Source organism: Saccopteryx bilineata, chromosome 2 (genome assembly GCF_036850765.1).
Source record: "Saccopteryx bilineata isolate mSacBil1 chromosome 2, mSacBil1_pri_phased_curated, whole genome shotgun sequence".
Taxonomy (NCBI): domain Eukaryota; kingdom Metazoa; phylum Chordata; class Mammalia; order Chiroptera; family Emballonuridae; genus Saccopteryx; species Saccopteryx bilineata.
Window position 1 is genome coordinate 289,200,767 of NC_089491.1, and position 247,490 is coordinate 289,448,256.

General features: G+C 40.5%; 2 protein-coding genes across 4 annotated transcripts; both read left to right on the plus strand.

Moving 5' to 3' along the window:
* The first annotated feature begins 34,504 nt into the window (after window positions 1-34,504).
* XPR1 (xenotropic and polytropic retrovirus receptor 1) lies at window positions 34,505-191,407 on the plus strand. Its single transcript, XM_066261279.1, has 15 exons — window positions 34,505-34,779; window positions 60,644-60,695; window positions 121,667-121,768; window positions 135,354-135,577; window positions 144,790-144,939; window positions 145,217-145,300; window positions 146,932-147,013; window positions 154,005-154,195; window positions 154,416-154,595; window positions 160,498-160,669; window positions 161,821-162,015; window positions 177,202-177,368; window positions 180,516-180,655; window positions 183,861-184,082; window positions 188,636-191,407. The coding sequence occupies exons 1-15, from the start codon at window positions 34,711-34,713 to the stop codon at window positions 188,694-188,696; spliced, it is 2,091 nt and encodes a 696-aa protein (XP_066117376.1). The 5' UTR covers window positions 34,505-34,710; the 3' UTR covers window positions 188,697-191,407.
* Window positions 191,408-212,761: 21,354 nt separating this feature from the next.
* On the plus strand, window positions 212,762-241,589 carry KIAA1614 (KIAA1614 ortholog). Of its 3 annotated transcripts, none has more exons than XM_066261281.1 (10): window positions 212,762-213,248; window positions 215,007-215,923; window positions 216,637-216,700; window positions 221,992-222,138; window positions 227,973-229,420; window positions 231,221-231,347; window positions 232,984-233,239; window positions 236,106-236,221; window positions 237,225-237,409; window positions 240,378-241,589. In XM_066261281.1, the coding sequence occupies exons 1-10, from the start codon at window positions 213,202-213,204 to the stop codon at window positions 240,569-240,571; spliced, it is 3,501 nt and encodes a 1,166-aa protein (XP_066117378.1). In that variant the 5' UTR covers window positions 212,762-213,201; the 3' UTR covers window positions 240,572-241,589. The 3 variants fall into 3 exon arrangements, with proteins under 3 accessions (XP_066117378.1, XP_066117377.1, XP_066117379.1); XM_066261280.1 differs by having other exon boundaries at window positions 212,764-213,248; window positions 227,973-229,516; XM_066261282.1 differs by having other exon boundaries at window positions 212,765-213,248; window positions 227,973-229,255.
* Window positions 241,590-247,490: the final 5,901 nt, after the last annotated feature.

The following is a 247,490-nucleotide window of genomic DNA, read 5'->3' on the forward strand; positions in this document are numbered from 1 at the left end:
CAAAACATTTGCTTCTTATAAAGCCAGCCTCAGCATTCCCTGATAAGCCCAAACACTATGTAAAAACATGAAAAGAACATAGTATATTCAGTTTTCTAAAAACTATGACTTGGGTCCCAGCTGCCAAATTTCAGGTAATCCCTGGATTAATATTGACTTTTATGGCTCAACCTGAGAACATATGTTCTCTTTGGTGTCCTACAAAATGCTGGCAGGACTGTGCCCACTTGTTTGGTTCTTTTTGGACAGTCCAAGACCTGAGATACTAGACATATGGCCTTCTGTGAGTGCAATCTATCACACGTGTTGCTTCCCATTTCTGAGACAGCTGGGGGAAAAATACCTCATTTCGCTCCCAGGCAAAATCCATTTATGGTGAAAATCTGTGTGAGTTCAGGAGACAACTGGTTGCTCCCAATGAAAAAGAAGAGCCCATCACATGCCTGTGTGTGTGTTCCCATCCCTCCAGCAGCACGCTTTGTGATTCATTAAGGATAACATTCTTTTTCTGCCTGTTCTCCCAGGCTCAGGAAGAAAGCACTTGACGGGTTAATAAATTGCCCGGCCCACTGAATCATCTGTCTTGTGCTTCTCACTAAATGAGAGGCTTTAACAGATCACTGCTGAGGTGTTGGGAAGCGTGTTTCCAGCTAATGGCAAGCTGTCGTCAATGCCTCAGAGCCTGCAATCTGCTACCTGAAGGCAGCTCTCTGAGAGGGTGTTTTCCAAAACATTCCTCATTCCACCTCTTGTCCATTGGCTGCTAATCCAAAAAGTGGATATAACAGCCCTATTTTTTTTTAAAGCTGAGTTAGTTACAGCCACATACTGTTGAGTAGGAGTAACTAGTAACCTACTCTGATTTTCCCCCCCAGTATATAGCACTATCCCCACTTTCTCACCTAGACTTTGTTTTGATTAAAATGAAGCATTGGCAGAACATTTGGAGTTCATTTTGTTTCTGTGAAACCGATTATTTTCCCCTATCAAAAGCTACCTGAAAGTGTGCTACGGATATTGATGAAGAAAGATAGCTAAGATGTTTGTTTGTCAAACAGAAACAGAAATCACCAAACAGCAGGCATGGCAGATCCCATTTGTGTAAAAATATGTATAGATATAATAAGCATTGGTACATGAATGGAGGAAATCTGTGTCTGTGTACAACATTGTTAATAGCTGTTACGTCTGAGGAGGAATTGCCTGGGCTTTTTATTTCCTAAGACATCTGTATGGTTTGGCTTTTATACAATAAGCATCTGTTACTTTTCCAGTCCTAAGGCTTGAATGCAAAAATAAAGTTATTCAAAAAAACTGAACTGATTTTAGTCCTACAACAAACTGGGCTGAGCTAACCAAAAGCCAACATAAGGAACTTAGCAGGGAATGAATAGTTCATGATGTAGAAAAAAGCATTATTATCAATTAATAAATATATATACTTCTCAGGGCAGAGGACAAGGACAAAGCCAGTGACACAAAATTTTCTACAGGTATTATGCATTAAAAATAAACTTGTTTTTTAAACCTGCTTAGAGAACTTTTAAAAACTCATAGAATTGCCCTGGCTGGATAGCTCAGTTGGTTGAGGCATCGTCCTGAAGTGCAGAGGTTGCTAGTTTGATCCCTGGTCAGGGCACATACAGGAACAAATTTAATATCCTGTCTCTCTCATTTTCTAAAATCAGTAAAATAAGGATTTAAAAAATAAATAAAACTCACAGAATTATTTTATAAGCGTATTTATTTTGGATACATAATCTGAATTATCATCTTAGGAAAATGTTCAGCTAGAATATGTCAGATGTTAGTTGGTAGTGCCTGTTGGCAAATTGTTGATACATAGCTTAATTATATCAGATTTAACATCCCAGTGTGGTATAGTGAAAAGTACATAGGTTTTGGATATTCAAAATGGATTTACATCTTTCCTCCCCCCAGTATACTTGCAATTTGATCTTGAATAAATTACTTAACCCCCTCGAGCCTCAATTTTTTTAACATGAAATTTATTGTGTTTATATAGATTCTAGTGTATCTCTGAATACATCCTCCCTTCCCCTGTGTGCCCCAGTACATCCCCCTGTCTCCCTCCCCGTAACGCCCCCCCTTCCCTCCAGGATTTGCATTTCTGCTCTCATCCCATCCTATCATTCTATCATCCCCTTTCCCTCTGTCCACTTTCCCTCTGGATCCTTTGATCCCGCCTCTGTCTCTATTCTGCTCCATATTGTTCATCGGATTCCTCAAATGAGTGAGGTCATATGATATTTCTCTTTCTCTGCCTGGCTTATTTCACTTTACTAAATAGTTTCCAGGTCCATCCATTTTGTCACAAAAATTAATATTTCCTTCTTTTTCATGGCCCCATAGTATTCCATTGTGTATATGTGCCACTGCTTTTTAATCCACTTGTCCACTGACAGACACTTGGGCTGTTTCCAAGTGAACAATGCTGCCATAAACATGGGGGTGCATTTCTCCTTTTGAATCACTGATGTGGTGTTCTTGAGATATATTCCTAAAAGTGGGATGGCTGGGTCAAAAGGCAGTTCGATTTTTAATTTTTTGAGGAATCTCCATACTGTTTTCCACAGTGGCTGCACCAGTCTGCATTCCCACCAGCAGTGCAGGAGGGTTCCTTTTTCTTCACATCCTTGCCAGAACTTATTATGTGTTGTTTTGTTGATGAGCGCCATTCTGACTGGTATGAGGTGATATCTCATTGTGGTTTTAATTTGCATTCTCTAATGATTAGTGATGTTGAGCATTTTTTCATCTGTCTATTGGCCATCTGTATGTCCTCTTTGGAGAAGTGTCTATTCATTTCTTTTGCCCATTTTTGATTGGATTGTTTATCTTCCTGATGTTGAGTTTTACAAGTTCTTTATAAATTTTGGTTATAAACCCCTTATCAGACGTATTGTCAAATATGTTCTCTCATTGTATGGTTTGCCTTTTTATTTTGTTCATATTGTGTTTAGCTGTGCAAAAGCTTTTTAGTTTGATATAGTCCCATTTGTTTATCCTGTCCTTTATCTCCCTTGCACGTGGAGATAAATCAGAAAATATATTGTTGTGAGTGATGTCGGAGAGCTTACTGCCTATATTTTCCTCTAGGATGCTTATGGTTTCATGACTTACATTTAAGTCTTTTATCCATTTTGAGTTTATTTTTGTGAATGGTGTGAGTTGGTGGTCTAGTTTCATTTTTTTGCAGGTAGCTGACCAATTTTCCTAAAACCATTTGTTAAAGAGACTGTCTTTACTCCATTGTATGCTATCAACACTCTTGTCAAATATCAATTGTTCATAAAGGTGCAGGTTTATTTCTGGGTTGTCTGTTCTGTTCCATTGATCTAAATGCCTATTCTTATGCCAGAGCCATGCTGTTTTGAGTACAATGGCCTTGTAGTATAACTTGATGTCTGGAAGTGTGATACCTCCCACTTTATTCTTCTTTTTCAAGATTGCTGAGGCTATTTGTGTTCTTTTTTGGTTCCATATGAATTTTTGGAATATTTGTTCTATATCTTTGAAGTATGTCGTTGGTATTTTAATAGGAATAGCATTGAATTTATCAATTGCTTTGGGTAATATGGACATTTTAATGTTTATTCTTCCTAATCATGAACATGGTATATGCTCCACTTGATTCTATTTTCCTTGATTTCTTTTATCATATTTTATAATTTTCTGAGTACAAGTCTTTAACCTTCTAGGTACTTTATTTTTTTTGTTGCAGTAGTAAAGGGGATTGTTTTCTTAATTTCTCTTTCAGACAGATCATTGTTGGTGTATAAAAATGCCTCTGATTTCTGAGTATTAATTTTATATCCTGCCACCTGCTGAATTCATTTATCAGGTCCAGTAGTTTTTTGACTGCGACTTTAGGGTTTTCTATGTACAGCAAATACTGATAGTTTTACTTCTTCTTTTCCAATTTGGATGCCTTTTATTTCTTCTTCTTGTCTGATTGCTATGGCTAGGACTTCCAGAACTATGTTAAATAAGAGTGGTAAAAGGGGGCACCCCTGCCTGGTTCCTGATCTTAAGGGGATTGCTTTTGACTTTTGCCCCTTGAGTATAATGTTGGCTGTGGGTTTCTCATAGATGGCTTTTATCATGTTGAGGTATGTTCCCTGTATTCCCACTTTGCTGAGAGTTTTGATCATAAATGCGTACTGGATTTTATCGAATGCTTTTCCTGCATCTATTGATATTATCATGTGGTTTTTGTCCTTCCTTTTGTTTATGTGATGAATCACATTGATTGATTTGCAAATATTGTACCAGCCTTGCCTCCCAAGAATAAATCTCACTTGATTATGATGTATGCTTTTTCATGTATTGCTGGATCTGGTTTGCTAATATTTTGTTGAGAATTTTTTGTTGTTGTTGTTTTGTTTTTTGTTTTTTTTTTCACTTTTCTGAAGCTGGAAACAGGGAGAGACAGTCAGACAGACTCCCGCATGCACCCGACCGGGATCTACCCGGCACGCCCACCAGGGGCGACGCTCTGCCCACCAGGGGGCGATGCTCTGCCCATCCTGGGCGTCGCCATGTTGCAACCAGAGCCACTCTAGCGCCTGAGGAAGAGGCCACAGAGCCATCCCCAGCGCCCGGGCCATCTTTGCTCCAATGGAGCCTTGGCTGCGGGAGGGGAAGAGAGAGACAGAGAGGAAAGCGCGGCGGAGGGGTGGAGAAGCAAATGGGCGCTTCTCCTGTATGCCCTGGCCGGGAATCGAACCCGGGTCATCCGCACGCTAGGCCGACGCTCTACCGCTGAGCCAACCGGCCAGGGCCTTGTTGAGAATTTTAGCATCTACATTCATCTGGGATATTGGCCTATAGTTTTCTTTCTTTGTGTTGTTTTGCCTGGTTTTGGAATCAGAATTATGCTTACCTCATAAAAGGAGCTTGGAAGTTTTTCCTTCTCTTGAATTTTTGAAATAGCTTGAAAAGGATAGGAGTTAGTTCTTTTTTGAATGTTTGGTAGAATTTGCCTGTGAAGCCATCTGGCCCAGGGCTTTTGTTTGTTGGGAGTTTTTTGATAACTGTTTTGATCTCATTTGTTGTAATCGGTCTATTTAGGTTTTCTGATTCTTCCAGATTGAGTTTTGAAAGATTACATTTTTCAAGGAATTTGTCCATTTCACCTAGGTTGTCTAATTTTTTGGCATACAGTTCTTCATAGTATTTTCTTACAATCCTTTCTATTTCTGCTGTGTCCGTTGTTATTTCTCCACCCTCATTTCTAATTTTATTTATCTGAGTCCTCTCTCTTTTTCTCTTGGTGAGCCTGGCTAAAGGTTCATCGATCTTGTTTACTTTTTCAAAGAACCAGCTCTTGGTTTCATTGATCCTCTGTATTGCTTTTTAGTCTCTATGTCATTTATTTCTGCTCTGATTTTTATTTCCTTCCTTCTCAGCCTCGATTTTTAAAATTAAGTGTAACAACAAACGCAGAGGGTGGTTGTAAGGCTTAAAAAAAATCTGTCAGATGTACTTTACTACTTGTAAAATCCTCTTATATGTAGCAGGCACTGAATATTGAGTGAATGAATGAATGAATGAATATTATTCTAGTCTTTTTTAAGTGTCGATATCAAAATTGGAGAGACTTACAACAATAGAGAGAGACTGAAGGACACATGCTAGTTCCTTCAACAGGAGGGGTTTTTTTTGGTTCTTTGTTTTTTGGGGGTTTTTTTTGACAGAGACAGAGAGTCAGAGAGAGAGAGATCGATAGGGACAGACAGACAGGAAAGAAGAGAAATGAGAAACATCAATTTTTTGTTGCAGCACCTTAGTTATTCACTGATTGCTTTCTCATATGTGCCTTGACTGGGGGGCTACAGCAGAACAAGTAACCCCTTGCTCAAGCCAGCGACCTTGGGCTCAAGCCTGTGAGCCTTGCTCAAACCAGATGAGCCCACACTCAATCTGGTGACCTTAGAGTATCGAACCTGGGTCCTCCGTGTTCCAGTCTGATGCTCTATCCACTGCGCCACTGTCTGGTCAGGCAGCAGTGGAGTTTCTTAAAAATGAAAGCGACTCTTATGATTCAGAAAAGGAGAAAAGTAAACAATAGTTACATGAAGGCCCTGGATTTAGAATAATGCTGCAAAATTATGTAATTGCCACACTCACTCTACACACAGCACTATCATCCAAATGTAAGTCTTTTTGATTTTCCAGGCAAGGTAGGAACTCCCTCCAAGTGAGGGCTTTGCTTGACAAGATTAGATATTCGGAGAAGATTCTTTTTCAGAGAAATTAAAACTAATAGAATCGGCCCTGGCCGGTTGGCTCAGTGGTAGAGCGTCGGCCTGGCGTGCGGGGGACCCGGGTTCAATTCCCAGCCAGGGCACATAGGAGAAGCGCCCATTTACTTCTCCACCCCCACCCCCTCCTTCCTCTCTGTCTCTCTCTTCCCCTCCCGCAGCCAAGGCTCCACTGGAGCAAAGATGGCCCAGGCTCTGGGGATGGCTCCTTGGCCTCTGCCCCAGGCACTAGAGTGGCTCTGGTCGCGGCAGAGCGACACCCCGGAGGGGCAAAGCATCGCCCCCTGGTGGGCAGAGCATCGCCCCTGGTGGGCGTGCCGGGTGGATCCCGGTCGGGCGCATGCGGGAGTCTGTCTGACTGTCTCTGCCCGTTTCTAGCTTCAAATAATTAAAAAGAAAAAAAAAACCTAATAGAATCAAAAGAATTTGCTAGTTGGAGAAAAGAAGCTTACTTACAGTGTGAGTCCCCATAATGAATATGCCCTAAAGTAACAATTCTAGGACCTGAGCCTATTTTTGGTCTCACAGTTAGGAAAGAGGTGAAGCCAGGCACTAACTCAAGAATATTTTACCTTAGCCTGACTGGTGGTGGTACAGTGGATAGACATTGACTTGGGATGCTGAGGTCCCAGGTTCGAAACCCTGAGGTTGTTGGCTTGAGTGCGGGCTTACCAGCTTGAGCGTGGGATCATTGACATAGGTCAAAGGCTTAAAGCCCAAGGTTGCTGGCTTGACTAAAGTGTCACTGGCTCAGCTGGAACCCTCTCCCCCATCCCCCTGGTCAAGACACATATGAGAAGCAATCAATGAGCAACTAAAGTGCCACAACTACAAGTTGATGTTTATCATCTCTTCCCCTTCTCCACCCCCCCCCCTTTCCCCTGCAAAAAAAAAAGAAGAATATTTTACTTTAGTTCTCATGCCCAGGTAGTTGGGGAGCATGTAAGCACCTCAGAAAGAAGTTTAAAACCCCTGTTCTTTTAGAAATACCTTGATTAGACAGCTTGTTTGTAGAAGCTACTCATTAATTTTTCTGCCTTATTCTGCAGCCTTTTCCGCTTTTCCATTTGCCACATGACGCCTCTGGCCAGCCATGCAGACACAAGTAACACTTGAGGGACCCCACAGCCAAAGAGTTCAGCTGCGAGTCTGATGTCCAGGTGACATATAGGGACTTGAATTCTAGATTTGGAAGTTAATACCAAAAGTGTCGATTTAAAATCTACAAGAGTGGATTGAAAGTAGGCTGTCTCCTTGCTCTCAGAAACCAAACCTGTTCCAGGAGAACTCCGGGAGTTCAGCAGAACTCTAGGCCTGGGTCCTTTAGGAATTAAAAGTTGAAAAACAATTGTGTTTTTTATTATTTACCTATTGTGTGCCCAGCATCATTGTAGGCGTTTTACATAGGTTGTCTTGTTTAATCTTCATGACAATCCTGTAGTTTTTACAGTTGTTCAAGGTCACAGAGATAGTCAGTAGGAGAGACAGCATGCGGATGCAGGTTTTATAGGCTCCAAAGTTGGGCTCTTTGTACTAAACTTCAGTGTCTCCTACGGAAGCGGGAGAGGGAAGAATGCTGGTACTTTGGGACATCTACTTGTGCCCGCACTGTGCTTGATGGAGTTGGTCCAGCTCTTGGAGGATGAACTTCGGCTTCTGGAGGGTTCTCTTCCAAGTCCTTCAAATTTGCACATCATGCCCACTATTCACTGCAGCGGCCTGAACCCCAGGCAGAGGAGCTGGAGCACTGGTGGAGAAGGGAACAGAAATCTCTCTCATTTTCTCATCTATTTCTTTGTTCATTCATGTACAATATTTAACTGAGCTCGCCTCCTTTGTGCCCCTGAGTTCCCGGGGCAACTGTACTTTTCTCTTTCTTTTAACCTCCTCTATGTCTTTCCAGGGCCAGCAAAGTCAGCAGTTAATGATGAAAAGAAAATAAATTATTTCAGAGTAGCATGCTTTTTCAAGTGAGATTTCAATGTATTATACAAAAAAAATAAATAAATTGAACTGTTTGAGCAATTATCTTGTTTGTCCAAGAATTATATTATTACTCGATTCAGGGATAGGTCTGTGTCACTAACTGCTGTCAGATAAAACTAAAAGGGTCATAATTAAGCTGAAGCTGGGTAGTGGGGTTGATTATCCTTTTTCCATAAGGTTGTGATCTTGGAATATATGAAAATTCATGAGTTTATTTGATGCTTTGTCTAAAACATGGTCTGAAAAGCTGGAGCTGCAAGTAACCTTGGTAACAAAACAAGAAGGGAGATGGCTTATTGCAGAATCCAAAGATTCTAGAGCTGAGAGTTTCTAGGTGGTTATCTAGTCCAGTCACCTTGTTTGACAGATAAGGAAAATGAGGCTCAGAGATGCTAAATAAGCTTTCTTTCTTTCTTTCTTTTTTTAGTGAGAGGAGAAAATGGCAGGGTGGGGGCGAGAAGCATCAACTTGTAGTAGTTGCTTCTCATTTGTGCCTTGGCTGGGCAAGCCCAAGGTTTCAAAGCAGCGACCTCAGTGTTCCAGGTTGATGCTTTACTCACTGAGCCACTAAAGGTCAGCAAGATGAATTTTCTAAAGTCCCCTAAGTCATTAAGGCTACAAGTCCAGAAATTTCCTATTACATTCTATTATTTTGCTTACTATTTCTGGAGGTTTTGTTTACTTGCATAATTATGTTTAAATTATTTTTTGTTGTTTTTAAAATTCTAAAAATAATATATGCTTATTGTAAAGAAATTCAGAATAGACAGAGAGTAAAAAGTGAGTCTTTCTTTTATTTCTTTCTCCCAAATACATTTTGTCTCTAGGAAAAATACCTCTGTTAATGGGCTGGAATGTATTCTTGATTATTTTCCTATGCATTTATAAATACATATATTGTTTCCTTTTTCATAAATAGAAACCTACTATTCATAGTGTTTTGTAGTTTCCTTTTTTTCATTTAACACTTTTCTGTGTTAGTACAAAGATATCTACTTCATTCTCTGTTTAAATTGAGATACAATTCACATAACATAAAATTCCATCATTTAAAAGTATATTATTCAGTCCTGGTTCTGTAGCTCAGCTAATTAAAGTGTCATCCCCATATGCCAAGGTTGGGGGTTCCATCCCTGGTCAGGACACATACCAGAATCAACCAATGAATGCATAAATAAGTGGAACAACAAATTGATGATTCCCTCTTTCCCTTCCTCTCTTTCTAAAACCCATAAATAAAAAAATTTAAAGTATCCTATTCAAAGGTTTTTAGTATATTCAATATGTTGTGCAATCATTACCCCTAATTCTAGAATACTTCCATCACCCAAAAAGAAGTGCTGCACCTTAGTCCCAATTCTCAAGACTGTCCCTTCAATTTCTGGACAATCACTAATCTATTCTGAACATTTCATGTAAGTAAATCATATGATATTTCTGACTCCTTTTACTTAGCATAATGTTTTCAAGGTTCATCAATATTGTAACAGGTGACAGTACTTCATTCCTTTTTTTAATTATTTTTTTAATTAGATGACTATAGAAAGAGAGAGAGAAGAGAAGTGAGAGAGAGAGAGAGAGAAAGCATCAATTTGTTGTTCCATTCATTTATGTATTCCTTGGTTGATTCTTGTATGTATCCTGACTGGGGATTGAACACACAACCTTGGTGTATCGGGACTACACTCTAACGAACTGAATTACCCCACCAGGGGCAGCACTATATTTTTCTTTATGGCTGAATAATATTCCATTGCACAGGTAGGCCACATTTGGTTTATGCATTCATCAGTCGATAGCCACTTGAATTGTTTCCACTTTTTGGCTTTCATGAACAATACTACTTTGAACATTCCACATGTTTTTGTGTAAGTATGAGTTTTCAGTTCTCTTGGGCTCGTTCTTTTGAATCACTGCATAATATTTTATAATTTGAATTTACCACATAACCATTTATCCCTTTGATTACAATGTATGTTTTATTCACCTTTTTAAAATTACAAATAATGGTATAATAAATACCCCTATACATATTATTTTTGAGAAAGATAGCATAGTGTCACCTGAAAGAGAACATTCTGTTTCTGAGTCACATTAACTTAAGAAAGTTGCTTAGTCTCTCTGCCTCTGTTTCTTTGTTTATAAAATGGAATGGGAATAAAACTTAACTTACAGGGTAAATGATTAGTATAAATAAAGAAGTTAGGGTTTGACATATGGTATGTGTTCAATAAATGTTAATATTATATGCAAATATTGCTATAGGTTATGTTCATAGGAATAAAATTTTGGGTTAAAGTATTCAGTTTTGTAATTTTGAAAGATATTGCTCATTGCTATCCAATAAGGTTATACTGGCAGAAATGAGAATGCCTATTACCCCAAACTCTTGACAATTCTAGAAATTATTAAGCTTTTTCAGTTTTTAATTTTATTTATCTAATAGATAAGAATGGCACATTGTTGCTATAATTTGTGTTTTCCTAATTATAAACTGAGATTAAGTATCTTTTAATGTGTTTATTAGCTACTTATATTTCTCCTGCAAAATGTCTGTTTATATCTGAGGCACACATTTCTATCGATTTGTAACCCTTTGTTACACATTTTGAAAATGTTTCTCTCAATTTGGTTCTTGCTTTTTAATTTTGTTAATGATGTCATTTGTCATATTGAAGTTCTTAACATTTATGAAGCCTAATATGTTAATATTTTTTTATGGAAGCTCTCTCATTGACAATGACAAGCTCAATGTAGGAGTAACTCAGTTTACTTAACTCATAACTCATTGGTTAGAACTGGTCACACAGCCCCATTTACCTACAGGGGGACCAGGAAGCATAATCCTAACCCAATCCCAGAAGGTGAAGAACTGGAAATACTTAGTGAGCAGCTTGAATGACTGCCACTATGGTCTATGTCAGGAAGAGCCCGCCAGAAACAAGGGGAGAATGGTAGAGTGATAAGGGAGGTGTTACTATGCCTCTAGGTATTGTGCAAGAAGACTGTGATCAAATAGTACAGAATTAACTCCAGCTGAGTTAGGAAGATGAGGCTTCAGAAAGCTGCATATGAAGTAAGCCTGGAATAGGATTCCAAAAGGGCTACATTTTCTGAAGAAGTTGATAGAGTTCTTAGTATTCAAAGAGTGAGCAGAGAAAAAACTTGTTTTTTCTCATTAGTCATTGATTTAATCCTGATGTGTGTGTGGAGTTTGTGTAGATCATCCAAATATTAAGTCACCCAGCCAGAGGGTATTTTAAATGCATTTCGGGAATGGCAGAGCTGTCCTTAAATAAATGCGTGCCCAACCCCCATTCTCTGTAAGCACTCTTAGTATGTGTGTGTGCACTTCCATGAGAGGAAAATCAATACCTTCTTGGATAAATTGAAATTGAGCTATGTCAAGGCATACATGCATTGTCTGATAGCATCTTTCTGCCAGGAATCTAATATATTGATCAAATTTCCCTAGCAGCGCACCCATGCAATATACAATAGCAAGACAGGCTAATGTAGGAATGTTGCCTATACAATTATTTGTAATGTCTCTTTTAACAACAACAACAACAACAAAAAATCAAAGCTGAGATCACCATGCAGGACACTGTCTCTCCTGATGAGTGTCTTAATCTCCTTGCGATTTCTGACAGGGATCATGAACAACACGCTCTCTTGCTTCTGTAGTTCCCCTGCTCCTGACTGAGGGTGAGAAATGATTTTCTCAGTTGGAACACTCCTGTCAAAGACAGGTCTCTGCCTCCTGCTCTCCTATCCTCCACCTCTCTCCCTCCCCCTTCTTTGAGCCAAAACAACACTTCCCTTTTTTCCCCAGTAACAGCAGCAAATGCGTGGGTGGCGGTTTGGCTGTAGTTCGATACAGCTCCGGAAGTTGTATCTTTGTGTTGTGCACATTGCACATGCGGTTTTGATTGTTCTTAACTTTGGTTCTTGTCGTTGTTAAAAGGGTGACTATGGCAATGAGGAGGAAGGGCTCTCTGCTCGGTTTTTTCAGACAGGCTTATTTCTAGTTCAGAACAATGACACACAAGCACAAGGAGGACTGGCTGACACCGTTCATGGTTGAGGAGCCTGCTTCAGCTGCCCAGGAGGAAGGGACTTACAGCAGCAGCAGATGTGTCTGTATTTTTAAATACACTGTCTTGTGATGCAGAAGGCCTATGAGGCATTTCAGATATTGAACCCTACCTACATGGAAAATTACTCACATGGTTTTATATTTTTTTCCCTTTAATGATTCTAGTGATCCAAAGGGAAATTATTCTGGTTAAATGACTCATCTAAAACACAATTTTTTCAACTGCATCTTAGGCAAGGAAGAATCTATTCAGAGGTAACAATTTATTATTTAACATTTGGACAGGTCCACAGAAGTATAAGTCAATCGAGTCCAAATAAAGAAATGTGCTATTTTTACCAACTTCTAGATGTTCTTGGCAGAACCTAGGCCAGTCTTTGTTAGAAGAAAGAACAGGTTTAGTATCTCTTTTCTTCTTCTTTTTCAGATTTGCAATAAAGATTTGATAATCACAATATTATTTTAAAAGCAAAGCCAAGAAATAGTCTTAGGAAGTTTTATGATAATATGACGAAAGGGTTAGCAAAGGAAAGACAAAGGAAAAAAGGAAAGGAGGAAGGGAAAGAAGGAGGGAGGAAGAATGGAAGAAAGGAAGAAAGAAAGAAACCGCCCTGGAACTATAAATAGATGCACCTGAAATAGATAAATTGTAGAATTTCTATTACTTAATTCCTATTATTGCATAGATTGTTAGAGGAGATTTCATACATTAATATGCTTTTATTTCCCTGTATAAAGTACCTTTTAGAGATGAAAAATATCATCTTATCAGAACTCTATCATTCAAATGTGCAACAAATCTAATAAGAAATTTTTATATTTTCACAATGTTTCCAAATATTTCACATGTTACTTTATGTAAGAAACATGCATTCTTATCCGCAGGTAATAAGTAGGTAATAGGTAAGGCATGTATTATTATCCATTTTATTGATGAGGCAATGATGACCAAGATCAGATAGAAAATAATAATAAAGTTCAAACCCACTTCCTCAGTATCAAATCTATAAAACATACTGCCTCTTTCGACCAAAAGCTTACCATATTTTTGGACATACACTTAACTTCATTGTCGTTCTGTTTCCTGGGACAGAATTTGAGTCCACAGAAGTGCTTGATAAGTTTTTATTTGATGTATAAAATTTTTATCTTTCTTGTGAAAGAGTAACAAAATGAGGTATTTTTTTCCCTTTATAGTGAAAATGGATATTGTGTATTGTTTTGAAAGTCCAAAAGGGGAAGAATTAGCTTGATTTTATTTTATAGCCCTTTCTAGTATCTTCTACTTGGAGTAACACTATAGTTAATCATAGTAACAATGGGGAAATTTAAATAGGTATGGTATAATAATTGGACAAGAACACTCATAAATCCCAAATCAGAGTTTGAGTAATGATACTGTTATGTAACAATCTGATTCCTGGCTCTCTTATTTTTCTATGTTATGCTGTTTTCTTCATCACTATCATATGTGTTTTGTGTTTAAGTCTGGTTTTACCAACACATTGTACATAAATTGAATGTAAGACTTCTCATTTATTGTAACCCTACAGCTAAAATTGGTAATCTTTCCTTTGAAAGATTTTTCACTTAAAAATATTCCATGCTAAGAAATGATGACATCGAATCATTTACAATAACATGGATGGACCTTGATAACACTATACTGAGTGAAATAAGTAAATCAGAAAAAACTAAGAACTATATGAACCCATACATAGATGGGACATAAAAATGAGACTCAGAGACATGGACAAGAATGTGATGGTAATGGGAGGGGGGGGGAGGGAAGAAGGAGAGAGAAGGAGTGGGGGGAGGGGAGGGGCACAAAGAAAACCAGATAGAAGGTGAAGGAAGACAATTTGACTTTGGGTGAGGGGTATGCAACATAATCAAATGTCAAAATAATCTGGAGATGTTTTCTCTGAACATATGTACCCTGATTTATCAATGTCACCACATTAAAATTAATAAATTAAAAAATATATTTCATGCTACATTTTTGCGGAATATTCCATATTTATTGACTGCCATCTCTGCTGAATTTATTATACTCTAGAACTATATCCATGCTAATTAATTGCTTCATTAATTCCTTTATTTATATACCTGAACATCTAGCACAGCTAACATATATTGTACTCCCATAATATTTACCACATTACAGTATAATTTTCTGTTTCTCTTTCTATATTTGAACTGGCTAAGGGCAAAGACTATATGTTTGTAATCTTTTCATTTCAGAAAATGCCTGTTGCCCTGGCCGGTTGGCTCAGCGGTAGAGCGTCGGCCTAGCGTGCGGAGGACCTGGGTTCGATTCCCGGCCAGGGCACACAGGAGAAGCGCCCATTTGCTTCTCCACACCTCCGCCGCGCCTTCCTCTCTGTCTCTCTCTTCCCCTCCCGTAGCCAAGGCTCCATTGGAGCAAAGATGGCCCGGGCGCTGGGGATGGCTCTGTGGCCTCCGCCCCAGGCGCTGGAGTGGCTCTGGTCGCAACATGGCGACACCCAGGATGGGCAGAGCATCGCCCCCTGGTGGGCAGAGCATCGCTCCTGGTGGGCGTGCCGGGTGGATCCCGGTCGGGCGCATGCGGGAGACTGTCTGACTGTCTCTCCCTGTTTCCAGCTTCAGAAAATTGCAAAAAAAAAAAAAAAAAAAAAAAAAGAAAATGCCTGTTACATAGTAGGTGTACAAGGAATTTATTTTGATAAAATGGCATCTAATAAAATGCCACATACTTAGCAGGCTCTGACTAAATTCTACCTAGTGATGAAGACATTGATTTCTTTTACTTTCTGTATTAATTATTTTCCTTATATGAAAGCTTTGAAATATTTGAAAGAATAAGACACTACTTTGGGAGTGGAGTTTAAAATTTTTATTACCATGCAAGATATTATTTTTAATTTCTATTTTATGTTTCACAAATCAATAGAAGTTTTCTTATTTGTAGGTTAGTGGTTGCCAGGATCTGGGAGAAGGGAGACAATGGGAAGTGACTGCTAATGAGTATGAGGTCTCCTTCTGGGATGGGAAAATGCTCTAGTACTAGATAGTAGTGGTGGTTGCACAACATTGTAAATGTACTAAATGTCACTGAATTGTACACTTTAAAATAGTTAAAAAGGTAAATGTTATGTTATGTATATTTAACCAGAATACAAATAAATAAAGGATATTCTTAAAAGCTAAGCTCTCCTTTCTCCAAGTCCCTTTCCTGAAGATAAAATCAACTACTAGTTTTCTTCTCTATCCTTATAGATATTACTGTATATATGTGTATATGCATATATATTTATTATTATATTTGATTGTATTGTATATATATGCATATATATGAAAAATATAATCTATATTCTTTTCTCTCTTTCTTTTGGACATGGATAGTCACAGCATTCTGTAATTTGCTTTTTCCACTTAGATGGTTTGGCTGGTTCTAAATTACTGTAGTACTTGATCTATTTAATGGACTTTGATCTTTCCAAAATGATAAGTAAAAAATATGATCATCACCATTATAGTTTAAATTTTTATTTATTTTCTTATGAATGAGATTGAGCATTTTTTTATGTATGTGAGACCCATTTGTATTTTCTTTTTTTTCTTTTTTTTTTTGACAAAGAGAGAGAGATAGAGAGGGACAGATAGGGACAGACAGACAGGAAGGGAGAGAGATGAGAAACATCAATTCTTCATTGCGGCACCTTAGTTGTTCATTGATTGCTTTCTCATATGTGCCTTGACTGGGGGCTACAGCAGAGCCAGTGACCCCTTGCTCAAGCCAGTGACCTTGGACTTCAAGCCAGCGACCTTTGGGTTCAAGCCAGCGACCATGCTCAAGCTGGTGAGCCTGTGCTCAAGCCGGCGACCTTGGGGTTTCAAACCTGGGTCTTCTGCATCCCAGTACTACACTCTATCCACTGTACCACTGCCTGGTGGTCAGGCCCCATTTGTATTTTCTTATCTGAGAATTTTCTTTTCATATACTTTGTCCATCTTTTTTTTTTTTTGTATTTTTCTGAAGCTGGAAATGGGGAGGCAGTCAGACAGACTCCTGCATACGCCCGACCAGGATCCACCCGGCATGCCCACCAGGGGGCAATGCTCTGCCCATCTGGGGTGTTGCTCTGTTGCAACCAGGGCCATTCTAGCGCCTGAAGCAGAGGCCATGGAGCCATCCTCAGCACCCGGGCCAACTTTGCTCCAATGGAACCTTGGCTATGGGAAGGGAGGAGAGAGACAGAGAGGAAGGAGAGGGGGAGGGGTGGAGAAGCAGATGGACGCTTCTCCTGTGTACCCTGGCCGGGAATCTAATCCAGGACTCCTTCATGTCAGGCTGACGCTCTACCACTGAGCCAACCAGCCAGGGCCTACTTTGCCCATTTTTATGTGAAGTTGTTTGTCTTTTTGGTTTTGTAGGGGCCCTTTAGAAAGTAGCATTCTTTTTTTTTTTTTAGATCTTATTATTATTGATTTTTAGAGAGAGAGAAGAGACAGAGAGAGAGAAGGGGGAGGAGCTGGAAGCATCAACTCCCATATGTGCCTTGACCAGGCAAGCCTAAGGTTTCAAACCGGTGACCTCAGCGTTCCAGGTAGATGATTTTCCACTGTGCCACCACAGACCAGGCAGAAAGTAACATTCTTAGCTTTCCATTATATAAATCCAAATATGATATATTAGCCAATTGTCTTTGAAGACCACCCCTTTACCCCCAACATCTGCGTAACCAGATGCACTGACTTTCCCTGTTTGAATTACCTAGCACAGCATGTATTTTCCTGACTGATACATTTGGGTGGGTTTTGTTTTTCCTATTTATTTTTAAGAACTCTTTGAATGTTAAAGAAATTAGCCAATGTTCTATCATAGATGTTGCAATTATGTTTATTAGTTTATTTTTTGCCTTTGTTTATGTTTATTCTTATTCAAAAATTTTAATTTTTTTAAATTAATTTTAATGGGATGACATTGCTAAGTCAGGGTACATATGTTCAGAGAAAACATCTCCAGGTTATTTTGACTTTTGATTATGTTGCATTCCCATGACCCAAAGTCAAATTGTCTTCCGTCACCTTCTATCTGGGTTTTTTTGTGCCCCCCCTCCCCAAAATATTTTATAAACTCAAATTTATCAGTGTTTGCCTTTATAGTTTCCATATTTCATGGAATGCTTAGATAAGCCTTCTCTATTCCAAGATTATAAGTATTCACACCTATATTTTTTTGCTATACTTTCGTGAATTCATAAGTTTTTTATTCATCTGGAATTTATTTTGGAATAAGGAGTGACATAGCATAATTTAAATGGTTTTCCCAAATGGGAAATAGTATTTAATCAATTGTCTCCATATCATTTATTGCATAGCTTCCCTTTCTCTTTTGATTTGGGACGCCAATTTTATTTAGTATTACGTTCAGAAATATACTTGGGTCTATTTCTGGACTTTTTTTCTATGGGCTTAACTGTCTATTTCTAAGTCAGTTATACTTTATTTGTTAATTAGAAGTTGACATTTGATTTTATGGACTCATTCTTTCCAATTTCTCTACACTTGAAGTCAATAACTCTTGAAAGTCAAAACACAAGAAAGGGAGGGTAGAGTCCCTTCATGTCTGAAAAGTCAGGTGTTGATTCATGCAAGATCCTATTTAGATAAAATAAACAAATAACTTATTTTAGAATGGCTGGATATTGAATGCCTCTGAAACTATTAAATATTTTTTTAATGTGTATTTTTTTCAGTAGGTTGATATATGCATGTTATAATGGTAAGAAACCTTAAGTGGGACTCAATATCTACTATATTTTAAATCAAGGTAGGATAAGCAGAAAAAAAAAAAGCAATAGATACTTGTTTTTTATGTTCATTTGAAATTCTGCCTCTGGTTAAACCAAGCAGTCTTTTCAAAATCATTAGAACTGTAATAACATGCCACTAAAATGCTTTTGCTTGTTCAATTTTTTATTTGCAAAAGTAATCCATGGCTTTCAAACCTGGAAACCTTTGAAATATGCATCAGGCAGGAGGCTGGTGTGGAGATTGCCTTGAGGTCAAGGCTTTCAGTTCCTTGGTTGCTGAGTCTGAGGTTTCAGCCAAAGGCCACAAAATATCCCTTCATTAACTGGTTCTTGCTGGCAAATATAATTAAGAGCTAGCCATAGACCAGTATGTTGGAAAAGAATAGGTGTCTCCTGTGGTGTGAAAATAGGTCCAAAGATGCTGATCCTGTGACAAGAGTCCTGTACAATCACTACCCTGTAGCTGGTGGGGATTTGGTTTAACAAAATGGCCTGGAATAAAGCAGCTTTGTGATGCTGGTGGTTTCTGACAGATAGCGCAATCCTGTGGGGGTTGGCGTGTGCAGAGCACAGTGGCTTGACTCCACATGTTGGCAATTCTTCTGGTTTCCCAGAGCCCTTCCCCAAGGACGCTCATGTCAGCCCTGTTAGGTGCGTGTTTGTGCAGGTGGTGGATCAGCTGTTTTCCCTGGAAGTCATCCCCTTCTCTTTCCAGTTTTCCCGTCGAGGGTCACTCAAGGGTGACAAGTTTACTGCTCCTTGAAGGCTGAGCCTGCTGTTGCTTTGGCTGCCAACACACTGCCTCAAAGAGACAATGATTTGAACCTGCCTGGCTGACTGCTGTCTCTAGACTTCCTGGCACCACTCAATTTAGGGAAGAAAAAAATATACCTGGTGGCATTCAAGTCTAGAATTGTAATAAAGTTAGGGTGTCCAGATGTATGCTTTTAAAGGGATTAACTCAGTGTTCCAGGAATCCTCTGGAGGATAATTAATTATTTACTCTTTCCAAAGGAGATAGGAATAGGAAATCTTCAATTGTGCTCAGAGATCAGAATTTTAGATAGACCTTTTCCAAGTAGGGAGGAGATAGCTGTTTGTGTCACACAGAGCACACCCGCAGTAGATCTTTGTTTTCACCTGGGTCATTAGTGCATGCTTCTGACCATGTGAACGTCCCTGGTCACACCAATTACACCTTGCTGAAGTCTGCTATATGAAAATTGGATGATGTGGTTAAAAGAAAAATCCCAAACCATCTTGGGCTGGGTAGGAGATATTTTGAAATGCTAATATTTGCCTTTGCAAGATTATACATTGCTGATAACCCCTTCCATCATGCAATTCTCTCCTCCTTTGGCTCATTAAAGAGACTTGAACCATTTCCAAAACCTCTCTTTACATCCTTGATACCAGTCAAACTGGCTTCCTTGTCATTTCCTGAACACAATATCAAATAAATGTTTATCAAGTTTATGCTATGTGTCAGATACTGTGTTATGTGTTCTATATACAAGAAGTTCTTCAAAGTAATTAGTAATTGTCCGTTCTTTTATTCAACCAAGAAATAGGCACCGACTCTATGTCAGGCATGTGCTAAGAAGTAAGGGTATGGCTGTGAACAAAGCAGACATGAGCTTACAGGCTAGCAGAAGAGTTAGATATTAAATAATTTATCAATAAGGAAGGTTAGGAAAGCATGAGGACATGAAGCAGGGAGGTCTGACCCTAAAGAAGGGATGTTTACCCTGATACGTGAAGGAGCCATAGGAATCAACCAAATTAAGAAAACGGGGATGATGAATGCTAGGGCAGGGGGGAGTCCAAAAGAATGAGAACAAGGTCAGAGAGTGGCATAGTGATAGGCACTGCACAGCCAGTATTCTTCATTCAAATCCTTGCTTACTGCTTACTTTCCTTATAACTTTGAGCAAGTCACCTAACTTCTGGGCCCTTATTTCCTTATCTTTAAGTGGGGACTGTCACAATACTAAACTGATAGGTTTGCTGTCCTGACAAATGAGTTGCCATGTACCTCGTACATATTATGTATTATTTTTAAGTGTTAGTTATTTTAACAGTGAAGATATTTTGAGTTACTCTCTAGCCTAGAGTATAGTGTATAAAAAGTACAGAGAAAGAGCCTGACCGGGTGGTGGCGCAGTGGATAGAATATTGGACTGGGATGCGGAGGACCCAGGTTCGAGACCCTGAGGTCGCCAGCGTCGCCAGCTTGAGCGCGGGCTCATCTGGTTTGAGCAAAGCTCACCAGCTTGGACCCAAGGTCACTGGCTCAAGCAAGGGGTAACTTGGTCTGCTGAAGGCCCATGGTCAAGGCACATATGAGAAAGCAATCAATGAACAACTAAGGCGTCACAACGAAAAACTAATGATTGATGCTTCTCATCTCTCTCCGTTCCTGTCTATCTGTCCCTATCTATCCTTCTGTCTCAATAATAATAATAATAATAATAATAATAATAATAATAGTAGTAGTACAGAGAAAGAGGTGAGGCTAGTAAAACTGATAGAGCTTGGATTAAGCGGGAGGCAGGTCAAGGGGAGGTCTTGTAAACATGTGAAGGGCTTTCTGGGTCTGCAGAGCAGTAGGAAGTCACTAGAAGGATTTGACCAGGACAGTGACACAATCAGGTTTGTATGAGCCACGCTGGTGGCCATGGAGACAAACCAAATGTGTGGATTGTACCTAAGACATAGAATGAACAACTGTTGGCTATGGAGTGAAAGTGTGGATGAGGAAGAGGAAAGAATGAAGAATGACTCCCTAGACTCAAAAGAATCCAGGGCACCTCAGTTGTCCAAGTAAAAGGGAGAAGTCCAAGAGAGCTGTGGATACATCTGGGTTGATAGGTTTGGGGAAGAGAGTTGGCTTTTTCTCCCCTAACGGCTCCTATTTTCTCTATGCTAGAAATTAAGCTCACCTGCTAGGATTAAGGTGAGACAAGGAGGGGGTGGAAGTTTACAGAGGCAGCATTTGAAATGCTGGTTGTAGGCAGTGGGAAAGAGCCTTTACTGGAGAAGCCCAGGCAGGGTGGAGGACTCTGGTGAGGTTGGCGATATTTAATTTTTAGGTGTAAGGTTCTCTCAGCAGCTCCTGGCAGCTCTCAGATGCAGAAGAGACATGAGCTGCTGAGACCTCTAGGATCAGTATAATGAGATGATGATGATAATGATTCTATCAAACAGTTAGAGGTTTACTGCTTTACTAGGTGGCAGGTGCTGTTTTAAGATCTTTCCATACACTCTCTCATTTCATTGGACACAGGCAGGTCCTAAAGTTGTGTGAATTATACTAGACGGTGGCACATTATTTGACTATATTCAAGCCAGCAAATAAAAGTTTAGTGGTTTGGCATCTTATTTATATGGTTATTATATAGAAACCATGTTCCTCTGGCCTTACAAATCGATGGAAAAAATTAGGATCAAAATAACAACAGTGAAACAACATCTCTTTGGCTCTGTCCTATTCACTCTGGAAAACTCCTTGCCTCAAATTCTGTATTGGTTTCCCAGGGCAGCTGTAACAGAGTACAACAAACTGAGGGCTTAAAACAACAGAAACAACACAAATCAAGGGCCATGCTCCCTCCTTCCTTGCCTCTTACTGGCTTCTGTGGTGGTTCTCAATCCTCAGCATTTCTTGGCTTACAGCTATGTCACTCCAATGTCCACTTCTGTCATCAATTGGCGTTCTCTTGGTATGTCTCCATTTTCATATGGTGTTTTTCTTATAAGGACACCAGTCATATTGGATTAGAGCCCACCGTAAGGACCATATATTAACTTGATTGCATCTGCAATGATCCTCTTTCAAATCAGGTCACATTTGAGGTACTGGGAGTTAGTACTCCAACATATCTTTCTGGGGGACACAATTCAACTCATAATAAATTCCTTCCAAGTAGCTCTAAAAGTCCCAGGTGATCATGAACTAGTACTTTTTTGTTTCCACATGCTTTTTTCCTCTTAATGCCATTGCAACCTGGCATTCTCTTCCATGCCTTCTTTGACCCAGCTCTAGATTGGTCTGCTATGTCCATATTGAGTCCTCACATGTCTGTATTGTGACCTGATCCCCTATCTCCCTACAGTTAGTAGATGGATCTATATTATGCTTTGTTTTTGTTCACCCATCTCCTGGTCCTGCTCCCTAAGCTCAGCTGGGCTGGACGACAATCACAACGACAATGCCGTTTGGGACTTAATCTGCCACTGCCACTGACCTTGAGCCAGTGTCTTTGAACTGATCTTGTGGGCCTCACCTTTCTCTTCCCTAGCCTAATGACTGTTACGATGCCCCTTGGTCCAAATAAAATCTCTGCTATACCCAGACATGCCCAGAAATATCAACAGAAATACTAGGGTGAATGCAGCTTAGCTTCTCAAGTCAAGACTGGCTTCCTATATAATAATTTTATACAAAAATTAATTAACCCCAATGAACAAAAATTAATTAACCTACAGCATGATGCTGATCATTGATAACTGTTAGGTTGGGCTGTGTACTGAATCTACTATTCAAGATTTGAAATACCTTCTGCCCTATTAGAAAGGGCTTTCTCCATATAACTCACATTTACTCTTCTCCTTTTTCCAAGCCCACTGAATCCAAAGAGATATTTAATTTCAGTCCACAGCCTCTTCTAGCCAATCATAGCTTCTCACAGCACACAACACAACCGTGCTCAGTAATATTCAGCTATAGTACATCTTGATCTCATCTTCTTGTAAGATGCCCTACCGTTAAAGTAATTATAAATCTTTGTACCTAATCCTCAGTATGACAGTTTCACTTTTGCCACAGTAAGAATAGGGTTGACTGTAATTATACCTGGGTTGTGTATGTGTGTGTGTGTGTTTTCTTTTTTCTTTTATGAAAGTTCAGTTGACATAATATCCCCAGATATCTTTGAGCCTAACCTGCTTCCAGGTGTGATACCTTTCTGCCCGCCCAAAATATCAATCTAAAATTAACTGTTCAACAGTATTTAATGAGTGTTTTTTATGTGTCCTGCATTAGTAGAAAACAGACATAAGAAAATTATATTTTTGGTAATTATTATTATTATTATTATTTTTCATTTTTCTGAAGCTGGAAACAGGGAGAGACAGTCAGACAGACTGCCGCATGCACCCGACCGGGATCCACCCGGCACGCCCACCAGGGAGCGATGCTCTGCCCACCAGGGGGCGATGCTCTGCCCACCAGGGGGCGATGCTCTGCCCATCCTGGGCGTAGCCATGTTGCGACCAGAGCCACTCTAGCGCCTGAGGCAGAGGCCACAGAGCCATCCCCAGCGCCCGGGGCCATCTTTGCTCCAATGGAGCCTTGGCTGCAGGAGGGGAAGAGAGAGACAGAGAGGAAAGCGCGGCGGAGGGGTGGAGAAGCAAATGGGCGCTTCTCCTGTGTGCCCTGGCTGGGAATCGAACCTGGGTCCTCCGCACGCTAGGCCGACGCTCTACCGCTGAGCCAACCGGCCAGGGCTGGTAATTATTATTTTTAACTTAGGTCATTTAAATCATCCATTCAAGAAGCAGAGAACCTACTGTGTGTTAGGGACTGTGCCAGGCACTGGAGAATACAGCAGGAGCAGAACAGACATAATCTCTATCTTCTTAGAATCTATCATCTGCTGGGGAAGCTGGACCTTAACAATCTTACAAATAAATATATATTCACCAATGTTAATTAAAAATGGTAGAAAAAATGTACAGAACGCTACGTATAACATGGGGAACCTAGGTCAGATCGGGCATGGCTGGTCCCTGATATTCAAGCTGAAATTCAAAGGATAAGTAAGAAGGGAGAAAAAGAGTGTCTTAAGCAGAAGAAGAGGATATGGAAAGGTACAAAAAAGCTTGATGCCTCAAAGAAACTGAAAAAGGAAAACTAGTGGAGCCGGAGTATAGTGAATGAGGATTTAGGTGAGATGAGATGAAGGAGGGAGGGGGCGGAGACTCTATCCAGAGCAGCCATGCAAGCATTCTGGATTCCAGCGTACGTGCCATGGGAAGGAAGCCCTGCAGGATTTTAAGCAGGAGAAAGGCATGATGAAATATATGCTTTAAAGATGCTCTGGTTGTTGTATGGCCAATGGAGCAGGGCCAGGAGGGAGACTCCATCCAGCTAGGAAACTGTTACTTTGAGGTAGAGCATATAGTGACTGCTGCTACGGAGACAGGAAGAGGTGAACAGATTCAAGAGATACCACGGCAATAGAGTCAACGAGTTGCTTTTCATAGGAGTATAAAAAGAAACCATGAACCATTGTATTACTGAATTATTTAGTTTCTAATTCAAATAATCTGGAAATTAATCACCTGCTCAGCACTGAAGTCACCACTGAGAATCTGTTGCATTGTGTTTCAAGCAATATAGCATTGAGCAAAACCCAAACCTCCAATTCACGTGCAGACAGAAAAATTGACTTTCATTTTAATGCACGCTTTGCCTGGAGCTGTGTGGATCACTTCAGGATTTCAGGAAATGAACAAATAAAAGTTGTGGGATTTTTATTTTGTTTGTTTGTTTTTTGGCTGTCATCAAAAAACAGTTTTTAGAGATGTACAGAGAGCAGGAGCAGGAAATGATGACTGTTTTTCTTAATTAAGTAGACAGTCTCCTGCGTGGTGTCTCCTCTTCCATACTTTGCTTCTGCCTTGATATACACTAGCAAGAGGCCATAGGTGTTATCTTCAAATTACACCTGTCCAATCTACACTTCTTACACACTCCCAGGCACAACAACAGAGTCGCTTTACACACACACCCTTCTCCCTATCTCCTCACGTCTAACTGATTCTCCTCATTGCCCTCTTTCCCCCTCCTCTACCCAGATCCTGGCTCTCAGAAGCCAGCTGCAAAGACGTGTGATGGAATGCACTGTAAACTGGTGGGAAGGACATGCTGGGCTTCCCTAACCTGTTTTTCTTATTATCAATCTGTCACGCAAAGAAGAGGAACTCCTTCCCTTGGAGTTAAGACAAAACATCTCTTTGTTTTAATGGCCAAGTTGGAGGTTTTGGGTAACTTGTAGAGGTGTCTTGTGAAGGGTGACTGGAGGTCTTGCCTCAGAAACCTGTACCCTGATGTCAGGAATACTGAAGACTTACAAGAAAAGCATACATTTCTGCTCCACCCTCTTACGTTCCTCAACTATAATAACTTAAAAAGACAAAACTAATAGGACCAAAAGCTGATAGTAGCTCTTCCTGGATGACAATATGATGTCTATTTTTTCTGCTTCTTTACACTTTTCTGTGGTTTCTAAATTTTCTACAATTAGTGTGTGTTAATTTGATAATTAACAAACAACCTTAAATTAAAATCAAACTTTCTTGAGGTTGGGAATTTTTTGATTGGATGTACTAGCAACTGAAAGAATACAAAGAGGCTTATGTATTCCTGTGGGACTTTTTAACACATTTGATAACAAAACCCCCACTCCCTGAATGCTTCAAACTTCTCACTTTCCTGGGTATCCCTTGCATACAGGTTTCTCTCTCTAGCTTTAGTTTCCAGCTTTAGTTTCCATCTCAAGTGTTGGGAGAAAAGTCCCGACTCTGATGGCATATTTTTATAAAAAGAATGGATCTGCATGGCCTGGCTGGCTGTAACACAGTGGATAGAGCGTCCACCTGGGACGCTGAGGTCCCACATTCGATACTTCATGGTTGCAGTCTTGAGCTCAAAGTTTTCTGGCTTGGAGCCCAAGGTTGCTGGTTTGAGACCAAGGTCGCTGGCTTGAGCAAGGGGTCACTGGCTCAGCTGGAGCCCCCTGGTCAAGGCATGTATGAGAAGCAATCAATGAACAACTGAAAGTGCCACAATGACAAGTTGATGCTTCTCATCTCCCTCCCTTCCTATCTCTATCTCTGTCTCTGTCTCTCTTTCTCTCTCTCCCTTTCGTGCACGCACGCACTTAAAAAAAAGAATAGATATACATGGGTTCAAAAGTTGTTATTCTTATCATTCCTGGGGCAGGGATGGGGGAACAATCATATATTAAAGGATCTATTTATATTGCCATGTAGAGTCTACTGTGTTAAGTGCTGTTAAGAGTGTATAATAGAAACAGTTTCTGTCCCTAAGGACCTAGCTAGAGTTTGGGAAAGGTTATTCCTCCAAGTTTAAAAATGTATGTGTTGGCAGAAAACAGCGATTCTTCTTCTTTGATCAAAACATCTGTGAAGCTCATAAAAGACAAAGGCATGACAAAGCAAGCTACATAATGTCCCACAGCAATTTTCAGAGTCTGAATAAAAAAACAAAAACTCTTTGCAGTAACCAAAACAAATAATCATTTTGATTTAATAACAAAATAAACATGTCTTAATACCTTTTCATTGTTTGCAGCATTGTTTTGTTTGTTTTCCTTTTTGGCCAGGGCTTAGGTATAGATACAGAAAACCACTATAGCAGTTTTAAGTGGGAAGGGATGAATGCGGGAATCTAGGTGCGTACAAAGTCATTGGAAGGGCTGGAGGAGCAGGTTGCTGCCTGAGAAACCAGATAGGCCTGGAGGAACCTGGCCCCAAGGGGATGTCCATTCCTCTCTAGTTTGGTCTCTAGTTTGGCCACAGTACCACCTTCATATACTGTAACCTGAGGTCTAACTTATAAAGTTCACCACCTCCAACACAGTAGTATAAAATACTAGAGAAAAAGGAAAAGGCAAGCAAAGGAATGTGTTACTCTATGTATAACAAAGCAAGGAAGAAAATGGGGTAGCCACTGCAGACCTTATTTCTGCATCTGATCCTAAGCCCATAGTTGGTATTTATAACTTTCTTCCACTCCCATCTCATATTCCTTTTTGTACCTTCAGCCAGCACCTCAGCAAGTCATGCTACTCTATCTGATGGGGTAACGCAAGCCTTCATTCTAAAAGGTCTGAACCGTTGGTAATCCTGCCTGCATTGGGTTTGTGTCTCTTTAACTTCTACCACTGAATAAAGCTGCATAAGGGGAGAGGTTCCTCTTGGTTTTAAAATTACTCATACCCATTATTTCATTTGTAGTGGGAACTCTGTTTCCCCTTGAAAATCAAGACCAATTACTCCAGCAACATAGGAACCCCTTTTTACTTGTTGATTTAACACCAGGAAGAGCCCACATTGGCCAAATGGCTGTCTCAACTTCCCCTTTAATAGGACCGTTGTTGAGTCTTTAAGTGGGGGCAATCATTCTCTGGGTTTTAAGCCTCCTAAACCAGCAGAGAGCCAAGCATCGTGAAAACAGAAATAAAAACTTTTTGTTTAGGTCCTCATAAGTAATAATGATTCAACTCCTTGGTTTCTAGACTCATGTAGTCTGACCGGGAGAAACATCACCACAGATTGGTTACTGGTCCCAGTGTTATCTCATTGTATAGCACAGCACCCCCATTACTCAATGGTGTCTCCTGGCTGTTACCATAACTGAGTCTTCAATTAGTTATCATATTGTTCTGTAATGGTATGTATTTATAGATGATATGGTGAAATCCATAGACATTTTCCCTTTCCTTCACTTCTTTGATAGAAGCAATATGAAATGGGACACTGTGATGGTAAATAGACATTTACAAATGGAATTATTAGCAGAAAAGGCACATGGATATCTAGAATAACTATCTATTCCACTGAGGATAAGTTACTGCCTTCTCCTTCACTCCCATGATGAAAAGGGAAAAACGTAATCAACCTGCCACCAGAAATCTGACTGGCCTACCCCACCCCAAATATTGTATTATATTAAAGACTCAAGCATTGGTCGCTGCTGGCAGGCTAAGCAATCAGAAGTTGACACATCAGCCTAGGGGAAGGAAAGGCAATATTTTTGAGCTGCTGCATATCCTTCATCCCCTGCTACCACAACCGTTTGATTCATGAGCCCATTGACCAAACCTCAGGGTGGCTGAAGAGGCTGACTGACATTCATAGAAAATCATTATGCTCATTTGATTACTGAATACCTCCTCAGCAACAGCTATGGGCAAAGTTCTTAATCTCTATGACTCATCCAGGGTTCTTGGCTACAAACAAGAAAATATGACTCTGGTTAACTTAAACAGAAATAGATTTTATTGGATGGCTTTGGGTTGCTCAACACTATCAATGTTGAAGACAGGTAAACAAATCTAAGAAAAAGCCAGAAGCCAAGAGAAGCTCATAGCTGAGAACAGAGAAGAGGTCATGTCAGAGAAACAATCAGCTTAGGACACTGCCTTTGGCAGTCCAACTTTGGGCACTCGCTGCCATTGTCACTGTTGGACTTGTAAGTCTGCTGCAGCTTCTGACAATATGCTCTGCTTATGGCTGAGATTTGAGTACTTCCACGTGAGGCAAGATCTGTGGCAGGAGTATCTGTTTGGCCAAATCTGGGCAACATGCTTCCTGCCAAGGAGATGAGGTGGGGATAATCTGCCTACTTTAGGCCTACGGGGACTGTCTTGCTGCCCATCAAGACCTAAGGGATGGGAGATCCTGCCATCTTGAAAGGCAGTTCCAGAACCTGGGGGATGCCCACCATAGCCTCTAAGCCTGAGTCTTCTCATCTTTGCCACGAAGATTACAATATCCTTTAATAATCCCTGTCTTTTGCTATGATATTTTATCCTAATATCCTTTCAATCTTTATCCATTGCTATGAAGATTAAATAATGCATATGAAATACAAAAAAAAAAATTGTTTCCATTAATACCTCAATGTCTTTATCTCCTTGTCCTGAGGCAACTTCTACAATTGCTTGGAACAATCACACAATTCCTTCTCCCATCTCCTGCTCCTTGACTGCTGAGTACTTCTGGGAGAAAAACTGTTAAAATCATCACACTTGATTCCTTTATAGAAGAATAGTTTCCACACTCAAGGTGCTACTTGCATACCTCTTCCCCAACTCTGCTTCCATTTCCCCAGGCAAATGGGTGAACTTATCTCCTACAGAGAGGAAGGAGGGAGTTTACATGTGACTCCCCAAAATTCCCTGTCCACCAACTACACATTCATATATGTCTACCCCAATCATTACTATCACCCCTACCCCAACACTTAAATGATGTCAAGTCTCTCCCTAAATGATGGCAAAGGCTAGTCAGTCCCTCCCTTTGTCTGTACTCTTCTCCCCTTCCTGGGCCCATGAATGAGCTTCCATCCCCTTGATTCTCTGTATCTTATAGTCCACTGATTTCTTCCCTGTGGCTTCTGTGTCTAATAACGCAAAGACACTCTTTTACACTTATGGGGCATCCCTGGTTCTGGGGTGTTTTAAATAGTTAACACTATTGTTTTTGTAGATTTAATAAATGCATTTTGGAAAAACGGAAAGCAACAAAGAAAAATACAGGGAGTAAAAAAATCACTTGAAGTCTTGCACCTAGAGATAACCATTCTGAACGTTCTTCTTATTCAACATCAGTGGGAGGTACAGCATAAGATCTGATCCTTCTGCGGGGCACTTCCTCACCCTTCAGCATGATCACTAGTCTCATTTGCTCAAGCAACAGCAATATTTATATTTATCACACATAATTCTAAGTTTTAGAACAGTTACTTTGTGGTAAGTATAACTGTTCCCAAACTTAGAATTATGTGTGATAAATATAAAGTGTTCAGACTCAGCACTTATGAATTTCTAGATAAATGGCTGAGCACGCTATTACATTTTCACTTCTGGTGAGCCTACAACATATACACAGAATAAATATAATTTAGGACACACAGAAACAGAATGCTGTTCACTGCATGTAACCCTTCATGCATTCCAAGCCACTTTCTCTGAGGTTACTAATGACCCTTTAATTGCTAAACCCAAAGGCCTAGAAGTTGCCCTACTCAACATCTCTATAGACTCTGACATTTTTTTTTGTATTTTTCCAAAGTGAGAAGTGGGGGGGGGGGGGGACAGATAGACTCCCACATGCGCCTGACTGGGATCCACCCGGCATGCCCACCAGGGAGCAACGCTCACCCCCTCTGGGTCATTGCTTCAGGCAACCAGAGCCATTCCAGTGCCTGAGGTGGAGGCCATGGAGACGTTCTCAGCGCCTGGGACAACCTTGCTCTCCTGGAGCCTTGGCTGCAGGAGGGGAAGAGAGAGACAGAGAGAAAGGAGAGGGGGAAGGGTGGAGAAGCAGATGGTTGCTTCTCCTGTGTGCTCTGGCCGGGAATCTAACCCAGGACTTCTACATGCCCGGCTGACGCTTAACTGCTGAGCAAACCAGCCAGGGCCTCGATATATTTTTGATCACTGCCTCCTTTATGAAAATCCCATTTTTTTACAGCCTTCTTGACACTACTCTCTCTTAATTGCCTTGCTGTCTACTCTGGCTATATCCCAGCTTCCTTCCTTGTCCCATCTTCATTATCAGGCTCACACTGGATGCTCCCTTGCTCCCTTTTCCATTTCAGCGTATGCGCTGTTTCTAGGCAGACTTCCCAGGACTTAATGGCTCCTCAGTCTTCAGCAACACCATCTTTTTCCCAAGCTCTAGTTCTGTCCTTCCATTGGAGTACTGTATGTCTCATAGATTGCTAACTATTATATTTAACACATCCAATAACACCCCAAACCTGCCTTCCACTTCCATTCCTTGTCTCAGTTCATGGCAGCATCATCTACCCAGTCACTAGAGTTAGAGACATATGTCATACCTCCTTCTCTTCATCACTATGACTGGCGTGGGCTGTTGTATCAACAGCCAGCAGAATGTAGTGATCCAGAGCAAGGACTCTGGAGCTGGACTGCCAGCGTTCAAACCTAGTTCTACCACTTTCTAGGTGGGTGACCTTGAGCAAGATTCTTACCTGTTCTGTCTCAATGTACTCATCTCTGAAATGAGGATAATGATAGTAGCTACCTCCTGGGGTCCTTGTGAGGATGAAATGTTTGTAGTTGTAAAGCACTTGAAACAGCATCTGGCAGAGTAAGTGGGAGAGAGGTGCTGGTTAATTAATTGGTCTCTGGTTTGCTCCCACTCTAGTCCATCCTTCATACTGCCAACAGAAGTTTTTGAGGGGCTGCCAATATTTAAGTGGTTAAGCAGAGGCCAGTCTTTGTGCTAAGCACTCTGCATGTAGAATAATCTCATTTAATCCTCATAACAACCTGTTAGGGAGGTGTTAATATCCCCATTTGAGAGATAAAAAAACAGAGGCCTTAGAGAGTTAATGTTCTCAGTTCAAGGTCACATAGATTATAAATGGCAGAGTCTGGATTTCAAGTCAGGTCTGTCATTCCTGAGCTAGTGTTCAAAACTGGGAAGCCAAACTATGTAGCTTTCCCAAGGCTAAGCAAGTTACTTTACTTCTTTAAAGACCCCTCACTGCCTATTATAACATGATCTATCCCTTCACAGTCTTATTCTAACCTAACTTTATTTCCCGTAACTTTCCTCTATGTGGACTGCCCTTTCCATTCTCTTTCCCCTTTTCCTGCAGAGGACACATTTAATTGCTTTAAAGAATAGTCTGGTCAGACAACTTCTAGCCATTGTTATAAACCCTGACTTCTTGCTTTTTGCCGCTGAGATTGTTGGGTGTCTTTCTCCCTACAGATTGTTGTTTTAAGACTGTGTTTCAAAATCCCCTTCAAAATCTCCTTCTTTGGGTCACCATCCAGTTGGATGTGTGTTTCCTTGTACATATATTTTTTAAGATTTTATTTATTCCTTTTAGAGAGAAGAATGTGTGTGTGTGTGTGTGTGTGTGTGAGAGAGAGAGAGAGAGAGAGAGAGAGAGAGAGAGAGAAGGGGGAGGAGCAGGAAGCATCAACTCCCATATGTGTCTTGACCAGGCAAGCCCAGGGTTTTGAACTGGTGATCTCAGCATTCCAGGTTGACGCTTTATCCACTGCGCCACCACAGGTCAGGCTCTTTGTACATATCTTAATTACCACACATATCACACCAATAGGTCAAGCTATTGGTCTAACTGCCTGTCTTTCTGACTGGATTGTGATGTCCTCCAAGGAAAATACAATCTTATTTATTTTTGAACTGTCCTTCATTCTCAAAGGGGCATGACTGGCATAAGATAGTGCTTAATAAAGTTTTATTAAATGAAGAGTTATCCACCTGTTTACAAAAGAATGTAAGGACATGTACTCTTCTGGATCAGAGTACAACTATGTGTAATATCATCCATAGTACCTAGCCCCAGTGCGTTACAGAAAGTACCTACTTTCAGTAAATGCTAAGTATTCAATGTTCTGTCAGTGAAATATCTGAGGTAATGCTAGGAATAAGGAAACTTATTATTAAATCTACTTCTGTAGATAAATTAAGATTTTCATGTCCAACTGAGTGTCAGGACTCCGAATCAGGCAAGAGAAAAATTAAGAATTGTTGATTATAGAGCTAGTATTGAGGATTTCTTCTCTTCCCTAAATTGGGCTATGATTCCAGAATCTTGTGCATAGTTAAGGCACCAAGATATGGTGCTATTGGGAGCAGGATGCCATAGTCTATAGGAGTTGCTGCCAAGAATCTACCATTCTAGCCCATTCTGGCTCAAGGCCCAGCAATCTGGTTTGCAGCTGCCCCTGGTTCCGTCTTCTTAGGCACACCGTGCAGCTATTTCCTCTCTGTGGTTGTGTCTTCTTCCTGGGAGCACAGCCCTCTGTTTTGCCTTGCTCTTTCTCCTGGTAACATTTCCCTCTAGTAGTGGGGAACTGTTTTGATGGGCAGAGTATAAGGTGCTGAGGTGAGAGGAGTCCTGACTTCTTCTCCTCTTCTTTTTTTGATCCTGATTACCCTTTTACCAGAGGTTGAGGCTTTTGTTAACAAAAGTCAGAAAAGGCCCTGGCCGGTTTGCTCAGTGGTAGAGCGTCGGCCTGGCATGCAGAAGTCCCGGGTTCGATTTCCGGCCAGGGCAGGAGAAGCGCCCATCTGCTTCTCCACCCCTCCCCCTCTCCTTCCTCTCTGTCTCTCTCTTCCCCTCCTGCAGCCGAGGCTCCATTGGAGCAAAGATGGCCCGGGCGCTGGGGATGGCTCCTTGGCCTCTGCCCCAGGCGCTAAAGTGGCTCTGGTCACGGCAGAGCGACGCCCCGGAGGGGCAGAGCATCGCCCCCTGGTGGGCAGTGTGTCGCCCCCTGGTGGGCGTGCCGGGTGGATCCTGGTGGGGCACATGCGGGAGTCTGTCTGACTGTCTCTCCCCGTTTCTAGCTTCAGAAAAATACAAAAAAAAAAAAAGTCAGAAAGACTCATAGGCTATGCCTATATTCCATTATGCCTCATCTCTCTCCTGAGAAAATGATTGCAGAATCCCTACTGGCATGAATTGAGAGGAAGGGAAAGGGGAAAAAAACAAAACAAAATTAAACAAAGCAAAGTGAAAAGCAGAAATTGATATCTTAGAATGCTCTCCTGGTCACAGTAGTCCCCTAGTTTCTGGGTCTCATCAAAATTATGAGAATTAAAAATTAAAGTAAGGAATTTAGAATAGTGTTTAGTACATGGCCAATGAATGCTTAATAAATGTTAGCTATTATTTTCTAGGGCTCCTCTACTCAGGGAAAAACCTAGGTTTCTGTTTCAAGTCAGGTCTTCCAGGACAATTACCCTTACGTTCAAAGTAGTGCCAGCCTGTGTGAGTGACCTATTCACCATGCTTCTGGTGGACAGTTCAGCCTGCATGCTGGACCAATTTCTGGTCTCTCTATGGGTGAGGTTGCTACCATATCTGTAGGGGATTCTCTTTCCTCCCAACACTGGTTTCCCTTTCAACCCTATCCATAATCCCCAAAAGTTCACTCACAAGTCCAGTTGGTACTCCCCAGTCCGGGTTTGAGTCCAGGTTTTACTGGCCTTTCTGGTAGACCTGGGATTGGATAATTACATTGAAATTCAGAAGCAAGATGCAATTTTTGGCACTGATGTCTTTAATTAAATTCAACACGCATTTATTGAGCACCCCTAGAGCATGTAAAATCTGGTTCCTTTAAATACATTTGGCTCTTAACTATTTAGTCTGTTTTAGTTGCTCAATTTGGATTCATTCTGATCCACCTTTAAGGGTTTTATGAAGAATAAATATTAAAATGGAAAATATTTGTACAATTCTTTGTAAGTATAAACGTCTTGTATGGATGATTGCTGCTACTGTATTAATATTAATTGCAATGAACACTGCACCTTCCCAAGCACGAGTTAGCAGTTGTAAGGCCAAAAGCAGCCAGACGTGAGAGGTCAGGGGCGGTGCCTCCAGCACGTCCAGCCCAGAAGAGGCGGGGTCTTAAGGAGTGTGCCCAAATCCCGCCCTTTACTCAGCCCCTTTCGTCGGCGCGGCGTAGGCGGTTACCATGGCGATGACGTATAGTAGGCGGGGCGGGGCGGGGCTATGGAGAGGAGGAGGAAGATGGCGGGAGGGCGGCTCTGAGAAGACCTCGGCGGCGGCGGAGGAGGAGAGAAGCTCAGCGCCGTGCCGCGCCGGGGCCCATGTGGGGAGGAGTCGGAATCGCTTTTGCCGCCGCCGCCGCCGTTGCCGCCGCCTGTAACTGCTGGACCGGAGTGGGAGTGAGGGGTAAACGTCAGGATGAAGTTCGCTGAGCACCTCTCCGCGCACATCACTCCCGAGTGGAGGAAGCAGTACATCCAGTATGAGGTACCGGCGGTGGCCGGGCTGTGGGAGGTCTCCGAGGGGCCGCCGTCTCGCCAGTCCGACCTCCGCGGCCGCCTTCCGCTCTGGCTGCCGCCCCGCGCCGGGGCGGACTTTGACCCGGTGCCGCGGGAAGGCACTGCGGCATCCCCGGCGCGCCGGCCCCTCCGGGCCCCGCTGACCTTCCCCTCCCCCGCAGCCCCGCTGCCGCCGGGGTAACGGATATGAGGGCGACGGGCCCGGAGGGAGGGCACTGCCCCGCCGGGGCCGGGGCTTGGTGGTGGGAGGGCGAGCCGCAGGTGGGAGCCCGGGGGGTGCGTGCGGGCAGCCCTGGGTCGCGGCGCTTCCGCGCTCATCCCCCTTCCCCGCTCCCTCTGACCTCCGGTCCCCACCCTGGGCCAGCTCCTCGCGCGGCGAGGTCAGCTCTTGTTTCTCTCTTCTTACCTCTCACCACGGAGTCCTCTTCCGAGATCAGCCCTTCCAGTGGTTCCCTCCATCCCCCCCGAGCCCTTCGGCTTTCCCTCACTTGCCCACTGTTGACAAAGGCTTCGCAACTGGGTTGAAACTTGATTTAAATGTATGTCACATAATGCAGTTGTTACAGTCTGCACTCGTATTGTAATCAGCTATTCTGTTTTGATAACGTTACTCGTCTTTTTACTGATTGCGTGAAGTATCCAAAGTAATCACATCTTTGGTTTTGGCTCTTCTGTGGTTTTGGAAGGGAGGAAGGGGGAAGAGGAAGGATGAAGGAAGAGAATTAGTAAAAATTTCAGTTTCTTTTCCTCTAAAATTTTTGTTAACTAGGGCGAAAAGTACTATGTTGTAAACAATGTACTTTTAAGCCATACCTGTGTGTTACAGAGATCATGCCACCCCTTCCCCCTAATTAATGTGATAATAGCTCCAGGAAGGTATTTTAATAGATAGTGATAAGGAACCTTACTGTAATCCAGGGAATAGCATAGATAATGAACCCATTTATAGATGCAGAAGGTAAAATACCTGATGGGCTTTCAGCATCGCAATAGGTTATTCTCAGTCGCTGGCAATAAAGCTCTTGGATAGAGAAAGAAAGACTTCTCTGTCAGCTACAGGAATTCACATCAATGTTATGTGCAGGAACAAAGAGTATAAGATCAATATGAACACAAATATGCTAGCTAGATTTTATGAAGTAAAATGTTTTAGTTCTTAATTTCTATTTAAGGTCAGTGATACGGTCTTTAGGCAATAGCACGAGTTTATTCATATAGCAGTTGTAATAATTGAAAACAGGGAAAGGGATGTGAGTAGGTTAAAAAGAACCTTGGAATATTGTAAAATAAATTCACCTTGTAACATACAGTATTTGATTATGGCCAGAAATGAAAGGCCTAAAATTATTAATGCTTTTCTTGTCACTTAATTTTCTGATAGTGTTTTGTGGCTACATTTGTAAGAATGACATGAGCGACTGGCTTTTCAGCCTGGAGAGTTTTTGATTTATTGTTTCTAATAACATTTGGTCAGTTTTAAAACCTTGGCTAGAGTCCAGACGATGGTTTTTATTGAAAGGATGGTATTGGTCTTTCATCTTTCTAGTAGTAATTTTCAGCACCACTGCCAGTTCTTCATAGAGGCAACATCTTGCACTTGCTGTATAGTATGGCATGCTTGATTTTGGGCAGAAGTAATAGTGACTGTATGCTATGATTCACTTTAAGTATTACAGCACTTAACTGTTTCATAGAATTGTATTAATTTGGAATATCTGAGGCTGGAAGTAGAAGCATATGATTTAGTTTGAAAATGCAATTACCTCTTGATTTGTAATGTCAGCTTTGTGGCTGGAGTAACCACAGTAATTCTGGGACTCTTTATTCACATACTACATTTGTATACTAGTCCTACATGGTTACTCTAGGTTGGTCACAGAAGGACAGAATTCCTGAGCATATATGTGATTGGATTGTCTTTCCTGAGCCAATTATAAAATCCTTTTTTGAAAAATTCATTTACTGTGGGATATTTGAAATTTATTCTGCAGAAAGTCCCTACTGTGTGACACCTGTCTTGGATAAACTCATTGTCTGGTAGGCAAAATTAAATAATGGGCACTTTTCTTTGTGAATTGGAACTATTAAAAACATTTTAAAATACGGGTAGGGTCTGTGTGTTGTATATTGTTTCTTAAGAGCTGGTGCTGTTTCTTTAAAAATACTTAAAGAGGCATAAATAGTACTATTTAGTATCTAGACATTTTGGCAGCTTAAAAATTTAGTGGAAAAAAGGAACATTATAAAAGATGTTAGCCTTTGATAAAGAACCTTCTTGTAATGCAGTAACATGCAGTGTTTCACGTATGAAGTTGAGGCTCTTGAAACACTCTTAGTAGAACAGATATTTGCATTTGTTATTCAAGCACTGGTGGTGAAATTCTGTTGTATTACCCCTGATTTCTAGATTCATCTTCTTTGGTTTTTATGTCATTTTGCTATATTATTTTACTTTAAACACACAAAACATTACATATTAGCTGACAGATGTGTTTTCTATCTATAATTATGTGTATTTTTGTGTATACATGGCCACACACTAAGTGCTAGTTCTTGTATATATTAGCCATGAGACCCTGGGAATAGTCTTTCCAGGGCTCTTTACTCCTCCATAAAGTTAGAATATAGAGCCAGAGCTTTTCAGGATTCATTGTAGTTCATAGGTTTTTGATGTAACCTTTATTTTTCTTCCTTGGATTGTTAAAATTATTGGAGTTTCTAATTTAAAAATAAATTGTGAAGTTCTTAGGCTAGGTTTTAATAGGCAGAATAATAAAGCATAAAAGAATAGAGCAACATGGAGAACCATATAAAGAAAATATATTTGATCCATTTCTGAATAGTTTTACAAAGAATTAACACAAATGAGCATAGACTATTCCTCTTTCTGGTAATTATTTGAGTGTAAATCTTGGCATAAGAAATAAATCTTTGTAAGAACACTTCTTTAAAATTTAGAATCAGTGATTGTGTATTTTAGAGTTCTATAATTGATTAATCAAAATTAACTTAGACCAGTTTCAACCAAATAGACTAGTATGTCCATGTTAATATTTTATAGAATATTAGCAAAAGAAGCAAATATCTTTGGTGCTTTAGGCTGCTGATTTGTGTTTTCTTTCCTAGGGTCTTGTGATTCTTTTGGTTTCTCAGGAACCCAGGGGTGGTTGTTTTCAGTGAATATTGTAGTTTTGTAATAATAATGAGGCATCTAAATTTTAGAGTTTAAGGGAAATATAGAGATTATCAATCTCCTTGTTTTTTCAGGCAAGGAAACAAAGGCCCAGAGACGTTAAGTCACTGTCCATGATCATATATAGGTAGATAGTCAGTCTCTTGAGCTCAGATGTTCAAGCATTGGGAGTCAGGTTGCCTAGCCTACCTGTGTGACCATGATTAAATCACTTTCTCTTTCTAAGCTATAGGTTCTTCATCTGTAAACAGAGCCACCTGGATTTGATGGTTTCTAAGTCACAGCCCTATATTTTCTAAGGACCCATCTGGTTCTAAATTTCTGTATGTGTTATGCTTTAATTATGTTTGATATATAAAGAGGAAAGAATGTAAAGGACTGTTATTAATAACATCCTTTTAAATTAACAGTGTCTTTTCCAAAGTTTTTGATAAGATTTTTAATCTGTGAATGGAAAGCTGATTCAGGGGAACTTTTGTTTAACTTAAATAAACAGTGATAGTCATGGATTAGTATTTTTGTTGTAGGATTTAGGAAAGGAGAGATTCTGCATAACTGCACATCCCTTATTTTCAAGTGTAAGAAAACATTGCCATAACATTGTTGTGATTTTCATTATAGAATGCTCCCATGAGAACACTGTGTTGCAGGCTTGGATTTCCCAAAGGTATTGTGTTGATTAGCTTGGCTTAACTTGCCTTGCTGAAACTTGTTTGAAATTTTCAGTTTGGCCACCCGATGGGGCACAAACCACGCTTTTTCTTTCAGTACTTCTGCAAATGAAAGTATAGTATAGCATATTTAAGATGACACTTGTAAATGATTGTGTCAGTAAGATGCTTAGCATTTACAAATGTTTCTTAAATGAGTGAATGAGTATTGTATAGGACAAGAAGGTATTACTGTTCATTCTTATCTTTATATAATGAAATGTGTTAGTGAAAATATCCTGGAAAGATTATACTTGCCCATCCATCCTTGCAGGTTGGTTTTGGAACAGCATTTGGGTGAAGGCCCAGATCATAAGAACCTAAGAATCTTATTTGACCTAGTGTGACCATGGAAAATTTGACCTGGCTTTAAATCTAGTCCTAATCTGGAAAGGATTTGAGAAACTGATTGAGTTGTGTTGGTTAGGGGTTTCAAGTATATTTCTGTCAGACCTCAAAGGAGAGTAACCAAAATTCCCATGGAGTAAGAGAAGATAGTATTGGAACTATTAGTTATAGTTATTTTTGTGCATAAGACGAGGAAGAAATTACTAATATTTAATAAATGGATTGATGTGGTAACCTTGTTTAGAAGGTATTCTGAGGGAATTTTTCAATGTATAGTCATAATCAAGTTTCAAAACCAACTGAATTCTGAAGTTTGAACTAGAATATTATATCACAAAAATATTAAGCTTTTAAAAAATAATGAAGCCTTTTCAGTTTTCTCTAAAAGTATTGTAATAAATGATCATTTCTTAGAGTAATAATATTTTTGTAGTATTCATAAAAGGTCATTCTTTTTTCATTGTCTCATCTTTGATAACTTTTATTTAAAGATTATGTTTTATAACGTGCACAGTTTGGTGTTTTTTTTTTGTTTGTTTGTTTGTTTTGTATTTTTCTGAAGCTGTTAACGGGGAGAGACAGACAGACTCCCGCATGCGCCCGACCGGGATCCACCTGGCACGCCCACCAGGGGGTGACGCTCTGCCCACCAGGGGGCGATGCTCTGCCCCTCCGGGGCGTCGCTCTGTCGCGACTAGAGCCACTCTAGCGCCTGGGGCAGAGGCCAAGGAGCCATCCCCAGCGCCCGGGCCATCTTTGCTCCAATGGAGCCTTAGCTGCGGGAGGGGAAGAGAGAGACAGAGAGGAAGGAGAGGGGGAGGGGTGGAGAAGCAGATGGGCGCTTCTCCTGTGTGCCCTGGCCGGGAATCGAACCCGGGACTTCTGCACGCCAGGCCGATGCTCTACCACTGAGCCAACCGGCCAGGGCCAACGTGCACAGTTTTTAAAAGGGTCAATTTAGCCTGACCAGGTGGTGGCGCAGTGGATAGAGCGTCCGACTGGGATGCGGAGGACCCAGGTTCGAGACCCCGAGGTCGCCAGCTTGAGCACAGGCTCATCTGACTTGAGCTAAAACAGCTCACCAGCTTGGACCCAAGGTCACTGGCAAGGGGTCACTCGGTCTGCTGTAGCCCCCCGGTCAAGGCACATATGAGGAAGCAATGAACAACTAAGGTGTCAAAATGAAAAACTGATGATTGATGCTTCTCATCTCTCTCCATTCCTGTCTGTCTGTTCCTATCTATCCCTGTCTCTGACTCTCTGTCCCTGTATAAAAGGGTCAATTTATAAATAAACATATTTATGAGGTACATAGTGAATCTCTTTATAATTTTTAAATTTTTTTGTAGGGATTTGACATAAAAATATTTGGAATACTGCTCAAGTTGTACAGCTTAACCAAACCTGGTTGGTGGGTTGCCTGGTATTAAACTGGCGTTTAAGATGGAGAGTGTCAGAATTCACGAGGGTCCTTGCCTTTTTAAGTCTTCCCCTTACCTAGTAAAAGGTAAAAGAAACCAAGTAGACAAAGCTCATGAACATAAATGCCTTAAAAATTATTCATTCATTCAAGCAATATTTATAGGTGTTCTACTATTTGCTACAGGCGGGTAGATTTATTAAATTCTAGCTCTTTCATTATCTTAAAAATAGAAAAAACAAAAACAAGTATTTTTGTGGGGGGTTTTTTGGGGGGGGTTGGGGGGAGAGGCAGGGAAAGAGAGATAAGAACATTGAGCTGTTCCTGTAGGTGCCCTTACCAGGGTATCGAACCAGCAACCTCTGCACTTCAAGACAATGCTCCAACCAACCAAGCTATCTGGCCAGGGCTTATTTTTTTTATTTTTTTAAGAGACAGAGAGAGGAGCCTGATCTTTGGTGACTCAGTGGATAAAGTGTTGTCCTGGAACTCAGAGTTCGCCGATTCAAAACCATGGGCTTGCTGGTCAAGGCACATATGGGAGTTGATGCTTCCGGCTCCTTACCCTCTTCTGTGTGTGTGTCTCTCTCTGTCCCCCTCAACAACAAATACATAAAAAAAAAGAAGAGAGACAGAGAGGAAGGGAGAGAAGAAGGGGAGAAAATGAGAGAGAGGTGAGGGAGAAGGGAAGCATTCATTTGTTGTTTTACTCAGTTGTACATTCATTGGTTGCTTCCCATGTGTGCCTGACCAGGGATCGAATCCGCAACCTGCTTTCCAGACAATGCTCTTAACTGAGATAAGTAGTAGGGGCCATATTTGGTTTTATATTTTGGTTAACATACTGTTTTCAAAATTGAAAATGTAGAAAGGGGAGATTGCAGATTGAGGTCTTAGAACATTGTTATAAATTTGGATCACTTTTATAAATGATATGGAAGACTTTCCTCTTAGTTTTTCAAACTCTGTATTATATACCTTTAAATCTTATTTGTTTATAGGAGGAAATAGTTAACCTATTTCTTCACATCACCAAGCAGGTGTATGGTATCTATAGGGACTGATGAGAAAAAGTAGTTATTTTTTAGAGGTTAGAGGAAAGTATAGTTAACCTGCTGTAAGTATAACTTAAAATTTTGCTATCTCTGTAACAAGAGGGTTGATACGTTGATTAGGAAAACATAGTTGGCCCTGGCTGGTGGGTCAGTGGATAGAGCATCAGCCCAGTGTATGGCCATCCCAGGTTTGATTCCCAGTCAAGGCACACAGGAGAAACGACCATCTGTTTCTCCCTCCCTACCTCTTCCCCTTCTCTCTCTCTTTTTCTCCTGCAGCCAGTGGCTCAGTTGGTTCAAGCCTAGGCCCCGGGTGCTAAGGATAGCTGGGTTGGTCTGAGCATCAGCTTAAGTTGCTGAGGATAGTTCAGTTGATTTGAGCATCAGCCCTAGATGGAGGTTGCTGGGTGGATCCTGGTCGGGGCACATGTGGGAATCTGCCTCACTGTCTTTCCTCCTTTCACCTAAAAACCAAAACCAAAACAAAACAGAAAGAAAACATAGTCATCTCTCATTGATTGAGCGTGACCTATAGTATTTAGACCATGCACCAGGAATAAGGAGATACAAGTCATTAGACCCAAGTTCTGTCTCTGTCTATTCATAAGTAATTAGTGAACAAGTGATTGTTTTGAAGATTGAAGGGGTAAAATGTAATCAGACAGGAAAGCGGGGAGTTTTTAGATTATTGTGTGAGTGAGTGAATCACAAAGTTGTGATTCACAGAGTAATTCATATGCTTTGTGGGCTTTTTTTATACCTCAGAGCAGTGTTTTTAAACTTATTGGTCTTGGGACCACTTGAAACTCTTAAAAATTATTGAGGGATTCCAGTATCTACTGATACATGCTGTATTGGAAATTAAAACAAATCTTTAAAATACAAAAGTATACAAACACACCTACTAGCCATCAGAGAGATGATATCACACTTCTTGTAGCCTCTGGAAAACTCTACTGTGTACTCTTGAAAGAATGAGAGTGAAAAAATAAAACCAAATGAAGTTGTAGTAGTATTATGAAAATAGTTTTGACCTTTCGGGTTCCCTGAAAAAGCTTCTGAGAGTTAGTGTTTTAGGGTACCAGACTCCCATCAGAGAGTAAGGAGGTGGTCTGAGGAGAAGTTCTCTGAGTTGAATTAGTGGAAATACCATCAGCTTGTCATTAAGGAGAAAGGAGTTAACATATTGAGCAGTTAGAAATCAGGTGTCAGCTGCTTTACAGCAATTCTGCAAGATAGATGTTTTTTATTTTTATTTTTATTTTAGATTTTATTTATTCATTTTAGAGAAGGGAGAGAGAGAGGAGGGGGAGGAGCAGGAAGCATCAACTCCCATATGTGCCTTGACTGGGCAAGCCCAGGGTTTCGAACCAGCGACCTCAGCGTTTCAGGTCGATGCTTGATCCACTGCGCCATCACAAGTCAGCAGATGGTTTTTATTATCTCCATTTTACTGATGAGGAAACCTAAGCGTGGAGTATGGCTACACACATAGTAAGTAGAGCCAAAATTTGAAATCAAAGCTGTCATACTTTGTTCTTGCTTTCATATGGGAATTGTAAATATAACACTGGTCGTAGCAGTGGCAATAATAACAGCTGTTATCTTTTGAGTGCTTACTGTGTGAGCACTATGGTAAGTACGTACTTTAAAAACATTTTCTTGTTATAGCAAGACATTCAGCTAGGTCGTTAGCTTTGTTCATAGATTGGGAAAACTGAGTCTTAGAGCTATTAATTATGTTGATACTGCTAATAATTGTGAGTAGCAGAGGTGAGATTGTAAGAACTCCTGCTCTTAATTCCTACATCATACATACATTTAGGTGTGATCTGGTCTATTCTGCAGTACCTGCTAAGGCAGAGGTCGGGAACCTATGGCTCGCAAGCCAGATGTGGCTCTTTTGATGGCTGCATCTGGCTCGCAGACAAAGCTTTAATAAAAAAAATAATAACGTTAAAAATATAAAACATTCTCATGTATTACAATCCATTCATATCCTACCACTCATATTCATGGTTGCCGGTGGCTGGAGCCAATCACAGCTGTCCTCCGGGACAACACCAAATTTTTATTGGATAATGCTTAATGTACATGGGTTGTTGTATGGCTCTCATGGAATTACCTTTTTTATATATTTATTTATTTATTTTTTTTCTGAAGCTGGAAAACAGAAACAGTCAGACAGACTCCCGCATGCGCCCGACCTGGATCCACCCGGCACACCCACCATGGGCGATGCTCTGCCCCTCCGGGGCATCGCTCTGCCGCGACCAGAGCCACTCTAGCGCCTGGGGCAGAGGCCAAGGAGCCATCCCCAACGCCCGGGCCATCTTTGCTCCAATGGAGCCTTGGCTGCGGGAGGGGAAGAGAGAGACAGAGAGGAAGGAGGGGAGGGGGCGGAGAAGCAAATGGGCGCCTCTCCTATGTGCTCTGGCCGGGAATCGAACCTGGGTCCCCCGCACGCCAGGCCGACGCTCTACCGCTGAGCCAACCGGCCAGGGCCCAGAATTACATTTTAAAATATGCGGCGTTCATAGCTGTCAGCCAAAAAGTTTCCTGACCCCTGTGTTAAGGTAATTGCTGGTCTCTTTTTAGTCCCAGGTCTCCTCTGCATGTTTTAGTAGAGTCTGGTCTGGAAGTAAGTATCTCTGTTAACTTCTATTTTCCTAAAGATTATCAGTGTAACTATTATTAGATAGGCAGCTGGTAAATATAATAGAAGACCTTATGAGGGTGAGCCATAAGAAAAAGATAATGCAATCCAGTGATAAGGGTAACAAGAGGAAGATAATGAAAAGTAGGCATACTTCTTGCTATGGTGGCATTTGGCTTCTACATCATACATCAGAGAATGTTAGACCTGTAAGGAATTTCAGAAAGTATTTGGCCCAATTCCCTTTTTTTTACCTAAATGGGAAATGAGGTCCAGAATGGTTTTAAGTTATTCAAAGTCACATGGTTTGGTTGGTGGCTGAATTAACACAATCACTCTAATTTATTTTGTTACTTTTTTTATATCCAATGCTAATATGTTAATAATGCATACTGATTAGACTCTGAAGCCATACTGCCAAGGTTCATATTCCAGCTTTAAAAGTTACTAGCTGAGTGACCTGAGACAAGTCACTTACGCTCTGTGTTTCAGTTCCCTCATTTATAATATGGGTGCAATAATGGGTGCTTTATAGGACTTTTGTGAGGATTAAATAAATTAAAATACAAAAAATGCCTAGGACAATGACTGCCTGGCACATAATAAGAGCTATATATGTGACATTAAAATAATACAGTTAAACAGTATTAAATGTTGAGTTAACAGTATATTTGTGAGGGAAACCGAACCTCAAAACTTGTCCCTCTGAACTTGTTCAGTTCAAGTTTTCTTGGAAAATGGCTTTATTTTAGCTATTATTCCTGTTATCTGTGATATTTTTGTTAATCAGTTGTTCTTAACCTTTTTATATATAGTAAGAAATTTAGATAGGAAAAATTATGTCACTTTGAAATAAATTAGTTCACCTTGGTCATTTGTCACTTCTCTTCATTTTGGTTATATATTGTATCTCTGTATTTTTTTAATTGGGGTGAAATGTACGTGTGTATTCGTAAGTATGTCTGTATAGCTTGAGTTGTTTGAATTTTTAGTGGCTATTTAATTTTAGCTCTTTTCAGCTTTCTAATATAATTTAATTTTTAATACTAGAATTGATTTTAGAGTTGACTACGAACTTTTCAGCACTTCTTTTTTGTAGATGAGTAAATTGAGGGCAGAGCGACCAAGATATGTGGTTTGTCTCATAGCTAGCTGATAGCAGAGCCTAGAATGAGAATATTGCCTCCTGCTCATTGCTGTACCTTGCTGAGTCTTACCACTGCCATATAAACATTTCTTTACTTTTAAATTTTAAGAATGAATTCTCTTTGTAAGAGTCAATATGAATTTAAATGTTTTGTTAATGATTACTCAAATATTCTGCCTTAATACATTTAATTTGAATCTAATTCATTAGATTACATTAATAACCTAAAATAGTTCTTGTGGGTGTCAGTTAAAAGACTGAGTCAATTATGAGACTCAAACCTTAATATTATTGTTCACTGAATTTACAGAAAATTAGCCATTGTCTCATCTGTGTAGAATCTATCTTAGGTGAGGAGACAGGACTAAGGAATTAATGGTAAGGCTTGAGTGGTTAGGTATAGAGCAAGACTCAGGAAAGTTGAAGCATCATTTAGGCATTCCTCTGTAACAATTGTATTTGAATGTTAACACAGGTTATGTATGTTACCTGTACATCTCCATCTTGTATTAAGACACATTATGAAGCCAAAGTTGGGACATACACAAAATGACTAGCAAAGATCAGAATACATATTAAGCCAATTAAGTATTCTTGAGTGCCACCTTCCTTAAAAAAAAAAAAAGCAATAATATGATTATAACAGCAGCTAATGTTAATTGAGTGTGGCAGGCATTTTACATTTAATCCTTATCCTCTCAGGTAGGTTTAATAATTCCTGTTTTATTATTATTATTATTATTATTATTATTATTTTGAGGAAGAGGAGGGGAGATAGACAGATTCCCGCATGTGCCCTTACTGGGATCCACTGGGCAACTTCCATCTGGGGCTGATGCTCAAATCAACTGAGCTATCTTCAGTGCCTGAGGCTGATTCTTGGACCAACTGAGCTATCATCAGTGTCTGAGACTGATGCTTGGACCAACCAACCTATCCTCAGACTCTGAGGCTGATGCTTGAACCAGTTGAGCCACTGACTGTGGGAGAAGAGAGAGAGGAGGGGGAGCAGGTAGGGAAGAGAAGCAGATGGTTGCCTCTCCTGTGTGCCCTGACTGGGGATCCTAACCTGGGACGTCCATATGCCAGGTGAATGTCATCTATCCACTGAGCCAATTGGTCAGCATGCATTTTTTTTTTTTTAAATAACAGATAATGAGCCTGACCAGGCGGTGGCGCAGTGGATAGAGCATTGTACTGGGATGCGGAGGACCCAGGTCCTAGACCCTGAGGTCTCCAGCTTGAGCACGGGCTTATCTGGTTTGAGCAAAGCTCACCAACTTGGACCCAAGGTCACTGGCTCGAGCAACGGGTTACTCCATCTGCTGAAGGCCCACGGTCAAGGCACATATGAGAAAGCAATCAATGAACAACTAAGGTGTTGCAACGAAAAACTGATAATTGATGCTTCTCAACTCTCCCTTCCTGTCTGTCTGTCCCTGTCTCTTTCTCTCTCTCTCTCTCTCTCTCTCTCTCTCTGTCTCTGTCTCTGTAAAAAAAAGAAAAATAATAATAATGAGTGAAAGACCATGGTATCTGCCTGAGATGTCATTAAGGGATGAGAAATAGCGATTCAGAAGAGCATGGCTAAAGACAGTATATGATGAAAGTTAGAAGTTCATGTCTGTCCCCTACAGATGTGGCTAGATCTCTGGAAAAGAATTGCTTTGGTATTAATTTAGTGAAGTTTATTATTTTTTAATTTTGTTTACTCAGTGAATGTGGATTTAACCTTTTTTACTTAGTTTTATTTAACAAACTCAAATTTGATCAATAATAATGAAACCGAGATATTCTTTGCCATTTTTCAAATATTTTTAATAACAAAACTGTTGGTAATCTGGTTGAATCACTACTTCTGATGACAGAGTTCATACATCTTTTGATAAACCTTCCTTTTTGAGTATAGTAAGCTTTGAAATATGAGAATTTCAAATTATGTTGCTATTAGACATCTGCTGTAGAGGACTGCAACATGTTTTCTCTAGGATTTGTTTCCTTAGTGTCATGGACTTTAAAAAAATTCAGTTCTTACTAAACTGAGAAATTAGAATTGAAATTGTAATAACTCTTTGAGCCTGGGCAAGTCATTTAGCCTTTCTGTGCCTCAAGGTTCTTATCTTAAACTGGAGATAGTAATAATGGTTACTTTAGAGGATCATGAGAAGTGAAATGAATTAATAATTGGAAAGCACTTAGGACAGTAAGTATAACACTTCCTCGCATAGATGTAGGGAGTGAAGAATTGAATATAATGGTTTAAACCAGGGGTCCCCAAACTAGGGCCCACGGGCCACATGCGGCCCCATGAGGCCATTTATCCGGCCCCCGCCGCACTTCCGGAAGGGGCACCTCTTTCATTGGTGGTCATTGAGAGGAGCATAGTTCCCATTGAAATACTGGTCAGTTTGTTGATTTAAATTTACTTGTTCTTTATTTTAAATATTGTATTTGTTCCTGTTTTGTTTTTTTTACTTTAAAATAAGATATGTGCAGTGTGCATAGGGATTTGTTCATAGTTTTTTTTATAGTCCAGCCCTCCAACGGTCTGAGGGACAGTGAACTGGCCCCCTGTGTAGAATGTTTGGGGGCCCCTGGTTTAAACCTAGGGAAACTTGTAGAGAATAGCTACTTTAGGGGGTGGTAAGCCTTTTTTATTTTATTTTTTTTTAAGATTTTATTAATTTTAGAGGATCAAGAGAAGGGGGGGGTGTAGGAGCTGGGAGCATTAACTTATAGTAGTTGCTTCTTTCTTGTATGTGATTTGACCAGGCAAGCCTCTGGTTTCTAATTGGTGACCTCAGCATTCCAAGTCAATGCTCCATTCATTGTGCCACTACAGGTCAGGTGGGGGGTGTTAAACTCTTGAAATTAGATCTTAAATATGCTGATTTTATGTTTGAAATGCCTATAATTAGATATAAGTAGCTGGAAATTTGTATCAAAAATTGTATGAAAAGGTAAGACTTATAATTGAGATAGTAATTAAAGAATTAATTCATTAAGGGAAAGTAATATGTAAGGCAGAAAAAGAGACAGGAAATCTTGGAAAATATATTGTTGTAAGAGACTAGGGTCTTAAGGGTAAATAGATGATCAGAAGTGACATTGTAAACAGGTCAGTGAGAATGAGGATTAAGGATAGGACTTTTGGTATTACAAAAGCAGCCCATTGATAAATTTTGAACATAAATTGTCTTTGGCTAACTTTATTCTGGGTTTTAAGAGGTTAAATTCATTGAGGCATCCCATGTATACTTTTCATTTGAGAAATTTGGCTGTTAACAAGAATAGGATAGAACCTTTTGGAATGAGTAGACTAAAGGAAAAGTTTCCTAAAGGATATGAGATCTATTCAGATTTGAAGGCAGTAGAGGAAGTAGCTTTAATTTCATATAAGTTTTTGTTTTAATTGCATTTTCCTCATTTATTAGCTGTGAGAGCTTTAAAAGTTATTTTATTTCTCTGAACTTCAGTTTTCTTGTGTGTAAAATGGAGACAATTACCTTGCAAGGATATTGTGAGAATTAGATGTAGTAATAGTATATGAAAGTATCAGCAAGGGCCTTACCTATAGAAGGTACTTTTCAATGAAATATAGCTGTTAATTTCTATTATTAAAAATTAGCCTGAGAAGTAACTTTTATTAATTTATTCAATAGACATTTATTTTAGGGTGTTGGTACTCAGTCTTTACTATAACAAGACCTTTTTTCAGGGTCATGAAATTTCTAAGAAACCAAATGATAGCAGCTGGACTTTTAGAATCCATTGCTTGTAAATCTACATTCTGACAAAATGAATTACTGTAGTTCATAGATTTTGAGATACACATTCCCCTGGCTCCATGTTCTGGCACTTAAAAAAATCTTTTTCCTCCATTGATTAGAAAGAGAGAGAGAGCATCAACTTGATCCACTTAGTTGTTCCATTTAGTTGTACACTCATTGGTTGCTTCTTGTGTGAATCCATGACCTTGGCGCATGGGTAGATGCTCTATTCACTGGGCCAGGGCCCATGTTCCACCACCTGTGAGCTTGGAATAAATCATATAGATGTCATAGTTTATTGGTAATGTTGCGACAAAGAGAGGGACAGACAGATTAGAAGGGAGAGAGATGAGAAGCATCAAGTCTTTATTGTGGCACCTTAGTTGTTCATTGATTGCTTTCTCATATGTGCCTTGACTGGAGGGTGGGGAGGGCTACAGCAGAGCGAGTGACCCCTTGCTCAAGCCAGTGACCTTGGGCTCAAGCCAGCGACCTTGGGCTTCAAACTAGTGACCTTTGGGCTCTAGCCAGCGACCATGAGGTCGTGTCTGTGATCCGACACTCAAGCCAGCAACACCGTGCTCAATACGGCAACCTTGGGGTTTTTAGCCTGGGTCCTCTACTTCCCAGTCCAACACTCTATCCACTGCACCACTGCTTGGTCAAGCTTGGTAATGTTTTTCTTTTCCTTAATGGTACATAAAATAATGGTATGTTGGGTAGTATTTTGTTAAATACAAATATGCTCATATTTTTGATAAGTAGTAGTATATTTGTGGAAACATTATTTAGCCCAGTGGTCCCTAACTTTTTTGGGGCTACGGACTGGTTTAATGTCAGAAAATATTTTCACGGTTTGGCTTTTAGGGTGGGACGGATAAATGTGTCACGTGACCGAGACAAGCATCAAGAGTGAGTCTTAGACGATGTAACAGAGGGAATTTGGTCATTTTTAAAAACTAAAACATCGTTCAGACTTAAATATAAATAAAACGGAAATAATGTAAGTTATTTATTTTTTCTCTACGGACTGGTACCAGTCCGCGGCCTGGGGGTTGGGGACCACTGATTTAGCCTACAGAGAATATCTAGTGTATTAAGGTTTTGCAGGAGTGAAATTGGAGCAGTGTAGTGGTCTGAGACCTATGGATTAGAAATTTTTTTTATAGGCAAATAGGAAACAGCATTGCAGAATCTTTGGGTTTCTTTTGTTTTCTTTCAAATAAACTGGCAGACTGTTACTAAGAGAAGTGAGAATTTATGTTGCAATAACTGTTATATTTGGGCAAAGTCCAACATGTTTTACCAACTTGTATAAACTTTATATGTTAAAGAGGACTGGAAGCCAAAAACACTAAGAACCTTTCTTGATCCTGGTAAATGAAAGAGGTTTGAATTTTGTTTAGAAAGAAAAGGTGAAAGTAATTCATTTTGGATTTAGGTTTGTGAAGATGAAATTGGTTTCTCCAATATGGAAGATAAGCCTGTGTGCAAAGATAGATTGGACCATTCTGCATGCCTTAGAGGCCAGCAGAGGAGTATAGGCTTTCTTTTGTGGCCATTGTGAAATCCTTGTAACTTTTGATCAGTGCTTTGGAAGCATTGATCTACCAGCAGTTGGTGAGATGTGTTAGAGATATGAAAGCTTATAGGTTGGTAAACCAGTTGAGAGTCTGTTGAAATAGGTCAAATAAAAGGAGAGAAGGAATTGTAAAAGAAATTGTGGTAGTAGCATTGACTAAACCAGATCACTAATCTCAGGGTTGGAAGGAAGAATGTTCACTTCATTCTTCCTTCATTCAGGGAGGAAGAATGTTAACTCCACTGGGACAGGGACTGACTTCTATTTTCCTCATAATGTGCCCCAGGTACCTAGAACAGTGCCTGGTACATAGCAGGTACTCAATAAGTTCTTTGTTGAATGAATGAGACCATAGTTACTGAGATTGTAAATTTGTGTGATTTGGATACTGGCAATGATAATAACAGAAATAAAGGACATGAGAAGAGTAGGCATCGGGTAGAAAGTGAATTGAATTTTGAATATTCTGTGTTTATGTTAGCAGACATGTGGCTGAGGATATAGGTTTGGGATTTAGTCACATAGAAATAAAAAAAGCCATTTCAGTGAATGTCAGGGTTAGTACAGAAATACGTAAATGTGAATATAACATGATATATTCTAAATTACTAATTCCTATTATAAATTATATATTTTTATACATTTAACATGCACTTAATAAGTTTAATAATTTAATGTTGTAACAAGTTTTGCATATTGAATTGCCTTTTACTGATGGGAGGTACTTTTGAGTTACATGAAAATTTTGAGTCATTTATACTCTTTCCAATAATATAGTACAGCTAGCGCTCGATTTACGACCACGATTGGTTCCAACAGACTGGCCGTAACACGATTTGGTCGTAAGTTGAGTAGGCTATATGTACAGTACTGTGAAATGATGTTATAAAAATCTTTAAGTCATATTTTATCATAGTTTTCTTTCATTATTGTTATATATCATAATTTTCTTGTTCATTTTATGCCATTTGTATCATCTCTACACCATTTTGTTTCTTATTTTTACATTTGTCAGGTTTAAGTAAAACACTGCATTACCAGTACAACTGGTTTAATATTTGCAAAACATACAAAATTACTAAATACAGGTGCATACAAAAATACAAAATACAGGTGTAAAAAATACCATAGGAAACATTTTCTAAATTGCAAAACATATCAAAATATATAAACATGTACGAAACATTTTATTGGCCTTTGATGCTTGGCTGTGGATCATTGATGTTGTCATCTGAGGCAGCAGTTGGGGTTACCGGAGTTGGTTTTTTTCATAAACATGTGCAATCACATTCACTTTCTTTCCTCCTTTGTACTTGTTCACTGATTGCTTTCTCATATGTGCCTTGACCAGGGGGTTACAGCAGAGCGAGTGGCCCCTTGCTCAAGCCAGTGACGTTGGGCTCAAACCAGTGACCATGGGGTCATGTCTATGATCCCATGCTCAAACCAGCGCCCCTGCACTCAAGCTGGTGAACCCATGCTCAAGTCGGATGAGCCCGCGCTCATTTTCGTGTAGAGATCAATGGCCTTTCTTTCCTTCTTGGCAGGCTGAGGCGTAGACAAAGACAATTTCCTCTTGGTAGACATCTTAGGAGGGGTTTGATGAAAAATACCCAAGACACAAAACACAAATTGCTGTACTGAGTCTGGGATAACAGTTGAAATGGTGCATGTGGAGATGGTAGTGCTGCTGGAAGCTGGTCCGCACTGTCATACGCCCAGCTGGGTAACGCTTGTGCTGCCAGACGCGGAGCAGTCGTGGCTAGCGATTGTGGTCGTAAAGTTGAATGGTCATAAGTTGCATAGGTCATAAGTTGATCAATATCTGTATAGGCTTTGAATTTGGTAGGTGCAAGAGTGCATTAATTTAAAATGTTAATATATTAGATAATAAGAAATTGTATAAGAATTTTTATTGACTTTATGGATTATTTCTATTGTCAAAAACAGGTAGGTTAGCTTATCTATTTGAGGATAAAAATGAAAATTAATTAGATGAGTATTCTTTGTACAGGACACATGGGAATGCTAGAATGTCCTCTTTTGAGGCTTATAATTTGCTTCACAGAAATGTCCTTAGCACTTTAGTATTAGGAAAACATGTCTGATTTCTAAATGATGAGACAAAGAAACCAGGTCAGATGTAACTGACTTGCACATTATTCACAGACTACCCAGTATTTCTGGTGAAAAAAATTAATGCAAAAAGAGGAAGTAGAAACCAAAAAAGAGACAATTGGATAGCATTTCTGTGGCACTGTAGATCAGCACACGATGTACACATTTTTAAAAAATATCAAAATTTTATTATTTGAAAATTCCATTTGGTTAAGTTTTTAGGTAAAAAAAAGTCTCATATAAGTTTTATCCAATTATAAAACACTGTTAACAGGATAATTCCTTTAAAAGTATATAGCAAATATTTCTTGCCCTTTCTTTTCAAATGCCTCTGTTTATTTTGTTAATGCAATAATTAGATTGCAGGCAGTATGCTGACAATGAATGAATGTTGAAGGATTGAGAACCACGTATGTTAGGTATTTTATTGATAAGACTTGATAATATTTATAGTATGTTATATATGAGGCTAAGGGTGAGTTGTTAAGAAGGAATTTTTCTAGCTTCTGATCTCCTTGGTCTGTGAAACATATCTATTCTTTGGAAAGGAGAATAGAGATGATTTACTATAGGTTATTAAAAATTAACATTATAAGAAATTTGTATTGGCAGTATTATTGAATACATATTAAATTTGAACTATAACCTGTTTTGTGCAATATGTTGTAGAAAGTTCAAGTAATATATTTAAGATACCTTGTTATTTAAAGCACATGCAAATTGGGATGTGTATATTTTCCTAGGAATCTAGGTTTCCTGTGAGAATTAAAAATGTATTGAGGCCTGACCTGTGGTGGCACAGTGGATAAAGCGTCGACCTGGAAATGCTGAGGTCGCCAGTTCGAAACCCTGGGCTTGCCTAGTCAAGGCACATATGGGAGTTGATGCTTCCAGCTCCTCCCCCTCTTCTCTCTCTTCTCTCTCTCTCCCCCCCCCCTCTCTCCTTTCTAAAATGAATAAATAAATAAAAAAATTTTTTAAAAAGAAAAAAAATGTATTGTGTTCATGTCAGCAGTTATTTTAAAATATAACAGGAGCGTATTTGAGATCACTGACTATCTTGTATACTATTAATGCCAGGAGATTATTATAGTGCTTATGTTTATGCTTGTTTAGTAACATTGGCTCCAGGTAGTACTATATTACTTTGTGAAGAGTTCATAAGAACTGAAGCATATCTAATGCATAAATGGCCAGTAGAGGGCCAAATGATGCCGCAGCCCACTGTATGCCGTAAGTTTTTGGTAGTTCACATTCTGTTAACTAACATTCTTTGAGCATCTTTGTTATAAGTATGGTTCTAAGTACTCTTAATGTATAATTATGAATCATAAGTATTTGTGTTTTAAGAGTTTTTAATTTTCACTTTATATCCATGAAGTAAGTACAGTGTGTCCATAAAATCATGGTGCACTTTTGACCGGTCACAGGAAAGCAACAAAAGATGGTATTAATAGAAATGTGAAATCTGCACCAAATAAAAGGAAAACTCTCCCAGTTTCATACCTATTTAGTGCAGTTCGATTTGGGCTCACGCACAGATTTTTTTAGCGCTCCATAGTTAGCTATCCCGTATAGCCTCTATAGACTCGTCACTGACTGATGGCCTACCAGAACGGGGTTTCTCCACCAAACTGCCGGTTTCCTTCAACTGCTTATCCCACCGAGTAATGTTATTACTATGTGGTGGCGCTTCGTTATAAACGCGCCGATATTCACGTTGCACTTTGGTCACGGATTCGAATTTAGCAAGCCACAGAACACACTGAACTTTCCTCTGTACCGTCCACATCTCAATTGGCATGGCCATGGGCTGCTCCGCTGTATACACGGTGTTATGTCATCATCTGCGCATGCGTACATACTGCCACATCATCCTACAGAAACTGGGAGGGTTTTCCTTTTATTTGGTGCAGATTTCACATTTCTGTTGTCTTTTGTTGCTTTCCTGTGACCGGTCAAAAGTGCACCATGACTTTATGGACACACTGTATAATCACTATTACTGTTTTACACATGAGGGCACTGAAGTACAGAGCAATTAATTCTCCCAAGCTAATAAATGATAGAGTTGTTTTTCATACATACACAGTGACTCTGTAGCTCCTAGCACTCTTCCCTGCTGCCTCATGTAGAGAGGAGGTACTGAAGAATAACATCACATCAGACATAAAGGCATAAAGAAATTCCGAACTCAGAACAGGTATATTGGCAGTCAGCATGGTGTTTATATTACCAGTTAAGATTTTGTCTCTGCAAACAACATCTATTTTTCTGTTATGTTAATGTTGTCGGTTGAATAGTATTGGTTTTGTGGTTGTATTTGGATTTAATTTGTAAGATTTTACTGTTAAGTGAGTTCTTATAAGCACTAAGAGTTTTGTCCTAGTTTACATATATTTCAATAACATAATAACAGAAAAAATGACACTCAGATGCTGATGAACAGGATTGTTTTGAATCCTTTGGAAATCAAAGGAATCTTTTGTAATGGACATGAATACATATTGACTTTATTTATTATACAAATTCAGAGTTTTATATAAAGTATTGGATTCCCTTAAAGTAAACAGCAAGAATTGAGGAAACTCTTTAAATTGTTGTTTTATGGTTTTGGATGTATTCCTCCTGACCCAGGCAATTGATCTGGGCGACTCATAGACAGTCCTTCGGTACTTATATAGACAATACTTTGTAGGTTCCCTATGTCTCCAGTTCCAATTGGGGGCTATTCTTTTGTCAAAGGCATAGAATGGCATCTTATTTATGGAGTTCTCTGGAGTCTATTACTATAAAAAAACAAAAGGTCTTTTATTCAGAGGAAATCTTAACTAGTAAAAAGTAAAAGGAGTTCTATGATTTCACTAGGGTTGTCTTGATTTAAATGAAATTATGATTCAATTTTATAAGCAAAATTAGAGTATCATTTTTCTCTTTATAAAATTTTAATCAGTTTTTAAAACTTAATTTGGTAAGCTTTCCTTTTGCAAATTTAATTCGTTTTCATTACATGTCAGAGATTTGACTTAGTGTGCTTTTTCAGTCTTTAAGTAATTTTCTCCGAATAAGAAGCCCTTTTAAATTTAAGAATTATTTATTGAGCTCCTACTGTATACAAGCCACTCTGCTAGTTATTGATGATTTATTTGGTTTGTTATCACATCATTTAATTTTTATACACATGGCTGTTATACTTCAGAAGTACTAAAACTTTATTCAGACATTTATATCTGTGATACCTGCTCCCATGATAGATTTACTTCTATAAGTATTCTCTGGTTGGGTTTATTTATTTATTATTATTATTATTTTTTTTGGCAAGAGAGATAGGGAGGGAGAGAAAGAGAGGGACAGATAGGGACAGACAGACAGGAGGGGAGAGAGAGATGAGAAGCATCAATTCTTTGTTGTGGCACTTTAGTTGTTCATTGACTGCTTTCTCATATGTACCTTGACTGAGGTTCTACAGCAGAGCGAGTGACTCCTTGCTCAAGCCGGAGTCCTTTGGGCTCAAGCCAGCGACCTTGGGCTTCAAGCCAGAGACTATGGGGTCATGTCTGTGATCCCAAGCTCAACCTGGCGGCCCTGCCCTCAAGCTGGTGAGCCTTTACTCAAACTGGTCACCCCCAAGCTGGTGACCTGGGTTTTGAACCTGGGTCCCTGGCGTCCCAGGCCTATGCTCTATTCACCGCCTGATGAGGCTGTTCCTTTCTTTTTGTATTTTTCTATTTCTAGTTATTTACTCTGCTCTAAGCAATGTATTAATTTACTGTCTTTAAATATTTTATGGAAAAATTGTAACATAACTACCACTCTACAGCTGTATAGGACTTTGATATAACATGCCAGTTTCTAAAATGAAATAAAGACTTTCTGATGTTTGGTAAAATATTCTAGATTAATTTTTTTTTTTTTTTTAAGTGAGAGAGAGAGAGAGGGACAGACAGATAGGAAGGGAGAGAGATGAGAAACATCAATTCTTCGTGCGGCATCTTAGTTCATTGATTGCCTTCTTGTACGTACCTTGACTAGGGGGCTACAGCAGAGCGAGTGACCCCTTGCTCAAGCCAGCGACCTTGGGCTTCAAGCCAATGACTTTTGGGCTCAAGCCAGCAACCATGAGATCATGTCTATGATCCTGTGCTCAAGTTGGTGAGCCCGTGCTTAAGCGGGTGACCTCGGGGTTTCAAACCTGGCTTCTCAGCATCCCTGACCAATGCTTTATCCACTATGCCACTGCTTGGTCAGGCAGTGGACTCATTTTTTTTCCCCAGATGATGTTAGTGGTCTCTTGAGATCTGAAATCATAAAAAGAATAGTGAGCGTGTACACATTTTTTTAAAAGAAGTCCCAAACCTTTGTCATATTCACTTACAGATTTTGTACGCAAATAGGTATAAGAATTAATGGTCAGCCTGACCAGGCGGTGGTGCAGTGGATAGAGTGTAGGATTGGGACACAGAAGACCCAGATTTGAAACCCTGAGGTTGCTGGCTTGAGCGCGGGCTCACCAACTTGAGCGCAGGGTTGCTGGCTTGAGCGCAGGATCATAGACATGACTCCATAGTCGCTGGCTTGAGCAAGGAGTCACTCGCTGTGCTGTAGCTCCCCCCCCTCGTCAAGGCACGTATGAGAAAGCAATCAATGAACAACTAAGGTGCCGCAGTGAGGAATTGATGCTTCTCATCTCTCTCCCCCTGTGTCCTTTTCTTTGACTCTATCTCTGTCAAAAAAAAGAATTAATGGTCAGTAAACATGAGGCTGAGCTTCATATACAATCTTTGAAAAGCTGTGGCCCACTAATAAAGGTTTTTTTCAAAAAAGATTTTTGTTTGGATATTTTCTGTTATCATTGCTGACACCAAATGTGTTCTTTTTTTTCTGGTACCAACAGCCATTTCTCTTACACCAACTGTGTGTCTATAATAATTCAGTTTAATTCTGACACTATCTGGAGTTAGCATAGATCCCATAGGTTAAGGGCTTAGTCCCATAAGTCTCCTCCCCAGTAAGATGTCAGCTGCTATTGAGACTCCTAATCTACCCACACTTCTGCCTGGCTGACTATAAGTTTGGGATTTCCCACAGCCCTTACCCTCAGGTTTGATAATTTGCTAGGATGACTCACAAGACTCATGAAAGTACTATACTTACTATTACAGATTTATTATAAGGGAAAAAATATATAAGGGATACAACTTATGGAACAACTAAATGGAAGAGGTCCGCAGGCAAGGTATGGAAACAGGTGGCACAGAGCTTTCATGCCCTCTCCCAGCCTATCGATGTGTTCATCATCCTGGAAGCTCTGTGAGCCCTGAAGTTTTTGAGAGTTTTTACGGAGGTTTTATTAAATCTTTGGTCATTGATAGTTGAATTCAATGTTTAGCCACTCTTCCTTTTTTTGGAGGTCTGGAGTGAGGCTGAAAGTCTTAACCCTCTAATCAGGTTGTTGATTTTTCTGGGTTTCACCTCTGTCCTGAAGCTATCTGGGCCCCTCCCTACCACCTCTCCTCTGTGAGCCATCTCATTAGTATGCAACAGACAGTAAACTTCAAGGTTTTCAGAGCCTCGTGTCAGGCACCTGAAACAAGGAGCAAATATTTTTTGTTATAAAACACTTGTATTATTGTGTTGCCTCAAATTCTACATAGATAGTGAATCTTACTGAATATTTTTAGATTTAAGCATGTGTGAAATTAAAATTTTATACATAATTTTCCTACAAAACTTTTTTAAAAATAAAATACGGGTTAAAATGAACAGAAATGTATTGATTTAAATTATTCTTGTTTCTTTGGAAATCCTATTTACTGTATATTGTCAGGCTTGTTTAATCATGGAACTAACAGGTTGGTCACTAATCTAAAGCAGTGGTAAATTCACTTGGGAAGAATATCATTTTCTAGACTTGAATGCAGAATGGAAGTGTATTTCTTGTCTTTTTGGGTTTTATGTGCTTGAATGACTCTAGGCCAGTGGTCTGGAGATGGGTGATTTTGTTCACCAGGAGATATTTGGTAGGGTCTGGAGACAGTTTTGGCTGTCACTACTTTGGTGGAGAGGTTGCTACTGATATCTAGTGTGTCTCTAGATGCCAGGTGTGCTACTAAAAATCCTGTTATGCACTGACCGGGAATCAAACCTGTAATCTTGCTGTATTGGGACAATGCTCTAACCAATTCAGCTACCTGGCCAGGACACATACAAGAATCAACCAATGAATACACAAATAAGTGGAACAACAAATTAATGTTTCTCTCTTTTTCTCTGCTTACCCCCTTACTCTCCCTCTAAAAATCAATTTAAAAAAGACTCAGAAGAATCTATATTTTTTAAAAATCCTGTTATGCATAGAATAGCCCTTCACAAGAAAGAATTGTCTGTCCCAATGGGCAGTTGTACTGAGGTTAAGGAAAGCTAGTGGCTAATTTAGGAATCACCAGTAGTTACATAGATGGTATTCGAAGCTGTAAGTGTTGGGACTGGATATACTGCAGTCACCTCAGCTGATGACCAGCTCTTCTGGAGCCTTACCCACTTAATTAATTCTAGCATTTGATGGATATGAAGACACGCTTTTTGTTCCTGTTCCCAAACCGTCAGATTACCTAAATATGGTTGTTAGTTGATTTCCTAGTATGGAAAAAAACAGTTGCACCTTTAATATCTAGATAGTCAGGAACTGTTATAGGGGACTTTCCAGACCTTCATGTGAAAGTATTTCTATCCAAGATGAAAAGAATTTAGAGATGATCTACATATCAGTATGTATGTACTTAACATGACTGAGCTGTACACTTGAAAGTGGTTAAGATGGTGAATTTTATGTTATGTATATAACACAGTTATAAAAATTTGTATCTTGCCTGACCTGTGGTGGCGCAGTGGATAAAGCATTGACCTGGAATGCTGAGGTCGCTGGTTCAAAACCCTGGGCTTGCCTGGTCAAGGCACATATGGGAGTTGATGCTTCCTGCTCCTCCCCCTGTTCTCTCTCTCTCTCTCTCTCCCCTCTCTCTCTAATAAAAAAAATGAATAAATAAAATCTAAAAAAAAAAAATTTTGTATCCAGTGTTTCATATTTTTTTACGTGGCATTCCATTGTATTCTTCTAGGACCACTGTTTTTATTGATAGTTTCTATAACTATTATCTTTTAGCTAGAGAGTTTATGTTCTCTTGGGTGATTTCTTTTTTTTTTTTTTTGTATTTTTCTGAAGCTGGAAACGGGGAGGGACAGTCAGACTCCCGCATGCGCCCGACTGGGATCCACCCGGCACGCCCACCATGGGGCGATGCTCTGCTCCTCCGGGGCGTCGCTCTGCCGCGACCAGAGCCACTCTAGTGCCTGGGGCAGAGGCCAAGGAGCCATCCCCAGCGCCCAGGCCATCTTTGCTCCAATGGAGCCTTGGCTGCGGAGGGGAAGAGAGAGACAGAGAGGAAGGAGGGGGGGTGGAGAAGTAAATGGGCGCTTCTCCTATGTGCCCTGGTCGGGAATCGAACCCGGGTCCCCCGCACGCCAGGCCGACGCTCTACCACGGAGCCAACCGGCCAGGGCCTTGGGTGATTTCTTAATTTTTCACGTGCCCCTTAATTTTTGAAGTGTATAAATTTGCCCTTGTCTTAAAAATTAGATAATATTGGATTGGTATGAAAATGCTGTATTTTTGTTTTAGCTTCTTAAAATTAATTGAACTATTTCACTAAAACCTTTACTTAGGGAACCATATGTCATTATGTTTATATTAAAAAAGAAGTAATTGTTCAGCTTCAAATGCTTTTAGTGTAAAGATTACTCAATTCATGTATTCCTTTTATTTCTCCCTAATAGGCTTTCAAGGATATGCTATATTCAGCTCAGGACCAGGCACCGTCTGTGGAAGGTAAGATGCATTAACTACTACATGTAGTCACATACAACCTATTTTTAAGGAAAGATATTTTAAACTGCACAGTGTAAAACTGATACAACCTGTCCAATTATGTAGGCCTTTTAAAATTTTTATAATAATCTATGTTTATATTATATTTCAATCAAATATTTTTGTTTTAGTTTATATTTTTCCTATGGTGGATCTCTTCTATTTCTTAAATCACTTTAGCATTGTGAATCAAAGATCCTGGCTTAGAGTCAAAGTTCTTATATGTGCCATTTTCATCCTCCACCCCCAAATGTGTTTTCATATCTGTCTCTTTATCCAGCAACCATCAGTGAGTCCTTAGTCCAGGGGTCGGGACACTATGGCTCGTGAGCCAGATGTGGCTCTTTTGATGCCTGCATCTGGCTCGCAGACAAATCTTTAATAAAAAAAAATAACGTTAAAAATATAAAACATTCTCATGTATTACAATCCATTCATTTCCTACCACTTATGTTCATGGTTGCGGGTGGCTGAAGCCAATCACAGCTGTCCTTTGGGACAACACCAAATTTTTATTGGATAATGCTTAATGTACACGGGTCGTTGTATGGCTCTCACGGAATTACATTTTAAAATATGTGGCATTCATGGCTATCTCAGCTAAAAAGGTTCCCGACTCCTGCCTTAGTCCATAATTAGTCTGGGTAACACAGCCTTTTCTTTCTATTTATGCCATGTCTTTAGGCTGGGATTAGTAAAATAACAGCATGTTCGTGTGTGTGTGTGTGTGTGTGTGTGTGTGTGAGAGAGAGAGAGAGAGAGAGAGAGAGAGAGGAGAGAAGAGAGAGAGAGATAAGCATTTATATGTTGGCAAGTGCAGTTTGGTAATCATAAAATGAGTTACCTAAGGACAATGATTATCCCTCTAATTATCTTTATTGATCCTTCTTTCTGTTACCTCAGCTTCTGCTTATCAGCTCATTCTTTGTGGGTGTAATCTTTGATAGGTTTGGGGAGTTGTAAGTTAAAGTAGTAGGGGTTCTTGTGTCAGTAAATAATTAGGAGCTAATTCAACAACTATTTCTTGAGATAGTGTTCTTTCAAGGCTGGGTAATTTTATGTTTTCACATCTGATTTCTTTTCAGGAGAGAAGAATGTGAAAAAGTATATCCAAGAATATTCTAGTTTAATAGAGATTAATATCTTTATGAAATACCAAACCAAAACACTTTGAATTTATTATAATGATGATCTTTTTCAGGCTTATTTTTATGACATAGATGCTGAAATTGTTAAATAAAACTACAGATTTGTAGTTAAAATTGTGTTGCCTTTAGTGACATAGAAATGTACATCTTTCACTTCTAACTATTTTGAATTGAAAATGTGCCTCCTTCAATATCTCAAAATCTTTACCAGGATATTGGCACTTAGACATTAGTTATATAATATGTCACTGAATTTTGGTTTATAAATATATTCAGTGTGTTTAGTTCTCTAATATTTAACTGAAGACATTTAAGGTTTATCAAGATGTTTAGTTCTTTTTTGGGTTATAATCTCTTATTTGATGTGTACTAAAGAGTACCTTTTCAAAATATCTTAAGAATGTAAGAAAAATGAAATTACCTGGACTTTAAACTGACTTTCTCACCCAATATAACTTGCTTTAATAGTGATTTTTAAATTTTTTATTCTCTAGGTTGGGCCACTTTAATTTTCTTTTTAAGTTGACCATCTGTTGTGAACTAAGATAATTTGAGATATGTTGAAAGTTATGATCTTTCTTCAGCCCTCCCTGCTGGATCATGTTGTAATTTTCATACACTTTAGCTGTTTCAGAAAAATGGAATCCTTTGAAAGTGTGCTAATATGAAAATTATTTAGAGTTAAGAATGTTTTTTTTAATCTTGCTGCCCAGAGACGTTAATTTCTTTATACCCAGCCGTGAAGGGAGTTTGTAGGCTGAGCATCCAGATGTATGTGCTGCTTTTTAATAAGGGAAAGAGCTACACTTGTTTGTTTTTTCTACTCTCAGATACATTTTTCTGTGTAGTGTCGAGGTTAGGAAAAAATGTTAAAGGAATTATAATTTGTATCTCATTTGCATTGTGATACTATATTAATTTACTATATTTTATACGGTGTTCAATTGAAATGATAATCATTTTTGTCATTCTTTTATTGGTATTGAGTTTATGTATCTACGCTGTTTTTTAGCTGTTTTCTAAAAAGAATGCACAGAGCAGATTTATCAACAAAGTCCAAAATAGTACTTTCAACTTTTAATAATTTTTTTTTTTTTTTTTCTGAAGCTGGAAACAGGGAGAGACAGTCAGACAGACTCCCGCATGCGCCCGACAGGGATCCACCCGGCACGCCCACCAGGGGCCTCGCTCTGCCCACCAGGGGGCCGATGCTCTGCCCATCCTGGGCGTCGCCATGTTGGGACCAGAGCCACTCTAGCGCCTGGGGCAGAGGCCACAGAGCCATCCCCAGCGCCCGGGCCATCTTTGCTCCAGTGGAGCCTTGGCTGCGGGAGGGGAAGAGAGAGACAGAGAGGAAAGTGCGGCGGAGGGGTGGAGAAGCAAATGGGCGCTTCTCCTGTGTGCCCTGGCCGGGAATCGAACCCGGGTCCTCTGCACGCTAGGCCGATGCTCTACCGCTGAGCCAACCGGCCAGGGCCTCAACTTTTAATACTTTTAATGGAAAAAAAAATTGGATAGGCCTCGATTATTTTTTTGAATATTGTCTTTCCTTCTTTTTGTAACTGATCTTTTCTCTATACTTTGAAACCTTTGGTGCCCATGAGCGTTTTCTCTTTTTTTTCCTTGAAACTAGAGTATACCATAAATTGGTGGTTCTCAAATCTGCGGCACATATAAATTAGTTTACCTGTGTTTTTTTTTAATTTGACAACCACTGATACTGATAATCTCAGATCAATAAAAATAGGACCTGGGGATGGATCCCAGGCACTGGTAGTTTTACAGTTTCCCTAGTCAAGAGCCCCTGCCATAAATCTTAAAAATAATTTTTGTTACACAATAATTAGCCAGTATGTTTATGGGCTTCTTAAATTCATTGATAGTATGCTTATTCTATTAGGGTACAGGATATTTTTTGTTTGTTTATATTACATCAGAAGATGTATATTTAAAAATATTGTATTATATTGAATTAAATCTAAGTAATAGCTGCACTGATTGTTTATCTATGTGAAATGGTTATAACTTCACATTATTATTAGAATTAAAAAATACTTTGCTGATTTGTTACTTGAGATGATAGTAAATTAGTAGCTTCTTATATTTCATACTGCTTTTGTTTAAGATGGGGTGGACTTAGAGGGAAATAAAGGTCATTTGAAATAGATTCTTGAAGAGTGAAGTGGTTTATTTTATAAAAGAGTATTAGATAAAAGGCAAAGTATATGGAGGTTTTTCTTGGTAAGAAGTTGACTGACACTCTTTATTTCCACTAGTGAATTATTACTTTCTTTTAACTTAGTAGGACATTTCAAGAGAATGCCTTTACTCTTCATTGGTAAAGTGGGCTTTTTTCCCCCACTTAAAAGTAAACCAGCCAAACAGAATAAATTCAATGTGGGATTGTTTACTTCATGTTGTTTTTATTACTCAAACATTCAGAGTCATGGTTATTTTGCTTCATTCATTCTTTGAGAGTGAATTTTATGAACCATTTATTTATACACTGATTCATGAAAAATAAAGGGTTTTTGTTTGAAATAAGTATCTTATGATTATAACTAGGAAATGCTCATATTCTGAAATAATCTCTTATTTCTGATAAACATTTACATTTAGAAATATATGACTGAAAAGATAACTCAAAATTCTATGTTATAGTTATACATTATATTAATATTTTTTGGTATTTTTTTCGAAGTTAGAAGTGGGGAGGCAGTCAGATAGACTCCGCATGCGCCTGACTGGGATCCACCTGGCATGTCCACCAGGGGGTGATGCTCTGCCCATCTGGGGCATTGCTCCGTTGTGGCCAGAGCCATTCTAGTGCCTGAGGTGGAGGTGGGGGCCATGGAAACATCCTCAGTGTCTGGGCCAACTCTGCTCCATTGGAGCCTTGGCTTCAGGAGGGGGAAAAGAGAGAGAGAGGAAGGAGAGGGGGAAGGGTGGAGAAGCAGATGGGCACTTCTCTTGTGTGCCCTGGCAGGGAATCGAACCTGGGACTTCCACACGCTGGGCTGACACTCTGCCGCTGAGCCAACCAGCCAGGGCTATATTGATTTTTAATAATGGAATCGTTAAACATTTTACTGTTTATTCTGTTGTCTTTTTTACAGAAAGACTTGTAGAGCAGCATACATGCCAGTAGATTAAAGGTATCATAAAGTGACTAGAAATTTGTTTTTTTGTTTTTTAATGTGGAGCAGCAGATATATATTTAGCGTCCTTAAAGTCAGTCGTAATTGAGTAATGTTTTGAGGAATTTTGGAAATTGTTGTGAGAAACCTTCAGCCTCGATTGTGTTTTCACAATTCCTTCTGTTAATGAGGTATTGTCAATGAGGTATTTAGTATTTAAGTATTGGGACAAATTAAAATTAAGCTGCAAACTCAAGGTTTTGCCAAGTGAATCAGTTACACCGTAATAATTAGGATAGTTGCAAGAAAGACAATTTACTTTATTCATTCATTCATTCATTCATTCATTCATTCATTTTTCCAAAGCTGGAAACGGGGAGGCAGTCAGACAGACTCCCGCATGCGCCCGACCGGGATCCACCTGGCATGCCCACCAGGGGGCGATGCTCTGCCCCTCTGGGCGACAATTTACTTTAGATATGTAAATATAACTGTTAATATTAGTGCCATTTGACATAGTCAAATTTTGTAAAGCTTACATATCAAATTTTCAGTGATAGAGAACAACGAAAAACATAAGTTGATATACTTTTCACCTTTCATGATTTTTTCTCCCTTTTGGTGTCTCAGTCATTTTATAGAATTAATCTACTTGGATAAATTATTCACACCTTTTTTGGTTGAAACTTTCTTCTTCCCCAAGTTTGTTTTGATACATATAATTTATATATGTACAAATTTATATACTATTTATATAATTTATAACTATATTAATTTCTTTCAGCTTTTACTCTGAATTAATTTCAAGTAAAGCATCAAACTTAATTTTGTCATTCTGTTTTTAAAATGTAGTCTTTTGTTTAGAAGCATTAATGTTTTTCACTCTTGTGATGGAAAAATCTGAGAATCTGACAGCTCAGATCAAAGAATTAGATCATTTTGCCTCTTCCTCATTTTAGATTTGTGTGCTCTGAGACCAAGCTAACCTTTCATGGCTCAGTAAGAACAATCAGGATTACTAATGCTGTATATGACAACAATAGGAGAATTCCAGGGATCAAACTAGTGTTGAAACATACAAAAAGTTTTTTAATATTGACTTTGCATTTTTATTCAGATATCTTTCAGTAACATTTTTAATTAGACATTTCTTTGTATCTCTGTACTTTTAAAAGATTTATGAAGTGTTACTTTGGATACTACTGAATGAACTGTTTGATTTGTTGGGTAAAAGCTTCAAGAAATCTTTCTATACTAATTTTTTTTTACTCATATAGTTCCCAGAAGTATTAGGAAAAGTTTATGGAATAGATAAAATATATTGGATAACAATAGTTATAGAGGTTAAGATAAGGAGAAAATGAAGATAGAATAGTGAATTAAAGCTCCAGTAAATTTAATACATAGAATAGATACTGTAAAGGACCTGGTACAGAAAAAGAACATCAGGTAAAAATTAAGGAAATCTCGCCCTGGCCGGTTTGCTCAGTGGTAGAGCGTCAGCCCCAGCGTGTAGATGTCTTGAGTTCGATTCCTGGTCAGGGCACACAGAAGTGGTGCATCTGCTTCTCTCTCTCTGTCTTCCTCTCCTGCAGCAATGGCTTGATTGGAGCAAGTTGGTCCCGGGTACTGAGGATGGCTTCATGGCCTCCACCTCAGGCGCTAAGAAGAGCTGAGTTGCAAGAATGGCTCCAGATGGGCAAAACATTGCCTCCTAGTGGGCTTGCCATGTGGATCCCAGTTGGAGTGCATGCAGGAGTCTGGCTCTATCTTCCCTCCTCTCACTGAAATGAATGAATGAATGAATGAATGAATGAATCTGAGTAAATTATGGACTTTTGTTAATAATATGTCAGTCAATATTGTTCACTAATTGATAAATGCACTGTACTAATGTTAGAATTTAATGATAGGGAAAAGTGAGTAGGGGGTATATGGAAACTCTGGGCTACCTTTTTAACTTTTCTATAAATCTGAACATATTCTAAAATAAATAGTTTATTTAAAAAATAGATGCTGTAAGGTTTTATGTAATTGCCAGATGCTAATTATAAATTGAACTCTAAATTTTCTTGAGTTAGAGGATAGAGGAGAGTATGATTAATTTTATAATTCACATCAGGTAAATATATACCAGGGTTTCTCAGAAAATAATCAATTTTTCGAACATGAGATTTGAGAAATTCTTTTTTTGGACCTTCATGAAGAGTAGTATTTTGTTTGTATGATGAATAATATCTCCAACAATTTTATGAAAAGCATAATGGTGAGTTTCATAAGACTGTTTCTTACAATCAAGGGTGTAATGTAAAAACTTATTACTCTGGCCTACAAGGCCCCAAATAATCTGGTCCTATGTCCATGATTTCATCTTCTGAAATTTTTCCTCTTGTTCACTAGGCTCCAGACACATTGCCTTTCTTTCCCTAAATCAGGCCAAGTTTACTCTTATCATAGCACTTGCCCTCTGTTAAAGAATTATCGGATCATCAGTTAAAAATTAAGGAAATATGTGCCCTTCAGGAGGCTTTCTGAATACGCAGTGTTACGTAGCTAGCAAGTCACTTTATATTACATCACTCTAGTTTATTTTTTTGCATAGCAGTTGTCACTTTCTGATAGCATGTGTGTGTGTTTTTAAGTGTGAGTAGAGGAGATAGACTCTTAATGTGCCCTGACCAGGATTCACCCAGAACCCCTGTTTGGGGAGGATGCTTGAATCAGCCAAGCTATTTTTAGCACCTGAGGCTGACACTTGGACCAACCAAGCTATACTCAGGGATGGAACCAATCAAGCCACTGACTGCAAGAGGGAAAGAGGGAGAGAAGGAAGAGAGGGAGGGCAAGAGATGAAGATGGTCACTTCTCTTGTGTGCCCTGATTGGGAAAAAACCTAGAATGTCCATACCCTAGGCTGATGCTCTATCCACTGAGCAAGCCGGCCAGGGACAGCTTGTGGTTTTTTTTATTGATTGATTCTCTTGAGACCAACGTAAGTTCTTTGTGATTGGAGATTTTGTCCTTTTTTACTTTTTTATGCCTAGTATCTAAAATAGCCACAGACCTTATATATCTACTGAGCACATCATTGGGTAGGAATAAAAATAAATCCTTTCCCTCAATCTTCCTTGAGATCAAAGTACTGTTTATGAAAAAAAAAAAAGAGTAAATTAGTCTAGCTTGCTTCTTTGTTTTTTAATTTTTAATTCTCCTTAATCTGTGGATACAGAATTTTACTTGCTGGGTAGATGACTAAATGTATTGTTTGTTGTTTAATAATACTAATACTGTAATTTTGTAAGGTATAGTCTTAGGAGACATGTAGCATTTCTTTAAAACCTTTGGAGAAGCAGATGATATGAAGTCCTAGTTTAAAGATTTTGTGTTTTTGTGCATTTGTGTTGTCTTGGTGCCAAGCATAGAATCTCCTTTGATTGCTGAGAAATTATATTTTATAAACTACTAGATGAGTGTATATTTTTTGTAAGATACTAAACCACTTGTTTTCATGTTTTACGTATGTGGTATATCTTCTTTTTATTTATTTTTTTATTTATTTACATATGTGGTATGTCTTTCTTTTTATTTATTTTTTTGTTTAAATGTCTCCTTTTAAAGATAAATGAAATAGGCATAGATTTGAGGAATCATGTATGAATTTTATGGAGAATTTTTTTCATGTCTACTGAGTGGAATATATTTTTTAATTATTTTAATTAAAATGGAAAGACCTACTGATGCTTTTTTTTTCATATTTTGCCTCTTGTTATAAAGTATTCCTTTTGATGGGGAGTATACATAACTAATGTTAGCCTAATACAGCTCTCTGATTCAGTTAGCTTAATAACAGCTCTCTGACTTTCTGAAATGGAATGAATAGATACAGTTAAGGACATAAGACACTGACCACTACTTAACTAGTCTCTGCTTTTCAGCTATGTCTTCTTTAGTTCCCCTACCAACTCCCTAATCTTATGACCAGGTTTTGTTGGATATTTTTTACTTAGATACCCTCTGTTTAGTCAACTTGGATAGCAGATGTGTTATGCTCTCCCTAAGCTCCTTAGAATTCAGCTCTTAGTGTAGAAGATGAAAGTATGCTGGTAAATTATTCATTCTGATTATATGCCTGAATGGACAGAGTCCACTTTAGGCATCTTCCACCTTACCTCTGTCCCTAGGTCCTTGATGTTTTAACAGATGTGAGCTTGCTTAGTTCTAGAGGATGGAAGATTGAATTATATTTCTATATTCATGAAATAATTTTTGCATATATAGGACTACTGTCAAATCCTTGCATTCATTTCATGTTATTTATAATCTTGTGTCTCCTTCTAGTTTTCCATTTTGTTATCCTGTATCATTATCTCTTTAAAAATTGTTATATGGCTTTTCTGACTTAGAAATAAAACCATTTGATAATAGAAAGAGCTGTTTGCCACATTCTTTGGTAAATTGCTACATTTACCATAGCTGAGCAGTGGCTAGAGAGTCTCTTTACTGAGTTCTATATTTCTATTGGTGGTGTTTCGTTAGTCCAGGGGTAGTCAACCTTTTTATACCTACCGCCCACTTTTGTATCTCTGTGAGTAGTAAAATTTTCTAACTGCCCACCAGTTCCACAGTAATGGTGATTTATAAAGTAGGGAAGTAACTTTACTTTATAAAATTTATAAAGCAGAGTTACAGCAAGTTAAAGCATATAATAATAATTACTTACCAAGTACTTTATGTCAGATTTTCACTAAGTTTGGCAGAATAAATCTTTATAAAACAACATACTGTAGTTAAATCTATCTTTTTATTTATACTTTGGTTGTTCTGCTACCTCCCGCCATGAAAGCTGGAACGCCCACTAGTGGGGGTAGGGACCAGGTTGACTACTACTGGTTTTGTCATTTATTGTTTATTTTTAAAAATCCTGCTTGTAGTGGGTTAATGTTACATGGCAAGACTGTGTATCAGAGACTAGAAGAGAGTTTAACCCAGAAATTAAAGTGCTGAATTCATTTGTAGCTACTGCAACCTTGTTTTGGGAGCAGTGAAAAAATACAGATGGCTAAGAGTGGAAGTTGAGACAGGAGCCAAGCCTACAAGATAATTGTCATCTCTTAAAGAATGATACGTATATTATATCCTCCATTAAGTTGTTTTAGAAAGGTTGAAATGACCTGATTGATATTCAAAGCTATGTAATGAAGTTATTTCTGAAGGGTGTGCTTATTTCATGTTTATATTGAGAAAGAATTGCATATTCATTTGTATGGCGGAAATTTTAACTTCTAGATAGCAAATGTCACCTTCAATAATAAATGTGTATTCTTTAAATATGACACTAATCTCAAACTAGTTTAATAATAAGAAAGATGTATATTTGAGTTGTAAATAGCATTACTACACAAATTATCAAAGTCTCTTTCACAGAGACTTAAATGTAATTTAATGCTAATTGCTAGAACATAAGATGACAATATAAATAGGTACTCAAGTTATGTGATAAAAATAAATATCAGCTTTTGAGTAGAATACAGGTAGGAAGCTAGCAGAAATGAAGAAATGCTTTGAACACAGGCTTATAATTCTTTGTGACACAGTAGAATATTTTAAAGTATTTTTAGTGCTTAAAATTTTCCTTTGTTTATAAAATCAATACATAGAAAGGCACTGTATTGATTATCACACAGTGCTCTTTTTTATTGGTAAGTTTGAGGGAAGGTGACAAAGTAGAGAAGAGATAATTATAAAACATTACATGATGAAACAAAAAAGCTCTGGGCGTTACTGGCATATACTCTACATTGTAGAGGAAAAGATAACATACCAGATGAATGAATCTGGCCATTTCAGGTAGAAGTTTCTAAACTAGCTATTAAAAAACTGGAACAATTTTTAAATCTTAAAGTTAGCAGAGTTTAAGGTAAAGAAAGTTCTTCTTTATGTTCTTTTTGTTCCCTTTAGGCAGAGCCACTTTAGGTGTTTAGTGAATGAAAGCCAATGAGAAAGGTAGAAAGAAGAAACAAAGTTTTGATCAGAGAGTAGCTTTCCAGCACTAGGTACACATTATTGAGTGAAAGAAACAAATTCTTGCCCTTAGAATGTAAAAGAAGCTCTAGAAATAATTTAGATTTTTAATAACTTCTAATTATTGAGACCATGAAGAGAGATTAGGCAGTCAGAAATTGAAAGAGTAGCTAATACTAGCCTTTCTGTTGCTGCTGTAACAATTTAGCACAATTTAGTGGCTTAAAATATGAGAAATTAAAAAAATATATATGAGAAGTTTATTCTCTCAACAGGTCAGGAGACTAGGATCTGAAATCAAGGTGCTGACAGGGGCACAATCCTGGAATTTTGTGCGGAGAGTCTGCTTCTTCCAACCTTTAATGATTGCTGGCTTCCTTATCTTGTGGTCCCTTCACTCCAATCTCTGCCTTTTCACTTTGCTTTCTCTTCCATCAGTCTGCTCTCCTCCATGTACCTAAGGACAATTGTCATGGAATTTAAGGGCACCTAGGTGATTCAGGGTAGTTTTATCTTAGCATCCTTAATTATATTGCAAGACCCATTTTCCTAAATAAGACATTAAAAGTTCTAGGAATTTGATATGGACATCTTTTGGGAGAGTCCATTTTTGGCCTACCATATCCCCGAATCTGAATTTATAAAATACATTGTAATGTTCTTCAGATTGTGACCTGGAGCTAGAAGTCTAAATTAGGTATTGCTTTCATGTTCTACTCTACCCACTTTGAAAGGATCAAATGATGTCAAAGAAAAATTCAGGTATGATACCCAGAAAGTGAAAAACTGGCCAAGATAGTCAAGCTTGAGTGTATAATATAAGGTCTACTGAAAAGTTCTGTCCGTTTTTGGAATAAAACAAAATACAAATTTTTCTTACCGACAATAAACTTTATTAAATAATATAATTGCCATTATTATTAATGATGTCTTGCCAGCGTGAGGGCAATTTGTATATCCCATTTTCGAAAAATGTTTTATCTTTTGATGCGAAAAATTGAACCAGTGCTTGTTTGATATCTTCTTCATTTTTGAATTTTTGCCCTTCAAAAAATTTTGTAAGGACAAAAACAAGTGATAGTCGGAGGGTGCTAAGTCCAGGGAATATGGTGGATGCGACAGACATGCTTCTGTAGCATTTCTTCCTTGTTGAAATTCATAAAAATTACAGTGGTGTAAATGAACTTTATCAGGAGCCATGGGTACACTATCGCTTCACACATAAGACTAACATGAATCAACTTTGTTTTAGTTAATTTGCTACGTCAGCATGTATACATTGAGTGATAAAAATAGAGAGGCACACATGCGCCAAATAAACATGTGCTTACGTATCGAAACTTGTTATGATAGAAACGAACAGAACTTTCCGGTAGACGTTATATATAAGAAAACACAAATTTATCTGTGTTCAACCAGTGCTACCTGCAAATTATTCTAAACCATAACCCTCTTAAGAATTTATTTTATATTTCCAGTATCCTTGCTGGGGGAAACAAAAAAGCAAGCCTATTCCTTGTACACAGGTTCAGTGTCCCCTCCATGTCTTCCCCTATCCCAGTTTTTATTATGGAAATTTTCAGAACATACAGAAATAAAGAGAATATGTGCAAATCCCACTTACCCATCATCCAGCATTAATCATTATCAGTACAATGACTAATCTTGTTTAATGCCCCCCCAATTATTATGAAGCAAATTTCAGAAATTATATCATTTTATATCTAAATATTTATAAAGGATGGTCTGTGCCCCCATCACACATAAAAGTATTAATAGTAATTTCTAAATATTATTAAATATCTGACAGGGTTCACATTTCCCTAATTGTTTTATTATACTTTCAAACAAAAAGATTCTTTTGAATAGGGACCCAGATAACATTATATGTTATATTGTGATTAATTAAAAGTCTTTTCTCCATTGATCTATTGTTGGCACCATCCATAATGGTAGTCACTAACCACTTGTAGCTATTTAAATTAATTGAAATGAAATATTCTGATCCTTCGTCACACTATGTATCAAGTGCTTAGTAGCCACATGAGGTTAGGGGATACTGCATTGAACAGGACAGAATATTTCACTCATTGAAGACAGTTCTGTTGGTTAGAGCTCATCTATAGATTTCCCCTCAAACTCTTATTTTTTTTACATTTTCTATTTTTTCTTAAATTTTTAAAATAATTATTTGGTAGAATAAAGTGGCTTGTTTACTTCTTTCAGTCTTCAGATTCTGAATTTTACTGATTGCACTCCTGTGGTGTACAGTACCTTAACATGGTCTCTGTTTTCTATAGTTCCTGTAAATTTTTAGTTAAATGTTAGGTACACACATATTTTTCCCCAAGAACACTATATAGGTGCTGATGTGTACTTCTGTTAGGAGGGATATATAATAGCAGGTTATAATTTGTAATGTTACTATGTAGCGATTGATGCTCATTTCCTAGCCATAGATTCATGACTTTAATAATGCTTACAAAATAGTGATATTCTAAGGCTCCCATATTTATTAGCCAGAATTCTGTAAGAGAAACCTTCCTTCATTAACTGTTTGGTTATCCTTAGTTATACAGACTGTATAGGAAAGGTGGAATAATTACCTAATTCTTTCCCATTTTTTTTTCTAGTTTTCAAGATAATATTGGTTTCCTAACATTTTCCAAAGATGACCAATGAAACTTTTTTTGTGTGTGTGTGTGTGACAGAGACAGTGAGAAGAACAGTCAGACAGGAAAGGAGAGGGATGAAAAGCATCAATTCTCTGTTGTGGCACCTTAGTTGTTCATTGATTACTTTCTCATATGTGCCTTGACCGGGGGGGCTACAGAAGAGCGAGTGACCCCTTGCTCAGGCCAGTGATCTTTGAGCTCAAGCCAGTGACCATGGGGTCATGTCTATGATCCCATGCTCAAGCTGGTGAGCTGTGCTCAAGCTGGCGACCTTGGGGTTTCGAACCTGGATTCTCTGCATCCTGGTCCAACACTCTATTCACTGTACCACTGCCTGGTCACGTACCATTGAAACTTTTTGATTGTCTTAATGAATTAATATATTTAGACATACTTGGTATGGTTTGGTCCAGTGTAGCCTTTATCGTTATTAAAGATCAGATTTTCATCTGGGAGCCTCTTCAGGTGATTTCCTCATTCCTTTTGATATGACTCTCATGGTCCTTTATAGTTTTTTTTTACCTGAGATGACAAAATTTTTTCAGACTTATGTGTTTCTCTAAGCCTGGGACCTAGGATCAGTCACTCTGCCAAGGAGTCTTGGTTCTTTTACTGATCTTGGTCTTAATTTCTTTGGAAGCCATATACTGGGCACTTCTTTCAAAATGTCATTGCTACTGAGTTATTCATATTTTTAGGCTTTCTTTGTCAGTGGAAAGAAATACATATATATCCACTCATACATGCACATGCACACACATAAATATATGTGTGTGTGTACTTTTAAAAAATAAAATACCTCATTCTTTAAAGCTTAGATTGTTAGTGTACTTTGGACTTGAAAGTTCTGTTCTATCTGGAAAGATGGAACTGTGTTGATTTTTGGGATTCAATAATACTCTTAGGCATGATAACCACAAGGACAGCTCTTTGGGATTACAGTGTTGAAGGTAGTGAATCCACCAACACTGATTACAATTTCATTATCTTCATTGAAGGTTGGGAGGTGAAACATAGTTTATTATCTATGAAAATGAATGCCAATTGATGGTTCCTGATGAGAAATTGATCACTTACCTATGTGCTTATTACAAGAGGTATAGTCAGTGAGATTGGAAAAGGAAGTTAAATTTATTTTGGTGTGTTACCACATGCAGATAATTTTGCATATGCTCCCAAAGCACATCTTATTTGAGGTTGAAATAGGTATATTTTGAATTAGGGCATTGCAAATCTAGTGTGATAAATATATTTAAGAGTTACTGTTGTTTTGCAGTTGCTCTGTAAGTCCAAATGGTATGTTCTTATTAGGCTATTCACAAAGGGGTCTTTTGGTTGTATAATGAGAAAGTGAAATAGTTAAATTTGTACATTTCTTTTACAAAGGACGGAACAGAATAAGAATTTATAATGTAAAATTTATTATTTTTATACTGTTATTTTTTCTGTGTGGAATCTCTATTATCTTAGTAGAATAATAGGTTGCTATCTTTTTAAAAGATTATATAATGGGCCTTTCTACTCTGTTCATTCATGACATGATAAATAAATTAGGGTATTTACAGCAGAGAGGAATATTTAACAAGACAAGAATAACGCAGTATATTAAGTAGATATCCTCAGAGCAGTTGTTCCATAATGTCCATAAAAGAATCTTTATGATGAAGTTGTAAGAGAATGATTAATTGAGGAAGTTAGATTTGAAATGGGTTTTGAAGCATAATTATAGCTATAGGAGAGGGCCTTCTAGATACAGATAAGCAACAGGACAAAATCAAAGGGATATAAGTACATCAGACATTCAGTTGATTCAATAGAACACTAATAAATGAAACAGGGTTATTATGGGAGGGTAGTGAACTGTAAGGATGAGGCCAAATGTCTAAAGGGTTTAAAATTTTTTTAAGTTGGACTTTATTTGGTAGCCTAGTATATACCCTAACATTCCCAACATTTGGGGCTGTTAGTCTAAATGAAGATTAGAATTTAGAGATCATTGTGAGTTCTTTTAGTTCAGCACTATCCAAAATTGTTTTGATACTGTTTTGAACTTCACAGTTAGAAGTCTAGAGGAGTGCAGGCTTAGGTATGGTACCATCCAAGTCTCCAGTTCTGCTATTTTTGTGATTCTTTTTTTTTTTTTTTTTTTGCATTTTTCTGAAGCTGGAAACAGGGAGAGACAGTCTGACAGACTTCCGCATGCGCCTGACCGGGATCCACCCGGCACGCCCACCAGGGGGCGACGCTCTGCCCACCAGGGGGCGATGTTCTGCCCATCCTGGGCGTCGCCATGTTGCGACCAGAGCCACTCTAGCGCCTGAGGAAGAGGCCACAGAGCCATCCCCAGCGCCCGGGCCATTTTTGCTCCAATGGAGCCTTGGCTGCGGGAGGGGAAGAGAGAGACAGAGAGGAAAGCACGGCGGAGTGGTGGAGAAGCAAATGGGCGCTTCTCCTGTGTGCCCTGACCGGGAATCGAACCCGGGTCCTCCGCACGCTAGGCCGACGCTCTACCGCTGAGCCAACCGGCCAGGGCTATTTTTGTGATTCTTATAGTTGAGTCAGCTTCTGTGTTGAGAGTCCTCTTCCATGTTAGGAATCCTCCAACTGTCTGCCAAGCAACAATTAGGGCCACATACTCTCTTCAAGAATATTAGAAAAGGTGGATTCATAATGTTTAAGTAGCTACCCAACCTAGAATATACATAGAAGCTTTCTTTTTTTTTTAGGATATATTGACATAGCATAAGATTAGTCATTTAAAAAGTGTACTGAAATTCATGGCATTTAGTATATTCGCAGTGTTGTACAGCCGTCACCTTTGTCAAGACACAGAGCATTCTTAAATGAAATTGACTTACACTGAGAACAAGGATTACTATAAAGTAATTTTGGCATATGTTTTTGCTTGTTAATTTTGCAGTCAGTCTATATCACGTATATATTTCTGTTTTGATCCTTCCTTGTACTTATATTTAAGATTTATTATTTTGGGGAATCAAATAACTTTCAGAATTTTTCTTATTTATTATAGTAGTTGGAAAAATAAGCAACAAGATCAGAAAACCAGAATAGATCTTTTTTTGTTCCCTTTTGAAAAGAATGAAGTAGTTTATTTAATAGCAGAATTATTTTTCAGTTTAGAACATTCTATGGTGGCATTTGGATTTGTGAGACTATACCTTTTTACAGTGCTGACACAACACTGTCTGAATAGGGCTATGGGATATAGGAGAACCTTGTTCTCTATTCTTATTTATAGGTTGTGTGTTACGGACCCAGAAGGGTGAAGGCTATGCTTCCTAATTTTAGTTTTCCTTTTGTTGTTTTTATCCCCATTCTCCCGAAAAGAAAAGAAAACTATACTTTTTTTATTTTTAGGACATCCCACCCAGTATAAGCTAAGTGTTGATTGTTGGAAGCATAAATTTTGGGCATTTGTGCAAAATATTTTAGAAAGAATTTAACTTTTATTTTTTAGTAATAGCCTTTTTGTGGTTCTGATTTTGCTTATGAATATCTTCAATCTATACACTATTTTTTCTTCTCATGGTCTCTAGGTCTCTGACTGTGGAGGTGGTAGCGTTGGTGCTAACTTAGTAACATTTCCAATTAGCTTTTTGTAAGTTTTAGGACCCCTACTGAGAACTTAGAATAAAACAATTAGGTCAAATTCATTTAGAAAAATTAAGGAGACTATTTTAGGCACTATTTTTAGTCAATATGATACGATTAAAAATTATCATGTACTACAGATAAGAATTTTCAGAATTATCAGATGGATTTAATCACTAATAGTTTGTCTACTGTTTTTGTGAATAGTAGCATCTGTCTTTCACACCATCTATGACTTATAAGACTGGTTCTAAAGAAATGGCTTTAATTTCCTGAAATTTTTTTATTTAACAAATAATAATCATTTACTACGTATGTCTGAGGTAATGAAAAAGTTTGGAAATAGTAGCAGTGATTTGCACAGCATTGTGAATGTACTTAATACCACTGAATTGTGCACTTGAAAATGGTTAAAGTGTTAATTTTTATCGTTTTTATTATGTAAGTTTTACCACAATAAAAAGAAGCAAGAAAAATCTTATCAGTAATTATATCTTTTTGAATGTTAAACCCAACCTTGCATTTCTAGGTTAAATACCCCTTGGTCATGACTTTTTAAAGTATATGTATTGCTGAATGAAATTTGCTGAAATTTAATGAACAATTTTTGTATCTATGCTCATGAGGCTTATTGGTCAATAGCTGTCTGTTTTTGCAATGCCTTTAATTTTGGAATTTGGTGATTAGCAATAAAATATTTGTTTTTTTTACATCAGTTATTTAATCAAACAATGTTTAAATCAATGCATTTAAAATTATGAAACAAAGGCCCTGGCCGGTTGGCTCAGTGGTAGAATGTTGGCCTGACGTGATGAAGTCCCGGGTTCGATTCCTGTCCAGGGCACACAGGAGAGGCGCCCATCTGCTTCTCCACCCCTCCCCCTCTCCTTCCTCTCTGTCTCTCTCTTCCCCTCCCGCAGCAGCAGAGGCTCCATTGGAGCAAAAGATGGCCCGGGCGCTGGGGATGGCTCCTTGGCCTCTGCCCCAGGCACTAGAGTCTAGGCTCTGGTCACGGCAGAGTGACGCCCTGGATGGGCATGCCGGGTGAATCCCGGTTGGGCGCATGCGGGAGTCTGTCTGACTGCCTCCCCGTTTCCAGCTTCAGAAAAATGCAAATATATATAAAATTATGAAACAATAAAGTATGACTACATTTAAAGTTTTATTTATTATGGTTAAAATGTGACAGCGGTTTTGGCAAAACGTTAATAATTGATGCTGGGCATTGGGCATGTTGGGGCTTATATTCTCTCTACTATCTGATTTATTCATGTTTAAACTTCAACAGATGGCTTAAAAAGACCCCAAACTAATGCTAGTCATAACACATTGAAAAGTCATACGAAAGCCGGTATGTCCTGAAAACATAATGCATTAGAATTTAAATTTCTTCTCTCATAAAATTGGTTCCTTTGTAATTTTATGTGGTTATATTCTTTCTAAGAAAAAAATAATAATTGGCACATTATATTGGATGCTTGGAGCAGAGACCCTTGGAAGCTCACAGTGCTCTATGAAATTCTGTCAGTGAGACTATTAATATCTGAAGAAAGTGTAGATTATATTTGTTAATAACATGCAGAATGAGAGTGGTTTCCCTATAGCCAGAAAACCCCCTGGTGTGCAGAGCTCAGTGTTGTTAATAATGGTCGTGCTAATTCCTGGCACTTTTTCACGCACTAGTAGACTCTAGGGATCATGACTTTAAGTGATGAATTGATAAATACAGTCCCTGGTCCCTGGGTAGAAGTGGTGTGAGAGGAAGCTTCTTCCTCTTTCTCCTTTCATCCTCCCTGAGTTCCTTTCTTTTTTCCTGGCTGCTTTCCTTTCTCCTCTCCTGTGTGTCCATGACCTGTCTCTCTTTCTTAGTCATTTTCCCTTTCACCTGTCCCTTCTCTGTCCTGCTGTCTACTTGTCCTTGACTGTCTTTCTCTCTCTCCCTGACATCTTCTCCTTGCTTGTCTGACTTACTCTGTTTCCCTTTCTTTCTTCCTTTCAAATACTGTCACATTCTTGTCTGATCCTCTCTCCTTTGTCTGCCCCCATTTGTTTATGTGTTTCTGTCTGTCTCTCTCTCTGCCCGTCAGTGTCCCGTCCTTGACTATTGGTCCGTCTGCTTCTCCCCCCAGAGAGGGGTAGACCTATTTAGTATTTGTCTTTCTGTTCATCATTTGGTCTCTCCCTGTTGATCATTCTCTTTCTTGCATTTCTCTTTCCCTGACCGTCTGTCTTTGTCTCTTCCTGTCTTCATCTTCTCTTTTGTTTTCTCTTGCTGTGTTCTAAGTTTTTGTCTATCACTCTTGCTCGTCTATACCTCCTGTCTGTCCCTTTTTCTCCCTTTCTTGTTGTTAGTTCAGTCTTTGTTACTAACTTTTCACTTGTTCTTTCACACAATAGAGGCATTGCTGATATCTACTGTACCTAAGGTGCCCAGACTGTGCACAGAGATGCCCTAGGATGCTACAGGAGTACCAATGGGATATTTTAACTTTTTGAGGGAAATATAATATATAGCATTACTGACATCTGTTGGAAGCTGCTCAAACTACTGGTGCTAGGTACTTCAATTTCAATGTTAGATTTTACTATCTTCCTTTTGATATTATATATTTGTATAGACTTTCAGTGGTTTTTGAGGTAAAATTCAAGTACTGTGTGAAAACTACTAAAATCAGAGAATGAGGATAGTGGTGTCCAGTGTGATTTCAGTGTTTGAGAAGTTATGCAGTGCCCAACAGGACATAAATTCTTAAGTTATTTGGACTTAACTGCTTAGTCAGTGGAACTTATTAGGTATTTCTTTTGGCCTGGAGTCAGTGTGAAAAATTACTGGGACAAATTATGGTGTGATTCAGGTAGATTCTGAAACTGTATTCCCAAAGTGGGTTTAAACTGAGGTTTATTATGTGGCCCATGATTATAGTGGGGGGCTTGATAAAAGTGTGGAGGACTTTTCAAGTTAGAGGTGAGTAGAATTCCTGAATATATACTGCTCACAAACATTAGAGGATATTTCAAAATGAATATGAATTGATAAAATATCCCCTAGTGTTTGTGAGCAGTATAGTTCCTGAGTAAGAAAAGCTCACTTCTCTTGAGACTCTTCTTTACTACTCACATAGAACACTTCATTTCTGATACTTTGGTCAGCAAATGTGTAGGGTTTTTTCCCCCTTACCAAGCAATTCACCAGCTGGGTGTCCTATAATTCTATTCAATTCTGACACTACCTGCTTGTAGTTTGTGCCAAATCCCACAAATAAAGGACTCATTAGCACAAGGCTGCCCCCCCCATACATGCTCAGACACCAATCGCAAGTCCAAGGTTGTACTTGTGTACTTCTGATTGACTAGCTATAAATCAGGGTTTCCATGACACCCTCCTTGAGTTTGATAATTTAGGTTGCTCACAGAACTCAGGGAAACACTTAAATGTTGACCAGTTTTTATGTAAGGACATTATAAAGGATACAGGTGAACATCCAGATGGAAGGGATACATAGGGCAAGGCTCGTGGGAAGCGGTGAAGGCTTCTCTGCCTTCTCCGGCACATCACTGTCCCAGCAACCTGGAAGCTCCCTGAACCTTGTACCTTTGGGGTTTTATGGAGGCTTCACCACATAGATGTAATTGGTCCTTGAGTCAATTTCCAGGAGGAGAGATGGGGCTGAAAGTTCTAAGCTTCTAATCATGGCTTGGTTTTCCTGGTGACCAGCCCTCATCCAGGAACCCAGCATGCATCGCCTCAGTAGAACAAAAGATGCTGCAGTCACCCAAGAAATTCCAAGGGGATCAAATTAGCTGGAATGGTGATTGCTGAAATTATCATTGTCTTTTCAGCTTCCTCATCCTTCACTTTCCAAGGAGAAAATGGCTTAATAGTGACTGTAATAAAAGTTTGGAAAGTTAACATCCTTTTTGAAAACTTTTTATGTTTTCCAGCCTTCAGCTGTCCCAGCTTACAAAGATTTTTTTGATAGTCTTCAGTCTCACATAGCATAAGCAAATTTTTTCTGTAACAGGCCCCCATATACATAGTTATATGTACCTTTTTACCACAAGAACAACTGACAGGCAGCGGTGGTTATTTGCATGTGATTATTTTGACAGACATTTTCTCTAAAATGAACAAAGTATTACTTCAAGACAGAGAACTGACAATATTTACTGCCAATAAAAATATTTCAGACTTTTTCATTATTATTATTACATTTGTTATGGTGATCTGTAATCAGTGATCTCTGATGTTATTGTTGAATTATTTTGAGGCACCACAAACTATACCCTTATAAGACAGTGGCCTTGATCCACCAACTGGCCATTCCCTCATCTCTCTTCCTTTCCTTAGGCCTCCCTATTCCCTGATACTCACCATATTGAAATTACGCCATTTCAGCCTGACCAGGTGGTGGCGTAGTGGATAGAGCGTAGGACTGGGATGCGGAAGACCCAGGCTTGAGACCCCAAAGTCGCCAGCCTTGAGTGTGGGCTCATCTGGTTTGAGCAAAAGCTCACCAGCTTGAGCCCAAGGTCGCTGGCTCAAGCAAGGGGTTACTCGGTCTGCTGAAGGGCGGTCAAGGCACATATGAGAAAGCAATCAATGAACAACTAAGGTGTTGCAACAGGCAATGAAATTAGGCCATTTCAGTAACCCTTCAATGGCCTCTAAGTGTTCAAGTGAAAAGAAGAGTCACATGTCTCCTTAAATCAAAAGCTAGAAATGATTAAGCTCATTGAGGAAGGCCTATTGAAAGCTGAGGTAGGCCGAAAGCTAGGTCTCGTGTGCTAGACATTTAAGCAAGTTGTGAATGCAATTGAAAAGTTCTTAAAGGAAATTAAAAGTGCTACTTCAGTGACCACAGAAATGATAAGAAAACAAAACAGCCTTATTGCTGATATGGAGAAAGTTTTAGTGGTCTGGATAGAATATCATACCAGCTATAACATTGCCTTAAGCCAAAGCCTAATTCCAGACCAAGACCCTGCCTCTCTTCAATTCTATGAATTTTCTAACATCTGTACTACACTCTTGGATCAAGGAAAAATGTCAATTTTCAAGCCTGACTGTTATTTAAATTCTATAGCTAGTGGTTTTTCTGATGGATCTTGGCAAAGTAAATTGAAAACCTTCTGGAAAGTGTTCACCATTCTAAATGCCATTAAGAATATTCATGATTCATGGGAAGAGGTTAAAATATCAACATTAACAGGAGTTTGGAAGAAGATGATTCCAACCCTTATGGATGACTCTGAGGGCTTCAAGACTTCAGTAGAAGAAGTAACTGGATGTGGAAATAACAAGAGAACTAGAATTAGAAATGGACGTGACTGAAGACGGGACTGAGTTGCTGCAGTCTCGTGATCAACCTCAAATGAACGGACGAGGAGTTCCTTCTTAGGGATGTGCAAAGAAATTGGTTTCTCCACCTGGAATTTACTCCTGGGGAAGATGCTCTGAAGACTGTTGAAATGACCGCAAAGGATTTAGAATATTGCATAAACTTAGTTGATAAATAGTGGCAGGATTTGAGAGTTTCCAAGTTTGAAAAATTCTGCGGTAGGTAAAATGCTATCAAACTGAATTGCATGCTACGGAGAAGTCATTCATGAAAGGGTTATTTGATGCAGCAAACTTCATTGTTGTCTTATTTTAAGGAGTTGCCACGGCCACCCTATTCCTTAGCAACTATCACTCTGATCAGTTAGCAACCATCAACATTGAGGCAAAACCCTCTACCAGCAAAAAGATTACAAATCACTGTAAACTCAGATGGTGGTTAGTATTTTTTAGCAATAAATTACTTTTTAATTTTTTTACACATAATATTGTTCACTTAATAGACTATGGTATAGTATAAACGTAACTTGTTATGTGCATTGGAAAACCAAAAAATTGTGTGATTTGCTCTATTGCAACATTTGCTCTATTGTGGTAGTCTGGAATAAACCCATGATATCTCTGAGGCATGCCTATATATGTTTGCAGATTAAAAACGATTGGAATGAGTTGAATGCTGTCAGGGAAAAGTCAGTTAATACCTAGTTCAAACTGGTTTTAATGGTGATGTTAATTGAAAGAGGAGAGCATAGAGCAGGGGTCCCCAAACTACGGTGGCGGGCCACATGCGGCCCCCTGAGGCCATTTATCCGGGCCCCCGCAGCACTTCCGGAAGGGGCACCTCTTTCATTGGTGGTCAGTGAGAGGAGCATAGTTCCCATTGAAATACTGGTCAGTTTGTTGATTTAAATTTACTTGTTCTTTATTTTAAATATTGTATTTGTTCCCGTTTTGTTTTTTTACTTTAAAATAAGATATGTGCAGTATGCATTAGGGATTTGTTCATAGTTTTTTTTATAGTCCGGCCCTCCAACGGTCTGAGGGACAGTGAACTGGCCCCCTGTGTAAAAAGTTTGGGGACCCCTGGCATAGAGCTTTATTTACAGTTGAGAAGAATGAAATCTAGTGGAAAGTTTGCAGATAGACTTGCAGAAATAGGGATTGTTGTGAGGGAATCTGAAAGATAAAGTTGGAGAAGTATGCCAGTTTTCTGTCGTGGATTAAAATGTTTCAATTAGGTTTTAATAAATATCGGTGCATTTTACCATCTTTCTAACATATTTCTTAGAGAATAATAGAGCAATAGAATAGTTTCTGAAAAGGCAAATGGTTCTGACAGAAGAAAAGAGAGGAGTTAGAAGAGGAGCTGCTTTTTATTATGGTAATACAGTTTACTAGATTGTCTCTCAAGAAATACTAAAAGGAAAAGCAACTTAGTTATCTAAACCAAACCAAAGCATAGTATCTTAGAGAATAAACCTGACTAATGAGGAATGGCAAGCATAATTATATAGAGACATAGGATAGAATTTCTGAAGATTCAAGTTTCTGTTGTCTTAAAGCAGTAGGTGATAAGACAGCCCCTTAGCCATTTGGAAGATTTTCTTTCATGAGAGAAGTAGAATATAAAAGACTTGAGGAAATAGGCCACAGTAATTTTCTGCTGTGCTATAAAAGAAAATTGAAAACTGTTGGCATAAAGTAACATTTATAAATTGATGAATTAGATAGAGCAATATGAGTATGATTTTATGTGTAAGACATAAAAATGCTTATTACAATTTAACATCATTAGATCACTGATTTTCAAAGTGTATTTTCTGGACCAATATCATCAGTGTCACTTAGGCACTTAGTGGCAATGTAAATTTTTGGGCTCAGCTCAAACATGCGAAATCATCAGGGAATGGGGCCTGGGCCATCCGTGATTTAACAAGCTCCTCAGGGGATTCTGATACATGCTAAAGTTTATAAACAAATTTAGAATGTTACTATCCTTTCTTGTACCAGTCAGTAAATAAAATTCTGTATGTATTATTCTGTTCAGGAGTTGTGCCCTTATGGAGTACCTTAATCAGTTAAATATCCATATCTGAATGTTTGTGAGGTAGAATAAAATTGGACCACGTGGTGGTTAGATGCCATTAAAATTTAAAAGAATATCCTGACTGGAGGTGATACAGTGGATAGAGCATTGACCTAGGATGCTGAGGACCTAGGTTCCAGATACTGAGGTTGCCGGTTTAAGCACAGGCTCATCTGACTTGAGCACAGGCTCACCAAGTTGAGTGCAGGGTCGCCAATTTGAGTGTGGGAACTTTGACATGATGCCGTGGTCGCTGGCTTGAACCCAAAGGTTGCTGACTTTTGTTATCATTTGTTAACATTTAGCCTACAAATCTGAGAGACTTGAGGTTTATAGACTTACTTAGTTGTTAATGATTGGTCTGGAATGCCACTTGGAATAGTATAAAATAGATCTCTGAAAGAAGTGAGGAAAGAATTTCTGCCTATCTTGGATTGGAGCAGGAATTGAAACCATAATTTTTTTGTTGGTTATATGGGTCATAGTTAGAAAGTCATTGTCCTAATACAGGTAAAATATATCTTTCTCAGGCACAATATTAGGGTTTACATTTTTGTTATACAAATGATCATTTAAACACAAATGTGTAAAGGAGAAAGTTCAACCTTAATCTAGAAGCATTTAAAATGTTATTTTAAATTAATTGCTATATTTCAGTTACATATTTTAATTTTATTTAGAACTCTCATTTTAGGAAAAAACTACATGAAATTCTAGAAATTAGCTAAAAAATTGTCCTATGCTGTGAAATGATTTGATGTATAATGTAAGTTGAAAAAATTTAATTTTATTCTTAAGTGATAAGTTAATTTGTGGTTATTAACCTGAAGTTTGACTGTTCTTTTGAAAAATCCTGACTAAGGAAGCTAAATGCTTGACCATCAGAACACTGGTCCCAAAATAGAATTCAGACTGTTTTTCAGCTTGACACAGTTGTCTCTCTTGCTTTGCTTTCCTCTTGATAAGATGTTTCCATTTTGGGGATGGGAAGAGCTATGATTATTTATAGGCTAGTGTGTTTTGGACAGGTGGTGTGTTTACGCAGATCAGTGGAATTGTCAATGTTTCACAAGACCTTTAATATGAATACTTTTTATTTTATCATCATCCTTTTATTTAAAAGAATGAAATAATTATGTTGGGTGAATGAAGAACATTCTCTTTAATTTTATATTTTAACACAGAAGGTGTTCTTTATATAGGATGGGGCAAAAGTAGGTTTACAGTTGTGAGTATGCAAAAACACAGTTTATTCTTGTATTATTATTTATTATTGTATTATTTTCCATATGAACAACCATAAACTACTTTTTCCCCACCCTATATATTAGACATTTTCCACAGTTTTGGAATTATAGTTACTAGTAAACCATACAGCTTTGTCACTGAAAAATTTTAGACTGATTTTGTATCTTCATAAAGAACATAGAAATTATAAACATATTCTTACATTTCCAGTTTCTGCTTTTTATTTGACAGTTTTTAGGACCCTTTATAAACCTCAAGTATTTATAAATTACTGAAAATTTCCATATTATATAATTCTAAAATTATGGTTAAGTTAGAAAGTAACTATTGGCAATACTGCATAACAAAAATTTTACAACTTCAGAACACTTCTGAAATTTGGCACATGCACATATTTTTTACCTCTAAAATCATGGTTATATTAATTATGTTAAGTAACCTTTTATTGTACTAGGGCCATTTTGCCACCAAAAGTATCACATGAAATTTTTTCTGTTGACAAATATATAATAGCTCTCTTCTCTAGTGAAGAGGAGTTCACATAAGGACTTGCTTTTGCTTCTTGTAGTAGACAAGAACTACTTTCATTTTATTCCATTTTGAGAGACCCTGCCTCTTGAGAAGCTATTCCCATTTGCTGAGAGACTAGATAATACAGTATAGTACCATTCAGAAAGATATTGAGAGTAAAATTGTTTCCTCCTTTCTTTCTTCTCCTTCATCTCCTTCTGGAACCTCCACTTTCTTCTGTATCCATTAAGCTCTGGTCATCCAAAACCATCTTCAGGTTTCTCTGTTCTTTATTGCACTGAATTGACAATGCATTATAGGATCATCCACGAACTTCATCTTCTAGGAGACATTTGGCTATTTCATGATATGTATCACATGGTTAGAAACCTCTTTCTATCTGTATATTGTGTGTGACCATGAATGCTCATCAGTTTTTTCTGTTTTTGCAGTTTCTGTTTTTCCCATCCTTCTACAAACAAAGATGGGGAGAAGTGGAGTGGGTTATCCTAAATAAAAAACCAGAATCATGTACCAAATCCTGGAGGTGATGAGGGGTGGTTAAAAAAAAAATGTGGCCCTGGCTGGTTGGCTCAGCAGTAGAGCATCGGCTCAGTGTGTGGAAGTCCCGGGTTTGATTCCCTGCCAAAGCACGTAAGAGAAGTGCCCATCTGCTTCTTTACCCTTCCCCTTCTCCTTCCTCTCTGTTTCTCTCTTCCCCTCCCTCAGCCAAGGCTCCATTGGAGCAAAGTTGGTCTGTGCGCTGAGGATGGCTCCATGGCCTCTGCCTCAGATGGTAGAATGGCTCTGGTTGCAATGGAGCAACAGCCTAGATGGGTCGAGCATCACCCCCTGGTGGGCATGCTGGGTGGATCCCGATCGGGCATATGCGGAGTCAGTCTCTCTGCCTCCCTGCTTCTCACTTAAGAAAAATATCAAAACAAAACAAAAAAACAATGCATAAGCACCATGGTCTAATTCAATGAGGTAAATATTATAGGAGAAAAAAGAGCCAAGTACTGTGAGAGTTAGAGGGTAACATTCTGCCTTGAAGCAAGTTTGGGAAGAGATCAAAGAATATCTAGAAAAGGTGACTTTTTAGCAGGTTCTTGAAACAGGACTAATTTGCCTATTAGGTACTGCAAACACCATTTCTAGGGCACATGATTCTCTTAGGAGCCCACAAACTCTGTTTCAATTTTAATGTATTTTAAAATAGGAAGAGAAATAAGTATAAAGTAATGAATTTATAATAAATCCAATCTGTATTATATTCATCTTATACTAATGCAGTTGTAAAACATACTTTTCAATATTTAAAAAAGTAAAACGAGAGGCTTCCAAGGCAAAAGTGCCTGGGACTTGTAAAAGTCATAACGTGGCCTTCCTTGTTGAAGGATAAAGCTTTAATGGGGGCTTGGGAATGAGATCAGCAAAATCTTGAGTAAGAAATTGATAATTAAACCATAGATTCACTTTAAGGAACTTAAATAAATAAGGTTTCTCTTACCCAAGAAGCTACTAGTTGAAGCTCAGTGATGACTGGAGATATAAGCAGTACTCGGAGTAAATATCACTTGATAGTCTAAAACCCAAATAATGATGCCATTATTTGTCAATGAATTAGTCATTATGTTGAAAAGCAACATCTATTTTAGTATTTACATAGTCATCAATTCAATATCAAGCTTTTCAGAAAAAAATATTTTAAGATCTGCACATAATTGGTAACAGAAATATGTTTAAAATATGGTGGTGTAGAAAATGATGTCTTTGATACTAAGAAGCACTAGAGTTTTTTGGATCCACAAACCCTTTGCCATAAAACTCACATTTTAACATAGAATGAATCTCTGTTGTGAAACAGGGACTGACTATTTCAGACCTTGATTTTTAGTCACTATTATGAACTAGATCCTGCAGGTGTAGGATATTTATAATTATTATTCCTATTTTATTATTTGGATGAGAAAAACAGTCAAAGAAAGTGTCTTTTCCAGGGTTAAATATTTAAGAAAGAGTCAGGGCCAGGATTTCATCTTCAATAGTCTTGATTCCAGAGCTTTTGTTCCTATGAAACTTCAAGTTGCTAAATTCAGTTCTGGATATGATGAGTTTAAGGTGTTTATGGGACAGCCTATGGGAAATGTTCAATATGTTGTTTGGAGCTCAGTAAGTGGTGATGCAGGCCAAAGATAAAGATTCTGGTGTCGTCCTCGTGTAGGTGGTAAACTTTGGTAGGAAGAACCTACCATTGAACATTAGTACGTATCTTGGAAACCAAGATAGAGGGATAGGTTTAACTATAAGTTCACCTCATGAACTGTGCGTCAGTATTGGAGGAGGATCTCAAAAGATATAGACTGAAAATAAGTTTAAGTCAAATCTTTTTTTAAAGAAAATTCTATATTAGGTAATATATAACCTGAATTTTCTCCTTATTGCCTTAGCAGCAAAAAGGATGTCACTGGTGTCTATGGCAAAAGTTAAGGTTTTATTTAATCAGCACTGCCTCTCTGTATTAGAGAGGGGACATTGGAACAGAAAAAGATTAACCTTAGAATGTGACCTTATCTGGCAATGATGTCTTTGCAGACATAATTAGTTAAGGGTCCTGAGATTCTTGTCTATAATGAGCCAATGAGGAATAACAGAGATGCAATTTATTTCCCTTGAGGAATAATGGATGTTTTCTATATTTTTGTTGTGGTTTCATTGAATAATGCCTGTTGAAAAGCAGAAACACACTTAAATTCCAAAATACATATTGTCAAACAGAGTATGTCTGTTGGGTATTTAATAGTCCAAGTCTGTTTGAAAACTGTCTTGTCAAATAATGTCTTTTTCAATATTTTTAAACAGATTTGAGTATTATATTATGGCTCTCTCTACAATTTAACTTGTTTAGACTTAAGAAAAATTGATTTCCGATTAACACCAGATTTCATATGAAAGAAAATATTAGCTAAATAATTAATTCCATGAAATGACATGTATTCCAAACAAAAATAGGCAAAATCTGTTAATTCAGTTGAGAAGACAAGATTGAACTTGATCGTTTCATTTTTAAATAGGTATTGTTCAGAATTTGAAGCATCTTTTAAGTACATTTAATGACTAATATTCTGTGTCACATCAAAACTTGAAGTATTTGATGTGTATATAGTCATTAAATATTTTATTGATGGTCAAATGGTGAGAGCTGGTTAGTTGACATCCTTTTAACTTGAACTCCTTGTTAATGATTGTCTTCATCTTCAACATAAGAATATTGTAGTATTTTAAACTCTTAATAACTCTGAGACACCATAATTTTTAAGGTTGAGTTATGAATAAAATAGTAAAGAATAATTATGTTCAGAAGTTTTATTATATGTTCTATTGTATTCTAATTATTTGAAATTTTGTAGTTCTTCTATGCCCTGACCAGGGATCGAACCCAGGGCCTTGGTATACTCGGATGATGCTTGATCCACTGAGTCATCCAGCCAGGGCCTAGGCATTATTGTTTCTTTAATACTCTTTCCCATTCAATAGATACTCAGTAAGTTATTCAGATTAATGAAAAAAAAATTTTTTTTTTGAGACAGAGACAGACTGGAATGGGAGGATGGGAAGCATCAACTCCTAGTTGCTTCACTTTAGTTGTTCATTGATTGCTTCTCATACGTGCCTTGACTCAGGGGGGCTCAAGGTGAGCCAGTGTCCCCTTACTCAAGCCAGTGACATTTGGGCTCAAGCCAGTGACCATAAGATCATGTTGATGATTCCATGCTCAAGCCAGTGACCTCGGGGTTTTGAACCTGGAACCTCAGTGTCCCAGGTCGATGCTCTATCCACTATGTTACCACCATCAGGCAGGATTAGTGAAGTTTAAAAAAAAAATAAATTAATAGGGAAGACTTTATTACTAATTAAATATGGGACAATACAGAAACATTCTTATTTTTAATTGAACTCTACAAGGCAATAAAAATGTGATAATGCAATTATCTATAGAGAATAAACAGAGCACATATACAGTCTTTCAGTTGCCATGGCTTTTCAGTTCCCATGAGTCACACTTCCATCAAGATTTATGTGGGTGGGTCCCTAGTTTTCCATCTAAAACTCTTATGTCCATGTGGCAAAATCTTCTCTCATTTAATGTGACTACAGTATCTGTTTTTTGAATTCAAAAGAATGTAACAAAAACATTATTTCCACTTAAACATTTGCAAAGAAAAATGTCCTTAGATGAATTTTAAAATTCATCAATTTAGATAGAAATTTTATGTAAATTGCATCCTTCATAACTTGGTATAATAGAGCACAGATGTAGTCAGTCATACCCCAGCTTGAATCACACTGTTACCATTTGCCAGCTATGTGATCTTGAACGAATCACTGCTGAGTTGCCTGACCTGTGGTAATACAGTGGATGAAGTGCCGATCTGGAATACTTTGGTCACCGGTTTGAAACCTGGGTTTGCCTGGTCAGGGCACATACGAGAAACAACTACGAGTTGATGCTTTCTGCTCCTTTGCCCTCCTTTCTCTCTCTCTCTTATCTCTCTCTCCTTTCTCTAAAATCAATAAATAAAATCTTTAAAAGAAAATGCTGAGTTTTAGTTACCTTGTTTGTGAAACATTTATATGCTACCCAGCCAATAATGTACTGGAGCTGGTTTCTACCGGCTCACAAGAGCTAATTGTTCAAGTTTTAGAAATCTGAGAAAGACAAGATGGCCCTAGAGTAGGCGGACATACCAACATCTACCTCCCAGAACCAAGTGGATTACAAACTAATTTTAAGAACTGTCATCTAAAGTTTTAGAAATCTTAGGAGCTGATTATTTGATACAGCCACCATTCAAAATTAAATTACATAAATTTATAATTAAATAAGTTATGTTAAAAACAAAGGCAGTAAGTTCTCAAAACACATCACTTCCTAATTATTTTTGCTTCATTGTACTAGTATTCATGCCTATTATATCTGTATGGCAAAGCACTGTATAATGATGTGCTATTGCATATCTCTTCCCAAATCTGTCCAGTACTATTTTATTCACTGGCAGCCTGAAATCTGTCATGGTAGTATTTATACCAAGGAAATTGGTAAATACTACAAACCAGAGCTTGATTTATTGTTTTGTTGACTGTCTCAGTTTAAGAAAGTGCCAGTAAAGCAGATTAAACTTGAAAATTTGTTGTGTCTGCTGCCTGTTACTGTGAGCAGCACACAAAAAGTGAAGGAAATATTCTAAACTTTTATCAACTAAACAGAGATGTTGCTCATGTCATTGATGAACAGGTAAAATTATGAAATACATCTTTGCTATTTCACTTTTTAATGTAAGTGAAAATATCAAACAACATAAAGTTTGCAAGTACACTCATTTTTTAGTTGCAACACTAGGTTGGCTTGTTACGACCTTGGCAAAATCAGCAGGAGCATTCTGTGACAATCAATTGGGTCTGAAATTTATAATAAAGAGTATTGTATATTTTGTTATGCTTTTAAAATTGTATCCTATACATCCCTTATCTTAACAAAATGTATAATAAACACATATATTTTATACACACACATACAAACCAAGTGCCAATTTTTAAACATTTATTGGCACACCACTGTGTCTAGCACAGAGCAGGCATTCATTGAATATTGCTTTCCCTTATCCTTTCTTCTCCGTGGTCTTTTCAGACGGAATCAAAATATCTGTTATATATAAAGTAATCAGAGTTGGTGAAAGAAAATCTTAACACTGGCTTTAACCTCAAGGCTATTACATCCTCTAGTATTATCATTTTCGCCAGTATTAAAACTACCTGAGCTAAAAGGACAAATGAAGGGATGAGGGAGTATGGTTTTCTTTTGAATATCCTGTGCTGGGAGCTTTCAGGTCTAAAAATACCACTACTTTATTATATTTTAAAGAGGGATATTAGAAGTATATGGGTATAATATTTATTGAATATTGAAAAATAACTATGAATCATAGCAATTACCAACATTTTCTTGAAAATCTTTTTCCTAGTAATGGCAATAATTTAAATTTTGGTTTCAACTTTTTCTTTTTTGTCCTTTGTCCACCTGCTAGTATAAGTGAGGAAATTATTTTATAAAAAACATTTCAACATTGAGTACAGTCATGGACTGATTTTTTTTAATCACTACAAAGATATATTATAGATTCTTTGGACAACATTACATTTTCTATTATGATGATTTTTTTCATTTTTAATCTGAAGTAAAACATTTTCTAAAGCTTCTGCTGAACTTTTTTTCTTACATATAGTCACTCTTCTCATTTCTAGTTTACATAAAAGAAAAGCAGCTATTTGTAGTGCATATCTGATTCCCTTCCAACTCCCTTAAGAGAGGACCTAATTACTGTACATAGAGAAGATGAAACATTGAGATACCTTTCTGTGTGGATTTTTTTTTTTTATAATTTTATTTTTTTAATGGGGTGACATCAATAAATCAGGATACATATATTCAAAGATAACAAGTCCAGGTTATCTTGTCGTTCAATTATGTTGCATACCCACCACCCAAAGTCAGATTGTCCTCTGTCACCTTCTATCTTGTTTTCTTTGTGCCCCTCCCCACCCCCTATCCCTCTCCCATTCCCCCCTCCCCCCCCCCGTAACCACCACACTCTTATCAATGTCTCTTAGTTTCACTATTATGTCCCACCTACGTATGGAATAATACAGTTCCTGTTTTTTTCTGATTTACTTATTTCGCTTCGTATCATGTTATCAAGATCCCACCATTTTGCTGTAAATGTTCCGATGTCATCATTTCTTATGGCTGAGTAGTATTCCATAGTGTATATGTGCCACATCTTCTTTATCCAGTCATCTATTGATGGGCTTTTTGGTTGTTTCCATGTCCTGGCCACTGTGAACAATGCTGCAATAAACATGGGGCTGCATGTGTCTTTACGTATCCATGTTTCTGAGTTTTGGGGATATATACCCAGTAGAGGGATTGCTGGGTCATAAGGTAGTTCTATTTGCAGTTTTTTGAGGAACCACCATGCTTTCTTCCATAATGGTTGTACTACTTTACATTCCCACCAACAGTGTATGAGGGTTCCTTTTTCTCCACAGCCTCTCCAACATTTGCTATTACCTGACTTGCTAATAACAGCTAATCGAACAGGTGTGAGGTGGTATCTCATTGCCATTTTGATTTGCATTTCTCTAATAGCTAAAGAAGATGAGCATCTTTTCATATATCTGTTGGCCATTTGTATTTCTTCCTGGGAGAAGTGTCTATTCATATCCTCTTCCCATTTTTTTATTGGATTGTTTGTTTGTTTGTTGTTGAGTTTTATGAGTTCTTTGTATATTTTGGATATTAGGCCCTTATCTGAGCTGTTGTTTGAAAATATCATTTCCCATTTAGTTGGCTTTCTGTTTATTTTGTTATCAGTTTCTCTTGCTGAGCAAAAACTTCTTAGTCTGATGTAGTCCCATTCATTAATTTTTGCCTTCACTTCTCTTGCCTGTGGAGTCAAATTCATAAAATGCTCTTTAAAACCCAGGTCCATGAGTTGAGTACCTATGTCTTCTTCTATGTACTTAATTGTTTCAGGTCTTATGTTTAGATCTTTGATCCATTTTGAGTTAATTTTTGTACAGGGGGAGAGACTGTAGTCCAGTTTCATTCTTTTGCATGTGGCTTTCCAGTTTTCCCAGCACCATTTATTGAAGAGGCTTTCTTTTCTCCATTGTGTGTTGTTGGCCCCTTTATCAAAAATTATTTGACTATATATATGTGGTTTTATTTCTGGACTTTCTATTCTGTTCCATTGGTCTGAGTGTCTATTTTTCTGCCAATACTATGCTGTTTTGATTGTCGTGGCCCTATAATAGAGTTTGAAGTCAGGTATTGTTATGCCCCCAGCTTCATTCTTTTTCTTTAGGATTGCTTTGGCTATTCGGGGTTTTTTATAGTTCCATATAAATCTGATGATTTTTTGCTCTGTTTCTTTAAAAAATGTCATTGGAAGTTTGATGGGAATTGTATTAAATTTGTATATTGCTTTGGGTAATATAGCCATCTTGATTATATTTATTCTTCCTAGCCAAGAACAAGGTATATTCTTCCATCTCATTATATCTTTATCGATTTCCCTTAACAATGGTTTATAGTTTTCATTATATAAGTCCTTTACATTCTTTGTTATGTTTATTCCTAAGTATTTTATTTTTTTTGTTGCAATCGTGAAGGGGATTATTCTTTTGAGTTCCTTCTCAGTTGTTTCATTGTTGGCATATAGAAAGGCTATTGACTTCTGTATGTTAATTTTGTATCCTGCGACCTTACTGTATTGGCTTATTGTTTCTAGTAGTCTTTTTGTGGATTCTTTGGGGTTTTCGATGTATAGGATCATATCATCTGCAAAAAGTGATACCTTTACTTCTTCTTTTCCGATATGGATGCCTTTTATTTCTTTGTCTTGTCTGATTGCTCTGGCTAGAACCTCTAGTACCACATTAAATAAGAGTGGAGAGAGTGGACAACCCTGTCTTGTTCCTGATTTAAGGGGGAAAACCTTCAGTTTAGTGCCATTTAATATGATGTTAGCTGATGGTTTATCATATATGGCCTTTATCATGTTGAGATATTTTCCTTCTATACCCATTTTTTTTTTAATTTTTATTTATTTATTCATTTTTAGAGAGGAGAGAGAGAGACAGGAGAGAGAGACAGAGAGAGAGAAGGGGGGAGGAGCTGGAAGCATCAACTCCCATATGTGCCTTGACCGGGCAAGCCCAGGGTTTCGAACCGGCGACCTCAGCATTTCCAGGTTGATGCTTTATCCACTGCGCCACCACAGGTCAGGCTCTATACCCATTTTGTTGAGAGTCTTAAACATAAAATTGTGTTGTATTTTATCGAAAGCCTTTTCTGTGTCTATTGATAAGATCATGTGGTTTTTGTTCTTTGTTTTGTTGATATGGTGTATTACATTAACCGTTTTACGTATGTTGAACCATCCTTGAGATTCTGGGATGAATCCCACTTGATCATGATGTATTATTTTTTTAATATGTTGTTGTATTTGATTTGCTAGTATTTTGTTTAGTATTTTAGCATCTGTATTCATTAGAGATATTGGTCTTTGGTTTTCTTTTTTTGTGCCATCCTTGCCTGGTTTTGGTATGAGGGTTATGTTGGCCTCATAAAATGTGTTTGGAAGTATTGCTTCTTCTTCAATTTTTTGGAAGACTTTGAGTAGAATAGGAACCAAGTCTTCTTTGAATGTTTGATAAAATTCGCTGGTATAGCCGTCAGGGCCTGGACTTTTATTTTTGGGGAGGTTTTTAATGGTTTTTTCTATTTCTTCTCTACTGATAGGTCTGTTTGGGCTTTCTGCTTCTTCTTGACTCAGTCTAGGAAGGTTGTATTTTTCTAGGAATTTATCCATTTCTTCTAGGTTGTTGAATTTAGTGGCATAAAGTTTTTCATAGTATTCTACAATAATTCTTTGTATATCTACGGTGTCTGTGGTGATTTCTCCTCTTTCATTTTGGATTTTGTTTATATGAGTTCTTTCTCTTTTTTCCTTGGTAAGTCTTGCCAAGGGTTTGTCAATTTTGTTGATCTTTTCAAAGAACCAGCTCCTTGTTCTATTAATTTTTTCTATAGTTTTTCTGCTCTCTAATTCATTTATTTCTGCTCTGATTTTTATTATCTCCTTTCTTCGGCTGGTTTTGGGTTGTCTTTGTTCTTCTTTTTCTAGTTCCTTAAGGTGGGAAGTTAAGTGGTTCACTTGTGCTCTCTCTTGTTTGTTCATATATGCCTGAAGTGATATGAACTTCCCTCTTATTACTGCTTTTGCTGCATCCCATAGATTCTGATATGTCGTATTGTCATTTTCATTAGTCTGTATATATCTTTTGATCTCTGCACTTATTTCTTCTTTGACCCATTCATTCTTTAAAAGTATGTTGTTTAGTTTCCACATTTTTGTGGGATTTTTTTCCTTTTTTTTGCAGTTGAATTCTAGTTTCAAGGCTTTATGATCAGAAAATGTGCTTGGTACAACTTCAATTTTTCTGAATTTGCTGATGTTGTTTTTGTGGCCCAACATATGGTCAATTCTTGAGAATGATCCATGTACACTGGAGAAAAATGTATACTCAGTCACTTTGGGATGAAATGTCCTGTAGATGTCTATCATATCCAGGTGCTCTAGTGTTTTGTGTAAGGCCACTATGTCTTTGTTGATTCTCTGTTTGGATGACCGATCTAGAGCCGTCAGCGGTGTATTGAGTTCTCCAAGTATGATTGTATTTTTGTCAGTTTTTGTTTTAAGGTCAATAAGTAGCTGTCTTATATATTTTGGTGCTCCTTGGTTTGGTGCATATATATTAAGAATTGTTATGTCTTCTTGATTCAGTGTCCCCTTAGCCATTATGAAATGGCCATTTTTGTCTCTGAGTACTTTTCCTGTCTTGTAGTCAGCATTATCCGATATGAGTATTGCTACACCTGCTTTTTTTTGGATGTTATTTGCTTGGAGTATTGTTTTCCAGCCTTTCACTTTGAATTTGTTTTTATCCTTGTTACTTAGATGAGTTTTATCCTTGTTACTTAGATGAGTTTCCTGTAGGCAGCATACAGTTGGATTTTCTTTTTTAATCCATTCTGCTACTCTGTGCCTTTTTATTGGTGAGTTTAATTCGTTTACACTTAGTGTAATTATTGATACTTGTGAGTTCCCTATTGCCATTTTATATCTTGCTTTCTGTTAGTTTTGTGTCTTGTTTGATTCTTCTCTTTCGTTTTTCTATCTTTTGTTTTTATTTGGTTGTATTCCATACATCTTTCCTCTGTTGCTATCTTTTTTATCTCATGTGCTTCTGGGTGGTTTTTTCAATGGTGGTTACCTTTGAGTAATGAAAAGGGTCCCTACCCTGTTCATTGTAGTGAACTATTTTGTGAGTACTTTTGCACTCCATCGTCCTTTGCTACTGTTAATCTCCATCTTCTCCCCCTCTTTCTTTTTGTTGTTGTCACAGTTTAAATTTGGTTTTATTGTGTTCTTCTTGGAGCTTTTACTTGTGGCTCTGTTTTTTTTTTGTTCTTTGTATCTGATTGGAGAACCCCCTTTAGTAATTCCTGGAGTGGGGGTTTTCTGATGATAAATTCCCTCATCTTTTCTGTATCTGTGAATGTTTTTATTTCTCCTTCGTATTTGAAGGATAGCTTTGATGGGTATAGTATTCGTGGCTGAAAGTTCCTCTCTTTCAGGACTTTAAATATTGGGGTCCACTCTCTTCTAGCTTGTAGAGTTTCTGCTGAGAAATCTGATGATAATCTAATGGGCCTTCCTTTATATGTTGTATTCTTCTTTTCCCTGGCTGCCTTGAGAATTTTTTCTTTGCTGTTGGTTTGTGTCAATTTCATTATGATATGCCTTGGAGTAGGTTTGTTGGGGTTAAGAAAACTTGGAGTTCTGTTTGCTTCTTGAACTTGAGGCTTTAGTTCTTTCTACAGGCTTGGGAAGTTCTCATCTATTATTTGTTTGAGTATGTTCTCTATTCCATTTTCTCTCTCTTCTCCCTCTGATATACCTATTATTCTTATGTTATTCTTTTTGATGGAGTCAGATAATTCTTGTAGGGCTATCTCATTTTTTTTAATTTTTGAGTCTCTTTCTTCTCTCTGTTGTGCCTCAAGTGGCTTGTCTTCTATTTCACTAATCCTCTCTTCTATCTGACCTGTTCTATTAGCTAAGCTTATTACTTCGTTTTTCAGCTCGTGAATTGAGTTTTTCATCTCTGTTTGATTTGTTTTTATAGTTTCAATTTCCTTGGACATATATTCTTTGTGTTCATTGAGTTGTTTTCTGAGCTCCTTAAATTGCCTTTCTGTGTTTTCTTGTATATCTCGGAGGATTTTTAGTATTTCTATCTTGAATTCTCTGTCATTTAGCTTCAAGGTTTCCAATATATTAAATTTTTTCTCCATAGATTTTTCCTCATCTAGCTGTGTTACCTCTCTTTCTTTTGTATCCATGATATTCGATTTTCTCTTCCTTAATGGCATCTGAGGGTGGTTTTGTTGATAGTATTAATGAGATTTAATAAAGAATAAAAAGTTAAAAAAAAATAAAAAAAATAAAAATCGAAGTTGTTTTTTTAAAAAAAATTAATAATGAAATAAAGAAAAATAAAATAAAATAAAAATTATTAAAAAAAAAGGAAATTATTCCCCCCCTCCTTTTTTCCTCTCCTCTCCTCTGCCCTCTTTTTTGAGAAAATCTTGTGGTGGACTGTGAATTATAACAAACAATGCCTGTGATGGAGGGCCTGAATTGGGGAAAAGTAATAAAGGGGCAAAAAAAGAAAAAAGAAAAAAAAAGAGCGTATGGACCCACAAAAAGCAAATAAGGAAAAAATTTGGGTCAAGAATAAAATGATTTGCTTTTAGGTGTTGGTTGTCTAAGAGTTATGATGAGAGGAATAAGAGGAAAACGGAAAAATGGGGGGACAAATTAAAAAATTACTATTGTATTTAGTGGAACAAGAACTAGATAATATGGAGAGCCAGGGATGGGAGCACTGCTAGTGAGTTAAAAAGGTGAAGTAAAAACCCCCCAAAATGCCACAAACATAGGTTTGAGTCCCAGATAAGAGAATTTGTTTGTTATTGAGGTTTGAATGAGAGGAGATGTAAAGGAGAAAGGAAGAAACTAATATAGAGGGAGAAAAGAAAGAGAGAGAGAGAAAAAAAGAGGGAACCACTAAAAGAAGAAAAAAGAAAGGAGAGAGAGAGAGAGAGAGTTAAGGGTTTTGGAATGCAACCCTCATAGAGAGAAAGGAAGAGAAGAGAAAAGATAATGGGAGATGTAACACTTATGGGTAGTGTGGTTCAAGGAGAGGAGAGAGTAAGACCGGTAGAGAGTTAATCGGCCAAATTGGAGGAGGAAAAAAAAGTCTCAAGAATGAAGATAAGAGAAACAAACAAACAGATATAATAAAATGGGATAGGTTATAAAGTCTGGAGATTATTCTTGATTTTGAGAGGTTATCTTCTTGCTTTTTCTTTTCTCTCCCTCTTCCTGGTCGGTGACTCTGTACCCCGGGTTCTGCCCCTTTGGCACGCTCAGGTAGAGGTTTGCAGTTGATAAGTCTCTATGGCAATGTCATGTATTGTGCTTTAGTCTCGTTGGCAGTCGAAGCTCATTAGCATTTATAGGCTCCGACAGTGAGAGAGTCCGTGTTCCTGGAGCCTTTCTCCTAGTCTTTCCTTCCTCAATTAGTAGCCTGATAATCCAGCTATGGGTTTGCTGCTGCCTCTGCCTGGATAGTAAGAGGTTCAAAGAGCTGGCAACTCCCCACTCTATTTCCACTCAGCACAGGGCTCTGGGTAAGGCTCAGTCAGTCAGAGCTGCTAGCATAATCAGGCGGGCTTTCCGCCCACTCAAAGACCTCTGGCTCTGCCACTCTGTCTGGTAACACAAGCGGGCGCCCACTTCTGGGGCGCTTGGAGGAAACTCTCACTCACTGTCTGTGACCAGGATATCCGGCCAGCAGTCTCACGCTCTGAGTGAAACCCCCAACCGCAGGAAAAGTTGCAGCGCGTTGGAATTGAGTCTCGCTCCGTCCCCGTGCGCGGCTTTTGCAAGGTGCTGGGGCGGCTCGAGATTCCTCTTTGGCCCACACAAAGGCCCCTGACTCTGCCCCTCTGTGCGATAACACGGGCGCGCACTGCCGAGGCACTCGGAGGAATTGCTCACTCCTTATCTGCGCGCGCAAACCAGGATATGAGGCCGGCCGCGTTTCCCTCTGAGTGAAACACCCTCCAGCACGGAAAATCTCCACCGTTGGAATTAGTTCTCACTCACTCCCGTGCGTGGCTTTCCCAGGGTGGTGGGGCTGCCCAGAGACTCTGCCCTCGGCCCACAGAAAGGCCTCTGTCCCTGCCTCTCCATGGGGCAACACGGGCACCCACTCTCGGGGCCTAGGAAGAAATTCTCGCCCACTAACTGCGCACCGACCAGGAGACCGGGTAAAATGGCCGCTCCGCTTGTCTTTCTTTTTTTGGGTTTGGCGCGAGTGTTAGCTTGTATTGCCCGGGTTGCCACAGGATCAGATTTTCCTCGGCTTGGATCTCCGTGCCACAGCCTGGTTCGGCCGTTTGTGCCGCGGTGGCCTGGATCTATTCACCCCCTTTGCCCGCCTCAGTTTCTATATTCACAGTTACCAGAGAAAGCTGCCCTGTTTAGGTTAGTGAGGAAGGCGGAGCATTTCTTACTCCCTATTTCCTTCGGGGTTTGGTTATATATTTAGCCAATTTTTCACTCAGTCATACCTTTGGGTGTATTGCGAAGCATCTGGAAGCTCCAAGTATAGGTTTTTCTGTTTCTGGTTGAAGATCTTGTTGAGTTTTGGGGGAGATTTATCGGTATCGCTTCCTACCCCGCCATTACTCTCAATCATTCTCTGTGTGGATTTAATGTTAAAATAATTAACATTATTTAAGCCTTTGCACGTTTTAATTCTATTATTTCCAAAAGAATAACTTGGATTAATAGTGTTTCCTACTCAAGAATGTTTGAAAATATATAAAGGAATGATTGAATTTTGTTGGCATCATTATTGGAAACCAGTTGACCATATATATGTGGGTCTGTTTCTGGGTTCTCGATTGTCACGCTGTACAATCTGTACATACGCTGAGTGTTGTGCCAGAAGAATTTTTAAACCATGCAATACCTGACAAGAAGGAGCACTGACCTCTTCCCTTAGATTGTCAAATAAGAAAATGACAACAACCAAAGCAACAGTAGCTGTCCGGTGTGAATGAATCAAAATTATACCAATTTTGTTTTGTCGAATTGGCAAAAAATATATATTTTTGGTGTGCTGCAAATGTTTAATAATTAGTTTGTGTGTGCCATTGAGAGTAGAAGGTGGAAAATCACCGCGATAGCTTCATAGTAAATCTTGAAATTGGACAGTATAAATTTTCATTTTCAAAATTGTTTGGCTATTCTAAGTTTTTTTGCATTTCCAAGTTTTAAAATCTACTTCTCAAGTTTTGCAAAAAAAAAAAAAAAGCTTGGATTTTGATTAGGGTAGCATTGAATTTATAGCTCATATATTTCTTCACTTATGTAGATACTATTTACTTTATCTTTGCAACATTTCTAGTTTTCCATGTAGTTTTGGTTTTCTGTATTTTTATATACAGATCTTGTACATATTTTGCTATATTTATTCCTAAGTACTTTATATTTTTGATGCTATCATAGATGGTAATTATTTTAAAATTCTATTTTCTAATTACTTGTTGCTAATATATAGAAATACAATTGAATTTTGTGTGTTGCCCTTATCTGAAACCTAGTTATGTTCATTTAATAGTTCTATGGTGCTTTTATGGATTTCTGAAGATATGGTACGTACACATTGTATTGTCTGTGAACTAAAACAGTTTATTTTCTTTTTTTCTGTTCCATGTGCTTTGTATTTTTCATAATTGTTAACCCACAAACTACAAGGCATTTCTTATTTATGTACCTTTTAGCTAATCATTAGTAACTTCCTTAATTTGAGATCAATTTCTTGCTATTAGTAAATAAATTCTTTTTTTCTTTTTTAATTTTAGAGATAGACAAATCGGGGGAGATCAATTTGTTATTCTGCTTATTATTGCATTTGTTGGTTGATTTTTTAAATTTTTTTATAATTTTTATTTTTAATGAGAGGAGGGGAAGCAGAGACAGACTCCCGCATGCACCTGAACCAGGATCCACTCAGCAAGTCCTTTAGAGGGTGATGCTCTGCCCATCTGGGGCCCTTGCTCCTTTGCAACCAGAGCCATTTTAGTGCTGAGGAGGAGGCCATAGAGGCCTTGGAGCCGTCCTTGGCGCCTGGGGCCAACTCGCTCTAATTGAGCCTTGACTGGCTAGGAGGAGAAGAGAGAGAGAGAGAGGGAGAGAGAAGGGGAAGCAAGAGGGGGGGATGGAGAAGCAGATGAGCACTTCTCCTGCGTTCCTTTACTGGGAATCAAACCGGGGACATCCGTATGTCGAACATATGCTCTACCACTGAGCTAGCTGGCCAGGGCCTCATCGGTTGATTCTTGTATGTACCCTGACCCAGTATTGAATTTACAACCTTGGCATATTAGGACAATGCTCTAACCCAGTGGTCCCCAACCAGTCCGCAGAGAAAGAATAAATAACTTACATTATTTCCGTTTTATTTATATTTAAGTCTGAACGATGTTTTATTTTTTAAAAATGACCAGATTCCCTCTGTTACATTCGTCTAAGACTCACTCTTGACGCTTGTCTCGGTCACGTAATACATTTATCCATCCCACCCTAAAGGCCGGTCCATGAAAATATTTTCTGACATTAAACCGGTCCATGGCCCAAAAAAGGTTGGGGACCACTGCTCAAACCAACTAAGCTACATGGTGAGGGTGAGGAATTCTTTAGTACAGCTTTTCTAAGAAGGCCAGTCATTTAAAGTATTAGTTTCACATTGGTATCTAATAAATAATACTTGGAATAAATTTATTTGAAAATGGAAGTTTCTAATTTTTACAGAAAACTGAAGCCATCTATTTAAAGCTTCTTTTAAGCTGAATCTTTTACCTGCTACTGTTTAAAATTTTAGGACAGTTATTTTATGTTAGATTTACTTTGTGAGCATTAACATTAGTTTTACAAGTTAAATAGCAATTAAAGGGAAGTCACATCTGCTCATGGCATTTAATTATTTTCTGTGTGTTCTTTTATAATATTATTGTTGTCATAATGCATTACTGTTTTATACATTTCATGGAAAATTAAATATAGGTTACTTTCAGAGGTATAGTAATTTCAGTGAACCGGTAGTTCAGTTTGTAGTGGCAGACCCTTTGTCCTATAAAATAGAGCAGATAGCAATAATCATTAAAATAAATCTCACAGCATGTCTATAATTTTAAGTGTGTAAGGGATAGTGAGCTCATTTTTCACTTAGACTATTGAAAATTGTTTCCATCATGGAGGAAGGAGAAAGGAAGAGTTAGTGTCTAAGGGGAATAAATATGTCGCCCATAAGTCTGGGGATATGAGGTTGGGTCCTTATAAATACAGAAAGCAATGTAATGATAGCATCAGCTCTGACACTTAGTAATGGAGAAAGAGAAAGGAGATAGTATGAGTGAAAATGAGATTGAAGCTAATGAACATTTACTTGCAGACTTGAATGCTAACCATGCCTGGCAGGAGATACAGGAAGTGGAAAAGGAACTTTAATTATAGAAAAGTACAGAAGAAATGTGGCAAAATAAAGGATAGTAGTTTGCATAGATGACTAAATTTTAAAAAGGGATATTTCCTTTTTGGGGGAATTTTATGGTTAAATTTGTTCTCTTTGATATTGTTTTATTGTGGATATTGAATAATTAAAATTATTTGGATATTAAAGTTTACCATAAAACATTAAACAATATTGATATCTCCCTATTCTTATCTTTATCTTTTCTGAGAGCATTAACAATAGCAATTTCTTACCAAAAGTCTTGTATGCTTGATTTTTGGCATATGAAACTTATCCAATTTTTATCTTCTTAATGTAGCTATTCCTATCATTTTTCTTTGGAGATTTTTAGGAACTTTCCCAGTGGAATAGTGCACCAGGGTTGAACAACCTGTGTGGTGAAGAGGCTTGGCTGGCTGTAATTTTACCTGAGGATTAACGTTTTGGCTTACCAGATCCCAGAAGAAAAATGCTCTTCCATAGGCTGTACCTCTGAAATGTCTATGGTGCAGTAAAATTAAACATTCAGTTATTTTTTAAAAAAAGAAATACAGCGCAGGTCTTCTGGCTTGTTACTCTTATCATCATAGACAGTATGAATGTACTTTTAAAAGAGTACTAACAATGTAAAAGTAAATTTACTGATAATGATTTTAGATAGGCACAATGAATCATTGAACTATAAATTAATTCTCCTGTCCCTCATTTGACCGCATTTTTGTTAGGGCTTACAAATGTGTATTTGGATTTAAGAGGGAAGAGGGAAATCTTACTCATTAAGCTTCAGATAATCTCTTCATTATTTTTTAATATGAAAAGTTTTTATATTGTTCTAATCAATTCTGAAATACAGCATTAAAAAATTGAATTACTGACTAATTTACAAGCAGTATAAATAGCAGAGCTTTGATAAGAAGAAAAGATGCCCACCCACTCCCTTCAAAGTAAAATAATTTTAATAGGAAATTGAATTTAGATATCATAGACATGAGTGGTTAAAAATAATTAAAATTTTGTTCATTAAAATGGTGACAGGCATTAATTATAGTTTTCAAGAGAGATAAGATGGATCTATTTAGTTATTTTGATAGTGTGGAAATTAAAAAATATATAAACTGGTAATTCTTAGTACATCCCCCCTGCCCCGGAATTTCTATAGAATGTTAACTCGGCAAAAGTTGCCTGAAGTTTTTCATTTATATAGGTATTTATTTGAAAAAATAATATTTGGTGATCTTTTAAATATATATAATCTTCAAGTAGTCATAGGAAATAGTGAATTAGACAAATTGGTATATATCTAGCATAGTTATATCTCCCCTTTTCAGAAAATACAGTCATTTGGTGTATGTAAAAAAAAATTAAAGTTTTATTTGGCTTAATTCCTTTTTTTATAGTGCCTTTACAGTCATCAACTCATTGAAGACACTGAGAAAGGGGTGATCATAGCAGTTAACAGTTTGGGCTCAAGGCCTATTCTCTAGTCCTAGTTCTGCCACTTAGCCTTGTGTCTGTCACCAAATTTCCTAACTTCTTTAGACCTGTTTCCCATTTTTTAAATTGAGGATAAAAATATTACCAGCCCTGTGGCTGTAAATGTTAAGGGAGCTAATCCATACAATTTACCTTAGAAAATAATAAATATTTTGCCTGACCAGGCAGTGGCACAGTGGATAGAGCATCGGACTGGGACATAGAGGACCCAGGTTCAAAACCCCGAGGTCGCTGGTTGAGTGTGGGCTCATCCAGCTTGAGCATGGGCTCACCAGCTTGAGTGCAGGGTCACTGGCTTGAGCAGGGGGTCACTCACTCTGCTGTACCCCCCCCCAATCAAGGCACATATGAGAAAGCAATCAGTGAACAACTAAGGTTGTTCAACGAAGAATCGATACTTCTCATCTCTCTCCCTTCCTGTCCCTCTCTCTGACTCTCTCTCTGTCTCTGTCAAAAGAAAAAAATAAATATTTTAATAATTTCTAGGTATAATTTGATTCTTTTACCTTCTCATGAAGTCATCAGGGCAAATACTTTATTTTATAGATTGACAATGAAGTTCAGGGAAATTCAAGTGGCTTCTTCTTTTTCCTTTATTTATTTATTTTTTTAATTATTAAGTGAGTGGCAAGGAGGCAGAGAGACAAACTCCCACATGCACCCTGACCGAGATCCACCCAGCAAGCTCCCTACAGGGCAATGCTCTGTTGCTTGGCAACTGAGCTATCAGAACCTGAGGTGAGGCCATGGAGTCATCCACAGTGCCTGGGGCCAACTTGCTTGAACCATTCAAGCCATGGCTGTGGGAGGAGAAGAGACAGAGAGAAAGAGGGGGAGAAACAGATGGTCATTTCTCCTGTGTTTTCTGACCGGGAATGGAACCTGGGACTTCCACATGCCAGGCCAATGCTCTACCACTGAGCCAACAGCCCAAGGCCTCAAGTAGCTTCTGCCAAGTTCATACGTCTTGTGTTTAAAGATTGGGACTTAAACCATTGGTTTGATTACTCCCAAGTCCAGTATGTTGATTTTATTTAAGACTCTTTAAACCAGTAAGAGGTTAGATTAGGAAATTTAAAGAGAAATTTTGCAAAAACTTTCTATGAATAAATAACCAGTTTGGGCAATCTGTTATGCATTTTAGAAATAAATTTATCACTTAATTGCTATCATGTTTTTGAGGTTCCCTTGTACAACTGTAAATATTCTCTACTCTTTGATTTTATCTTAATAATCAGGTTTATGAACAAAAAAATACAAGAATGATATTGTGTATTCTAGTATGGCTTAAAGTAGCAAAATTTTGAAAAAAAATAACGTAAATTCCAAATAATATGAAAATTAAATAAACTTTAGAACATCCACATGAGAGAACATTATGAAGCCATTAAAACCATGATGTTAAAGAATATATGATAACATGGGAAAGTACTCCTAACATACTATTACGTAGAAGGATGTAAACTATACACACACAGACAATGGTTGTAATTCTACACAGCACGTACACACCCGTATATGTTCATAGAAAAAATATGAAGTTTTATTTAGTTTGAGTGTTTTGTAAACACTAGAAACTATATATTATTATATATTATGTTCTGTTCATAGCTTTCTAAGAGATTCTGCTTCATTCATAGAAGATTCATAGGTGATAACTGATGCCCGTATAGAAAACCCTTGTGTCCCATGATTCTGTTAATATGCCACCTGAATTTAGATTGGAGACGTGACTAAGATTATATTCATGCAATTCTTTGTGGCTTTGAGAAGAACAAAAGATGAGGATTTTGTATAATGAAATTATAATCATCAGGCATTTCACTGCAGGATTTATGCACACTGATATTTCCCTTTCATAAACTTAACTAGAAAATATTAAATGTGAGTCTGAGGAACACATAAACTTTGCTGTAAGAATTAAAGGCTTATTCCACTGAATTATATTCCAGCCTTTTAGATGGTTCATATTCCTTCCTTTGGTAACTAGAGCCATTCATTTCTCAGTGTCCTTAAGACTCTATTGTTATTTGTAATGATTTTCAGATTCTTGCCCAAATAAAATAACTTTTCTTTATGTGAATAAGAATTCTATAGCTAGAAATGTCAGTAAGTTCAGAAAACAGTGTTTTTCACTGGCTAATATTTAGTAAGCTCAGTCAGCTGCAGTCTTCTTGGACTAATTTGTTCCAGGCATTCTGGAACAGGGAAGAATTGCTGTTGTATCCCTTTCTTTTTACTTAAATGACTTTAGCATTCTGAAGTAGTAGGTCCAGGGATGGATTAAGGTCAGTTGAGGCCCTGGACACAGAATTAAATATTGGGCTCCTTAAAAAAAAGAGAGACAGAGAAAATAAAAATACATGTTAACCATATTTTTAAATAAATAAAAAAATATTATGTACTGTTAATGTTAAAATTGCACATATGAAACCAAACTTGGTATCATTAGGAAAAAGTGTAAAGTTGGGGTTTGCAGGGCCCTTCAGAAGTTGGGGTCCAGGGCGCACGCCCAGTGCACCCGCCGTTAAATCCACCTCTGAGTGGGTCTTATCTTTCTTCAAGGTAAATAAGTCACTTTAATTATTTTAAGAAAAAATAGAGATGTCTCCTGGGATCTACAACATTTTACATTTAATTTCAAAAGACATTCCTTATAGTTTGTGAATTTCTGGTAAAGAATACCAGTTTTTAGAGTGTCTTTGATTTTCTTTGTGTCTTTATTTTGGTCTTAGGAACTCATTTTGAATAGTGTTTGGCCTTTTCTAAAGGGAAATTCCCATATTGTTGCTTGTTAGAAATATTGTATTATATTTTAATACTTATTTTACTTAATTTGATGCTTTTTAAAATGTTAAAAGATCTAATTTTCTTATGAAAGAATCATTGAGTACTAATGCATATTCTGAGTTAAACATGGAGGATATAGAACTGCAACCCTCTACACACAGAGCATATCTTCCTATTGTGCATAGGAACAAACTATTGAGGTTGACAAAGCAAAAATAGAATTAAATACCTCTTACTCTCAAAGTAAGCATAATCCTAATTATAAAAATTATGGTCTCTCTAGCACTTAATGAGTAATAAGGGCAAGCTAACACCAGGCTTCTGTGAGAAATATGGGAGCAGGGGCTGTACAGTCTAGTGACTCTAGCAAAAGAGAGATAAAGATATTTAGATGAGTTGAGTTTATAATAACTAAGTCCTGAGAAGAACTGCATGTATACTAAAGAATTTACTCATTTAAGATCTAAATTGCATAATAAAGTTGCCTAAAAGTACAAGGTAAGCTTATACTGTCCTAACTCCCCTAAACATGTACTATGATTCACCTGTACATTACATTACCATGACTTTATACCTGAAAGTTTGTACTTCTTAATCCCCTTCTCCCTTTTCAAACACTCCCACCCCCTCTGCTGACAACCATCAGTTTGTTCTCTGTGTCTTCTATAGCATCTTGTTATATGTTGTTCCTGATGCTTGGAGTGCTTCTGCTACTCTAGTTAATGCTTGCTTATCTCAGATTTTATTTCAAATGACACTTCTTCAGAAATTCCCATACCTCTCCTCCTCCCAGTCCTCACAGATACCTAGGTGCCAGTGCGGCTTTTTCTCATCTTTTTTTTTTTTTTTAATTAAATGAGAGGTAGGGAAGCAGACAGACTCCTGCATGCGCCCTGACCGGAATCCACCTGGCAAGACCCTACAGGGTGATGCTTTGTCCACCTGGGGCCCTGGTTGGCAAACTGCGGCTCCTGAGCCACATGCGGCTCTTTGGCCCCTTGAGTGTTGCTCTTCCACAAAATACCACATGCGGGCACTACCTCGATAAGGAATGTACCTACCTGTATAGTTTAAGTTTAAAAAATTTGGCTCTCAAAAGAAATTTCAGTCATGCTACTGTTGATATTTGGCTCTGTTGACTAATGAGTTTGCCGACCACTGATCTGGGGCCACTACTCCATTGCTCAGCAACTAAGCTATTTTAGCGCCTGAGCCGAGGCCCCGGAGCCATTCTCAGTGCCTGAGGCCAACTTGCTTGACCTTTCCAGCCTTATTGTGGCTGTGGGAAGGGAAGTGGGGGGGGGGGGGAGTGGAGAAGCAGATGGTTGCTTCTCCTGTGTGCCCTGGCTGGGAATCGAACCTGAGACTTCTATACATTGAGCTGATGGTCTACAGCTGAGCCAACCAGCCAGGGCTTCTCATCTTTATACTTTTCCCTCAAATCTTATATTACAGTTCATATATTTTTGTGATTATTTGATTAAAGTCTGTTCCCTAAGGTAGAATGCAATCTCTGAGGGCAGAGTTTATGTGTATTTTGTTTATCATTGTATTCCTAATACCTGTCTCATTCCCTGGTGCACTTAATACTTGAATGAATGACTCCTGATTGCTCCTATTGCTACTACACCAATGACTTTAGAGTAACATTTTGATGTATGAAGTCTTCTCTGCCATATGCTTTATATAATTCACCCATCTGTTGATAAGGTAGCATTTGGGAAAAATGAATTTCCTAATTTGTAAATCGTACTTTAAAAAGCACCATTTTTTGTAAAAGCATAAGACCAATAATGCTAAATATTCTTTCTGTATTTGTTAGAACCTAGTCACATGTTAATTTTTATTTATCAGCTCTCTTTTATGAGTTATTTTTGAGAAGCTAAGAAGTCGTGGAAAGTGTATAGAATATAAAAATGCAAAGAGGTGGTAGTAGTATTAAAGTTAGTGACACTCGCATGAGTGTTCCACAGAATAATGTTCTTGGATTTTTTTATTTTTTATTTTTGACAGAGACAGAGAGAGGGAGAGATAGGAACAGATAGCCAGGAAAGGAGAGGGATGAGAATCATCAATTCTTTGTTGTGGCACCTTGGTTGTTCATTGATTGTTTTTTCATATGTACCTTGGGGTGGGGGACTATAGCAGAGTGAGTGGCCCCTGGCTCATGTCAGCGACCTTGGGCTTCAAGCCAATGAGCTTTGGGCTCAAGATGACCTGGGTCCTCTGCATCCCAGTCCGAGGCTCGATCCACTGCACCACCACCTAGTCAGGCTGTTCCTGGAAATTTTAATAGATACTCTTCACCTCTTTCCTCAGCTTCTTCTTGCCATTCCCCCTTCATCCAACCTAGAGGGATTGTAGTCTTATAAATAACTTTGAGAAACACAATACACTTTATCTCTTTTTTATAGACTATTAAGTGTTTATAAGCATAGTAAAGCTTCTTGTGCCTTAAAGCACTTTCTCAGCCTTGTCGGTGTTGACATTTTAGGAGGGAGAGGATGTCCTGGGCACTGTAGGATATTCAGCAGCATTTGTAGTCTCTTTTGTGTCAGACTCCAGTAAGCATCCTCCTCCCAGTTTCACAACAAAAAATGCCTCCAGACATCGCCACATGATTCTTGGGAGGCAAACTTGTCTGTAGTTGAGAGCTGCTGCCTTAAAGAAATCAGTTTAATTTTGTTTATACTTATATTTCCCAGACTTACTGAATTTTTCTCCTTCACCCGCACACCTAACAACCTGGAATGCTATTTTAAATGATTTAGCAAAAGTAAACTAATTCTGCCCCCTCTATTTTTCAGATTCCTCTTTAAAACCCTTTAATATTGAATACTTTCCACTGAACTTAGAATGAAATTCAAACTCCTTGGCATGGCCTTCCTGTGCGAAAAGGTCTTTACCCACCTCCCTAACCTTATTTTGACCTGTTTTGGGGTCCTCAGGCACCCCCGTTTCCTTTCTCATACACTGTTCTTCTGTGGGGAATCATTTTGCCCATGCTCTTATTCTTTAGGTTCAGGTTTCAGATTAAATGTCATCTCCTAAAGAGAGGTCTTTCTAACCATCTCTTACTCTGTCAGAAAGGATAGTCGTGCATCCTAGTACAGTACTTACCCCTATCTCAGGACCCTGTTTGTGCCTTCACAACACACTTCAGTTTGTAATATTTTGTATATTTGTGTGGGTTTCTTCCTGCCTCTGTCACTAGAATGCAAACTGTACGAGGGCATCATTCTTGGTCATCATTCTATCCCCAGCATTTAGCACAGAGCCTAGCATCTAACAGGCAGAATACTTATTTGTTGAATAAATGAATATGCTTTATTTATTGGTTGGTTTTGTTATAGGGTTTAACTTAGAGTTAAAAATATTTTTATTGAAATTTAGTTCAATTATACAGTTGTACAGCTGAAACCTATATACCGTATTTCCCCATGAATAAGACATTCTCATGTATAAGATGCACTTTAATTTTGGGGCCTGAAATTTGAAAAAAAAAAATTATTATATAACCTACTGCAATATACCGGCACTTTGCGAAACAATGAGTGCAAAGAGAACAAGCGCAAAACAGGAAATTCAAGTAAAAAAATCTACAACCACGATATAAGATGCACCCAGTTTTTAGACCCCAGATTTTCTGGGAAAGGTGTGTCTTATACATGGGGAAATACAGTAATTTTATTAATCAGTGTCACCCCAATAAATTCATTTTTAAAAGATGGAAAATATATACCTGGTTTTTATTTTTTGTTTTTTGGGGGTGGGGTCAGGTTGGCAAAAAATACAATTACAGGTATGTAGCCGGATTTCAGTAATTAGTTTATGTGTGCCATGAGATGAAAAAGGTTGAAAATTGCTAGTATATATAAATAAATCCAAAGTGAAAATTTAAAAAATATAGTTCAGATACTATAAAATTCTCTCTTTGAAAGTGTATAATTCAGTCATTTCTAATATATTCACAGAGTTTTATAACCATCACCACTATCTAATTACAGAACATTTCATCACTCCCCATTCTTTCCTCTCCCAGCCCCTGACAGCCACTAATCTACTTTCTGTCTCTGGGTTTGCCTTTCTGGACATTTCATTTAAGTGGAATTATGTAATATGTGGTCATTAGTGTCTAGCTTCTTTCCCTTTGAATATGTTTTTAAGGTTTATCCATGCTGTACCATGTAATACTATGTTATTCCTTCTTATGGCTGAGTAATATCCCATTATATGAGTGTGCCATGTTTTGTTTATCCAGTCATCAGCTGATAGACTCTTGAACTCTTTCCATTTTTTTTTTTGCTATTTGAATAATGCTGCTATGAGCATTTATATATATTTTTGTATATAAACATGTGCTTTCACTTCTCTTGACTATATACATAAAAATGGAATTGCTAGATCATCTGGTAACTTCATATTTAATTTTTTGAGGAAGTGCCAAACTGTTTTTCACAGTACCTGTATCATTTTACATTCTTACCAACAGTATATAAGGGTTCCATTATCTCCCATCTTTGCTAACACTTGTTATTGTCTGTCCTTTTTATTATAGACATCCTGGGGGTCTGAAGTGGGATTGTGGTTTTGATTTATATTTCCAGAATGATTGATGATGTTGAAATGCTACTGACTGGCCATTTGGAGGAATGTCTGTTGAGATATTTTGCCCATTTTTAACTGGGATATTTATCTTTTTATTGTTGAATTCTAAGAATTCTGTAGAATTTCTGGATATTAGACCCCTATCTGATATGTGGTTTGCAGATATTTTCTTACATTCTTTTCACTTTCTTGATAGTGCCTTTTTAAATACAAACATTTTAAATTTTGATGAAGTCAGTTTTTTCTTTCATCACTTGTGCATTTGGTATCATATCTAAGAAACCATTGCCTCTTCTAAGCTCATAAAAATTTGTCTTTTTTTTTTTTAGAGTTTGATAGGGTTAGCTTTGACATTTAGGTTTTTGATCCATTTAGACACATTTTTGTATATAGTATAAGGTAAGAATGCAACTTCATTCTTTTTGATAATAAATATTCATTTGTTGGAGCTTTATTTTTTTAATTTTAATAAAGTAACATAATTTTCACAAAATTATTAAATTTGTTTCAATAGTTACAGTAAAAAAATAATGTATGAAGTATATATTATGTACCAGACATATGTTCGGTATAGAACCTATGAAGATAAAAAAAGATAATAACCAACCCTGACCAATTGGCTCAGTGGTAGATATCAGCCTGGCATTTGGATGTCCCGGGTTCAATTCCCTGTTAGGGCACACAGGAGAAGCAACCATCTGCTTCTTCACCCTTCCTGCTCCCCCTTTTCTCTCTCTCTCTCTTTCTCACTTTCCCTCCCACAGCCATGGCTTGATAGGTTCTAGCGCATCAACCCTGGGTGTTGAGGATGGCTCCATGGAACCTCTACCTCAGGTGCTAAGAATGGCTCAGTTGTGAGCATGGCCCCAGATGGGCATAGCATCAGACCCAAAAGGGGTTTGCCAAGTGGGTCCCGGTCTAGGCACATGTGAGAGTCTGTCTATCTCCCCTCCTCTTGTAAAAGAAGAAGAAGAAAAAAAGATAATAACTTCTATCTTCAATATCTCACAGATCTGGCAATTAAGATTTTTTTTTTTTTTTTTTTTGCATTTTTCTGAAGCTGGAAACAGGGAGAGACAGTCAGACAGACTCCCGCATGCGCCTGACCAGGATCCACCCGGCATGCCCACCATGGGGCAACGCTCTGCACACCAGGGGGCAATGCTCTGCCCACCCTGGACGTCGCCATGTTGTGACCAGAGCCACTCTAGCGCCTGGGGCAGAGGCCACAGAGCCATCCCCAGCGCCCGGGCCATCTTTGCTCCAATGGAGCCTTGGCTGCAGGAGGGGAAGAGAGAGACAGAGAGGAAGGCTCGGCGGAGGGGTGGAGAAGCAAATGGGCGCTTCTCCTGTGTGCCCTGGCCGGGAATCGAACCCGGGTCCTCCGCACGCTAGGAATTAAGAAAATTTAAAACAGCAATAAAAATTTGAATGAGACATATAAGATAATTGAAGAAATTAATAGTGGTTTTATAGAATAGATTTTTGAGAGATTGTATGTAGAAGTATGATGATGGTATAAGAATAAAGTTTTCCTGAAAGTTGTAAAAATCACTTGATGGTGGTTGCTATGCAGTAGGAATATTTTACTTTGATTAGTACTTTTAGGATTATTTGCTGTTAACTTAGTAATTTTGGGGGTGGATGAGAAAGAAATTGCCTGTCATCTACAAATGTGAGGTAAAAGATAAGACCATAATAGAAATGACAAAGAAATCTTTGCCTCATTATCCCTCTCTCTCTCTTTCTCTTTTTAGTAAAGCTGACTAAATTAATATTTAACTCAGAGCAAAGTGTTTTCTGAGTCATACTTCACGAATTCTAGATTTTTTTGACCCCTTTGTCTCCCCCCCCCATTGATGCTAATCTTATAATCGTTGGTATTCCTGGTAGAATTTGTACTTTATGCTAGGTTTCTTTGAACTAAGTCTTTTGTGACTAATTATTGAATTCATGTTAAGTTCATTTTTGTAGTCTTCTAGGGCTGTGGTAACAGAATACCACAGATCAGGTGTCTAAAATAATGGAAATTTGTGTTCTCACAGTTTTAGGGGCTTCAAGTGCAAGACGAAGGTGGGAGCTTTTCTATTAAGACCCCTCTTCCTGGCTTGCAGAAGGCTTTCTTGCTGTTTTTCTGATGGCCTTTGTAGCGTGCACATCTAGGGAGAGTATGGTAGAGAGGGAGAGGGATGTCTCTTTCTTTGAGAGTAAGGCCCTACCCTTATGACTTTATTTAATCTTAATTATCTCCTTAAAGGACCGATCTCCAAATAAAGTTACACTGGGGTTAGGGATTCAACATATAAATTACAGGGGAAAAGTGTGGAACACAATTTAGTCCATACACTCATTACCACATAGTAGTCACTTTGATATTCTTTATTTTATATTATGAAAATAATTGAGTCTCTCTAAAACTTAACATTCATATGGAAGAGGTAGAAAGCCCGTTGTCATCTATGCTCTCTATACACCTAAACTTCCTCACCTATAAAACAAGGGAATCGAGCTGGTTTGTTTCTGAACGCTGTAATTTTCTATTCCTTCAATTTAGATTTACTGATTTCTAACATTCAGCAGATAAGGTATAGGAAGAGTCTTGTAATGGAAACTGATGTGTAAATCAGCATTCTACCAACTTCTCATAACTGAAATAAAAGGCATAATTATCCTATATACCTCTAAATTTTGATAGGGATACTCTTTTTGAACTAGCTATGCTGGTTCGGTTTTATTATATATAATTTAAAATTTGGGTGTGACATGTTTTTCTTTTTGTTTTAGTTAGTATCCTTTATTTATACAATATAATTCACTTATCCTTCATGAATGTTTCATTATAATGGATTCAAACAATAAGTAAGTGTTGATAGCAAAATGTGAGATTTTCTCTCATAGCTATTCTTTTTTCAAAGGAGATGACCACAATTAACAGTTTAGTATGCATTCCTGCAATCTATTTAAATGGACCAGAGTATATTAATTTATGCACATATTTTTTCATAAATGAGATCATGCTATCCATATTCTGTTATGTAAATTTTTTCCTAAACAGTGTGCTTCGGGATTTTCACACCTACCAGAATATATGTTTATTACTTTTTTTTTTTTTTTTTTTTTTTGCCAACTCCGCCATGGACATCACGACTACCCCAAGGCAGGGTAATCACTTGGCAATGATGGGGAGAGGACTGAGTTTTTTTTTGTTTGTTGTTTTGTTTTGTTTTAGAAAGGAGAGAGAGAGGGAGAGAGACAGAGAGGGAGAGGAGAGAGAAAGACCAAGAGAGAGAGAAGGGGGGAGGAGCAGGAAGCATCAACTCCCATATGTGCCTTGACCAGGCTAGCCCAGGGTTTCGAACCGGCAACCTCAGCATTTCCAGGTCGACGCTTTATCCACTGCGCCACCACAGGTCAGGCCTGTTGATTACTTTTTAAATGGCTACATAGTGTTATACAGTATTATTATGATTTATTTAACTATTCTCCTTTTGTTGGACATCACTCTGTTTTCTTTATCATTATTGAAAATAATGTGCATGAACATCTTTACACATACATTTATTTGTTTAGAGATTCTTTTAGAATACATTCCCTATATGAGATTGAACACACATTTTGATAGCTGAAAATTTTGATAGCTACTATCTGATTTGTCTTCATGAAAAGCTTTATATATTTCCATTTCCAATAATGGAGAGCAAGAGTTTATCTTCACATTGCCATAATAATACCAGTATTTTAAAATTTCTTTCAATATGATAGTTGAAAAATTATATTACATTATTTTAAAGTTGCATTTATTTAATATCTGGCATGTTGAACATCCTTTTATTTTGTTCACTGGCCATTTGTATTTTCAAGTGAATTGCTCTAATTTACCCATTTTTATTATGAAATATCTTTTTAATGTTGATTTGTAAGAATTTTTTAAAATGTATTTTAATGTGAATCTTTTATTTTAAATGTTGCAGATACGTATTCCCTGTCCTTGTCTTTTGACTTAGCTTATGATATCTTACAGACTAGAGATATTTCATTTTGTGACAATGCAAGTCATTCCTTTTATGACCTCTGTTTTGTATAGTGCTTAGGAAGACTTCCCCATGTAGAGTTATTTCGCTTTTTTATTCTAGTATTTTATAATATTGTTTAACTCCATTTGGAGTTTATTTAAATGGATGGTCAGTGGACCCAACCCTATTTGTTATATTACATTCCTTTCTCACTGATTTGAAGCCACCTTTATCTTAATCTAAATCTCTGTGTATATTCCGATATATTTCTGGAAATTCTCTTCTGTATTGTTTTGTGGGGGTTTTTTAGTGAGAGGAGGGGAGGCAGAGAGACAGACTCCTGCATGTTCTCCAACCAGGATCCACTTGGCAAGCCAACTAGGGGGCGATGCTCTGTCCATCTGGGGCAGTTTCTCTGTTGCTGAGCAAGCGAGCCATTTTTTAGTACCTGAGATGGAGGCCATGGCACCATCCTCAATGCCCAAGACCAGCTTGTTTAAACCATTCAAGCCATGGCTGCGGGGGGGGGGGGGGGGGGAAGGGAAGAGGGAAAAGTGGAGAAGCAGATGGTCGCTAATCCTATGTAGCCCGATGGGGAATCAAACCTGGGACTTCCACACACTGGGCAGGTGCTCTACCCCTGAGCCAACCAACCAGGGCCTCATCTGTTCTTTCCATTGTGTTTTACTAATTCCTTTACCAACAGTGTAGTGCTTAGTTACTGTCTTTTGAAATTTAGGAGGACAAGAACATTTTTCCTTCATTTGATTTATTTTGTATAGCTATTCTTGCTATTTTTATCTATATAGTTTATTTTTCTCTTTCATTTATCTGCTGTTACTTCTTAGTGTTGCTGTAACCTTATTCAGCCCTTTACTTATTTGTGGCTGTTAAGTTATATGTGAACTAGAACACTAGATAACACACTGCTTGTATTTTAGATAAAAGTCTTTAAATTGAGGAAATGAAGAATTCACAAGAGATTGATTTATGAGTAGAATGTTCATACTTTAGCACAGTGGTTCTCAAAGTATGCGCTAGAGCGCCCTGGTGTGCCCTAGAAGATTTCTAGGTGCGCCCTATGGTATTCCAGAGAAATATGTGCCTGTTGGGGACCAAAAAACCAACAGGGTTTTTGGAGTTTAGATTTTGGGGGGACAGAGCTGTGGGGAACTGGCTGTAAACTGACAGTCTGCCCAGCCCCCCACCTCATTTGATTGATTCGGTTGCAAAAGGCTGTTAAGCTGTGGTGCTGGATTGTTTACACTACCCACCATGTTCCTGGGAAAGACTGGAGGCAAGTTTCTTCTATCCTTTGTTTGGTATAAAGTTAAGATGATGTGTATGGTGGGGGTTTTCTGCACTCAACACAATTAAGAGTAAAAAGAGAGGAATTCTTCAGTGTATTGATGAGGAAATGAGAGTTTGCCTTTCAAATATATGCCCAAACATTGAAGAGATTGCTAAGACACATCAGGCTCATGTTTCTCATAAACACAAGAATGAAAAAACTTAACACATTTGTGCTGGGACCTGCCGAATTTACTAAATCTTACTAAGAATGTATCTATAGATATAAAAAGATAACTTTTTTGGTCATTTTTTTAGTTTTTAGCTCTTTTTTACAAATTCTAAAAAGCATAACTCAAAAATAGTAACATAAAATGTTTTTTAATGTCAGAATAAATTTAATTTTGTGATATTTATTTTGTTTAATTACCATAAAAGCATGCTTGGACTTTATATTTCTTTTCTTTACTATTTGACTTTATTATATTTCTCAGAAATTTGTATATAGTGTGCCTACAATTATTTGTAGGATTTTAAATGCGCCCCAACTTCAAAAAGTTTGAGAACCACTGCTTTAGCATATAAAATTTATCACGTTTCAGTTTCTTAAAGGTGTAGATATTTTATTTTTTCATTTCTAAGTTTTTAGTAATATTTTAAATAGTTGAAGTTGCTGAATATGCAACCTCTATGTAAACATTAATACAGTGTGTTCATAAAGTCATGGTGCACTTTTGACCTATCACAGGAAAGCAACAAAAGATGATAGAAATGTGAAATCCGCACCAAATGAAAGGAAAACCCTCCCAGTTTCTGTAGGATGATGTGGCAGCATGTGCACATGTGCAGATGATGACGTAACACCATGTATACAGCGGAGCAGCCCATGACCATGCCAGTTGAGATGTGGACGGTACAGAGAAAAGTTCAGTGTGTCCTGTGGCTTGCTAAATTCAAATCTGTGACTAAAGTGCAACGTAAATGTCAGTGCGTTTATAACAAAGCGCCACCACATAGTAATAACATAACTCGGTGGGATAAGCAGTTGAAGGAAACCGGCAGTTTGGTGGAGAAACCCCGTTCTGGTAGGCCATCAGTCAGTGACGGGTCTGTAGACGCTATATGGGATAGCTAACTATGGAGCGCTAAAAAATCTGTGTGTGAGCCCACATCGAACTGCACTGAATAGGTATGCTACTGGGAGAGTTTTCCTTTTATTTGGTGCAGATTTCACATTTCTACCATCTTTTGTTGCTTTCCTGTAACTGGTCAAAAGTGCACCATGACTTTAAGGACATACTGTATATGTGTAAATTATTTTTTAAAACAGAAGCTATGTTTAAATTACTTTATTGAACAACTTTGTTCATTTCTATTATGTTAGGTTAATGAAAGTTGTCTGTTAATAGGGAAACAAAGTAAATATGACCAAACCCATTTTTTGCTTTGGGGTTTTCTTTCTAGAATACAGTAGAAAATGGAAAAAAAAAACACTAATAGGTAATTAAGTAGAATAAAGTACTGTACAGGCAGTCCCCAGGTTACGAATGAGACAGGTTCTGTGGGTTTGTTCTTAAGTTGAATTTGTATGTAAGTTGGAACAGGTATATTTACCTATTAAATGCAACTTAGATGTTTGTCTTAGCATAGTATTTATTTTTACCTTTCTATGCATATAAATAATTAAACATTTTCAAACCTACAGAACCTATCTCATTTGTAACTTGGGGACTGCCTGTAATGTAAAAGTTAGAAGGTGGTACAAGTAGGAAACAGCAAAGGTAGTTTTATATATGACCCAGAGACTGCCTATATTATTCTTATTTTAAATCAGCTATAGCCAACATCTGTGACCATGGTGCATCTCTAAGGTCAGGTTTTTAAAAACGGTTTGACCTGCTTTATGCCTTGAAAAAATAATTCTCAGTGGCCTTGGGCAGCTATAGCCTTTACTGTACCTAAATTGCCGAGCTTACAGGAGGAGCTTAAAGTGGTATCCTCCTTTACTTCAGAATCAATAGAATTCTTCATTATCTGTTCTGTTCTAAATATAAAAAATAGAGAAATAGATGTATATAAATAAAAGTTAACATTTTATATACTACTAATATTTTATATTGTTATTCAAATTAAGTAAATAGAGTCAGTTTGCTTTTTAGAACTTCATTTTAAACTTTTTTTTAATGTCTCTGGTACTGTGAATTAATATGTGTGTTGTTGTGTATTACTCAGGAGAATACTATTTCTCTTATTCTAAGGCAAGTGAATTATTTAAGGGTTTTTGGAATTGCACTAAGATTTGGAGCATCCGAGGAACATAAAAGCACCTATACTCTTTCTAGACATTTCCAGCTTAAGTACCCCAGAGATACAGAAATAGGATGATTCTATATTGTGATTTGTATATAGAGTTTAGTCAGACCTCATGGGCAGGAACCAAACCTTTAGGTTTGGGGCTTGCTGAAACTACATATATTTGTACTTATGGGATTCAGTAAATTAATATGCTATATATCAGAATTCACACAATGGGTCCAGCCTACAGTGATTTATATTGATTGGCACACACAGTATTTTTAAAATATCTGGATTTATGGCTTCTCTTGAAAATTTGGAAGATCTGACAACCTGGGCCCCATATCACCACATGGCAGCAACTAACTAGATGGACATGTGCTCTCCAGTTTGCCAGAATCCATACCAATCTTTATCCTCAAGGTGGCAGTTGCCATTTATCACCACACTTACACAATCACCCACTTGCTCAATTTATTTATGTTCCTAGCCAGCATCTGAAGGTTTGGAATATCTCATTTGTTATTCTCAATCTACATCTCTTTTTCTGTCTCTAGTGCAGTTAGAGTAAAAATGAATAGATAGCAATTTAATATTGTTGGAACAGTCAACTCATTTCCCCAGAAACATGATATATCATGTCTTCATTTTCTCTTGCATCTTTTCCCCCCTGAAATTAGCTACTCTCGCACAATACTACTCATTTCAGCTGCCAACCCCTTGAATCTTCCTTGATCACCTCTGTCTACAGTAATGTGTGTTATTCTTCTCAAGTTTTAGAACACTTATTTTCTCCACCACTATAAATTTATTATTGGAGAGGTTTAGAGTCTCGTTCAATTAAAAAAAATTGTGTGCCTGTGAAGACGCCTTTGATTAGTCTGTTCTTAATATGGTTCACAGTTTACTTTTTCAAAGAAATCCATATATTTTCATTTTGAAGACTAAGAAATGCAACGTCAGATTTTATTTTCCTAGTTTCCTAATTGGTGTTCAGACATTAAATTTTTTTTTTTTTTTTTACAGAGACAGAGAGTGAGTCAGAGAGAGGGATAGACAGGGACAGACAGACAGGAACGGAGAGAGATGAGAAGCATCAATCATTAGTTTTTCATAGCGCGTTGCAACACCTTAGTTGTTCATTGATTGCTTTCTCATATGTGCCTTGACCGCGGGCCTTCAGCAGACCGAGTGACCCCTTGCTGGAGCCAGCGACCTTGGGTTCAAGCTGGTGGGCTTTTTGCTCAAGCCAGATAAACCTGCACTCAAGCTGGCGACCTCGGGGGTCTTGAACCTGGGTCCTATGCATCCCAGTCTGACGCTCTATCCACTGCGCCACCGCCTGGTCAGGCCAGACATTAAATTTAAATATTGTTTTCCTTGCTTTCAGTTACAGATGAGGATACAGTAAAGAGGTATTTTGCCAAGTTTGAAGAGAAATTTTTCCAAACCTGTGAAAAGGAACTTGCCAAAATCAACACATTTTATTCAGGTGAGTGGCTTTTTGGTACTACATACAAGAGACAATTTTTGTTGTTAAAGTAGCGAAACTTGACCATCTCATTGTTTAAACTTCTGGTCATCATTTTAAAACTGGGGCTTGTTTTTCTTGCTGTAATAAATTTAAGATCTATTTTCCTTAGGTGAGGTGGAAAGAGATCTGATACCTCAGTGTTTACATTTTATATGGACATTGCCTAGATGTTCTTACAGTTTTAAGGATTTGGGACCTCATTGTTAAGCAGTACCTTGATAGAGCTGCACTGTAGCCTAGTCCAAAGCTTTAAAGAGTCAGAAACTTCATTTTATCATTTCTCTCAGAGCTGAATTACAGTTTGAGCTTTTTAATTACAATAGTTTTATGCCCTTTCATTGCATTGCCAACACTCATGTATCTCTAGAGCAGAGGTAGTCAACCTTTTTATACTGACCGCCCACTTTTGTATCTCTGTTAGTAGTAAAATTTTCTAACTGCCCACTGGTTCCACAGTAATGGTGATTTATAAAGTAGGGAAGTAACTTTATTTCATAAAATTTATAAAGCAGAGTTACAGCAAGTTAAAGCATATAATAATAATTATTTACCAAGTACTTCATGTCAGATTTTTGCTAAGTTTGGCAGAATAAATCTTTATGAAACAACTTACTATAGTTAAATCTATCTTTTTATTTATACTTTGGTTGCTCCGCTACTGCCCACCATGAAAGCTGGAACGCCCACCAGTGGGGCATAGGGACCAGGTTGACTACCACTGCTCTAGCACATGGTTTGCAGAGTGGCATCTATAAGATGTTATTGAAGTTGAGAAGAAATTATTAGATCTTCTATTTATTTATGTCTTACTCTTTTAAATTTTGTGGGGATTTTTGTTTGTTTGTTTTGGGGGGGGTTTTTGGTGGGCCACTAGCTTTAATCCTAGCTTGCACTCGGTGGACCAGAAATATACACAGTAGGAAAACACTTCCCTTTCCATTCAGGGCTCCCAAAGCCACTGACTTATCTGAGTTTCCTAGAATCAAAGGTTTGTACCTCACCAACCTTATTCACCTTTGTTCCTCACCTCTTTCTCTCTGCACAAACTGGCTTCGCCTTCAGCACTCTGCCATCTTGGCTGCTTCTCCTCTCCTCCAGGTGGCCTTTTTCTGCTCTCCTCTCTAATGCTAATCTCAGGAACCGAGAGCTAAATTTTGTTTTTAATGTATGTTTACTTCCCTACTTTTTTGACATTTGTTTTTCTGTCTCACAGCGTTAAAGTTCTTTGACTGCCTCATTGTATTCCAATTGTTCAGGCCCTTCCCAGAATTACTTTCTTGTCCATCAATCATTTTAACCACTTTGTCCCTTGTACTTATAATCCCTTTACCCTTATGGCCTTGCAAAACTCCAGTTGTGGACCGATCCAACTATTTGCCTTCTTCATGAGTAGTACTGAGCTGCTTAGGACTGCTGGGAAAAAAATCATATAGCAGAACAAATTTAACCACTGTAAATCCATTGTTGCATTCTTAACTGTTTCCTCAAAGTCGCCTGTGGATCCTAATCAATTCCCTTTTCCATGCTCCAAAGTGCTCTTCTAAACCCTACACATTCTTTTGAGTTCTCTGACCCCACCATCATCCCCCTCATACTTATTAACCTTCTATTTTATAAGTAAAAATAAAGGCCTTCAACTCCAGTTGGTGTGTAATAATTAGAAAGATCTATGCCACTCCCTCCCCCTCAAATATCTGTAGACATTCTTACCCTTACTAATTTTTCTCTAGTCTTTTTTTTTTTTTTTTTAATAAATTTTTATTAATGGTAGTGGGATGACATTAATAAATCAGGGTACATATATTCAAAGAAAACATGTCTAGGTTATTTTGTCATCAAATTATGTTGCAAAACCCTCGCCCAAAGTCAGATTGTTCTCCGTCACCCTCTATCTAGTTCTCTGTGCCCCTCCCCCTCCCCCTAACTTTCTCCCTCCCTCCCTCCCATATCCTCCCTCCTCCCCCACCCCTGGTAACCACCACACTCTTGTCCATGTCTCTTAGTCTCATTTTTATGTTCCACCAATGTATGGAATCATGTAGTTCTTGTTTTTTTCTGATTTACTTATTTCACTTCTTATAATGTTATCAAGATCCCACCATTTTGCTGTAAATGATCTGATGTCATCATTTCTTATGGCTGAGTAGTATTCCATAGTGTATATGTGCCACATCTTCTTTATCCAGTCTTCTATTGAAGGGCTTTTTGGTTGTTTCCATGTCTTGGCCACTGTGAACAGTGCTGCAATGAACATGGGGCTACATGTGTCTTCATGTATCAATGTTTCTGAGGTTTTGGGGTATATACCCAGTAGAGGGATTGCTGGGTCATAAGGTAGTTCTATTTGCAGTTTTTTGAGGAACCACCATACTTTCCTCCATAATGGTTGTACTACTTTACAGTCCCACCAACAGTGAATGAGGGTTCCTTTTTCTCCACAGCCTCTCCAACATTTGCTATTACCCGTCTTGTTGATAATAGCTAATCTAACAGGAGTGAGGTGGTATCTCATTGTAGTTTTGATTTGCATTTCTCTAATAACTAATGAAGCTGAGCATCTTTTCATATATCTGTTGGCCATTTGTATCTCTTCCTGGGAGAAGTGTCTGTTCATGTCCTCTTCCCATTTTTTTTATTGGATTGTTTGTTTGTTTGTTGTTGAGTTTTATGAGTTCTTTGTAAATTTTGGATATTAGGCCCTTATCTGAGCTGTCGTTTGAAAATATCAGTTCCCATATAGTTGGCTGTCTGTTTATTTTGATATCAGTTTCTCTTGCTGAGCAAAAACTTTTAATTCTGATGTAGTCCCATTCATTTATCTTTGCCTTCACTTCTCTTGCCAATGGAGTCAAGTTCATAAAATGTTCTTTAAAACCCAGGTCCATGATTTTAGTACCTATGTCTTCTTCTATGTACTTTATTGTTTCAGGTCTTATATTTAGGTCTTTGATCCATTTTGAATTAATTTTAGTACACGGGGACAGGCTGTAGTCGAGTTTCATTCTTTTGCATGTGGCTTTCCAGTTTTCCCAACACCATTTGTTGAAGAGGCTTTCTTTTCTCCATTGTGTGTTGTTGGCCCCTTTATCAAAGATTATTTGACCATATATATGTGGTTTTATTTCTGGGCTTTCTATTCTGTTCCATTGGTCTGAGTGTCTATTTTTTTGCCAATACCATGCTGTTTTGATTATCGTGACCCTATAACATAGTTTAAAGTCAGGTATTGTAATGCCCCCAGCTTCATTCTTTTTCCTTAGGATTGTTTTGGCTATTCGGGGTTTTTTATAGTTCCATATAAATCTGATGATTTTTTTGTTCCATTTCTTTAAAAAATCTCATAGGGATTTTGATGGGAATTGCATTAAATTTGTATATTGCTTTGGGTAATATGGCCATTTTGATTATATTTATTTTTCCTATCCAAGAACAAGGAATATTTTTCCATCTCATTGTATCTTTTTCGATTTCCCTTAACAATGCTTTGTAATTTTCATTATATAGGTCCTTTACGTTCTTTGTTATGTTTATTCCTAGGTATTTTATTTTTTTTGTTGCAATCATGAAGGGGATTATTTTTTTGAGTTCGTTTTCTAATATTTCATTGTTGGCATATAGAAAGGCTATGGACTTTTGTATGTTAATTTTGTATCCTGCGACCTTACTGTATTGGTTTATTGTTTCTAATAATCTTTTTGTGGAGTCCTTCGGGTTTTCGATGTATAGGATCATATCATCAGCAAAAAGTGATAGCTTTACTTCTTCTTTTCCGATATGGATGCCTTTTATTTCTTTGTCTTGTCTGATTGCTCTGGCCAGAACTTCTAGCACCACGTTGAATAAGAGTGGAGAGAGTGGACAACCCTGTCTTGTTCCTGATTTAAGGTAGAAAGTCCTCAGTTTTATGCCGTTTAATAGGATGTTGGCTGATGGTTTATCATATATGGCCTTTATCATGTTGAGATATTTTCCTTCTATACCCATTTTGTTGAGAGTCTTAAACATAAAATTGTGTTGTATTTTATCAAAAGCCTTTTCTGCATCTATTGATAAGATCATGTGGTTTTTGTTCTTTGTTTTGTTGATATGGTGTATTACGTTAACCGTTTTACGTATGTTGAACCATCCTTGAGATTCTGGGATGAATCCCACTTGATCATGATGTATTATTTTTTTAATATATTGTTGTATTCGGTTTGCCAGTATTTTGTTTAGTATTTTAGCATCTGTATTCATTAGAGATATTGGTCTGTAGTTTTCTTTCTTTGTGCCATCCTTGCCTGGTTTTGGTATGAGGGTTATGTTGGCCTCATAAAATGTGTTTGGAAGTATTGCTTCTTCTTCAATTTTTTGGAAGACTTTGAGTAGAATAGGAACCAAGTCTTCTTTGAATGTTTGATAGAATTCACTAGTATAAGCGTCTGGGCCTGGACTTTTATTTTTGGGGAGATTTTTAATAGTTTTTTCTATTTCCTCCCTGCTGATTGGTCTGTTTAGGCTTTCTGCTTCTTCATGACTCAGTCTAGGAAGGTTGTATTGTTCTAGGAATTTATCCATTTCTTCTAGATTGTTGTATTTGGTGGCATATAATTTTTCATAGTATTCTACAATAATTCTTTGTATATCTATGATGTCTGTGGTGATCTCTCCTCTTTCATTTTGGATTTTATTTATTTGAATCCTGTGTCTTTTTTCCTTGGTGAGTCTTGCCAAGGGTTTGTCAATTTTGTTGATCTTTTCAAAGAACCAGCTCCTTGTTTTATTGATTTTTTCTATAGTTTTTCTGTTCTCTATTTCATTTATTTCTGCTCTGATTTTTATTATCTCCTTTCTTCGGCTGGTTTTGGGTTGTCTTTGTTCTTCTTTTTCTAGTTCCTTAAGGTGTGAAGTTAAGTGGTTTACTTCGGCTCTCTCTTGTTTGTTCATATAGGCCTGAAGTGATATGAACTTTCCTCTTATTACTGCTTTTGCTGCATCCCAGAGATTCTGATATGTCGTATTTTCATTTTCATTTGTCTGTATATATCTTTTGATTTCTGCGCTTATTTCTTCTTTGACCCATTCATTTTTTAGAAGTATGTTGTTTAGTTTCCACATTTTTGTGGGTTTTTCCCCCTCTTTTTTGCAGTTGAATTCTAGTTTCAAGGCTTTATGATCAGAAAATATGCTTGGTACAATTTCAATTTTTCTAAATTTGCTGATATTGTCTTTGTGGCCCAACATATGGTCAATTCTTGAGAATGTTCCATGTACACTAGAGAAAAATGTATACTCTGTCGCTTTGGGATGAAGTGTCCTGTAGATGTCTATCATATCCAGGTGTTCTAGTATTTCGTTTAAGGCCACTATATCTTTATTGATTCTCTGTTTGGATGACCGATCTAGAGCCGTCAGCAGTGTATTGAGGTCTCCAAGTATGATTGTATTTTTGTTAGTTTTTGTTTTAAGGTCAATAAGTAGCTGTCTTATATATTTTGGTGCTCCTTGGTTTGGTGCATATATATTAAGGATTGTTATGTCTTCTTGATTCAACTTCCCCTTAATCATTATGAAATGACCATTTTTGTCTCTGAGTACTTTTTCTGTCTTGTAGTCAGCATTATTAGATATGAGTATTGCTACGCCTGCTTTTTTTTGGGTGTTGTTTGCTTGGAGTATTGTTTTCCAGCCTTTCACTTTGAATTTGTTTTTATCCTTGTTGCTTAGATGTGTTTCTTGTAGGCAGCATATAGTTGGATTTTCTTTTTTAATCCATTCTGCTACTCTGTGTCTTTTTATTGGTAAGTTTAATCCATTTACATTTAGTGTAATTATTGATATTTGTGGGTTCCCTACTGCCATTTTATAAATTGCTTTCTGTTAGTTTTGTATCTAGTTTGATTCTTCTCTTTTGTTTTTCTATCATTTGTTTTTGTTTGTTTGTGTTCCATACTTCTTTCCTCTGTTGCTACCTTTTTTAAGTCACGTGTTTTTGTGGTGGTTTTTTTAAGGGTGGTTACCATTAAGTAATGAAAAGGGTACCTACCATATTCATTGTAGTACCCTATCTTATAAGTATTTCTGCACTTCATCATCCTTTGCTACTGTTAATCTCCATCCTCTCCCCCCTTTTTTTCCTTTGTTGTCACAGTTTAAGTTTGGTTTTATTGTGTTCTTGGTGGAGCTGTTACTTGTGGTGTTGTTTTCTTTTGTTCTTTGAATCTGGTTGGAAAACCCCCTTTAGTATTTCCTGGAGTGGGGGCTTTCTGTTGATAAATTCTCTCATCTTTTCTGTATTTGTGAATGTTTTTATATCTCCTTCATACTTGAAGGATAGCTTTGATGGGTATAGTATTCTTGGCTGAAAGTTCCTCTCTTTCAGGGCTTTAAATATTGGGGTCCACTCTCTTCTAGCTTGTAGAGTTTCTGCTGAGAAATCTGATGATAATCTAATAGGCCTTCCTTTATATGTTGTACTCTTCTTTTCCCTGGCTGCCTTGAGAATTTTTTCTTTGTCATTGGTTTGTGTCATCTTTATTATGATATGCCTTGGAGTGGGTTTGTTGGGGTTAAGAAAACTTGGTGTTCTGTTTGCTTCTTGAATTTGAGGCTTTAGTTCCTTCCACAGGCTTGGGAAGTTCTCGTCTATTATTTGTTTGAGTATATTCTCTATTCCATTTTCTTTCTCTTCTCCCTCTGATATACCTATTATTCTTATGTTATTCTTTCTGATGGAGTCAGACAATTCCTGTAGGGCTTTCTCGTTTTTTATTATTTTTGAGTCTCTTTCTTCTTCTCTCTGTTGTGCCTCAAGTTGTTTGTCTTCTATTTCACTAATCCTATCTTCAATCTGGGCTGTTCTGTTAGCTAAGCTTGTTACCTCATTTTTCAGCTCGTGAATTGAGTTTTTCATTTCTGTTTGATTTGTTTTTATAGTTTCAATTTTCTTGGTAATATATTCTTTGTGTTCATTGAGTTGTTTTCTGATCTCCCTATATTGCCTTTCTGTGTTTTCTTGTATATCTCTGAGTATTTTTAAGATTTCTATTTTAAATTCTCTGTCATTTAGCTCCAAGGCTTCCAATATGTTGTCTTTTCTCCATAGATTTTTCCACATTTATTTGTGTTACCTCTCTTTCTTTTGTATCCATAATATTCGATTTCCTCTTTCTTATCGGCATCTGAGGGTGGTCTTATTGATAGCACTAATTAGAATTAATAAAGAGTAAAAAGTAAAAAAAAAAAAAAAAAAGGTAAAACACCCCACAAAAAAAAACAGTAATAATTTATTATTTCCCCCTTTTTTTCTCTCTTCTCTTTCCCTCCTCTCCCCTCCTCAGGGAAATATCATGCCTATAATGGAGGGCCTGATTTGGGGTGAAGAGTTCAAGGGGCAAAAAAAAGGGAGTAGGGACCTACTAAATGCAAAAAAAAAAAAAAAGGAAGAAAATCTTAGACAAGCATAAGATGATTTGCTTGTAAGTGATGGTCAACTAAGAGATATAATGAGAGGGATAAGAGGGAACCAGAAAAAAGGACCAAAAAAGAATAATAAAGAAGAAAAAATAAAAATAATAAGTAAAAATCTGTTGTATTAAGTGGAGCGAAGACTAAATACAATGGAGACCTTGGGTTGGGAGGACCCAAAATGCCACAAAAATAAACAAACAAGAAAAAAAAATAAAAACAAAAGCAAAAAAGAGAAATAAAGCCAAAAAAAAGCCTTGAGTCCCAAATTAACTAATTTGTTCGTGATTGAGGATTATATGGGAGGAAAGTAAAATGAGAAAAGAAAAAACGAATAGAAAGGAAAAAATAAGAAAAAGAGAAAAACGAAGGAAGAGATAAAATAGGAAGAGAAAAAAACAAAATAAAGCAAGACAAAAAAAAAAACAAAACAAAAGAGGAGAGAGTGAGAGTTAAGTGTTTTGGAGTATAACCTTAAAGGAGGGTGAGGATGAAGAAGAAAAATAAAATGCAACACTCATGGGTAGTGTAGTTCAAGAAAGGGGAAGCATAAGATGGGAAGAGAATAGAAGGACCGAGGTGGAGGAAATAAAGGCAAAAAGATAGAAGAAACAAACAACAACAACAACAACAAAAAATTAGTGGATCAAGTTGTAAAGTCTGTGGGTTTTTCTTGATTTTGAGAGGTTAACTTCTTCCTTTTTCTTTTCTCTCCCTCTTCGTGGTCGGTGACTCTTTACCCCAGGCTCTGCCCCTGTGTCACTCTTAGGTAGGGATTTGCAGTTGATGGGATTCTATGGCAATGTCATATAATTGGCTTTAGTCTTGCTGTCTAGTCTTTCTTGAAAAGGTGTCTCTCTTCAGTCTGTGGCAAATCCCTACAACTACTGATTGAATTTCAGTTTCTTGAGACCTTGCTCCAGTAATTATCTCCTCTAAGATTATTGGGTAAATGCATCATTAACTTCCTTTTTTACTGGTTTAGTCTCCTTAGCAAATCACTGCCTTCAAACAAAAAATAAACAAACATAAAGGGAAGTAAATATCTTAACACTGTGTCGTCCTCCTCATTTTTCATTGGTGGCTGATCTTCCTAGGTTGAGGGAACAGTTTATACAAACGTACAAAGCCATTAAAGGACATAGCATTATACCTGTCTTCTTCACAAGCACCTAGAAGGCAGAGACACACTAGGAACATTATTTGAAACCATGCAAATGAATACATTTTCAGCAAGAGAAAGGTGTATAGAAAGAAGGCAGTTTTCAAGGACAAAGATAATTTCCATAATTAGGAAGTAGGAGAATAAAGAGGAAGCAGCAGCGCAGACTATGATACAATACAATATAGACCGAGGAAGAGGAGACTAAGAGAGAAAGGCATTTGCAGTAGAAAGAGTGTTGAGACTGAGAAAAGGCCATTGAATATGCTCTAGGGCTGCACATGGAACACAAATGAGATCAAGTTTATTAGCATTTTTATTTACTATGGTTTTTTTGGGGAGATTTCTGAGCTCAACTCAAAATGGATAATTTAGATCACAAAGAATAGATAATGCTTTTTAGTTCTCAAAGAAAACTATCTACTCTTTTGTGTGTGTGTGTGTGTGTGTTTTGTATTTTTCTGAAGCTGGAAATGGGGAGGCAGTCAGACAGACTCCCGCATGCGCCCGACCGGGATCCACCCGGCATGCCCACCAGGGAGCAATGCTCTGCCCATCTGGGGCGTTGCTCTGTTGCAACCAGAGCCATTCTAGTGCCTGAGGCAGAGGCCATGGAGCCATCCCCAGCGCCGGGGCCAACTTTGTTCCAATGGAACCTCTGCTGCAGGAAGCGAAGAGAGAGACGGAGAGGAAGGAGAGGGGGTGGGGTGGAGAAGCAGATGGCCAGGAATTGAACCTGGGACTCCTGCATGCCAGGCCGACACTCTACCACTGAGCCAACCGGCCAGGGCTGAAAACTATCTACTCTTAATAATAGATACATACCTTTTATATTTTGAATTACACCTAGATATGTTTTGCATATGCTTGTATGTATCTATGTGTGCATATGTAATACATTTAAATATTTTTTCATGTAACTATTTAATCTTACTAGTAACTTATTTTGTTTTTAATACTTAATTATTTCTATTTGATTTGATTTTTAAAGTCTTGATTTGTGATCCGCTAAATTGCTTCTTTGATCCCATATTGGATTACAATCCTGTTTGAAAAACGGTATCCTCAGACTTGGTTACTTATCAGAATCAATTTTAAGCTTTCTACTATTAAAAACTTAGGGGCTGTGATTTAATGACTTCCTTTTTCTATGTGTACTGGCAGGGCCATTAGAGCATGGCTCTTGATGTCATCACCAAGCAGGTACAAATTCATAGTCTTCAGCCTGACTTTTTGCCAGGTCAGGAAGAGATGGGTAATATGAAGACACGATTGCCAGAAATAAAATTTGGCACTTGTCCTAGACAGTATCATTTTTCTCCTTATTTAGCTGCCATTTTCATGGTAGATTGCCTTGTAAACTGTAATCCTCAGACGTGAGGGCACATGAGAAGCTATAAATAATACAGGGGTGAGTTCAACTTATACACCTACCTTCACTCACATTTTCAAAAACATTTAATGGTTAGCTAAAAAGTTCATTTTTAAGTGAGATGTATAGTCTTGACTGAAACCTTTTAGTACCCAAAACAAATGCTATAAAAAGCCAAACAAACAAACAAAACATTAGCATGATTACTACTAAAATGTTGATATTTATTTTCACACCAATTCTGTTACCTACCAATTACATTTTGGATTTTTGAACTTTAAACTTATCATTTAATCATCCTAAGCCTCCATATATACTTGCATATAAAACCAGCAAATTGATTCCCAGCCTTCTAGGGTTCCACAAATGAGGAGTCAGAGCTATTTTCAGTATTTCAGAAAACCTAATGTAAGTTATTTTATCAAATTTTAATTTTTGTTATATATATTTGGTTAGTAAGATATGGGCACTTAGATTTGTAGATAAAATCTTTTAATATTTGAAGACCCTGGGAAGAGAGGATAATTTGTTAATAGAGGGTTCCTTTTTTCATGAAGTCTCCCAGGTCTCGTCTAACACTAAAAATGGTACCAATCATGAAGGCTGTGGTGTTAGAAACCTTTGTGTGTGTGTGTGTGTATGACTGGTTAATGTCCTTTTCCACTGGTAATACTAAATACTTCATGGGACACTGTTTTCTTTTCCTAAACCAGTTTGCTTTCTCTTTCCATTCGAAATACTTAGCTTCTTTTTTTTTTTTTTTTTTTACAGAGACAGTGAGTCAGAGAGAGGGATAGAGAGGGACAGACAGACAGGAACGGAGAGAGATGAGAAGCATCAATCATTAGTTTTTCGTTGAGCGTTGCAACACCTTAGTTGTTCATTGATTGCTTTCTCATATGTGCCTTGACCGCTGGCCTTCAGCAGACCGAGTAAGCCCTTGCTGGGGCCAGTGACTTTGGGTTCAAGTTGGTGGGCTTTTGCTCAAACCAGATGAGCCCGCGCTCAAGCTGGGGACCTCGGGGTCTCGAACCTGGGTCTTCCGCATCCCAGTCCGACGCTCTATCCACTGCGCCACCGCCTGGCCAGGCGAAATACTTAGCTTCTTAACAATGTTATGTGCCCACATTAAAAAGAAATACTCAGAATATAGATGTTTCTTTTGGTATTCCACAATTTGAACAGTCAAACCCTTTTCTTTTTATTGATTGGAATGGTTTATATAGCTAAGAGCTTTTTCCTTTGTTTCTAAACAATTTCAATGTTTTTCTGGCCGATCCTAATTTTTTGGCTTCAGTTACTATGTTAGGAACTCACAGGAATGTTATATGCTTTACCTTTCTTTACCAAAAAGAAAGAGGGATGGAAGGGAGGGAGGAAGCAAGTGAGGGAGGAAGGAGGGAAAGAGGGAGAAAGGGAGGGGATTACAGTAGTGTTACTTGTAAGTAGGAAAATTATGGCAGTAGAAAAAGATTAATTTCTTTTTTGTGTGTGTGACAGAGACAGAGAGAGGGACAACAGAAAGGGGCAGACAGGCAGGAAGGAAGGGAGATGAGACGTGTCAATTCTTTGTTGTGGCTCTTTAGTCTCCTTAGTTGTTCATTGATTGCTTTCTCATATGTGCATTGACCAGGGAGCTGCAGCAGAACAAGTGACCCCTTGCTTAAGCCAGCGACCTTGGGTTTAAGCCAGCAACCTTTGGCCTCAAGCGACCATCAGGTCATGTCTATGATTTCACGCTCAAGCTAGTGAGCCCGCGCTCAAGCCAGATGAGCTCACGCTCAAGCCGGTGACCTTGGGGTTTGGAACCTAGGTCCTCCGTGTCCCAGTTCGACGCTCTATCCACTGCGCCACCATCTAGTCAGGCAAAAAAGATTAACTGTTAAATATTTTCAGGCTTTATATAAATGCAAGACCAATTGGGTAATAGTTACTCAGAACTATTCCTATTCCACAATTATTCCTATAATCCTCTTTAAAAAAATTTTTTTGTTATTACGTTTTTTGTTTGTATATTTATTTTTGTTTGATTTTGCTATTTGTTTTTTCCTATAATCCTATTACACAATGTCTTTAAAAAAATTTTTTTCCTATTGATGAAAGAGAGAGGAAGAGGGAGAGAGAGAGACACACACACACACACACACATCAACTTGTCATTTTATTTAGTTCTGTTTAGTTGTGCACTCATTGATTGCTTCTCATAAGTGCCTGGACCCCAGGATCAAACCTGTGACTTCGGTGTGCCAGTATGACACTCTCTCCACTGTGCCACCTGGCCAGGGTTATACAGTATCTTGCTATGTGTTTATTTTTCTTTATTCTTATTGAATTTGAGATGCTGTGTATTGTTTTTCACTGAGTGTATATAATGAAACATAAGAATCTTTTCCTGAAATATAAATATTCCTTTTACAAGTGATAATATGTAACTGGTACCCACATAGTTAAACTAGGACCTAATGGCTGGTTTTGTTCTCTGCTTTTATTTGTGTTAAATGTAGATTAAATAAATATATATATATATATATAATTAGAGTAAAATTCCGATTGTCTTAGCATTTCTTCTAATATTGTGAATCTTTTGAATCTTTAGTTCATTACAACAGAATCAGCTTACTTAAGAGAGCTATTAAGGAGTGGGTAGGAGGTAAAGTGAATTAAAGCAGTCAGCCTGCTTTGCTTTCTTGTTAATGCATCTGATGAAAATTAAAATTATTTATGTACTGTCCACAATATATTTTGCATTCTATATTTTAACAAAAATGATTGATGGGTTTCTATTAAAGTCAAGCCGTGTGAAACCAACTTTATTTTCTTTCTCTGCTGTCCTTTTTTTCTTCTTTATTTTCTCTGCCTTATTTCTCCTTTACGCCAGACCCTGGCAGCCACTAGTCTGCTTTCTGTCTCTATGGATTTATCTGTTCTGACATTTCTTATAAATGGTATCATATACTATGTGGCATTTTCACTTACCCTGATATCTTCAAGATTTATCCATGTTGTAGCATGAATCAGTACTTCATTCTTTTTATGGCTAAATAATACTCTGTTGTATATATGTATACCGTATTTTACCTACCCAGTTATCAGTTAATGGACGTACGAGTTGTTTTCACTTTTTGTTAAAACTACTAGTTTGTATATGTGCACAAGTTTTTTTCTGAACATGTTTTTAGTCTCTTAGATATATATGTAGGAATGGAATTGCTGGATCTTAAGATAACTATGTTTAACCTTTGAAAACTGCCCAAGTGTTTTCCAAATTACAATGTGGCTGTACCATTTTGCATTCTTACTCTTAGTGGCTTTTAAAATTCTATATCTTCATTTGTTAAAAGAAAGGGTACACTTGAGGTTCTGTAGGGAGGGAAGTATGGGGTAGAATGAATAGAGGGTGTTAAACCCAAACATTTTTTCCTATCTAGTTCTAAGTATTGCATGTAGCTTTTTCCCCTAGCAGTTTTAGGAAAACAAACTAGTAAAAATTCAGACAAGTCACTGAGAGCTTTCACCACCATTTTTATCTTGATGTTTTGACAATTCTGTTTTATTTCCTATAGAAAAGCTTGCAGAGGCTCAGCGCAGGTTTGCTACACTTCAGAATGAGCTTCAGTCGTCACTGGATGCACAGAAAGAAAGCACTGGTGTTACTACGCTGAGACAGCGCAGAAAGCCAGTCTTCCACCTATCCCATGAGGAACGTGTCCAACATAGAAACATTAAAGACCTTAAACTGGCCTTCAGCGAGTTCTACCTCAGTCTTATCCTGCTGCAGAACTATCAGGTACTTAGATTCTTACCCTGGAGAATGGAACCTTTAAATAATTCAGAAATTATAATAAATTGGATTACCTTGAGCTGTATCAGTGGGCCCGTCCAAAACAGGAAATCCTTAGCATGCCATTATTCTTTATTTCTTATTGGGCTTTCTGATGTTCTTACTGGCTAAAAACCATGTTATTAGAAGTAGTAAAATAGTGTTAATAAGACTTCTGTTTTTGAAGATTAGTTTTCTAAAACTGTTTTGTACAATATTCAGAAGTAGCCCTTGACTCAAGAACTAATACTTTGCTTCCTATATTCAGAGGCATCTCTGGCCATGATGAGTATAAATTAGGAATAATATATGTATACTTGGCCACTATTTGCTATATAAGAATTTCTCTATTTTTGCAAACCTGTAGTAAAATTTCTATAAATTCAGTTGGACAGTTAACTTTCCTACAGCTAACCCTGACAATATAAAAAGATAACTGACCTTTTAACTTGCCACCAAGAATTCTTTCAGTTTTTTTATCTACAAGCAGCAATATAACTAATCTTGCAAGAAGGAAATTTAGTCACAGCAAATGTGTATACAGATTGTTATATCACATAATATATTTTTTAATTAAAAAAATTTATTGGTTAGCCTGACCAGGCAGTGGCGCAGTGGATAGAGTGATGGACTGGGATGCAGAGGACCCAGGTTCGAGACCCCAAGGTTGCCAGCTTGAGTGCAGGCTCATCTGTTTTGAGCAAAAAGCTCACCAACTTGGACCTAAGGTTGCTGGTTCGAGCAAGGGATCACTCGGTCTGCTGAAGGCCCGCAGTCAAGGCACATATGAGAAAGCAATCAATGAACAACTAAGGTGTCGCAACAAGAAACTGATGATTGAAGCTTTTCATCTCTCTTTGTTCCTGTCTGTCCCTATCTATCCCTCTCTCTGACTCTCTCTCTCTGTTCCTGTAAAAAAAAAAAATTTTTATTGGTTTTAATAAGAGAAGGAGAAAGAGAGAGAGAGTGAGACAGGAACACTGATCTGTTCCTGTATGTGCCCTGACCGGGGATCAAACTGGCAACCTCTGTGCTCCAGCCAGGACTTCACTTAATGTTTTAAAAATCCAATATGAAAAGTTGAACTACTATGTATGTGAAATTTTGGAAATACAAGGCATTTATTCATTTGTAATTGTTTATAAATTTGTTTCTATAGTTAAATCTATAAAGAATTTATTGAAAAACAAATTACTCAATAATAAACATCTCAATTACATTAAAGCATCTCTTTAATCTTTAGAGAGACCTTGTGCACTATTTTTTTTCCATTTAGTTCTTGTGATTATTACAGGATCAATTACTATATAAAAACTAAAGGTTATACAACAAAAGTATTACTTTGGGTAAATACTGGGATTTTAAAATAAAAAATCAATGTAACTCTCACATATGCAGTGGTTTAAGTTGTTAATGCATGTAGTTACTTCTGTTTTTCCCTTTTATAATTCTGCTTTCTTCTTTGGTAGCTTAATAGTTTATTGCTAAAAGAACCACCCAGTTGGAAAATAATTTTAGAAGAATAGAAAAATAATTACATAAGATATATGATGAGAAAAGAAAAAGCAAGAAGATAACCTCTCAAAATCAAGAATAATCTGCAGACTTTATAACCTATCCCATTTTATTATATTTGTTCGTTTGTTTCTCTTATCTTCATTCTTGATACTTTTTTTTCCTCCTCCAATTTGGCCGATTAACTCTCTACCGGTCTTACTCTCTCCTCTCCTTGAACTACACTACCCATAAGTGTTACATCTCCCATTATCTTTTCTCTTCTCTTCCTTTCTCTCTATGAGGGTTGCACTCCAAAACCCTTAACTCTCTCTCTCTCCTTTCTTTTTTCTTCTTTTAGTGGTTCCCTCTTTTTTTCTCTCTCTCTCTTTCTTTTCTCCCTCTATATTAGTTTCTTCCTTTCTCCTTTACATCTCCTCTCATTCAAACCTCAATAACAAACAAATTCTCTTATCTGGGACTCAAACCTATGTTTGTGGCATTTTGGGGGGTTTTTACTTCACCTTTTTAACTCACTAGCAGTGCTCCCATCCCTGGCTCTCCATATTATCTAGTTCTTGTTCCACTAAATACAATAGTAATTTTTTAATTTGTCCCCCCATTTTTCCGTTTTCCTCTTATTCCTCTCATCATAACTCTTAGACAACCAACACCTAAAAGCAAATCATTTTATTCTTGACCCAAATTTTTTCCTTATTTGCTTTTTGTGGGTCCATACGCTCTTTTTTTTTTCTTTTTTCTTTTTTTTTTTTTCCTTTTTTTTTTTTTTTTTTCTTTTTTGCCCCTTTATTACTTTTCCCCAATTCAGGCCCTCCATCACAGGCATTGTTTGTTATAATTCACAGTCCACCACAAGATTTTCTCAAAAAAGAGGGCAGAGGAGAGGAGAGGAAAAAAGGAGGGGGGGAATAATTTCCTTTTTTAAAAAATTTTTATTTTATTTTATTTTTCTTTATTTCATTATTAATTTTTTTAAAAAAACAACTCTTTTTGATTTTTTATTTTTTTATTTTTTTTAACTTTTTATTCTTTATTAAATCTCATTAATACTATCAACAAAACCACCCTCAGATGCCATTAAGGAAGAGAAAATCGAATATCATGGATACAAAAGAAAGAGAGGTAACACAGCTAGATGAGGAAAAATCTATGGAGAAAAAATTTAATATATTGGAAACCTTGGAGCTAAATGACAGAGAATTCAAGATAGAAATACTAAAAATCCTCCGAGATATACAAGAAAACACAGAAAGGCAATTTAAGGAGCTCAGAAAACAACTCAATGAACACAAAGAATATATGTCCAAGGAAATTGAAACTATAAAAACAAATCAAACAGAGATGAAAAACTCAATTCACGAGCTGAAAAACGAAGTAATAAGCTTAGCTAATAGAACAGGTCAGATAGAAGAGAGGATTAGTGAAATAGAAGACAAGCCACTTGAGGCACAACAGAGAGAAGAAAGAGACTCAAAAATTAAAAAAAATGAGATAGCCCTACAAGAATTATCTGACTCCATCAAAAAGAATAACATAAGAATAATAGGTATATCAGAGGGAGAAGAGAGAGAAAATGGAATAGAGAACATACTCAAACAAATAATAGATGAGAACTTCCCAAGCCTGTGGAAAGAACTAAAGCCTCAAGTTCAAGAAGCAAACAGAACTCCAAGTTTTCTTAACCCCAACAAACCTACTCCAAGGCATATCATAATGAAATTGACACAAACCAACAGCAAAGAAAAAATTCTCAAGGCAGCCAGGGAAAAGAAGAATACAACATATAAAGGAAGGCCCATTAGATTATCATCAGATTTCTCAGCAGAAACTCTACAAGCTAGAAGAGAGTGGACCCCAATATTTAAAGTCCTGAAAGAGAGGAACTTTCAGCCACGAATACTATACCCATCAAAGCTATCCTTCAAATACGAAGGAGAAATAAAAACATTCACAGATACAGAAAAGATGAGGGAATTTATCATCAGAAAACCTCCACTCCAGGAATTACTAAAGGGGATTCTCCAATCAGATACAAAGAACAAAAAAAAAAACAGAGCCACAAGTAACAGCTCCACCAAGAACACAATAAAACCAAATTTAAACTGTGACAACAACAAAAAGAAAGAGGGGGAGAAGATGGAGATTAACAGTAGCAAAGGACGATGGAGTGCAAAAGTACTCACAAAATAGTTCGCTACAATGAACAGGGTAGGGACCCTTTTCATTACTCAAAGGTAACCACCATTGAAAAAACCACCACAGAAACACATGAGATAAAAAAGATAGCAACAGAGGAAAGGTGTATGGAATACAACCAAATAAAAACAAAAGATAGAAAAACGAAAGAGAAGGATCAAACAAGACACAAAACTAACAGAAAGCAAGATATAAAATGGCAATAGGGAACTCACAAGTATCAATAATTACACTAAATGTAAACGGATTAAACTCACCAATAAAAAGGCACAGAGTAGCAGAATGGATTAAAAAAGAAAATCCAACTGTATGCTGCCTACAGGAAACTCATCTAAGTAACAAGGATAAAACTCATCTAAGTAACAAGGATAAAAACAAATTCAAAGTGAAAGGCTGGAAAACAATACTCCAAGCAAATAACATCCAGAAAAAAGCAGGTGTAGCAATACTCATATCGGATAATGCTGACTACAAGACAGGAAAAGTACTCAGAGACAAAAATGGCCATTTCATAATGGCTAAGGGGACACTGAATCAAGAAGACATAACAATTCTTAATATATATGCACCAAACCAAGGAGCACCAAAATATATAAGACAGCTACTTATTGATCTTAAAACAAAAACTGACAAAAATACAATCATACTTGGAGACCTCAATACACCGCTGACGGCTCTAGATCGGTCATCCAAACAGAGAATCAACAAAGACATAGTGGCCTTAAACAAAACACTAGAGCACCTGGATATGATAGACATCTACAGGACATTTCATCCCAAAGTGACTGAGTATACATTTTTCTCCAGTGTACATGGATCATTCTCAAGAATTGACCATATGTTGGGCCACAAAAACAACATCAGCAAATTCAGAAAAATTGAAGTTGTACCAAGCACATTTTCTGATCATAAAGCCTTGAAACTAGAATTCAACTGCAAAAAAGAGGAAAAAAATCCCACAAAAATGTGGAAACTAAACAACATACTTTTAAAAAATGAATGGGTCAAAGAAGAAATAAGTGCAGAGATCAAAAGATATATACAGACTAATGAAAATGACAATACGACATATCAGAATCTATGGGATGCAGCAAAAGCAGTGATAAGAGGGAAGTTCATATCGCTTCAGGCATATATGAACAAACAAGAGAGAGCCCAAGTGAACCACTTAACTTCCCACCTTAAGGAACTAGAAAAAGAAGAACAAAGACAACCCAAAACCAGCCGAAGAAAGGAGATAATAAAAATCAGAGCAGAAATAAATGAATTAGAGAACAGAAAAACTATAGAAAAAATTAATAGAACAAGGAGCTGGTTCTTTGAAAAGATCAACAAAATTGACAAACCCTTGGCAAGACTTACCAAGGAAAAAAGAGAAAGAACTCATATAAACAAAATCCAAAATGAAAGAGGAGAAATCACCACAGACACCGTAGATATACAAAGAATTATTGTAGAATACTATGAAAAACTTTATGCCACTAAATTCAACAACCTAGAAGAAATGGATAAATTCCTAGAAAAATACAACCTTCCTAGACTGAGTCAAGAAGAAGCAGAAAGCCCAAACAGACCTATCAGTAGAGAAGAAATAGAAAAAACCATTAAAAACCTCCCCAAAAATAAAAGTCCAGGCCCTGACGGCTATACCAGCAAATTTTATCAAACATTCAAAGAAGACTTGGTTCCTATTCTACTCAAAGTCTTCCAAAAAATTGAAGAAGAAGCAATACTTCCAAACACATTTTATGAGGCCAACATAACCCTCATACCAAAACCAGGCAAGGATGGCACAAAAAAAGAAAACCAAAGACCAATATCTCTAATGAATACAGATGCTAAAATACTAAACAAAATACTAGCAAATCAAATACAACAACATATTAAAAAAATAATACATCATGATCAAGTGGGATTCATCCCAGAATCTCAAGGATGGTTCAACATACGTAAAACGGTTAATGTAATACACCATATCAACAAAACAAAGAACAAAAACCACATGATCTTATCAATAGACGCAGAAAAGGCTTTCGATAAAATACAACACAATTTTATGTTTAAGACTCTCAACAAAATGGGTATAGAAGGAAAATATCTCAATATGATAAAGGCCATATATGATAAACCATCAGCTAACATCATATTAAATGGCACTAAACTGAAGGCTTTCCCCCTTAAATCAGGAACAAGACAGGGTTGTCGACTCTCTCCACTCTTATTTAATGTGGTACTAGAGGTTCTAGCCAGAGCAATCAGACAAGACAAAGAAATAAAAGGCATCCATATCGGAAAAGAAGAAGTAAAGGTATCACTTTTTGCAGATGATATGATCCTATACATCGAAAACCCCAAAGAATCCACAAAAAGACTACTAGAAACAATAAGCCAATACAGTAAGGTCACAGGATACAAAATTAACATACAGAAGTCAATAGCCTTTCTATATGCCAACAATGAAACAAATGAGAAGGAACTCAAAAGAATAATCCCCTTCACGATTGCAACAAAAAAAATAAAATACTTAGGAATAAACATAACAAAGAATGCAAAGGATTTATATAATGAAAACTATAAACCATTGTTAAGGGAAATTGAAAAAGATATAATGAGATGGAAGAATATACCTTGTTCTTGGCTAGGAAGAATAAATATAATCAAGATGGCTATATTACCCAAAGCAATATACAAATTTAATACAATTCCCATCAAACTTCCAATGACATTTTTTAAAGAAATAGAGCAAAAAATCATCAGATTTATATGGAACTATAAAAAACCCCGAATAGCCAAAGCAATCCTAAAGAAAAAGAATGAAGCTGGGGGCATAACAATACCTGACTTCAAACTCTATTATAGGGCCACGACAATCAAAACAGCATGGTATTGGCAGAAAAATAGACACTCAGACCAATGGAACAGAATAGAAAGTCCAGAAATAAAACCACATATATATAGTCAAATAATTTTTGATAAAGGGGCCAACAACACACAATGGAGAAAAGAAAGCCTCTTCAATAAATGGTGCTGGGAAAACTGGAAAGCCACATGCAAAAGAATGAAACTCGACTACAGTCTCTCCCCCTGTACAAAAATTAACTCAAAATGGATCAAAGATCTAAACATAAGACCTGAAACAATTAAGTACATAGAAGAAGACATAGGTACTCAACTCATGGACCTGGGTTTTAAAGAGCATTTTATGAATTTGACTCCACAGGCAAGAGAAGTGAAGGCAAAAATTAATGAATGGGACTACATCAGACTAAGAAGTTTTTGCTCAGCAAGAGAAACTGATAACAAAATAAACAGAAAGCCAACTAAATGGGAAATGATATTTTCAAACAACAGCTCAGATAAGGGCCTAATATCCAAAATATACAAAGAACTCATAAAACTCAACAACAAACAAACAAACAATCCAATAAAAAAATGGGAAGAGGATATGAACAGACACTTCTCCCAGGAAGAAATACAAATGGCCAACAGATATATGAAAAGATGCTCATCTTCTTTAGCTATTAGAGAAATGCAAATCAAAACGGCAATGAGATACCACCTCACACCTGTTCGATTAGCTGTTATTAGCAAGTCAGGTAATAGCAAATGTTGGAGAGGCTGTGGAGAAAAAGGAACCCTCATACACTGTTGGTGGGAATGTAAAGTAGTACAACCATTATGGAAGAAAGCATGGTGGTTCCTCAAAAAACTGAAAATAGAACTACCTTATGACCCAGCAATCCCTCTACTGGGTATATATCCCCAAAACTCAGAAACATTGATAAGTAAAGACACATGCAGCCCCATGTTTATTGCAGCATTGTTCACAGTGGCCAGGACATGGAAACAACCAAAAAGCCCATCAATAGATGACTGGATAAAGAAGATGTGGCACATATACACTATGGAATACGACTCAGCCATAAGAAATGATGACATCGGAACATTTACAGCAAAATGGTGGGATCTTGATAACATGATACGAAGCGAAATAAGTAAATCAGAAAAAAACAGGAACTGTATTATTCCATACGTAGGTGGGACATAATAGTGAAACTAAGAGACATTGATAAGAGTGTGGTGGTTACAGGGGGGAGGGGGGAATGGGAGAGGGATAGGGGGTGGGGAGGGGCACAAAGAAAACAAGATAGAAGGTGACAGAGGACAATCTGACTTTGGGTGGTGGGTATGCAACATAATTGAACGACAAGATAACCTGGACTTGTTATCTTTGAATATATGTATCCTGATTTATTGATGTCACCCCATTAAAAAAATAAAATTATAAAAAAAAAAAGATATATGATAAAAAATTCTTTCCTTTGAAATTTATCCATAGGGTTTATAATTTATTTATAAAAAGAAAATAATATTTCTTCTTTCTTATAAAACATTAACATTTCATATTTCATTAATTATGCTTATGTATTACATGGAAATGCCCTTGTTCAATTTTTTAATTTTCCCAGCAGTTTTGTTTTGGGTCATTATTAAAAGCTCCTTGGGAAAACAAAAATAATTGTAAATTGTAAAAGTTTTGCTCTATCCTCTATTCTTTGAGGATGTTTATTCTGTAAGAATACATTTATTTTGTGAATGATAGTCTCCAGGTCATGGAATATGCAGCCCAAGGAGAATTTAAGATGATTCATTCAAGTATGAGAAAAAAATTGTAAGCAAGCAAGCAAAGCCTACTTTGGAGTGAGTGCTCATGTATTTTACTAATGGGGATGTGTGATCAGCAAATTGGGAGACCTCTGGTTTAAAGAATCTTGGAAATCCACAGTTTCCTGCTTTTTTTGCGTGTTGATCAAACAACGGAATTTGAGAATGTAGAAAAGTAGGATTTTGATATTGTAGCGGTGGAAGAAATATACTAGCTCCTATCCATTATCAGCAAAACCCTGGAAGTATGATCATTCCTTTTTACTGACTCTTCTTTGCAATTTCATCTCCAAACTGAGAATGGATGGACTCAAAATGAAAGTTAGAGAAATAGGTGATGTTCTATTGTCCATGCTGGTTTGTACATGCTTGCATAGTAACAGGGCTGAAATGCATACCTATACCAGACCTTCAAAAACCAGATAACTTATAAATGTATTCAGTGTGTGATAAATCCAAAACATTTTCTGAAAATATTTTTTTGATCAAAGAATCAATTGTTCATAGGAAAATGGAAATAAAAATATTTTGAGTTTAGGACTTCCATTAATTTACTTGAAATAGAAATAATAGGGTCCATACTTAGGGTTTCTTTCTAATACTGATGATAATATACTACCTCGAAATAAATAAATAAAATAAGAATGAAGATTCTTATCCTTTCAGAAATTGCTTTTATGAAAGCATTGCCATTTTCCTTGGTACTCAGTCTTCAATCAGCTCTCTACACAGAACGCTTATTATTTTTCATATTCTTTTATGGTAGTGGAAATTATAGTAGTGTTTCTCATTTCTTTCTGTAGAATCTGAATTTTACAGGGTTTCGAAAAATTCTTAAAAAGCATGACAAGATCCTGGAAACATCTCGTGGAGCAGATTGGCGAGTAGCTCATGTAGAAGTGGCCCCATTTTATACATGCAAGAAAATCAACCAGCTCATCTCTGAAACTGAGGTACAGTAATCTCACTTGTATACCACATATTTCAATAATTTACATGTCTCATTTTTAATGAAATAATTCTTTATTTTTCTTTATAATTGATTACTAACTTTAAGCACGTACACGCGCACGCACACACGTGTATATATATTGTGATTTTTTTCTTTTGCATAATCAGTACTCATTCACCAAGAGGTTATTAGAGTACCAAATATATAAATGATTCGGAATTATTTATGCATTACTCATTTAGTATAATGTGTCAGAATTTAATCATATGTCTTTCTAGGCTGTAGTGACCAATGAACTTGAAGATGGTGACAGACAAAAAGCTATGAAGCGTTTACGTGTGCCCCCTTTGGGAGCTGCTCAGGTTAGTATTTGTTTCCAGTTGTTTGCTTGGTTGGTGTTGTCAATTGATTAATCAATGCAATCTGTTTAGCTGATAAAATATACTGATTTCATTACTTTAAAAAATATTTGTCAAAGTTTTTAGGTAGTTAATACTATTTGTATAAAAAAATTAGATGCCAGATCTCACTTCATAATGAATTGTAATGTCTTCTTCTTACCCTGTATTTATTTCTCTTTTTATCTTTATTTACATGCTAACTTTGAGGTCTCGCCAAATAGTTAAGATGAGATGTGTATTTGACGATAGGAGGTGTCAGATGTGCTAGGTTACAACATAGCTTTATCCAAAATACAATAGTTATACCCAAAAAAGCATTATTAAATGATATTTGTTACACCCCCCCCAAAAAAAAACTAAGTGATATCTTCTGTGCCATAAAACAAGTCTTAATAAACTAAAAATGATATAAATCATTGAAAGTATTTTCCTGACCACAGTGGAATGGAAATCAATAACAGAAAGAGCTTATCTCATCATAATAAAAGTCATTTATGAAAAAACTTACAATTAATATCATACTTAATAGTGAAACACTGAATGCTTTCTCCCTAAGAACAAAAAGAGATATTTACTTCTCTTCAATATTGCACTGGAGATTATAGCCAGTGCAGTAATATAGGAAAGGAAATATGAGGCATTTGAATTCGAGAGAAAGAAGTAAAAGTGGAGGGATTTTTTGCCAATGACATGATGACCTAGAAAAATCTAATGAATTTATAGACTAGCTACTAGATCTAGTGAGTCACTGAATACAAAATCAGTATATAAAAATCAGTTATATTTCTATATACCATTGTTACAATTGGAGATCAAAACTTTAAAAAATAATGCCCTGGCCGGTTGGCTCAGCGGTAGAGCGTCGGCCTGGCGTGCGGGGGACCCGGGTTTGATTCCCGGCCAGGGCACATAGGAGAAGCGCCCATTTGCTTCTCCACCCCCCACTCCCTCCTTCCTCTCTCTCTCTTCCCCTCCCGCAGCCAAGGCTCCATTAGAGCAAAGATGGCCCGGGTGCTGGGGATGGCTCCTCGGCCTCTGCCCAGGCGCTAGAGTGGCTCTGGTCGTGGCAGAGCGACCTCCCAGAGGGGCAGAGCATCGCCCCCTGGTGGGCAGAGCGTTGCCCCTGGTGGGCATGCCGGGTGGATCCCGGTCGGGCGCATGCGGGAGTCTGTCTGGCTGTCTCTCCCCGTTTCCAGCTTCAAAAAAAAAAAAAAACTTTAAAAAATAATGCTATTTATAATTAAAATTTGAACTATTTAGGGGATAAGTATGATGAAGGATGGTTAAACTTCAAAATTGCACTTAAATCTCCTATAAGAAAATCAGTATATATATAATTTAATGCCTGAAATTATAATCTTGTTTATTTAGTGACTCAGATTTCTGTAAAAGAATGAATATAACTGGCAACTCTATTCTAGTATTATAGAACAATGAGGGATGATTCTGTGGTTCAAATTTATAAAAATATTGACCACAAAATATTTTTGTTTTCATGGTAGAACTTTGAGACATATATACTGAATGATAGTATATACTAAATGTACTAAATATTTTGCCCTATACCCAAAATTCTGTTTTTCTTTTCTCAGCCTGCACCAGCATGGACTACTTTTAGAGTTGGCCTATTTTGTGGAATATTCATTGTACTGAATGTTACCCTTGTGCTTGCCGGTAAGTAGTTTAAAATTTGAAGTTAAATTATTTTTACAAATATGTCTATGTCATATTCTATCGTTCTGTCAAAGCTACCACCAGACTATCAAAGCTACTGAAAGAGAAATCTGTTTGGGCTAAGTTTTTTTCTTATAAGTGTGGGGGGCGGGTTAGGGTAAGTAATTTTGGTTTGGTTTTTCCCTTTGGGTATATTATCTTTTAAAACATTGCTGGTTGTTGTCTGACCAGACAGTGGCGCAGTGGATGGGGCGGAGGACCCAGGTTTGAAACCCTGAGGTTGCCAGCTTGAGTGCGGGCTCATCAGGTTTGGGCAAAGCTCACCAGCTCGGACCCAGGGTCGCTGGCTTGAGTGGGGGGTTACTCAGTCTGCTGGGGCCTCGATCAGGACGCATGTGGAAGGGTAGTCGATGAACAGCTGGGGTGTCGCAGCGAGGAACTGATGATAGATGCTTCTCATCTCTCTCTGTTCCTGTCTGTATCTCTCTCTATCCTTCTCTCCTGACCCTCTCTCTGTCTCTGTTAAAAAAAAAAAAAAAAAAAAAAAAACAAAAAACATTGCTGGTTGTTGACTCCTTATTCTCCATCATTTCTCAGTGTTTATGTACAGTATTACAGATCATGTACTGATTTATTTACTTTGCTTTTTGGAGACTCTTTCACATCTTTTTCAGAACTTATTTAAGAAGTTTGGTTATATTATTTCTTATTCTATGGGAGTTAAAAATTAGAAGGAGTTAGGAGGAATTGCTAGATACAAGTACACTCCCAACATCAAGAAATTATATAACAGCCCACATCAAGAAATGATATAACAGCAAGGGAGTCACAATCTTACTAAACCTCCTCTGATGTTGTGGATCACTCCTTCATGAAACTATTTCTTCAATTGGTTTTGCTGGAAAACCCCACCCTGTTGGTTTTCTTGTTATACTTTGCTGACTGTTCTTTTCTAGTCTCCTTTGCTAACTGTTTTTTTTCTAAGTGACATCTAAATATTGAGGAATACTACTCGGCTCAATCCTCAAGTCTCTTTTTCTATGTACATGTCTTTCCTACCTAGGCAATCTTATTCAAACCTATGGCTGTAAATATGTCTACATACTCATGACTCCTGGGTATAAATACTGTTTCCTTTCAATGCCTTCTTTAAAAAAAAAAGTTTTCTATCAATTTCCTATTCAAAATCAAGTAATAGCTTCTCTTACAATATAATTGAAACTTCCTCCTACGGCCTATAAGACCCTACAGGATCTTGCCCATGAGCCTTCTAACTTTACCTTCTGTCAATCTCCTCATACTCACTTTCATCTGTTTTCAGAAACTCCACTTCTGTTGTTACTATTCATTGAACACCCCAAGGTCATTCCCATCTACAGGTCCTTGCAGGTGTCTGAAAGGCTCTTCCCCAAGATGTCTGTGCTTTCTCCCTCTCTTTTTTCATATAATATCTATTCAAGTGCCACTTCCTCAGTAAGGCCTTTCCTGATCACCCTACCTTAAAATAGCTTGTTCTGTTCCTTTAGCCTACATTAATTTTCTTCAGAGCACTTGTAATTACATGGCATACTATTTTATTTTTGTTTCTCAATACTTGTTTTCCCAATGTAAGTTCCTTGATGTGTGGCCATTTGTCCTGTTCACCATTGTATCTCTAGTACAGTACCTAGAACACTGCCTGGGACATAGTAGGAGTTAAAAAAATATTGGTGAAAGTTTGAATGGATGGCAGAGAAAGGACCAAGATGAAACTAAATAATGCACACACACACTCAGGAAAAAGACTGACACATCTCGAAGGTTCTTGCATTTGAAGACTTTTATTTTAAGGGTAAATAATTTTAGCATACCTCAAGAATCTGTATATTTACCCTTGTAATGATAACTGTGAGTCATGAGTAAAGGGTTAAATTCTACTCAATGAAACCTGCAAACATAGATAACTTAGAAATAGATGTTATTGTATAAATCACCATTATATTCTGTTTTGGACTTTTAGTAATGATAGTGCAGAAACTGTATTTTTTCATTTTTGTATTTCAGGTTTCTAACATAGTGCCAGAGATATAGCAGATGTTTAAGAAATAATTTTACTGAAAATATTATTCCATATAAACATTCTTCTTAATTAAGATTGTGAATTGCACATTATAAAATTTAAATCCAAGTTGTAATTGCTTTTAGAGAGTATGTAAACTTTACTTATTAATGTGTTTTCATTTGTATTTTTAGACGTATCCTTCAATCACTAAAAATTAACTAATAATTATCTACATAAGCTCATGATTTAATACTAGTATAATTTATGGTATGTATATATGTATGTATTTATTTACTTATTTATTTTAAGATGAGGGGAGGAGAGATAGTGAGGCAGACTCCTGCATGCCCTCTGACCGGGATCCACCCAGCAACCCTGTCTATGGCCTATGCTCCAATCAACTGAGTTAATTTTAGTGCCTGAGGCTGATGTGTTCAGACCAACCGAGCTATCCTCAGTGCCTGGGGCCATGCTAAAACCAATGGAGCCACTGGCTGCGGGAGGGGAAGAGGCTAGAGAAGAGGGGATAAGGGGGGACAGAGAGAGAAACAGATGGTTGCTTTTGTGTGCCCTCACTAGGAATCGGACTGTGATGTCCATAAGCTGGGCCATCGCTCTATCCACTGAGCCACCAACCATGGCCTATGGTCATATTTTAATCTAGTTCTATTTTTTCAGATGAATGCAGTCTTTTCATATAGATTGTGTGGAAATATAAAAAAAACCCTAGCCCTAGATGACCAAGCTAGTTATTATGGAAACAACAGTTACTGGTCTTCTAAAGGCCTTGCTTGTTGGGTTTAAGTCCCAGCTCCACTGTTTGTTAATTGTTTTGGCTTTAAGGACAGGATGTCACTTAACTTCTCTGAAACAGTTTCTTCATTTGTTAAATGAGCTTACTAACTTAAATTACAGGTTGTTTCAGAATTTATTCATTCAGTAAACAAATTTTATGTATCTCACAGTTTTGCTTGATACCCATGAGTCTTAGGATAGATAAAAGAATCCTTTTTCTTATGAAGCTTATCATTATGCTAGGGAGATTAGGACATACATTAAAACAATAATAATACACAGCAAGCTAGAACATGTCAAGTGTTCTAAACAGTCAAGGAAATAAGTGATTATTTTTAAATGAGAACATCCGGAAAGACTTTGTGGAAGAAATGACATTTATAATGGATGTTGAAAGAATGAAAGACATTGTAATAGAAGGTGGCAGATGAGCAGAGATTTTAATTTTAGTTGGCCACAGTAGGGGATGGGGCATAGGAGGAGGGAGTGGGTTATGAAGGAGAGAAGTGATATATTCACCTAGGGCCCTGGTCGGCAAACTGGCTCACGGCCCACATGCAGCTCTTTGGCCCCTTGACTGTGGCCCTTTCACAAAATACCACGTGCGGGCACTACCTCGATAGGGAATGTACCTACCTATATAGTTTACATTTAAAAAATTTGGCTCTCAAAAGAAATTTCAATTGTTGTACTGTTGATATTTGGCTCTGTTGACTAATGAGTTTGCCGACCACTGACTGACCTAGGGTAAAGGAGAGTATTATTAGATTATAAGAATGAAAATATAGCTTGAGATCAATTCTTAGAGTTCAGGTAAGAAGTGTAAGTAAAACACATTTCTTGGTTGGAAGGAACACATCAATATATATGGTGTATATGTTGAAAGTTGTTCTTTCTGTAGGGAAAACCATAGCCATTTGTATGGGGAATTTTTCTTTTATTTCCAAGATGAACATGGTGGAATTATCATCATCATTAAATAAGACATAAGAATAAATAAACTTCATTCTTTTTATGTACATGAATCACTAAAGGCTTTTAAAATGCAGGGACAAGTTGAAGTTTTTCTTCTTTCATAAATACAGATTAAGTTTTTGTGAGACACCTGGAGTGGTTTTTTTGTGTGTGGTTTATGCGTTGTGTTGTGCATTATGTTCTCTCACCTCAGAGCCCTTCTTTGTTTGATCTTTGTGTTTGTATGAGGAGAGGCAGGGTAGAAATAGTTAAAACCAGCTGTCTACCCTTATTTATCTCCCAGCGGGTGCTTAAAAGATAACAGTGTTGAGAGAGAAACACAGCAGTAGTAATGCATGTACAAGCACGATTCTTTTTTCATACATTCACATCAAAAAACAGTGTGCATAATTGCTGCAGTTTCTCAAAGGGACACGACCTCATACTTAGTAATCTGTCGGAAATCTACATAATTCATATATTTACTTTCATGAAGATGAAAAATTACCTGTTTAGATTTTTTAAACTTCTCTTATAGAATCCTAATAACCTTAAGTTGATATAGTAACAGTATACTTGTTCCTTTGCAGTCTATTCTTCACATAACAGCTAGAGTAGCCCTTTGAAATTATTAATCTGGTCATGTCACTTCTGTGCAAAAAAACCTTCCATTGGCTTCATACATCAGAGTAAAAGCATAAGTTTTGACAAAGTACTACAAAGTCTTACCTGATCTGTCCCTGGGTATCTTTGTGTCACTTTACCTCTCTTTTATCCTAATCATAGTGGCCTTGGCCTTCCCCTTTTCCTGGAGCACACCAGGCTTTTACTTTTCCCCTCACTTGGAGCTTTTTTCAGATATTCATGATTCATTCTCTGTTTCCTTAAGGAAATGCAAAATGATCTATGAATGTCATATCCTGAGAGGTCTTGACCACCCTACCTAAAATAACACTTAACATCATTCTTTATATTCTCACCCTACATTTTCTTTCTTCAGAAATTTATCACTATCTGACATTATACAGAATAGAAGTTTCCTAAGACTGGTATTTTTATCTGTTATTCATTACTGAATCCCTAGCTCTTAGATTGGTGTCATGTATAGTAAGGCCCTAATAAATATTTGTCAAATTAATGAAAAAAAATAAGTTTCCTCAAGTGAAAGGAAAAAGAAACTGATATATACTAAATACTCATAGACGGTCAAACATTGTTTTAATCATATATTATATACACACACACACACACACATACACACATATATATTTTTTTGGTGACAGAGACAGAGAGAGGGGCAGACAGACAGGAAGGGAGAGAGATGAGAAGCATCAATTTTTCGTTGCAGCACCTTAGTTGTTCATTGATTGCTTTCTTATATGTGCCTTGATGGGGGGTGCAATAGCAGAGCGAGTGACCCCTTGCTCAAGCCAGCAACCATGCGATCATGCCTATGATCCTGTGCTCAACCCAGATGAGCCCGTGCTCAAGCTGGCAACCTGGGGGTTTCGAACCTGAGTCCTCTGCATCTCAGTCCGATGCTCTATCCACTGTGCCACCGCCTGGTCAGGCTGTTTTAGTCATTTAATATATGTTGTTCACATTTAGTCATCTTAACAAACTTTTGAGAATAAATATTATTCCTTGTTATTGACCCACAGTATCCCTACATATTGACCAACAAGGAAACTGAGACTTCGAAAAATAAATAATTTGCCCTATTATAGCTATGACTTGAAATCTGGTTTTTCGTATCTGACTCCAAAGTAAAGGCTTTCTTTACCCTATATTTTTTAATTATTAAATGTACTGTATACTATAGAGAATACAAAGTTTAATAATAAATGATTATTTAAATTAAGTAAGTGTATAAAGCAACATCATGGCCCCTTTTCAGGATACATAGGAGAAGCAATCAGTAAGTACATAGTAACTAAATGGAGCAACTAAGTGTAATAAAGAGTTGATACTTCTCTTTCTCTTTCCCTCATTCTCTCCCTTCTTCTCCCAAATCAATGGAAAAAATAAATAAATAAATAAATAAATAAATGTATAAGGTAGTCCATATAAAAATCAAATGAATGGTACTGATACAATTATTTGGGAAAATTGAGAAATTGTTAGCCAAATTGAAATGTTTGGCACATGGTAGGCTCAAAATGAAACATTGATTCGATGAATTTATGAACAAATGAGGGTTGGGCTCTTAAATAATAAGTAGATTTTGAATTGTTGGAAAGAAGGAGCAAGGCCATTTTACATACAGGGGACAACATAAGCAAATGTGAAACAAAAACTTGTTAAAAGGATAATAAAACTCATCAGGGTAAAAATGAAAATGTTTAGGGGTACTGTGAGATAAGTTTGGGAAAAGTGAGTTGGAGAGCAGACTGTAGAGAACTTGAATTGGGAGACTTAAGTGTTTGATGTTTATAGAGAGCTAAAGAATAATAGTGATACTGAACATTTGGGCATATGGGCAATAGAATGTAGTGGTTAAGAGTGTTGACTTTGAAGCACACTTAGTTAAAATCCTGGCTTTGTCCTATACTAGCTTATTAACCTGTCTGTACTCTAGTTTCTTCATTGATCAAATGGTAGTAATAGGTTTTTTTGGTCCTTTTTTTGTCTTTTTTTTTTTAATTTGTAATAATAGTTTTTAACTCACAGAGCCATTGTGAGGATTAAATGAATTATTGTATGTAAAGATGCAGAGAACAACACTTACCACATCATAAACATTTTATAAGTGTTAACTGTTGTCGTTTATATTACTTTTTAATTTGTACATTGCCATTATGTATACTATTTCCTTTAATTTTCACAGCAATTCTGTGAGGTAGATATTAATATATCTAGTTTAATGATGGACAAAACAAAGCTGAGGTTGAGTTATGCCAGTAATTCTTAGCTTGACAGAACTGATGTTATGATTCTAAACTATTTTACCTTGATTCCATGTACTCTAAGAAAGCAGGGGAACAATGGACTAATATGCTAATAGTCAAAATTTTAGGAAAACTATTCTGGTGCAATTCTGTGGAGTGAAATGAAGATGGGAAAGGACTTGGAAGCAAGTTTAGCAAGTCTCTTGAGGTTTAATTTCCTATGCTGGGTTTATATTACTGAGAATTAAGAGAAAGGACAATAAAGGAGACATTATGAATATTCCAACTAACCAATTAATTGATCTTCTTTCAGCTGTATTTAAACTTGAAGCAGACAGAAGTATATGGCCCTTGATAAGAATCTATCGGGGTGGCTTTCTTCTGATTGAATTCCTTTTCCTGCTGGGCATCAACACATATGGTTGGAGACAGGCTGGAGTAAATCATGTGCTCATCTTTGAACTTAATCCAAGAAGCAATTTGTCTCATCAGCATCTCTTTGAGGTAATCAAAGTAAGATAGAGAGTCCTACAAATATAGTAGTTTGCATTAGCTATACAGGTGGTTTAGTGGGTACTGAAATCCATCTTCTACTTGAAGAGGACTGTGATTTAATAACTAAATGTTTTTCATACTTTTGTTTTATTAAAGAGATTCTGAGTAATGGTAAAAATAAAAATAACATTTTTTTTCCCCTCTTTTTGTCTTTTCCATCCCTTACCAGATTGCTGGATTCCTTGGGATATTGTGGTGCCTGAGCCTTCTGGCATGCTTCTTTGCTCCAGTTACTATCATCCCCACATATGTGTACCCGCTTGTCCTTTATGGATTTATGTTTTTTTTTCTTATCAACCCCACTAAAACTTTCTATTATAAATCCCGGTTTTGGCTGCTTAAACTGCTGGTAAGTCCAGAATTTTTATATTGGTCATTGGCTTCCCCCAGGATGAACCCTGAGTCTCTGTATTGTACAGTTCCAGAGGCAGGGTTCACACTGTAATCTATGGGAGTGGTACCCCAGCTCCAGGGACACAGAATGCAATGTGACTGGTACACCTGATGTACATACAGTATGTTATGCAGTGCAGCATCTTTGCCAAAGCATGTGTGTATTTTTTCCTCCGAATATGGAGAATGAAGTGTCCAGATATTGAAATGATTTTGCAAATTGATAATTAATTCATGATCAATTTAGTTACTTTATTATATAGATTACTTAAGTTTCCTTTATGAAAAAAGTGGTAATATTGTTATTTTTCTGTTAAATTGATATAGGTAGTCTATCATTTTTATTTTTATGAAAAACTAGTTCTCTAAAAGCAATAAAAATATCTTGTCAGATCACCAAGTTTATTTTGAGAAGTTGTCGTTGACTCTTTGTTTATAATAAATTTTATTTCTTCTTCCACTTTATTTGTTTCTTAATGATCTCAAAATCATGCAGTCTCAGTATTAGAATATATAGTATAGTATTAGGATATGCAAAAATGGTAGCCATGTTTGTTTGGTTGGGTTTTTTGGTAATAGTGTTAAGGTAGCTCTGGGAAGGACTTCTGCTTGCTCCTAAATTAAGCCAGCTCTATACTGAAAATCAGTTGGGAATGCTTTCGTATAATTATCTCTTAGGTTATGAATTACAACCAACAAAAGAACAAAGATTAGAGATTAAACTGACCCATCTCTACACGAATTTTCAGAATTTCCATAATTATTGCCTCACTTCTGTTTCAACTTATAACACATACTCCCTTAAAGATAAATATTTGAGCCATTTTTATCTCTTGAAATCTACATTAAAATCATTTTTAGTTAGTATAACATTATTAGATTACCTTTCTTATTTTGAGGTCATTTGTCACTTTATTACTGTATTTGTGGAGTTTTAAAACTTATTTGCATTAAAAAATGTATTATTTTATGGTTATAAAGAAATAACTTTAAGATTATAAACACCTGCTATTTCCTGCCTCAATTATTTTGAAATCTATTTAGTTATTTTGAAATGAGGTTTGAAAGACTTAGAAAACTCAGGTGTTAATATGTATCATTGTAATAACAAATTAATACAGTTGTGTACATTGTGTGCTAAGTGAGCATTTCCCTAGTGCATTATTTTTGTTTAAAGAGTAAGCTATGATTCATGCATGACCAGTTACTCTTATTAGCAGAATGATTCCCCATTAAATAGACATTTATCTGTGCATCTGCTATGTGCTAATAAATGAGGACTTGTTGATGGAATAGATTGGTAATGGTGATATAAGAAGAAATAATAGAATAATAAAATGTACTATCAGGCCCTGGACGGTTGGCTCAGTGGTAGAGCGTCGGCCTGGCGTGTAGAAGTCCCGGGTTCGATTCCCGGCCAGGGCACACAGGAGAAGCGCCCATCTGCTTCTCCACCCCTCCCCCTCTCCTTCCTCTCTGTCTGTCTCTTCCCCTCCCGCAGCCAAGGCTCCATTGGAGCAAAGATGGCCCGGGCGCTGGGGATGGCTCCTTGGCCTCTGCCCCAGGCTCTAGAGTGGCTCTAGTCGCGGTGGAGCAACGCCCCGGAGGGGCAGAGCATCGCCCCTGGTGGGCTTGCTGGGTGGATCCCAGTTGGGCGCATGCAGGAGTCTGTCTGACTGTCTCTCCCCGTTTCCAGCTTCAGAAAAATACAAAAAAAAAAAAAGTACTATCAAAAGCAGTAAAATACAGAGGAAAACATTGTGGTTTGTTATGTTTGTAATAATAATTGTAAACAGGAAAATATTATTTATAGATCATTTTAATATTAGTTAACCTGTTAATTTACTTGAATTCAAATCTCATTGAGAAGCCTGACCAGGCAGTGGCGCAGTGGATAGAGCGACGGACTGGGATGCAGAGGACCCAGATTCGAGACCCCGAGGTTGCCAGCTTGAGCGCAGGCTCATCTGTTTTGAGCAAAAAGCTCACCAGCTTGGACCCAAGGTCGCTGGCTCGAGCAAGGGGTCACTCGGTCTGCTGAAGGCCCGCGGTCAAGGCACATATGAGAAAGCAATCAATGAACAACTAAGGTGTCGTAACAAAAAACCGAAAAACCGATGATTGATGCTTCTCATCTCTCTCTGTCCCTATCTATCCCTCTTTCTGACTCTCTCTCTGTTCCTGTAAAAAATAAAATAAAATTTAAAAATCTCATTAAGAAAACTTACCCTTAGACTTATTTCTAGTAAATTTACATTACTGTTTCCACCCTAGTTATGTTTCTCTGATATAGCTCTTTTTAAAGCCTCATCATGAAGTAAAATATTTCCTTTCTTTACTTCTTCAGTTTTTAGTGGGAAAAGAACATAAGTCACTTGGCCATAGTGGTAGGCACCATTTATATCCATATTTAACTTTGAATCGATGGAATTGATACATGCTACTTTCCTCCCCCCAAATAGCTAAAAAGAAATGATAGGAAATTGATTTATTTTGATATTAATGTTATATATCAAATTAGCACAGTTTTGTTTTTTGGGGTTTTTTTTTACATTTATTAGGTTATACATACATCCTCTCTCCAGATCTGTATTTGCACTACTTGGAAATCCAATTAGGAAGCATAAACTGACTCAGATTTGCTGAACAAAAATATCTTATTCTTATAGAAGACTACTTAGTTTTTAAATTAGACTACTTAGCTATATTGGGAATCGATTTTTTCAGTATTTTCTTTAGTTATATAGTAAAATTTTTATACATGTCTCTACTATAAAGAATATATTAGATACATGTTCTAATTTAATACTGCACTGTTCTGGACATCCTTTTAACAAACCATGAGGTTGAAGATGCTGTTAATCCACATTTTATAAATGAGGGAATCTAGATTCAGAGAGGTTAACTGAGGTCACACAGTAAGTAATGGAGATGGGGGATGAACGAGCAGTCTGGCTCCATAATCTGTGTTCTTAAACACTACCATTTCACAGCTAGACCTGGTAGTCACTTTATCTAAGGTGCTTAACTTTGGTTGAGTGGATCAAACTAATGGAATATAAAAATCAAATTTGGAAAGAATGTGAATTTTCACAAACCTCTAAAAAGTAGCAATTAAAAATTGATCTCCTTAACCATTAACTATTAATTTAGAAGATGATGTTAGCATATATGCTTTATGATAACTAATTAGTGGCTTTTTTTGGTGTGTGTGTGTGTGTGTACATGGGTAAAAGACCAAATATCCGAAATTATCTCTAGCTTTCTTAATACTGTTACTCAGTGAATCATTAAAATTTTAATCAGAATCACAAGGTAGAAGTTGAAGGATCTTAGAACAAGAAAAGAAGAATTCTTACTCAAAAAGGGGAATTTAGATAAATCAAAGATATTTTTGACTATGTGTAAATGTCAGGGAGTTAAGTAGGGTCTATTTTCCTTCCTTCCTCCCTTCCTTCCTTCCATCCTTCTTTTTTCCCTTCCTTCCTCCTTCCGTCCCTCCGTCCCTCCCTCTCTCCCTCTTCTTCTTTTCCAAGTGAGGGGGGGGGAGATAGACATGAGGGATCATGCGCTTGACTGGGATTCACCCAGTGACCCCTTCCACCACCACCTCCCCGTAGGGCCGATCCTCTGCCCATCTGGAGCCCATGCTTACAACTGAGCTATTTTTAGCACCTGAGGCAGAGGCTTCACAGCCATCCTCAGCATCCAGGCCAGTGTACTTGAACCAATCAAGCCATGGCTGTAGGGGTGGGGGTAAGAAGCAGATGGTCGTTTCTCCTGTGTACCCTGAGCGGGAATCGAACCTGGGACATCCATTTGCCTGACCAATGCTTTACCACTGAGCCAACCACCCATGGCCAGATCTATTTATTTTCTACCCCCACCTCACCCTTTTCTCTGACTGAGCTACTTGCTCCCTTTTTCTATTTCCAGTGTATCTTGTATGTATAGCTATAATAGCACTTACTGCACAGTATACTCATTATTTCTTTAGGTAGTTATTTGCCCAACCAGACTGTGGGTCTTTGAGAGTAGATACTGTTTTTCATTTACCTCTGTAATCCCACAATGCCTGATATAGAGTAAATACTTATTAAATCTTTGTTAGATGCATGAATGACTATAATTATATTCTTTCCTTCTTTAGTTGTATTATACCAACATTTATTACTCCCTACTTTCCTTCCTTTATTCACCTTTTCTCTTATGTCCCTCCTGGCTTTGAGGCTGAGTTTGGCAAATTGTGAGAGTGAAGGTGTGTCTCATGTCAGGGATAAATAAAAAATTTGTCCTAGGCTACTAGTTTCACAAAATGTGATCCTTTGCTGTCATGGCCTAAATTATCCTCTTGTTTCTGTCTCTGCATCTTTTAGTCTATTCTATACCCTAGAGTTTCTTGAAACACTAGATGAACTTGTACCAGAACCTCTTCATGCATAAGTGGCTAACATCTCAAACCCTAACTGCTCACCCCTCCCCAAATATTTGCTGTATCTGGAGCTTGTGGTTGCAGAAAATATAGCTTTTCTCTTTGATTTACTATACAACTTACTGAAAGAGTGGATGATCAAGAGACCGAGTCATGGATTCAAAACTGATGTATTTTATCAGCTCCAGAACATAATGTCTCAGAGTCTGAATTGTGTCCTGCAGACACCTTGTCTGACTTCCAAAGTCCCGAGCAATACCTACAACAGGTAGTTGACACCCAGGATTCATACATAAGATAGCCATTTAGCTCCCTGAAATAATAAAGGGAAATATTTAAAGAATAGAAAAAACCAGCGAACTCTGAGAAGAAAGAGCCATAGTCCCCTAGACAGAATATATTTACTAAATGAAGATAGCTAGATGGCAAAAGAGCTACAGATTTATTTTCTCAAAACTACTACTTAGACTTTGTTTTAGGAGTTTGTTTTCACCTGTCCTATATAGAAAGGGTCTGACAGGGTAAGGATTAAAGTTGTCTGCATTCTATCTGCACCTCACTCAAGGCCTCTCAAGACATTCTGTACATTTTGAGGCTATTTCTGGTGATCTCATTAGTATCTAATCCTACCTCTCTGCAATGTCAGGATTTCTCTTTGCAGTGGTAAACAGGTTTCCACAGAAGAGGTCAGGATGAGTTTGTTGTAGGTCATCTGTAAAATGGGGATATGAGTGCTACCTAGCTTATAGAATTGTTAGAGTGAATGGATTGTAAGAAGAACACACAGCATGAATTAGTACTCAATATATTTAACCTGAATTCATTTATCATTGTTTTCAGAACAGTAGGGTTGTGAGCTGATTTTTGAGGCATAATTTCAAGACAAATACAATCTTCACCAGGGCATTAGTGAAATGAAAGTGACTTTGGTTAAAGAAGGCATACTTCAAATGACGAGATGAGCCATCCTTCCCTTCCTATCAATACTTTGTAGGCAGAGGAGACCTTTGTATTCATTTCACAAAGCTCCCATCCCAGCTAAGATGGGAGAACATTCCAGAAATTATCATAACACGTGGGCCTCCACAAAATTTACCTTAAAGACCAATGTCAGACATTCTATCAATATTTCTACCTTCTGCCACTCTCTGCTTTCAACTCTTCACACTTCTCTGCTATTTTCTAACTGTAGCTATTTCTTCCTTATCCCACCCCCTTTATTTTCATTCTCAGGTATGCTTTCAACTTATTTCCTTCATTACTAATTCTCAACCTAGTCACTGTTGCCAGTTCCCTGTGTTATTGGTTCATTGGTTTCCATTTTATCAGCTAAAGTAATCATGCTGCATGGTCAGACATGAATTAGAGAAATTTAATATGAATTTTCTTGTTTCTCTGTGTTCCGATTCTTTTTTCTTTCTCCCAGTTCCGAGTATTTACAGCCCCCTTCCATAAAGTAGGCTTTGCTGATTTCTGGCTGGCCGATCAGCTGAACAGCCTGTCAGTGATACTGATGGACCTGGAATATATGATCTGCTTCTACAGTTTTGAGCTCAAATGGGATGAGAGTGGGGGCCTGTTGCCAAATAATTCAGAAGGTAGGGTATGAATGTGCACCCACACTTCTACACTGCCAGTATAAACCAAGACATATTGGGATTGATAATGGAGACATTTAAGATCATGGGGAAAACTCATCCAATAATATAAATTTGATTAAATGTACTTGGCACTCTTTTAGCAATTTCTTTATCTGATATAATTTGGCTCTTAAATTATGATTTTAGCCATTTATTTGCCAAGAGATTTACAACTTACACTTAAAGAATTCTAAAACTTAAAAAAAATAGTTGTAGTGCATGGTAGTTATCTCACAGATGCTTTAGTGCCATCAGTTGCCATCACATTAATGCTTTTTAATGATTAAAAGTACTGATTACTCACAATTAGATCAAGTGCTCTGAGAAAGTCTGTGAATGTTTTAACCTACTGGGAACCTTGTTACTCTTATGACTCTTTTCCCCACTCTTAGTTTGTACCAGGAGTTCACATTGTTAAGGAATTTTGCCTTAATGATAAAGACCAAATTCACACAGCTTATGTAACATCTGATTAACAAAAGTTCATGAAGCCAGTGCCAGCACGTTTTCATTGCTTGCCAGCAGATGACAACTGTATTATAGGTTGGTCACACTATAATACATTCCCAGAATTTGAAGGAAAATTGATTTATCAACTCCATTCTTCTCATTTAAAAATAAAATACAAACTTTGTTCTTCATTTAAAATAAAAAGAAAGGAGTATATAATAGGTGCATGAATGAACAGCCTTCAGTAAATATAGTATAATGGTTTGGAGTTCATGAAATTGACTCAAGTCACCACTGACTGATATTTGTAGGTTGTCCAGATGTTTCAAATACAGAGCTAATTTTTTTTCTCTTTGACTAATTTACTCATCTTCTAATTGTATTATGGTTTTACCACACCGAAGAAAGTGACTCCAAAAGAGAGTTAGAAATCTAAGATGGCGGATTCTCCCACTAGTCCTTCCTTTGCATTTCACCCTCTTTCCTTGGCTTATTTACCACTAAAAAGTTTGAGAATAAAAGAGTTGCAAATAAGAAAGTGATTCTGAAACCCAGGCTCCTAGCTTTTATGGACTTGCAAGAGGTTATAATATATGACTAAATGGTGTGAACAAGTTATTTTATTTTTAATTGTAATTTTTTCTTTGAAATCTTCACAGAACCAGGAATTTGCCACAAATATACATATGGTGTGCGGGCCATTGTTCAGTGCATTCCTGCGTGGCTTCGCTTCATCCAGTGCCTGCGCCGATACCGAGACACAAAAAGGGCCTTTCCTCATTTAGTAAATGCTGGGAAATACTCTACAACTTTCTTCATGGTGACGTTTGCAGCCCTTTACAGCACTCACAAAGGTATCCTGTGATTGACTCAGAAGAGATTTTTCAAAACCCAGGTTTTCAGTTCTTGAATCTTACATACTGTTTCTTACGTACTGCATACTTTCTCAGTTGTCGGGTTCATTTTTCCCACCAAAGATCCTGTCCCCTCAGCTATACTAATTTGTTCTTGAACACAATTTTAGTCTCATTCAAATATTAACTAACAAGTACCATTAAAAAGAATCAAGTAGATTCTTCTTATCCAGAATAGGAGTTGTGATAACATTTGAAATCCTGAGTATGTTTAATGGGCTCAATCTGTGGACACTTTGGGTTTTCATTTGGGTTTTTAGACCTGATCATTAATGAGGTTGGGAAATGCTAGGTGAAAAGAGCCCCTCTGGCAATCATGCATATTTTTAATCGCTTTCCTTCACCAAGTTGTAAGGAGTGTTTCCAGCCCATTTAACTGCAAATTGAGTTCTCTGATCTCTCTAGGTTCTTATCTCCATGGCAACCAGTTATTACTTGAGACTGCTCTTCTGTTGGGAGGAGAAAAAAGCTTTTAGTTCTGAACCACACGCAGTCATGGCTTTTGAATTTTTAACCTTTTTCGAAGAACTGCCTATCAAAGATTTTGCTTGCTTTTACTAAAATGCATTCCTTCTTTGTATATTTAAATCAATAACAGCCCACACCTTAGAGCCTGCATGCTTTCATTTGTGGGTGGTAAAGAAATGTTACTAATTGAAATCATTACAGTTCTTTTTAAATACTTTGGTAAAAATTTTTCAGTGATTTTTTAAAAAATCAAGACTGTATTTTAGGAGCCTTAGTGTACTAGAACTACTGCTTATCTAAATTGTGTCTAATGGTCATGAAAGATTAGAGCAGTGTTTTTTGGTTTGGGGTGGTTGTTTTTTTTGTAAGGCTTGTGATCTGGTCCCCAGAATACATACTATACTTTTTTACAGTAGGTTCTGTGATTATAGTAATGTTGATAATGCAGCCAATAATCTTATCACTATGTAGGTACTTGTTAGATGATAATTTAAGTACCTCATTGAACAAAACTCATCCTCAAAGCTGTCGTAATTTTAACTCTTGATGAGAAATTATGTTAATCAGTATAGGCATGCATCCTGATTTGGTTATTACTAGTGAGTGTTACTAGAGAATTTGTAAACGAGGAAACTGATTTGATACTTGGTACCATATGACTCAAAAACCCTTTACATTGCTGCCATTCTGGATAAAAATAAGTACTATTTTTTGGTTGGATTTTTAGGGCATATCTTCAACTATACTGATACCATATAGTAAGAAGCTGAAAATTTAAATTCCTCATATCTGTAAACACTACAAATCTAAGCAGTGGTTTGGATAGTATTGTGGTCTTTAGACATTTTTTGCTCATCTACCCCTTCAAAGAATCTTTTAAAACTATATTTTTATTTTATTATTTATACTATCATTCAAACTCTATTACTTCTTGGACATTTTTTAGTTTACATCTGAAATTTTTCATCCTTAGTTTAAATAATAAAAAAAACATAGTTTCTAGTGTATTTTAAATGTTCACATTTTAAAATAAAACTGCTAAATGTTTCTGTTAAATGTATCCAGGTAATCTAAATATAAAAGAATACTCACTATAATTTATTTTTTAAATAAAGCAATTTTTAAATAAATTTTTATTAATTTTAATGGGGTGACATCAATAAATCAGGGTACATATATTCAAAGAAAACATGTCCAGGTTATCTTGTCATTCAATTATGTTGCATACCCATCACCCAGAGTCAGATTGTCCTCCGTCACCTTCATTTTCTTTGTGCCCCTCCCCCTCTCCCTCCCCCCCCTAACCACCACACTTTTGTTTATGTCTCAGTCTCGTTTTTATGTCCCACCAATGTGTGGAATCCTGCAGTTCTTGTTTTTTTCTGATTTACTTATTTCACTCCGTATAATGTTATCAATATCCCACCATTTTGTTGTAAGTGATCCGATGTCATCATTTCTTATGGCTGAATAGTATACCATGGTGTATATGTGCCACATCTTCTTTATCCAGTCTTCTTTTTTTTTTTTTTTTTACAGTGATTAAAGCCTTTAAGCAAACTCTTGGCCAATACAGCAAGAATCCATAAGAGAGTATAAAGCAATTTTTAATAGTTAGAAATTTTACATCTGTTTCCCACTGAACTTTATTTTAATGTAACATTTTTGTTTTAATGCATTTTGTCTGAGCCATATATATGTAAATTAGATTATTAATTTCCTATTTTTGGAAGGTGCTATGAGATAAAATATTTCTTCGTTGTATTTATCATTACCCTGATTATTATCTATAGTTGATCAAAATTATAGATGTATGACAAACTTTAATAATTATTGCATATAAACATCTCTTAATGAGATAAGTTTATATTATTTCTTACTATTGCATTTTTCAGTTTTTATACGTAAATCCTAAAAAACTGTTAACATAGCTGTGTACATGAAAATGGAATTTTTGTTGTTGCAATGTCGCTCAATTTTGGGGGGACAAATCCTGAGTTCTCTAACCAAAAAGTTACATAGTAGTCTATCATCAAAAATCATTTTTAGTGACTTACCAAGATTTTTTATTGAAAATAAACAATAAAACAAAGAATTGAACATAAGCTGAATAAAAAAGGATTTCTTAACTAGTCACTAGAATCATTCACTATTTCTGGACAATATACCAAAAGGCTTGAGTAGGGTCAATCATATGATAATTAGATAATTTTAGAGGCTCCTTGTTTAGCTAGACATGCTCAAGAAACAAGAAAATCAACATATTGTTAATTTCAGTAATGTTTGCCAATGCAGTATTTTTGGATGAAATGCTTTTACCACATTCTTTAAATATATTTTGAAAAACGTTTTGGATCTGCAGGTTTTATGCATCCAATTTATAGAAAATATATGCCATATACCCTAATTAGAAAACCAGTTAACCATATCAAAAAGTTTGACTTGAATTAACATATACCTCACTTCTTAATTCTAAGGTAGGTAGGTAGCTGACTGGGTAGATGGTTGCATAGAGAGAGAGCAAGCATCATTCATTATTATTGAGAATATTCTGTGAAGCAGCCTGTGCTAGGCACTAAAAATAGAGCAAGAAACAAAACATGATTATTGCCCATAAGAAATTATAATCTATTAGGAGAAATAGTCAATTAAAAAAGGATTAATTAGTTGCACAACAATGTGACTGTACTTAAAACTTATGAACTATATACAATAGAAATGGTTAAGATGGTAAATTTTATGTGTTTATTTTACCATGATAATTTTTAAAAAGACATTAAAATACAGGGTAGAGAAATAAGCTAGGTACCAGAACAACCTACATATAGCACAAGTCTCTAACCTCTAGGTCTCAGGATGTGAGAGATGGAAGTGTTACTGTATCCTACTTCTGTTGTCTTTGACCTGTGGGGCTTTTTTTTTTTTTTTAACCTCTTCCCCAGACAAAGCCACACCTTTCAAATGTAAATAATGATAGCTATTCTGTTTAACTTCACAATTTGTAAGGATTAAGGTAGTGCACATGAAATCACCTTATGCAGTCTAACTTGGCTGCCTAATTGGAATTTATCATTAAATGAAATACAATTCTCTTTGCTGTATAGAGTGGGTGTATGTGTGTCTTTCTTTATGGAAAATCTTTTTAAGCACTCTGATGGCGAGCTGTGTGGAATAAGTATCAATTAGGAATGTGTTTGGCTTTTTGTTCAAGTAACAGATGTTGACTCACTGAACTTGGTTCATGTGCCCACAGTTAAAGTACAGCTTTTTTTAGATGAACAATTGATTAGATATCTTTATCCTATTCCTAAATTTAAAGGAAACGCTATATAGTAAATGTTTCTATCACTAAATACCCCCCCTTTTTCCACCAATAAGCCTAAAACAAAAGAAGAAAAAATTGAAAATACAACTCAGAGGGACCGTTGACAGAAAATTTGACATTGAGTGATGATCAAAAATAGAATTTAATTTCTGTTATAGTTTTGGGCACTATTCCAAGAGAAAAGGCATCAGAAAACATAAACTTTGGAAATAATCATGAGGTCAAAAGAATACAATCTGTATGGTTATAAGTTAGGTCTTTTCCTGCTGAGTGTGTGTGTATGCTATTATTGCAAAGGATAAAGTTCTATGAGAGGGGAAGAGCAGAAGATTGTTAAGTAACCTTATTCAAACTCAAGGATCCAAGACTTTTCAGGGCACTAGTCTGTAGGAGTTGCCATAGTAAAAGCATTATCAAGATTTTTTGTATGTCTTATGTCATCTGCATAATTTGTAAAAACGGAGGCACAGGAGTCAACTCTGTACCTAGAATTATTTTTTAAAAGATGAAGGAGGTGGTTTAGGCCCATTTTAGGGAGACTGTGTGATAATATTGCAGATAACCTCACTTGTTGCAGTAAGAAGGAAACGCATTTTAAACATTTCAGTATATTTCCTTTTCCCTCATTGATTTTAAGAAACAAAGGAATGTAGCTAGCAGCCAATGTCCATATTTTAAGAATTCACATTTCATTACAAGCCTAAATTTGATGCCAATTCATACAAGTTTTTGGAATTGGGACTGGAAGAGACAGGAAAGTGTTTTAAATGGTTTTTGTGTGTCCTTGAGGTTTCTTGGCTTTGGCAAAGAGTCACCTGTGGGAGGTACAGTAATAGAAAAAGCCACGATTTTGTCATTTCTACCCAGTTGATGGGGAGAGAGCACTTCATCAGATTTTGTTTTTCTTTACAGTTTCTAACATTCTAAAATATTCATAAATTCGTATTTTGTTCTTTGCTGTTCTCTGAATATATAAAAGGAAAAAAACCTTTTAAAAATACTTTATATTTCACTTTAAACTTTACTGTTAGTATTTGCTAACTTGGGGAAAAAGAAAGATATTCTCTGCTGACTTAAAAACTGAGTTCACTTATGTTTGCTTGTTTTCTCATGCCCAGATGCCTTCTTTTTTTTTTCTTTTTCTTTTAATTTATTGTGTTTACATAGATTCTAGTGCCCCCCAATGCACTCCCCCGTGTTCCCCTCAACATCCCCCTCGCCCTCCTTCCCGTATTGCCCTCCCCCCTTCCCTCCAGGATTTGCTTTTCTGCTTTCTCTAATGCTGGGTTATGTGTATATAATTTTACCAATCTCTTTCCCTTCTCTGATCCCATCCTATCAGCGGCTGGGGTTCCTTAAAAGTCCCAGATGCCTTCTTGCTTAACATTTTGTAAGGGGTTCTATGGCCCTAATGAGGATTCCTCAGCAGTAGCTCAGTGCCTTCAGTGCAGATAGTCACTTTGTTGTTTGGGGTGAACACATGTAGTCCTAAAGTGCTTCCTCTCTGGGGGATGGCCAGTTTGTTATCCTATTTCTACCCTGAATAATAGGCTTCTTTGCCTGAATTTCCAAATTTTAGTCTTGTTATACTATAATAGAAACACTAATTTTTTTTAAGACTTTATTCATTTTAGAGAGGAGGGAGAGAGAGAGGGAGAGAGAAGGGAGGAGCAGGAAGTATCAACTCCCATATGTGTCTTGACCAGGCAAGCCCAGAGTTTTGAACCAGAGACCTCAGCATTCCAGGTTGATGCTTTATCCACTGTGCCACCACAGGTCAGACAGACACACTAATTTTTAAAAAAGTTCTCTAGGGAAATATTTGTTCTATTAATGTTTTTAAAGTCATACACAAAATTATTTTTTCAAAAATCATTTACACAAATGTTTTATTTTTTACTAACTGTTGGAAGTACCTCAAATCTTTAATTTTGAAAGTTGATATTCAAGTATTTCTTGAGTAGCTTTTATCTAGATGGCATTGTGCTAAGTTAAAATACTACACTAACAATCTCATTTATATTATACCTTAAATTGCTTTAAAAATATTATAGCTTTGAATAATTTAAATTTCCTTATCTTTCCTCCTGCCCCCACTTTTTCCCTAATCCCTTGCAACCAGTAATATGTCCTCCATTTAATAATTTTGTCATTTCAAGAGTGTTTCATAAGTGGTATCATATAGTCCTGTAACTTTGGAGTTGTGCTTTTTTCTCTTGGCATCATTATCTGGAGACTCGTCTATCTAATTTGTCCCATGAATCAATAGTTTGTTCCTTTTTATTGCTAAGTAGTATTCCATGGTATGGATATATCATGTTAAATCATGGTTTAACATTTCACCCACTGCATGACAGTGATGTTGTTTCCAGTTTCAAGCTATTATGAATATAGCTGCTATAAAATAATCATTCATGTACAGGGTTTTGAACATAAATTGTCATTTCTCTGTGATAAATGCCCAAGAGTGCAGTTGCTGGGTAGTATGTTAGCTGCATGTTCAGCTTTTTAAAAACTGCCAAACAGCCTGACCAGGCAGTGGCGCAGTGGATAGAGCGTCAGACTGGGATGCGGAGGACCCAGATTTGAGACCCCGAGGTCGCCAGCTTGAACGCAGGCTCATCTGGTTTGAGCAAAGCTCACCAGCTTGGACCCCAGGTCGCTGGCTTGAGCAAGGGGTTACTCGGCTTGCTGTAGCCCCATGGTTAAGGCACATATGAGAAAACAATCAATGAACAATTAAAGTGCCACAACGAAAAACTGACGATTGATGCTTCACATCTCTCTCTGTTCCTGTTTGTCCCTATCTATCCCTCTCTCTGACTCTCGCTCTGTCTCTGTAAAAATAAATAAATAAATAAATAAATAAATAAATAAATAAATAAAAATTAAAAAAATAAGAACTGCCAAACAATTCTCATTAGCAATGTATGAGTGATCTGTTTCTTGCCAGGATTTTATGATGTCACTATTTTTTATTTAAGCTATCCTCATCGGCAATAACTGATCTTTTTACTATCTCTATAGATTTTCCTTTTCCAAAATGTCATGTGATTGGAACCATACAGTAGGTAACTTTTTCAGGCTGTCTTCTTTCACTTAGGAATAGACATATAAGGCTCTTCCAGTGTTTTTTTGTACATGATACTTATTTCTTTTTATTGCTGAATAATATTCCATTGTATCAATATGTGCTAGTTTGTTTATCCATTCACCTGCGACATCTTGGTTGCCTCCAATTTTTGGTGACTATAAGTAGATCTGCTGTAAATGTCTGTGCTGATTTTTGTGTGTTCATAACTTTTCAACTCAACTCATCATAGGAGTGCAATTGCTAGATCTTATGGTAATACTATGTTTAGCTTTGTGAGAAACTTCCAGACTACCTCCCAAAGTGAGATGTTCTTATTCCTATCAGCAATGAATGAGAATTCCTGTTGCTCCACATTTGGTATTGTCAATTTTTTGGATTTTAGCCACTTTAATAGGTTTGTGATGGTATCTCATTACTGTTTTAATTTGCAATTCCCTAATAGCATATGATGCTGAACATCTGTGTGTATGGTTATTTGCCATGTGTTACACATCTTTGGTTAAGTTTTTTGTTCAAACCTCTTGACCATTTTTATTTGGGTTATTTATTATTGTTGTTTTAAGAATTCTTTGTATATTTTGGATACAGTCATTGGATAATATTTGTGAGTATTTTCTCCCAGTATGCAGCTTTTCTTTTCATCCTCTTAACATGATCTTTCACAAAGCAAAAGTTTTTAAGTTTGGTGAGGTCAACCTTATCTGTTACTCCTTTTAAAGATCATGCCTTTGGTTTTCAAATCTAAGAACTCTTTGCCTAGTCCTAGATCCTATAGGTTTTCTGTTTTTTGTGGGTTTTTTAAAGACTTTTATACTTTTATGTCTTACATTTAAATTTGTGATCCATTTTGAGTAAATTTTTGTGTATGATGCGAAACAGGTTGAGGTTCATATTTTTGCCTATGGGTGTCTTGTTGCTCTAGCACATTTTGTTGTGAGGGCTATCTTTCTTCTATTAAATTGCTTTTGTGCCTTTGTCAAAAATCATATTTGTGTGGGTCTGTTTTTGGACACTGTTCTGTTACATTGATATATGTATATGTATCTATACCTCAGCAATTCTACACAATCTTGATTACTGTAGCTGTTTATTAAATTTTGGGGGTTTTTTTGCAACAGAGGGACAGATAGGGACAGAGATGAGAAGCATCAAATCTTTGTTGCGGCACCTTAGTTGTACACTGATTGCTTTCTCATACATGCCTTGACTGGGAACTACAGCAGACCGAGTGACCCCTTGCACAAGCCAGCAACCTTGGGCTTCAAGCCAGTGACTGTGGGGTTACGTCTACGATCCCACGCTCAAGCCGGTGACCTCAGGGTTTCGAACGTGGGTCCTCTGCGTCCCAGTGTTATAGTTCTTTTATCCTTTATATATACATTTTAGAATAATATTGTCTATATCTACAAAAAGTCTTCGCACAATTTTGATAATTCTGTTAAACCTATATATCAGTTTAGGGAGAATTGACATTTTTACTATGTTGAATCTTCCAGTCCATGAACAGTTCTCTATGTTTATTTAGATCTTTCATTTTTTTCATCTACATTTTATGGTGTTCATTGTACAAGTATTTTACATATTTTTGAGTGATTGTAAAGGATATATTGTTAAATGTTGGTTTTGATGTGTTCATTGCTAGTACATAGAAATACAATTGATTTTAGTATGTTTATTTTATATCCTGTAACTGTACTGAATTCATTCATTCTACGGGGTTTTTCTGGGGTTTTTTTTGTTTGTTTGTTTGTTTGTTTTTAGATTATCTATATAGACGATCGTGTCATGTACAAATAAGGGCAGTTTCATTTCTTTCTAATCTCTGCGCCTTTAATTTTCTTTCTTTACCTTACTGTGCTATCTCGAGCTTTTAGTACTGGATTGAGAGCAGATATCCTTGCCTTGTTTTCAATCAGAGGGAAAGCATTCAGTTTTTCATTATTAAGTATAATAAATAAAACTTCCTCAGCTAATGCTGTAGGGTTTTTGTTAAGGAAGCTTTGTCAAGTGGAGAAAGTTCTCTGTTTCTATTTTTCTGAGACAGTTTTTTAAAGTCATGAATGGGCGTTGAATTCTTTTCCGGTGCTTTTTCTAGATCTTCTGATATGATACTGTGACTTTTTTTCTAAGCTTCAGCCCATTAATATGGTGTTAGATTATTGATTTTTCTTTTTTTGAGAAAGAGCCAGACAGACAGGGACACTCAGACAGGAAGGAAGAGAGATGAGAAGCATCAACTTGTAGTTGCGGCACTTTTAGTTGTTCATTGATTGTTTTCTCATATGTGCCCGGCCTGGGGGGCCCTTGCTCAAGCCAGTGACCTTAGGCTCAAGGTAGTAACGTGGGCTTCAAGTCAGTGACCTTTGGACTCAAGCCAGCAATCATGAGGTCATGTCTATGCTCATGTCCATGCTCAAGCCAGTGACGTTGGGGTTTCAAACCTGGATCCTCAGTATCACAGGTCAGTGCTCTATCCACTGCACCACCACCTACCTGGTCAGGCAAATTATTGGTTTTTTAATATTGAGGTAGGCTTGCATCTCTGAAATAAATGCCACCTGGGCATGGTATATAATTATTTTTATGTATTGCTGAATTCTGTTTGCTTATATCTTAAGGATTTTTGTGTCTGTATTCATGGGAGTTATTGATTTAGAGGGACTTGTATTATTTTGGTGGTTTCACCCACTATCTACATATATATGACTGCCAAATCTGCGTCTCAAGCTTATTTTAGTTTACATTTGTTTCCTGGTCTTTTTCCACCTTCATGTCTTTTATGTACCTCAAAGTCAACATGTTCAAAACTAAATTTTTCTTTTTTCAGACCCCATATTTTCCATCTCAATTTATGATTCTGTCCCACTTAGTCACCCAGGTTAAAAACGAGGAGTTATTCTTTTTTTTTTCCCCCGAGATAGAGAGTCAGAGAGAGGGATAGATAGGGACAGACAGACAGGGACAGAGAGAGATGAGAAGCATCAATCATCAGTTTTTCGTTGCAACACCTTAGTTGTTCATTGATTGCTTTCTCATATGTGCCTTGACTGTGGGCCTTTAGCAGACTGAGTAACCCCTTGCTCGAGCCAGCAACCTTGGGCTCAAACTGGTGAGCTTTTGCTCAAACCAGATGAGCCCGCGCTCAAGCTGGCAACCTCGGGGGTCTCGAACCTGGGTCCTCCACATCCCAGTCCAACGCTCTATCCACTGCACCACCACCTGGTCAGGCACGAGGAGTTATTAATTCTACCCATTATCTCACCTTCAATTGCTACCAGTTTTAGTTCCTAAATATTTCTCAGTTTTTACCTGACGTCTCTATTCCTTCTATTTCCATTTGGCTCTAGTTCTCTATATTTCTCACCAGGCTACTAAAACAGGCTTCTCATTAGTGCACTATGCCCTGTCTTCACTCCTTAGACTCATTCTCCCCTATAATACGTAGCACTGCACTATTCAGTAATGAAGCTGCCAGCTACATGTGGCTACTGGGCACTCAAATGTGCCTCGTGTAAATTGAGGTATGCACTTGACCAGGCAGTGGCACAGTGGATAGAGCATTGGCCTGGAATGCTGAGGACCCAGGTTTGAAACCCTGAGGTCACCTGCTTGAAACGAGCATAGACATGACCTCATGATTGCTGGATTGATTCCAAAGGTCGCTGGCTTGACAAGGGGTCACTGACTTGGCTGGAGTCCCCTGGTCAAGGCACGTATGAGAAAGCAATCAATGAACAACTAAGTTGCCACAACTATTATTAGTTGATGTTTCCCATCTCTCTCCCTTCCTCTCTGTCCTTGTCTGCTCCCCCAAAATAAGTAAGTAACTAAATAAATAAATAATTATGAGTGTAAAGTACAAACTGGATTTTGAATGCTTAGGATGCAAAAAGAGTGTAAAGAACTTATTAATAATTATATTTGAATATTAAAATAGCATTTTAAATTAAATAAAAAGTATTACTAAAATTATTTTAACTTTTTAATATTTAAAATATGGTTACTAGAAAATGTAATACTGCATATGTATTTTAAACTGTCCTCCCTGAAATATGGTTCTGGATGACTTCCATGTGGAATTTTTCTTGTTTCTTTCTTAACACTTTTCCTGGAATATTATTTTGCTTTATCCTTCCTGTGATGACGATGGGTATAAAACTCTTAAGAACCTTACTTTTATTTGTTTTAGATTCAGTAGATGCCATTATCATAAATACATCCAGTATGAATTATGCTTCTAACATGGCACATGTATAATAGAAGCTTAGGGGTAGAATAGCAATGACTCGATTTTCTGTTGTTCTGAACATCATTAAAGTAGGCTAACAGAGTTAGCCAAGAGAGAATTAGATATAATTGCTTGCCTAAAGTGATAATATTTTTTAGTACATCTTCTGAATACCAATGAATACAGATGATTTCGGGGGAAGCACTTACCATTTGGGAGATGAAAAAGATCAAATAAGGGTAATAATTAAAAAGAGACCAAAATGTAGCACATGTAGACCAGGTGTATGCTAGTCATTGTTTGAAGAAGTTCATAAGATAATACATTACTTACTCCAAAATATTCTGTTAAAATATTTGGTTTTTTTTAAAAGTCAGCAGATCCTTGTGTATGTTTCATAGAAATTGTATAGAAATAATATGGCCTTAGATAGAACGGAGGGTGGTACTTGATCCCATTATACCATTTTAAGAATTATACTCAGCCCTGGCCGGTTGGCTCAGCGGTAGAGCGTCGGCCTGGCATGCGGGGGACCCGGGTTCGATTCCCGGCCAGGGCACATAGGAGAAGCGCCCATTTGCTTCTCCACCCCCCCCCTCCTTCCTCTCTGTCTCTCTCTTCCCCTCCCGCAGCCGAGGCTCCATTGGAGCAAGGATGGCCCGGGCGCTGGGGATGGCTCCTTGGCCTCTGCCCCAGGCGCTAGAGTAGCTCTGGTCGCGGCAGAGCATCGCCCCCTGGTGGGCAGAGCGTCGCCCCCTGGTGGGCGTGCCAGGTGGATCCCGGTCGGGCGCATGCAGGAGTCTGTCTGTCTCTCCCCGTTTCCAGCTTCAGAAAAATACAAAAAAAAAAAAAAAAAAGAATTATACTCTAAGGATAGGAATTGTATTTAATATATAAAAGAAATAAAATTAACACATTGCTTTTAGTTTCATTATTAATTCATTTTCTTTAAATTACTTTTCCTCCATATTCTTTTATACAATTATTTGAACTCAGTAATTTCCATAATTAAGAAAGAAAATCAACTTTCAGTAATGACTTAATATTACCTATACTTACTTGAGAAATACTCATTTTGTTATCTCCTACTGAATGTGTCTTTTACTGTATTTTCATTTCATTACAAAATGGTGGCTTATTGTGTAAACTAGCGGTTCTCAACCTGTGGGTCGCGACCCCTGTGTTTTGGTCGTTCGACCCCGCAGGGGTCGCGACCCACAGGTTGAGAACCGCTGGTGTAAACTAAATGAGATATTATATGTAAAGCACTTGGCACATAGTAAGCAATCAATTTTTTAAAAGTTGCAAATATAATTTATAGCTGTCACTTGTCTTCATTTCTTTTTTATCTTGTTTTGAAAATAAATGTCAATTTTGTCAAGTTGCTAAATTTGCTTTATTCTTTGCAAACCATAGTAGATGAGTTATAGGATCATGCAACCATGATGCTAATAATTGAACTATACTACTAAACTAGACCCTGTGTCTGTCTACAGAATGAAATATATCTCAGAATACATCCAACTAAAACCAGATAATGAGAAAATTTTAAGGCCTTTTAACTTCATTTGTATGGCACAGTGTTATAACATATTCAACCCAATTTGCTTTTGATGAAAAAAAAAGTTTTTATGGGCCCTGGCCAGTTTGCTTAGTGGATAGAGCGTTGCCCCAGCGTGCAGGCGTCCTGGATTCGACCCCTGATCAGGGCACACATGAGAAGCGATCATTTGCTTCTCTTCCCCCTTCCTATCCCGCTTCTCTCTCTCATCCTCTCCTGCAGCCAGTGGCTCTCTTGGTTCAAGCATCAGCCCCAGGCGCTGAGCATAGCTTGTTTTATTCCAGCATTGGCCCCAGATGGGGATTGCCAGGTGAATGCAGGTCGGGTCACATCTGGGAGTCTGTCTCTTTATCTCCCCTCCTCTCACTTAAAAAGAAAACAGTTTTTGGGGAGGTAATTTAAACCTGAAAATGTGTTTATATCCAAGCCTGACTGTTCATTAGAATCAGTTGTAGACTATTTAAAAAATATTTGTTTTTCTTCCCTACCACTGACTTTCCAGGAGAAGAAGCCATACAGTGCTGTGATTATAAATGTTTACAAACAAGCTGTCAGTGGGAGTGGGGAGAAGGGCCACTGGTTGCAGTGCTTGCTGATATCCATGATGTAAATACTTCCACCATAGCCATTTTCAAGCTATTAGGATGATAGATAGCTTTGGATATTGAGAAAAGATGCATAACATCATATAGTGTTTCTCCATCTCACACATACAATAAACATGTAACTGAAAAGAATAATAATAGCAAAATTTAGTAAAATAATTAGAAAGTGTCAAATTTTGAGTTTTTATTATTTTTCTTAATTTGATTTTTATGTAATTTAATTTTTAGTAATGACTATGTTTAACAACCAGATTACAAGAGTTTCTGAAAAATTCACAATTGGCTCTCATGAGCTGGTACAAACTGACTTGCACAACACCGGAGCCCTGAGAGATCTGTGTATTTTTAACCAACTAACTAATTCTGATACAAGCAACCTGTCAACCAGTTGTTTTTCTAAAGTACCAATCTGATCCTAAAGCCCAAGAAGGCATTCCACAGTCAGACACAAAAGATCTTTCCAGCCTCAGTTCAGATCATGTCCATTCCCTAAGATGCCCTATTTCAACTATGCTAGATTTGGACTACTTGCAGCTTCTCAAACACACCTTGAACTTTCCCACCCTCATGCCTTTTCATTATCTCCTCCAACCTTGAATGGCCTCATCTGCCAGACCTTTGCAGCACTGTTTATTTATCCTACTAGAAATAACTCAAATGCTACTTCCTCTTATTGCCTTTTGTTGGAAACATTCCAGTTCTTCTTGAGTTCTCATAGTACTTTGTTTATAATTCATTTTGAGCTCAAATTTATCAAGAACAAATGGTTGTTACACTTAGTAGATTATAAACACCCAAAGGGTGCCTTTGAATCATACTGTAGTTAACACTTTAATATGTGAAAATGATTAATAAACACTTGCTTATTTTAATAGAAGGGATTGCGGATAATGTATGATACATCATTTACTTTCTCTGTCTTGGGAAATTAATCAAAATTCAAATTGTTTTTGAATTAGATGTTTTGTATCATTTTCCCCTGATGATTCAGGAACATATTAGTAGTTCTATGCTTATATTCTAGAGAACACAAATATCATGACTCTTGAACTTAACAAAGAATTTCATTAGAGAACATATGAAGCATTTAAGAGTGAAAAAAAAGAGTGAAAAAAAAGACTAAATTGCACAGCTACATTTGCAAATTATTTTTACTATTCTGATTTAGTGCACTTAATATTATTCACAGCATAAAGTCAAAAGTTACTTTATAGTGTTCCCAACATAAAATCACATTGGGCCTCTGTAAGAAGCAAAATGTCATGCTTTGCTTTGTGGTTGAAGAAATTTGCTTTTATACATGTTCTTAAGGATAAATTTTTCATCAGTAGTTTGCTTTCTGTTATTTTACATAAAAAATTATCTGATCACCATGACAATAAGTATTGACAGGATCTAAGTGTATGAAGGAAATGGTCTAAATTAGAAACAATCCGAGAATTTTTAAGCAAATATAGTACATTCCTTGTTAGCAGCATTTAATAAATTTTTTTCATCTTTAACCCTGAGCTGCCACCTGATGGCAAAAATTAAAATGACATCTTTTGTAATATTAAAAACCTCCATTGCAATTATTTGAATTTTTATATATTCAGCGTTAGAGCCTCCAAAACTCCAAATGCACACTTGTACAAATTTTATGAGATCCAGTGTTTGATGACTACTTGGGACATCAGGAGAATCAGCTTTTTATTTTAGCTTTGTGAGACAATGATCATGCTAAAGCAATTTGTTTAAAATCGTCCTTTATAGAACCATATAAAGAATCTGTTCTTTAATTAGTTTTATTTAATGAAGAATTTTACTTGACTCTAGTAATTTTCTCTTTCCCTTTTCTTTCTTTAGAACGAAATCATTCAGACACCAAGGTATTCTTTTACCTGTGGGTTGTCTTTTGTATCATCAGTTCCTGCTATACCCTCATCTGGGATCTGAAGATGGACTGGGGCCTCTTTGATAAGAATGCAGGAGAAAACACCTTCCTCCGGGAAGAGATTGTATACCCCCAAAAAGTATGTACAGTGTTTGTGTTTGTTTAAAAAAGAAAACAAACAAAAACCCTCAGGTGTAACACTAGCTAAATTCTATTACAATATATACCCAATCCCAGCCTAATATAATTAGAAAAAATAACTGTTCACTAAAAAATACTGATTTGTTCAGTCAGCAGAAATGTATCGGGTATTTATTATATGCTGGGCACTGGAGATATTCTGGTTCTTGAAGAGGCCATGCACTATAAGTAAACATATTGCAATACAATATAATAAAGACTAAAATAGCTTACTATAACATGATTTATTTTTTAATGTACAATTTCCTCCACTCAAATGTCCTCTCTCCTCTTTGTCTGCCTTGTAAACTCCTATTTCTCCCTTTTTTTTTTTTTTTTTGGATTTTTCTGAAGCTGGAAATGGGGAGAGACAGTCAGACAGACTCCCGCATGCACCGCACCGGGATCCACCCGGCCCGCCCACCAGGGGCGACGCTCTGCCCACCAGGGGGCGATGCTCTGCCCATCCTGGGCTTCGCTATGTTGCGACCAGAGCCACTCTAGTGCCTGAGGTAGAGGCCAAGGAGCCATCCCCAGCGCCCGGGCCATCTTTGCTCCAATGGTGCCTTAGCTGCGGGAGGGGAAGAGAGAGACAGAGAGGAAGGAGAGGGGGAGGGGTGGAGAAGCAGATGGGCGCCTCTCCTGTGTGCCCTGGCCGGGAATCGAACCTGGGACTTCTGCACGCCAGGCCGATGCTCTACCACTGAGCCAACCAGCCAGGGCCTATTTCTCCCTTTTAAAAGTCAGTTTTTATGTTAACTTTCTCTAAAAAGTCTCTCTTTATTTCTCTAAGCGTTTTTTAGCTATTTATCATAATCCCATTTTACCTTATGCAGCTTCATTTTAGCAGTTATCAAATTGTATTATAATTATCTGGTTAGCTGTCCATATCCTCACTGCCTTGCATAGTTCCTATCATGTAGTTGTGAGTGTATATAGTCCACGGCTGGATGCGCAGTGCTGGGAAAGCGCAGGGAAGGGAGGGCCCGATTGCTTGGCCCATCAGGAATGCTGCTTCCTTCATGTATTTCAGCCAGCTTTTGTTAAAGTGCCAATTCAATCTGAAAATATATGGATAATTTGTTGGGAATCATTTTAGGATTTATCTGGGTATGAATAAAAACATGAGAGGCTGAATTAAAAATTCAGAAGACCAAGAGGATCTTTACTCAGATATTGGAAAGAAATTAAACAGTTGACTAGAAATCCTGATAAGTGAATTCTAATCCAGCTTGCTTTCTAACTGTATAGCTATATAACTTTAGACAACCAGACTACAGTATACTGTGAGGCAGAGTATTCATATGAGGTTATCTCTTGATCTTTTCCCAGTTCTAAAATTCTATGATGGGTGAGGGATTATAGGTTGGGTCACTAATACTTTATACTATGTCAGAATGTCACCTCAAAATGGTGTGTGAATGTGTCATAATTAGTTGGTGAGTAGGGAAGGCTGTTAACAAGTGTGAGGATTGAAGGTAAATGATAAGAGAGTGGCTGCAAAGAATGATAACACGTAGGGTGACTTCAGATAGCAAATGAAGGCAGAAATGGGGATAGTCATGGACAGTGATCTTTTCCATGTAAATAGCAACAATAGTCCCAATGTGCAAACTTAGACTATGTAACCAAAATGGTAGATGTACCTCTATAAATCCCATTTGAAAAGAAAATCAGTAATGGTAAGCACAAGTCAGAGAGCAGACGTGAGGTCATGTAAAAACGGTCCATGTGTGACCTGTGGTGGCGCAGTGGATAAAACGTCGACCTGGAATGCTGAGGTCGCCAGCTTGTCTGGTCAAGGCACATATATGAATTGATGCTTCCTGTACCTTCCTACTTCTCTCTCATTCTCTTTCTTTCTCTCCTTCCCCTCTCTAAAATGAATAAAAATAAATAAATTTTTAAAAAATGTCCTTTGGCCCCTACTAAATGTGTCTGCCTTATTGTTCCTATTATTCTCGCCTTACTGAGAGATAGACTACATTTATTTATTATGCTGATTGCTTAAAAGAACTATTTGTATCTTTATGCAAGTGTTAATCCATTCTTCCTTTTAAATATTGCTAATTTACTGGTTTCTATGTAATAAAATTAGTGAATAGAATCTTTCAATCAGTTTCTTTATTATTATACATTTTTATGACCCCAGAAAATAAAGTACTATTATATGCTTTCCTACATCATAATTTTCAGATGTTCACAATAGCCACATCGCTTTCACTTTTAAAACGGTAAATATTGGAATAAAATTTATTCCACATGAAAAGGGAAGAAACTATTTGTAGAGTATCATGGGGCTTCATTTAAATATTAAGAACACAGCTATGTGAACCTTAAAATTAGTTCCTAGGGATTAACAGTGTATAATATTGAGCATCATACCTAGTTCCAAAAAGCATTTTTGTTATTTAAAGAACTAATCATCCAGAGATTAATAATGAGCAAATCCATGAATTATCGGTCTGGTCTGTTGGCAGTTTGTGTACAGACTTGTGTAGCTAGAACTGGAATCCTAAAATCCTGGGTACTAGTACCTGGAAGAATTTGTTAGCTGAGTGCTATTTTCCCATGTAAAAATGGAAAACATTCCTTAAATTCAACCATGTTTGTGAAATCTAAGTTTAATTGTCTCTATTGATACCAGAAAGCAAGGTAAAACCTCCTTCAAATACATGGTAAAGCAGTTTGAAAATGAAAGTACAAATGACAGAGTTAATAAATCTGTTAATCTTTTTTAATATTAGCTGTTGCATTATTAGTATATCACGGACATATTAGAATGTCATCTCAATCTGTTTGAGAATCTCATCTGGCTTGTATTTCTTGGGTATAGAAGAGAGTCTGTTATGCAATATGGAAATGAAATGTATTTTTTAAATGATTACTTAAATTCAGTTAAACTTCATTTTGAATACTGCACCCTTTAAGGAAAAAAATCCTAAATTTGTGAACTCTTTCTAAAATATAAAATGAAATAAAACTCTTTTTCTTATTGAATCTGTGCTTGTTGGTAAAATGTGTATGAGTCTTGTTGCTGTGATAGGTGTGCTTATTTGTGGGAAACATGATGGGAGGTGTACTCAATTTGCTTATTATTCCTCAGGCCTATTACTACTGTGCCATCATAGAGGATGTGATACTGCGCTTTGCTTGGACTATCCAAATCTCAATTACCTCCATGACTGTGTTGCCTCATTCTGGGGACATCATTGCTACTGTCTTTGCTCCCCTTGAGGTTTTCCGGTAAGCAGACTACCAAAAGTTTATCAAAGATTCTTTTTACATAAAAGATGTTTGAATTAATATTTCTTAAAACTTATACTTGAAGAGCTTAAATTTTACAACTTTTCTCAATGTTATTAGCCTCAGTGTTGGAAAATTAATTCTTACAAAATTAAATAACTACTGCTGATGACATACAAGCTTTTTTAGAACAGCTTTATTGAAGGATCATGAGTAAAATTTGGTAAGTAAAAAGTCTTAGAACAGAAATTAAAATTTTTTGAGAACTGTTTTTGCAATTTGTCAGTCTTGGTTATTCAGCTCAACTTTTTCACTAGAAATAAAAAATTCAGGATAATGATTTAAATCTTCTTAAAACCATCAAGGATTTGATAAGCTGCCCAAAATCTTAAGTGAAGGCAAGTACCCCACCAAAAGCAGAGCACTAAAGCCCATTTTGCACAAAACAAAATTTGCCAAACCTAGAGACTTGAGATTCAGTTGTGATAGCCAGTTCAAATTTATATATACCTAATAACATAGCTTAAAAATATAACATTGCTAAAAAGTAGTAATGGATGAAATCGCAATTTTAGAGGGAGATTTTAACATACTGTACTTTTCCAGTTAACCAAATTGACCTAATTTGACATGTGCAGAGCACTGCATACAACTATTGAATGCACATTCTTTTAAATGCATGTAGAACATGTAACAAAATTAACCATATGCTAGGCCATGAAGGAAATTTTAGAGGATTAAAATCATAAAAAGATAATGAAAATTCCTGAAGATTTAGAAATTAAGCAGTACATGTCTAAATAACCCATGGGTCAAAGTTGAAATTGTATTAGAAGTTAAAAAATATTTTGAGCAGAATGAAATTGAAAATGTGACAAAAGAAAATGTGGAATGCAGTTAAAGCCATTCTTAGAAAGAAGCTTATATTCTTAGATGTGTATATTAGAAAGGCAAAACAGCTCAAGAAATTAGAAGAGTATTTAAACAGAAAATCAAACTCAAAAGAAAGTAGAAGGAAGGAAATATAAAGAACAAATTAATGGAATAGAAAAGAAACACACTATAGAGAAAAATTAACAAAGCCAGAGCCCTTTAAATAGACTAATAAAACTGATGTCTAAATAGGACCAATCAAGCAAAAAAGGAAAGAAGGCACAAATTATAAATGTCAAAAATACTAAAGATTTTTTTTAAAAAGAGCAAGGCAATATTACTTTTATCCCAATAAATTTTAAAATATAGATGAAATAGACAAAGTCCTCTAAAAACACAGTTTACCAAAACCAATAAAGAAAAAACAAATTTGGGTAAGCTTATATATAGTGAAGAAATTAAATGCATATTAAAATCTTTCCCTCAAAGAAAACTACAGGCCCAGGGAATTCTCCCAAATATAGGAGGAGGAAATATTTTCAGTTTTACAGGAAACTCTTCCAGGGAAAAGAGATAATAAAAGGAGCACTTTCAAGTTCATTTTATGCAGCCAGCATGACTTTGATGTTTAAACCTACAAGGACATTTCAAGAAAGACCGGTCTCATGTACAAAGCTGCAGAAATCCTGAATATTACCTAATAATATTACAACAAAATAAGAGATGTCTGTGCTTGCTGTTTCTATTCTTTCACTCCTCCCACAGTCTCTCCTTAATTGAACTTGTCTAATCTCCCAATGCTCATACTAAATCACTCTTGTTAATAACCTATAATAATAGCAAAAACTTACGTATTGTCTATTATATACCTGGCACTGTTCCAAGCCCTTTACATGTATTAATTTATTGAATCATTACAACAATCTTATGAGGTAGGTACTGTTACTGTCCATTGACACTGAAGCATAGGTTAAGTCTGCCAAGGCCATTACACCTAGTAAGTGGTAGAGTCATGATTCAAATCTAGACCGTCTCCCAGAATCTGTTCCTGGATCATACAGCCTCTCTACTATGCTAAGTCCAGTGGCCAGTTCTCTACTTATTTTACCTCTCAGCAGAGTATTTCTTCACTTGATTTCTCAGAAAATACTGTTTCACTACCTATTCCCTTTCAGCACCTTTACTACTGCTTCTTCCCCTTCCTAAACTGTAAAAGCTGGAGTACTCCAGGGTTTAATCCTCTGCCTTCAGCTCTCCTCCACTTAAATTATTCCAAAGCCCATGGCTTGAAATGCTGTCCTTTTGTTGTCTTCAGCCCTGACTCCCTTGAACTGCAGACTCATGTCCACCCAGCTACTGAATTTTCCTTTTGGATATCTAATGGCTCTAGCCTATTAGGAGCAACCTAGATCTCCAGTACATGGTGTTACCATTCCCTGAGACCCAAAACTGAGACCACTCATCCCAGTAAGTCCTGTCAGCTCTATCTTCATACATTCCTAGTCTACCCACTTCTCGTCACCTCTCTTACCACCTTAATCTGTCTCCATCATCTCTTTCCTGGACTGCTGCAACTTTCTAATTGGACTTCCTTCAGCTCTTCTTGCCTTCCTCTGATCTTTTTTAAACAAATCACATTCTTTTGCTCAGGACTGGCCTTGTTTTCCATCTTTACTCTGGTTTCTAAGGCCCTCTGTGGATCAGGCCCTTTCCTATCTCGCCTTCTTCATCTCCTGCCTTTTTAACCTCCCTGTTTCACTCCAGCCCCTCTGACCACCTTTGTCAGCACCCCAAAGGCGTTTCTAACGTGGAAGCCTTATACTTGCTATTTCCTCTGTCCTTCAACACTTTTCTTAAGGGTTTCACATGATTTGCTTATTTGCATCATTTCAGGTTTCTGCTAGATGCCATCTCTTCAGAGAAGCAAGCTCTATCCCCTTGCCCTGCTTTATTTTGTTTAGTGCACTTACCATTAGCTGATTATTCATTGTATCTCTGCCAGTAGAAATCACACGCCATAATGGTAGAGGCTCGGTCTGTCTCGTTCAGTGCCCTTCCCTGTCGTATTGTAGGCACCCAGTGTATATTCAATAAAGTGAGCGAATGAGGACTATGAAACTGCATTCCATGAGTCCCTTCCCTTTGCCTACTTCATTCTTGTTCCCCTAGTCCCTCTCACTATGCCACCTTTTCCTGTTTTATTTTAATATTCTAGTTCTTGGTTCCTTGTTTTTGCTTCTGTGTGGAAACTTGATATACTGGAAAGTTTACAGGTTATAGTGGTGTGTTCACATTTTATAAGTAATTTGCCTACTCAACTCTGTTTGCTAAGGCGATTTGTGTGGAACTTCTTCCGCCTGGAGAATGAACATCTGAATAACTGTGGTGAATTCCGTGCTGTGCGGGACATCTCTGTGGCCCCTCTGAATGCAGATGATCAGACTCTTCTAGAACAGATGATGGACCAGGAAGATGGGGTACGAAACCGCCAGAAGAGCCGGCCGTGGAAGTACAGCCACAGCATATCCCTGCGCCAGCCTCGCCTCGCTTCTCAGTATGTATCGCCTCTACTTCTGTGGGAAGGCTTTTCTTTAGGCTTTGGCACTGGATAACTGTTACCCTAACAACCTGCCAGGGTGAACCAGATGAAGTTGTTAGCATTCAACCACTTTTCGTCTGCAAAAAATAGCAATAACAATTTCATATGATCCAACCTATAGAATGTCTTAATGAGCACATCGGGTAAAATGACATTAATACATTAATTAGTGTGTTAATCAGTGCCCACTAATTTGGTTTTAAAAGTACCCTGTGGAAAATTTGTTAGAAATAATTTATTTGATTCTTCAATGTTTTTTGTATACAAATAATTTTCAAGTTATAAACTAGGAATCCTGGATCTGCTGCTTCTCACCTATGTAACCTTGTCAGATTACTTAATTTCTCTATATTAGCCCTCACCTGTTATTAATGTGGGATTATTAATATGGTTCTGTTGATAGGGTGGTTAAGTGTATTAAATTTGTTGTGACATGGGCTATTTTTATGTTTTTACTAAATACCTGCAATAGTAATTTTTATCAGTCATTGGCTTTGTATGTTCCTAAAAATAACAATAAGTGTAAGATATATTGTGACGGCATTTGAAATTTAGACATAGTACCTTTGATAGTCGATTGGAATGAAGGAGGAGACTTCAAGTCAAGCATGAACAATTTTCTAAAGGATAAGGGAATGTTTGGATAGGTCAGAGGCATAGTTAATACATGAGGGTGGAAATGAGGCCAGAAAGAAAAACCATGTGACTAGAGCTAGTAAGAAAATTTAGCTAAATAGATGAAATGTGATTGTAAAAGTCTGAAAAGTGCAAGCTTGAACATGTGGGCAAGAAGCAGTCACGGAGAGAATTTTTTCATAAAAGAATGAAATTAGTATTTTAATAAGTTTTAATGGTGCTGCAATATATTTTTTTCAGTATTTTTAAGTATGGAACATTAGGGACTTGGATTAGAATGCTTACAGTAGGACTTAAAGGAATGTAAAGAGATGGGGTTTTTTTTCTTTTTTTTTTCAGATCTTGTTTTTCTTCTTGACATTTTAATAAATAAATTTTTATTTAAATGGGGTGACATCAATAAATCAGGGTACATACATTCAAAGAAAACATTTCCAGGTTATTTTGCCATTCAATTCTGTTGCATACCCATCACCCAAAGAGAGATCGTCCTCCGTCACCCTCTATCCAGTCCTCTTTGTACCCCCTCCCCCTCCCCCCTCCCTCCATCCCTCCCTCCACCCCCCGTAACCACCACACTCCTGTCCATGTCTCCCAGTCTCACTTTTATGTCCCACCAATGTATGGAATCCTGCAGTTCTTGTTTTTTTCTGATTCGCTTATTTCACTCCGCACAATGCCATCAAGATTCCACCAATCTGCTGTAAGTGATCCGATGTCATCATTTCTCCTAGCTGACTAGTATACCATGGTGTATATGTGCCCCATCCTCTTTATCCAGCCTCTTTTTTTTTTTACAGTAATTAAAAGCCTTTAAGCAAACTCTTGGCCAATACAGCAAGAATCCATAAAAGAGTAGTGTCTTTAACATGTTCACCAAGTCCAAGTTGGCCCCATCACCATGTCAAATCCCTGAAAAATGCAACCCAACCACAGTTCAGTCTGTTAGGATCTGTCACAGGGAGCAGGAGTCCAGGAAAAGTCCACATCCAGGAAAAATCCGCATGGCACTGGAATTGTTGTCACCATTCTATACTTTGCAGCTCATGTCCAAGTCCCAGTGACCGCTGCTTCTAGCTGGTAGAAGCCAGACTGGTAGTTCAGGTAGACTGGAGAAGCCATTTGCAGCATGCGTGGATATGGAGCTTCTGTTCTCCTCTGCCTGGAGAGATGAGACCAGGTAGCTATTCCCTGGAGCTCTGCGACTGTGGCATGGTAAAGAGAACCTTGGGATACACTAAGCTGGGTGGCAAAGGTATAATAGATTCATAATAGAAGTTGGCAAAAGGGGGAAAGAGAGCTCTAAATAGGAGTAGGTCCCAGCCTGAAATATGAGTGGGACATTGAGATAGGAGGGATAAAGGAAACACTATATATTAAGCAAAGCAGCAGAACATAGGACTATCAACACCTACAACAGAGATCTTTGAGGGAAGAATAAAAAACCTGACTATTCAGGCAAAACATAGTTAAGTGGCCCTTGTGCCAATGAGATCAGTTTACCTGCTTCTTGGAAGAAATACCCTGGGCTCGTCCACAGTGTCGTAGAGGGGGTCGATGGCCCTGGGCACCTTCAGCCTTCAGTGGCAAACCCCAGCTTTCTGGGCAAGGTTAGGTCATAGGTGGCTGGAGCAGGGTTGGAAGAGACTGAACCCTCCCTTAGAGGAGTGAGGGGGAAGCCTACCTTCCAGTGTCCCTGTTTCCTCACAGTAGAGGCATGTAAGCCTGGCAGGCTTTAGCTCAATGACCTTCCTTTCCACTATTGAAGCAGGACCCAGATGGCATCCTAGGAGACCCCTTTGGGGCATTGGAGTCTTTAAGGGCGTATCCTAAAAGCTGGTAGTTCCCCTGATCTCTATTGGGCTTTTTCTGCCTCTAGGTATCTTAAAGGCCATACTCAGAAGATCTCGCTGAGGGGTTTGAGGATCCCCATCCGCCTATATAAATCTTTTCCATATATCTGGAGCTATTTGGGAAAAGACAAAATAGTGTTATTAGCTAGATCTAATAAAGAAGGTAGTAGTTTGCAGGCAAAAAAGATTTGGTGTCTCCTGTTCATCAGCATTCAAAAGAAATGTAAAAAAATAGTAAGAAGCATGATATGGTAGACCCGTAGGAGTTCCAGGATATGTTTAAAAGGAAGAGATGTTTTAAAGGAAGTAAAAAAATAAGAGGTGATAATGGTAACCTGTAGATAGAAGGGAGCAGAGTAGAAATGGCTCAAGTTTTAGATGAATTTGGAGGTACTCTGAACAGAAGAAGGTGAAGAAAAGAAGAAAGCAGGGAACTGAGTCTTAGAGAAAAACACAGGCAAGGGAAAAATAAATGGGCAGAAAAGGAATGGTCAGGGGTTGATAGAAAGAACTGCAAAACAAAGCATGATGCTATTATAGCAAGGAAGCAGAGTTTTAAAGAAGCAGGATGGGGTGTGGGGCAGGTGAGATCAGCCGGATAAATGCCACAGAAGCCTGAAAGACAGTACTGGAGGTGGTTATTTCATTGAGCTCCTAAATTTGAAAATCTAATCCTTAGTTGCCAGCAGAGGGCAGTCTAAACACGCACTGTTTCTGTTTCAGAAACAAAGGAAGCTCTTTGGCTACAGATTATGTTCAGGTGTTCATGGAAAAACACTGGAATATTAGATGGCAACAAGAGGAAGATGTTTAAAACAATGGAGCAGGTTCTGTACAAGGAGAGAGCAGAAAATCTAAAATAAGATCTATCTGTCAAGTAGGAATAATATCTACTTCGCCAGACACCACTTTTACCTCATGGGACCTATGAGTTGCAGAAAATTTCAGAGTTATCTAATCCTATTTTTCATCCAGTGAATGAATCTCTTCCATAGCATCCAGAATAGATGATCCTCTTACACTAATTGATAAGCATCAGCGGTGAAGTTTATAATTACACAAGGCACATGATTTTATTATTGGATAGTTATCGTGGTAGATAGTTTATGTGGGGCTGAGATATGTTTCACTGTAACTTCAACAAGTTGACCCTAGTTCGGCACTCTATGATAGCTTAGTCTCCTCCCTCTTCTACATCATACTTAATCGCCTGAAAACAACTGGCGTGCCTGTCCTTAGGTCTTGTCTTCTGCAAGCTAACTCTCCTTGTTTTACATGTGCATCTCAAATGGCATTATTTCTGCCATCCTTACCATAATTCTTTGTTTGTCAAATGCTTTACTGATGCTTTTTATATCCATTTTCTTACTTCATATTCTCCGTGAGGTGAGAGTAGTACTATGTGTAATATGTATTATTTTTTTACTGTTTTAGAGAGATGAAAATTGGCACTCAAAGAGATATAATGAGATACATCATAAAGTCAAAGTAGTACTCAAACTCAGATCTTATTCCAGAATACTACATTCTGTTGCACATGACCTGCCATTGTTTTTATTACCTTCGTCTGATTGCAGTCTAGTATCTCAGTGTTTTTTTGTTTTGTATTTTTACAGGGTTAGATAGGGACAGACAGACAGGAACGGAGAGAGATGAGAAGCATCAATCATCAGTTTTTCATTGCAACACCTTAGTTGTTCATTGATTGCTTTCTCATATGTGCCTTGACTGCGGGCCTTCAGCAGGGTCAAGCTGGTGACCTCGGGGTCTCGAACCTGGGTCCTTCCGCATCCCAGTCTGACGCTCTATCCACTGCGCCACCACCTGGTCAGGCTCAGTGTGTTTTTTTTTTTTAATACCAAAAAATATGCGACTTCAGGAATAGTTTGTCTGGTGCACTATATAGTGCCTGTTTAGGATCTATTCTTAATGGTAGCAAGGTTGGAAATGGACCTGATACTGTGGATGTATTGGTATATTAGTAATGGACTAAGTGCTCTTTCTCCCCTTTATCACTAGATTCAAGACTCGTGACACTAAGGTATTGATAGAAGACACAGATGACGAAGCTAACACTTGAATCCTCTGAAGTCTAGATTAACGTCCTTGGGTTTCCTACTCTACAATTCTTTCCTCGACCAACGCAACCTCTAGTACCTTTCCAGCCGAAAACAGGAGAAGACACATAACACATTTTCCGAGCTCTTCCAGATCGGATCCTATGGACTCCAAACAAGCTCACTGTGTTTCTTTTCTTTTATTCTGGTTTAATTTTCATTTTCTATTTTTAAAACATATTTACTTCATTTTGCCAATCAGAGGACATTTTAAGGAACAAAAACGTAGTACTTATGGATTGTTTACAATCACAAGGACACAGATACCTATCAGGATGAAGAAACAGGCATTGCAAGGACCCTCTGATGGGATGGTACTAAGATACCTTGGCTTCTGCTTGGCCCGGTTTTGACTGGTTGAAACTGGGCATTGGTTTTTAAATTTTTTGTCAGTTTATGTGGAGAATTTTTTCCTTTCCTTCATACCCAGCGCAAAAGCACTGGCTGCACTTGCAGGGAAAGTGCAACTTAGAGCAGTACCTTCATTCACGAAGCTACTTTTTAATTTGATGTAACTTTTCTTATTTGGGGGAGGGTTTCTGGGTGGGTGGGAAATATGATGTATTTGTTACGTATAGTTTTCTCATTATTTATGAAACTTAACCATAAAAGAATGCTATAACTCCTGTGCAATGAGGGTGATAACAGTGAAAGAAGTCGGGGGAAACTGATGTTGGACAGCATCTATGAGGGTTTAGTCCACAGTACCTCTTTCATGAGACAACTTGCACCCATTTGACTTTTTCTTTTCTTTCTTTTTTAATTTTACGCCAAAGTTTAATTACTGATATTTTAAGTTGCTGCTGCTATAGAATTCTGAGCATGTCTCTCATAACAAAGCATCTACACTTTCACACAACCAGCTGAAGTTTATTTAAGAGGTCTGATACCTTTTTTTTTTCCTTTAAGGGGCAGATGTGGAATACATTTGCCCGTATTCCAACCATAACAACTAAAGTTACGCCTTATTAAGCCTCAACACGTAGGGTAATTGAAATATAACCTTTACTAGAACTCTGAATTAGAAGACAACACTATTTCAGAGAGTCTAGCAGGCGCCCCCAAACTACGGCCCACGGGCCGCAATGCGGCCCCCTGAGGCCATTTATCCAGCCCCCACTGCACTTCTGGAAGGGGCACCTCTTTCATTGGTGGTCAGTGAGAGGACCACTGTATTTGGCAGCCCTCCAATGGTCTGAGGGACAATGAACTGGCCCCCTGTGTAAAAAGTTTGGAGACCCCTGGTCTAGACCCTCATCGGATAGCTTTTCTTCTGGGCTCACCTTGTTAGCCAGAATTTGATCAAATTAAGCTTGTCTTGGGGAAACCTTATGTTTTGAGAGCATAGAACAAATTATCTTTCCTCTTTCACATTACACTGATGAGAAAGACCTTGGCAGCCATTTCTCCCAGCAGTTTTAAAGGATGAACATTCGATGTCATGCCCTCCAATGATAGAAAACCCTCTTGTAAAATTTTCAGGGTCTAAGCTTGGTCATACACAAAAAGTATATAACTTAGACATTTCAGACTATCATGGTCTGTACACCATGTTCATTTTCACTTCTTTGTCTAATTTCTTCCCTCTGTTCCTAACTTTAACCCAAATAATCCCAAAAACCATAAGGGATTTTACTTTCTTAAATGTGGTTGGCATTAAAATTACCATTTCATTATCTAACAATTAATATAAATACTAGAAAAAGTAAAATGTGTTTTAGTCCATCTCACACCCAGATCCAAAGGAAGATTCCAAAGTCAACATCAGTGGATTTGTGAAATTAAGTTACTTCGTTGTTTTCAGCTTAATTTTAGACAAAGGAACAAATGAGTGAAAGGGCAGCTATTATCACTTAATGATAATAGAAACATATGGTTACTGCCCCTTAATATACCCCTATGTCATCATCTCTTCTCCCGTGCATCATAAGTTTTTACTCATCCTTGTAATTATTTCGTAGATATGTAAAGGTTACTCTTATTACCAAAATTCTATCAAATAACTGACAAATAGTTTCTTTTTAAAGGAGTTTCTTCCATCTTTATTCTGAAAAGCTTCTAAAATGCCCCCTTTTTGAATTGAGATATTTTTTTGAAAATCATACAATTTTCTGGATTTTATGGCTTTTCTTTGTGTTTTGCCAACCATGTTTTTGTCCCAAAACTGAAGAGGAAAAGTTTAATTACTGAGCGTTTTTTTTTTTTAGTTTAAATAAATTGAATCATTTATAATAATCAGTGGTAACAAGTTAGTGCCCCTTAACAGATTAAAAGTTGCATTATTTACACTTGGGACTTTTTTTCCTAACTGTAGTTTTTGTACTTTAAAACTATAGGGGAAATATCACTGATGTGTCAAGAAATAGCAGTAATTATTAGTGAGTTATATAGTTAAGTCCAGTGGACCAGCCTTTTCTTGTACAAATAAAATTGGTGGTACTAATGTGTATCCAGAGCAATTTGAATTATCAACTTCATTCTCTATTAGTAAACCTATATAATGACACAGAATCTTACAGTTGATTTCTGGCATATGAACTCCTCAGTGTGTCCTATGGCCAATTTGCTCTTTCTTCAACTGTTACGATTCTAAGCCCTAATCAGTATTATTTATTCATAGATACTATAATATTAGAATATATTTCTTTTCTGGTGTATTTGTCCTATTAGCTTAGTTTTTTTTGAAAATGATAAGGCTTATGTAACTTTCAGCTTACCATGACAGATGCTTAAATGTGTACTTACACACACACACACACACACACACACACACACACACACAGCTCTATGTTCCTCTTAAAGCTATAAAGAGAAAGGGCTTTTCCTCATCAAGAGGAAACAGTTTGGGAGACAATATACGTTTACGTATTTTCCTCCAAGAAAGGCAGTGCGCTGCTGGGAATGCTATGTCATACCTAAAATTTTATTGGAGTCTCCTGTGCACTGAAACTCTCAATAGGACTCTTAGGAAATGAAGGTCACGGAGTCATTTGAAAGGAACAGCAATCTAACCAAAGGTAAAACTTCATCTAATTTTAGGTTTAGAAATTCTAGTTTTATTTTATTTGAGAGTTACTTGATTTATGATAGTTAAAATACTCCCCAAAGGAATGTAAATAAAGTTCATTTTTCATTTTATGATAGTACGGAAACCATTGATGTGTGTAGAGAAATGAGAAGACAGAAAAATGGCGTATTTTCTATACACAAATACACACCTATATGTAAAGCTGCCTGTAGCATTAAAATGGAATAATTGATGATTTCATACCATACAGGGAGACAAAATAAAGATTAAGTCATTATTAATTAGGTTATAAAGGTTATTCTTAAAATTGGAAAGAAGTTGAAAACCCATGTGTAACTTTTTTTCCAGCAACTACCATTTTTCTCCTTAAGAAAGCTGCTTAAGGAGATGCGAGAGGAGAATGCCAGTCACCTCAACAGTAACCTATATGGACCCTTAAAGAACGAGAATGGGAGCCAGCCTCTAGGATCCATGACTTCCCAATATTTTCAGTGTGAGAGCTCTAAGAAATTAACTGAGATTTTACTAGAAGTAAAATCCACCATGGTTTGACCGAAGTACATTTATGGTAACTAGAGAAAGCAGTTCATCCTTTCTTACTAGGTAAACTAATGCAAATTAAGAATAGGAGAAAATAATCTATTACTGAGTCATACAGGCATCAGATTAACGTTTAGTTGAAGAGAAATCAGATAATCGAAAAGAACAGGAGGATGTTGGCCGAAGGAAGCAGAGGCAGGGCAGTTAGGAAGGTGTGTGAGCTCCGTGGCCCAGGAGTGGTGCCTTGCTGTCTCTCCTTTCAGAGGTTATGTCGCTGGTAGAGACCTGCCTTTATTTTCCTGTCATCTTTCTCCATTATTTTGCATTATTCAGGAAATAGTTCTTTATGCCCATATGCAATTTGCTAAGCAATAACTAGAAAAATTTCTTAGTCTAAGGAAAAAACAATTTAGAAAATAACCCTATCCATGGCATTATTTTATTCAAAAACTTAGAATTCTCTGAAGTTATTGCACTTTATTTAGTAAACAAATTTTAAATTATTGTTTAATAGCATAAAATTTTTCTTTCTCAAAAAATGATTTTTGCTATATAACATTTAACTTCTTAAAATTAACTAGCTTCTCAGATTTGAAAAATAATCATGGTGACTATAGCTTTCTGAACTACAAAATCACCATGCTTTTCTCAAATCTAATTAAAAAGCCAGTATCATTACATGTAAGATCTATAGTCACTAGTTTAAGACAATAAAAGTTCTGGTAGAACTTTGGGAAAAAATTAAGAGTAACTCAAATTTATCAGCTTAATCCATTTTTTTAATGATGTGTCTAAATTTTATTTTTTGCTTGTGATGATTAGCTGAAGCAAGAAGAATTAAGGTGAGAGTTTATAAATTATACATTTCTGCATTTGAGGTATCAGCCTTGATAGTAAATCTTTTTTCTATTTTTAATGTTTATTGTATTGATTTCAGAGATAGAGGAAGGGAGAAAGAGACAGGAACATCGAGCTGCTCCTGTAGGTGCCCTGACCGGGGATCAAACTGGCAACCTCTCTGCTTCAGGACGATGCTTTTCAACCTGTGTTTCTCACGCACTCATAAACTACTTACTAAAGAAAAGGGGCCCTGACCTTTTCTCCCTTAGTAACTAATTTGTGCCATGAGATGAAAATGGTTGTATTTAGTCAGGGGCACTGACCTTAGTAATTAGTATGTGTTTATGCCATGGAAAAAAAAGATTGAAAATCACTGCTCTAACCAACTGAGCTATCCGGTCAGGGCAGTAGTAAATCCTAAAAGCTAACTTTCCACATTGAATTTCAATCTACATGTCAGAGCACAGTGGTGTTGTGGGATACAGTTGTATTAGAGCATAAGAAATTTGTGCTGGTCAGTGCTGCAAACTACTAATGTAACCAGCATTAAACCACATTCCACCCACCAAATAGAAAAAGTGAAAGCATCTCATTAGATTTGGAAGAGCTTAATTTGAGAGAGATAAGTTGCCTGGGAATGGAGAGGAGCCTGCTGATTGGTATGGTTCATAATGCCATTCTTGTATGAATTGGCAAAACTCTAATATTGAGTTGCTCCTTAGAAACAACTTCCCAGAATGTATTGGCTTACCATGGAAGAGGAAGTGAAAGGGACAAATGAAAGTTTCTCCTGAAGAGAATCACTAGAGTAATTTTCATCTAATGTATGTTTCCTTGTAGCAGACCTTTGGTTTATTTTATTTTTAAGTCAAAGCCACCTTCAGTTTTTTTATGGTGCCATCAACCTAAGGAGGACAATCAAATAACCAATTGTTTGCCTTGGACTCAGTGTGTCTGCTAATTACACAATCTCATCTATATACCTGCAAACCAGTTACTTGACTAAACTTCCACCATATTACCTTAGTTCTTTCTATGCCCCTTCCTCTGTACCACCACCAGAGGGAAGACTTACTGCCAGAAAGATGTGGACTTCTAAGAAAGAGCAAGGATTCCATCCCCCTATACCTTTCTCATGCTCTCTGAAGTCTCTACCCACGCTTCCGTGATTGTCCTATAGCACACCAGCATGGTGGGAATAATCAGAAAGACTTGGGGGAATCCCAAAAGAGTCATTCACTGATCACGACATTGGAATTCTGTTGAAATGTAAAATTGTGAGCCACTCACATTTTCAAAAAGCAGAACTCTCGATCACATTGTGAAAATTAATTTCTTGATATTTTCCAGATTAGCACAGAAGCTTGTATCAATAAAGAGTATTTAGGAAGGGAATAGAGTGTAAAATGTATCTGTTTTTTTCAAACCCTTTCCCATTACTCTTGTTTCCTTTCGCACCCTACCACACTGTATTGGTCAAATGATACTATTCTATGAAACCCTGAGCTATAGTTGTCAAAAGTAACTATGGAATGTGATTAGTCCTCTGTGGGTGCTCCTTTCCTTCTTTTTCCTTCCTTGCTTTCTACCTTCCTCTCTCCACTCTGGTAAATGGAAAAGGTGACGTCAAAGAATTGATGCTTGCTTGGACTCATGTTGTATTTGTGACTATGCTATTAGCTGTCTCCTTTTTCCTTCTTATATGGGTAGAATTCTTACAAAGTGTGGAGTTCCCTTCTTGATAAGTAGGTTAAATGCACAATGTGGTACTGTTTTATAGTTTCTAGATGGTTGTATAAAGCAAAAAGTTAATGTGGTTACGTGTTTTTAAAAGAAAATAAGTGATTGGTTATAAAACTGTCATTTTTTTCATTATTACAAGCTCTGTGTTTTCCAACAGTTTGCTGACTCCTTTGTCGCTGGTGAGTGGTTTGTGTGCTTGTGTATTTCTCTCTGGGTTTCTTGGATTCCTGAACATGATTCCTCTTAGGACTAACTTTTAAAAGGGTTTAGGTCAGACTTCAAGGGTGAAAAAAATTTTAACTCTTACTAAATCAAAAATATAATCATAAATTACCTTTTGGGCTTTTTTGAGGTACTGGATGAAGTGTAACTTTAACTAATTGAAGTGATGCAACAGGTCATTTTTTGCTTTTATTTTTACTCACACAAAGAATCTCAAGTATTTGGTGAAATGATATATTTGGTTGTATTTGGAGAACTGGATACCAGTTATAACTACATATCTGTGCCCTGTATAGGAACATAGAACTTTCTGTAGAATTCCTGGATTAGTTATCACTCCTTATATCTGTCTAGGAAAATTTCTGAAATTAACACTAAGATGAATATACTCAAAATGCAAAGAGAAGATTATTGTATTGACTAAAGCATAAAAGCCTTTTTATTTTAACACCACGAACTCTATATTTCTGTGTCAGCCAGACCAGAAAGTGACAGTGTGGGGTTTCCAGATAAGTTGTAAGTATATATGAATCACTAGATACTTAATACTCCTTCCTATAACCTGGTAATAATAATACATGCTCAACATTTGTATGCATATAGTATTTTACATTTGCCAAACATATAGCATCTCGGATTGGAGTTAACAAGTCATCTCAATTTGTAGATGAAAAAGACAGGCCTCTGACCTGTGGTGGCGCAGTGGGATAAAGTGTCGACCTGGAACACTTGAGGTCGCCGGTTCGAAACCTTGGGCTTGCCTGGTCAAGGCACATATGGGAGTTGATGCGTCCTGCTCCTCCCCCTTCTCTCTCTCTCTCACTCCTCTCTCTCTAAAAAATCAATAAATAAAATATTTAAAAAAAAGAAAGAGGCCTGACCTGTGGTGGCGCAGTGGATAAAGCGTTGACCTGGAAATGCTGAGGTCGCCGGATCGAAACCCTGTGCTTGCCTGGTCAAGGCACCTATGGGAGTTGATGCTTTCAGCTCCTCCCCCTTCTCTCTCTCCTCTCTATCCCTCTCTGTCTCTCTCTCCTCTCTAAAAATGAATAAATAAAATAAAAAAAAAATGTTGCCTGACCTGTGGTGGCGCAGTGGATAAAGCGTCGACCTGGAAATGCTGAGGTCGCCGGTTCGAAACCCTGGGCTTGCCTGGTCAAGGCACATATGGGAGTTGATGCTTCCAGCTCCTCCCCCCTGTCTCTCTCTCCTCTCTCTCTGTCTCTCTCTCTCTCCTCTCTAAAATGAATAAATAAAAATTTAAAAAAACAAACAAAAACAACTTAGCCTGCCTGACCGGTGGTGGCGCAGTGGGATAAAGCGTCAACCTGGAACACTGAGGTTGCCGGTTCGAAACCCTGGGCTTGCCTGGTCAAGGCACATATGGGAGTTGATGCTTCCTGCTCCTCCCCTTTCTCTCTCTCTCTCTCTCTCTCTCTCTCTCTCTCTCCCTTCTCTCTAAAAATCAATAAATAAAATATTAAAAAAAAAAGAAAGAAAGAAAGAAAGGGAAGGGAAGGGAAGGGAAGGGAAGGGAAGGGAAGGGAAGGGAAGGGAAGGGAAGGGAAGGGAAGGGAAAGGAAAGGAAAGGAAAGGAAAGGAAAGGAAAGGAAAGGAAAGGAAAGGAAAGGAAAGGAAGGAAAGAAGGAAGGAAGGAAGGAAGGAAGGAAGGAAGGAAGGGAAAGAAAGAAAGGCCTAAACCAGCCATGATTACATCCCAGATAGTTTGAGCTCAGTCCTTGTTAATCTATCATAGACATATCCAGAATCTTTGAACTGTGTTTAGTTACCTGTATCTATATGGACAATTCTGCTTAGATCGTTTTTCTAAGTTTATGAGAATAATAATGACCAGTTTTATTTTATTTATTTTTGTTGATTTTTAGAGAGAGAGAGAAACATTGATTTGTTGTTCCACTTACTCATGGAACAACATGAGTTGATTCTTGTATGTGCCCTGACCTGAGGATCAAACCCCAACCTTAGCATGTTGTGATGACCCTAACCAACTGAGCTTCCCAACCAGGGCAATAATGACCAATTTTATACTTTATGATATACTTCTTTTTCTAGTTTTCCACCTCTTTTTTAATGAAATTAAGGTGTTTTTGAATTTTAAAAAATTAATTTAGTTTGTGTTTATTGAGTTTCTATCATTATATTTTTACAGTCTTATGGAGACAAGCAGGGAAAGGTGATAAAATTATTTCTAACCTACTTACCTAAAACCACTGCCAAAACCAGACTGTCTTGTTACTAGGTATTCACCCCAGGGTAAGCTGGATTTTCTCTTTGTCTGAAGGTAACATTCCTCTTCACCCCTTCCCAGGCAGATATTTTTTTTATTCATTCTTTTAAGGATTAAAGTATTAGCTCTGTCAAGATCTGTTTCTTCAGAACTTTGTATTGCCAAAATGCTGTCCTTATAATTCATCTTAAAATTCACTTACTAGGAATGTCTTATCTGAATGAGTATACTCTTTTTAACAACTAGTGACAGCTTCTCACACAGGAAACATTTAAAAGAGGTAACTAACACATTAGCATTGCCTGACCAGGCAGTGGCGCAGTGGATGGAGTGTTGGACTGGGATGAGGAAGGACCCAGGTTCGAGACCCCAAGGTTGCCAGCTTGAGCGCGGGCTCATCTGGCTTGAGCAAAAAGCTCACCAGCTTGGACCCTAGGTCCCTGGCTCGAGGGGTTACTCGGTCTGCTGAAGGCCTGCAGTCAAGGCACATATGAGAAAGCTATCAATGAACAACTAAGGTGTCGCAACGAAAAACTGATGATTGATGCTTCTCATCTCTCCGTTCTTGTCTGTCCCTATCTATCCCTTTATCTGACTCTCTGTCCTGTAAAAAACAAAAAAAACACATTAGCATCAAAATTCAACCAATGCTTACTTTTATAAAAATGAAGTTTTCCCCCAAATATTAATAAATTTAGATTGCATAGCTGAATGAGTATGAGGATGATACAGCATTCAGCCTTGCTCCAACTAGGGCAGCCTATGGCTTCTTTCTTGCATAAGTGAATAGAGTAGCCAATGCCAATGTATGATTTTTGGCAATAGATTTACTATGCTATTGTGCTTTGTTATGGTAAGTGTAGAAGGTAAGGAGAAAAACAAATAACTCAAGAAACAGGCAGGTAACAGGAAAATCCAGGAGCAATGTATTATCAAATCCTTTGCCACTTGATTAAATTTAAAAATGTATATATTGTGTGAAGTAAACAAATTTTCTAATTTGTGGCTTATTAAACACTGCCTTCTGACTAGATGAGTCAGTAAACCTAAAAATTTCAGTCAATCAGGGCTTCTGTATTCCTTCTATGAGGAGTATCAAAGATAGTTCAGAAACATCAGTTCGCCAAAGATTATTCCTGTCAGCTATTGGATTTAGACATTTTTTTGCTGCACTTCCATAGATTCTTTTTTTGTTTGTTTAAATCAGTGAGAGGAGGGGAGGCAAAGACAGACTCCCGCATTTACCTGGACCGGTATCCATCAGGCAAACCTACTAGGGGGCGATGCTTTGCCCATCTGGAGCATTGCTCAGCAACCTAGCTCTTCTTAGCACCAGAGGTGGAGGCCATGGAGCTATCCTCAGTGCCTGGGGCCAACTCACTCCAATTAAGCCATGGCTAGAGGAGAGGAAGAGAGAGAGAGAAACAAGAGGGGGGAAGATTGGAGAAATAGGTGAGTTCTTCTCCTGTGTGCCTTGACTGGAAATCAAACACAGGACATCCACACATCAGGCTTTACCACTGAGCCAACTGGCCAGGGTCAACTTCCATAGATTCTTTAGAAAACTAAGCCCCTACCTGGCAGCCCAGTCAAAGATTTGCTGGGTTCGGCAAGTGCCCTGCTGCCAGTTACTCTGCCCATGAAGACATGCCATGGTCTCCCTCTGTGGCAATGCTCCAGTCTTGACTAGTCTGGAACTCTAGTAGTAATACAGTTCAAGAGAAAAAAGACATTTGTTTTTCAAATGTGTTTTGTTATCACCAGGAAGTCACACAAAATCATATTTACTAAATATTTTGGAACATTTAGTAGTAGGGGCTTAATAAATATTTGTTAAACTGGAAAATAACTAGTAAATATTTGTTAAATTAAAAGGTAACTACTAGAGCCTATCAGTAGGTGAGCTGCCAAGTAAATTTAGTAGGTAATTGGCTTTTTAAAAATTTTTAAAGAGAAACATCAAGTTGTTATTCCACTTAGTTATGCATTCATTGGTTGCTTCCCATATGTGCCCTGACCAGAGATCAAACCCATAACCTTGGCATATTGGGATGATGCTCTAACCAGTTGAGCTACCCAGCCAGTGTGGTAATTGGCTGTTTTCATTGACAGCTACAGAGGGTCTGCTCTTAAAAATGTTTGTTCATTGGCAAACTGGTCAGTCTCCTAACTTTGATCCTGTGTGAAAATTTGATTCTGGTGCTCCCTTCCGATAATTAGCTGATGCATCTTCATCCTGTGGACTTTCTGTTCTATCCCACAAAAACAGAGCAGGTCCCTTCAGGGCAGAGTAGTCACTGCTAACCCTCATTGCCTACCAGAGGCAAGGCACATCCCACATCAGTGTGCATCATATAGTGTTAGCTCCATTTATGGAGGAGAAAGCAATGTTAAGTGAATGGTCTTGGACACTGCGGTAATTACTGAACCTAGGATTAGCACTTGGTTCTGACTGATTCTATAGCCCACATTCAGTCTCCTTAAAGAAAAAAGAAAAGCTGGGAAAAGTTATTACCTGCTGCTTGGCAATCAAAACTAGAAAGTGGCTTGTGATATATTGCTTTTGGAAGCTATGCTTGGTCAGGATCAGAATATAATTGTTTTAAAGAAAATCAAAGAACACCCTCCACCTCCACTCTCCCCCAAAACACAAACCTGCACACACACGCACACACCATAGGTTCCGTGGCAAGCTGGGTTCCACTGATGGCTGTTTCTGGGAATGTGTCTCTACCCTTCCAGGGAAGACCGCTGTTAGGATTTTTTTATTTATTTATTTATTTATTTATTTTCATTTTTCTGAAGCTGGAAACAAGGAGAGACAGACATACTCCCGCATGCGCCCGACCGGGATCCACCCGGCACGCCCACCAGGGGCGATGCTCTGCCCACCAGGGGGCGATGCTCTGCCCATCCTGGGCGTCGCCATGTTGCGACCAGAGCCACTCTAGCGCCTGAGGCAGAGGCCACAGAGCCATCCCCAGCGCCCGGGCCATCTTTGCTCCAATGGAGCCTTGGCTGCGGGAGGGGAAGAGAGAGACAGAGAGGGAAAGCGCGGCGGAGGGGTGGAGAAGCAAATGGGTGCTTCTCCTGTGTGCCCTGGCCGGGAATCGAACCCGGGTCCTCCGCACGCTAGGCCGACGCTCTACTGCTGAGCCAACCGGCCAGGGCAGGATTTTTTTTTTAAGTGAATAGTAAGAGCTAATTAGCTCCCTAATTGGCTGCTTTTTACAAAAGTCCTCTCTCTTGAGCCAACCACCTCCCTTCCCTTCCTTCCAGTTGTTAAAACCTTTACTGGTGAATTGGGATGGTATTCTGGAGGAAGACATGGACTTGCAGTGTATCTGGCATTTGAGATTTAAAGAGGAGACAGCAGCTATAGAGCAATGAGGTTGGGTGGCTATTATTCAGTGCCATTGATGCCAACAGAAGGACAATGGACAGCTGGGGGGCAAGTCAGGCACCTGAAAGCCAGATGTGGAACCAGAGGGCCTTTTTGGTTGCATACAAAGAAGCTCTCCTCTCCAGCAGTGGGAAGGAAGAGAAAGCGAGGACCAAGCCCAGGACTTGATAGATTAGCAGAATTTCAGCTATAGTTAAATAACTAAACAAGGCAGGTGTGTCATGTAAAGTCAGAGCCCTGATTGGGAAAACCTGAAACATCAGATACAACATCTGGTTGGATCTCCCCACTCCCACTAAAAGATTTAGACTCCCTGTTCCCATTGCATCCATGATGGGAAACATTAAAGAAGCCTCTTGTGTATGACAGCATGTGTCCCAGTCAGAATCCTCCTAACTCAGCTGGGGACATACTGGACCTGCTAAGGAAGGTTAAGGACTCTACACTCAAGGAGCCTTAAGGTAACAGCATGTACTGATAGCAGCTGGAGGAGATCCTGAGGGTGCTTGAAGAAAGGGTCCAGATTACTAGATTGAATAGAGAGGAATATTTTGACTTGGAAGTGCTTCCCAAGATACAGAATTTAACTCTGTGTCTTGGATTCCAGGAGTTGGAGCAAACTTGCCACTAGCATGGCTCCTAGAAACATGGGAAAAGCGATGGCAGCAAATCAAGTTGTGCTTCTCAGCTTACACTAGTAGAAGAAATGATGGACAACCAGGAGGCTGGGGGCAGTTGCCCCAATAAAAAGTCACAATCCCTCTCCCAGTTTCCAAACTTGAGCCAGTTTTCAGACCCGGAACTATTGAAGAGAGATGTGGCGGGGGCCCTAGGAGGAAAATCACTGCAGTATCAGGACAAGTACACACAGGGATGATTCCCCTAGATCTTCCCCACGGGCACTTACGCTTATATACTTGGGTAGCTTCTGCACCTGGGAAAAGGAAATACCCAAATATTTTGAGGACTGTTGAACATGGGGCTTGAATTATTGATGTCCAGAGACTTGAATCATCTTTGCCCCATGTTATACACTGCTCACAAAAATTAGGGGATATTTCATCACTTCATATTCATTTTGAAATATCCCCTAATTTTTGTGAGCAGTATATTTGGGTCCTGTGGGAGCCAGATAATAAATGTCCTGACCAATGTCCAGTTTACAGAGACCCATAGTATCCATGGCCTTGGCCCAGTGGTCAGTTACCCATTCCTCACAAATATAAATGGGATGACGTATCTGGCAATTGGCCAAACCCCCACATTGCATCCTTAGCCTGAAAAATAAGAGCTACGTTGGGAGAGGCCAAGTGGAGGTCTCTAAATTACCCTTTCTTCTAGGCATAAATGGGGAGAGGAGAATAGAGATTATTGCCGCATTCTATCTATCCTCCTCTTCCTCTCTATCCTTATTTGTTTGACCAATCTGGTCCCTGGAGAAACCTGATGGATTAGGAAGAGTCACTGCAGGCCATCGCATGATCAAGTATCACCCAGTCTCGGGCACAGCACCAAATGTGGTGTCTTCATTAGAGCAGATCAATACCACCCCAAGTATACAGTATCTAGCTATTGATTTGGTGAAGGCATTCTTTTCCCTTCCAATCAGAATGGAGTTTCAGAAACAATTCACTTTTCCTTGGAAATGACAATATACATGAACAGTTTTGCTCCAAGGCTGTATTAAGTCCCAAGAGATCTGGACATCCACAGAACATCGCATTGACCCATTACATCAATTTTGTTATACTGATTGGATCAGATGAACAAGAGGTAGCTAGGACATTGGAGACTTTTATAAGACATGCGTTCCTAAGGATTGGATCCTCTTTCTGCCTTGCCATTACCTGCCTTCTCTGTGTCTCACATGACCTACTTCTGTGGATGCATCAAAAGACAATTTTTTTTTTTTTGAGAGAGAGTCAGGGACAGACAGACAGGAAGGGAGAGAGATGAGAAGCATCAATTTTTTGTTGTGGCACTTGAGTTGTTCATTGATTGCTTTCTCATATGTGCTTTGACCATGGGGCTACAGCAGACCGAGTAACCCCTTGCTCAAGCCAGTGACCTTTGGTCCAAGCTGGTGAGCTTTGCTCAAACCAGATGAACCCGCGCTCAAGCTGGTGACCTCAGGGTCTTGAACCTGGGTCCTCCACATCCCAGTCTGACACTCTATCCACTGCGCTACCGCCTGGCCAGGCTCAAAAGATAATTTTTAAAAGAGGGCATAATCATGGCTCTCATATAGCTACAAAATGAACACATTAGAGATTTTATTTGTCCATTAATTAATGAGAGAATCGGTAAAATGATACAACCTGTTCAAAAGAAAATCCAAAAACACACACATACATAAGACATGTGGAATGCTTTGGGAAAACTTATAAATAAAAGCAAAATCAAAACTGGTCAATATTTATGGGGTAGTTCCACCAAATACAATTGACAGTTCTATGGACAAAAATCATTTGAATTATTAATAGTTATTCTACAATTTATAGAGTTGTAAAATACTCAGATAAACTGGAAGGTGGCACTAGAGACAATACACCCAATAATCTTTCTGGTGCATATCCAAGTCTTACACATTTCCCCCCTACATTTTGATTCATGGCTAACTCTTCCACCCCATATGTACATTTATTTATCAGGCTACATAATTTTTAAAAACACAATGAAATGCTTTTCTTAATACCCTAGAGAAAAATCGTTTTCAGTTTTATCCAGTTAACTAGTGGCAGCAGCCTGGTTTAGGTCCTGGGGCAGGTGGAATCCACTCCAGTTCTTGCTACTTCTAAATCTTCACAGAAATAGCCCAACTGTTAGCAAGAGATGTTATTAGCAGTATCATTGTTAGCAAGAGAAAGGGTTTTTTTGGTTTTTTGTCTCAAAAGCTTCACACGGAAGAATTAGAAACATCTAACCCTCTTTTTGCTGACTGAAGGGATCTACTACCATGATTTTCACCGCTGCTGTCCCGATGGCAGAGAGGCAGTTCTGGGTGAGAAGCATCTTAGAGGGTAAAAAGCCATGAATCAGACAGGACCTTTCCGATGTGGCTGCTTATGAAAGGGTGACATGGAACCCAATGGGGCAGGACTGTTCACATATAAAATCAGAGCTCTAATGCTTGAAAACCCTCAGACAGTGGCACTGCAGAATGTTTTCTAAGAAATTGTGCAGAATCTGCCTGATTGGTGGTGGCACAGAGCGTTGACCCAGAACGCTGCGCTCTCTGGTTTAAAACCTGAAGTCACCAGCTTGAGCACATGGGATCGTCAGCTTGAGCACAGGATCATCGACATGATCCCAAGGTCGCTGGCTTGAGCCCAAAGGTCACTGCCTTGAATCTAAAGTCACTGGCTTGAAAAAGGGGTCACTTGTTCAGCTTGAGCCCCCTGGTCAAGGCACATATGAGAATCAATCAATGAACAACTAAGGTGCCACAACTATGAAACTATGAATTGATGCTTCTCATCTCTCTCCTCCTTCTCTCCGTTCCTTTCTCTTTCTCTCTCTCTCTCTCTCAAAAAAAAAAAAAAAAAAAAGGTATAGAGTCCACTTTGGCCTGATCCCTGAGCCCTGAGCCCACTGGCCTCCTGGGTACTCTAATTTCTCTGCTCTCAGCTCAATAAAGGAGCTGAGACCCTTCCTCAGTATGCTCTGAAAAGGGCCACTGTGTCACAGCTGCTTTACCATTAAACACATACTTCTGTACACAACCCTGGCTGGGCCCCAGAGGCTAGTTGGGGCAGCATCTTCCCAGGGAACACCCTGACCTCCCCCAGGTCCCGTCCACCCCTTTGCTTTCCACCATCGTGCTTTTTTTTTTTAATTTTATTTATTTATTTATTTTTTACAGAGACAGAGAGTGAATCAGAGAGAGGGATAGACAGGGACAGACAGGAATGGAACGGAGAGAGATGAGAAGCATCAATCATTAGTTTTCCATTGTGCATTGCAACACCTTAGTTGTTCATTGATTGCTTTCTCATATGTGCCTTGACCGCAGGCCTTCAGCAGACCGAGGAACCCCTTGCTGGAGCCAGCGACCTTGGGTTCAAGCTGGTGAGCTTTTGCTCAAACCAGATGAGCCCGCGCTCAAGCTGGCGAGCTCAGGGTCTCGAACCTGGGTCCTCTGCATCCCAGTCCGAGGCTCTATCCACTGCGCCACCGCCTGGTCAGTCTCCACCATCCTGCTTTTAAACTGGTTTTGGACCCAACCTCTTGAGTCAGTAGCTCCTTACCTTTTTATTACTGGTTGGTCCTTTATTACTTCCATGTACCCTAAGTTTGCGAGGATTTTGTCCAACAAACCAACCATATTTATTGCATAACAATCCTTGTCCCCATGACAAATGTTGTCAAACTGAATTGATACAATACCAGTTGAAAGCAAAGACACTTCTCATGGTAACTGTATAATTTCCACTAGACTTCTTTAAATATTATTGGAAATAGCTTATGCTCCCCCCACTCATTAGGTGTCTGGGGAGCCCACTTTGGGAAAGTTCTGTTCTAAGGGCTAATGTTGAGTGCCAACCAAGTATTTCTCATCCTCCCTTTTTACAGATGGGTAAACTGAGGTCCGTTTTAAGGTGAATCAGTTTAGTCAGATTGATAAAGAAGAGTGGAAACAGATTTTTAGAAATGTCTCCTTTTTTAGGCCTCATAGCACTAGACTTTCTAAAATAAAATAAAGCAAGGGTGGGCTGCCACTTGCCCCCAAGGGAGCCTTTTCTGCTTGCAGCCTGGCCCTTCCTGTGGCATCTTGGAATTTGCTTGGAGCTTGCTTCTCCCCACTGGGTTGAGAAACCTGGACTATCCCAGCAGGAACGACCCTGAGAGGTTAATAAGACCCGGTTGTCCCAAAGTGTATTCCAAAGGATGCTTATGGCTAGTCTGAGGTTAACCAGCTTCTGTGGTCAATTACTTTTGGGAAAGGCAGGGTTGAACAAAGGTAAACTGGGCTAGTTTGCTTTGTTTTCACTTCAGGACTTCCCTGGGCCTTTGAAATGCCCTTGTGCCTAAAGACCTGCCCAAACTTACTAGACACAAATTCTCTTTTTCATCGGAGACATATCGATACCCCATGGGATCCTGAGGTTCTGAGGAATTCAGTTTGGGACCTGTCAGTCCAGTGCACCGTTTCCAGGTGAGGAAACCGAACCCCACAGAGTAGCCAGCACTTGGTCCCACAAGTAGATGGAGCCTACCAGGAGCTGAATCCAAGCTGCCAAAGTCTCATCCTGGACTTTTCAAATTTGAGTCTTTTCTTCCATACTTCACCAGCCATGTATCTTAATTTAACCCAGGAGAAAACTTTCCAATGGGCCGCTTAAGGGGGCGAGGGGAGTGGATTCTGCTCAGAGAGAGGCTTCTGCTGGGGTTCATCTCTGTCCTCAGCAAAATCTCCCAGGCTGGTGGGGACAGGAGGGAAGAGAGAGACAGGAACCTCTCCCCACTCCCTCCACCCCCCAACACACACACACAGGTCAAGGCATTGCACAGCCTGGGGTTTAGAGAGGGCTTCCTCTTGGAGGCCCCGGAGAGCGGTAGGTCTGAGGAGCTAGTCTGCAGCTGGAAGGCTCTGAAGGCAGCTACCACATAGGCAAAGGCAGGCTCGCCTGGGCCTTGAAGCCTGGCTTCCCTGGCGGGTGCCCCTGTGAGCCCACACCTCATGGCCTGAGCCAGTTGGAGACATCCAGCCTGCAGCTGCTGGTGAGGGCTCCCAGGTGTCTGTCCCCACGGTGGCCAGGAAAGATATCCCCAGGCAAGATCGTGATTGCTCTCAGAGCTCCTGAGGCAGCATCCGCGCCCAGCAGTGAGGGGCCTGCAGGGCTCCGTGCTGACTTCCCCACTTGCTTGAGGCAGTGTGTTCAAGGGGCTGACGAGAGCAAGAGAAACAGGCCTTTGCGGAGCAGTCTCGGGCACTCAGTCCAGAGAAAGGACACAGGAAAGAGAACAGTGAGGGTCGAGGCTTTCCAGGGCGTCGGCCCTACTTTCCCGGCAGCCAAGGCAGCCGAGGTTACTCTTTCCCCTATGCCCACAGCAGCTCCTGAGACTGGGGAGGCCCGCCCCAACCCAGCGCTGAGCGGCTCTCCTTGGCCAGGTTAGCACTGCGCGGACACAGCCAGATCTTTTACCTGCCCGCCTGCCCACCACCCAAGTGGGGGAGGAGCAGAGCGTGCAGCTGTTCTCCAGGTCTGACTCTTCCCACCACCGGCTCTCCCAGGAGCAAGTTTTCTTTCCGTCTGAGCGTTAGTAGGCTGGGGGAGGCTCTGGCTTGAGAGGGAAGCAATCTTGAGGGCGCCTGGGAGCAGTGGTTTGGTGGTGCCACGTGTGGGGCTCTCTCTGGAAGGCTAGCCCCTGCCGCACCTCAGCCGGAAATGCGGTTGCCCCGTCTGGAGCAGGGCTGAGGGCCGCCTCACTCATCAGCTTTGTAGCTGTGGGCAGATTCCTAGGCCCCCGGGAGCCTTTGCTCCTTCCTCGGAAAATCTAACACGCAGGCTTTGTTGGGGGCTGTTCCAGAGTAGGAGCTGATGCCCCGGTGCACATGCTGGTAGCTGCCTCTCACAAAGGACAATGAGGCAGATGGCAGTGCTTAAGACCTGTCCCTGAGGATGTGGGAAGGCATGTTCACAGCCCAGGATTCCAGCGCATCAGCCCTCAGTGAAAATCTCCTCAGAGACTCTCTTCAACAAGTAAAATGCATTTCCACTGTCCTCATTTCCAGTATCTCACTTAATCAAGTTCATACCCAGACCTGAACTTGACCCTCAATGAAATTAAATGTGAGGGTTCTTTATAGTAAACAGTCTTATCATCTACAAAGTATAGTGAATTTATGTTCCTTTAAAATAATTATGCATTATAATTATAACTCATTTTTAATAATTATACATTTCAGGACTTACAGATCATTGTTAAATAAATATGGTTATGCCAAGCATTCTTGTTCAGTCGCTGATTTTGACCACCCTGGAGTTTCACCATTTTGTAATGTGTTGGCTGTTAGATATTATTTGAAAAGATATTTTTATTGTGTTAAGGAAGCCTCTACTTCTATGTGCATTGTTAAATGTTGCCAAACATTTTTTTAGCTTCCAGTGAAATAATTGTAATTTTTAATTGAACTCTTATTGTGAGGGCTATACTAATATATTTTATTCAGTTTCTCATACATCTTAAGCAAGTTATTAATATAGTACCAGGCACTTTGTTTTTTCTCAAGATCAAAAATTGTCACAAATGTGACTTTAGGGCTCAGTCATCCTCCAATATCTTTCTCCTTGAATCTGTTCTCATTTTGTAGATGAGAAAATTGACTTGGCCAAGATGACAATGATTATTGAGCGATGTCCTGGTAATGACGGCCTCCTGTGGAGCAGGAATGGTAGAGTAGGAGGGACAGTGTTAAAATATTTCCCTAATCTCAGTCATTTCCCTATGATTAGGATTATGAACTGAAAAGCTGCAGTTTGGACTGAGGCACAGGAACAGATGCCCAGCAGAGTCGGTGGATACCGGTGTGTGTGCATCAAAGGCAGTGAGTATGGAGACCATATCTCCAGGGAAGGGCTCCCTGTCTGCCAGCCCGAAGGACTGGTACCGTCTGACCCTGACTAGGTAAGAACCCCACTTCTGTTCTCCCTGGGACTCAGTCAATTCAGGCAGGAGAGGCGTAGGAGAGCATGGCATGTATGTCTTCACATATACATATGTACATGTGTGTTGGAGTATATAGAGAAGCATAACAAGGAAATGAGGTGGCTGCTCTCCTGAGGTTCCCTGTTGTCATGTTGCCTGACTGTACATGTCCCTGGGGTCCTCTCCCAGCCTGGTTTTGTGTGCTTCTCTCTCATTCTCTTCTCTCCCTGTGCTCATCCATTGCTTCTTCCAATAGGTATTTTATCTCCAAATTTCCAGGCTCAGTGGGAATTGAAGTAAAGGTCCACCCTGCTATCGGTGCTCAAGGACCATTTTGGGAAGAAGAGAGAGGGACCAGGGCAGGGAGGCCTGGCATTGGGTGTAAATAGGAGTCAGTCAGGAAGCCCAGGGGCTGTCCTGGCCCTGCCAGTGACTGACTTCTCACAGGCCCTGGGGCACGACCAGCCATATTGAGAAAATGAACCAAACCCTTTGGAAATGGCTTTGATCCTCTTAGCAAGCAGTGGCCTCTTGTCTCCTTTTAGGCATCCTAACCTGATAGGGATTATTTTTTCTTTCATTTAACAGTCTGGCACTTAGTCAATACCTTATGTGTGGCTGAGCACATGTTAGAGGCCAGGGACAAAGATATCGATCAGGAAGGGCTCTGTGAGGTATCGGATTTTGACAGCTCAGTGCTCTGGCAGGAGTGAGCCCGGGCGCTCTAACCCTGCTCAGGAGGACTGTGGAGAGGGTTGGGGAAGGCTTCCCTGAGGAGGAAACATTGGTAGGTGTGTGTGCAGAGCATTTCAGGCTGAAGGAAAGCCTGGACAAAGGCCAGGAGACATGAATCAGTGTGGCGGTCAAGGGAACTGGAAGCAATTCAATATGGCGGACATGCAGGACGGCTGTTGGGGGTGAGAACTGAGGCTGGAGGGACCGTGTGCCATACAGGATGTGTGCTTCTCAGAACTGACTGGGCCTCAGAATCACCTGAGCAGTTTATTAGAAAACAGATTCCTGGGCCTTACTCCAGCCTAAGGAATCAGAATTTCCGTGGCTGAGACTCAAAATCAGCTTACACGGGCGTCCTGGGAGAGTGTCTACCTACAAAGGCACAGGTCTGCCAGCCCTTGGGAAATAGTGGGGATTGGGGCTCTAAACAGGGGAGAGGCAGGTGCATAGGAGACAGCCCCAGTGCTTTCGGGCCAACGCTGCTGAAAAGAAATCCTGAGGCCTGAGTGAAGACCCTGGGGCAAAGTGTCCCCACCAGGTGCTCCTCAGGCCACATGCCCCATGGCCAGGACCAGAGCAACCAGAAATTTCAGGTTTCCTTCAGGCATATAGCAGAGGGATGACAGAGGGACTGTGTACCATACAACTCCCCCTATCACTGCCCCCCCACACCCATCTGGCTCTGACAGTGTGACATCAGACCTATGCCTTCATCCTAAGGGAAACCCAGTTTCCACATCTCCCATGGCTCCTAATTCAGACTGAGTGTTGGGAGCATGTGGAGGGAAGGAGTCAGGCTTGTGTTTTTATTCAGGCTGAGTGGAAGGAGGCTTCCTGGGATAGTGGGTTTCCCCAGTTGTTCAAATGGAGGAGGAGGGCTATGTGATTGATACTTACCATGTAATGGTGTTCTTCTTAGATCTCTCTCCAGAAGAAGGTAATGAATGACAGAGTCTGATGCATAAGGACATAAGGTAGTGCCCCAGCCTGGAAACGTGCCACACTAACGGGCTGGGGCCAGTGTGGACCACCTTTTAGGGATTCCCACTCCGCAGACTGGAGTGTCAATTCCTCACCCGGCCCAGAAGCCCTCAGCCAGGCCACAGCACCCCGCTCTGCAGCCTCAGCCCTCCCCTGGCCTTTCCCAGTTAAACGTTTACACTTAGTAATACTGAAACCAGGCAGTTTCACACCTCAATGCCTGTGTTTATGCTGATCTCTCTGTCTGAAATGCCTCCCCCCCCCCCACTGTCTGACTGATTCCTGCTGATTCTACAAGACCCAGATCTTTGTGATACCCCCTCCCACACAACACATAACCTCAGTCTGTTCCTATGACCCATCCACCACCACCACCCTATGCTAGCCTCGCACAGAAAGTTTATGTGCTTGCCCTTCCCCTGCCCCACTTGACCAGAAATTTCTCAAGGACAGGCTCTATGGTATTATATATTTTCTCTCCCCAATGCCTGGCACAGAGTAGGAGCTCAGCCTATTCTTGCTGAACCAAACAGACTCCAGATGAAATGAGTAGTGCCCTCAGACATGTAAATATCTTCATAACTTCATAGTATTCTGAGAATTTGCTTATTGGTGTTTTCAAACATATATTTTAAAGCCACTATACAGATGTGACATTCAGGTTCCCCTATATTAAGTAAAATAAATTCAATGAGTAAACTAAAGGTGATTATTTGCATCTCAGAAAGTTGGGGGCAGGAGGGGCGCGTTTCTTTTAAACATTAAGCCCTTGCTGGAACTTTCATAAATTTGCTTTACAGATCATTAACTTCCGGGGGAGGAGTCACAGAGAAGTTAAGTCTGAGAGTCTGCATTCTGAGGAGCCTCTGGAAGGAGGAAGCTGGGCAGAGGATCTTGGAGCCAGACAGGATAGACTCAGATTCTGCTCTGCTAGCTGTGTGGTCCCGAGCATGTCCCTTAATCTCTCTGTACCCTAACTTCCTTATTCCTGAAGTACGGAAACCCTATACCCATTTTGCTGGGTTGTTATAAAGATCTAAAAGATTCTATGTGGAGCACCTAAGCTCGTAAGAGGTTTCTGGTAATAACGATGGTATTGTTGTTGTTGGATTTGACATTGCATGTGGAGGAGAAGAGTGATTTTACCTTGAGTGGCAGGAATAAGGAAGGCAGGAATGACTTAGAGAAAGGGCCAGACCATCATGGCTGGGCTGCATGTTTTGACTATTAATTTTTTAAGCTAAAAAAGCTTTCCATGTTGAATGTGCAGAATATTGGCAACATGTGCAGTGTGATTGCTGTGAGGGTCTTGGGCTCCAGGAGGCCTGCCACTTACTAGCTCTGTGACCTTGGGCAGGTCACCTAACTCAGTTTCCTCATCTGTACAAAGATGGTAAACAGTACCAGGCTCTTAAGGTTGCCATGTAAGATAAGGAATGCAATGTGCTTAGCCCAGGAGGGTGCACAGTATGCCCTCATAAATGGCACGTTACTCTATTATGAAGTGATCATTACTGATGTGCAGCATGCCCTGTTGGAGAAACCACTTGACCTGGGAATATGCAGCGGGGATGGGATTAAACGCAAGAGCACTGGTCTCAAACTCTGGAGACCACCTGTCAGGAGAATGGTGGGACCTTGGGCCTGCTCTGTAACAGAGTCTTTGTCCTAGGTGATCTCTCAGCTTCCTAAATTAGCCCAAGGCCACCCTTCCACCGCTCCCCAAAAGGGGGCTCTCAGGCTTGAGTGCTTTGGCCTCGCCCACATGCCACCTTCTGCCCGGGGCCTTCTCAGCAAAGGTCCTTGGCCTCGCCCCCCCCCTTCCGCTCAGTGTATGTATGGTCCTGACAGTTGCTATGCCTGTTGTCTGGATGGGGACTGTAGTGCACAAGTGCCAACGGGAGAGCAGCCCATATTGAGAGAGAAGCTTGCTGGCTGCAGGACAGATGAATGAGCCTTTGCCCTTAGTAGAGATTTCTAGAATCTCCACGGTCCTAACTCTGTTTCCCATCCTTTGTGGGAAAATAGGTTTGGAAATAGGTGAGGCTCCCGCACCTCTCTCTGGGTGGAAAGAGAAAGAAAGCTCCTGTTGGTTTGGGCCACAGCTGCAGGTGAAGCCCTTTGCTATTTCCTACCAGGTAAAAAAGTGACAAGTTGTCTTCACCAGTCCCCAGAACTCTGACAGCCGTCCCTACCCCAGGCCGCTAGCAACGCAGGCAGCAGGCTCTACCCCTCCATAGGACAGGATGAGAGAACCCACTTCTATCCGGTTACCCTCGCGCCTCTGCAAAGCAGAAATGAATGACCTTGACCTGGGAGGAAACAGCGCTCTAGGCTGCTGGGGACTTCCCGTCGGAGAGGGCCCACGACGCCTTCGGAAAAGCTGTCTAAACAAAGGGCATTCCTTAGCTTCAACCCGGGTAGCCGAGCCTCACCCCCAAACCGAGGTGTAGAGTTACACGCATTCCCGCGATCGGGAAGAACGTGCTGTTGTTTCCTTAGCTCTCACTCCCGTGGAGCCGCATCCCACGGCTGCGCCGGCCGCAGACGCCCAGGGCCCGCCGGCGGCCGCAAGGGCTCAGCCCGGCCGGGCGCCCCGCGTCCGCGCGCAGGGCCCGGCCGGGCTCCCGGACTCAGCCCGGGCCTCGCCATCCTCCCGCCTCTCTGACGTGTGCGAGGCGCTGGCTCCCCGGTCCGCGCCGCTGGGGAAGCGGCTCCCAGGGGCTCGGGCGCCCGGGCCGGCGGCTGCCGCGGCGCCGAGGGGCGAGGCCGGGCGGGGCAGGCCCGCTGCTCCAGCCCCTTCCGCTCCCCTCCTGGCTGCGCTGCGCTCCGCTCGCGCTCGCCCCGTCCCGGCCCTGGAAGGCGCCAGGCTTGGCTCCTTTCCCCTTCGGGGCACAGCCACGAACTAGCAGCCGATGCTACTGCCTTCCTCGCCCGGCCCGCTCTCTTCCTCTGACCCGGAGGGAGGCCGCGCTCGGACCCCACCCGAGCCTGGGGCTGCCAGAAGAGCCGGGAGCGGAGTCCGGCCCTGGGGCCTGGGAAGGAGAGGGGGCCAGAGCAGGGCTCGCCGGTCCAGGGATGGAGGGGATGGAGGAGGCGGCCAAACCTGCCGGCGGCGGCCCTCAGTGAGTACAGAGGAGGCGAGGAGGCGAGGAGGCGAGGAGCCGGGCCGGCGGGGTGGCCGGGTGGCGGGGGCACGGAGCTGCAAGGGTCAGGGGAGGCCCGCCCTCCGTGTCCATCTTCATTTCAGCCTTTCTGAGTTTGAGCAGATACAGTACTTGGGCCAAAGAGTCAGGCGGCTCCATCCATCTCCCCAGGCGGCCCGCAGAGCCCCATTGGAAGGTTCTCCTCCCGAAGGTCTCCCCTGACCGATTAGCTCTGGAACACAGGTCTAGAGTTTATCCATCAGAAAGATTTTTGAATTTAACTGAAACCGCTCCCATTACATTCTCATGCCCTGTTCCCTGGATCGAACCTTAGAAGAGAGGAGTCAGTGACTTGACTGCAAAGAGAAAGTTCGTAAATTCTAAGATTAAATAATAGAGTGAATGACCTCGGCCTTCTCAAGAGTCCTTACACTTCACTGGCTTACAGCTCATGTGACATTTTGCAGTATGTGTGTGTGTTTTACTTTATGAAATATGTACATGCCTGAAGCATGCATAAATTGAATTATAATAAACTATAGAGGGACTTGCCATTTAAAATAATTCTATGGTGAATCCTTAGTCAATGTACGAAGTGAATAACTCCTAATTTGTGGTAGATGTAAATATGAATTTTTATACACACAGTTCAAGTGGGAGGTAGCTAGATAAATGGTACTGAGGGAGCATTTCCTCAGAGAACAGGGTGACTGTGGCCTCTGTGTGTGCACAGAACAAGGTAGTGAATAAAATCCCATGCTCACTTTCATCCCGTCAACCATGCCACTGAGGAGCTGTGTCATTCTGGAAAGTCACCAAACCTCTCTAGACCAGATTATTCTCATCACAGAATAAGGGGGTGGAGTTAAGTGACCACGGAGTGCTTTGGAAGAGCCCTGGCTTTGGGACAGGAAACATCATTGCCTTCCAACTGGTCTCCCTGTAGCACCTATGTGACATCATTTTGCTGGACCTCAGTTTCACCATTTGTAAAAGTGAGGATGATAATGCTGTTCCGGCTGAACTGTATGAGGGTTATTTGAGAGAGTATGTTTGAAAGCACTTGCAGATGCTGGTAGTAGAAGTTAGTGACTGATCATGGTCACCTTTTTTTTTTTTTGTAATGTTGATTTTATTGATTTCAGAGAGAGGAAGGGAGAGAGCAGGAGAGAGACAGGAACATCTGTTCCTGTATGTGCCCTAACTGGGGATCGAACCAGCAACCTCTGAGTTTCGGGACAATGCTCTAACCAATTGAGCTATATGGCCAGGAATGATCATGGTCACCCTTTGAGCACAGCACCAGGCTGTGGGCCTGTGGTTTGGAGGGTGTGAGTGTGGGGGAAGTTCATGGGGTACCTCCCACCCAAAGGTCAGATCCTAAGATCCTGTGAGATATCACATATTCACTGAGGTCACTTGTCAGGGAAGCAAGAGGCCAGGGATCAGGATATCTGACCTGGCTTTTCGCTCTGCTCCACATCTGGCATAGGATGAGTTGTTGTTTGATGTTTATGCCCTATCTGTAAAATGGGGATAGAAAACCTAGAAACACTACTGAGACCTGGAAGAAAAAGTTCAGTAATACCTTATTTGTATCATCCCATGATTTGTACTTTTACAAATCCCAGTATCTAGAGGGAATGCCATTACTCTCATCTGGACAGAGCTCAATATGAAGGCACTCTGTGGACCCAAGTGCTGGGTCTAAGGAGCTCTGTCTGTTTTCTCTCCCAGAGAGCCCAGAATAGGGAGCAGAACAGCCAGCTGCGTGGATGTGAGCCCAGCTGTGGAGGGAAGCGGCACTGAGCCCCAACCCAATAATGGATACTTCTCAAGGCCCTGGCCTTGCCCTCAGGAAGACAGAATGCCTAGCCCGATGGCTCCCCATCCTCTCAGGTCATGGGGACCCTCCGTGCTGGAGTCCAAGGTCAGGGCCTTGAAAGAAAATATGACAACAGGCAAACAGGGGGCCAGCCCCTGCCTCACCGCCCATGAGCGGCCATCCCCCAAGAAACCCAAGTGCCGACGAGTCAAGGTGGGTGGAGCCAAGACTCTCTTGCCAGATGCCATGGTGGTCCCCCATGCTCAGAACTGGACCGAAGGACAGCTAGACAACAGTGTCCATGAGGAGGAACCTGCTGGAAGTGCGGACCCTGGGTCATCCAGGTCGCCTACCCCTGGGCTTGAGTGCTGTAACGGGAGGAAATCGTGGATTCCAAAAACAGTCTGGGCACTGCCTGACCATGAGAGGGGTCTGCTACTGGGGCCCACCTCTTTGGAAGACAGCCCCACGCACAGAGTCACTCCAGGCCGACCAAGGGGCCCTAGACCTAGTAACAAATCCCCTCAGGTGCCCAGCCTGAGGAAAGGCACGTCGTACCCCCTTCAGGATGACCCAGGCACAGGGGGAGACCTGGACAGCTTGTCCCTGACCTCCGAGGAGGACTTTGTTCCCAGGCCTGCCCTGCCCAGAGGGCTCCGGAGAGCTGGAGACGTGGGGGCTCTGGGCCCTGCGGGCAGCGCCTTGCCTCTGTCTGAACGGGTGGAGAGGAACCGCCTTCTTCTGCAGGAGATGCTAATAGTTGGGGGACAAGCCTCCCCCAAGGTGAGAATCCCAGCCTGGACTCCATCCTGGGACAGAGCTGTACCAGGTAAGGCTCACTGTGCAGGCCTGGGTGGTAGAGGCAGCAGGAGGGGGTCCAGAAGGAGAAGGGGAGGGGGCTGCCATGCAGGGGGATGGGCAGGAGAGGGAGGAGAGTGCAGCTGCCTCGCCCCGAAATCATCAGCTGTCCTCATCTTGGCTTTGGCATAGACTCTTACCACCTCACAGCCCGCCCATCTGCTGAGTGCTCCCCGGGCCTGGGGGAGGCCGCCCTCTATGCCTGGGATTGGCAGCTACTATAGCTGCTCCCTCGTAGATTGTAGCCCTTTCTGGAGTGACTCTGCATCTCCCTCCAATGCCGCACCCTCACCCTCCCGTGGGCCCCTCCCCTCAAAGTGGTCGAGCATCTTATCAGGTGCGCTGAATGCAGGCAGTAGCACCTCTGGGATGTGCACGTGTTCACGTCTGAGAAGACACCTCTGTCCCTTCTTTCCTTCCCATTCCAGAAGCTCGTTCCTCACCCATTCCCGAGAGGACCCATGCAGGCCCCTTAGCCCGAGGCAAGACCCAGTACAGCCACTGTGCCAGGCTGTGGCTCCACCTCTCAGGCCAAGACACAGAGGCACAGACGTGTGGCGAGGGGGGGGGATTTATTTGGGAAGTAAATGGCTTCTGGAGAAACCTCCTTGTCATTTCTTAAATGACAGTGGAGAGCCCAGCTTCTGGCTCTGTGCTGATGTCTGCTTCTGTTCGGGGTCCTAGAGCGACCATCGGGGGACTTGGACTGGGACTCAGGCATCTCCCTGCAGGACTCAGAGCAGAACAGGTAAGAGCTCAGAGCGAACCTTTCTCCCTCTCCCTCCTCACCTTCCAGAAACTGTGGAAGGACCCCTCCAGCACTGCTGACAAACAGAGCTGCCCAGATTCAGGTGGTCCAGCTTCTGCTCGGTTACTGGCTTTCTCAGGGGCTTCGGCCAAGGACTGCGGGAGGGGCTGTCTGGTTCCTTCAGCCCTCATCATTTATGACTTGGAATCCTAGCTGCCTCCCTTCTGTCAGGGGTCTCTTCTCCAGCCTTCATTGCCACCATTTGTAGCCTCTCCTCACATCCCCACCCCACCCTGTCACAGTGTGGAAGAGTGTGACAGCAGAAAGGACTGTGGTCCTCACTGACACCCTTTCCCCTCCCTCCAGAGTCCAGAGGGGAACCCAGAGAGGAGCCGGGTTTGGGCAGATGCACCTTCCCGTGTCAGCGGAGACGGTGCCCCTTTCCCTGCAGCCGCTCCTTCCCGCCCCTGCCCTCACCCTTCCTCCTCTGGGTGCACCCCGCTGGGGGCTGTGTCCCCGGTCACTGGCAAAGGAGGAGCCTATGCTCCTGACTGGCATGCTGGGTAATAAGTAATAAAAACACCCTGTTAAAGGAGGAGAGCCTCTACCATGGGGTAGGGAGGGACTTCCCCAGGTCCTGCAAGGTGGCGGCATTTGTGTGGGATCCTCTGGGTGGGATTTCTGGATTACTGTTTAATCTGGTCAGCCAGCTGAGTGTGCATGTGTAGTATGTGTAGATGTGTATGTGAGTAGTATGATAATTGTATATGTGGTGTGTGTGTGTGTGTGTGTGTGTGTGTGTAGAGAGAGAGAGAGAGAGAGTGCCTTAGGGGGTCCTAGGGTTCTGCCCAGCATATATCCAGTTGTAGAGTTGTCATGGGGAAAGCTTTGTCCTCTGGCTGGTTTAGAAGTTGGCTCAGCATGCCCCACTGGCATCTTTTGGCAATCGACAGCCAGACCCCTGTGAGCAGATACCCAGGTCAGAGAGTCTGTCTAGTTCAAGGATGGGAGAAAGCTCAGCCATGTCTTCTGGCCCTCCTCGGACAGGACTACTCATTTGGCACTGTGCCTGAGTCTCCTGGGCAGGTATTAAAGTGGTCCTTAAGACATAGCAGGGCTCCACCTGTCACCTAAGGGGGATAGATTTATTGAGGCCACTTCTGTACAGCTGAACTTCTCAAGAGACCTTTGAAATAAGGCACGCTTCTGTTGGCTCTGTACCCCAGGAGTGCCACGTGGGATCAGGGTTCTGGGGCTTGGTGTCCACTCTGAGGGGCTTAGGACAGCAGTGTTCCGAGGCTGTGGCCATGCAGCATGCTGGCTATCCTGAAGGGCCCAGGACATGAGTCAGGATGTTCTCTGGCAGTGAGGCCCTCAGACTTGCTCAGGGTTTGAGGCATAAGAGGTCCAAGTTTAGCATCAGTGCCGTTAATGTTGAAATTAAGCGTTTGGACCGTGTTAACCCAGCATGTTTTTTGTTATGTCCACAATTGTTACTGCTCTGAAAGGTGATAAAACAAGGAGCTCGTGAATGACAATGACTACAGAGCTCAAGACTGGGGGTAAGGGCTAGTCACACAGCCTGAGCCATGGAGGCTAGACCACCGAGTTGCCAAGAAACACCAGAAATGCCCCAGGACCCTAACTGTGGAGGAGACTTCCCTCCCCCAACCCCAGGTGCTTGTTCTCTACTGAGGAGCAAGAGAAGGCTGTGTCCCAGAGGGCCAGCGCGTCCGGTGGCCAGTCCCTCCCTCCAGAAGACCGTGCCAGCCCTGCCACTTCAGGCACTGTGGCAGGCACTGTGCCCATATTTTTGTTTTATCTCGTGTATTATTCCTGTTTCACTGACAGAGAGACCCCCCGGGGAGAGGTCAGGTGGCTTGCCCAGGATAGTACTGCTGTTGGGGCGGAGCCAGGATTTGTACTCAGGGCTGCGTGGTGCCGAAGTCTATGCTCTGCGTATTTTCCCTCTGCCTGCTGCACCCTGTAAACTGGGAAGCGTCAGGCCACCTTACATTCCAAACGATTTCCCTGAATTATGTTCCTGGGATAGAAGGGTTAAACCCAGACTTGCTGGAGCTTATTGTTTTAATCCAGGATTATGATGGCTGAAGAAAGGCCACTCTGTTCCACTGATGTCCCTGGCTAGGAGAGCCTTGGTGGTTGTCCTGACCCGAGAGCTCAACCTGCCTGTGTCTCCACCAAGAAACTAGCTTCAGTGGGGAGACCAGAGGGGAGGGGGCTACCTGCTGCCCCTTGTCCTTGGGAAGCAGCTCAGGGCACAGCTCTGTCGTTGTGGGGGCAGAGAGAAGGGCCCGAATACTCCCGTGGAATTCCACTGGTCCCTAACGATCAGGCCTCTGTAGGTTTTGCAGCTCCTTGAGGGCCAAACATCTGCGGTGTGAACCCCGTGGGGAGAGGACGTTCAAGTCCCCCCCTCCACCTTGGGGTACAGCAGACTCCCTGGCCAAAGTCCCAGACTCGCAGGGTAGCATATCCTCTCCCTTATTCAACTCCTGCTGTTTACAGATGGGAAAACTGAGGCCCAGGGAGGAAAAGCGCTCAGCCACCTGATCCCTGGGCCTACCTGCTGAGCGAACGAGCCCCAGATATGCAGGCATTCCAAAAAGCGGCAAAAGCTGTCTATTCTTAGGTGGACTTCCTCTGCCTAGCCCAGCGGTTATACAAGACATTTTAAAATAAAATATGTATTTCCGATGGCTTTAGGCGACCCCTGTGTTTTGGTCGTTCGACCCCACCGGGGTCACGACCCATAGGTTGAGAACTGCTGGCCTAGCCCTACAGTAGCTGCCCGGCCCTTCCGGAAACCTCCTGAGGAACTGTGAGAGCCTGGAGTGTGGGTTATAGTCCGCGATGGCAAGGGTTTGGCTCCAGGGCTGTGTGCCCTTGACTGAGGCCAGGCTTTGATTGGACCAGAAAGGCTCCCTTAGCTGGGAGAGTCTGTACCCACCTGCCTCCTGGGGCTGGTGCCCCTTCGGGGGGGCCAGTGTGATGTTGGGCTGGGACAGGCTCAGCATGCGCAGCACCACTGCAGCTGACCCCCTGCCTCGGGAGAGAGACCTCTTCCCTCCCCAGGGCCAGTCAGCACCTGCCCGCTCCACTCTGGGTGCACCAGTAGAGGTTGCCCGCCTCCTGTGCTGACCTTGACTGCCATCTGTGAAGGTGACTGCCACTCTTCCTCTTTGCTTAGTTTGTTACTGCATGGATGCCTCCAGGCGCCCCAAAAGCCCTGCTTTTCTAATCAGTGGAGAAACCAGCTTTGTGTGCCAGGAACCAAAGCAGGGCAGCTGATGGAAAAAAAAAAAAAATCAACAGCTCCAATTTAAGGGAGAGAAAGGAAATAGCAGAGCTGGAAATGGTTTAGAAACCTGGGCAAGGCCGATCCTAGCAGCATCTGGCCAGCTGCCTGCGACCTCCTGCCTGCCCACCAGGTCTTGTGACAAATGCCCTCCGACAGCCTGGAACCACAGCTGTCACCGGAAGGCTCCGAGTGTGCAGGCTGGCAGCCAGAGGCCCGCAGCTGCAGGGGCGGCTCTCCGGGCTGGTAACCTCATTATCTGTGCTGTCGGAGCGGGAGCCCCAGGGAGCAGAGCTGCTCTCAGCAGCGTGGCAGCAGAGGGGCCGCCTGCTCAGGAAGCGTGCAGAGGGAGGCCTCTCCTGCCAAAGGAGGCTTTGCGGGGCCGTGGGCCTGGAGACGCGCTATCGCTTCACGCTAGTCATCCCTTCTGGTTCCAAACCGGCCCGGGCCCTGCCAGGGTTTGTGGGCACAGATGGCGCCTTTACTGAGCAGTGCCCTTTTCCTTGGGCCCCAAAGCTTGGGTATAAATTAATAAGAAAAAGACGGAAGGAAGGAAGGAGGGAGGGAAGGAGGGAGGGAGGGAAGAAGGAAGGAAATAATAAAGAAAAAAAGAAAAGAAAGAAAGAAAGAAAAGAAAGAAATGCTAGACTGCCCGAAGCTTATCTAAGGACATCCCAAGGAGGCCTCAGAGTTGTGCCATTCACATCTCTGTCTCCTGTCACCTAGGAAATGGTTTGGTACCTTTCCCCTCCCAGCACGAGGCCCCTTTCTCCAGGGTACGTATTGGGTGGGAAGGAAGGGGCGGCTGAGCTCCAGGCCCTGCTGAGCCTCTCCCTGCCTGAGCTGACTTCCTGCGGACCCTGCCAGGAGAGGACCGGGGCGGCCACGAGTGATGCTGAAGTCACTTCAAAGAGTGTGTCTGATTCTAGCCCCGAGCATCCTCAGCCTGCCCTGGGATCCTGGAAGGAGAGGGGACAGAGGATGTGGGAAGATGCTACAGGCATTAGGGCTGGCTGTTGTCTCCTCCGCTCTTGACTGATGTTTGACCTTGAGCAATGTGCGAGTGCGCCTCTCTGCTCCGGAGCACCCTCGTCTGTCACATGGAGAGAACACCTGCCCTCAGCCAGCCTGGCTGGGAGCACGAGCTCCGTGGAGAGAAATGTCTAATCTGTGGGAGGCTGTGGGGACGTGTCACCGCTGTGACACAGCACGGGCTGAGTGTCACTGTCTGGGAGACAGCGCTGGGAGGGGGCGGCTGTCACTTTCTGCAGCTCTGGGCTGGCTGGGGAGGCAGTCCCCGTGTAGGTGGGGAGGGCTGGTGAGGACCCTTATTATTATGAAAATCGGGCCATTTGCTGACTTGGTGTGAGTCCAGCTTATTTTCTCTCAGCCCTTAACGATGCCTGATGGGTCTGGATTGGGACCCAGGCAGGAAACACCAGGACTTACAAAAATGTCATTCCCCCAAGGAGCAGAGCTGCGATGGGCCTGGTCCTTGTGTCTGTGGGGGGTGCTGGGGGGGGGTGCTGGGTAGCTTGAAAGGGTATGTGTGGGTGCAGAGAGACAGAAGGAGAGAGGGAGGTGATGCGTGTAAAGACCATCTGGCTGGGCACAGGCCCAGCCCGACAACCCGGGCCCTGTGTGCCCCCTCCCTGCAGATAGCTCCTGCTGTCTGCCCGGTGAAGGGACAAAAGAATAATCTGGAGACACCCCTACCCTTTTGTAGATCCTCCTGGGGTCTCTGGCTCTGGCCCCTGAGCAGATGTCCAGGGTGGGCCAGCGCTGCAACCCTGTCCGGAGTAGCTCAGGGCCAGGCCCCAGGCTGGGTATCTGTGAGAGCTGGACCAGGAGGGCTGCACATGCAGGGTGCTTTCTGGAACAGCCGTGCTAGACATTGTTAAAGCCCTCCTAATCCGTGTTATTTCTTTCAAATCCCTTCCCCGCCCGCCCTGGTCTGCGCACCACCCTGCAGGACCTTTGGCCCCAAGCCGGAGCCTGTGCTGAGGAGCCCCAGGCATGAGGAAGCCAAGCACCTGCTGCAGCGTGCCCGCATGAAGGCCAGGACCCGGCCCCTCCGTGCCAGCCATGATATCATGCCCACCATTGACCAGGGCGGCCGGTGAGTGGGACCTGGGCCAGGCTGGCCGGGCAGAAGAGATGGGACCTAGCCAAAATGCCTCTGCTCACTCCTCCCCTTTGTGTGTGTGTGTGTGTGTGTGTGTGTGTGTGTGTACGTATGCACGCACACACGTGTGCCCCACATCAGGGCACTTGCTTTAATTCATTTAGTTGGTCAACATACCTTTATGAGGGGCCTACTGAGTGTCAGGCATTGAATATTTGAAGATGAATGAAACATAATCCACACCCCACGGGGGACAGAGTTCACTTTCTCCAAGGGGAAAGGCCAGCCAACGGATGGATACAATTCTTGGCTGTCATATAGGAGAGGAAAGACACACATATGGGCAGGACATCTGTAGCTCCACCTGGGAAGGACAGGGGAGGCTTGAGAGGAGGTGGCTTCTAAACTGGGGCTGGGAGGAGGATGTAGATATCACTGGCAGATGAGGGAGGCAGGGGTAAGCTTCCCAGGCCGGAAACCATGAGCAGAAGCACCGTGCTCAGGAGTTGGGCCAGGCTGGAGCCTGAGGACATGCTGGGTGCATGATGTGAAGGCCAGAGAACTTCGTGCAGGCCCGTCGTGGAGGCCTCCAGGCCTGCTGGACGTTCCGTGTTTCTCATAACAGTCGGGCGCCCAAAGGGTTTTAAGCAGGTGGGTAGCATGACCACATTTGCACGTCAGTAAAGCCATCCTGGCTACAAGGCTGTGTTGGATCTGGGTTCTGGGGGCAGTGAGGTCCTGCTCCCTGGTTCTGGTGGAATGTGACAGGGAGAAGGATTTGGAGACTGATGAGAGTCAGAATAAGCAGGTTTAATGAGGCCTCAGAGAAGAGGTTAAGAGACTCTAGAACCATACTACTGGGTTGAGTCCTGGCTCTGCCTCTTATTAACTTTGTGCCTTTGGGGAGGTCTCAGTACCTCCGTTTTCTCACCTAAAAGGGGAATTGTAATAGTCCCTGTCTTACAGAGTTGTTGTGAGGGTTATGAGTTAATAAATATATGTAAAGTGCTTAGAATAGCTCCTGGCACATAGTGAGTACTCTATGAGTGTTACCTCTTCAAAGTAATTTACTGTAGTCCCACCTTATTCACAGGGGTTGTGGTCCAAGACCCCCAGTGGATGCCAGAAACCACAGATAGTACCCAACCCTATATATCCTTATTTTTCCTATACATTCATACCTTCTCACTTGAAGGAAGCATCTAACATCTTCTCTTTGGTGTATCCGAATTGTCAACATCACTACTCTTAATCTTTGGGGCAATTATTATGTAAAACAAGGGTTGCTTGAACACAAGCACTGTGATACCACACAGTTGATCTGATCACAAAAACACTACTAAGTGACTGTGGGCGGGGAGCATATATGGTGTGGTGACACTCCTAGACAAAGGGCTGATTCATGTCCCCGGTGCGATGGAGTGGGACAGTGAGAAATATTATTATGTAACTTGGAATGGCCTGCAATTCAGAGTATGAATTTCTTATTTCTGGAATTTTCCATTTAATATTTTCAGACCGCTGTTGATTACAAGTGACTGAAAGCACAGAAAGCAATTCCACAGATAAAGGGGACACGCCCATGTGAGAAGGGAGGCATACCGGATGGAGTGCAGGATACTGACTGGGTGTCTGAAGGTTTGCTGGGGTCTTAGCCAAGGCATGAAGCCCAGGTGCAGGGTCAGGCTTTGGAGGGGGTTGCCCAAGGAACACCCACTGGAGACACTCATCAGGCAGCTGGATATGGGGTCTGTAGAGGAGGAGAGAGGGCAGAGCTGCACATTTGGGCATTGCCCTGCTTTCATGAGGCTGGAGCTGTGGGTGAGCGTGAGGGCATCAGGGAGGAAAAGGGGGAAGGAAGAAGTTCAAGGACATTCAGATCAGTGCTTCATACATGTGGCTGCTCCCTGAGTGACACCCTATCGCCATCGTTGTGATTGTTCCATGTACGGGGCACCGCAGGAACCACTTACAGCAGGAGTTCACACACCAGAGCTGGTGCACTCGGGCCTAAGATGAGACTGCCAGCCCATGTCAGACTCCACCAGGCTTGAGTAGGGCCCCCTGTGTGGCTGACAAGGCCTGTGGGTTCCTTGGCATTGTGGGCAGGCTGGGCCTGCCGGTTTTTATCACCACATGGCACTAGAGGGAACGAGGCTTCTCAGTGGAACTGGACCACGAGCTCTTTGATGGAGGAGGCTGAGCCTACTCGTGAAAGGCTGAGGACCTTCACAGCACCACTGAGATGACTCCAGCGTGAGCAGAGGGCTGTGGCCTGCTTCTGTGGTCAGTGTCGGTGTGACCTTAGGAGAGGGGCTCCAGAGACACTACACCCTGGCAACAGGTGCCAGACAGGCTACCCTTTTATTTCCACGTTTTGTGCCTTGTCTTCCTCTGGCTGGAGAACACTACTTATGAATGGGCATGGCTTCACTGAAGCAACCTAACTATTCTTCTCTGCATGTATATGGGGCCCAGAGCCTTGGACTTTCACGGAACCCTCCTGTTCCACTTTCCATATGTGTATAGGTTGGGATGGATAGTCTCAAAATAGGCAAGTCTATCTTCAAAACAGACTTCACTGTTTAAGTGTGCTCTTGGATGCTTCCTCTACCCTGAGTCACATCCGCAGCTCACAACAACCTCAGTCACTAACCTTAAAGTAGGCTTCCCTTTGCCAGGCCGTCCCCTGGCCGTAGAGATGCTATAGAAATGCAAGGTGACCCACTTTAGCAGCTGCTGTGTCCAGAAAAGAATTACTTTGACTTGGCAGCGCTGTTGAATCCTCAGAGGGTAGAGCTGAAAATCAATGCCAGATGGCTTGCTACAGATGCTTCTAAAGGTTACGCTTGTCAAGTCACCCTGGAGAGCCATGCTGAGTTAACATGAGATGCCACAAAGGCCTGGGCCTCAGTTAGATGCATGAGCCCCTCACACACACCCCCACCCCCAGCCCAGAGGCATCACTCCTTCCAAAGAGCAGTTTGGCAGAAAATGATGGAAGAGCAGGGGCAGCAGGGCCATCTCCAGAAGGCCTTCTTAATCCCAGGCCTGGCGCAGGCAGCCGGGGCGAGCCCAAGTAGACAGACGGGCTTTTCCAGGAGGTGAAGAGGTAGCGGTAGCTGCATTTTCTGGAAACAAATCAGCGGAGATATTGAGTGGCTCCTGGAAGCACATGCTCTTGCTGTTTTGGGGACAGGCACACCTAGATTATTGGTTCTAATCTCGGGAGGGCAGAACATATTAACAGGATACAGGGCCTGGCAGGTGACACCATAAGTGCCATTGTTTTGTGTCAGAGAGGGGCTGTGTTAAGACTGTAGAGCTAGGGTAGGGGGGAGGGGAGTAAAGAGGGACAACTTATATGGTGATGGAAAATGATTTGATGCCCTGGCCGGTTGGCTCAGCGGTAGAGCGTCAGCCTAGCATGCGGAGGACCCGGGTTCGATTCCCGGCCAGGGCACACAGGAGAAGCGCCCATTTGCTTCTCCACCCCTCCGCCGCACCTTCCTCTCTGTCTCTCTCTTCCCCTCCTGCAGCCAAGGCTCCATTGGAGCAAAGATGGCCCGGGCGCTGGGGATGGCTCTGTGGCCTCTGCCTCAGGCGCTAGAGTGGCTCTGGTCGCAACATGGCGACGCCCAGGATGGGCAGAGCATCGCCCCCTGGTGGGCAGAACGTCGCCCCTGGTGGGCGTGCCGGGTGGATCCCGGTCAGGCGCATGCGGGAGTCTGTCTGACTGTCTCTCCCTGTTTCCAGCTTCAGAAAAATGAAAGAAAAAAAAAAAAGAAAATGATTTGATTTTGGGTGATGGGCACACAAAGCAATCAACAGTTCAAATGCTAGAGAAGTTTACTTGAAACCCATGTAATCTTATTGATCAGCGTCACCTCATTAAATTGCATCGATGGGTTGCATTGATTGTGTGGCTAGGACAGCATTGTTGTAGGAAGTGGGCCTTCCCATCCTTCCCATGGGGCCCTTCAACCCAGGTTCTGAGCCAGACAGAGTCCTTGCCAGGACCGATGACTATGAAGGAAGCTGCTGGTGGTATCTCACCCTGAGAAGATTGGCAGGGTGGCATCTGCTCGCTGCCAGAGGCCTTGTTTGTTTCATCCTTGTCTCCCAGATCCTCACTGCACATTTACACACTGTCCCCAGCACCGCGGGGGAGGCCTCTGGGTTTTAGGACTTGAATTAAAGTTACCTTTGTGATGAAGCTCTCCTTCAGTTCTCCTTTTGGAACAAAAATGTTATTTCTACCTTTTTTTTTTTTTTGTATTTTTCTGAAGCTGGAAACGGGGAGAGACAGTCAGACAGACTCCCGCATGCGCCTGACTGGGATCCACCCGGCACGCCCACCAGGGGGCGATGCTCTGCCCCTCTGGGGCGTCGCTCTGCCGTGACCAGAGCCACTCTAGCGCCTGGGGCAGAGGCCAAGGAGCCATCCCCAGTGCCCGGGCCATCTTTGCTCCAATGGAGCCTTGGCTGCGGGAGGGGAAGAGAGAGACAGAGAGGAAGGAGGGGGGGTGGAGAAGCAAATGGGCGCTTCTCCTATGTGCCCTGGCCGGAAATCGAACCCAGGTCCCCCGCACGCCAGGCCGACGCTCTACTGCTGAGCCAACCGGCCAGGGCCTATTTCTACCTTTGACATGAATTCCAGGTTGGCTCAATTCACCGCCTTGCATGCAAAAGTTAAGATCAGCGTTGTGACTGACAAGACCCGGACTCCCTTCTGAGATGAGGGAAGTGCTGTCCCTAAAGCTGGGCTTTTCCTTTCCTCCCCAGAAAGTACAGCCCACATCCTGTCAGCAGAGCGGGACACACCTCCAGGGCCTGTGTAGGGGTCCTTGTGTCTGAGCCAGGGTCCCAAATCGCCCAGTGGCCGTCCTGCACTGGGTGGGCCTGCCAGCCATGGCATCCTGCCTACTGGGTGGGCTGTTCTGCTGTCTCAGGGAGTGAGCTGATGCTGTTTCTCTGTCTGAAGCCCCCCTTTCCTGGACATGAATGTTCTGGAGAGCTGACCCAGGAACCCCACATGGACAGTGATTGTCCGCCATCTTCCTCAGGTCCTGACAGGTATAGGCGGAGTCCTCAGGGAGGGAAAGTACAGTTCACACTCAGGTGGCCTCCAATAGAAAATGGCCTGTGGACCTGGGTCCATTTGCATGGTGGCCTAAAAGTCAGGTAACCTGGCTCCAGGGGGCCCTGGTGTGAGATGTGTGAGCAAGGGTTGATGACAAAAAGGGGAGACTTTTCCTCGCACAGCAGTTGTCACCGAGAGAATCAGGATAAGAGTGTGCGTGAGGGGCTGGGGAGGGGCAGGTACAAGGAAGGGTTGTGGGAACAGACAAGACGGAGCATCCGTATCACTGTGTTTACATTGTGTCTAAGCACAATGATTAGAAACCCAGAGCAAGAGCAAGAAACCCCAACTTCCAGTTTCTGCAGAGACTTAAAATGCACTCGGCCTATTGAACCCTTACAGCAAACCCAGTATTGCCACGGTTCATCACCACGAGATGCCGTGGAGGCCAGGCTTGTGTCTTGTTCCGCACACACGCGTGTGTGCGCGAAGACTTTGGTGTCATCTTTATGTACAATCCTGAGTTTAATAATGTTTTGTCTTAACTCAAGCTGAGCTGGCAACAGAGGATTTTTTAAACACTGTGTTCTCAGGATCAGAGTAGGCTTGGAAGCTACTCTAGTTTGCCACCTGACTCTCCAGGAACGTTATTTGGAGTAACTTTGGGGTTGTAGTTACCACAGAGTACCCCAGGGTACCTTCCTCCTCACTTTTGCCGGTTACCTCTCTCCTGTGTCCCCACCAGGGATGGCGGGAGAAGCCCAGCCCTGGACGGGAGGATGCCCTTTGCCTGCAGAGACAGCCTCCACAACGGGAGCACGAGCGACTCCTCCAGTGGGGAGTCCAGCAGCGGGCAGTGGCCAAAGCGGGGCCCCTCCCCGTCCCACGTCCGCTTTGAGGATGAGTCTGCCCACGACGCCGAGTCCCGCTACCTGGAACGGCTGCAGCAGCGCCAGCGCCAGGCGCAGAGCCCCGCACTGCAGATGGTAGACCAGGGTCCCCTGCTCTCCAAGCCTGAGCTCGCTGACTTCATCGCCGGAGGCTTCCAGTGCAGGGATGCCGGCAAAGGGGCTCTGCACAGGCTTGTGGGCCACTTGGACCGCAGGGCCCTCCCTGCGCCGCCGCCCACGCGGAGCAGCAAGAGGACCTGCAGGGCCTGCGGCAGCTGCATCGAGGACCCACGCCCTGCCCTGGGGAAGGCAACCCCAGACCCTCGGGACCTCCAGGAGTGCGAGGCTACCTCTGGGTTGGAGAGGGTGTTGGCAGAGCCCCTTAGTTCTCGGGGCCTGAGCACCCCCCTCCGGCTCTTCCCCGCAGAGCAGGGGCTCCGCACCGAACGGATCCGGGAAACACATATCGGAGACTCTGTGCGTCCCGAGGAGGTGGACTCGGCCCTGGACAGCACGGACACCTCAGACAGCTGCAGGACCGACAGTGAGGAGGCTGGAACCTCTCAGCCCAGCAGGGCCCGCGGCCCGGCCCGCGGCAGCAGCCCCCGTCTGCGGGGCTCCAGGCCTCGCGGAGGACACCGATGGTCTGGGAAGGCTGAAATGGAGTCACCCGGGAGCCCTGGGGCCCCACACTACCGGCCTGGGATTGATCTTGTAGAGGTTTCAGATGAGGTGAAAGAAGGCAGAGGACACATGCCTGAGGGCACTCTGTTTCCCAGGGGAGACCCTTGCTCCAAACCTCGTGTGCAAGAATCTGAGAGGGCCTGGCTGGGGACCCAAGGGCAGTCACAACCAGGACCAGGAAATCACCCGGCTCACCCTGTGGATTCCTGGGCTCTGTGCAGGACAGCCTGTACCATGGCCTCGTTCGAGAAGCCAGGCAGACAAGACCAGGTTATAGAAAGTCACGAGTCTCTGGAAACTGTCCACCTGCAACAGGACGATGCAGAAACCCCTGCCTCATACCAGGCCCAGCAACCAATGGCTTCCTTTCCCCCTGAAGTCTGGGTGCCAACTCCTCCTTCTTCCAGGAAAACCACCTCCCAGGAGTCTCACAGGAAGGTGCCCCGCAGGCCAAGTGAGCATGGAAAGCCTGTGGACACCCCTCTGCCTCCTTCAGGAAGTGTAGTTCCCAGGACCTATGAGCTCATGCCCCCACAGGCCCAGCCATGCAGCCCCCAAGTCAGTCACCCAGGGCGGGCCCTCTCCACCAGCAACTGCAACAACAGCATGCCTGGCCTGTGTCAGGAGCCCTGGGGTGGCACCATGCTCGAGGGCAGGGTGGAGAAGGGCACCAGCAGCCAGGAACCCAAGGCACCCCCAGAAAATGGCAGAGATGGTAAGGAATTGCCCCAGATCTGGGACAGTCCTAGAGCTGAGACCCCAGGCCCAGTCTGTGGCCTCATACACGCTTCTCTTACCGTTCGTCTTCATAGATGACATAGCCAGGCCCTGTTCCTAGGAGCCCCTTGGAGCCCCCAGGTGTCGGGGAAGCTGGCGGGGTCTGTGGATTGGGCTCGGGTTCAACATCAGCCTGGAGGTGGGTCAACCAGCTCCTCCTGGGGCAGAGCATGGGGAAGAGGTGGTGATGCCTGTGACTCTTGGGGAACCCTGAGGGGGATCCAGAAGCCCCCAGCTGTGTGGCTGCTGGAAGCTGGGGCTGCAAAGGAACTTGACCCCAGGCAGAGCAGGGAGAGGCAGCAGCTTCAGGATTCACTGTTTACTTAGAGTAGTAAGTGCCGAAACATCCCTTCCACATCTTCATTTCATTCACTCACTCACTCGTTCATTCGTGTCAATTGAGCACTTGTTACATGCCAGACACCATACTCTCGTATGCATAAGTGAATTAATTCAGCAGGAGTCCTGTCCTTGAGACCTTCAGTGGCCAGGCAGAGACATGCTGTCCAGAGGACACAGTGGCCAGCAGGCAAAGCTCTTATAAGGCCTGCGGGGATGGCTTTCTGGCACCCGAGCCCTCCCAGAGCACCAGCCCTGCTGGGCAGGCTGGCGTGTTTCAGCAGGCAAAGGATGTAGGATATTGCCTCTGCCCTTGGGAGGGGTCCTTCTATTACAGACAGATCCTGGGCATCAGCGGTCTTTACGCCAATCCCCCCACCCCATGCTATGAGCCTCATGAGGTGAGCAACTCAGCCATTCGCTTTTAGGAGGAAGAAACAGGCCCATCCCACATGGTCTGCTTTCTGTGCCCTCTGCTCTGGCAGCTCTGGGGCTGGGTGGCTCAGGAGGGGTCCAGAGCTTGGAGACAGTGGAGGAGGAAAGGGCAGACGGATGACAGGCATACTGACCTTACTGAGGATGTGAACGCCAAGACCTCCCCCTGCCCCCGTTGCTGGCCACCCTCCAGACAGACACATGCACTTTCCCTCTCCCTCCCTTGTTCTCCCGAACCTAGAGGAAGCAGGCCCCACCCTTTGGTCTCTCACCTGTGTTAAGGCGTGGTTTCCTTTCCTGGTGGGCTCTATGTGGTTGCCCCTAACCACTTCCTGTGGGGCTTCTATTCTGAGAGCTGCTGACCTTTCTGGGCAGCCCGGCTTTCACCTCCCTGGGGCCTGGAGAAAAGGCCTGGGTGAGGCTCCTCATTAGCTAAGAGGTCCTGGCCATGTCACTTAACCCTCCATACTCCAGGCTCCTCCACTGTAACCTGAGAGGAGTAACAGAAACTGTCCCCTAGGAACCCAAGAAAGAATCTCTGGGGAAGGTTTAACTCACTGCCTAGCATATCACAGATGTCCAGGAATACAACATTTTCCTCTGTTCCCAACTGTGTCTCTTGATATAGGAGGAACATGACATATTGCAAGCAGCCCCTTCATGTAACAGGCATGAATGATCTAACCGGGTGCTGTTCTAGGGGTAACAGCGGTAAATAAGACCCTGTCCCTGTTTCGTGGGTCTCACCTCTGCCTCCACTGTTCTCATGGGGCCTCTGGCTCTCCTGCCTCTGGGTTGGGACTATCCCCTCCCCTGTGGGATGCTGCAGTTGTTGCAGGAGGACTTCAGGAATTTCTCGCCCCCTCAGGTGTTGGCACCATCAGCTCCACAGGCGTCACCTTCTCCCTGGCCTTAGAGGAGCCAGAGTCCAGCCAGGAGCCAGAGGGAGGCCTGCAGAGAACGGAGTTGAGTTCCAAAGGGCACCTGTCATCCAGGTGAGTGACAGGAGTAAGAGTGAGCCCTGACCATAGAAGGTGGGAAACCGGGGGTGCTAAGTGAAGAAAGAGCCCCCCGCCCCCAGTGGTAGCATCACTGACTTCGCTGCTCCCATGTCCTTGGAGGGTTTCCACACGTCCGTCCAAGCGGGCACCCCAGTCTCCTCTCCCAGACATTGTCAGCCTGATGTATTTGACCAGTCATTCACGGAACATTCACTGGATGAGCTCAAGCTCTCAGGGTGCCCCAGGAGGGGCAGTCTGTCTGAGAGGACAGGCTCTTGGCTGGGCATGGCGACAACCAGATGCTGAGGAAACAGCCCAGTACTCCCAAATCCATTCCCTCTTTAGCGTGATGTCTGCATTTTTGCTGTGGGGCCTCACAACCTTGGCGAGCCCGTCCCCTACCCAGGGCCTTCTCTGCTGTGCACCGTTTCTGGTGACATGTGACCAAGGCTTCACGGGCCACTGAAAGTCACGTCTACATCTCCAGCCTGGGTGTTCCCAGAACTCCAGACCTGTGCAGGGAATTTCCCCAATGTGTCCACTAGGGTGCCTGAGAGCCTAACCTAATTCTCCATAGCTCTAACACAAACCACTCCCCCACATCCTCTCCCAGGGCCGACAACACGCCTCCTTACAGTGCTCACATCCCAGGTCTGGGCGTCAGCTGGCCACCTCCACATCCTCCTCTCTGACTCCAGCCCCCCCCCCCCCCCCCGGCAGTCCTGGGCAGCCCCAGACCCTCCCACATAGCGTCTCTCCTGGTCTGACCCGCCTTACTTCTCTCTCTACGCCTCTAACAGCCCTGCTTCTCTCTGCCTTCCCTTCTGCCCCCTCCAGTTCCTTCTCCACACAGTAGTAACAGGTATCTTTTGAAAACCTTAATTAAATGTCATTTTCCCCTACTTAAAACTCCTCGTGTTTTTTCCTTTCACCTAGAATAGAATTCAGACCTCTTAGTTTATGTGCTCAGTGCAATCGGCCCCAGCCTGCCTGTCCAGCCTCACCTGGCACCCCTCCCACCTTGTTCATGATGTCCGAGTCCTAATGGTCTGGCCCACTTCTTCCTGGAGAACACGGGACCTCTTCCCACCCTCGAGCTTGCTGCCATCTGTCTCCTCCCTGGAACTCCCACCTCTGGGCTTGGTGCGCTGACTTCTTGCCATTCAGCTCTCGGTTTAAACATCACCATCTCGGAGGGGCCTTCCCTGGCCACCCCCTGTCTCACCACACTCAGCAGTCACTGATGGCTCCTCTGTCTCCTGCTCTGCTGTTTGTAAGCTCCCAAGAGCGGGGACCTGCCTGTCTGTTCACATCTTACCCTGCTCGTTCGCCACTTGTGCCGGTGCCTCTGAGAGGCCTAGAAGAGGTTCTTAAGAAGTAGTGAATGAGCAAATGAAGGAGTGAATGACAGGGTGAATCCACAGTTGAGTGGGAAACCAGGGCTCTCGTCTGAGCTGATCTCTCTGAAGCCGCCCAAGCAGAGGGCCCTGCAGAAGCCCACTTGGCGTTCTCCCCGCAGCCCAGCTGGCACTTCCCCACAAGGCGTGGCAGCTGGCCCACGGGACACTGAGGTGCCGTCCGCCCCAGCCGCCCTGCCCACTCCCCTACTCCATGTCCACTTGCATTTCAGAGCGCTGCCGGGACTCGGTGCAGGACCTGGCCTGCCCTCGGCCGCCCCTTCTGACAGGAACAAGAAAACCAGCGGCAGCATCGCCACCCTGGGCCTGAAAAAGTTCCTCTTGGCCTTGGGCCAGGGCACGCGGCCCAAGTTGGGCAAGTCCCGCAGCTACAGTGTGGAGCAGCTGCAGCCCCCTGCGCCCGGCCTGGCGTCACACACCAGCACCCCCAAAGTGAAGAGAGCCCCATCGTTACAATCCCTGCGTCTGGTGAGTCCTAAGGGCCCAGCCAAGGGCTGTGTGGCTGAGGCCGGTGGTGGGGTAGCCACCACTGGAGTGAAAGGTGAAAGGAGAAATGAAGTGCTGAGGAGGCCGCCCAGTGAGGCCACCGTGGAGAAGGGGGGACTCTGGGCCTCCCCACGGTTGATCTCTGAGACATGGATCCCCAGGACCCAGCGGGGTCGCAGCATCCCACACTTGGTCTTCCCCCACAGCTGCCCCACGTGGGCTCATCCTAGAATCTTCTCTCTCCCGCTCCCTCACTCTACACCTCTGCCAGGGCCTGGAGTCTACTGCCTGGTTGTTCTAGAACCTTCCTCATGGCCATAGTGACTCTTAGTCTAGCACAAATCACTTCACACACCTGGATTACCCCAAGGACCTTCTGATTGGCATCCCTTCCGTGTCTTTTTCCACTGGCTTCCGGAGTGGTCTGTCTGATATGCAGATCTGGCCTTGCCACTCCCCTGTGTAACACAGGCCACTGGACCTTACCATCCTCAGGATAAAGTCCAGCTCGCTTGACGTTGCCAGAGGGTTTCTGGGACCTGACCACTTTCATCTTTCATCGCTCTTCTTCCAACACTTGAGCCCAGGCGTCCTTGACCTTGGAATTCTGTAACAGAGTCCACACACTGTCTGATTCTGAACCTTCATCTGAAATGTGTCTCCCACCTTCTCTACCTGCTAATGTCTGCCCATCCGTGGACACTTCAGCCATTTCCCCCTCCAGAAAGCCACTTCTTCCCCTTCCTTCGGCCCGAGCTGGTGGGGGGCTCTGCTCTGTTTTCCATCTCATCCTGGGCTTCCCGCCTTGGTGGAACGTGCACAGAGTATATTAAATGACTTTTGTCTGTCTCCCCTCACTGGCATGTGACTTCTTTGAGGGAACACCACTGGATTTGTATATTCGCAGGACTCAGTACAGTGGCGGGTGTAGTAGACCTATGCCCAGTGAGTGAGTGGACGCCAGGGCTCTCGCTCCCACAGGGCTGAGGGTAAGCCAGCACAGTTCGTTGACTCTGCACTCGGCCTCTGTTCTAGGTGTATCCAGTTATTATGTTTGTTCCTCTAGAACCTGCTCCCGTGTCTGGGCAGAAGGAAGCAGGGGACTAAGGTTTGGGGTGTGGGAGCTTTCCATTTTCAGGCTAAATAAAAATTGCACTTCAGCCTGACCTGTGGTGGCACAATGGGTAAAGCATTGAACTGGAACACTGAGGTCGCTGGTTCGAAACCCTGGGCTTGCCTGGTCAAGGCACATACAGGAAACAACTACTATGAATTGATGGTTCCTGCTTCTCCCTCCTTTTTCTCTCTTTCTCTCTCTCCTCTCCCTGAAAATTAATTAATAGAAAATTTTTTAAAAAAAATTTGCATTTCAGTCTGGCACCAGGAACACAACGTGGCACATGGTTGCTAGCTGTGTCCCCCGTGCATGGGAGCCAGGGCAGCTGGGTGTGTTGTCCTCAGAGCTCCGGTCTCCATAAACCTCTCAGGGGAAATGACAACAACGTTAGTGTAGTGGAGGCATTGTCGGCAATGTAAGCCACGTGGGCACATCCTCAAGACTGGAAAAAGAAGATAAAAGAAGAATCTGTCTCACCCAGAAATATTCACGACATAGCTACGGGCGAGCGGCTTCCTGTCAGACTGCTGTGCCCCAAGCGTGTGGGGCGGGAGGCTGGGCAGACAGCACTGGCTTGGCTTTCATTTTGCTCCCACATCCTCCAGTGGCCGGGGCTCTTTGCCTTTGAACCTGCGTCCGGAAGGCTCTCCTCCCCGGGACCTCCTGCTTGTCCTTCAGGTCTGAGTTAAACGTGGCTTCTCCCAGGAACTTGGATACCAGTCAGCACCCTCCCCCCTTAAGTTTCTTGATAATATGCCTTATTTCTCCAGAGCGTGGATACCAAATGTAATAAAAGGTCTGTAATATATTTTTAAAAGTCTGCTCCTCCCTGCCTCTGTCTCCTCCATTTCCACCCCCACCTTCAGAATACCCTCATCATTGGGTCTTTCTAGAAGACAGATGAGATCTTGTAACTCTTCTGATGACCATCACTCAGGGGCTCCTTAAAAGGCCGTACAGGGTCCCCCTCGGGCTGGCCCCTTGCTCCAGCCTGTCTCCCATCACTGCTGCAGCCTCCCACCCAGGCCATGAGTATGATTCAGAACCTACCATCTTTCTCTCGTCCGTCCATGGCTTTGCATCCGCTGATCCTTCTGCCTGGAGCACCCTCTGTCTTCACCTCTAATGTCCCCAAACCTCCTAAGCCAAACGCAGTCTCTCTCTGTGCCCCTGCTTATCGTCCGCACTTCCAGCCAAGGACTTACACCTGCATTTAGGGCTTTTAACTTGCCTGTGCCTGCCCCACCCCTGTCACTGGGGAAACTGTTGTCTTTTTTATCTTTTTATTCTATTCATAATGGTTTAAGGTATACACTTAGATAAAAAAAAATTTTAATGTGACTAATCATAAAAAGGATATTAAAGAATCACAAAACAATATTTAAAAATTCTAAAATTTTGTTTATTCTATAATTAATTTGCTTTCACTTTTCTTAACAAGAATATTAGATTTTCTTAATAAATAAGATAATTAGTGTTGTACTATTAAGTTGTTATTTCAGCCAAAAACACCTTCAAAAAACAAGTTGAAGCTTTAGATCAGATCACCTGTGTAGGCCTATGCACTTGAGTGAATTATGGTCACTTCTGTTGAGTACTTTGAAATGATGACAAAAACTCCTATGTTACTTTGAGAAGGGGCTGTCAGGTTCCTGTTGTGGTCAATCAAGTCTGTCAACCCCCCTGACCAGGTGGCTTTTCTTACCGGCAATATTGGACCTTTACCACTAGGTGTCACCCCCTCACCAACATCGGAAAGCTGCGTCCTTTCAGAACCTCCATTCTCTGCTGAGTGGCAAGATGGACCGATCCAGCCTGTACCTAGTCGAGGAGCCAGGGGACCACAGGTAGGTAAGAGTGAGCAAGTGGGCAGGTGGTTTGGAGGACAGACTCAGAATGAACAGTGGAGCTATAAGTTTAACTCCTTCTTGCCTCAGCAGCATGGCCCTGGATGGGATCCCATTAAGAACAGGGGAGGCCAACCATCTGACCACAGGAGTCTTGGAGCCTGCCCCTCATTACTCACGTGCTGTGCGATTGAGCTCTGAGAAGGTGTGGGGTGCTGCAAGGGCTGGAGTCGGGAGGTTTGGTTCCTCCATCCCTCTGCTGTCTGATGACATCTTAAAATCAGAAGGTTCAGAGAGCTTCTTTAGCCCAGCTAAAGAGCCAATTAAAGATGCAGAGACAGAGGCCTCTTTTGGGGGCCTGTGACCTTGCCTGGAGAATTCTCACCCTCTGACGAGAGCCTCTACGTTAGCTGCTCCCACCTGGAGCTCCGTGGAGGAACTTCAGGGTGTCCAGTTACTGGAAATTTTATATAAAATTATAGCTTTTGTCAGGTTCTCAGAGAAGCCTCTGCACCTGGAAAGGTGAGAAACTGTTGCTCTTGAGCTGGGGGGCTGGTGGTTCAGCAGCAGGCTCTGCGGAGGTCAGGTGGCTGCCGGACAGCCAGTCTCAGCCCTGGCGGGCCCTTCACTCGCTGACACCCCCAGTCTCAGCCCTGGCGGGCACTTCACGCACCGACACCCCCCCTTCAGTGCCCCAGGGAGCAGCAACAGCTGTTATTTGTTTGTTTATGTAAATGTGTTATTATTGATTTTAGAGAGAGAGGAGAGGGGAGGGCTAGAGGTGAGGAGCAGGAATCATTAACTTGTAGTAGTTGCTTCCAGTATGTGCCTTGACCTGGCCAGCCCGGGGTTTCGAGTTGGCGACCTCTGCGTTCCAGGTTGATGCTTTATCTACTGCGCCACCACAGGCCAGACAGAAGCAACAGTCATCTTTAAGCCAAGAAGGCACGGAGCCCAGTGTCCACCCTCCTTGCCCTCACTCTTGTCTCTGGTCCCCTTGAAGGTTAGCCAAGGCCTTGCCCCGGCGGGCGCTCAGTGTGGAGGATGTGGGCGCCCCCAGCCTGGCTCGCACGGTGGGCCGTGTGGTGGAGGTGTTCCCGGATGGCACAAGCCAACTGCAGCTACAACGCTCCCCAGAGGGCACTTTTGGCTTCTGTGTGGCCTCAGGAAATGGGCGCCGGGACTCAGGTATGATTCTTCCGCTTTCTGGGTCCACAGCCCTGGGGCCTTAGCAAACCACACTGGTGCCTTTGGCTGTGGTCAGAGGCTTTGTCTGGTCTTTGGCTGAGCAGTGGCACTCTGGACTCAGAGAAGCTCTTGTGGAAAGGACTGAGTTCTCCCCACAGGGCTCTTTCTGAAGAGTCAAAGTACGGGGCTTCTGGAGGAGGGGCTATTGGCAGGCTTGACCCCACTGCCCCTCTGCTGTCTGCTGACACCCTCACAATCAGAATCTTGAAGGCCAGCTTTTTATTGGGGAGCCAGAGGGAGACTGTTTGCGCTTGCCAGTTCTCAGAGGCAGTCCCTTTGATGCAGCCGATGTGTTTAAACGGTTCCCTCCTCCCGCTGCTGAGTGAGTCTGGGCACAGGGAGGGTGCCTGCCTGTCTGTGCATCTGGGTCCCTCCTGCAGGGCTGGCCCCTCGGGGTTCCATTCATATGCATCCAGGCTCCCCCAACCCAGCAGAGTCAGAAGGAGCACTCAGTAACCTGCAGGGAAAAGTGCCTGCACTCTCCTTCCCTTTCCTCTTCAGAAAAGGAGTGTTTGGGGAGCAGTGCTCCAGATGGAGACGGACATGCTCTGCATCATCTGTCACTGTGAGATCATATACAACCGCACACATGTGCTCTGGCCCCATCCTCCCCAAAAGTCCCTTTAGGCCCCTTTGCAGCAGTGGGAGCCCCTCCCCCTTGCCTGTCATGGAGTTCTGATGGTCAGGGGTCTGTAATCACCAAGGGTTCCTTGGGGCTCTGCCCTGGCCTGCCCCCCCCCCCCCCCCCCCCGCCAGCTGCCCCTCACCTGGCTTGGTGAGAACTCTTCCCTGTGCTGCCCAGGTGGTGCCCCGCCCCGGCTGCTGCAGCTGGCCACTGGATGTCACAGAGATCCCCATGCACATGGAGCAGGGCTGGTGGTGCCTCCTTTGCCACAGGCTGTCCTTCGGCAGCCTGGAGTCCCTTTTCCTGGGCCTCAGGGGCTGTGAGCTGGGGTTGCTTCTCCTTCCTCCCTCAAACCTCAATATTCTCGTGTCCACTTGCTGGCTATCACATCTATTCGCTACAAGCAGGAAAGAACAGCAGGATGTGCTTCTGCTTCTAATACAACACAGAGATCCTACATCCTTAACAAAGGCCACATCTAGCAGATAATAACTGCCTACAATAGCAGTCTCTCTGTCATATTTTTGTCACGACTTACAGTTGTGAAACCTACCCCAGAGTCTCCCCCAAACGGCTGGCACAGCATTCGTGTCTGGTCTGGCTCTGGCTGCATCCTTTGGGGTTTTCCCAGCACCGCACGCCCCATCCTGCTGCACAGCAGCCATTCCTGCAGGCCCCGCCCACCCCACCCCACCTGCCCTTTCCCAGCACGCTGGCAGGCAGGCAGCGCAGACGGGCAGACAGGCAGACAGACAAGGCCAAAGGGAAGGCGTGGGCTGACAGAGAAGCCTGTGCAGTCCCGATGATGGCAGAGGGACGACATCGGGAGGGAGACAGCCTTGTGGGAAAGGTTCAGGGTGGCTGAGAAGCACTGAAAGGGAGTGCCTCAACCCAGACCAGGGACAGGAAACTTGTCAAAAGATTGAATTTGCTAAACGCAGAGCTGCAAACCTTCCGGTAACTTGGAAGAGATCTCCATGCACATTCACCCCACATCTCTGAGGGTGGGCTCCAAAAAGCTTGACTGTCGGGGCCAGAAGCTGGGCTGGGTGGACCAGAGAGATGGTCCACGACGTGTTCAATGGTTTCAAGTGAGGAACGGGACAGGCTGCCCTTTCGAGTCCCTTCTGAGGAAGCTGGTTGTAGGAAGAGGAGGTGGGGAGCGATGCGCCCGCAGCTGTGTAATGTGGGGGAGCCAGCCAACCGCGCCTGCACCGGCAGCAGGCAGGGCCTTGAGGCGGCGCTAAGCTGCCCGGTGAATTCAGCAGGTGTTGGCAGCCACACAGGGTCTGTCCCCTGCAGTCCTCCAGCGGCCTGGGCTGGTGCTCTCAGACACCCAGGCTCACCTGGCTCTCCGTGGAAGAGCTGCCCCTCCTCCGATCTCTCAGGTGGAGGCCGCTGAAGGGGTTTGAAAGGTTTTCAGCAGCAATTGCGGTGAGAGGGGCTTCCTCCGCCAGACTCCTGCACTGTGCTGTTGAGAAGCCAGGGACACCCGCCCAGCCAGCCCTGCAGTCCTCACAGAGCCTGTCCCACCAATGTGACTGAGTGCCCAGAGTTGGGCCCAGGAAAGGAGGAGAAGCGGGTTCCCAGGCTCACGCTGCACTTCAGAGCCCAGGGATGGCCATACTGGCCAGGCAGGGCATACTGGGGGCAGAGAGGGCAGTGTGTGTGTGAAGGGAACGTGAGCCCCCAGGGCTTTATGTACGAGGGTAGGATTTTTATGGTTCCGGCTCTCGCCCAGAGGCCTCCAAGTGGGGAAGCAGATCTGAGAAGGTGGTAGGCCAGGGCCGGCCCTAAGCAATACCATGAAGCAAACCAGGCTCTGACTGGACCTCGGCTGCGTCAGTGACCCCTCCCCCACCTCCAGCGACTTGAGGCCAGCAATGGTTCTTGTCTGTGAGTGCCACCTAGCACAGTTGTCATAGGTCTTTTTCTTAAGTTTTAATCATTATTTTCCTCCCTATTCTACAATCAAAGCTCATCTCAGAAAAAGCTAAGATTAGCTCATTCACACTGGGGTGCATATGAATAATCACAGCTGAAAGCATTATTTGCACTAGGGCTATTTCTAAAATGGAGATGGCAAAATGAAGTTATGCCATTGAGCACACTATAGCTATAAAGCCGGTTGTGGTTTTGAGTGGGAAGAATGCGCGCGCATGTGCAGAAGTGCCCGGTATGAGTACCTGCCCCCGCCCCTCCCATACAGCACCCACCTCGTCAGCATGCCAGAGATGCATGTCTTTAATGTCACTTGTTACATTCTCCTGTTCTCTTTTGCAGGTTTCTACGTGCAGGAGATGTCTGACGCGAGCACGGCCAAACTGTACTCGGGGCTGCTGGGGGTGGGGGATGAGATCCTGGAGGTGAACGGGGCCAAGGTGGCAGGGCTGGGATTGGCTCACATTAGGGAGCTCCTGGCCCATGCCGAAAGCTTGTCCCTCCGCGTGCTGAGGCAGAGGCCTGTCCCACGGTGACCCCGAGCCACCCCAGAGGGGTGACTGGGAATGCATTGCCCGAAACTGCTGGGAAGAGCAGAGTGACTTGGAAGGCCAGGTTTCTATGATTGACCACCCTAGGGAGAGGGAAGTAGCCTGTTTGTAACGCTTTGTTTAAGGATGTAATCCATGTAGAACAAGGGAAAGAAAATACAGGTGCCCATGCCGGAGGTGGTATCAACAGCTTCCTGCACCTTGTTGTCAGGGGAAGGAGAGAGATTCTTCGGGTCATTCATTTGGTCCCTGAGCATTGGCTCAGCTCACCTCCGGGGTCCATCCACTCCTTGTCAAGGGCTCCTGCAGCCTCTCACTCCAGAACCAAAGGACGTGCTGGGTCATCTTGGCCTGGAGCCTGCTCTTTTCAGTCTCATTTCTCCCAGCTCCCATTCCACACCTTCGCTCTTTCTTCAGAAAGGGGCAAAGTGTCCTAGTGGCCTTGCAGTCCCTGACCACATATTGCACATCAAAAATTGGAACATGTGGTCTAGGGTAAGAACTTTGGGGAGATGTTATCTGGTAACCAGAATATTAAGAATTTTTTGTGACATACAAGGTTGAAGGGGGAGAAAAATGAAACTGAGACCGATTCAGGGAGGTGTAGCTGTGGCCCGTGAGACTGCCAGACTGGCCCCGTCCCCACCACCCTGCCTCTGCCTCTGCTCCTGCCCAGAGCGAGGCTGGAGTGGCTGGAACCCGGCCACGAGGGCCTCTGTCTTCTTCTGTTGAGCTTGGAAACTAGGCTGTAGCTTGAGCCAGGCTGTCCTTGGCCACAAGCTCTCTGCCCAGATTCCCTGTTAGCAGCTGTGGATAAGCCGCGCAGCAGGGAAGCCGCAGAACGAAGGCGAGGGGGATGGGCTGTCCTACCTGGTTGCTTCCCCTGTCTGGGCCGAAACACTGCCCAAAGGGTTAGGACTGTGTGGGAGTGGACAGACATGTGTCAGTTTTAACTTATTAAAAAGCAAAGCTGAAGATTCTTCTATGCTGAGTCGCTATATTTTGGGCTGGATGCTTGCTCGCTCCCTTGACCTTCACTAGCCACAGTCAGGGGCCTGGGGTAGGGTAGGGGAGGAGGAAGGACAAGGCACAGTAGTGTTCTGTGTTGGGCATGCCAGAGGGGGCAGCTGGGGAGGCGCCCAGGGTTCGAGTGACAGAGTAGATGCAAAAGTCTGCAGAGACACTCCTTACACTGGGACAGGAGCCCCGGGCAAGGTGCGTTTATGACCAGGAGATGGAATGAAGCTAAGGGCCTTGAATTGGTGCAACTGGGGGGTGAAGTGGGCAGCTCAGGGCTGTTTTAGAACTCGGTTGGGTGCAAGCTGTGGTAAAAAAACAAACAGCCTTAAGCAGAATTGGGTTAAAATGAATGTCAAGCAGCTTTCAGGGAGCAAAGTCACTGAGGGCTGCGGAGGGAAATGTCATGATGGGAGGGGGCAGCAATCCTGTGGAATGTGAGTGTTCTCACATTCTAGTGTATTATCCAAAGGAGCCAGTTAAAAGCCCTCTCAACTACCCCTGGAGGCTAGGGCATGAGAGGGACTCCCAGAGCCCCAGAGCACAGCAGGATAGGGAGGCTGGGCAGGGCTGGGGTAGGAGATGGAGGAAGACTGGGAAGGCTCTAGCAGGCGAGCAGAGGGGCCAAGGGAACAAGTACTTGGGCCTTCTGGGTGTGAAGAGGGCCCTGGGACACCTCACAGATTATAGGAAATTACAGGCCTGAGGAAACCCTGCTGGCTCCTGTACCTCAATTTTTGGCCTTGAGATATTGACCCAAGAAAAAGTATACCTTTCAAGAAGGACTCCTTGTGGTTAGTTAACAGGGCCCAAATTCATAATCAGAGACTAGCAGCCACTGTTTATAGAGGCCTTTTATGTACACTGTGTATCAAGGAAATATACTACAGACTGAAGTGCTAAGCCTCCTGCATTGTGTTCTTGCAAGCTTAGCCAACCCTTATAAAGGAGTTCCTGGGATCCTATTTCAACCAACGAGCTGAGACCTGCCCTGTCCAATCAGAACTGCACAGCTATATACTGATTTGCATTGTTACTGACCAATCAGAGTAGCTACATAGTGGCCAATCAGAACACATAATTCTGACCAATTAGGACAGTGCTATTTGGACCAATCATGCTATGCAAACTTGGATTTCATATTTATGGCAGATCACATTTTTTGGTTTCTACCAGAGGTTGCCTTTCACTGGTTTTCAAATGGTTCACTCTTACGAAGTTTCTCATTCCTGGCACAGCCTGCATGCCTGTTGACCTTAGGTTGGTAGTAGCAAAATTTGTTGACAGAGGTCCTGAAACTTTGGGGAAATAATCTTGTTGAAAAAGCTTTTAGGGGCAGAAGAGACCACTGTTTTCTCTGAACGTGGAGACAACTTGCCTTTCCAGCCCCAGGTGGGAGGAATGGAAAGAGGGGGCCGATGCTGAGACAGGACATAGAAAGGTCTCTAAGGAGTTCTGAGCCTATGCATCTATCACCTCTCAGGTGCCAGGCCAGGCTCTTGTCACATCTTACGTAATCCTTAAAGAAGTCCCTCCAGGGTTGTCCTCCTGATTGTCTTCATTTGTACTAAGTTCCACAACAATAACAGGGCGTTCAGCCCTGACTCCTCTAACTCGGGGCTCACTCTTCCTACTAAAGCCCCTCCCCCAATGCCACAAAAAGCCTGTTAGAGAGCAAGGGGGGGGGGGGAGGTAAAGGGGAGGAAGAAGGGGAGGCACTCTGAGCTGTGTGAAGTATACCTGTCTTGCTCTCATTTGAAGGAGGCTGAAGGTGCTCTTTCCTGGGGTAAAGCGATGCCAGCGCCCTGTCTTGCCAAGGTGGGAGGGGATTTTGGTTCCTGCCCTTCTGACTTTACCCATCTCTGCTGCCTAGGGTCCAGCCCTGTATCACCCACAGGACCATCAGAACCCTTAGAACTAGGATCCAGGCCATGTGCCAGGCAGGAGCTCAGGTTGATGAGAAAGACAGGCTGTACCTTACATGGTCAGAATCTAGGAAAGAAGCTCAGCCGTTACCACAGGGACAGGTGTGCACAGCAAGAGAAGCTGGCACCTGGCACTTGCAGGGTAAGGAGTCTGGGAGTGGTCAGGGATCAGCTGGGGAGGGAGAAGCGCCCACGCAGGGCTTTGTGAAGTGGGTGGGAACTTATAGGAAAGGGAAGGGCAAGGATGTTCAGGCACAGAAAGTGAATGACATGTGCAAAGGTGTGACTGTTTTCTGCGTCTCACAGTATGCCCGCACCCCAACACCGTGGCAGTTTAATGTTACTGTGTATCCATACCTTGATTCACACAAGGCACGGAAGGTGGCACTGACTTTGGCCTCATGCAAGTCAATATCCTTAGGGTGACAGGCGTGGGGGCAAGTTCAGAAACCACTAGCAGAAGCCAGCGGACCTGGGCAGGCCGTGCCCCCACCGATGCCTGTTTTGACTTGTCTCCCCTCATCAGGCGCGGCCTGCGCCAGGTGCCCTGGGAGAGAGTACCAAGGTTTGGGGCCAGTGATTGTGCGCCCACCAGCCCTCGAGAGCAGACTTGGTTCCGGTGCAGGTGTCATCTGCAAGTCGGGACAGAGGCGGAGCGGTCCTGCGGGCCGGGGCCCTGTGCTGGCCGCACCATCCCAATCAGGCGGCCACCGGAGGTGCCGGCCTCGCTGGACTTAAGTCCTGGTCTTGGGTTCTTGGTAGTGTTGGTGGGGTTAAGGTTACATGGCTCCACCCCCGGCACGCCGTACACTTTGCAGGGCGCTGGAGGCTGGGATGAAGACACCTTGATTTTGCCCTTGGGGATCGCACGGGGGGGGGGGGGGGGAGGGCCGGGGAGCTGAGGGACAGACTCTGGGAACATAATGGTGACTGCGACTCGCTAAAAGGTGGTGGCGAAGCTCCGAGCGCGGCCAGGACACGAGTAGGGGCTGGTGCGAGGGGAAACGGGGAATCTGTCCGTCCGCCTGTCGCCTGTCGGGGGCGCAAGGATGGGGACTCTCGCGGTCTCAGGCATGATCCAAGAACTGCAGGCGTGGCTTATATTTGGGAAATTAAGGTTAACCTGGGAATTCAGGTACGTGCAATCGCTGAGCTGTCTGCTCCGTCTGCTCTGCAAATATTCCAGAGCTCTGTTGGCGACAGTAAGGACACAATCCTGAATCCTTATGGCAGTTTTGCGAGGGGGAGACCACTTATCTCCCAGTTACAAACTAGAAGCCAGAGACTCAGAGGTTAAGTTACTTATCCAAGGTCACACAGCAAATAACTAGCAGAGGCAGCACTTGAATCCGGCCCTTTAACTCCCAGCCTGCATCTGTCCACCCTCCTGAGACCCTGCTGGGTTCGCCACGCCCAGCCTAGGGGCTTTGCTTAGGTTTTCCTGCAGGGAAATGGGGTTAGCGTTCCGACCCGTCTGCCAGAGGAAGGAAGGAGGTTGGGCAGCTCCCTTTCCAGAGTGTTCTGAACTGTTGGCATCACCTGCTTGTGGGTTAGGAAAGCTATCTTGTGGGTGGAAACTAGAAAAAAAAAACAAATCAGTGTCTCCCATAGGGCAAGAGTAGGTTTTGTTTGCAAAATGCTTTTTTCAGGTGTGTGTCATGAGCTGTGATTTAGTATGTTGTAGTTTAGTGTTGTTCATGTCCCAACTCTGGAGTTAAGAACTTGCCCTAGGGGCTAAGGCTAGGTGTGTGAGGGGAGGGGAGGGAAAGGAAGGGGAAGGGAGGGGAGGGGAGGGGAGGGGAGGGGAGGGGAGGGGAGGGGAGGGGAGGGGAGGGGAGGGGAGGGGAGGGGAGGGGAGGGGAGGGGAGGCAGTCTGGCCCTCCATCCCGCCCCTTCACTCCACCAACCAACTTCCTAGGGTTGTTAGCAGCCTCCTGGGGGCTGCCCAACCCCTGCCTGGTGGCTGCTCAGTGTGCTTGGCCCTGGGAAAGAGACTTTTTTTTTAATTGATTGACTTTTTTTAGAGAGAGAAAGGGGGAGAGAGACATTCATTTCATTGTTTCACTCAGCTGTGCCTTCACTGGTTGCTTCTGCATGTGCCCTGATCAGGGATGGAACCCTCAGCCTTGGTGTTTCCAGACGACACTCCAGCCAGCTGAGCCAACTGGCCAGGGCTCATGAGACATCCTTGATTTTATATCACCATCTCTAAAAGGAGGCCCCTATCCTCGTGGTGCAGTGCAAAGTGATTGGACTCCCTGGTTCTCCCAACTGGTCTCCAGCAGCAGGATTCCTGGGGGCATTTATTTATTGGCAGGAGCTTGGATCATTGGTTCCCTGATCTGGGCATGCCTCAACTCCACCCAGTCATTCACCCGCCCTTTGCTTATTCGTTGTCTTTGCTGGAACATCCTTCTCCTTATTGGCCAGTGGACCCTCTGGCGGCCTTCAAGAACATCAGAGGAGCCTACCCTGAGAAGCATTCTCCCAACACCTCTGTGCTGACTTTGGCCCCTCCTCCTAGCTCCCATGCAATCTGGTACCAAGGGCTCTTTGTTTTGATTCTTTTAACATAATTGCTTGTTTTTTATCCTGTACCAAACTTACCTGGCAACAACTGGACCTCCCTGGTCCATCAGCCCAACTCGTTTTCCGCCCAAATCCCCACACTGGTTCTGGAGCTATTCAAAAGCCCTGCTGTCACTGGACTCCCCTCCTACAGCCCCTCCCCCCTTCTTGCAAAGTTTCCATCTTTCACCAGAGCGCCTGCTTAAAAATGGCAGCAGCCTTCCTTGGCAAGCTGTGCTCGGCTCTCTCAGGCTACGGGTTTGACCAGGTCGGAGTGCTGGGCCCCGAGGAGGGGGCTGCTAGGATTGGCTCCGATATCTGCCCATGGAGCCAGGCTGTAACAGCTGCCCTGCCAGGCCTGGAGGGTATCCGGGGCTCTCCTATGGAGGCCGGTCTGCCTGCTGAGCCTGCCTTTGTCTTGTCCTTCTGCAGTCTGGGCTCAGGCCCCAACTCACAGTGTGGAGCTGCCCTCAGGGGTCTGGCCGGGTGCCGGGCACTGGGGAGAGGCCCTTCCTGCCCTTAGGAAGCCCATATCCCCAGGTGGACACAACTACAGCTGTGGAAGGAGACAAACCAGTGTGTCAAAGGCTACAATGGAAGCCCCAGGCAGGAGGCCCCTCTCCACCTGGTGAGCAGAAAATCTTCCCAGAAGAGCCAGCCCCGGGCTCACCAGCCTGCATCCAACTCTGATGCTCTCTCAGGAAAGAGGAATGTTGGCAGGCATGGGAGCTCACAGCAGCGTGCAGATGCCACAACCTGATTCTCAGCCTGGCTCCTCACGCTTGCTCTCCAGGTTTTGCTAAGTTCATATAATGAGTTTCATTCACTTTTTGCACAAATTTCCAGCTTAATAAACAAAGCTCCAGAATACAGGGATGGACAAAAGTAGGTTTACAGTTGCATTGTGACATTCTTTTGAGTTAATGAAGCCATTTTAATAAGCTTAACTGTGTATCTTTTTCTGTACGAACAACTGTAAGCTTACTTTTCCCCATCGTGCATTTTATCATCAAGGCTGACCTGCCTGAGATCCTTGACCAGATTTCTTGAGCTCCACTGTGGCCTTACAGGGTTTGAGACATGGTCAAATCCATGGCACTGGTGTCCATTCTTTATCCCGGGCACGGCTAAGAGTTCTGCAGACTGTACCACAGCTCTTTTCATCTCTCTGCTTCTCCTTAGCTGCCTTCTACCATTTCTCTGGTTGGAAAGACAGCTTAATGAAACATCTGCTTGCTACCACTGAAATCTGAATGGTGTCTTTTAAGGGAGGCAGTGCAGTGATCCAAGCAGACCTGGGTTCCATTGCTACCACTTGCTAGTTGTATCTGTATGGCAGATTTCTAAATTGCTCCATGCTGCAATCTTCAGGTATAAGATGGGCCTCAATAGTA

Coding starts and splice junctions, on each gene's coding strand:
- XPR1 (XM_066261279.1), top strand. CDS start 34,711: ATGAAGTTCGCTGAGCACCTCTCCGCGCACATCACTCCCGAGTGGAGG. Junction 60,696..121,666: donor CCAGGCACCGTCTGTGGAAG/GTAAGATGCATT, acceptor CCTTGCTTTCAG/TTACAGATGAGGATACAGTA. Junction 144,940..145,216: donor AGCTCATCTCTGAAACTGAG/GTACAGTAATCT, acceptor ATGTCTTTCTAG/GCTGTAGTGACCAATGAACT.
- KIAA1614 (XM_066261280.1), top strand. CDS start 213,202: ATGGAGGGGATGGAGGAGGCGGCCAAACCTGCCGGCGGCGGCCCTCA. Junction 236,222..237,224: donor GAGGAGCCAGGGGACCACAG/GTAGGTAAGAGT, acceptor GTCCCCTTGAAG/GTTAGCCAAGGCCTTGCCCC. Junction 237,410..240,377: donor AAATGGGCGCCGGGACTCAG/GTATGATTCTTC, acceptor TCTCTTTTGCAG/GTTTCTACGTGCAGGAGATG.